Genomic DNA, 252,931 nt, shown 5'->3' with positions numbered 1-252,931 from the left:
CTAAGGTGGCAAGCAGTCAGACTTGAGTTATACATGTGCAATTATGTAAAACATTGCCATGTCAGTCATTTTGTACAAGAAAACTTGAATAAAAGAACAAAATGAAAGAAAGTAAAAAATAGCATGCTTCAGTCTGTGTTCAATCAATATCAGTTCTTTCTCCGCCCCCCCCAGCATCCAATATTTTCCTTTTTGCCACTCTGATGGGTATGAGGTAATACCTCAGAGTTGTTTTAATCTGCATTTCTTTGATCAATGGTGATCAAGAGCATTATTTCATATGATTATAGATATCTTTGATTTCTTTTTCTGAAAACTGCCTGTTCATATCCGTTGACCATTTCTCAAGAGGAGAATGACTTTGTATTTTTTTGGGGGGGGCAATAAGGGTTAAGTGACTTGCCCAAGGTCACATAGCTAGTAAGTGTCAAGTGTCTGAGGTCGGATTTGAACTCAGGTCCTCCTGAATCCAGGGCTGGTGCTCCATCTACTGCGCTACCTAGCTGCCCCATGACTTTGTATTTTGACTCGGTTCTCTATATATTTGAGAAATGAGGCCTTTATCAGAGATACTTGTTTAAAAAATTCTTTCCCAGTTTTCTGCTTCACTTGCAATCTTGGCTATGTTGGTTTTGTTTGTGCAAAAAAATTTTATATAATCAAAATTATTTTACATTTTATTTGTTCTCTATATCTTCTTTGGTCCTAAATTCTTCCTCTGTCCATAAATGTAACAGATAAATGATTCCATGCTCTCTTAATTTGCTTATGGCTTCATCTTTTTTGTGTAAATCATGTACCCATTTTTACGTTATTTTAGTATATGGTGTGAGATGTTGGTTTATACCTGGTTTTTGCCATACTGTTTTCCACTTTTCCCAGCAGTTTTTGTCAAATAATGAGTTTTTGTTCCAAAAGCTTGGATCTTCGGATTGATTACTAGATCACTATAGTCACTTACTATAGTGTAATTTCTACCTATTGTATTCCACTGATCCACCTCTCTACTTCTTAGCCAGTACCAGATTGTTTTGATAATTACCTCTTTGTGATACAGTTTGAGATCTGGTACTGCTAGACCACCTTTTTTTGTATTTTTTCCATTGATTCCCATGATATTCTTGAGCTTTTGTTTTTCCAGATGAATTTTGTTGTTATTTTTTCTAGATCTATAAAATATTTTTGATAGTTTGATTGGTATAGCACTAAATTAATTAATTTAGATAGGATTGTCATTTTTATTATATTGGGCTCAGCCTACCCATGAGCAATTAATATTTTTCCAATTGTTTAGATCTGACTTTGTGTAAAAAGTGCTTTATAGTTCTGGTCATATAGTTCCTGGGTTTGTCTTAGCAGGTAGACTCCCAAATATTTTATATTGTCCACAGTTATTTTATATGGAATTTCTCTTTCTATCTTTTGCTGCTGGACTTTGTAAAACCAATCTTTTGATGAAGCTATATTAATATAAATTTTGTGTTGTTGTTGGTTTTTTTTTTCGGGGCAATGGGGGTTAAGTGACTTGCCCAGGGTCACACAGCTAATAAGTGTCAAATGTCTGAAGCCGGATTTGAACTCAGGTCCTTCTGAATCCAGGCCCGGTGCTTTATTCACTGCGCCACCTAGCTAGCTGCCCCCCACCTAGCTAGCTGCCCCCTACCTTGAATTTTAAGATATCTCTTACATGGCAGTAAACTATTTTTTGTACTCTAAACAACTTTTTAAATGTTTTCGAAATACCACAAAAGAGGTAAAATAAAATGATTCCTTAAGTAAAGATAATAGAAAATCATTCAAACAGCAGCAGCCCCCTCCCCCCCCACATGTGAGAAATGATTCATTTGGACCCTTGCTATTCCAATCAATATTAATCAGTTTGATATTTTACATAAATTAATATAGGATATTAGATGATAGGTTCTTATAGTAGGCCTCAAACTATAATCAATGTTTACCACTTGTTTACCAGTGATGAGCTCACTTGTTAACCACAAGAATTCTGACAAAGATATCTCTATCCCGTTTTGTTCAAATCCCATGTACAAGCATAATACAGTTGGGAGACTTTGTAAGTTCCCCAATTTGTTTTGTACCTCCAGACTACTCTCTCTTGTCCACCATGAGCAAGTGACCATCTTATGACCACTTTGTCAGCAGACATGACCCTTGCCTTGCCCATTTTGTAACCACCATACTGATACATCATTTCTTTCCCTCCTGGAGAGTCAAAATCAAGGCCTATCAACCAATGAGATTCTGTATATTACCATGCCTCTTTTGCAGATTTTTGGTAGCAAGCCCTATAAAAGTAAGGTCATGGGTAAAGGAAGCATCTCAAATAATGAGGAAGAGTCTGAGTTCACTTCACTAGAGGGGACCACAGATCCTTTAATAAAGTGCTATTGGCTTAGAGCTCTACCTCATGGTTTTTCTTGCAGACTGGACAATTTTGGACCCCACACAACCTCCACAGAGCTGTCTGCACAATGGTTACCCATGTTGGCAGGGCTTGCTCAACTTTTTTTGGTACAGGCAAAGTTTAATTTATATTTGAGTTGGAGGGTGTAATTAAACTGGGAAGAACTAATGAGAGATTTTCATACATCTGAAACACTGAGAAGCATTCTAATGAAGATCTTATTGTTCTACTACAAAAAGCAGCTACATTTAAAATGCTTTCTTAAGTGGAAGGACTGTTTCTCAAGTGTACACTTGTAGAACACTCTCATCTAGCATATCTCATGATATTAGCAAACATCTGCTCCTGAGTTTTAAATTATCAAGAAGAATATCGATCCTAATCAAAAGTGAGCCAAAGTACAATCTTAACTCTCTGTGCTCACAAACCATTGAGGAAAAAGAAAACAAAACCACACACACACACACACACACACACACACACGGGGTTGAATTCAGTCGAATATTCCTATAATTTCAAAACTATGATTGAAACAACTAACTGGTCTGGTTATTAAATTATATTTTAAAGATAAAGCAGGGGCAGCTAGGGGGCACAGTAGATAAAGCACTGGCCCTGGATTCAGGAAGACCTGAGTTCAATTTGGCCTCAGACACTTAACACTTACTAGCTGTGTGACCCTGGGCAAGTCACTTAACCCTCAATTGCCTCACCAAAAAAACAAAACAAAACAAAAATATATATAAGCAGTTATTTGACTAAATTAAAATGAGTTTTTCTTATTAATAAATACTAGAAATAATAAGACTAGAAATAAGATCCTTGTCCAGTAGCTTCATTATGGTGTGGTGGTGATCCATAGTCCTTGAAGGCTGTAACAGCAAAGTCTAAGCTTTGGAAGGTTCTATCAAACTGCAAAGGCTTTAAACACATACAGGCCCAGTGTTGTCCAACACCCAGTCTTGCTAAGTGCAGGAAGACTTAGCACCAGGATGATCTTAGGGTGACAAATTTACCGCCACTATTTCAAAGACCATCTACTAAGTTTATAGAGAAGTTTCAATGTGTATCAGTGGAGGAAAACTCCATAGTAGTGGAATGACAGAACCCTGAAGGACTGGAATATCATCAGGAATAACATTATTGTTAGATCTCCTATTCCAAGTTGAGTGCTTCCTCCACAAAACTGAATGCAACTCTTCTATGCCTTCTCTTTCTGTGTGATTCTTAACACTTAATAACTCTGAAGAATCCCATGACTTAACCATGACTCCATATGACCACTAATGAATCATGTTTTCCACCTCTTGACAGAGAGGTGATATACTAGAGGTCTAGAATGAGAAATTTTATTTTCAGACATGACCAATGAATGAATTTGGCTTTGCTTGTCTATGCTTATTAATTACAAGGTTGCAATTTGGGTGTGTGTGTGTGTGTGTGTGTCAGGGGGAGGAATGGAAGAATCTGCAGAGAGAAACTAGTGACACTGATTCTAAAAAAAGAATTGGGTGTAGTCACATATTTTTCAGCACAGATAAGAGAAGAGAAGGAGGTTCAAAGGAATACATGCAAAAAACATCAAGACAGCTTTAGAACTAGAACTAATATGTTAAACATATTGTATACTTTAAAAAAAAGCTATGTAATGGAGATTCATGATTTCATAATCTTTCTTGTTCTTTGTATATAAAAAGTCTCATTTTGGGGTTTTTTCAAGTTCAGAATGACAATAAAGATGAAAACTGAAAAGTTAAACCTTAAGGCACTATACTTGTGAGCTATTTTTATATTAGGAGAAGTTCTAAAATTGTAGTTGTTCTCCCATTTTGTGTTAGGTATAATAAAAATGATGAATACTGTATTTGGGTTAAGAAGATAAGGTTTTAGGCCTTGGTTATGGCCAGTTACTTGTTTGTGTGATCTCAAGAAAAATGATTTAACCTCTCCAAATCTCAGTTTTCAAATCAATAATAACAGTAACAATAACAATAATACTTTTACTACCTACCTCATGTGGATCAAATTAGGTCATTCAGTTTAACAATGTGCAATTCACTGTACTAGGCTCTAGGAGACAAATGAATACTAAGAGGTGGGAAAAGATCTTAGAAATCATCTATAGGACCCTTTTCTTTTAGAAATCCAAGGCCATCAGGGTACAGTGGCTTGCCTTAGTCATGTAGTCTTATGCCATTTCTGGCAGATCATGAACTAAAACTTAGATATCATATTCTCATTCCAGTTATCTTTCCCAAAGCATATAAATGCCTTTGAAAACATATTATTATACTGCATGAGAACACAATATAATAATAATTGTTACTAAGCTATGTAGCTTGAGAAATAGCTCATATTGGGAGCAGCTAGGTGGCGCAGTATATAAAGCACCGGCCCTGGATTCAAGAGGACCCAAGTTCAAACCCGACCTCAGAAACTTGACACTTACTTACTAGCTGTGTGACCCTGGGCAAGTCACTTAACCCTCATTGCCCAGAGAGAGAGAGAGAGAGAGAGAGAGAGAGGGGGGGGGGGTGGAGAGGGAGAAATAATATATTTATATAATGTTTTAAAGTCTTACAAAATGCTTTACACACAGTTTCTCATTCCATCTTCACAATAAGTTTATCGGGTATTGAGAAAAAAGGAGTATAAGCGATATCAAATAAGGTTGTCTTTGGTCATACAGATACTATGTGCCAAAGCCACAATTTGAACTTAGGTGTTCTTACTCCAAGTCTAGTGTGCTTTCCACTGATAAATAGCAAGTCAGAACTGAAAACTGAGTTTTTAGTTCCACTCCAGTGTTCTTTCCATAATTATTGTAAAATACTTTGTAAATTATGAAAATATCATGCAATGATAATAATATGATGCATTTACATAAGATTTTAACTTTTTCAAGATGCTTTTCTCACAGTAATAACCTTATGACATGGGTAGGGTAATTATTTTCTTTTCTCCATTTTACAGATAAAGAAAGAGAAGTTTCTTCAGGTCAAATAACTTGTCCATGATCATATATCTAGTTTAGTGTTGGACCAGAACTAAAATCTAGGTTTTCTGCTTTCCAATACCAATATTATAATGATCTTAAATATCATATGAGAGCCTTCTACCCTAGAACATCCTTTTAATTTATCTCTGTCAGTCTATGGTCTTAAAAAGTTAACAAAGTGGGCAGCTAAGTGGCTCAGCAGATAAAAGCACTGACCCTGGATTCAGGAGGACCTGAGTTCAAATCCAGCCTCAAACATTTGACACTTACTTGCTGTGTGACCTTGGGCAAGTCACTTAACCTTCATTGCCTCCCCCCAAAAAGTTAACAGAACTCAACTCATTCAAGAAAGCTTTCCTTGACTAATCCCTTGGTTCTGTATTCCTTATTCTTAAGGTCATTTAGCTGATAGGTTGGTACAACATTTGAATTTTTTAAAGTAATTTTGTTGTTGTTTTTATTTTCATTTAGCTTATTTACCTGTTAAAGCACTGACTGTCTAAATTTTAAGTTTCCTGAAGGCAAGTCCTAAACTATGTCTTCTATGTCTCCCTAACTCACTCCCCATCTCAGATCCTTTGGTGCTTAGTACTATCTACTTACAGGGTTGTTTTAGGGAAGGAGTTTTGTAAACTATGAGTTACTATAGAAATATGAATTATTGCTATTATTATCATATGAACGGCCTTTGAAAAGTAAGACTCTGCAGGGTTCACATTAAATCATCTGGAAAGCAAAGCTTCTGTTGCTGTCTAATAAACAGTATAAGTCCTGAAATTTGAGGAATGTAGCATTAGTGGCTACACCAGGATAAGCTGGAAAGCTGGAAAGCTGGAACTATGCCCCAAAAGTTATAAAAACTGTGCACACCCTTTGACCCGGCAATTCTGCTACTAGTTCAATATCCCAAAGTTATCAAAGAAAGAGGGAAAGGATGCATATGTAGAAAAATATGTATGGCAGTTCTTTTGTAAGAAAGAATTAGAAACTGAGGGGACCCACATCAATTGGGAATGGCTGAACAAGTTATATCATATAAATGTGATGGAATACTGTTATGCTGTACGAGGTGATGCAGAGGATAGTTTCAGAAAAACCTGGGAAGACTTTTTGAACTGATACAAAGTGAAATGAACAGAATCCTGAAAACAATTTATACAATAACAGCAATATTGTAAAGATAATCAACAGCTAAAGACTTAGTAAATAATCAACATGACCCACCGTAGTGCCAAAGGACTCATGATGAAACATGCTGTCCAAATGGAGGTGATGGACTGAGAATAAAGATTGGAATATACTTTCTTCTTTTCTTTTCTTTTTTTTTTGGGGGGGGGCACGTCTGATACATGTATTGTGAGCCCTATGTGTAATGAGATTCTGTTCCCCATATGTAGCATGGGGGTGTGCCATTGTGTGCTTCAAAGAAAGTAAAATAGACATCTCTAGCCTCCCCCCTCCCCACCCTTTAACCCCCATGTCAGATTGATTCTTGCTAGGAGAGGTAGAAGAAAGTGGGGCCAGAGACCAAGGTTCTGCTCTCCTCAGAGGCCAGGGTATCAGGCTAGAATTATATCTATCTGCTCCCTTAAATATTGTTAGTCTAGGGGATATAATCAGGTTCAAGCTAACTTTTGACTATTGTTTTATTATTGGGGGGGAAAAAAGAACTTTAAGGTCTCTGTTAAAGATTTGACTCCTTTTCTCCCCCAAATACCATTTCCATAATGAACATGCATAGCGCTTAGCCAAGAAAACCCAAAATTGATCTAAATCGGTATCAAAACAGAAATCAGAAGAGGTATATGATGAATTTATATCAGACAATACAGAGTGAAAAAGCTCTCCCATTGGGATTGAGGTAACTCGGTTCAACAAAGAAGGTATTCTTGAATCTCACCCAAGGGGAAATTCCGTGAAGTCCCTAATATAGCAAGTTGAAGATAGGAATATGGCAAAGACTGCTGGCTCCTCTAATTTGTTCCCAGAGTCTTTGCCTTTAGCAACCTGAATTGGGATTGGCCTCTTCCATCTTCCATGTCAAAGCTAGAAGCAGGAAGTGCTCAAAGTGACTCTAAACTTGAAGAGAACTTAAAGACTATCTGAAGAAGAACTTAAGACACTGAAGAGCTCTCCTCTCTCATCAACTCTATCCCTCATGCAGTTATGGGCATTGATCTCTACCAATCAAAAAAAGTCCCATGCCAATGGGTTTTAGGATTGAGGTTATACAGGAATTTGTTTTCCATAACTATACATATTTTCAATGGACTTCATCTTTCCTTCTTTCTCAATGGGTGAAGGAGAGGGGAGGGAAGGGGAGGAAGAGAATTCAGAACTGATGCCTAGTAGGCCTCTGCACTCACTTATGTTATCACCTGGTGCCTTCCTTTCATACTTACTCTATCAACAAAGGATTTTATATCAGTCATTTACCTTTAAGTGTATATATAATCATGAGTATGTCCTCCTCCAAGAGTAATTGCCTGGTAAGCCTTATTACTCTCTATGGAACTGAAAGGCTTTGCCCCCAGTAAAAGAAATTCCTGGCATCTATATGAGCAGATGAAGGAGATATTTGAGGAGATAGGGGGACTTTCTCTAAGCCTTCTATAAATATACCCATTTGGCAACTCCCCTCTATAAAATAAGCCAAGGCAAGCAACAATCATTTATTAGGTACCTACTATGTGCTAGGTAACTATGTTGAGTCCTAGAGACACAAAGAAAGGTAAAAATAGTCCCTGATCTCAAGGACAGCACCAATTAATGGAGGAGATAACATGCAAACAACTTTGTGCAAAAAACAAAGTGTACAGGACAAATGGAGTTAATCTAAGGGGAAAGGTAACTAACATTAAAGGGGAAAAACATTAAAGGGGCTCAGGAAAGGCTTCTTGAAGAAGGTGGGATTTTAGCTGAGATTTGAGAGAAATGAGGGAAGTCTGGAGGTGGAAATGAGAATGGGGATGGGGAGGGTTGAAAATGCCATAAAGGGGCAGCTAGATGGCGCAGTGGATAGAGCACCGGCCCTGGAGTCAGGAGTACCTGAGTTCAAATCCAGCCTCAGACACTTAACACTTACTGGCTGTGTGACCCTGGGCAAGTCACTTAACCCCAATTGCCTCACAAAACCCCCCCAAAAAAACAAAACAAAATGAAAATGCCATAAAACAGGAGATGGAGTGTCAGGTGTCCAAGGAAGAATGAGGAGTCCAATGTGACTGGATCATGGTGTACTTGGAGGGGACGAAGGCATAAAAGACTGCAAAGATAGGGGAAGCATGTAATGAAGGGCTTTAAAAGGATAATCAGGAGCCACAGGACTGTATTGAGAATGGAGGTGTGATACAGTCTGATCTGTGCTTTAGGAAGATCAGTTTGACATCTGAGTGGAGAATGTACTGGACCCACCGTCAGGCTATGGCCACTCTCTAGCCATGAGGTGATGAGAGCCTCTCTACAAGGCTATGTCAAGTGCAGTGGCAGAAGGGAGAGAAGGGGAAATATAAGCAAGTAGAATTGACAGGAATTGGTAACTGATTGGATATGAAGTGTGAAAGAGAGTGAGGAGGAGTCTAGAATGACCCCTAGGTTGGCAGCCTGACTGGGAACATGGTGATACTTTGGAAAATAGTATAACAACAACCATCATTTGTATAGGGCTCTAAGACTGACAAGAGTGCTAAAGCACTTATTAGTACATGTTATCTCATTTGATCTCATTGTTTCATAAAAGCCCTGAAGCACTATGGAAATGTAAGTTGCTATTGTTATAACACAGACCCCTGGGAGTAACATTAGTGTTTGGAAGCTATAGAAACCAGTGGGAGGAAATCTTGTTTCCTTTCTTGCTGAGTTGTAGCAAACAGTCTTTCCCTAATTACACTTCAGAATCCAAATGCCTGTGGTTCTCAAAAGGTGTGCTTCAAATTCCCTCTCTGTATGCCTGCATCGTATATAATTTACACTTGGAATTACATGCAAAATAGGAGTTTCCCACCAGTCCCAAATTGTGCCAAGGTTCCTCACCCCCCCCCACTGTGCCACCAACAAAATAAATAATTAAGTGAAAATCACCATCATATTCAATGACTGTGGGAGATGAAACAGGCAACAAAAGAATTCTACTTTCTCTTTCCTCATCTATTCACCCCCTCTTCCCTATCCAACCAGGGCTAACCCTATTCATAGGACAGGCTCCATGACTTCCGGCATAGTGTGATTTGAGAAACACAGAAATTTATCTGCCCTCAAACATCCTCCTTACTGATTCCTGTCCCCCCCCTTTCCTGAAATCCTCATTGTTAGGATCACCCCATTGGATAATATCCCAAATCCTCTATTTAAATACTTTCATTAACTTAGATTAATTTAACAGATGAGTTAATAATAATGATTCACATTTCTATGGGCTTTAAGATCTACAGAAGACTTGCTTCATGACAGCCCTAAAAAATTGCTGGTAGGTTTTTTTTACTCTCATTTTCACACAGAAATTGAGGCCCAGAGAGTTTATGTGATTTGTCTAAGTTCATACAGCTAGAGATTGTCAGAACAATTAGGGAATCCAATTCAACAAATATTAATTAAACATTTGCTATGTATAAGACAAGGCACTGTATTATTTGGTGGTATAGTAGTTAGAGAACAGGTCTTGAAGCCTAGGATAAAGTATAGTCTTTGATCCATACTGGACATATTGGCTGTGTGACTCTGGACTAGTCACTTAACATTACAGATAAGGGGGAGAGACCAGAAAGATGGAGACAGAGCCACAGAGAGCCAGAGAATCATCCTAGCAGAGGTAGGACAACTTTAAAAGTTACATGGTGAGGGGGCGGCTGGGTGGCGCAGTGGATAAAGCACCAGCCCTGGATTCAGGAGGACCTAAGTTCAAATCCGGCCTCAGACACTTGACACTTACTAGCTATGTGACTCTGGGCAAGTCACTTAACCCCCATTGCCCCACAAAAAAAAAAAGTTACATGGTGGATTTATAAATGAAAAAACTGAGGTCCAGAGACATTATGACTTGCCAAGTTAACACAACTAGTAAGTGACTGACCTGGAATTTAAACCTAATTCTTCTGACTCCCAATTTAGTTCTCTTTCCTCTGTACTTCACTATATGCAGAGATGAATAACAGTATCTCAGATGTGGGGTTAGGATTTGGGATTCCTAAAAAGTCATTACTGTGAGGGAAGCTAGGAATAAGGGGGCTTCTAAAGAGGAAGTAAACACCTCTTTCTACTTGAGGTGAAGATTTCTTCCTACTGCTAAACTGAACTACTGACTGATTGCTGGTGTTTTAAAGTCAAGCTTCAAGTCAACACACTTTTGGATAAATAAAAAGGGAAAGCAGCTTCAATTAAAAAATAATAATAATGTGTCTTGCCCCTATCCCCATCCCATGACTGGCAGAGTTATTTGGCAGAAAGTTTTATTTAGAAAAAAGAGCTTTGTCTAAACTCTCAGGGGCCAAGTTTGAGAAATTCAAGATGGAAACTTCTGGCATTCAGCTTAATTTTACTTATACTGGGGAATTGAGTAAATCCTTCCTTAAGCAGAACCTTACTAGCCTTTGGCAAATATTAATCTGTTCCCTTCTATCTTTCTTCTCTGTCTGTGTCATTTCTCTTCCCCCCTTTCAGCCTCATTCCAAATGACCAGTTTCCTGCCTTGGACCTCCAGCCACCCCTAACACTCCCCTGAAGAACCACATACCACTTTCAAAACTTCATGGTTATATTCTCAAATTTGTTTGACTTATGAATGGATAACAATTCTACATAATATGCTATTAGGACTAAATACAGAGTCATTCAACAAACACGAATTAGCCTCCTACTATATACTAGGCACTGTGTTGGGCACTGTTAGACCACAGGGATATAATTTAAAAAAAAAAAAAACTGAACAGTCCCCGTCCCTAATTACATCCTACTGAGGAAAACAACACGAATATGAAGAAATACAAAATACAGATAGTTCTTGCTTAAAGAAAATTTGCATTATGCAAATTAGATGCTACATTAAAAATTCTGAAAGCAATCTGCATTTAAAAAAAAATACCTATGCTCACTTGACTGGACAGTACTGAGCTCTCTGCACCCTGCCCCTCAGCTTGGACCAAGGGTCTCCACACCCTCACCCCCCACCAAAAAAATAAACTAAGAAAACAACAACAAACAAATATCTAAGAGAAAGCAGAACTATGCTGATTTTGGAGGCTTGGCTTGAGACCTCTGGCTCTGGGAGAAGAGATCTTTTCCCCGTTCTGCCCACCCACCTGAAAGAAATTATTATTTCTCTCTTGTATTAATAACTAATTATTGAATCAGGATCAAAGATTTCCCCCTATTGTACTTCCTCATCCAGAAATCAACCAGTGTGGGAAATCTTTCTTAAAGACTTACCCAGGGGAGCTGAGCCAAGATGGCAGAGGAAAGGCACTAATTTCACGGAGCTCCCTACACAATCCCTCCAAATAGTTCCTGTGGGGAAAATACACTCTTGGTAAAGTTGTAAACTGATTCAAACATTCTGTAGAGCAATTTGGAACTATGGCCAAAGGACTATAAAACCATGCATATTTTTTGACCTGGCAATCCCACTACTAGTTTGGTACCCTAAAATAGATTTTTAAAAAAAGTTGAATTCGAAATTGGGGTGATGTCCATCAATTGGGGAATGGATGAGCAAACTGTGGGATGAAATTAGGATGGAACACTATTGTGCTGTAAGAAATGATGAGCAAGGGGGTAGCTAGGTGGTACAGTGGATAAAGCACTGGCCTTGGATTCAGGAGGACCTGAGTTCAAATCCAGCCTCAGACACTTGACACTTAATTAGTTGTGTGTGACCCTGGGCAAGTCACTTAACCCTCATTGCCCTGCAAAAACAAAAACAAAAACAGACAAACAAAAGAAATTATGAGCAGGAAGCTATCAGAAGGACTTATGAAAATATGCAATACATCTACAGAGAAAGAACTGATGGTATCTAAATATAGATTGAAGTATAATATTTTTGTTAGTTCTAATGTGGAAATGTTTTTCATGACTACATATGTATAACATATTGAATTGCTTGAGTTCTTGAGAAATGGGGAGGGAGGAAGAAAATTTGGAACACAGTTTTTAAAAATTGATGTGAAAATTTGTTTTTCATGTAACTTGGGGAAAATTTCTAAAAAAATAATAAAATTTTTGAAAAAAGACTTACCCAGACTAAAGATCTGAATCAAAAAACAGTAAAAGAAATTCTAAGTTTAGGGTAATGGCTGGGTTCCCTATTCATTGTACTTTAACTCAAACAGGTCTAGAAAAATGTGGATTCTCCCTTTTGTCAGATAGGTGATATAGAAATTGATAACTTTAATGGGTGATCCAAGTCCCTCAAAGACCCTCATTTTAATATAACTCACCTTTCATTATAATATTAATTCTCTCTTATTACTTGTTGACCAATCAGAGTTGATTTTCACTGTCAGGTGCACCCCTTTTTCTAAAGTCTTTATATATAGCAAAGGTTCAACAGATTCAGTCTCCTTGGCTACTGAGGGGACAATGAGATGTTATTTGTAAAGTATTTAGCAAACCTTAAAAAACTATTAAAATGTGGATAGAGCACCGGCCCTGAGTCAGGAGTACCTGAGTTCAAATCCAGCCTCAGATACTTAACACTTACTAGCTGTGTGACCCTGGGCAGCTACACTAACTTCCACCCTGTCTCCCATCTCTCTGTCTTTGTATTGGTAAATGAGCATCATGAGTACAGCCTTCTCCTCTTCTTTCTCCTCTTTTTGCCCTTTCTTCCTCTCCTCCTCAACACATGGAAGCTAGACCCCAATTAGAGAAACTGACTTTTCTATATGAAAACTTTCCATGCAAGCTTGGTTATCTTAACAGATATAACAAACCAGCTGCCACCAGAACTCTAGGCAAAAGTTCAAAGTTAGCAAAATTTGTTTTTGCATCCTCCATATCTACAGCACTCTCTTGTTCATCCCTAAAATATCCACTGTTCTTATTCTGCTTTCTGACCGTTCCAAGTATTTCATCTCATATAAGTTTGGTTTTCTACTCTAAAATTTTTCCTTCCTTCTAGTCCTGGTCAAAATGTACATTCTCTGAAAACTTGACTCTCAGAGTAAAGAAATTCATACTAAAGTATAAATGAGGTTAATATTACAAAGGGTGGGGCATTTGCATTTTAAACAGGAATTGGTTAACTCAAATTAATTTGTAATTGGTTGAGTTCATTTTAATTAAATAAATATTGATGGAAGGTCGGCTAAGGAGAAGGAATTCTGCTAGGTTCTAGAAGAGATAGGAATGTAACATGTCTTAGCCACATTCAAAAGTGAATGAGAGACTTAGGGGAAAAGGACTGATTTACTGGATTTACATTGCCCAAACTTCAAAAACTTGGTCTCCTCTATCTTTAGAAAAAAATGATTTTTTGAAGCTTTAAATCACTATTGATCAGAGAAATGCACATTAAAACAACTCTGAGTTATCACCTCACACCATATCAGAGTGGATAATATAACAAAAAAGGAAAGGTTGGATATTGGAGGAGCTATGGGGAAATTGGGACACATTCACTGTTGGTGAAGTTGCAAACTGATCCAACCATTCTGGAGAGCAATTTGAAACTATGCTCAAAGGGCTATCAAACTGTGTATGCCCTTTGATCCTGCAATACCACTGCTAGGTTTATATCCCAAAGACATACAAAAAAAGAGAAAAAGACCTATCTATACAACAATATTTATAGCAGTTCTTTTTGTGGTAGCCAAGAAATGGGAAATCAAAGTGATGTCCATCAATTGGGGAATGACTAAACAGGCTGTGATTGTAATGGAATATTATTGTGCTATAAGAAATGACAAGCAGGATGATTTCAGAAAGTCCTGGAAAGACTTATATGAACAGATGTATAGTGAAGTGAGCAGAACCAGGAGAATGTTGTGTACAGAGACAGCAATGTTGTTTGATGAAGAACTGTGAATGACTTAAGTATTCTCAGCAATACAATGATCTAAGACAATCCCAGAGGACTAATGATCCACCTCCAAAGAAAGAAGTGATATTGATTGAAGACAGACTAAAGCATGCTATTTTTCATTTTCTTTCATTTTTTTCTTTTATTTGAGTTTTCTTTTACAAAAGAACTACTATAGTAATGGTTTACATAATTGTACATGTATAACCTATATCTGACTGCTTACCGCCTCAGAGTGGGGGAAGAGGGTAGGGAAAGAGGGATATAAAAAAAACATTTTTTGGAGCTCAAAACCTTTAAATAAAATATTTATTATATAAAAAAGAAAAATTATTTTTGGGTAGAAGAACCAGGAAGTGAAGCAAGCAGGAAGGAGGAGGCCATTTGCAAACAAGAGACACAAGTATAAGAGATGGCTTAGGTCTAACTATCTTGAGTGATTGGGATTAGTCTGGTGCTGGTCCAAAATGTCCCTGTGGATTATTTACTCACTTTAACTTCCCTGGTTCTGTCTAGAAACTGGCCTTTGTTCTAAATGCACATTTTGATATCTTAGTTTTTAAGTCATAATAAAAATGTTGGTCAATATAAAACCCAGTGGTTCATGAATCTAGACAGGAGAGAGAGAGATGGAGACAGAGAGTGAGGAGAAGAAGAGAGAGAAAGGAAAGAGAGACGAGAAAGGGAGAGGAGAAAGAAGAGGAGAAAAAGAAGAGAGAAAAGGGAGGGGAGAGTGAGAAGGAAAGAGGAAAGAGCGAAAGAGAGGACAGAGAGAAAGGGAAAGAGAGAAGAATTCCTTATTAATGAGAAATTAAAATTTGGTAGGCCTTGTGGGGAAGAGTTATTAGGGCCGAGGGACAAACCAGTATTGAATTGCTATAAGTTGGCAAAGAAACTAAAATCAATATACTCTTAGTTTTTTTTTAAAAAATGAATTAATTGGGGCAGCTAGATGGTGCAGTGGATAAAGCACTGGCCCTGGATTCAGGAGGACCTGAATTCAAATCTGACCTCAGACACTTGATACTTACTAGCTGTGTGACCCTGGGCAAGTCACTTAACCCTCATTGCCCTGCCAAAAAAAAAAAAAGACCAAAAAAAAATGAATTAATTAAAAAAACTCTAGTTTGGGAGTAAGAGCAGGAAGACATTTTTCTTTCCCTTGGAGACAGCCATTTGGTGGACAGGGCTTAAAAGAAAGTCATATTACCATGAAGGGACAAGGAATACATTGCTGGCAAAAGAAACTACTCTTGAAGAGGGAGTGAGTTGCCAGGGAAGCTACACCTACTTCAAGGGAGGTGTCGGAGTAAATTCTCAGGGTATGCTCAGATAGTCCCGCTGATTTAGGGGATGATTCACCGCTCAGCATGCCTTACTCAAAGATAAAATCCCTACCCCTAAGTCCTTAAAATTTAGAAGAAAGAGAACAGGAATACACAAATAATTGTAACTTAAAATAGAAATAACTGTAATAGAACCATAAGTACTCTGAGAGTAAAATGGAGGGAGAGATCCCTTCTTAAAGGAAGGGGAATCAGGGAAGGTTTCATGGAGGATGTGCTATCTAATTTGAGGGATGGTATAGTTTTGACAAGGAGAGATAGAGTGATGGTGTTGTAGACATAAGGAACGTGTATGAGATAGGGTGCACAGGTCATAAAGCAGAGGACATGCTTGGGGAAATGAACAAGATATTATCTAGTTGGACCGTGATATAAGGTTAGGGATAGGCAGCAACATGATGTAAGGCCAGGGACAGCATTTTTGGTGGAAAAGACCTAAAATCATATGACCCAGGGTCAGATGTCACCTATGATACTTACTACCTCTGTAACCTTAGGCAAATCACTTAATCTCCATGGATCTCAGTTTCCTCAATCTGTAAAATGAAAGGGTTGGACCAGAGGGCCTCTGAGGTCCCTTTGCATTCTGGATCCATGATCTGATGATCCCTGAATGTCAGACTAAGTAAGAAGTTTGGACTTTATTTAACAAACAACAGAGGAAGCCCCTGAGGGTTCCCAAGTGATGGTAGTAACACAATTTGAGCAGTCCATTAGGAAGATTAATCAGACATCTGTGTGCAGCACGGAGAGACCTGTAGACATGAGGAAATCACTTGGAAGCTATTGGAATTGGCCAGAAAAGAGCGAATAAGATAGGATGTAAACCTGAAGAAGAGGGAGAAGTTAGAGATGAACTGGAGGGTCTGGGTTCAAGCTAAACCAGGAGCAGAAAAAGAGGAGTCAGGAAGGAAGGACCAGTCTCGTGTGGTAGTCATAACTCCAAGCCAACTTTCACACATTTCATGTCATACTCTCTCAAATGTCCTCTTTCCATCTCTTACCTCCAAACCTTTGTGACCCCCATGCTTGGAACGTTCTCCCTCTTCATTTGGGAATCTTGGAATCTCCAGCTCCCTTAAAGGATCAGCTTAAGTGCCACCTATACAAAGCTTTTCCTTATTTCCCTAGCTGCTGTCACTTCTCCTCACTCCAAATTACTATATTTACTTCACATGAATTTTTCTATTTTCTTTTTTTTTCTTTAGTATTATTTTATTGAAAGTTCTCAGAGACTTTTTTTTTTTGGTGGGGCAATGGGGGTTAAGTGACTTGTCCAGGGTCACACAGCTAGTAAGTGCCAAGTGACTGAGGTTGGATTTGAACTCAGGTCCTCCTGAATCCAGGGCCAGTGCTTTATCCACTGCTCCACCTAGCTGCCCCCTCTCAGAGACTTTTGCTTTTCTTCTCCATATCCTGCTCTGCAGCCTCCTTTACTCTTTTGCATGGATAACAGAACTGGGCATTGGCTCAGATCATTCAAAGACTAGCAAAGGCTTTGAAATTCTTCTCCTCTTCAGCAAGGACTCGAGCCTTTCTCTTCTTGTAGACGTTTCTGATGGGGCATAACTGGTTCTGTAAGCTGGGTTGCCAATTTTGAGTTCTTCAGCAGAGCTTTCTTCTCCTTCTTGGGTACAGATGCTTTCCTTGGGAAGAGGATCAGTTTGGAACGATATTCTTTTATCCATTGCACATTTGCCTGGAGACACTCTGTAGACTTATTTCGGTGATGGGGGTCCACAGAGATACTTTTTGTTTTTATGGATTCCAGTCACCTGAAGCTCTTCCAAGCTGAATTATACAAGCATGTACTTTGGTGTGGTCTCAAACAGTAGGGCACTTCACAAAGGGCCAGATAGGACCAGATGCAGGGCTAGGAGCAATTCGGCTAGCTTTTGCTGGACGGGCCTTTCGTCTCCTGATCTTCCCTGTCTGGCTGGTTAAAACAGGTGGCAACTTGTCTTTGCCAGTCTTTGTGGAAATGGGGCTTCAGAATCATGCCATTCTGTCTGGGTGCCACAGCTGCTTAGAGCCCTCCTCATGGGCACAGCAGCCAAACAGAAAGGCCTATTTTCTTCTCTATGTGCAAAATGAACTGTTTTCATTTTTGTCTTTGTATTTCCTGAGCCTGAATTTCCTGAGCACCTGGGACTTCGGAGATGTTTTAAAAATGCTGCTTGGATTGAGTATTATTATTAGGTGAAAAGGATTATTAATTAGTTAATTAATTAATCCAGTTAGAACTGGAAAATAGCTTAGTGGTCCAGCTGTTCCAATCTCCTCATTTTAGAGAAAAGGAAACTGAAAATCATGAGTTTAGCTTTTGTAACGATTGGAATGACGCCACCTGCTGGAGAGCTACTGTAGGAAAGCGCCACCATGAGGAGAAGGCCTCTGAGGGCAAGGCTATGCGGCTTTTCTTTGGTCTCAGGAAGTGACGTTTGCGTTTGCTCGTGGGAAGAAGAGGGGGCGAGGCTGACGCTCTGGCTCTCTTTCGCCAGGACTCTCATGGAGAGTGGGGCAGAACTGTAGCTCCCCGAGATAGATAGATGAGTCTAGGTCTTTCTCTCTCTTTACCAAATTTTTATTCTCCTTAATAAATGTTTAAAAAGTCTAAACTCTTGCTAAAGCTTATAATTTATTGGCGACCACTCATTAGATTTTAGATAGTATAGCTAGAATTTTAGCCCTTTACACTTTGATACCAAGGAGGGCAATCTCCTTCAGGCTTCTTGACACTCTTCCCCACCCCCACACATGTATAGAATACACACTTTAACTCGCCAAGAAGTAAAAATAGAGTATCTAGAATCTTCTTTGCAGGTTTCTCCTTTGCAGGAGGAAATCAAAAAGAGCTCAACCTAAATAAAGACTCACTATGGAAAACATAATTTACAGATAGGAAATTACAGGCAGACAGGTAGGTGGGCCAGTGGATAGATCATTGCACCTGGAGTCTGGAAGCCCTGAGTTTAAATTCCGTGTGATCAAGTCACTTAAGCTCTGCCTCAATTTTCATCATCTATGAACTAAGGATATTATTTGGTACCTATCTCATAGAGTTATTGTAAGGAAGGATATTAGTAAAGCTTCAAGTAAATGACAGCTATTACTATTTTTATCATAGATTTAGACATAGGACATACTTCAAAGGTTGTTTGTTCAAATTTTCTCAATTTATAGTTGGGGAAACTAAAACCTAGGGAGGCTATAAGTGACTTGGCCAAGATCAGTCAGATACTAAGTGTCAGAGGCTGGACTTGAACCTTAATCTTCTTATTCCTGTGGCAGTGCTTTTTCCACTGAACTGTCCCATACTCTAATCAGCTTATAGAATATGTCAGAGGGGCAGCTAGGTGGTGCGGTTGATAGAGCACTGGCCCTAGATTCAGGAGGACCTGAGTTCAAATCTGGCCTCAGACACTTAACACTTACTAGCTGTGTGACCCTGGGCAAGTCATTTAACCCCAATTGTCTCACCAAAAAAAAAAAAAAAAAAGAATATGTCAGAGAGGTACAGGAAGGGGCGATCTAATCAAAGTGTATTAGTTCCCACAATTCGAGAGCCTCTGATCAATTGAGATGACCAGAAACAGAAAGTATGTATAGTCTAAGTGGACAATCCCAGAGACACAGACATTATTGCACAGCAAGGCCTATATGCCATTCCAACTCCCTAACTGCTCTAATCAACTAATTCAAACTAAGGTATTATTGATTAATAATAATCCTCTTCACCTAAAAATCTTTCTTTCTTCTTAGCTTCTATGGTACTGTCTAATGTGCTCATTGACACGTATTTGTTTATCTGATAGTTTATGAAAAAACGTATCATCTCAACTAGACTGTAATCTCCTTGAGGCAGGGACCATGTCTTCTATTTCTTTCTGCAATTACAGACTAAAACAAGCAATTAAGTGGAAATAAAGGTGTGGTGTTGACTCTAAATAGAATTAGCATTAGTATTTATTTTTGTATATATCTGCTATAGGCAAAAATAGGTAAACTAAACTGTATCTACCATATACTCAATGATTATTACCTACATTCTGCTTCTGGGGTACTTATAACATTCGACATTCCATTAGAACATGGGAAAAATTCCTGCTCATAGCATTTGTCACTCCTACATTATCCTCACTTTGGCTTACCACCAAGAATTCTGTCAGCTAGCTCACCTGCATTGCCCTAACAAAGATATTGTACAAGGGCGGGTTATATTGTGTCAACAAATGGGTAAACCAAAGTGTTTGAAAGGAACAACTGGGTGAGGCCCTGGTCTCCAGGCTTTCCCTGAAGCTCAATCTATCCAAAGCTACCTGAACATCCAGAGACAGGTGAATGGAATAGTATTATGCAGTTGCAACATTTCAGTACATTTTACTCCCTGCCGACAAAGTGATTCTCCTTAATCACAAATCTAACCATGTCACTGCCCTTCTAGGTCAACTTCAAATCGCTTCCTTGATTTCAAAGTCCTTCATAACTTCCTCCCTTTCTTTCCGGTCTCATTGTAGACACTCTGATCCAGCCAAACAGAGAGATTGCTGTTCCTCACACAACACTCCATCTCTTGTCTGTTACTTTATATCATGCCAGGATTTCCCTCCTTCCTCATCTCCATTTAATAGAATCCCTCTCTTATTTTTATTGTTGTTGTTTTTGTTTCTTGATGGGGCAATGAGGGTTAAGTGACTTGCCCAGGGTCACACAGCTTGTAAGTGTCAAGTGTCTGAGGTCGGATTTGAACTCAGGTCCTCCTGAATCCAGGGCCAGTGTTTTATCCACTGTGCCACCTAGCTGCCCTCGCCCCTCTTATTTTCAGACACAGCTCGAGCAACACCATCAACAGAAGCTTTTCTGAGCTCCTCAAATATAAATGCCCCTCCAACTTGTATTTAATGACTGTATTTATTTGTTCTCTTTATATTTATTCCATATATACTTATATCTGCATATAGATATGTCCTTATTGTCCCCCTGTTAGAATACCATCTACTTGAGAGTAGGAATCACTTCATTTATTATGTTTGTATAACGAGCACCTAGCAGAGCACCTGGCATATAGTAAGTTTTGAATAAATGCTTGTTGATTGAGTGCCTACTATTCCCCTTCAGGGTTGTCATTGATTTTCATTTTATTTTACCAGCAAAAAATAGGTTTAGGGAGGGTCATAAAGTGCAATTTGTCCTAATCTCATACCCCCTCTGGAGAAATCTAGATCACCCTTAAAGTCTGCCTTGTGATACAACAGAGGCACTCTCATAAAGAGACAAAGATGAAATTGTTCTTTTTTTCAGAGTTTGAAATAGTTCTTTTTTAAGTAAGAAATGTTTTTATTTATAATTTTAAATTTCAATTTTTATCCCTCCTTCCCTCCCTCCATTCTCCTTCCCTAAGGCAGTAAGCAATCTGATTTGCATTATACATGTACAATTATGTAAAACATTACCATAATAGTTATTTTATATAAGAAAACTTGAATTAGAAAAATGAAAGAGGGGACAGTTAGTTGGTGCAGTGGATAAAGCACTGGCCCTGAATTCAGGAGGACCTGAGTTCAAATCCGACCTTAGACACTTGACACTAGCTGTGTAACCCTGGGCAAATCACTTAACCCTCATTGCCCTGAGAAAAGAAAGAAAGAAAGAAAGAAAGAAAGAAAGAAAGAAAGAAAGAAAGAAAGAAAGAAAGAAAGAAAGAAAGAAAGAAAGAAAGAAAGAAAGAAAGAAAGAAAGAAAGAAAGAAAGAAAGAAAGTGAAAAATAGCATGCTTCAGTCTCTGTTCAATCAATATCAGTTCTTTCTTTGGAGATAGATAGTATATTTCATCAATAGTCCTTTGGGATTGTCTTGGGTCATTGTATTGCTGAGAATAGTTGTCATTCACAGTTCCTCATCAAACAATATTGCTGTCTCTGTGCACAATGTTCTCTTGGGTTATACTCACTTCACTGTACATCATTTCATACAAGTCTTTCCAGGCCTTTCTGAAATTATCCTGCTTGTCATTTCTTATAGCATAATACTATTTCATCAACATCATATACAGCTTGTTTAGCCATTCCCCAAATGATAGGCATTCCTTTGATTTCCAATTCTTAGTCACCAGAAAAAGAGTTGCTATAAATATTTTTGTACAATAGGTCTTTTTCTCTCTGGGGGGATGTCTTTGGGATATAAATCTAGCAGTGGCGAAATTTTTCTTAAAGAATAACAGTCCCCAGGGGCAGCTAGGTGGCTCATTGGATAAAGCACCAGCTCTGGATTCAGGAGTACCTGAGTTCAAATCCAGCCTCAGACACTTGACACTTACTAGCTGTGTGACCCTGGACAAGTCACTTAACCCCAATTGCCTCACCCCAAAAAAAGAAAAGAAAAGAAAAAGAAAAAAAAAAAGTACAGTCCTTTCAATAGTAATAGTTTGGGGCAGCTAGGTGGTGCAATGGATAAAGCACTGGCCCTGGATTCAGGAGGACCTGAATTCAAATCCAGCCTCAGATATTTGACACTTACTAGCTGCATGACTCTGGGCCAGTCACTTAACCCTCATTGTCCCACAAAAAAAAACCCAAAAAACCAAAAACAAATTAGCAATGGTTAATATTTGATATAAGTATAGTCGTGTTGTTAATTTGTAATAGAATGAGAATTTAAAAAGTTATAGACAGATTTTAGCTTAATTTGGGAAAGAACTGCCTAAACATTAGAGTTAAAATGGAGCACAAGTCCATTAGAATCCAAAAATGGAATGGGCTACATGTGGAGGTAATGAGTTCCTTTTCACTGAAGATGTTCAAACAGAAGAACATTGTTGTTGTTGTTCACCCTTCATTCTCAAGAGGAGCAATGACATCATGAAGGTGATGTCTTGACTTGCTCATGAATTGGTTTTAAAGGAGGCAGAAACTGTGCAAGATCATCAGCCTCACTCTCTCCTTCTGGGTCACTGGAGTCCAGTGGCAAGACAAGAGTTAAGACGATTGTCCAACTGCCCTGAGCAGAGGAAAATAACTATCTGTTGGGTAGATTGTCAAAGAGATTCATGCATCATATAGGGAGTTGTCCTGGGTCTGTGTTTCCCTATGAAACTATATACTTTACATTGGTAAAATATTCACATGTTCTCTTTCCTCTACAATTCAAGTGGAACAAAAGCTCTTTAAGGCTCAGAAAGCTGGAACCAGGAAGGAGTCTGGAGGAAGGAAAAAAGAATCCTGGGGCAAGAAGAGTAGGGGAAAAGATGAAGAGGAAAAAGACTCAGGTTTTAAAGTTTTTTTAGTTTATGGGTTGTAAGAAGTAAGAACTTTGGTAGGAAAAGTTTGTAGATTAGTAAAAACATAGATGGGCTGGAAATTGGCAAACATTGAACAAGATCATCTCCGAGGTCCTTCCAATTCTGATACTCTTTGGTTTTATGATTGTATACGTTTCAAACATGTATTCTTTCAACAATAATTTACTAATCCCCCGTTATGTGCAACAGCACTTTGCTAGGTACTATGGATACAAAGATGAAAGACAATCTTAGTCCTCACAGAACTTACATTCTTAAAAAAAATTTTTTTTTACTGGTATCTTTTGTTATTACACCACTCATTTCTGAATATATCTCCCCTTCTCCAGTTGAACTCTCCCTGAAAACCAAGATAAGCATTTAAACAATAGCAGCCCATACAGTGACCAGTCTATGTATGTTTGCATGTTGTCTTCCCTATTATACTATGAGTTCCTTGAAGGCCGAGTGCCTTATGCCATTCTTTGTATCCCTGCCACTTAGCATGGGACCTGATGTGTAGGTTTGTTGTGAGATCATTTCAGTCACGTCTGACCCTTCATGACCCCATTTGGGGTTTTCTTGGCAAAGACACTAGGGTGGTTTGCCATTTCCTTCTCCAGCTCATTTTACAGTTGAGGGAACAGAGGCAGATAAAGGTTAAGTGACTTGCCCAGGGTCACACAGCTAGTGTCTGAGGCCAGATTTGAATATAGGTCTTCCTGACTCCCAATTCAGTGCTCTATCTATTGTACTACCTAGCTGCCTAACACAGAACATTCGCAGAGAAGTGGGAGAACATTCCTAATGTGTGGAAAGATTTTGGCATTAGGAACAAGTATATTGTCATTTAGATCAGAAACACGAGGGAAATTTGGTATAAAGTATGAGGGAACTGACTTTTGCTCCAAGCCTGTGAAGGTAATAGTAACTATTCCTATAGTGCTTTAAATTTGGCAAAGTACTGCATATGTTTTATCTCACCAGTAAGACTGCCTTTTCTCTTAAAACCCTACACATTTGGTTTGATCTTCTCCTTTGGCTGTATGACAGACTTGATTTTAGGAAAATTATTTCTTGTGAATATTGAAATGATTCAGACAAATGTGAGAGGGAAAACAAGAGACTAAATGGGAAAGTTGTGCTTCCCAACGAAGGCTAGTCTGGATTTTTGGATTATGTAAATCTCCCACCCACCCCCTCCATAAAGAACTCATTAACTTGTCACACTTAATACCTTTATGGAATAGAAAATCACATTTTTCCCATTATTTATGGATCATCAATAATACATCAGTTTCCTGCTCATAAAGCGAAGTCTTTTGCTTGATTTATTTGGCACCTGAAGATAAAATTAATTTAATCCATTTAGCATGTGGCTCAACTCACTCCCAGTTACAAACCCCACCCTCTATACTCCACCCTGATTCAGTTCTGTTTCAGCTCAGTTTTACCCCCTCATTTTGCAAATTTACTAGATTATAGTGGTGCCAGGGATTTCCTCATTTAAATTTCACATCTTCCTCAATACTTGCAGACATTAGGTACTTAACATATCCTTGTTAAATTGAATTAAATGGGGGCAGCTAGGTGGTACAGTGGATAAAGTTACTGAAATTGAATATTACTCTGCCTCTCTTGACTCCTCTCCTCCAGCTACTTCATTGACCACAGGATAGAGATGCCCTTTTTCCCACCCAACATCAGGATTCGAAAGTCCTTAATTTCCAGACCATAATGGTCCTTCCTTCCCAGACTGACCCTAATCCTTTTTTGGAAAAGTTGTCTTTTGTTGGGGGCAGCTACGTGGCACAGTGAATAAAGTACCAGCCCTGGATTCAAGAGTTCAAATATGACCTCAGACACTTGACATTAGCTGTGTGACCCTGGGCAAGTCTCTTAACCCTCATTGCCCAGCCCCCCCCCCAAAGAAGAATTAAATGAAGAAACTAAGGCCCAAAGGCACAACACTATTCAAAGTTGGCAAAATAATCCAGGGCTCTGATTTCTGCTTTGATTATTTATCTGCATAATGCTTGTTGGTTCCCTATATGTCCCAGGCTTCCTAAAAGTGTGAGAATGAAATGAAGCTATTGAAGTAATTTTTTTTTGGGGGGGGGGCGTTGCTTTGAAAAAGAAAGGTACACTGTGGGTTTGCAATACAAATTGGGCTTGGACAATATGAGCATATGTTCTGGGTTTTCATTTCTTTTCTGGGCAATTTGTCCCCCCCAAATCCTTCACAGACATTTTTATTCCTCTGTTTCTGCTCCCTTCCTTCAAACCTTCCTCTTTCTTCTGTCTTCCTCTTTCATCCCTGCCTTCCCTTTTTCTCCTCCCACTTTTCCTTTCCTTTGTCTCTCTCTTCTTTCTAAGGTCTTTATCCCTGTCTTATATTTCTCCTTCCCCTCCACCTATCTCTTAAGGCATTGGACTTAAAATTAGAAGATTTAAGAAACTCATTCAGTCTCTCTGGGCCTCAGTTTCCTTATTTGTAAAATGAATGGGGTTGAATAAACTAATTTACTGCTCTGACATTCCTTGTTTCTATAATTCCTGTCCCTGTCCTTCCTCCCCTCTTTCTTCTTTCTTCCTCTTTTCTCCCTTCTTTCCTTTTCCTTCTCCTCATCCTATGGGGTAGGTATGAAGTAGTTATCCCTGTATGAATGATACATAAGGAAACTGAGGTGCAGACAGTGCCTAAAAATAATGAGTAACAGACAGAGATAGCTGAAAGAGGCGGCTCAGTTCTCTAGATTCCCTTTTCTGATATCAGTTTTCTGGATATCCAGTTGGGGAAAGGGGTGGAGAAAGGAGAAAGGAGAGTCTTCACAAGAAGTCACATATACTGTAATGGGGGAAAAAAGCACTGGTTTCAAATCCCAGCTCTTCTACTTATTACCTCTGTGAAATCCCTTCGCCTCCTCACGTCTCAGTTTCTTTATCCTGTACAGTGAAAGGTTTCTGACTACATTGATCTCCAACATCCCTTCTGTCTCTAAATCTCATTCGTTCTATCTCCTTCAAGACTTGGAGAGATATGGGGCTGGTACAGCCTGTGTCTCCGACAGCTCCATTCCCCTGGGAGATTGATTGTCCTACAGGAAAGGGTTCCATCACTTCGCCCTCCTGGTTCCCCTCCCTCCTAAAGCTCTCGGCAATCATTACTTGTTGATAGGTTGAGCCCGCTTCGGTGACTGGCCACTGACGTCTCTTGGCCGCCTTCCTTATCAATGGGCCAAAAGGCGTAACTGAACAGCGGCAGCTGGAGCCCTCGAAGACGCGGATTCCCAGAGTCCCAACGCTCCAGCTGGGAACCTCCTGGGTCAAGGACAGAAGCAGAGGCAGGCTCAGCTGGTGGCTCAGGCATGCCTCCTATGACAGAGTTGTCCTCTCTCAGCCGGGGGACAAGGTGGGGAAAGTGAATTTATGCGAACAGCTGGGGGTCAGGGAGCAGCTGTCCGTGACCTCCTCCCGGGGATGAGACTGGCTGTGTGTCAAAGTCTGTGGTCACCACCATGCAGACTTGCAGCCTGTGGGTGATTCTCTTCTCATGGGCTACGCTAACCGTAAGTATCTTCATCTCCTTCCTCAAAGATGTCCGGCTCCCCCCTCCCCGTCTCCCCACCTCTACCTTCCCCCCCTCCCCCCACTTTAAGATAGGGTCTGTGGAGACTATGCAGTTAATCCATCCAAACTTCTTTCTGTTTGGTAAATTTCAGCCCTGCAGACTACAGGAAGTACCTGGCTGGTAAAGCTGGGAAATTGATTTGAGAAACTTTTAGCAGCCAGAGTAGTTTCGCATTGGGGTGAAAAGAAAAGCTTTCTAGAGCTTAGTAGGTTGAAACTAGTGCGGTTTGACAGAAGGCTACAACACCGTTCCTTGTCATGCCTTTATTCACTCCCCCCTCTCCCCTTCTCTTTCTTCCTCTCCCTTGTCCTCTCCACTTCTTTTCTTCTCCCCTCTGCTTTACCCCCTCCTTTCTAACCCTCTCTCTTCTCTTTGTTATGACTCCCTTGTCTCTTTCTCTCTCCCCTTCTCTTTGCTTGTCTGCCCCTCCCTACCCTCCCCCATTTCCACTAAATCCTTTTGTCTGACTGCTGACTCATTTGCACCCCGATGAAACTTCAAATCTGGTCGAAGAAGCAGCGAGAAAAGATGAGAAAGTCCAGGGTAAAGTGGATGGATGCTTGTGTCTTCTTTCACATATGAGTTTGCCTACTTCATCATGTGGATTTTGTTAACCAAAGAGATTAATCAGTGCCTACGAAGGCTAACCAATAGTTCTCCATTCAGGTTCCCACAGCTTGGAGACTTAACCCCCTAACTCTGGATAGCACTGCAATCTAAATCATTTCCAGAATAAAGATTGCTTTCTATTCAGAAAAGTCCCTAAAGTAGCTTAAAACCCTGATATCCAGGAAAATCTTTCTTAATGTTTTATTGATAGTCTTCTTGCTGTGAATTATGACCTTGCTTCTTCAATTGATGAGTATGAGAGATCCCCCACAGGGCCAATTCAATCAATAACTTCAATGTCAATTTCTATGCCAGAAAAGGTTTTCTTTCTTTCTTTCTTTCTCTCTCTTTTTTTTTTTTAGTGAGGCAATTGGGGTTAAGTGACTTGCCCAGGGTCACACAGCCAGTAAATGTTAAGTGTCTGAGGCCGGATTTGAACCCAGGTACTCCTGACTCCAGGGCCGGTGCTCTATCCACTGCGCCACCTAGCTGCCCCCTCTCTCTCTCTCTCTCTCTCTTTTAAACTGGCATGTCTGTGACATTTTTGCAGAAGTCAGTCATGCAAAGCTGCTCTGGTTAATGTTTTCAGCTCACCTGCATTGTTGATTAAGGTCACTGCCAAATGTCCATCCTCACTCTTCACTGAAAATGGAGAGAGGTCACCACAACACTTCTGATTCTCAAACCCGGCTACTTTGCTAAACACACAGACACAGACACACACTCAAAGGCACAAATAAAGAAACAACAACAAAACCGCCACCAACAGCAAAATACTACTATGAATGATTTGAGGTGATTCAAAGTCTAATTGGGAAGTTAAAACTGAATAATTTGTCCAGTTTAGTATGACACTTGGTAAGGAAGCATCTTTAACCTTGGTTCCTCTGCATTTCCTTCTTGCCTGTTTGTAGCAGACTTCCTATCATTGGAGACTAGTTCATTATCTCTAAGACATCAGGTATAGAGTGGGAAGATGATCTCAAAAAGGCTTTTAAAAATCAAATGAGAGAGAGAGAGAGAGAGAGAGAGAAATCAAATGAAAGAGGTAGAAAAAAATGGGAAAAGAAATGAGAGAAATGAGAGTTATGCTGAGAAAAGAAGCACAAAAATTGACTGAAGAAAACAATTCCTTAAAAAAAAAATACAATTGGCCAAATGGGAGAAATCAGGTATAGAAATTCAGGGCTAGAGGGATCTATGAACATGAAGAATTTTAAGGAACATGGGAAAACATGTCTGAAGTGATATACACTGAAGAAAGCTGAACCATAAAAGCTATTGATATACTCAAACACGACTTCTAGATAAATGAAGACTACTTTAAACAGAAACAAAGCCTAACTAATTTTTTAAAAAATTACCAATGACATTGGTAATAATTTAGAGAGTGGGAACCCTTCCTTTTAACAAATAAGGTGTAGGATTGTATTATTATCCATTATGATCTCTCTTTTATATTGTTTTGGAAAATTGCACATTATGAGAGATGTTTTTGAAAACACATGGGGAATTGTATCCAAAAAAAAGAAAAAGAAATCAGAGCTTTCCTTTCAATACAGAGGGGGCTGAGGCACAATTTTAGTTTTATTCTAGGGTAGGAAAACAAATCTTCTGTATTTTTTTATATGAAGAAACTGAGGCTCAGGAATCTGCAGTGCCCAGCCACTAATTGTGATCTTAGGCAAGTGAGCAAGTACCGCTTCATTCCTTTGGGTTTCTATTTCCATGCCTGTAAAATGAAAGTTTAGAGTAAATTATACCCAAGGATCCTTCTAGTGAAGATTTGAACCCAGATCTCCTGCTCCCCATCTAGTGCTTATTCCACTATGCCATATATTTTATTATAACAGCTGTTCTAAGTTTATGGGAGAAATTTTTCATTCATTTATATATTGTTTTATTGTTACCTAATGGTTTCACGTATATTAAATCATTTACCCAACTAGATTGTGAGCTCCTCCAACTATAAGGAAGGGACGATGCCTTATACTTATTTATATTACACACATTGCCTAGAATAGAGATCATACTTAAGAAAAAATTGCTGTATTAAATTAAATTGAATGGAAAATTCTTTTGTTGTTGAGTTGTTTCAGACTCTCCGTGAGTCCATTTTGGGTTTTCTTGTCAAAGGTACTGGAGTAGTTTGTCGTTTCTTTCTCCAGCTCATTTTACAGATGAGGAAACTGAGGCAAACAGGTTTAAGTGGCTTGCCCAGGGTTGCTGGATTTGAATCAGATCTTTCCAACTCCAGGGCTGCTCTATTCACTGCACCACCTAGCTATTGTTCACTACTTCCCCACCATCCCTTCCCTATGAAGGAATAGGGCACTTAGGTGGCACAGTGGATAGCGCACTGGGCTTGGAATCAGAAAGACTCATCTTCATGAGTTCAAACCCAGCTTAAGCTGACCCTCAGCAAGTCATTTAATTCTGTTTTCCTCAGTCTCTTCACTTGTAAAATTAGCTGGAGAAAGAAATGGCAAACCATTCCAATATCCCTGCCAAGAAAACCCCCAAACTGGGTCACAAAGAATATGAAACAATTCAACAATAGCAAAAATAGGGAAATGTTTTTCTTTAAACTAAAGTGACTTAAATTAAGTGGAATTTTTAGAATACTTTGAGAATTGGGGAATCCATGTGGAGCTGCTGCTCACTTCCCCCACCCCCAACAACAAACAGAGCTGAGAATCTTTTCCAACAGAGCATCAGAAGCAGTTTCCTCGGTCAAACTAGATGTCTTTTTTTTTTTCCAGAAGAAACAGATATAATGATTCACTTTCCAAGGAATTTGGGAAAGGGCAAAGTGGAGTAAGAATGTAAAATAGTCAGGTTAAAAATAGCTCAAAATGTCCTCTATATTTTGTTTGGTTAGGTATCGGATTAGAGGACTGCCAAGGTCCTATCCAATTCTAGAATTCTAGAATTCTGTGATTTCCAAGCTGCTGCTGTCCATCAGCAAAAAATAATGAGAAGTAGTTTTTTCGGGATGTTGGTTTTTGGGGTTTTTTTGGCAGGGGGGAATAGCCAGTGTCTATCAAGTTATGAAGAAGTACATAGAAATAATTAATACAGGAAAACCACTTATAAACACTGATATAATGACTAACTGCTGCCAATGGGCAGTTAAGTCAAAGAACCTTGGGAATAGCAGCAGCTTCCCCTCCCCCCCTCCCCTAAGATTCCTGGCCTTGCTTCCAGTCTTTTCCCTGCATTTAGGGAAACAACCTCTGTGGCCATTAGAGCTAGCTATGTCTACCAGGTGTGGCAGCCAGAGATTCCCCAGCTGCCACAGCTACTGAGGATCTGGAAAATAGAGTTCTCACCACTCAAAAGGCTTAGTACTGTCATATGGCTCAATGTCAGAAACCCAACATGACTTTATTAATGGAAACGATATTAAATGATGCCTTACTGTTGTACCCTGAGGACCGCAGAGCCTTGCTACATGATTTGCACCTGAAACCTTCTATATGCATTATATCTATTATTAGAATGTGAGTCTCTAGAGAGCAAGGACTAGCTCTGCTTTTCTATTGTTTGTCTAGTATTTTGCACATAAGGATGCATCCTTTCTTCTTCCCTCCCTCCTTCCCTTTTCTTCATTCTTTCCTTCTTTTCCTCCTTCTCTTCCTCCCTCTCTCCCTTTCTTCTTTCCTTCTGCCCTCTCTCCCTCCTTTCCTTCCTTCTTCCCTCCCTCCTTTCCTTCTTTCTTTCCTTTCCTCCTTCCCTTCCTCCCTCTCTCCCTTTCTTCTTTCCATCTTCCCTCTCTCCCTCCTTTCCTTTCTTCCTCCCCTCTTTTCTTTGTAGACCTAGCACTTGCTTTAACTTGGGTTTTGGTGGGCTTATCTTATAGGCATTGATCTGATATGTGGTCTATCTTTGTAATAACAATCCTGTGTTATTATAAGATTCTACTGTAATATTGATAATGTAATTTTGGGAAAGCATAAAATAATTGTGGGACTTTAGTATGTGCTGATTAGGGAACAAATAACAGAATAACTCATGCTAATTCAATTGATGCAAGCTTTCCAAAGCATTTGCCTCACAGCAACCCTGTGAAGTAGATATTCAAGAAGCCAGCCTAGCTACTTTTCTTTTTAAATTGTCTTTTTCCTATTTCTTGCAGAAAGCATGTATTTTAGTACTCTTGTTCTTTCCCCCCCTTTCCCACAAATGATATATTCCTGTGCCCTGGAAGATGTTGTCCAGCTGTTGAAGTCTGCCTACTCTAAAGTGACCCTGATGTAACCTTTAAGTTCATGTCCCTGTCCAAGTAACTCCTTGTGTTTTATAGCCGGATGCCTAGATATCATGGAAAAAGATCTGGATCTACTCGATATCCCAACTCTCTTCAGTGTAATACTCTCTCTTCCTGTTTTCAGGTGTACATAAAATACTTTGATTCATTAAGCTCTTGGAAAATGCCTGGAAGGAGGAAGGAAGGAAGGAAGGAAGGAAGGAAGGAAGGAAGGAAGGAAGGAAGGAAGGAAGGAAGGAAGGAAGGAAGGAAGGAAGGAAGGAAGGAAGGAAGGAAGGAAGGAAGGAAGGAAGGAAGGAAGGAAGGAAGGAATAAGCAATTATTTAGTTTTTACTATGTACAAAAACGTGGTAGGAATGAAAATAAAACATTAAGACAGTCTCTGCTCACAAGGAGCTCACATTCTAATGATGGAGGTGGTGGTGGGAAACAACATATATGTTTAATTTGCAAGTCAAAGGGAAAGTTCCGGGGGCAGCTAGGTGGCTTGGTGGATAAAGCACTAGCCCTAGATTCAGGACAACCTGAGTTCAAATCTGGCCTCAGACACTTGACACTTACTAGCTGTGTGACCCTGGGCAAGTCACTTAACCCTCATTGCCCCATGCAAAAAAAAAAGGGGGGGGAAGATCCCATGGTTTTTAGGATATGACAACAAAACAGATGGTAATGTATCTTTCCTTATGTAATTTCTACTGATAAATCATATCAGATTGTGTGTGTGTTTGTGTGTGTGTATGTGTGTGTGTTTTGAACCATTCCACAGTGCCAAGGACATTGATGGCAAAACATTTTCTTTTCTGAGTCTTAAGAAACTATAGTGGGGCAGCTAGGTAGTGCAGTGGATAGAGCACAGGCCTTGGATTCAAGAGGACCTGAGTTCAAATCCGACCTCAGACACTTGACACTTACTAGCTGTGTGACCCTGGGCAAGTCACTTAGCCCCAATTGCCTCACCAAAAAAAAAAAAAAAGAAAGAAAGAAAGAAAGAATGAAAGAAACTGTGGCTATGGCTACAGAAGCAGTTGCCAGGCTATGTATCCACAAGAGCTGCTTTCTGAGATGATGGCTACAAGGGCTAGGCTGGAAGCAGGACAGGTATTCTTGGGAGTTTTGTCATTCCTGGAGGTCTTGGGCTTAGCTTTAGAGAAAGAGAGAGAGGTAACATGGTGTGAAAAGAGCTGTTATTTCTATTATGTACCAGGCACTGTGCTTAGCGCTTTATAATTATTATCTCATTTGATCCTCTTAACAACCCTGGAAGAATGGCACTATTAATATCCTTATTTTACAGATGAGGAAACTGGTGCAGACAGAGGTTAAATTACATGCCCAAGGTCACATAGTAAGTATCTGAGGTCAAATTTGAACTCATGCCTTCCTGCCTCTAGACCTAGTATTCTAACCATTGTAACACCTTGCTGTCTAACAGATTGTGGCCTCAAAGCCAGGAAAACATGGATTCAAATTCTACCTTCGACACATATTGTCTGTGTGGATGTGGCAGCTGGGTGGTGCAGTGGATGGAATACTAGGTCTGGAGTCAGAAAGATCTGAGTTTGAATCTAGACTCAGATACTTACTAGCTGTGTGACCCCCAGGCAAGTCACTTAACCCTTATATGCCTCAGTTCTTCATCTGCAAAATGGGTACACGTTGGAGAAGGAAATGGCAAACCACTCCAGTATCTTTGACAAGAAAACCCAATGGACAAGTCCATGGAGTCATGAAGTGTCGGACATGACTGAACGACCAAAACAAATGTGACCCTGGGAAAAGTCCATTGGCCTTTCTGTGTTCTAAACTGGTGGTGTCAAATCCAAATAGAAATAGGGGTTACCATATGTAAGGATCCCTGTGGGTGACATATTGATTTAGAAAAATCACATGATTATGATTACATATATACATATGTGTGTGTTTGTTTACTAATCCATCAACACATTAAATTCAGATAGGAACCTGTGATTTCAGGGAATGACCTTGGAGGTACCAATATACATTGACTGAGGTACCAATATACATTTCTTCATCTGGGAGCTCTGTGTTAAAATTGTATCTTGTTCTGGTCCCCCTGTCCACCGCTCCCCTTCTGGCAGTATAGTATTTTTATAAGTAGCCCGTATAAAAGGGCAATTGAAGGAAATCAGATTGCAAAGGGGAACCTGGACGTCATATACAAACCAAAGATACCACAGATCAAAGGAGCATAATTTATAAATTGCATCATGTAGTAACCAAAATTCACATCTGCGTAATATGTGCTGAATCAGGAGAAGCCATCTGGGCACTGCTGCAGGGCCTTCCGGTTCTATCATTTGTAAGTCCCAGACAAATTTCAGACGTTCATAGGAAAGACCAGCAGATCCCAGAACGGTGTTGATAAGTTTGAGATGTCATTAAACATTTTAGCTTTAGTTTCACTGACAATTTTGAAATGATTTGGATATGTAATGACCTAACCCAAGGTGGAACACATAGAAGTTAGTCTGTTCCCAGCCCCCCTCCTCCCCCCTGCCAAAAAAAACACAATAAAAAGGAGACCTCATGGGGCAGCTAGGTGGCACAGTGGATAGAGCACCGGCCCTGGAGTCAGGAGTACCTGAGTTCAAATCCGGCCTCAGACACTTAACACTTACTAGCTGTGTGACCCTGGGCAAGACACTTAACCCCAATTGCCTCACTTAAAAAAAAAAAAAAGAAACAAACAAAAGGAGACCTCAAACTCCTGCCTTCTGAGCATTCTTCTGTCTCCATGGGGTCCATGCTACCTGGTACTTGCCATCTGTAATCATGATTGAATAAGATTCTTTGCCTCTCCTCCTTTTCTCCATGCTGCCTATGCCATGTACCACTTTTGCAACTTGTCTTTGTACTCTTTGTGACTTTTTAAAGTGTGATTGTAGCCCTATTTCCCACAGCCACTGTGGGCTTTCCAACCCAAAGAACTGCATGTCCACCCCCATTTCATAATTTTATAAATCACTTATCAATTCAAACTCCCCATAATTATGGGTTTGGTCCCTCTCTGTTTCTCTATAGATCAATATGTTTACATATCTTTAATTATTCCTGTTTTTGACAACTCTACTTTCATTTTTTGAAGGGGGATTGTGGATTTTCATTTTATCCATCTTTTAAAAGTTTAAAAACAGCATGCCTTTTCAAATAACCAATTATCTGTGATAAATAGTAACAACAATTATAGTTACATTTACATAGCACTTTAAGGTTTGCAATGTACTATCTCAATTGATGCCCACAACAACTCTTCAAAGTAGATGTTATTCTTATCCCCATTTTGCAGATGAAGAAAACTCAGTCTGAAAGGGATTAGATGACTTGCTCAGTCATAGAGATAGTGTCTGAGTCAGCATTTGAATACAGGTCTCTCTGACTCTAAGTCCAGCACTCTGTCCACTATGCCCTCAAGCTACCTAAGAATTTGATTTTAGTCTGTGTGACATCATGGAAGGGCTCTAGTTTTTTCATGGATTGTCAAGAAAATTCTCTCTCTTCCTTCTCCCCTACTCAAATTTATTTAAAATATAACCTCTTTGCTTCCACTAAAGACCTACTCTCATTGGGTGAGGGTGACCCTATATTCTCAGATTTTGCCATTAGAATAAAAACTGTGGCAGGACCCATCAAGATGGTTTCTAGTGTAAGGTTGGAGACAGTTGTATATTTGTCATCTGTGAACCAGCAGGGTTAAGTTTCTAGGTGCTCATTAGCAGAAGACTGGCCACTAGATGATGTATTGATGAATACATTTTTTTGGTCATTGAAGTTCATGTGGAATTAATTTGTTATGTATGATGGGAGGAAAAGAGGTGGGACGGACATCTTCATCCACATTAGTACAGAGTGTGCCAAGACCATTTAAATCAAGATCCTTTTGTAGCAAGGAAATACTAAATAGATTAATTAGACAAAATAAATATGACAAATAATACTACTGGGGAGAGGAGAGAGGGAGAGAGGGACAGAGGAGTAGTTGTTGCAAAATCGAATCAAACAAGGATACCCAAATTGCCCAAATTTAAAACAATCACTGCTCTAGAAAATGCCAAGTTTCTAATATCATTTATTGGCATTTCCACAGGGATAGACCCTCCAAGGACAAAATAACCAACGTTCCATTCTCTACCCCAGTGGAGGGCTATTGGCATCTCACAGATGACCCTGCCAAAAAACCAGATCAAGCATTCTGGATCAGAGCCACTTTCTCTTCCCTTTCCCACTCCCCATCACCTAATTTAAATGCTTGTTACTATACTTTAACAAACTGAGGTTACATTCTACTGACCTTCACTCAAGCTCACCTAGAGAAGCACATAACCCACGGAAAAACCCATAATGATTAGATCCTATCAGTCTGGTGATTACATGACAAACAAAAGGCTGGCTCTGACCAAGACCATAAGTACATCAAATTACTCTTCTAGGTCATACCTCCAACCCATATAGTCCAACTTTCTATCCCACAAGGCATACCAGGAGATATTTTATTGTCTTCATTTCATCATCAATTATTGGCTTACTTAATAATAAAATGTGAGAAGTTAACAAGGGCATAATTCAAACATCTCTACTTTCACTAAATTGTCCCAATGTTTGTGTATTTAGCTAAATTCTTCTAGAATCTTTTCCTCTTTTTAACCACTAAAACTTCATAGAACAAGTTCCATAGATTTATTTTATGTTGTACAAATTAGTATTATCTTTTGATTTGTCATAAAATCACCATGTTTTCAGTGTCGAGGGAAGCTCCACCATTCTGAAAGTATTTTAAGATTTGGCAAATCAAATGTGGTTCACTAATTTTCATGATTTTGCAGACTTCAAACATTTCTTTCCTAAACCTTCAATTTTAAAGAATCCTCCTTTTCAAATAACTAACTAATGAGTTAAGTCTCAATGATAAAAGAAAGAAAACTCCCTCAAACTCCTGTAATACCTACCTCAATGAATTGCTGTGAGGCTCAAATGAGATAATGTATATAAAGTGCTTAAAAGTCAACTGCTATTAGTGTAAATATAGAAAATCGCCCTGGGAAACCATCCTCTTCATCATTTCATATAACACAATAGTATTCCATCACAATCATATGCCACAACCTGTTCAGCCATTCCCCAATTGATAGGCATCCCCTCAATTTCCAATTATTTTGCCACCAAAAGAAAAGAGCTACTATAAATATTTTTGGAAAGTTTCTTTCCCCTTTAATCCCTTTGGGGTACAGACCTAGTAGTGCTATTGCTAGGTCAAAGGATATGCAGCTTTTATAGTTTCTCTAGTTCCATAGTTCCAAATTGCTTTCCAGAATGGTTGTATCAGTAAACAATTTCACCAACAGTGCATTAGTGTCCCAACTTTTCTATATCCCCTTCAGCATCCTTTTCTGTCATGTTAGCTAATCTGATACATGTGACATGGTACCTCAGTTATTTATTTGCATTTATCTAATCAGTAATAATTTAGAGTATTTTTCATGTAACTATTGATGATTTTGATTTCTTCTGAAAAACTACATGTTCATATCCTTTGATCATTTATCAACTGGGGAATGGTTCTTATTTTTGTAAATTTGGCATGGTTCCCTATGTATTTGAGAAATGAAGCCTATATCAGAGAAACTGGCTGTAAAATTTTGTTCCCAGTTTCCTTCCTAACGTTGACTGCATTAGTTTTGTTTGCAAAATATTTTTAGTTTCATGTAATCAAAGTTATCCATTTTACTTTCCCTGTTCCCTGCTATGTCTTGTTTGATCATAAACTTTTCCCTTATCCATAAATCTGATAGGTAAAATTTTCTAGAAGTATATTTTTTCACTTTATTTTTCTTGCTTTTTTCTTCAACATGGCTAATATGTAATTTAAAAAACTTTTTTTTAAAGCAGGTCCTTCAAGAATGTCTATAGGCTGATTTTCCTAGGATTGATATGGAAGCCTTCTTAACCCCTCTTAATTCAGTGATCTCTCCCTTTTAATTATTTCCTATTTATCCTGCATATAGCTTGCTTTATATGTATATGTTTGCATGTTGTCCCCCCACCAGATTGTAAGTTCCATGAGGGCAGGGACTATCCTTTGTCTCTTTTTGTATCCCCGGCACTTAGTACAGTCCCTGACACATGGTAGTCAATTAATAAATGTTTATTTATTGATTATTATTTAATAGATTAGTTTCTGCCCTCCACGAATATTTAAGTATAGAATTCCTTTTGGGGGGTAGAGGGCAATGAGAGTTAAGTGACTTGCTCAGGATCACACAGCCAGTAAGTATCCAGTGTCTGAGGCCGGATTTGAACTCAGGTCCTCCTGAATCCAAGGCAGGTGCTTTATCCACTGAGCCACTTAGCTGCCCCCTATGGAATTCCTAAATGTTGTTTCTTGCAAAGCAGCACCATTTATGAATGGTGGCAAGTAGGCCTGTCTAGTAAAGATGATTCATGGAGTCCATTGTGCCACCAAAGAGTGATCTTAGTTAAGAGAACAAAATATTGACACTTGATGAAGGTAATAGGATCTCTCACCTACCACATAGCCTACTCCCCCACAACCACTCTCATGGCTACCACTCTACCAACCAAAGTCTGGGCAGAAATTCTTTCCCCTGCAACTACATATAAAAAATAATCAGGCTTAAAAAAGAAGTATTAATGTTATGTTAGAACCTACCCCACTGGAGTATATGAGAAGCACATTAATAGAGAAAAAGTCAGCTGGGTGGTCAAGGGAGAAGGGGAATGTGGAGAATCAAGAAGAGAGCAGGACTGAAAGTCAAAAAGCCCTAGGTTCAAATACCACTTCTGACAATTTATAAACTGTTTGATAGAAGGCAGACTGGGTAGACTTAATCTAGGCCCTCTCCCACGAAGGAAAACAATCATACAAACTGGAACTGGAAGGGACATTAGAGACCCTCTAGTTCAGCACCCTCATTTTATGGATGAGTGAAATTAGGCCCAGAGATGGGGCATGATTTTCTCAAAATGACATTGCTGTCAAGCATGAGAAATAGAATTTGAATGTGGGCCTTGTAAAGTCTAGTTTGGTGTTTTCCCACTATACCACACTAACTCTTTTTTGACTCATCTTTCTGGATTGACCAAGTGTTTTAACACAGTCTGGATTGTGCCTGATCTCAAACAATCCACATATATGGTCATATTCTACTTACATTTAAATGTGAATAAATGTGGCTTTTTGGGAGAATTAGAAAGCATCTAGGGAATTCACATCTAGCAAAACAATGAAATCCTACAGTGAAAACCTGAGTCAAGAAGAGCCAGGAAGTTGTCCTTTTGTTTCCCATCCTTTTCCCTTCTCCCACCCCCACCCCCATTCCCAATCTCTTGCTGAACTCCTTCCTAAAGCTTAATCTATGTAAGGTAAATCCAACTTTCTCTCAGATTCTCCTGAGACAGGGGAAGTGGTTAAGTGTTTAACTTCCTGAGAGTTTGTCTGCATACAGAGTAAACAAAGGAAGTTGAGATGTCAACAAAGCTGAAATGGAAAAGACTAAGTGCTAAAAGTTAGTATTGAGTGTCTGTAGAGATGGCAACAAAACAAGTACTTCATTGGAGTAGGTGCCACCAACACACTTAAAAATCATATTTGCTCTGGACAGATCCTCATAGGCCTTACAATCCTCTGGGTACTTCTCCATCCCATGACAATGGCCTCCATGCTATTTATTGCACAAAACATCCCATCTTCTAACACCTGGCATTGTTACTGGCTTCCCTCATGTCCCATCTTCTAAAAGTAATCCTTCCCATTCCCTGTTAATGCCAGTGCCTTCCCTCTGTTCATTGTCTTCAATTTATCCTATATCTAGAATATCTTGTTTGTACATAGTTGTTTTCATGTTGTCTCTCCTATTAGACTGTGAGATCCTCAAGGTCAGGGATTATTTTTTGTCTTTGTTTCTATCCTCAGTGTGCTTAGCACAGTACCTGACACGTGTTTGTTGTTGTTCTGTCACATTCCAAGTTGAAATTGGGAAGATTTGAGTTCAAATCTCACCTCAGACATTTACTAGCTGCATGATCCTGGGCAAGTCACTTAACCCCAATTGCCTTAAGACATCCAGGACCATCTCCAGTCATCCTGATATATATCTTGCTACTGGACCCACATGGCTCTGACTGAGAGAGTGAGGTTAGTGTCTTTGCACAGCCCTTCCTCACTTAAATCCTATTCACTGCAAGTCATGATATCACCCTTATGTCATGGTCCTCTTGGAGAAGGAGGGACAAACAACAACAAAAACAACATATTCTAATTTTTTGTGACACCGTTTGGGGTTTTCTTGACAAAGATACTGGAGTGGTTTGCCATTTCCTTCTCCAGCTCATTTTACAGATGAGGAAACTGAGGTAAACAGGGTTAAATGACTTGTCCAGGGCCACACAACTAATAAGTGTCTGAGGCTAGATTTGAACTCAGGTCTTTCTGACTGCAGGCCTGATACTCTGTTCACTACCCCCTAACTGCCCCCACACTAAGGCACATACTAAGCCCTTAAAAATGCCTGTTGACTTGACTTGATAAGCCCCGATTTGGATAATGGACTCCTTCCCAAGGATACTGAGTACATCATAGGGGACAGTAAACTGGTCATGTGATATGAAGATAGTAATTGGTGTATCTGGCTTTGGAAATTACAGGTTGGTGCTCTCCCTCCGGTCTGTGATTTGCTCCAAGCGCTGTGGAGGGACAGAGACCAGTGCCTTCACGAATTGCGCAAAGAGTGGAAGAACAACTCTGAAAATGAGCCGCCCATATCAGGTACCCAGCAAAGTATTGTCATGTGATCCTCTTGCATTTAGCTAGCTCATTGGCCCCAGGTAGATAATGTACCCAAATGGACATCCTTTGGATCAAGAAATCCACCTTGTCTTCTTGATGGCTACAGTTGGATAATCTTTATAGTACAGATCAGATAAATGCCAAATACCCAGTTCACTCAGCCTATGTACATGCAGCCTCAGTTTTTCTCATAATATAATTTCTGCTGGGGGCAGCCAGGTGGCACAGTGGATAAAGCACCGGCTCTGGATTCAGGAGGACCTGAGTTCAAATCTGGCCTCAGACACTTGACACTTACTAGCTGTGTGACCCTGGGCAAGTCACTTAACCCTCACTGCTCCCTCCCCCCAAAAAAAGACATAGGAGATCAATATAACCTCTGCAAAAGTATTCCCACTAATCTCATGATTTCAGAAAAGAAAAAAAAAGAGAAAAGTGATATACTAAGTCTTCTATTTATCATACCTACTTCCCTGTCACAACACCATTGCCATTGCAGTCAAAGTCTGGACAGAGATGCTTTTTCTCTGAAACTATATATTGTGTAATTTAAGATTCTAAATGCGGGTTCTAATCTGTTCCCCTCGTTTGGGGGGAAACTGACTAAAATCACTGATAAAACAAGTTTAGGTTTTTAAGGGTTTATTGAAAGATAGAAAGAGAAAGATTGAGAACAGAATTCCAACAGCCTGGCATTCCTATCTTTCCTCAAATTTCCTGTGAAGTCCTCTGCCGTCACCACCACCATCAACTCAGGAACCAAAAAGAGACAGAGCTCTCCATGCAGGCCCTCTTTCCTCTTTCCTGTCCCCTCCCAGAAAACAGGAGGCTCCTCAAGTTGATTGGCTGGTAGCCTTGGTGGACAGTATCCATGTGCAAACGTTACTTCCTGATGCCAGGGAAAAGCCATAGGGCCTTGCCCTCTGAGGCATTCTCCTCATGGTGGAGCTTTCCTATAGTAAGTCTCCAGTAGGTGTCGTCATTCCAATCATTACAATATAAAAAGAACAAGATCGGGGCAACTAGGGGGCAGCTAGGTGGCATAGTGGATAAAGCACTGGCCCTGGATTCAGGAGGACCTGAGTTCAAATCCGGCCTCAGGCACTTGACACTTACTAGCTGTGTGACCTTGGGCAAGTCACTTAATCCCCATTGCCCCACACAACCCCCCCCCCCAAAAAAAAAACAAACCTAAAACAAAACAAAACAAAACAAAAGAGATCGGGGCAGCTAGGTGGCGCAGTGGATAGAGCACCGGCCCTGGAGTCAGGAGGATCTGAGTTCAAATCCGGCCTCAGACACTTAACACTTACTAGCTGTGTGACTCTGGGCAAGTCACTTAACCCCAATTGCCTCACTAAAAAAAAATAATAATAATAAAAATGTACTGATAGAGCAAGAGCCAGCTTGGGTAGTGTGTCGTTTGAAATATTTTGGGGGTGCCTATCTCTGTCCTAAGTTATAGGGAACTTAGCTGGAGTTTATAATATATTGCTACTTATAAATTAGAAGCTATAGCACCAGTCTTTGGCATTAAGCATTTATTAAATCATATTAAATGTTAGTTAAAAAAAAAAGAGCACATGGTTCTGAAAGTTCAGAAACCCTATATTATCTAGGATAGAGAGGAGACCCAGGGGAGATGTGTGGTTGCTCCCTTCAGCATCCCAGCCAAGAAAGAGCCAGAGGGCAGCGTGGCAGCCCCCTCCAGCATCCCAGGCCGAGAGAGAGGGAGAGAGCGAGGGAGAGAGAACAACTCCCCTTTCCCCAAAGATTTTATCCTCTCTCAGGTAGAGGTGTGTCACTGCACCTTGACCCAAGCTAATTGGCCAGTAACATTCAAGTCCATTGATTGACTTGACTTGAGGGTGGTCCATATCAAAATGAGGAGTGCCCTGCTGCTCTAGGTCTGTGAAAGACAGACCCTCCAAGGGCAAAGCTTTAAGGTACCTGTGGTTCTAATCTCTATTGTCTCTATTCAGAGTCGGAGCTCCAATTTTACTGACTCTGGACTGGCCTTAAAAGAGACCAGGCAAGGCTCCCTCAAGTTGGATGGGGTGGGGGGTCCTCAAGTGGAGGGTCTGGGAACCCTGTGTTCCCCAGAAACCCATTATTTTCCCACAGTAGTCATGGGAAACAGAGATGGTATGGAGAATTGGCTAGGGTTCAGTGCTTGTAGTCAGGAAGTTCCAGATTCAGATCTCACTTTTGATACTAACTGTGCAACCATGGGCAAGCCATTTAATGTTTCTGATTTTGTACTTTTTCTTTATGTATTTATATGTGAACAGGTTGTTTCCTTTACAAAATGTAGGGTCTTTGACGTCTTATTTGTCTTTCCCTCCCTAGCACCTAGCACAGAGCTTAGTATGTAATAGGTTACTCAATAAATAATATAAATTCCAGCTATTATTATTACAAAGTAATATATTGAAGTCTACCAATAATCCAGGAATAATCTTGCCTTTGACACTTACTAGCTGTGTGACAATGGGTAAATCACTTCATCACTTTGAGTATCATTTTTCTTATTTGTAAAATGAGGCTAAGAATACCTGTACCTACTTTATAAAGATGTCACAGGGGCAGCTAGGTGGCTCAGTGGATAGAGCACGGGCCCTGGAATCAGAAGTACCTGAGTTCAAATCCAGCCTCAGACACTTAACATTTACTAGCTGTGTGACCCTGGGCAAGTCACTTAACCCCAATTGCCTCACCAAAAAAAAAAAAAAAAAAAAAAAAAGATGTCACAAAGCTCAAATGAGTTCACGTTTGTAACATCCTTTGGAAAATTGAAAGAATTTTACAAATGCTGATTAGTATCAGTTTGACAAGCATGGCACGTGAGTTTGGGGATGGGTACCTCTTCTCACCAGGCAGGAAGAAAGGATGCAGTGACTGCCATTCTAGCCCTATTCTGCTCAATCCCAGACTCAGTTGCCATATTCTCAGAGATGTACAAAATTTATGAAACCTGGCTGAGCGCCAGACCTTCCCAGAAAAAAAAAAGTAATCTGAGGGAGTGATGGAGACAAAGATAAAAATCCTGTTGTTTTTCTTGCTCTCCAGATGAGAACACCATCTGGGGTGAGCGTCCACTCTCACCCAAAGCAAGTTGGTAGTTTGAGTTTCCTTCTTTTAGACAGCACAGAATAAATGACTCAACTGCTCAGAACCAGACCATTTGGAGAGGGAAGATGAGGGCAAAGGGGATGCTACTGGAGAGGACGGAGGGAAGCGGATTAATGTTTGAACTCCAGAAGAGTCACAGGAAGCCCCTAGTTGTGGAGCTGTCATTGAGCCCAGGCATACTTATCACAAATAAAAAATTAACTCTTCTCCTATTCTAGGTTGTTTAGCTTTGCCCAAGGCCTTTCCCTTTTTTTTTTCTTGTGAACTTCTCAGGGTCACCCTAATAATTACTTGGCTGGCTATACTGGGCAATTTATAACTGTGCCCCAGGACAAACACAGGAAGTCCTCTGGGTCCATCTACCCCCTTCAGAGAATGGTGTCATAATTCCACCCAATTCAGGTCAACAGACACCTTTTGTGTTCATAGTAATGCATTGTCCTAGGTGCTGGGAACATATAAATGGAAGAGGTCATAATTCCTGCCTTCAAGAATCTTACAGTACAGGGACAGCTAGGTGGCACAGTGGATAAAGCACCGGCCCTGGATTCAGGAGGACCTGAGTTCAAATCCAGTCTCAGATGCTTGACACTTACTAGCTGTGTGACCCTGGGCAAGTCACTTAACCCCAATTGCCCTGCCAAAAAAAAAAAATTAAAAGCCCAGCTCAAAGGCTACCTGACTAAGAATCTTACAGTAGCTAACACTGACACTGTAAAAAGAATCCAGGTGGTCCAGTGGATAAAGTACTGAGCTTAAAGTCAGACAAGTTGGCCTCCGACCCTCACTAGCTGTTTTATGTTGGGCAACTCACTTAAACTAGCTCAGCCTTAGTTTCTTCATCTGTAAAATGGGAATAATAATTGTATCTACCTGACAGGGCTGTGGTGAGGATCAAAAGAGGCCACACATGTAAAGAAAGTGCTTTGGAAAAATTAAAGCTCTATAGAGAAGCCAGCTATTTATAATAATTATTATAATTATAACAACTTCATTATTAGAGATTGCACCCATCCATTCACTTGAGCCTCCCAATAGCCTTCTAAGAAAGGTACAATAGGGACTATTATCCTCATATTACAGATGAAGGAACTAAGGCTGAAGGAAGTTAAAAACATTTGTTTTTGGTCTTGTGCTAAGTGCTACTAAGGGCTGATCCCAAGCCCAACACTTTTACCCCTGCTTCATCTAATGGGAGAGATGGGAAGTATGCAAAAACATACAAATGCAAATTAGAATATAATCAGCACAGTGAAGAGGTCCAAACAGAATGGTATATCACATCAGAACTGGACTTTGAAAGAAGGGAAGGATTTCAATAAGTTAAAGGTTAGTTGTAGGGGGCAACTAGGTGGTGCAGTGGATAAAGCACCGACCCTGGATTCAGGAGGACCTGAGTTCAAATCTGGCCTCAGACACTTGACACTAGCTGTGTGACCCTGGGCAAGTCACTTAACCCTCATTGCCTGCCCCCCCCCAAAAAAAAAAAGTTGGTTGTAAAGATTCGTTGGTTCCGAGCATTATGGGATTAGCAAGAGTAAAAACATAGAATCAGAAGATAGGATGACAATGCGGAATGGAAAAAGAGTACTTTTTTTTTTTTTTTGGTGGGGCAATGAGGGTTAAGTGACTTGCCCAGGGTCACACAGCTAGTGTCAAGTGTCTAAGACGAGATTTAAACTCAGGTCCTCCTAAATCTAGAGCTGGTGCTTTATCCACTGTGCCACCTAGCTGCCCCCAAAAGAGTATTTTTAAATTAGAAAGTAAATTCCAGAAAAGGGTCATAGTATGAGATGAGGGACAGGTAAACTGGAACCAAACTGTGGAGGGCCTTCAATTTTGGGCTAATGTTATATGGTAGGCAATGGGGAGCCACTGAAGGTTTTTTAAAACATGTGCAATGGAAGATGACTCCATTATTTGTTTGATGGATGGAATGGGAAGAGGTAGAATAGAATCATGGAGACCAATCAGGAAGCTAAGATATTACTCTAAATCAGAAAGTTAATTAGCATTTATTAGATACCTACTATGTGCCAGGGATTGTGCTAAAGAAAGGGAAAAAAAGGAAAATTTCCACCCTCAAGGAGCTCACAGTTTAATGGAAAAGATAGATAGATAGATAGATAGATAGATAGATAGATAGATAGATAGATAGATAGATAGATAGATAGATAGATGATAGATAGGGTAGGGGCAGCTAGGTGGTGCAGTGGATAAAGCACCAGCCCAGGATTCAGGAGGACCTCAGTTCTTACAGTAGGGAAAATGATAAGTAATGATTCTAGTTCCAACCAGGTAGAAATAGAAATACATTTATACACACACATATATGCATATGCACACATGTGTAATATACACATATATGTTATATACACATACATATTTCTACATGTGCATGTGTATGTGTGTATCTATATTTCTACCTATATGGAACTAGAATCATATATATATATGCACACACACATATATATTTCATTTTAAATTTTTTGTTTATTTTTAATTTATGCAATAAAACAATATTTCTATAACATACTAGAAGTTTTAAAAATAACTGCCCATGAGTCTACAAATGTATTATGTCCAACTTGCTATTCCTTTTAAATATATCATAGTTGTTATGTAAATTTCTTTTTTTCCTTTTTTTTCTTCCCTCCCTCCCCACCCTGAAGATAGCTATTAAAATTTTCCCCCATATGTATGGAAAATCCAGGTGGAGATATCTAGTAGGTGGGTGGAAATGCAAGACTGTAGTTCAGATTAGCTGATAGAGCTATAGATATAGATTGGGGCGTCATCAATATATCTGGTTGTGGTAATGGGTAAGATTGATAAGGGAGCTCATATAAAGATCAAAGAGAAGAAAAAGAAGCTGAAGAACAAAGCCTTGGGAGCCATCCCCTCTTATGTGTGGGAGGAAGGGCAGGAGTCAGAAAAGGAGACCAGAACAGGACAGTCAGAAGAGTCAGAGGAGAATCAGCAAAATCCAGCATGCCAAGATGAAAGAGGAGAGCTTCAAGAGGAAAAGACTGGTCAGCAGCATTGAATACATCACCTAAGTCAAGGAGGATGAAGACCGAAGAAAGTCACAATAAGAGAGTGTTTGCTAATCTAACCCTATAGAGGGCATGGTCTTGAACATCTCTTGTAGGAGATGAGGAATGAATCCATGGTGAGAAAGTTGATGCAGTGACTCTAGGTTACTTTTTTGGAAAAAGAATTTTGGCAGTGAAGGGGAAGAAAAATATTGCATGGTACCTTGAGGGGGTAAATAAGTCAAAAGAAAACCTTGAAAAAAAAGAGAGATGGGATACCTTTGTAGGTAAAGTGAAAGAAACTAGAAGAGGGAAAAACTGCACAGGCAGGAAGAGAAAGGAATGATGAATGGAACAAGAAGAAGGCAGGAAGGGATAGGATCAAAGGCATATGTGAATAAGTTAGTTTTGGCAAGAAGGGCAGACTTTATCTTCTGAGACCTTGAGAAAGAGGAGAGAATGGGAAGAGACATTTAGAGGCTTCAGAGTGTGAAGAGATGGAGTTAAGAGAGATCATATCAGATGGCCTTCATCTTTTTTTAAAAGTGGGAGGATGAGAGCCTTCTGCTCAGAGTAGAGATGAAATTGGGCACTAAAGGAGAAGAGAGTGCCTGTAATTACAATTTTGATAGGTAATCAATGATGAAATAATAGGTGATCACTAAGAGGAAAATAAATGATTGCAATGCAATAATGAGGGCCCATTTAAAGAGAGGATAACTGCATAGTTGTATCTTCCACATACCACAGGTCTGACCATGTCCTTCCCATATTCAAGGAACACCAGTAGTTCCCTCTTGCCTCTAGGCCAGGGATTCTTATACTTTTTTGTATCCTAGACCCTTTTGTCAGTCTGGTGAACCCTAGGGACCCCTTCTCAGAATAGTATTTTTAAATACCTAAGATAAAATGTACAGCATCACAAAGGAAACCAGTTATATTGAAATACAGTTAAAGTATTTTTTAATGTTCACAGATCCCCAGATTAAGAACCTTTGCCTCAGATAAGAAATAAGCTTTAAAGCCCTTCACTAGGTAGTTCCAGGCTACTTTCCCAGGCTAACTGCACATCATTTTTCCCTTCACAAACTCTACACTCCAGTCAAACTAACCTGTTGGCTGTTTCCTACATGCAACATTCCATCTCCTCTCTCTGAAATTTGACACAGGCTGTCTCCTGTGCCTGGAATCCACTCTGTTTCACCTCTAACTCATAATTCTTGGCATTGTTCAAAGCTCAGCCCCTGTGCTACCTCTTGTGGTAAGCCTAACCTGAGCTTCTCAGTTGTTGCCTTCTTTCCAAAAATTATTCCACATTTTATGATGTCATTTTTGGTGTGTGTATAGCTTCCCCCCCCTCCCACCCCCAGCAGAATATAAACTTCTTCAGGGCAGGAACTCCTTAATTTTTGTCTTTTGTGTCCCCAGTGACTGGCCCAGTGCCCTATGCATAGGAACTTAAAAGATGTTTAATAGATGAATAGATGAACTGAATCGTCCAGTTAGACTGGTCCCATGCTTGGTAGGCCAATAGCATCTTGTAAGTAAAGAAAGTAAGATGGTTGAGGTTATCTAGGTTTGGGGATTAACAGGACAGAAAGTCTAAGGAAGAAAAAGAAAAGAAGTCCTAAAATTCAAAAGTAGCTTTTCATTGGTTCAAGCTTTGTTAGGGAAGAAAACAAAGTCAGAACAGGGGTGGTGGATGGACTAGGAAAATAGGGGATGATCAAAAGTCTCAAGATTATAGTGAGAAGGAAGAGCAGGTTCTAGAGGAATGGGGTATTGGCAGAGGTAGGACAGGCAAAGTGCCTGCCTTTGGCTTACTCTTTGGAGGAGAATGTCTTTCCTTCCCCCGATCAGGAGTTGTTTCTACTGTGGCAGGGCAGGATTCCCAGCTAGACGCTGGGAAAATTGAGAAATTTTTTTCTTTATTGTGCTTTTATTGCAGCTCTTTCAAATCTTTTCAAGCCTTTCCTGGCTCCCTAACCCTTACCTTTTCAGCTGAGATACTCTTTGGAGGAGAATGTCTTTACTTAAGAGAAAAATTAAAACCTAAGCAATTCACAATGGGTTTCCTCTTCTTCCCTCTTCCTCATCTCATAGCGCTCAGATACCTTCTGCCACTATCTCTTCCTTCATCTCTGTCTCACACTAAGAAGGGGTCTTGGGGGGCAGCTAGGTGGCACAGTGGATAAAGCCCTGGATTCAGAAGGACCTGAGTTCAAATCTGGCCTCAGACACTTGACACTTACTAGCTGTGTGACCCTGGGCAAGTCACTTAACCCCCATTGCCCTAAAGAAAAAAAAAAAGAATGGAAGGGTCCCCTAAACCAGAAAGCCCCAAGGTGGTCAGAAAAACTCAGGTGATAGAACTTGGAAACCCTGAGGGAATACTCAGGCTAGCCCAGTTCCATGGGCTCTGAGGTTCCTAACTCTGTTTTCAAAACTTAGAGAAGTCGGGGGCAGCTAGGTGGCACAGTGGATAAAGCCCTGGATTCAGAAGGACCTGAGTTCAAATCCGACCTCAGAAACTTGACACTTGCTAGCTGTGTGATCCTGGGCAAATCACTAAATCACTTAACCCTCATTGCCCCAAAAAAAGAAAAAAGAAAAAAAAAAGAGGTGGTCTTACTCCTTCCCTTTACATGTATAAGCTATCCCATTCTATCCGGTCTCCTCTAACGCATTAGCCGCCTGTAATCTCTACTCTATCACTTCAATTTCTCTCTGTCTAATAACTCATTCCCTACTGCCTACAAACATGCCCATGTCTCCCCTATGCCAAAACCCCCCTCACTTGCTCCTTCCATCCTCAATGCCTCTGTCTCTCTTCTGCCTCTTGTGGCTGAATTCCTTGAGAAGGCAGACTACAACAGGTGCTATCTATCACTTTCTCTCCTCTCACTTTCTTAACCCTCTAAAATCCCGCTTCCATCATCATTCCACAAAAACGGCACTCTCCAGAGTTACTAATAATTTCCTAATTGCCAAATGCAATGGTTTTTTCTCAGTCCTCATTCTTCTCAACCTCCCTGTGGCCTTGGATACTATTAATCACCCTCTTTGCCTTGATAGGTAAGCTTCTCGCTAGGTTTGTTGGGACACTACTCTCTCCTGGTTCTGCTACCTATCTGACCACTCCTTGGTCTTCTTTGCTGAATCCTTATCTAGGTCATGCCCTCTAAGTACAGATTTCCCACAAGGTTTCTCCTGGGCCCTCTTCTCTTCTTCCTTTTTACTACTTCCCCTGGTGATCTCATCAGCTCCCATGGATTTAGTTATGGTCTATGCTGATGATTCTCAAATCTGTTTATTCTGCCCTAACCTCGCTGCTGATCTCCTGTCTTGAACCTCCTTTCAAACATCTTGAACCAAGATGTCTAGTAGACATCTTAAACTCAACAGGTCTAAAACAGAACTCCTCCAAACACTCCCTCTCCAACTTCCCTCTTACTTTTGAGCGGAGGACACTGAAGCTCAGTGAGATTAAGTGACTTAGATTACTGATAAGTAGCTGAGCCTATACTTGAGCCTTAGTCTTCAGGCGACCTTGTTAGCCCTTATGGGTAAAACTGCCCTAGATTATCTTTTCCTAAGAGAAAGAAAATGAGCCAAAATAGCTCCACCCAGAGGACCTATGCCTTGCGGCCAGGGTGGCCGCTGGGTATATGACCTGCCAGGTCAGGTCAAGTTCTTTGACTGATTTGTGGCAAAGGAGCCAAGTGAACAAGTTGCCATGAACCAAAGGAAGGATCACAGCATCACAGACTTGGAGCTGTCAGAGATCTTAGAGACCAACCAGTACAGCCCTTTCATTTTATAGAAGAGAAAACTGAGGTCCAAGAAGTTGAGGATTGCTCAAGGTTAAGACTCAAACCCACATCCTCTGACTCCAGATCCAGAAGCCTGTGTCCCTCTGTGAGTTGTGGGAGAGCCTTGTTAGCTGCGACAACACCCTTGAGATGATGGTGGGGGTGGGGAGCAGCACTCCTTCCTCAGGAGTGAAGGGAGAGGGAATGTTCCCGAAGGGTTTTGTTTTACTGTTTTTGGTGGCCTAGCAGGAAGCTCACTATTGATCCCAAGCTGGGGAGGAAAGAGTTAATGCTTACAAAGAGCAGGATGGCTGATAAGCAAGGAGGGGGTGGAAGGGAGTGGGGGAGCCAAGGCAAACTGGAACCTTTCCCTCTGGGTCTCCATGGGAAGATAAGGCAGGCATAGGGGACCCTGGTGGGGATTGGGGCAGAGAGTGATTTATCATATTGGCATAACCTCCCAGGATTGCTCATGCTTCATCCCTTCCTGCTCCAGATGTCACTTAGGTTTGATATATTTCTCTACAAATATTCCAGGTCCAGCACCCAATGATCCCTGAGTTCATTTTATAAATAACAAGGATTATGAAGTTTGTGTTTTGGGGCAAAATTGGACAATAGGACAGACTATGTCCTTTCTCCTGCCTTTCTTCACTCCTGAAACTTAACTAGGGCTTGGGATGAAAGGACTACCACTAATAATAAATAGATAGCATATATAGAGAGCTTTAAGGCTTGCCAAATGATTCGGTTTTGTTATTCATTTGATCCTCACAATAAAACCTGAACCCCTGCCTGCCCTCAAGGAGTTGGCATTCTATTGGAGACTTGGGGAAGAGAATTTGGGAGAGAGTAGATGAGTAACTGATGAACATAGATGAGTAAATATACAACATACACATTGTTATTGATGGTGGTCCTTCATTCTTGAAGAGGACCAATAATGTCACAGGGTGATGGCTTGATTTCTGTGGGATTTAAGTGAGGCAGAGCTGCACAGTCATCAGCCTCACTCTCTCCTCCAAAGTCTAGTGGAGAGACAAAAGTCGAGGTGACTGGCAATGGCCCGGGATGCAGTGGATGACCTTTCTAAATTAAGGTGCTTCCCAGGCCTCAGTTTGTTTGAGGCAATACCCATTAATCTCAACAAGAAATTGTGGACTCATAGATTTAGAGATCAAAAGGATCTTGGAAGTCAACTACTCCATCCTTTTCATTTTATTGAGGAGATCCCAAAGAGGTTGACTAAAGGCACACATTAGGAAACAGGATGTGAATTCAGGGCTTTGGCCCCCAAACTGGCACTCAGCTGAGAGGGATAAGAAAGGTCTCATGAAGGGCAGCTAGATGGCGCAGTGGTTAAAGCACCGGCCCTGGATTCAGGAGTACCTGAGTTCAAATCTGGCCTCAGACACTTGACACTTACTAGCTGTGTGACCCTGGGCAAGTTAACCCCAATTGCCTCACTAAAAAAAAAAAAAAAGGTATCATGAAGGAAATTATATTTGAGCTGACACTGGAAGAAAGCTAAGGCTTTTTAAGAGCAGAGGTGAGAAAGGAACGCATTCCAGGCATGAGGAACAACCAATGCAAAAGCATGAAGATGGAAGAAGAAATGTCTTACTAGAGGAAACAATGAGTAGATTTTTAGAGGTGGCTAAGTGTTACAATGGGTAGAGTACTGGGCTTGGAGTCAGGAAAACTAAAGTTCAAATGCAGCTTCAGACACTTACTAGCAAATGTGACCCTGGACAAATCGGTCTGCCTCAGTTTCCTCAATTGTAAAATAGGGGTAATAACAGCCCCTACCTTCAAGAGTTATTATGATGATCAAATGAGATATTTGTAAAATACTTAGCACAAAGTAAGCACTTTAATGCTTATGTCCTTCCTTCGTAGATCCTTTTGACTAGAACATAGACTGTGTGAAGGAGAATAATGTGAATGAAATTTGGGAAGGGAGATAGGTGCTGGATTGTGAAGAGTTTTAATTGGCAAGCAGGAATTTATTTTTTATCCTAGAAGAAAAATCAAACTGGTGAACCTTCTTGAGCAGGGGAATGGTATTATCTGAGCTGTGATTTAGGGATGATATATTTTTTTAAATGAGGCAATTGGGGTTAAGTGACTTGCCCAGGGTCACACAGCTAGTAAGTGTTAAGTGTCTGAGGCAGGATTTGAACTCAGGTACTCCTGACTCCAGGGCCGGTGCTCTATCCACTGCACCACCAAGCTGCCCCTAGGGATGATATTTTAAGACAGAGAGATTGAGAGGGAGAGAAAGGGAGAGGGAGAAGGAGAGAGAGAGAGAGAGAGAGAGAGAGAGAGAGAGAGAGAGAGAGAGAGAGATATCGAGATCGAGATCGAGATCAACAAGAGGCTACTTCATTAGTTCAGGCAAGAAGTGATAAGGGTCCAAACTAGAGAGGTCCCTGGACATATGGAGAGATGGGATAGATTTGAGATGTTCTGGAGGTAAAAAAATGACAAGACTCAGCAAATGATTGCATGGGGCCTGTGTGTGTGTGGAGGAGAATTGTGAATCTAAGTAACTGGAAGGATGGTGGTACCACTATCAGAATCAGGAAAGATTGTTGTTATTTTGTCTTTCATTTTCCAAGAGAACCATGCCATCAGTTATGACTTGCACTGAAGTGGATTTAAGTGAGTGAAGGCTGTGCAAATTCACTAGCCTCACTCTTTCCTCCAGAGCCATCTGGGTCCAGTGGCAAGATATATACATCAGGACAACTGGAGATGGCCTAGGATGTTTAAGGCAATTTAGGTTAAGTGACCTGCTTGGGGTCACACAGTTAGAAAGTGTCCGAGGTGAAATTTGAACTCAGGTCCTCTTGACTCCAGGGCCAGTGCTTTATCTACTGCACCACCTAGCTACCCCATTAGGAAAGGTAGGAAGCAAGAAGGGCTAAGGGGGAAATAATGATTCTGTTTGGGACATGTTGAATTTAAGATACCAATGGGACATTGAAGTGGAGATGTTCTGCAGGGCTGGAGTTCAGCATAGAGATAGGGGCTGGTTGTGTAGAGTTGCGAATCATCTGATTAGAGATGACAGTTGAGCTCATGGAAACTCCTAATCAGGCATATATAGAAAGAGGAGAAGGCTCCTGACAGAGCCCATGACTGGGGGGAGGAGATATGGATGATGATTTGTCAAAGGATACTGAGAAAGAGTTATCTGATAAGTAGGAAGATAGTTAGGAGAGAGCAGTGTCACCAGAACCAAGGAAAGAGAGTGCCCAGGAGGAGACTAAAAGTAAGGAAGTAACCAAGAGGTCAAGAAGAATGAAGACTAAGAAGAGACTCATCCATCTCAAGTCTGCTCCCACACCATCCCCTATGATGCTGCTCCACGTTCTCATTGCTCTAGGCTTGACCACTCAAGCCTGGCAGGGTGCAGCTGCTACCCAGAAGCTCTCTCTGTCCTGTTTATTTGCTTCTCCCACTCTCTTGAAACTCCCTTATCTGGCATCTCATCCACTCAAGGCCAAGTTTCCTGTGGTCAACTGTGCTGATGGGATAAGAAGAGAAATGTCACCCAAACCCCAGCCTTTTTCCCTTATAAGTAAACTTTGTTAACATTTTAATGTGAACTTCTGGAAACAGTGCTCCTGCTTCTGTTGTTTTACCTCTATCTGATAGGGAGCTCTCTCTGCTGCAGTGATTATCTTTTCTCCATTAAACAAAGAACTCCATGAGGGTAAGAACTGTCTTTTCCAAACAGTTAAAGATACCCAGAGGTCTAGAAGGGCAGCTAGATGGCACAGTAGATAGAGTGCTGGTCCTGGAGTCAGGAAGACCTGAGTTCAAACTAAGCCACAGACATTTATCTGCTGTGTGACCTTGGGCAAGTCACTTAACCTTGTTTGCCTCAGTTTCCTCATCTGTAAAATGAGCTCAAGAAGGAAATGGCAAACTACTCCAGTATCTTTACCAAGAAAACCCCAAATGGGGTCATAAAGAGTCACACTTGACTCACTGAACAACAACAAAGGTCTAGAGCCCAGCTTCTTAAATTGTGGGTCACAACCCCATATGGGGTCATGTAACTGAATGTGGGGTTAGCAAAAAACTTGGCAACAGTAGAAGATTATGTATACCTATTTTATGTACCTATATACCCAGGGTCAAATAAAAATTTCTCTGGTGAAAAGGGGTCATAAGTGGAAAAATTTTAAGAAGCCCTGATCTAGAAGACAACTCCTTTCTGTCCTCAAACTCACCTGTCTCTGACAAAGTTCTGCCTACAGGGTATGCTGTTGCCTGCTTAACTAAATTCCTTTTCTTTTCTCCCACCTCCCTTCCACCTATCAGAGGCAGGTCACAATCTCGCTGTCACTATGGCAAGAATTTCTACCGGCTGTCTGTGAAGTTTAAAAAAATCATACATATACACATATGTACATATACATGTATGGATGTATAGACACATTTAAGTATATTATAATATTGTTAATATATTCTGATATATAAATATATATTTGCTACCTATTGTAGTTCAGTTTTTTCAGTGGTGTCCTACTCTTTGTGACCCCATTTGGGGTTTACTGGGCAAAGATAATGGAATAGTTTGCCATTGCCTTCTCCAACTCATTTTTCAGAGGAGGAAACTGAGACAAACAGGGTGAAGCGACTTGCCCAGGGTCACAAAGCTAGTAAGGGTCTGAGGCTGGATTTGAACTCAGGAAGATGTTTTCCAGAATCCAGGTCTGGTACTCTATCCACCACCACCTAGCTGCCAAATGAGGCTTTGCTACCTATATGTCAACATAATTGGTTTTCTTTGTTGTCCTATGTATTTTATTTTATGCACTTAAAAATATTATTCTGAGAGGGGATTTATTGCTTCACCAGACTAACAAAGGGTTTAAGAACTTTTGGTCTAAGAAGAGGAAGCAATTATAGGAAGGAAAGTGGCTGGAAATATCTTTAGGGCAGAGTCACAGATTCACCAGTGGGATGGGGGACAGGGTGAAGGGAAGAAGAATGTAAAATCTGATCTCACATTATAGCTTATGGCATATCTAATGCCAGCCTGAGAAGTATGGACACATTTTCTCAAACCAATCAGGTCATTGGGCTAACCTGAGGGTGAAGCTCTGCCAAGTGCCCAGTTTATGTGTCTTCTGAGGGCCATACCATAGGGCTATGATCCTTGGAAATGGGGCCATGGTCAGGTCTTTCCCAATTTTGAAAAAAGGTTGATAGTGAAACCTCCTCCTCTTTTCCAGCTCCCAAGCCGCATGCCAATCTCATCATCTGAATTAGGTGACCAGCTCTGTGATGTAGCTTAAGAAACACAGTGGAAAGGGGACAGGATTTATTCTGAGGTCCTAGGTTCAAATTCTGACTGTCATTTCTACTTGTGTGATCTTCAGTAATCATTTCACCTCTCTGTACTTCTGTTTCCTGACCCGTAAAAATGCAGAGGGGCTAGTGATAGTGATGACCACATCCCACCCTTAGAAAAGCAGAAAAGAGTATCATTTAAACACGCACAGAAGAGAATGAGTTTCAACTGAGACCAACAGAACAACTTTGAAAAGAACATATTGAATTTATTATGTACTTTAAAAAATGCATGCAATGGAAACATGCAGTTTTATATACAACATTTTTCTGTTCTATCCATAAGGAAATGCTCATGTTTGTCTAGGTCAAAATAACAAAAGAATGTATTTTTAAAACATGAAGGTGGTAGATTAGATTAGCAACTCAGTAACATGGAGAGAGGCTGCCACCTGCAGGTAGAATGAGGACCTACAGGGACTAGTAAAACCCACACAGAAGGATCCCATATAGAAATATTGGAGTAAATGGAGAAGAATGAGAAGTGGTATCTTCACTATGGGATTAGTTTAGCCACCTCAAAATCAGAGAGTAACAAAAGGATAGAGAAGGGTCTAATGGGGGGTGGGGTGGGAGGTAAGAGGGAATAAAAGATAACCTATTTGTTGTTCAGTTGACTCTTCATGACCCCATCTGGGATTTTCTTGGCAAAGATACTGGAGTGTTTTGCCATTTCCTTCTCCGGTTCACACAGATGAGGAAATCGAGGCAAACAGGGTTGAGTGACTTGCCCAGGGTCACACAGCTAGTAAGTGTCTGAGGCCAGATTTGAACTCAGAAAGATGAGTCTGCACCACCTAGCTGCCCTAGGAAACCTATTAGATTCAGGGAACATCAAAGCTGGAAGGAAGATGAACTCATAAATCCACTCCCCTCTTTTTCTTTTGGTACCAAATTGGTAATTATATGGAAACAGAGAACTCGTTAAACAACCAAGGTACAGGAACAACTCAACCAGAAATATGAATTTAAAATTCCACCTTATATAGAGTATAGGGGGCAGCTAGGTGCCACAGTGGATAAAGCACCAACCCTGGATTAAGGAGGACCTGAGTTAAAAATCTGACCTCAGACACTTGACACTTACTAGCTGTGTGACCCTGGGCAAGTCACTTAACCCTCATTGCCCTGCCAAAGAAAGAGAGAGAGAGAGAGAGAGGGAGAGAAAGGGGGGGGAGAGAGAGAGAGAGAGAGAGAGAGAGAGAGAGAGAGAGAGAGAGAGAGAGAGAGAGAGAGTAGTTCCCCAGTGTAGTGGTGTATTTTCTCTTTCTGGACATTCAGCTGAAGCATCCCTTTTCCTTTTACAGGGATTAGTGAGTAAGTGTCATAATCCCCAAATCAATAAAAGAAGCCATTGTGGAATTCAGAAACTTCCTCTAGGGAACAGAAGCACTCTCTCTGTCTCTAATCTCTTACCACTGTTTCTATTAAAAAACATAACAAAACAAAGCTAAGCAAAGCGCTATCACTGCTGTCATTTCATATCGTGAAACTGTTTATTTGTGGAGGGCGGGGAAATAAATGGGAAAAAAAAACCCAACACCAAAGAGAAATAATAGGCCTTGGCCCTAGCGTATAAATAAATCAACATTCCCCACCTAATTTCCACTATAAAATTCTGTTTAATAATGGAAATAAAGATGATTCAACATGAAAAAAAATTAAACAATCAAGGAAGGTGGGTATTTTCTGTGCAACTTATTCTTTTAGAGACTTACCTAGGGCACTAAGTTAGTAACTTGCTCAGAATCATAGAGGCAGAAGAAAGGGAAAAAAAAGGAAAGGAAGAAAGTTAAGGGGGAAAAAAGGAAAGAAAGGGAAAGAAGAGAAGCTTTTATTGAGCACTTATTATATGCCAATCACTGTGCTAAACTCTAATGATACAAATAAAAAAGCAAAAATAGTGCCTACCCTCAAGGAATTTACATTCTAATAGATGGAAACGACAGATATAGGGTGGAGTGACACACTTTGGTCTAGAATATAACAAAGACAGTATGTTTGGTTGTGGTTCCAGTTCTGGAACTGCAGAACTAGAGGGGAGGCACTGGTGGCAAGATGCTGGCAAGTAGAGGACCAAGGTCTGGGAATTGGGTCTACCGGAAAATAGTGGTCTAGGAGCGGCAATCACCAATCAAGACAACCTGGCCCCAGGGTACAAGTTCTGGAAAAGAAAGGGTGAAAACACCTAGGTTATGGTTTCTGGTCCTGGTGATAAGGCAACTGTCCATGGCTGTCAAGATGAAGAGCATGGAGAATATCAGAGGTCAGACTTCTCATTCTAAGGCCAGCTATCCATTCTGCCAGGATGCCAGGATGCCTCTTTGACTCTTTTTACAGATTAAAAAAAAATGAGCCTAGAAAAGTCAAAGAACTTGCTCAAATTTATAAGAGTGGAGACTCTCTTTGGTCCATTCACAACCAGAATGAAGATCATCCTAAGCAACCAAACTGTTGACGTTCCAGAAAATGTTGACATCTCTCTTAAGGGTCAGACAGTCATTGTGAAGGGCCCCAGAGGAATCCTCTGAGGGGATTTCAACTATATCAATGTTGAGCTTAGTTTCTTTGGAAAGGAGAAAATAATGGATTCAGGAGTACCCGAGTTCAAATCTGGCCCCAGACACTTGACACTTAACTAGCTGTGTGACCCTGGGCAAGTCACTTAACCCTCATTGCCCTGCAAAAATTTAAAAAAAAAAAAAGGAAAGGAGAAAAAAGGCTCTGGGTAGACAAGTGGTAGGGAAATTGAAAAGAACTTGAGACCATATGCATAATGTGTGGTCATGTATAAAACATGATCAAAGGTGTTATTCTGAGGGTTTTGTTACAAGACTAAGTCTGTGTATGCTCACTTCCCCATCAGTGTTGCTATTCAAGAGAAGGGCTCCCTTGTTGAAATCAGGAATTTCTTGGGGGGAAATAATTTCTAAAGAGTGCACATAAGAACAAGCATTGCTTGTGCTGTTTCTCAAGCCTCCCAAAATGAGTTAATTCTTTAAGGAAATGATATTGAATTTGTATCAAAGTCAGCTGTCCCAATCCAATGGGCTACCACAGTTAAAAAACAAAAACAACAACAATAAAAAACAAAAAACAAGGAAGATATCAGAAAAAAATTCTGGATAGCAGTGCAACAAGTGGATGAATAAGTTGGAAGAGATGCCAAAGGCAATGTCTCAAGGAGTCAACATTTATTCACATGTCAAAATAAAAATACTTTTTATTAAAAAAATAAATAAAATGAAAAAAATGTGTCCTTTTCAGACTGAAAATATCCATGGAACAGCTTTATTGATAATTCTGTTTCCACAAAACCTGTCAGTAGTTGGGAGAACCTGGTCTCCTAACTCCCCAGCTCAGGGTCCTTTCTACTACTACCCATTACTTCATATCATGAAAGTATGCAACATTGATTTTGTTGGTAGCATGTGACTTCATGCTTTCAAGTCTGGATGACTATGTGACTAATCGACAGAGCATATCCATAATTATTTGTCTACAAAGTGTCCTTCTCCTGCTTCTCACCCCACTGCTTCCAGAACAAACTAGGAGTATGTCACTAATCTTCCTTGGAGCTCGGCCCAATGGCAAAGCAGGTTGGAATTCTGCTTGGCTGCTGGAGGAAGTTGTCCCATAGTTGCATAGCCTCAGTCCTGAACTTTAGCACTGTAATAGTTCTATTCGGACTCTATATGAGTTACACAGGGTCTTCTCATTTTCTCATGGGCAGGGGTATTTGTTTCTTAGTTGTGTTTCAAGGCCCAGAAATGTCTGAGAAACCCAGCCCAAGATCTATTCTAGGCTGAAATGTAAGCTGCATTATAAATAAAGCTTCCTACTGACACGCAAAGCCCTATGTTTAGGGGAAGAGGAAATGGGGGCTGGTATTATGGTTCAGTGATCTCAGACATGGGAGCAATCCCATCCCTATACAAGTCTCTCTACAAATGGGGATATCTCAAGGCAAAGAACTACCATTGCAAGCAGTCTCTTGCATAGCTCCCTGAGCCAGCTGATGAAACTGGCTCACACCTTGGTCATTGCCAGGGAGAAAATAGTTTTAAGAGAGAATAGCTCAGACCCAACAAGGGAACTTTCATCCTCTCTCATCCTCTCTATGGGTATATATAAATAATGACCACAGTCACAAGTTGTGTGTGTGTGTGTGTGTGTATGTGTGTGTGAATTGGGGAGGTGGGAAAGCATGCAAAATAAATAGAGGATATTCTTTCTGCCCTTAAGGAATTCACAGAAAAGGAGCATCAATATAGTTTTTTTTTTTTAATGATAGGCTAGTAATGAAGAGACATTATTAGTTTTTGTGCTGGCTCTGCTTTTAACTTGCTGTGTCACCTTGGACAAGTCATAGAATCTTAAGACGTGGTCATCAATTCACTTTGATGGCCCACTGAATGGGACCAATGAGTAGGACTATTATTTCCTTGGCCTGGATATTCTACTTCTGTTACTGCAATCTATGGTCACATTTGCATTTTCTTTTTCTCTAAAAATCACATCACACTTCTATCTCCTACTCCCAAAGTTGTTTTCACGTGAAATGCCATCATGCTAAATTCTTCCCATTCCGTAGGTTAGCAAGTCATTCAACAGCCATTTATTAAATGTCTACTGTTTGCAAAGGAACCGCACCATGCAAGGTATTGTGGATATAAACAGAACAGTATGTGCTGTCAAGTTGCCATCAGCCTAGTTCATGCCCTCAACTCTCCCCTTGCCTATTACAAGAGCTACTGAATTTGTGTCCCTACTTCCATCCTCTTTCTTCTCCAATCTACCCTCCATATAACTTTGTCATTCAGTTGCTTTTCAGTTGTGTCTGACTCCCAGTGAGCCCATTTGGGGTTTTCTTGACAAAGATACTGTAGTGGTTTGCCATTTCCTTTTCCAGGTCATACAGATGAGGAAACTGAGGCAAAGAGGGTTGAGCAACTTCAATCTACCTTCCATATAACTGCCAGGTTGATATTCTATTTAAAGTGCAGATCTGACTGTCACCCCACTGCTCAGGAAGCTTCAGTAATTCCCTCTTATCTGTAGAATAAAAAACAGATTGCTTTGTTTGATATTTAGACCCCTTAGCAACCTGGAGCCAGCCAGTCTTTTCAGTCTTAATTCATATTAGGCTCCCTTCTCTCCCTGCCCCAGCCACACTTGACATTCCATTTAAACTACTAGTCATGAAATTCCATCTCCCTTTTACTCGCCTTTTTACGGCTATAATTTTCTTTTTAAAGTAATTTTTATTGATATCTCTTTGTCCTAATACTTTGCCCATCAATAAACTCCAGTATCTTCCTATCAACTTCAAGATAAAATAAGAGGGGCAGCTAGGTGGCACAGTGGAGCACCGGCCCTGGGGTCAGGAGGACCTGAGTTCAAATCCGTCCTCAGACACTTAACACTTACTAGCTGTGTGACCCTGGGCAAGTCACTTAACCCCAATTGCCTCACTAAAAAAAAAAAAAGATAAAATAAAAACCCCTCTGCTAGGCATTCATATTCTACTCCCTGCACCACCACCTCCTGGCCCTAGGTTTCCAGTCTTCTTATTCCTTACATCGCCTCACATACTCTTCCTTCCAGCAGACATTTCCCTCCTCATTGTTCCCTAAACAAGACACTCCATCCCTCAGCTCCAGGTATTATCACTGGCTATTTCTTCACTACCATCTCCTTCAAGTCCCAGTTAAAATCTTGCCTTCTACAGGAATCCTTTCCCTAATCCCTCTTAATTCTAGCGCCTTACCTCTATTAAGTATTTCTTATAGATCCTGTATATAGCTTTGTAGTGGGACCCCAAGAAATCCAAAAGATTCAAACCCTCTAGGCTAAGGGGAAAACAGCTCTCTCTCATCTCAGGAATGAAGTGTGATAGGGCATGGCCCCAGTATGCTCATGAACAATGCTAAGGTCTGCAAGACGATATGCTAGATCTGGATGGATGCTTCATACTCTACTGATACCCTGTTATCAAAAACCCCCTCTTAGTTATCTGGCGCCCGTTTATTTTGTGTTTCTTCTTGCTTTGTAATTCCCTCCTAGTTCTTTGTAATGCCCTTCCCTCCCTTTTGTCTTGTAAAGATACAAAAGACCAGTGGGACAGTCACCAAGATGATCTGTTCCCTGGCCATATATTCCTCTCCTAATAAATCTCTTTATTTTGCAAGATTCATGATGAACCTCCAATTCTTTGGATGAGCTAATCCCCGATCCAGGTCACAAGTCCCCCCAAACAGCCTGTTTTGATCGCATGTTGTCTCCTCCATTAGATTGTGAGCACCTTGTGAGAAGTGACTGTCTTATACTTTTCTTTGTATCCTCAGAGTTTGGCCCAGTGCCTGGCACATAGTAGGCACTTAATACTTAGTGACTCATTGGCTGAGCTATAATTCCCCTACCAGAAAGCAATCCCTTATAATAGAATTAAAGTTGCGGGTGGGGTGGGGGGGTGGGGGGGTGGAGAATCAGTTCAGCAAAACCAACAAGCATATGAAATAAAAAGACTGATATTATATGTAGTAGTCCATATCCATAGTCCTCACCTTTGCAAAGAAGAAGTGGGGAAGGCCTTCTTATGTCTCCTCTTTAGGATGAATGATCAGTTCATATCCATTGCCTTGTAGCTAGGTCTATCTAAGGCTACGAATGTTGGGTAGAAGAATCTTGTTTATTGTTTTTTTCTTTCTTTTTTTAAAGCTTGTACACTTATTTTTATTATATTTCTTTATTTTTGTGGAGAATAAGGGTTAAGTGACTTACCCAGGGTCACGCAGCTAGTAAGTGTCAAGTGTCTGAGGTAGGATTTGAACTCAGGTCCTCCTGAATCCAGGGCTTTATCCATTGCTCCACCTAGCTGCCCCATCTTTTTTTTTTTTTAAATAGGCTATTCCACATGCCTAGGATGCTCATCCTCCTCACATCTCCCTCTTAGAACCCCCAGCTCCCTTCAAGCCTCAGCTCACAGGCCATCTCCTTTCCCAGTTGGTCCTGTTGTTATTTCTCTTCTACCATGAAACTTTGTATATATTTATCTATGTGTCCCCTAGTAGAATGTAAAGGACTATGTCATTTTTGCATACCTAGTACTTATCACAATGGCTTCCACAGAGTAGGCCCCATATAAGTGCTTTTTAAATTGAATTACTCTAGAGTAAGGGAGATGAAATTTGTACACAAATAAGTATAGAGCAAATGATTAAATTCGTAGGAGAGGACAAGCACACTTAGTAGGCACATGGAGGTTTGGAAAAGTAAAGTTAAAGGGAAGAATCAGGGGAGATTTTGAGAAGCTACATCTTGAAGAAGGAGAAAAATGTCTAGGTAATAATTGTGATAATCCAGGTGAAAGACAGCAGACCAGACTAGGGGCAATACGAGTAGAAAAGAGGGGAGAGATGTTATAGAGGCATCAGTACTTGGCAGCTGATTGAATGCAGAAGGTTAGGGTGGGGGAAGAATCTAAAATTTCATCAGAGATTTTTTGTAGGGGGGGATGATTGTTCAGGTGTGTGTTGGACTACATAGCCTTTGAGGTTCCTTCCAGCTTTGTCATTCTGTAATCCCATGGTTTCGAAGCCTGGATGATTGACAAATGTCAGTGGAGGCAACAAAAATTGGGAAGTTGAGAAGAGAAGATGGATACAATTTTGGAAATGAAGAGATGGAAATGTCATTGAACTATCCAGATTGGAATGTTCAGCAGCTAGTTGGAGATAAAGGACTGGATCTCAATTTATTTTTTAAATCAAAATGCATCGCATTACACCACATTGTGTTACATTACATCCTCAATTTTGTAATTTCCCTTTGAATCTTGGCTCTGCCGCTTTCTTGCTGTACCTTGGGAAAGAAAGTCACTTTATTTCTCTGGTCCTGTAAAATAAAGCAGCTAGACTCGATTTCTCAAGATCCCCTCCTGCTCTGAATCACATTTGGTGATTTTGAATCAGGAATCCTACCCTGTATAACGGGGAATGACGCCACCTGCTGGAGACTTACTGTAGCAAAGCTCCGCCATGAGGAGAAGGCATCTGAGGGCAAGACATCTGGCTCTTTGGCATCAGGAAGTGATGTTTGCTTGTGGGAGGAAGAGGGGGCGAGGCTGGCACTCTCACTCTTTTTCATCAGGACTCTGTTGGAGAAGGGAGCTAGAAATGTGCTCTCCCTTTAATAGATAGATGAATCTAGGCCTTTCTCTTCACCAAATTCTTATTCTCCTTAATAAATGCTTAAAAGTCTAACTCTTGGGGCAGCTAGGTGGCGCAGTGGATAAGTACTGGCCCTGGAGTCAGGAGTACCTGAGTTCAAATCGGGCCTCAGACACTTAACACTTACTAGCTGTGTGACCCTGGGCAAGTCACTTAACCCCAATTGCCTCACTAAAAAAAAAAAAAAAGTCTAACTCTTGCTAAAGCTTATAATTTATTGGCGACCACTCATTAAATATTTTAGACAGACTAGCTAGAATTTTAACCTCTTACACCTGCCACAGGCTAACTTGATAATGTGTGACCATTAACTATTCACTTAACTACTCCGAGCCTCAATGACCTAGTGGGAAATAGGGATAACAGTAATTGTACTATGTATTTCAGTGGTTATAAGGAAAGTACTTCACCAATTTTAAGTGTTATAGAAATGGAAGCTTTTTATTCCCAAGGTGATGGAATGCATGTCAATCCGAAGGTGCCTAACAACAGGTTTTGTTATTTGTTTTTTTGTTTTTGTTTTTGTTAAAGGAAAACCACCAAAAAAGAGCAGATTAATGAAATGAACTGTCTGGTCCTTTTATGAAGCTAACATGGCTCTCCCTAGCCTATCCTACAACCACAGAATGAGAGCTTGGAGATTTCCCAGGATATTCACTCGGCCACCCACAATCTCTTGCTTGACCATGCCTGAGACAGATAATGCGTGTTTTCCAGATGACTAGTTGAGGTCTCAGGGGACAGTTTATGGCTGTACGTCAGAGTTTTTTCTGTGTGGTACTAACTGGCATGTACAAGAATAGAAACCATCTCCTTGGCCTTCCTGCCACCATGCTCTGTTCAAAGAGCAAACTGGCACAGAAACAAATGAACAGGACAAACAGAGTTATCGGTTCTGAAAGGAGATAGACTAGAGGAGTAAATAGACTTGGGTGGGAGTCATGAAGCAGCTCCACCCTGAAGAGTAACCCCCAACTCCTTTGCCTTTCTCACTCACACTAAACCTATTCTTTGCCCTTATCAAAAGGCGGCCTTTTAGGACTTTGCTCCTACGCTCACCCCTTTTTCTTTTTTTTTTTCTTTTCTTTTCTTTTTTTTTTTTTAGTGAGGCAATTGGGGTTAAGTGACTTGCCCAGGGTCACACAGCTAGTAAGTGTTAAGTGTCTGAGGTCGGATTTGAACTCAGTTACTCCTGACTCCAGAGCCGGTGCTCTATCCACTGCACCACCTAGCTGCCCTACCCCCTTTTTCTTTTTTAAAGTAAATTTGTATTCATTTCACCTCCATTTTCCAATATGGACCTCCGTACCCCTTCTCAGAATGACTGTCCCAACTATTGACCTCCCTGGCTTCCTTTAAGGCTTGTGAGAATATTATTATTACCAGAAGCCCCCTGCTGTGAGATCATGGGTTGAGAAGTTTCCTCACATCAACATGAGACCATTCTCAACCAACCAGCTTGAAGCAGTGTGAGAGGCAATTGGTTTTGTCAGCTGGTGGTTGGAACCTTGTGGTGTTGGCAACTGAACTAGGAGTGGTTGAGGTAGTTAGGGTTTTCCTATTCTTTCAGAGACACCTGTTCTCTTTTTGTTAACCTCTAATATATTTTAATAAATGTTTAATAGCTAAACTGTTAAACTGTTATCCTAGTTAGCTTTCCCCACAAGGGGATAGATACTTTTAGTTTTACCCATCACAGGCTCAACTAAAATCCTACCTTTTTTTTTTTTTTTTAGTGGGGCAATGAGGGTTAAGTGACTTGCCCAGGGTCACACAGCTAGTAAGTGTCAAGTGGCTGAGTTTGGAGTTGAACTCAGGTCTTCCTGAATCCAGGGCTGGTGCTTTATCCACTTTGCCACCTAACTGCCCCCTAAAAATCCTACCTCTTATAGGAAGCCTTCCCTCAAACCCTTTTAATTCTAGCACCTTACCTCTGTTAATTATTCCCTATTTATACTGTATATAGCTTGCTTTGCATATATTTGTTTGAATGTGATTTCTCCCATTAGATTGTAAGTTCCTTGAGGGTAGAGACTGTCTTTTGCCTCTTTTTGAATCCCCAGTTCCTGGCATATAGTAGGCACTTAAGAAATGTTTATGGAATTGGATCAAATGATACCCCTAAGAATGAAGAATAAAAGGGGGGAAGTTCAGTTAACCTAACCAATACATCAAAATCATTTAATATTATATGCAGTGTTTGATACTCATAGTCACTCACCTTGACAAAGAAGGAAGGAAGGAGTCTTCTCTTATCTCTTTTCTGAGGTCAAGCTTGGGTATGTAGTTTTGTTGTTCTTTCCATTTAAATTGTTAGTCATAGGGGCAGCTAGGTGGCGCAGTGGATAAAGCACCGGTCCTGGATTCAGGAGGACCTGAGTTCAAATGCGGCCTCAGACACTTGACACTTACTAGCTGTGTGACCCTGGGCAAGTCACTTAACCCCCATTGCCTGCAAAAAATAAATAAATAAATAAATAAAATTAAAAAAAAAATAAATAAATTGTTAGTCATTGGGGGTGGCTAGGTGACGCAGTAGATAAAGCACCAGCCCTGGATTCAGGAGTACCTGAGTTCAAATCCGACCTCAGACACTTGACACTTACTAGCTGTGTGACCTTGGGCAAGTCACTTAACCCCCATTGCCCCACCAAAAAAAAAATTTTAAAAAATAAATTGTTAGTCATTGTGCATATAATTTTCAAGAGTCTACTTACTTTACTTTGCATTACTTCATATGCCTTCCCATTCTTTTCTTTGTTCATCATATTCATAATTTCTTATAGCATAGTAATATTCTATTATATTACTATAACACATTTTTTTTCATTCCCCAGATGATGGACATCTAATTTATTTCCAGTTCTTTGCTATTAAAAAAAAGTGCTGCTATAAGTAGCAAATAACAACAGCTAACATTTTCATAGTGTTTTTGTTTTTGTTTTGCAGGGCAATGAGGGTTAAATGACTTGCCCAGGGTCACAGAGCTAGTAAGTGTCAAGTGTCTGAGGCTGTATTTGAACTCAGGTCCTCCTGAATTCAGGGTTGGTGCTTTATCCACTGCGCCACCTAGCTGTCCCTCATGCATTCTTTAAATATTTTATTTGTATTTTTATTTCTTTATTTTCTGAATATATCCTTCTCATTTCCCCTACCTATTGAGCCATTACTTGTAAGAACAAAAAAAAAAAGGGAGAGAGAAAAACATTTCATCATGCAATATTCTACAACCATTGTTTCCCATGTCTGCAAAGAAGGGAGGCAGGTTCGTTTTCTTAACTTTTCTCCAGGCTGACTCTTAGTAATTATAATTTAACATAGTTGTAATAATTTTATAAATTACTTTCCAGGTTTTGCTTAATTAATTCTGCATCAATTCATGCTTCGTCTTCCCATCTTTTTAAACATCTTTGTCTACAAACATATTTTGTTGTTCAGTTATTTTCAGTCATGTCCAACTCTTCATGAGCCCATTTGGGGTTTTCTTAGCAAAAATCCTGGAATAGTTTGCCATTTCCTTCTCCAGCTCATTTTGGAGATGAAAAAACTGAGGCCCACTTGACACTTACCAGCTGTGTGACCCTGGGCAAGTCACTTAACCCCAATTGCCTTACCGGAAAAAAAAAAAACAAAACACCTGAGGCCAATGAGATTAAATGATTTGCCCAGGTCACACAGCTAGTAAATATCTGAGACCAGATTTGAAGTCAGGAAGATGAGCCTTTTTTACTATAGCCCCGGAGCTCTACTGACAGCCCTACAAACATGCTTAGGTCTCCACAATTCTACAAAAGACTTGTTTATCCTTTCATCCTGTCCAGCATCCGTTCTACCCCCCTCCTCCTATTCACTACTAAGCTTCTTGAAAAAGGTGTCTACATCCAGTTCCTTTATTTCCTTCACTTTCCCCTCAACTAATGGTAATAAGGCACTTCAGTAATCTACCTAATTATGCTAAGGTGAGCAGCGGTCTCCTAATTGCTCAATCCAATGACATTTTCTATTCTTTAACCTCCTCAGCCTCTCAGCAGATTTCGACATTTAACTATGCCTAGTGAATATTCTCTCCTTCCTTGGCTTCAGAGACATATCTAGTTCCTCTCCTACTTCTAAGTCTGTTTTTGGCTTCTTTGTGCTCTTCCTGACCTTGACTTTTTTTGTTGTCGTTTTGACTATATATAATCTATTCTTTGACATTCTCATTCACTCCAACCACTTTAAATTACATATATATATATATATATATATATATATATATATATATATATATATATTTGGGGGGGGCAGGGCAATGAGGGTTAAGTGACTTGCCCAGGGTCACACACAGCTAGTTAAGTGTCAAGTGTCTGAGGCTGGATTTGAACTCAGGTCCTCCTGAATCCAAGGCCGGTGCTTTATCCACTGCGTCATCTAGCTGCCCTTTTAACTGATATTTTGATGCAGATGACTCCCAAATTTCTATCTCAAGTTTTGACCTCTCTTCTGAGCTCCTAACCTATGTCTTCAAATGACTACAAGACATCCCCAGGTGGATATCCCACTGTCATTTGAAACTCAACATGTCTAAAATCCAGCTGGTTGTCTTTCTTCCTCAACCCATTCTTGCTTCTGACTTTACTATTTCTCTCTGTGGTCCTGTTAGTTCCCTGGACTCTCAAACTTATATTCTTCAGATTTCAAAAAATTCTTTTTTCTTCCTCCCCTTGTATATGCAGTCAGTTACCAGAGGATTATAGGATGAATGGACAGGGGACCTCAGAAGCAATCTAGTCCAATCCCTTAATTTTACAGATGAGGAGAGTGAGACCCAGTGAGGTTAAGTGAATTGTCCAATGTAACATAACTAGTGTCAGAGGTGGCATTTGAACCCAGGTCTTTAGACTCCAGAGCTAAGGCTTTTTCCACTGTACCAAGCTAGGTCCTATTCATTTCTCTTCTGTACACCCCTTGCCTATATCTCCTTCTCTATATTTCTGTTGCCATCATTCCAGTAGAAGCCTTTGTTAGCACTGAGAAGAATTAGAGCAACACCTTCTTCTGCTCCCTTCTTTTCCTATTCTGCTCTTCCTTCAGTCCTCTCTCATGTGTAGAATTGGTTATATTGCTCTTCAACTCAAAAAATTTAATGGGTTGTTATTTCCCAAGTAAAGTTCTTCTTCTTTTTTTTTTGGGTGGGTCAATAAGGGTTAAGTGACTTGCCCAGGGTCACACAGCTAGTAAATGTCAAGTGTCTGAGCTCAGATTTGAACTGAGGTCCTCCTGAATCCAGTGCCGGTGCTTTATCCACTGCGCCACCTAGCTGCACCCCCCCCCTCCAGTAAAGTTCTTTTATAAAACTAAAAGCTATCAAAAAAAGTTTATTTTAAAATATTCTTCAATTCATGCTTATTACTAGTTCAGACTGGCTATGATGGAAGGAGGGAAGGAGGGAAGGAAGGAAGGAAGGAAGGAAGGAAGGAAGGAAGGAAGGAAGGAAGGAAGGAAGGAAGGAAGGAAGGAAGGAAGGAAGGAAGGAAGGAAGGAAGGAAGGAAGGAAGGAAGGAAGGAAGGAAGGAAGGAAGCATTTGGGAAGTGCTTACTATGAGCAAAGCTCTGTGCTAACCACTGGAGATACAAACACAAAAATAAGCTCTCGAAGCACTCACATTCTGATGGGGGAGACAACACATAGAGAAGGCTTCCCCTGCAAGTCGGATGGAGTGGTCTCCTAGATGTCGGGTTGTGTGTAGTAGGCAATCATCATTTTAAATGTCATTTTAACTAATAAAATCACATCAGTTTCTGATGTCCAACCTTCTCACAGTGCCGAGGACTTTGGTAGTAGAGCGTTTTTTGTTTTGTTAGTAGGTGTAGGAAAAGTCAGATTGCATCTTCATAGAAGTCGCTTCTGAGGATGATGACTGAGGTGAGGGAAGGGGTCGGGCTGGTAGTAGGACCAGTGATATGGGTTCAAGATGGGGAGTGGGGAGTGATGCTGCCACTTCTAGGACTCTTGTCCTCATTTGCCAGTTGGTAGTATTGGTGGGGATGTAGGTAGGGGACTTATGTATAGTGGTTGTTCCCTTCAGTGATATGCTAATGGTGCTGGGCTGGAAGCAAAGTCAGAGGCTTGTTGGGTGCAGTTATTCCCAAGGTTCTTGGATTCAGGGTCCAGGGTTGGCATCTGAGGGGAGGTAGTATTAGCAGTTTGACTTGCCTTGGTACTTCCTGTCTCTCCCTTGGTGCTCCTTACTGTTTCAGGTAGGTCGATTTGTCTGCCCTATAGGTAGCACTTGGTCAGTAGTTGGTGGAGATGAATGGCCCTTTTTCTGTAGGAATTACTTCCCAGGATACTGGCTTCAGGGGCAACATCAGCTTTTTCAGTTTCCTTCTCATCTCAAGGATGCAGTTTTTATTTTGTTTTCCTCTGTGGGATTAAGAATAGCCAAAACCGATCCCCCTGGGTCCAGGGGTGATGTTTTGTCCACTGTGTCACCTAGTTAGGTGATGACATCTTTAGGGTTAAATTGAGGAGTGAAGGGAATGCACTGGGGGAGGGGGAAAGGCAGAGGTGAAATCCTACATGAAAGAAACAGGAAAAGGCTTATGGAGTAGGGAAAGAGATGGGAGAGGAGCAGGGCAGTAAATGAATTTTACACTCATCAGAAAAGGCTCAAAGACCTTAAACTCATCAGAGCTGCCTCAAGGAGGGACTAACACACACACACACACACACACACACACACACACACACACACACAACTAGGTGGAGTAATCTATTTAATCTGGGCTGTAAATGAGCCTAACACTCATCAGAATTGGCTCAAAAACCTCAAACTCATTAGAATTGGCTCAAGGAGGGAATAATGTATACACTCAATTGGGTGGAGTAATCTCTCTAGCACTGCAGGAAAATAGGAGCTGAAAGGGATAAAGAGAGAGGGGCAAAAGAAGGAAGGGCAGAGTGGGGGAGGGGACAGACAGAAGCAAATCCCTTTTGAAGAGTGATAGGATGAAAGAAGATGGATAATAGAATAAATATCATGGGGAAGGGAATAGGATGGAAGGGAAACAGTTAACAATAGTAATCATGAAAAAGAGAAAAGGGGGAAAATTGTACAAAAAATATTTATAGCAACTCTTGGTGGAGGCTAAGAATTGAGAATCAAGGGAATGTCCATCAATTGAGGAATGATGGAAAAAACTGTGCTATATGATTGTAGTGGAATGGTTTTGTGCTACAGGAAATGACAAACAGGATGATCCCCCCAAAACCTGGAAAGACTAATGAACATTGATGTATAGTGAAGTGAGCAGAGCTGGGAGGACATTGTGCATAGTGACAGCAGTATCGTTCAATGAGCAATTGTGAATGACAACTACTCTCAGCAATGCAATGATCCAAGACAATCCCAAGGGACTAATGAGGAAGCTTACTATGCACCCCCATAGAAAGAACTGATAAAAAGAACGCTTGTGGATTGTACATATATAACCTGCTTGCCATCTTGTGGAGGGGGGAGGAAAGGGAGGGAGGGAGGGAGAAAAATTTGGAACTCTAAATCTTAGGAAAATGAATGTTGAAAACTACCCTTACATGTAACTGGAAAAAATAAAATAAATGTTTGTTGCTAAAAAAGAATAGCCCAAACCACAATGTGCACAGACTGTTATTTATTCAATATGTATTTTTTTGAGCACCCACAATGTAATCAATGCTCTGTACTTGTGGGGATTACAAGTAAATGAGAATAGGAATTGTACTCATTGCCTGGTCAGTTGTTATCCTTCATCCTCAAAGAGGACCAAAATGACATCACTATGTTGGAGTCAAGTTACGGTATGTCTCACTATGGCTGATCAGACCAATACAAGTTTGGAATGCTCTACCACAGGTTGGGCACAAATTGTCCATGTGAACATTGGGTTGCCTAGTACAGTGCCTCAGACTAACTCCCAGATCCTAGTTTAGCCAGAGTAGTCTGGGGCCAGTTCTTCTCATCACCTGCCACCCTCATCAAGTTGACCAGCTCAGACCAGTCCCCTGACTCCTTCCTGTCAACAGTAGCCAGATCCCCAGAAAGCCCCCACAGGAGTGAAGTAGCCATCCTCCCTAGGCCACTGTTCCAAAGAACACTGACTCTGGGGCAGCTAGGTGGAGCAGTCGATAGAGCACCGGCCCTGGAGTCAGGAGGACCTGAGTTCAAATCCGGCCTCAGACACTTAACACTTACTAGCTGTGTGACCCTGGGCAAGTCACTTAACCCCAATTGCCTCACTAAAAACAAAAACAAAAACAAAAACAAAAACAAAGAACACTGACTCAGAGGACTCACAGGCTCATAGATTTAGCTAGAAGGGACCTCAGAAGTCATGTAGGCAAGCCTCTCCTTTGGCAGAGGAAGGTACATACTCAAGCACAAGGGTAGGGTGGGAATGACTAGATACTTCAGAGATGGAGTACCTGGTCTGACCCAAGCTCTCTGGGACTCTGTACATGCACAGAATTCTTATGACATTCCAGGAACTCCACAGCAAGGCTGGAACAGGCTCATTGGCAATCATTCACATCAGAAGGTCACTGGTGCTGGTTTACATAACATCAACCTTACTGAATCTGGGCAAGTTCAGTGACTGATCTGTAGGAATTACTCCAGTTGTGCCAAAAAGGAGGTTGTTTACAAACTTGCCAGGCCCTCAGGTGGCCATCAGCTATTCAGACTCCAAACTAAGAAGACATTTTGAAGGGAGAGTGGAAGAGGTTTGCTGAGAGATTGGATGGAGGGAAGGAAGGAAAGAGAAGAGGCAAAGATGACTTATGCCTGGCTAACTAGGAAAATGGCAGTGTCATGGATGGGAAATAAAAAAGATGCAAATGAACCCTACAGCTAAAAACAGCTCTGGCACTTCCTGAGACCCAGCCTGGCCCACCATCAAGAACTCAGAGGACTGAAAATAGAAGCTGAATTTAGAATTAGTGAACAAGTCTTTTGGTAGAATGAGTGCTGGACATGTTATGTTAAGAGGACCTGGATTCAAATCCTTCTGTGCTACTCACTACCTGTGTGGTTTTAGGCCAGTCATTTATACTCCCTATGCCTCAGTTTCTTCAAATACACACCAAAGGGCTGGAACTAGATAACCTCTAAGGTTCCTTCCATTACTAAATCCACAGCCCTATAATCCTTAATGATTATGGATTCTGGAATAGAATGGTAAGCTTTAAAGCCCAAAGGAATAGTATCATAAATCTATGTTGGCCAAGTCTCCTCCAAGCCCAGGACTCCACTGGGCCTAGCGGTAGACAATATAGTAGGGGAGTATTAAAAATAACATTTTTTATTTAAAAAACGGACATATGTGGTCAAATGCAAGAATTATATTGTGGTAAATGAAGTTGCGTGTGTTCCGGTGAAGACTCAAAACCTCAAGGGAATAGGGACACATAGGAAGGAAAATTTTTGACGTTGATATGGGGCCCAGATGCCACATCTTGGCTTGACTTCTAGATGACAACAGTTGTGTGCCTGGAGACTCATGGGACAACCGAAATATATTCTTCCCCCTCCCCCTGATTCTCCATAATGGTAAACAACAATGACGTAAACCTTTAGATGCTGGTCCCGATTTGTGGTCAGAAGAGCAGGGTTCCACTCCCAACTTTAACATTTATAAACTGTGTAACCATGGCTGTTGTTCAGTCTTGTTTGACTCTTTGTGACCCCTTTTGGAATTTTCTTGGCAAAGATACTGCAGTGGTTTACCATTTCCTTCTCCAGCTCATTTTACAGATGAGGAAACTGAGGCAAATAGGGTTAAATGACTTGCCCAGGGTTACACAGTAAGTAAGTGTCTGAGGCCAAATTCAAACTCAGGAAGATGAGCTTTCCTGATTCCAGGCCCAGTACTCTATCCGCTGTACTACCTAGAGTAACCATGGAGAAATTACTAAAATTCTCATGCTACCTACATCATAGAATTGATGGAAGGAAAGTGATTTGTAGCAACAAACATTTATTTTATTTTCCATTTACATGTAAGGGTAGTTTTCAACATTCATAAGATTTAGAGTTCCAAATTTTTCTCTGTCCCTCCTTCCCTTTCTTCCCCCCTCCACAAGATTGCAATCACAAGTGTTCTTTTTATCAGTTCTTTCTATAGGGGTACATAGTAAGTTTTCTCATCAGTTCCTTGGGATTGTCTTGGATCATTGCACTGCTGAGAGTAGTTAAGTCATTCACAATTGCTCATTGAACAATACTGCTGTCACTATGCACAATGTCCTCTCAGCTCTGCTCATTTCACCATACATCGATGTTCATTAGTCTTTCAAGGTTAGGAAAGTGATTTGTAAGCCTCAATGTACTATATAAAGATGAGGGATCTGGCATTGTTGGTAGCTCATTCCCAGTTGCTTTATGGAGTAGTGGATAGAATGCGGGGCCTAGACTCAGAAAAATCTGAGTTCAAAACCAGCCTTTGACACTGACTAGCTGTGTGACCCTGGACAAGTCACTTTTTTTTGGGGTGAGGCAATTAGGGTTAAGTGACTTGCCCAGGGTCACACAGCTAGTAAGTGTTAAGTGTCTGAGGCCGGATTTGAACTCAGGTCCTCCTGACTCCAGGGCCGGTGCTCTATCCACTGTGCCACCTAGCTGTCCCCCTGGACAAGTCAGTTAACCTCTGTCTGCCTCAGTTTACCTACTGTGAAATGAGGATAATAATAGCACTAATCTTGTTGTAAGGATTAAATGAGATAATATTTGTAAAGCACTTAGCACAGTGCCTGGCACAAAGCTGGCACTTAGGACAGAAGGGAAGTCACTGTGGCTGGAGGTACATATCAGTAGCCCTCGTCTCAGCTGCCACTGTCATCTCTCTTGTCTCTGCTGCCTGAGCTCCTGCCACCCCCACACCATGTCTGGCCCATCAGATCCTCCAAAGGCCACTCCCCCTCCCATGATGCCTTTGGAGAAGACTTTGAAGCAGCCCCCACTTTCAAAGAGTTGAAGATGTGACATACTACCAAGATAACTGTGACAATAGAAATTTACAAGGAAGGGAAACAACTTCCTGTACCACATCATGTCAACATGAGTGCTAATCAACATAATTAGAAGTTTCTTACAGCTGAATGCTAATCAAGCTTTCTTCCTATTGGTGAATGGACACAACATGGTGAGTGTTTCAATACCTGTTTCTGAAGTGTGTGAAAATGAGAAAGATGAAGATGGATTTTTGCATATGGTATACGCCTCTCAAGAGACATTTGGAAAGAAATCTTCATTGAAAGACCTAGTACAAAGCTTCTATACTAGAATTTTCTAAACTCTCATCCAAGAAAAAAGGAATGTTATCAACTGAGATTGATGAGTTCATCTAATCACAATTCAACAAAATAGTAGGTAGTAATACAGAGAGACGGCATGGATTTTATAGGCAAATTGAATGAATTCTTTTAAATGCTTGGTTTCCAAAAAGTTCCTGAGCACAGAGAGATGGCACTTCTTATATTGTAGATTTGCTCTAATTTAGAGACTTTTAAACCAGTGACTATTTCATTAAACAATTGCACCAGAATAAGTTCTTCTCATGAAATGTTAGAAACATCATCCCAGAAACTAGGAATATTAAATTCCATTTTGCTCTCCTTTGTACTTTTTTGGTTAAGTTTGTAGTCTGAGTTGTTATGTTTCAAGTGTAAAAATAACTTCTTCACTAAAATACTTTATTAAAAATTTGACTGTAAACATACTTCAGCTATCACTGTTAATCATAAAAATACCTCCAAATAGTTTACATGTATGTCATTTTGTAAAGAAGAATGTAGCAAAGGGGTAAAGCTGTTTTCGACAACGTTTGTGCACTTTATTTAATATCTTGAGCGAAGGACTTTAAATTCTGCTACTTGCATGGGGCTGACAACTTATTTCCATGTAGTTTCACAGAAAGCTCATTGTCATACCACTTGGACTGAAGTATGGATGTAGCAGATCCCCTAAAATTACCTTTGTATGTTTTGAAGTGTGTGAAATAAATACAACTGTTAGTGGAAGTTATTTACTAAAATGGAAAAAAGCTATGTTATTGCATCTTGGCACTACAGTTAATAAATATTACAACTTGTTTCCCTATGTTCATCTTTCGCATGCATCTGTCCATAAAGCTAAATTTTCATGAGTGTATTTTTACTGTGTTGTAAATTCTAAATCAACCTATCTTGTTGGATTGTATAAGATTTTCATCTTTAACTCAACACCTGCCATTAATCAGTTAATTGTTATGTGATCAGGAAGGTATATGTAAGACATGTTGCTTTTAAAATTTAATAAAGTGTGCATAGGGATGAAACATATTCCAAGTTTAAAACAACTAAGTAGGCACTTGGGCAGCTAGGGAATACCATAGTGCACAGAGTGCAGGGCCAGGAGTCAGGTAGGAAGACCTGAGTTCAAATCTGGCTTCAGACACTTCCTAGCTGCGTGACCCTAGGTGAATCACTTAACTCTGTTTGCCTCAGTTTCCTCATCTGTAAAATGAGCTGGAGAAGGAAATGGCAAACCACTCCAGCATCTTTGCCAAGAAAACCCCAAATGGGGTCACAAAGAGTCAGACATTACTGAAATGATTCAAAACAGGTGCTTACTAAATGTTTGTTTCTTTCCTTCCTTCAGCACCATCCCAGGCCACCCCTCTAATGCCTACTTAGGAGATGCAGCCATCCTGGAAGCCCTGACTCTAGAAATTCTACCTAATCATCTGACATCTCAAGAATTCACTGAAATGGTTTAGACTTGAGATACTCTAATTATCTCCCTTCATTCAAGTGTGGGTGGACAAAAAAAAAATATTCACCCTCCCCTTTTGTCCAGTCATTCTCTCATCTCTTAAATCCCTTCCCCAAATCTAGGGAGTGGGTATCTTCCCTTCTATAGAATCATCTGTGGCTATGACTGAAGAAGTGACTAGAGCAAGAGATCTTTGCTGGGAAGGGAAGAAGAGAAAAATTCTTGTTTCATCCTGTTTATTTTACTTATGCCCTTTGATAGAAAGAAAGACCTTTGGTCTGTGAATCAGGAGATTTAGGTTCTGGGGCCAGCTCTGTTGTTAACATACCATATGACCTTGAGTAAGTCACTTATTTTTTATCTTCAGTTTCCTTATATGGAAAATACAAATCAATTGGACTAACCAGGGGCTGGCAACCCCCCCTCCCAAATGGCCCACCGACCAAATCTACCACCACTACTTTTTGTACTGCCTCTGAGATAAAATGTTTTTTACATTTTAAAATGAAATTTTATTGTTATTTAAAATGCAAAAAAACCCCCCAAAAACCTATTCTTAGCTTACAAGCTAGTTTGCTAACCCCTGGAATAGCTTTTTTCTAAAACCCCTTTGTTGTTGTTTAGTCTTTCAGTTGTGTCTGACTTTTAGTGACCCCTTTTGGGCTTTTCTTGGCAAAGATACTGGAGTGGTTTACCATTTCCTTCTCCAGCTCTTTTGCAGATGAGAAAATTGAGGCAAACAGGATTAAGTGATTTTTTTCCAGGGTCACACAGCTAGGAAGTATCTGAGGTTAGTTTTGAACTCAGGTCCTGTTGACTGCAAACCAGGATAATCTATCCATTGCACCACCTAGCTACCCCTCTAAAGCCCTTTCTGGCTCCTGTATGAATGATCCTAAGCTCTTAGCTGATATTTTCTCTTCTCCTTACTGCTCTCTTCCAGGTTGCCCCAGGCTATGGGACAACACAATCTGTTGGCCCTTCTCTTCAGTTGGACAGACAGTGAAGGTTGAATGCCCGAAATTCTTCCAAATGCTCACTGGCAAAAATGGTAACTACCAAACTCATTCCTAACCAGGTGACTTTTCTGGGAGATTAAGTGTCAGGGATGTTAGGGAGGGAGCACAGACTTTTACCAAACCTATCCTACCCTGCAGATAAACTTCCCCAACTGGGATCCCAGGTCCTCACTTGGTATACTTGATATTCTAGCTAAGGTTCTAAAGGCTTATTTTCTATCTTTTCTTCCTCCCCTCCCCCATCCTCCTTCCCCATTCCCATATTTGCATTCGACCTGGCACCTTCTCAGTTGGGGGGGGAGAGAATGAAGAAAGGTGAAGAAGATCTCTGTAGGCAGAAGGATACAACTTAAACTCTGTATTAAAAGCCTAGACTGAGGTATAAAGAGAATTGTTTACTTTTGATCCCCATGCAAACTCTCTTCTCTACCCAAGGTCACCCCTTTTTCTAATGTTCCCTCCCCTCTCTTCCTCCTCCCATATACTTGACAGGTATGGAGTATGAAATGCTAATAATATAATTTAACAGCCTGATGCTTAAAGTCACTTTGTTGTTCAGTTGTCTTCAGGACTCCGTGGACCTCTGTCCATAAGGTTTTCTTAGCAAAAATACTGGAATGGTTTTCCATTTCCTTCTCCAGTGGCAAACAGAGGTTAAGTGACTTGCCCAAGGTCACACAGCTAGGATGTTTCTGAGACTGGATTTGAACTTAGGTCTTTATGACTTCAAGCCTAAGGTCATTTCTATGTATAATATTTTATGGTTCAATTGGAGTAGGAAGTGTTTTATGAGGAGTACTGAATTTGGAGTCAGGACCTGGCTTCAAATCCCAGTTCTTCTGCTTGATTCCTACGTTGCCTTGCATGTCACTTCATCACTCTGGGTCTTAGTACTTCATTTTTTTTTTTAATCTATAAAATAGGGGGAAGGAAAAATTGACTAGATCAAAATCCTTTCCAGATCAAAATTCTGATTCTCAAAATATAGGTAAGGAAAATCTCAACAGGAATTTTGTTTTCTAAGAATTCTTAGGCAGGTAGCTAGTGCAGTGAATAGAACCCTGGGCTTAGAGTCAGGAAGCTGTGAGTTCAAATCTGTCCTCAGAAACTGTATGATCTATTCTTGCCTATTCTTCTTGTTTTTTTTTCTTTCTTTTTTTTTTTGGTTGTTTGTTTTGTGGGGCAATGAGGGTTAAGTGACTTGCCCAGGGTCACACAGCTAGTAAGTGTAAGTGTCTGAGGCTGGATTTGAACTCAGGTCTTCCTGAATCCAGGGCTGTTGCTTTATCCACTGCGCCACCTAGCTGCCCCCCTTGCCTATTCTTTATTGGTCTCTTTGTTATCATTTCTATTGTCTCTAGGCTGTTGAGGTAGGAGGAAAGAAAGAAGGAGAGTAAAGGTACAGTGGCCCAGTGGAAAGGTGGACAGGTTGCAAGCTGTTGCCTTTTCCATGAACTCTAGCTGTGTGACCAGAGGAAGCATGACTTCCAGTTCAATATCTAGTATTTCTTACTGTGAGGGTCAAAGGATTTAATCAATATGAAAATTCTGTGCAGAGTAAAGTTCTCTACACACATCAAGCATTATAAAGATAACGGGAGGAGTACCTTGTTCTACACATCTGGAATCATTGATCCTGAAGGGACATTAGAGAGAGCAATCACTAAGCATGATAAAGTCCTGGCAAACTGACGACCTTATGGGCAAAGATAATATTTTCATCACTGATGAAGGTAAAGGTTTCCTCAGTAAAGTCACTGAAAGTAAGGGTTTCATCAGCAAAAGATAAATTTGTAAAGCAAACCACAAGTTAAGAAGCTGCTGTTTGACATTTTGATTGAGATTTTTAGACTGGCTTGTGTGGAAATTTATTTTGATTTGGGGACCCTGCCTTTGGGCTGAAATTAAAAAGCCTTAGGCTCTCAGGGGTTTTTTCTGTGTGAGGGGCTGGTGCTCCTCCCCCTCCACTTCCGCTGAGCCAAAAAAGCCCGGTGGGCTTTTCAGGGCCAGGTCAGAGGGCTGGAGGAAAAAAAAAAGCTCCACCTCCCTATGCCCTGAGGGGAGCTGCCTCAGAGATCCCAGGCTTGTCCTGCCAGGCCCTAGCATAGCCTGTGCAGAGGTCCCAGGCGTGTGGTAGTGGGCACGGGCCCCTCGAGTCCCGCTGGGCACAGCCCTAGTGCGGCCAGCGGATTAGCTTGGCGTATGCGGGGGCACAGAGAGCCTGAGGTTTGAGGGGAGAGAAGGAACATATATACAGGGGAGCAAGACAGTGAAGGGGGAATGCTGGAGGACTAAGAGGGACTAGGAGGACGCATAGAGGCCTGAAGATTAAGAGAACAGGAGACAGTAAGGTGGTTGGAGAAAGCGCTAAGATGCAGAGATGCTAGAGACGCCAGGGGGTTGGCAACAGAGGTGAGGACACTAAGGGGCTTTTCAGGGGGGTGGACAAAGTGAAAGGGGCTTGGAGTTAGAAGTGAAAGTGAAGCAGGGAAGCTGGAGTGAAGGAGAAAAAGAGTGAAAGTTAGAGAAAGCTGGAGCATACCCTAAGGCAAGAAGAGGCAGACAGCACTTATTATATTAAAAGCAGATAGGTTGTACAATTTGCATTTCTTAACCCTTATTGTTTATATTGATTTTTATAAATAAATTCTGCTTTGATTATTTAATTAAGAGGTTTCTTAATCTTTTGCTTATCAATTAGGGAGCAGAGCAGTGAGGGAAATTTTATAAATGGCCCATATTAAGTTAACAGCAGTCAGCTAGCCAGCCAGTCAAAAATCCCCAGATTAGTCCATCTTCAGATTAGACCCCCCAGTGAGATTAGGCCTAGCCAGTTAAAATATTTCCACACTTGATATATAGGAAAGAAGGGTTCTTGGTCAAGGATAGAATTTGTCTTATAAGAACAAAATCTTGGGGCAGGTAGGTGGTACAGTGGATAGAACACTAGCCCTGGATTCAGGAGGACCTGAGTTCAAATCTGACCTCAGACACTTGCCACTTACTAGCTGTGTGACCCTGGGCAAGTCACTTAACCCCAATTGCCTCACCAAAAAAAAAAAAAAAAGAATAGTCTTACCACATCAAACAAGTGCAACAAATGGGCATTTTACCAAAGAGGTTAGCCTCAAGAATTAAGTTAAGAAGAGATGGTATTGGGGCAGCTAGATGGCGCAGTGGTTAAAGCACAGGCCCTGGATTCAGGAGTACCTGAGTTCAAGTCTGGCCTCAGACACTTGACACTTACTAGCTGTGTGACCCTGGGCAAGTCACTTAACCCCCATTGCCTGCAAAAAACAAACAAAAAACCCCCACAAAACAAAAAAGAAGAGATGGTATTTATTTATGAACCATGGCTTTTAAGCTATAGGAATGATAACTCAATCAACATTGAAGTATATGTAATTATGACTGGTAAAAAAAAATATATTAGCCCAGGGAGCAGCTAGGTGGTACTGTGGATAAAGCACTGGCCCTGGATTCAGGAGGACCTGAGTTCAAATCTGGCCTCAGACACTTGACACTTACTAGCTGTGTGACCCTGGGCAAGTCACTTAACCTTCATTGCCCTGCAAAAACAAAACCAAAAATATATTAGCCCACAAAGTTGTAAATCTGATCAATAATTGAATATAGAAGAGGGGAAAGAATAATCTCAACATCCATCCACCAAACCAGATACCACAGAGAGTAACAATTATGTCATAAGAAGTGGAGAGGTTGCAACCCATCCACAGAGAAAAGAATTGATGGTGTCTGAAAAGGGATTGAAGCATATTATTTTTGACAGTTACTTAATCTGAAGTTTTGTTTTTGTCTGTTTTCTCTCACAACCTAGCTAATGTGGAGATGTTTTCCATGACTACTCATGTATAGCTTCTATTGAATTGCTTGAGTTCTTGGGGATGGGGGTGGGAAGGGAGGGAGGGGAAGAGCTTGGAACGAAAAGTTTTAAAAAATTGACATCAAAATTTGTTTTTGCATGTAATTTGGAAAATAAAATTCTAAACAGAAAAAAAAGAAGTAGAGAGAACCAGTAGTAATTTATTATTTTTTATTTAGAATTTTATTTTCCCCCAATTACATGTAAAAACAATTTTTAACATTCATTTAAAAAAAATCAGTTCCAAATTCTCTCCCTCTCTCTTCCCCCTTCCTTATTGAGAAGGCAAGGAAATTGAAATGGGTTATACATGTGTAGTCATGCAAAATATATTTCTATATTACTTATGTTGTGAAAGGAAACTTAGACCAAAAAAATCCCAAACCCAAGAAAAAGAAAGAAAACTTTAAAAAGTATGTTTCAATCTATAGTCAGACTCCATCAGTTCTTTCTCTAGGGATGAATAGCATTTTTTATCATAAATCCTTCAGTGGTCTTGTATCATTGTATTGCTGAGAATAGCTAAGTCATTCACAATTGATCATCATACAATGTTGCTGTTACTGTGTACAATATCCTACTGGTTCTGTTCATTTCAGTTTGCATCAGTTCATGTAAGTCTTTCTAGGTTTTTCTGAGAGCATCTGACCAACAGTAATGAAAACATTATCTCTATGGAGAAGAGCAGTTGAATTAATTGTCTAAAGAGATAAATTGTCTAAAGAGATAAATATGAATGCAGAAGACCAAGTAAAAATTTTAAAACACTTTTACAGAAGATGGAAGCAAAGACAGATAACTAAGGTTGAATGAAAAAGTGTGAAATGATCCTCTAAAATAGAATTCAGAGCTTTGGAGCTCAGAATAAGCTGAGGATAGTCATAAATATATATATATATATATAAAAATAAACACTACTGTTCTAATTATGTTGGGGGGAAAAGGAAGATCTAAGAAAGGATAGGACCATAGGTCAGTTAGGATGAGATGATGGTTATGGATGGAGAGGAGGCACAAATATTCAACCTTAATTTTGCAAGAAAAGCAATCTTCAGACAAGAAAGAATCAACAAATGTGCAAGATACTGGAAATTGATACTATATTCCAGAAATGCAAATACAAAAATGAGACTATCCCTGCCATCAAGGAACCAACACTATTTACTAATATAAATAATAAAGATAGGATATATAAAAAATAAATACCGAGTAATTGAGAGGAGAGGTGTCACTACTAGGGGAATTAAGACATTTACTAACAGATATCCCCCCAGTGTGTTTTTAAAATTACTATTGGTATATATACAACAGTTTGGGGTAAGAATATTATGATTTAGTAATATTATATACTAGTAAAGAATTGACTACAAGTCTTCCTAACTTCTCATGGTCTCAGACCAGGTGGTAGAAAAATCAGGGAGAGAGCTTCATCATGGCAATTAGGCACAGCAGGAGAAGAACCCCAGCAGATCCAGGCTGTCTCCCAAAGAGAGAGCATATGGTCTCAAGGAGACCCAAAAGAGTTCAGAAGACCTGCCAGACCTATATTATTCTAAGAGGGGGAGCCAAGAGCAGGCCAAGAGAGAACTCCAAGAGTTTTTATCCTCTTTTAATAGAGGCGGGTCATTGTACATTGATCAAAGCTAATTGGTTAGCATCATTCAATTCCAGTGGTTGATATGACTTGAGGGTGGTCTACATTAAAATGAACTCTACAGGGGCAGCTAGATGGCGCAGTGGATAGAGCACCGGCCCTGGAGTCAGGAGTACCTGAGTTCAAAGACGGCCTCAGACACTTGACACTTACTAGCTGTGTGACCCTGGGCAAGTCACTTAACCCCAATTGCCTCACTAAAAAATAAATAAATAAAAATAAAACAATTAAAAAAAAATGAACTCTACAGATAAAAACAGGTCAAAGAGGGGCAGCTAGATGGCGCAGTGGATAGAGCACCGGCCCTGGATTCAGGAGTACCTGAGTTCAAAGACGGCCTCAGACACTTGACACTTACTAGCTGTGTGACCCTGGGCAAGTCACTTAACCCCAATTGCCCCGCAAAAAAAAAAAATTGAAAAAAGCAAAAAAAAAAAAAACAGGTAAAAGACCCCCACTTTGCTCAAGGCAAAGTCCATTATCTAGGTGTGGTTTAATCTGTCCTTCCCAGAGCAAGACTAAAGAGTCTATCTCCATTTCCTTTATTTCCTTGGGTTTGTCCCAAATAAGACTTCCTGAAGTTTCTCAAGAACTGGATTTTCTGGAGTGGGGGGGGAGAAAGTACTGAGAAACTGATCCCTGGGTCCCTCCAAGAAATCCATTATTAATAATTATTTTTCTCACACCATTAAGTGATTTCTTTGCTCTGGGGTCACATAGGCACCATGTACAGTCCTGGGGAACCCTGGCCTTTAAAGAAAGGACTTGGGCTTTATCCCAGAGTCATGAGGAAGAACACTTCAAGTTTATATTTATTTGGTTCCTGTCTAAGACTTTGCCTAGGGAATTTCAAGGCACTTAATATATAAAGTAATTTAGGGATAAGATGGATATTAATTTCCCCCATACAAAAGAAATGATCAAACCACAAAGACATAAGACTTAAATGAAACATTAAACAGTAACCCACAAATCCCATTATACTCTCCGGGAGGTCATTATTTAAAATACTGAAATATGAAACTATAGGACTGCTGAAGAGTCATTCTGCCTTCATCTCAAATCCTCATTGTCCAAGACTCCCTCAAAGTCCATGACTTATTGCAAGCCATGCCATGATTTGGGGTCATCCTCCTGTCACTGATCACCTTCTCCAAGAAGAGTGTAGTTGCAAAACCCCCCCAGATCTTCCTGTTGCTTGTTAATGCCATCTGAAGTGCCCAGGAGCCTTAGGTGCCTCCTGAAGTCATGGTATTCAATGGCTTGGAAACATCCCTTTCAGCATTGCTATTGATCAGGGAAAGAGACAAAAGACATAAAAAGGCATTCAGGGCTCTGAGATGCAGTCTCAGGCTCACTGTTCTTCCCAGCTCTGGGAAGTCCCAGAGAGACCCCTTAAAGTATTTGAAGAGCTTTGTGTTGAAGAGGTTCTTTTTTTTTTTTTTTTTTTTTGCAGGGCAATGAGGGTTAAGTGACTTGCCCAGGGTCACACAGCTAGTTAAGTGTCAAGTGTCTGAGGCTGGATTTGAACTCAGGTCCTCCTGAATCCAAGGCCAGTGCTTTATCCACTGCACCACCTAGCTGCCCCCCTGAAGAGGTTCTTTTTGACCATAGAAAGCACAGGGCCTGGCATATTATAATAGGCACTTAATCAATGCTTGTTCCTCTTTCCCCGAGTAGGAAAAGCTGAAGGCAGATTTCAGTTTGATATAATTAATAATAATAAATAATATTTCTATAGCACTTTAAGGTTTGCAAAGCCCTTTATGTGTTATCTCATGCGTTCTTCACAACAAACCTGGGAAGTAGTTGTTATTGTTATCCCCATTTTACAGATAAGGAAACAGGCAAACAATTTAAGTGACTTACCCAGGCTCATACAGCTAGTAAGTGTCTGGGGCAGAACTTGAACCTGGTGCTTCTTGATTCCAAGTCCATGTTCTATTCACTACACTGCCTACCTGTATAAGGAGATACTTATACACAAGAGCTATCTCACAGAGAAAGGAGTTTCTTCAACTTATAGTCAGCTTCCCATCACTGGAGGTCTTCAAACGAAATGATGAGTTGTTGGGGATGTAGAGAGGTTAGAAGAGATGATCACTAAGGTCCTTTCCAGCTTCAGTTAGATTAAATCTTCAGTTGCCTCACTTTATAGACAAGGAAACTGGGACTCAGAGAAGTGGATTGATTTGCCCAGTTACATAGAGTTAGGGGCAAAGCTAGAATTAAACCTGGATTTCTACTATACCCTTCTGTCTACCTATCTATCCACTTCACTTCTGACCCTCCTCACCCAGATTTTCTATAATTTTATTTCCCTGGAAATTCTTAAACCCTGCATATTCTCTTCCCTTTTGAAAGGTTTTGAGTGCTGAGCCTGTAGTGTTCTATAAACAACAGATACTTTAAAATATTAAATTAAAATAAATTTGGTGATTTAGAGAGATGCCATTTATCAAGCTGGACAACCACATCATCTCCCTGGGGCTCACTGTATAGATAGGTAGACAGACAGCTATGCAGATGGAGAAGCAGCTGGCAGGGAGCCCCTGGATAAAATTATTCCTTCCCTGTAGATCCCCTACCTGAAATCTCTTTGGAGAAATGGTGCTTTGGTTTATGAAAATTTTGTTCTCCAAGAGTCCTTTAGGAGATGCAAATGCTGTTGGGAAGGAGGGGCAGAGGGGTGGGGTTATACTCTAAATTTATTTGTTAAATCTTAGTGGGATTAAAGGGCAGTGAGGGGGAGGAGCAAGGGAAGAGAAGCGGTCTTCCCAAGGTGGAGAGGGGCCTGAAAGGGGATAAAGGAGAATTCGAAAGACCAGCATCATCTTCTTTGCAATTTTACTGAGGGTCCACCTACCTTAAACCCACATCCTGTTTATTGAAACTTGGTCAAAAAAAAAAAAAGAAACTGGGTCACTCCAGTGTCAGGACTTGCTTAGGAGGAGTTTCTAATTAGAAGAAAGAATTGGGTTTCTGGCCCATATCACAAGCCCAGATGGTCTTCCAGAATCCTGCCAGGTCAGAGCAGGAAATTGTGCTGGACAATTCTCAGGTCTGAAGAATTGATCCCCAGCCTAAAAAAAAAAAAATGCTCTCTTGATCCATTGTCTGATTTCCTTTGGCCTCGGGGCACACAAGCAGATGATTATGTGTATGTGTATATACTTGCCTAACTTTTTTTCTTCACCCTCCTAATTTTGGCTTCTGGGTTTTGGGGTTTTTTTGGTTGTTTTTTTTTTTTTTTAGTCTTTTACCCTCAAAAAGACTAGTTGGAAATGCAGGGATCTCCTGGGCCTTTTCTGACATTGCCTTCTTTGCCCTGAAGTTTATTTTCCCACCCATCTGGGAACTACTAAGGCCATTCAGAAATCCAAATGTTGTCCTGGTGCCTTATCAGGGATAAAATAAACACAAATATAACAAAATACAAATAATGTGAATTTGTGGTTTTCTAAGTTAATACACAGCCTGCAGGGATCTATTTCTTTTTTTTTTCTTTCTTTCTTTTTTTGGTGGGGCAATGAGGGTTAAGTGACTTGCCCAGGGTCACACAGCTAGTAAGTGTCAAGTATCTGAGGTCAGATTTGAACTTAGGTCCTCCTGAATCCAGGACCAGTGATTTATCCACTACACCACCTAGCTGCCCAGGGATCTATTTCTATTTGAGTTTGTTCCCACTGGCCTAGAGTATCTCCCTAAAACAGTTGCAGGCCCAGATCACCTCTCTAAGATACTGGCATGCTCAGACCACTAGAGACAGGAATACCCTGGTACCTGCCTAAGCCAGAAGTCAGAAAGGGATGTGGAAAACACTGCACAGCACCCCCCAAACCCTCAGTGCAGAGTAGGTATTAGACAACTAACTGGAATGTATTTGGCCCTAGGTCCAAGAAGCACTTCTTTCCAGCCTCCTAGAGGGAAACCCAGGGAAGAAGCCTCTGTCCTCTGGCAAAAGAGGCAACAACTGATATGCCAAGAGATAAAAGACCCTTTAGGCAGCAGGTGGGAGTCAAAAGGGAGAGCCAAACTGGGTTCTCATCCAGATTATTTCCTTATCAGATCATGTCTCCCTCTCCCAAACCTTCTTCTCTCTCTTCCTTGCCAAGTCCCACCCTTTTTTTTGGGGGGAGGGGAGACAATCCAATTGAAAGGTTAGTAAAGTAACATTGTAGACTCATCAGAGAGCTAGAACAAGTCTGGTAAACTGATTAGCTTTCTTTTTTCCATCCTAAATTTAAAAAATTTAAGTGACCATTTCCATGCGTACAACAAAACAAAAAAGATTGTATATGAGACCTCGAATCTCCATTTCAAACCACATTTCTCTTTCTCTGATACACACACACACACACACACACACACACACACACACACAGAGATATTTCATGTGTTTCTTTCAAAACTGTCCTGCTTGCTTGTGCTTCTTTTTGATCATTTTCCCTGCTCTTTTCAGTCTATTTAAAAAATGTTTCAAAGGCCCTATTTTTGCGCATTACTATCACTAGTCCCTCCTTCCCCCCTCCCCAATGAAAACAGAGTGGGGCGGGGGGAGAGAATCCTCCTAGCAAATAAGTCTGGTCATACAAAATGAGTCTACACAGTGGCCATGTCTAAAAATATGTGTCTCTGCACCTTAAATCCATCGACTCTGTCAGAAGATGAGCACATGTATAATGTACTTCATCCTGAACCACATGGAGACGTCAGTGGAGTTGGTCACTGCATTGATCAGAGTTCTGAAGTCTTTCAAAGTTGTTTTACTGGTATCATTGTTCTCCCGGTTCTGTTCCCTTCACTTGTATCTGTTCATACTTCCTGAGATTCTCTGAAATCATCTCTTTTATCATTTCTTGTGGCACCTGTAATAGAACAATTGACTGTTTCCATTTCATTCACAAACCATAATTTCACACCATAATTGTTCAGCCATTCCCCGATTAATGGTCACCTTCATAGACTTTAGTTCTCTCGTTCTCTTTTAATTTTTCCTTTTAATCCCCTCCTTTGGGATATATGTTTGTTTTGCTTATGACCGTTGCCTTCTTAATATTATCCTTTTACCCTCCCCCCCTTCCCACCCCATTTCCTATTGTCTCTCTGTTGAATTTTATGTATTTCTACTCTAAATTCTTAAAGCATGTGTCTGTGTGTATTCAACCCTCTTGGGTCTGGTTAAGATAAGAGTGAGGTTCTTTGGAGGCCCACTCCCCTCATCCCTACTTCCACGTTTGCATCCCCTTGTCACATACCCCCAGTTATTGGCTCACAGTGAGTACAAATAGCAATTGCTTCTGTTTCAGCCAGAAACCCTGAAGTCCAACCTTAGCTTAAAAAGGCCATGGTCTTCCACTGCATCCAGAGCCATCTCCAGTGGTCCTGATGAAAATCTTGCCACTGGACAGATGACAGATGGCTCTGGAGGAGAGACTAAAGCTGGTGGCCTTGCACTCCCTCACTTAAATCCAATTCACTGCAAGTCATGCCATCACCACCCGATGTCATGGTCCTCTTCAAGAACAAGGACAAAAAACAACAACAATGTATCTGCAACAGTTTTCGATACCTGCCACTCAGAATCAGGACCTGATGTATCTGAAGCAATGGATCTTCCTCCCTCTCACCCCCACCCCCAGCCCCTCCTGTGTCTCAGGGCAGAAGGGTCTCTTAGGGCTTTCCCAGTCTGAGTGTTGCTGTACTACTCACTGTTGCTCCATGGGATTCACTTTCAGACCATTCTGGGGGTTCCCGATGCTCACTTGGGCTTTCTGACTCCCCTGAGGCTTTCTTGAGGGATCCCTATGCTTTTGTAGCCTCTGGACACAGAGCCTTGCAGGTTCCAAGTCTCTGGCTCAGCTCTGGGTGCTCTGGGAGGCTGACAATTTTCTTGCCTGTGCTGGCAGTGGCTTTCCTGGCAGCCCCACTTTCTATTGCTTTAGGGCTTCTGACTGGCTTTTTTTTTTTTTTTGCCATTCTGAGGGTAGAATAATTCATTCATTATAGCTTCTCATTAAATTTCTTAATTGTTATTCTGTCTGGTACAAATTTTGGATTTTTGCTGGAATAGGTGTGTGGGAGTGAGGCTGTCTGCCTCCATTCAGGCTGCTTAGTCAGAAGTCTGCAATCTCTTGTCTTTTTTTTCTTTTAAAAATTAAAAAAAAATTCAATTTTATTTTATTTTTAGATCTACATTCTCTCCCATATCGCTACCCGTCCCCCACTTCCACTGAGAAAGCAATTAAAACAAAACCCATGTGAATTTTAGCTCCTTACACCCATTACAAACATGTATATTCATGCAAAACAAATCCCCAAATTTGCCATGTCCAAAAAAAAAAGTCTCAATCTGAACTCTTGAGTCCATCATCTTTATCTGGAGGTGGATATCATGTTTCATCAAGAGTCCTCTATGATCTTGGTTGGTCATGGTGTTGATTAGAATTCCTAAGTCTTTTTTTGGGGGGGGGGCAATGAGGGTTAAGTGACTTGCCCAGGGTCACACAGCTAGTAAGTGTCAAGTGTCTGAGGCTGGATCTGAACTCAGGTCCTCCTGAATCCAGGACTGGTGCTTTATCCACTGTGCCACCTAGCTGCCCCCATTCCTAAGTCTTTAAAAGTGTTTGTCTTTACACCATTGTTGTTATTGTGTAATTGCTTTCCTGGTTCTATCCCTTTATACTTTGCTTCAGTTCATATAAATCTTCTCAGGTTTTTCTAAAGCCATCCCCTGAAGTCCATTTTCAAGTTTCTTACCTCCAGCTTCTTTAGAAGATAATGTTTTCTTGTCCCAGTTTCCCCATCCAACTCTACAGGAAGCCAAGAGGAGAAGAAATTTTCCACTGAAAGGTCCTCTATTAGGAAATGAGAAGGAATTTCCTTATAGGAATTTTTCTCTCTCTTAACCATTTGCTGGAAAACCCAGATAAATAATGAGTGAGCCACTAGAAGAATGGATGGATGCTCTTCAGATAAATGAAAGAAGGAGACCAGGATGTGGACTTAAATATTAGGAAGAACTTCCTTAAAGGAAATGATAGTATAAAGGATATTATGGAGTTTCCTTTGGGTTTTGTTTCTAGGTAGATAGTAATATAAAGGTAAATATCCTTGCAAGAGAGATAAACCTAAACAGTTTTAAGGAATTAATTTCTTGGAATCCCCACATCAAATTTCAGGAACAGAAAGACCCTTAGAGATAATGAAGTCCAACCCTTGCCAGCTAGTTAATGTTAGAGGTAAGACTAGACCTATGTCTCTTGCTTCCTGGTCCAATGCTCTTTCCACTATATGATACAATGTACTTCATGAACTTCTTTGGCTAGGAGTCTTGGGACCTGGGCTTTGTCTTGTCTCTGCTACTCACTTGTTATAGGACTTTAGACAAGTGACTTGCCATCATAAATTAAAGCTGGAAAAGTCTTAGAAATCATTTAATCTAATCCTCATTTTACAGATGAGTAGATTGAGATATTAAATTGCTTTGCCACAGTGACTGTTGAGAGCAAGGCCCTTTGGAAAGATGACATGAGAGCCAGAGATGGGGTAATTGTGGAGGAAGTCCAGAAAAGAAGATAGGTCCTAGAAGGATTAAAAGTGACTGGGGCAGCTAGGTGGCACAGTTGATAAAGCACTGGCCCTGGATTCAGGAGGACCTGAGTTCAAATCCGGCCTCAGACACTTGACACTTACTGGCTGTGTGACCCTGGGCAAGTCACTTAACCCTCATCGCCCCACCAAAAAAAAAGGAACTAAGTATATAAAATAAAAGTTATATTTTTTAAAAAGTTACTAATAATGCAGCAGAGGTGAATGCTAACCTTGGTGACTTTATGGTTTAGGGGAGGACCTGGTCTTTGGCCAGTCTCTTTCTCTGTATAGTCCCCACAGATAAGTAGGAGCTGGTTGTATTGTTAAAAATAAGAAATAGAGGAAATAATTATTGAAGCAAAGTGTACTGGTCAAGGAGAAACCCAGGAGTTGTGACTCTTAACTTCCTACCCCTGTGGGATATTTTGTACCTGCAGGTTCTGTATTTCGAAACTGTACTCAAGATGGCTGGTCTGAACCCTTTGTCAGAATTGATACTGCCTGTGGGTATGATGTGAATGACAGCACTGATGACAAGAAGGTAAGCGAGTTATTCATGGACTGAGGAGCTGCTATACAGTATAAGAGAGTCAGTAATGGGAATATATGGGCTGGAGACAGATGGAACAGGAGGATGGAACTAACACTGGGAGAGAAATCAGAATCCCAGGAGTCTAGCTCCACCTCTTCCACTAATTAGTTGTGGCTAAGTTCTTTGAGGGTAGAAATTGTTTGTTTGGTTCTTTTTGTCTTTGTATCTCACAGTACTTAGAACTTTGAGATATAACATATTTCTACATAATAAATACTTGGTGATTGACTTATTCAGTTACTTAACTTCTCTGATTTCAATTTCCCCACATGTAAAGATGAGAATAACAATATTAACCTTACCTATCTCTCACCCAAGGGTTATTCTCAAGACTAGATGACATAATAGATTAAAAAGTAACTTTTAAAAACAAAAAATAGTTCATAAATTAGGAAAGAGATATGTCCATGTAGGGATCTTTTCAAAGGTCTACCACAATCACAAAAGGCTATATGAATATAATGTTTTGGGGAGTTCCTCTCTCTCTCTCTCCCTCTCTCTCTCTCTCTCTCTCTCTCTCTCTCTCTCTCTCTCTCTCTCTCTCACTCTGCCTCTGTCTTTCTCATTACCATCACTTGTTGGGAAGGGATTAGGCTGATGAGTATAAGTTAAGGTCTACTTTCCCTGTTGAGATCAATCAGGGAAGCATCTTTATACTAGAAATATTTGAAGGTTAGTAAGTAGATAGAATTCTAGTCCAATACAACTCTTGGAGACTGGAAAGGAAATCACTACCTTCTTCAGTGGTCTTGGATCCTTCCTGCCCCTACCTCTAGCTAGGCTGCTAGTAGTATTGGGTTTGAGAAGAAGCTTCAAAGAGTACTTTGAAGAAATAGGGAGAGAAAAATGACATGGTTCACTGTGTCCCTTTGAGGATTTTATGGACTTTGAGATTTCCCCTGAAGGAGCAGCACTGATGCATTTTAGGGATGTTTCACAGATCCTGCTAATGCTCAACTTGAGACTCAGTGAGATTGTGCTCTTAAAGTCCTGGATGACTGCACCCATCTGCATGGGAGTATGGCAGCAGAGTCAGTTCTAATATTTATCTCACAGTTTTGGTGGAAACCAACATCAGCAATGCAGACATTGACAAACAACTATTTGGGGGTTTATTTGTGGCAAGTCCTTCTATATCCACCCCTGTTCTCATAGATTCTCAGTGGCTTTAGTAGAGACACTAGACCAGAGACCCTTAGCCTTGATCACCTGAAAGGCTAGTAGTTGAATCATGGGAGTCATGGGACTCATGGGAGATGATTGCCTTTGAGGGACTTGGTGCCAATTTTCACTTGCTACTTCTTGATACCCCAGTGCTTTCTGTTTCAAGAAAGTTGTTGTTGTTCTCACTTCAATTTGAGATCATGTGATCAATATTTACTGCTTTATAAAGGAAACACACTGGTAGAGGCTTAAACTGTTGGGTCTGAGTGACTGCATACCCTAGCATGAATCTAGAGTAGTTTTCAGGAAGGCCTCACAGTTGAAGGGCTCCAAGGGCTACCTAATTGGGGGCTTTTCTATTATGGGGAGATGCCCTTTCATTGCTAGGACCCTATTTTTATTTAAATTTTCTTTCTTATTTAACTTGTTTCCTAGGCTGTGATTAGACAGCAGGGTTTTACAATTTAACTTCAACAGATCAACTAGTTGATTTAATTATTGATATCACTGGCATCAAAGTTCCAAACTTTCACTAAACAAAAGTGTCAAAGTTTCACTAAAATTCTCTTGTCTATTGGTGGTGTGGCATTGTAAAATTTTCCATTTGTTCATATTTAAGTTTTTGTCTCTGTAAGTGTTCAGTGGTTAGAGGACTGGTACTTTGTGGCAAAGATTAACTTTCAACTAAGACTGATGAAAGGATTCTTATCAAATGTATGGTTGATATACCTTGGAGAAAATTTTTTTTTCAGATGGACTAAAACCAACAATGAGCAGCTAGAACACTGGGTTTGGAATCAGGAAGACTCATGTTCATGAGTTCAAATCTGGCCTTGGACACTTACTAGCTGTTGACTCTGGGCAAGCCACTTAAGCCTGTTTGTCTCAGTTTCCTCATCTATAAAATGACTGTAGAAGGAAATGGAAAACCACTCTAGTAACTTTGCCAAGAAAATCCCAATGGGAGTCAAAAAGTCAGACACGACTAAAATGACTGAACAAAAACCAATAGACTGGACTTCCTTGTGGAGTAATGAATTCCCTATCACTGTAAATATTCAAGCTGAGTCTAGATCCCATCTGTCAGGGACATAGTAGTGGACAGTCCTAATTATGTGGGAGATTAGACTAGTTCACCTCTAAAGGTCCTTTGAAATATTGTGTGATTCTGTGACTCAGAGTCTGAAGAGGGAAAGAAGTGGTCAGGGAGGACTGCTTTTGAACAGGAAGACTTTATGGAAAAGGTGAGTTTTGAAGGAGGGGAAGGAATGTTGGTTGGAAAAACAGGCAGGAAGAGGTTGTTCCAGGTAATAGGAATGGGGCTTACTTCTATTTGTTTCTCCTTTCAGCACTTCTACCTCTTGAAGCTAAAAGTCGTCTATACCGTGGGCTACAGCATCTCCTTGGTAATGCTCCTCATTGCTCTGGGCATTCTTGTCGCTTTCCGGTAAGGAGACACCTCTAGTCTTTCATTTCTGGCAGCCTTCTGTAAGGGGCTAAAATTCTAGCTAGTCTGTCTAAAATATCTAATGAATATTCGCCAATAAATTAGAAGCTTTAGCAAGAGTTTAGACTTTTAAGCATTTATTAAGAATAAGAATTTGCTGAAGAGAGAGAGAAAGAGGCCTAGATTCAGCTGTCTATCTCAGGAAGCCGGCATTTCTGCTCCACTCTCCACAAGAGTCCTGATGAAAGAGAGAACCACCCCCTTCTTCATCCCACAAGCCTCCTGTGAAACTGGGAACATCCCATCCACATGCACACACATCTCCAAGCTAATTGCCTGGTAGCCTTGATTGACAGTACCCACGAGCAAACGTCACTTCCTGATGCCAAGGAAAGGCCTCATGTCTTGCCCTCAGACGCCTTCTCCTCATGGCGGAGCTTTCCTACAGTAACTCTCCAGCAGGTGGAGTCATTCCAATCATTACACTTCAGTGGGCACTGACCTTGGGCTGATTAAAAAAAACAAAACAAAATAAAACCTCTTTCTTAGTGTTTTTTTTTCTCTTATACCACAGATATATCCCAATATCCTGAGTTTAGGGCCAGAGGACATAGGCTCAAGTCCTGTCTCTGCCACTTACTACTTTTGTGACCTTGTGAAAGACATTTAACCTTCCCTGGTCTCGGTTTCTCCATTTGTAAAATGAGGGGATTGGGCGATATTTAAGGTTCTTTGTTGTTCTAAAACTATGAAACTATGAAAACTAACCAAAACATTGATTTCACTTGACAATAATGTGCAATATTTGGCAGAAGTAATTCCCCCATCCCTCTATCAAGAGGGAAGTATATCTCATGGCCCATCCTATGCAATCACTATCATTACCCTTGATCTAAGTTCAGCTATCTTGCTGTTGTTTTCATTTATATTATTATAATTTCTGTTTACATTGTTTTCCTTCCTCTGCTCACCTCACACTCTCTCCTCATGTTTTTTTGAATTCCTCATATTCGTTGTTTCTTATGGCACAGTAGTACTCCATTATATTCACTTAACATTATCCAGACATTCCCCAACAGATGGGCACTCACCTTATTTCCAAGTGTTTTGCCACTACAAAAAGTACTACAAATATTTTGGTAGGAATCGGACCTTTCTATATTGGATAACATTAGTGATACATGCTCAGCTCAACAGGATTATTGAGTCTAAGGATGCATAACAGTTTAGTAACTTTGTGCATGTAACATGTTTTCTGGAATGGGTGGGCTCATTCTCCACCAGCAATGCATTAGGAACACCACCTTTCTCTTTGAGGTGCTCTTTCTTTCTTATTCTTTCCCTGTCTCCAGATTCAGATGGGAGGGGGTGGGGGTCGGTGTCAGGACCTTGGTCTTCTACCTCTCTCAATTGATTTTTTAAAATCCTTTTTGAGCTCTTCCAAGAAAGCTTTTTGGTCTTGAGACCAATTCATCTTCCCTCTTGAGGCTTCACATGTAGGCAATTTGAGAGTATTGTCCTCATTTGAGTTTGTGTTTAGCTCTTCCTGGTCAACACAGAAGCTCTCAATGGTAAGAGCCCTTTTCTCTTTCTTACTCATAATGTAGCTTATTTTTTTTAAAGTTGAGGTCTGCTCCTGGGTCACAAGGATCACTGACAAGGGTCACTGTTTCAAGCTTCTTGTGCTGGGGGATAGGGGCTGTGTCACTGGCTTTCTACTCTGAGGTCTCTATGGCTTGAGGATTCCTCACTGCCCTGGACTTGCTCCCTGTGCTTCCTCCAAGCACCAGAATGGCCCAGCCCAGTGTCCTGTGGGTGGCCCTCCAGCCGGCAGCCTGACCTCTCAGCTGATGCTGATGGATCTCACAACTGGATGGAACTCACAAGCAGGATCGAGGAGCCTCAGTTGCTCTGCTGTGGCCAAGAGCTTCCTGCTGACTTGCCCAGACCCCTTCTGAGCTGAGCTGTGCTCCCCTTTTGCCTGAGTGAGACCAACCTTTCCTAAAGTCTTCTAAATTATCTCAAGGTGGAAGATTGTGTCTCTCTGTCTTTTTGTAGATTCTGTAGTTTCAGAATCCTTTTAGAGGCTTGATTTAATGTTCTTTTTGAGGGAACTGCAGGAGAGCTCAGTCAACTTGCTGGTTTCTCTCAGCCATCTTGGCTCTGCCCCTAGGACCTTGGTCTTGGGAAACAGGATACTTCAGTTCTAGCCCCAGCTCCAATACTGACTCATTGCTTGACCTCGAAAGGTCATCTACTCTCCTTGGGCCACAGTTTTACCACCTTTCGAATTGGGAAAATAATCTCTGTCCTCTCCCAACTAGGCATAAAATAAGGGATGCAAGAGCACTTTAGACTTTTAAGGAAGAGAAATTATATAAATCAGGAGTTATGGTACTATTGGAATAAACCAGGGTTTGCTACTTGAATCTCACTAGCATGTTTTTTATGGGAACAGCATGGAAATAGAGGACAGAACACAGTACTGGGAGTCGAATGTACTTTGTTCTTCCACTAACTATCTCCTTGAAGTTAGACAAATCATTTCTCCTTCTTGGGCCTCATTTTCCTCCTCTGTAATATGAGAACGTTGGACTTGGTAGAGTCTAAGTTTCCTTCTAGTTCTAAGATATGATTTCCTCTATCATAGGAAACTCCACTGTACCCGGAACTACATCCACATGCACCTGTTTGTGTCCTTCATCCTGAGGGCCTTGTCCAACTTCATCAAAGATGCAGAGCTGTTCTCCAATGATGTTGCTCGCTGTTACCATACGGTAAACCAATGGAGTTCTGATTTGTGTCTGAAGGAAGGACTGAGCTGTTCTCTCAGTGGCTGTCCCCTGAAAGGCACAGAGGCCTACATCAATGGTGTCAAACTCAAATAGAAATGGGGGCTACTAAACTATAAATAATGATGCCTGTTGACTCTGCATTGACTTAGAAAACTACATATTAATGTTATCTATGTTCTATTGTATTTTTATTTAGTTAAATTTTTTCCAGTGATACATTTTTTTAAAGTGAGGCAATTGGGGTTAAGTGACTTGACCAGGGTCACACAGCTAGTAAGTGTCAAGTGTCTGAGGCCGGATTTGAACTCAGGTACTCCTGACTCCAGGGCTGGTGCTCTATCCACTGCACCACCTAGCTGCCCCTTCCAGTGATTTTTTTTTTTTTTTGGTGAGGCAATTAGGGTTAAGTGACTTGCCCAGGGTCACACATCTAGTGAGTGTCAAGTGTCTGAGGCTGGCCCTTCCAGTGATATTTTAATCTGGTTTGGGCTGTACTCAGGAGTGTTGGATGTGGTCTGAGAATGGTATATTTGACACCTGTAGCCTACAAGACCAAAATATGGAATAGAAGCAAAAATAGTTCCATCACTTGCTGATCTGTCTTCCTCAGCTCAACTCTTATCTTCCTGTAGGCTATTTTTAAAAAAAATCTTACTGTATCAAAATGGCTATGGTGCCAAAGTGCCCAATTCTATATTTTTCTACTTACCAGGGAATACTTGTCTCCCTCCCATGTGCCTAGGGGCACATGAAATACTATTAGTCCTAGCTTTCAAATCCACTGCCCAAGTTCAAGTTCATGAGACCCAGGTCTTCTTTCTTTCCATTTTGTTGCAGACTTTCTTAGTCCTTTGCTTATTTTCCTTTATCAAATGAGATACGTATATATAGCACTTTGAAAATTTTTAAGTGGCACTTAAATGTAAATAATGACTACAGTTATTTTTATTTTCAGACTGACAAAAACAAATCTAGAGGTTCTAACCCCAATACTGACATTCCAAAGTTTATTATTGACATAATTTTCTGAGAAAAAAAAAGAAAAGAAAATACTGATTTACCTCAAGGTTTGTTTTTTATTTTTGAGAAATTGTTCAAAATGTACTCCTGATACCACCCCTCAGTCTTTTCCCCTCCAACATTGGTCATATGCCCATAAAGTTTATTGTATAAAGCAACTAACAGATATTTGAATCTGCACTGATTTCTTTGCTTTTCTTACGTATTATTGTTAGTCCTTTTCATGTGTGCTTGTCCTCTTGCCTCTATGAGACTAGATATTCCTTGAGGGCCTAGAAAGACTTATATGAACTGATGTATAGTGAAGTAAGCAGAACCAATTGTGCACAAAGACAGCAATATTGTTTGATGAAGAACTGTGAATGGCTTAACTATTCTTAACAATACAATGATTCAGCACAATCCCAAAGCACTATTGATGAAGCCTATTATCCAAGAAAGATTGCTATTAATGGAACACTCACTGAAACATGCTATTTTTCACTTTTGTTTTTTAAATTCAAGTTTTCACATACGAAGTGACTAATATGGTAATGTTTTACATAATTGTACAAGTATAACACATATCTGATTGCTTGATCCCTTGGAGGGGGGGAGTGAAGAAGGAATAAAAATTGGAACCCAAAACTACAAATAAAAATGTTTATTATTTTTTTTTAATTAAAAAAAATAAGGAAACAAAAGAAGATAAATTCCTTGAGAACAAGGCTTGGCCTCTCTTATCAAATGGGGACTACCTTAGGGTCAGGACTGTGTTGTCCCTGAGCAAAAGCCACTCAGAATGGTAGAGAAAAAAGCACTGAACTGGTCTGTGTTCTAGTCTTTGCTCTGTTCCTACCTGTGTGACTTCAGCCCATTCACTTTTCTTCCCCAGGGGACACTGCATCTTCCTTTATCTGCAAAAGGAGCAAGCTGGAGTCGATCAGTTGTAACCAAATCAGTATTTCCTTTCATCTTCCTCAGATTTCTCTTCTAGCTCTCTCATTCTATCGTTCTGTGCTTCTTCTCTTCTCCCTTTGGAGCTAACAGGCTTCCACATACAGCTCTTGGTCTGACAATGGGGTTATTGGATTTATTGGAGTCTGAGTTTTGTTTCCAAGGGAAGTCTGTGCTCCAAAGTTCTTTTCTACCCTGGTCTTTCCACCAATGTGAATTTGACAGAAGAGTAGATGAGGTCCAGCAGAGACCCAGGCTCCACCTAGAGCTGTGCCCTAGTGCCCTGCTTCATCTCTGTACCAGTCTCTCCTCCATGGCTTCCTTCCCTTGGTAGTGGCTCACTTGTCTTTCTGTCTCCTCAGGTTGGCTGTAAAACCATCATGGTGTTCTTTCAGTACTGCATCTTGTCCAATTACAGCTGGCTGCTGGTAGAAGGCCTCTATCTGCATACCCTTCTGGTCATCTCCTTTTTCTCAGAAAAGAAGGTTCTCCAATACTTTATCATCTTTGGATGGGGTACGTTTCCCTATTTTTGTTTGTTTGTTTGTTTTTGTTTTTAGTGAGGCAATTGGGGTTAAGTGACTTGCCCAGGGTCACACAGCTAGTAAGTGTTAAGTGTCTGAGGCCGGATTTGAACTCAGGTACTCCTGACTCCAGGGCTGGTGCTTTATCCACTGCGCCACCTAGCCGCCCCTCCCTATTTTAAAAAAATGTCAGCTAGGTGGTTTAATAAAAACAGCATTGGACTAGAAATCAGGAGATCCGGTTCTAGTCTCAGCTGTGCTACTAACTACCTATGTGACCTTAGGAAGCCAATGAATGTCTGTGGCCCTCAGTTTCCCCATCTGTAAAAGGAGGAGATTGGACTTGGTGATCTCTAAGGTCTAAGGCTCAGAAATTCTTTGACTCTTCCTCTTGACATTAAAGCCAGTTCCAACTGAACACCTCAAATGTGTATCACTCTGTTCTTCCATGTAAAATTTTCATCTAAATTCTAATGAAGTTCTAAATTCAATGAATGTTTATTAACATCTCATGTGTGAAAAACACTTTACTAGATACTGGAAGAGATACAAAGTTTAGCTAGGACATTGTCCCTTCCTTCAAGCTGTTATACTCTAGTAGGGAAATAGACACATTCACAAATAACAACAATGCAAAATAATGCATGATAAATGAGGGGCAGCTAGGTGGCGCACTGGCCTTGGATTCAGGAGGACCTGAGTTCAAATGTGGCCTTAGACACTTGACACTTTCTAGCTGTGTGACCCTGGGCAAGTCACTTAACCCCCATTGCCCCGTCGAAAAAAATTAAAATAAATAATGCATGATAAATAAATAAGGGAGAGACAAAGTGCTCTGTAAGGTTTGAAGTAGGGATGGTTATTACTGACTTGGAAGAGTCAGAGAAGGCTTCATGGAAAAGGTGGCATTTGAATTGAACTTTAAAGGACCAGGAGAAATTCAATATCCAAAGAGTAGAGAAATCCAAAGAAGAGTAAAGCAATCCAGGAAATATGAAATCATGCAAGCAAAGTTTTGCAGGCAGAAAAATGTGAGTCGTGTATAGGGAGGGCAAGGAATCTAGGTTGTTTGAAATGTAGCATACATGGAGGAAAGAAGTAATGATATAATCAGCCAGTCAACAAGTATTTATTAAGTGCCTACTATGTGCCAGACACTATGCTTAGCACTGAAGACAGGAGTGATAGTCCCTGCCTTCAAGGAGCTTAGATTCTCATTGGGAGAGACAACATGCAAAAAAAAAAACAAAGGCCTACTTGCCTCACCTTGTTGTTAGAGTAACATACAGAATTACGGACAGCTGGGTGGTCCATAAAAGAGTGCTGGGCTTGGAGTCAGGAAGTCTCATCTTTCTGAGTTCAAATCAATTAGCTGTGTGACCATGTGCAAGTCACTTAACTGTTTTTACCTCAGTTTCCTCATCTGTAAAATGATCTGGAGAAGGAAATGACAAAGCACTCCAGTATCTTTGCCAAGAAAAACCCAAATGGGGTGAAGACATGACTGAACAGCAATGAAATTATGCACATGAAATGCAAATATGCTTCAAAAATATAAAGCACTAAACTAATCCAAGGGATTAATATTGTTGTGATAAATTCTACCCAATTCAGCAAACAGTTATTAAGCACCCACTATGTTCCAGGCATTGTGCTAGACCCAAGGGATACAAATAGGAAAAAAGAAAGACAGTGTCTACTCTCAAGAAGCTTATAATCTAGTGAGGTAAGAGAAAAAGCAATAGGAAGCTGAAAAGGGGTGGAGTGAAGTTCATCTGCATGGGCACTGGTAGAGAAGTAAGTCAGAGAAGTCCCAAAGTAGTACAACCAATTACCCCATCACTCATAGTCATTAGTGCTGATATTCAGTTGTTTTTTATGCATGGGGAAGAAGTTGTGCCAATATGTACAATTATCTTTCCCCAAACCCATGGATTCCTATCCAGACGAGCTATCCAGAACTGGTAGTGGGAGTTTATGGGGGCAGGAACAGGAGGGATGTGGAGAGCATAATCCATCTGTGACCACAGAAAAGCATCCTGTTGTGGTGGAAAGAGCTGGCTCTGAAGTCAGAGGCCTTTGGTTTAAATGCCACCTTTGAGGCTTATTACCACAATGAACTTAGGCAAGTTGTAACCTTCCGGGGCCTCAGTTTCCTCAATTATAAAATGAAGAAAGAGCTTGACCTATATGGAATTCAATCCCTTCCAACTCAGGATCTATGATCCATACAAAGTTTTGTGGTCCCTATGGGGGTCAAACCCAAGGGAGTTAGTTTTGTATAGTGGGAAGAATGCTGGATTTGGATTCCAAAGATTTGGGTTTGAATCCTGGCTTTGCTATTTACTCCCTGTGTGACCTTGGGAAAAATCACTTAAAAGGGCTAGCCTCAGTTTTACCTAGTTATAAAGTGAGGACATTGGACTAAATGGGCTCTAAGACTCTTTACAGTTTCGTGTCCTATTGTAATATTTATAAATATATATTATAAAAATCATAATAAATATATATATGTAGTCAATAACTTTGGCCTTGATAGCATCAAGCTCTGACTCAAAAGCCTTAGCTCCCTAGACTGTTGTTTTGTTTTGTTTTAGTGAGGCAATTGGGGTTAAGTGACTTGCCCAGGGTCACACAGCTAGTAAGTGTTAAGTGTCTGAGGCCGGATTTGAACTCAGGTACTCCTGACTCCAGGGCCAGTGCTCTATCCACTGCGCCACCTAGCTGCCCCAGCTCCCTAGACTGTTAAACACTCACCTTTATCCACCCTGGTAGAGAAATCCTCACTGTCCAAGGGGCTCCTAACTTCTTCCCTTCATCAAGCATCTATCAACCACTTAATAAACATTTATTAAGTGCTTAGTATGTACAGGCACTAGGGATCCTCCCAAGAGTGGCTCAGATTCTGAAAGAACTCCCGGCCCTAGTAAAGCTATCATGGAAGGGTAGATCCCTCAAACCCTCTCCAGTTAAACTGTTGGGACAGCCCAATAATCTATGAAATAATTTGCTTTGAGTTCATAAGAAGATGCAAAGGGGTTTACTATGGAGACAAATACAAAATCGCACATGCACATGGGGGTACTGATCAATTTGTTCACAGTGGACACATTGAGAAATGAGTTTTGTTTTTTTGTTTTTTTAACTCCCAGGTTTCCCAGCAGTTTTTGTTATACCATGGGCAATCACTCGGCACTTTATGGAAAACAATGGGTAAGCTATCAGCCATGTTTCAAAAAAGAGGCAGAGGGATCCTGCTGGCTACAACTCAAAGCTTTGGCATTCAGAAAAGAGGCTTTGTGGGTGCTTCAAAGGAGAGTCGTATTTCTCAAACTGGAGTGGAGGGATAAGGGAAGAGGATGGTAGAAGATAGATAGGAGGACTCCAATATGTCCTTGGAAACCTGAGTTGTGATACTCCAAATGCTTGTTTGGAGGTAGTGACTGTGAACAGGCAATCACGATGTATGGGAAAACCAAGTTCATTTGGAAAAGATGGCAACTCAAAAAGACAAGTTCAGGGGACCCCTTAACATCACAGAGTTCTATGAATGGGCAGGACCACCTTCCTTCAATTTCTGGGCTCTTTTCAATTATCTCCCTTCTTACCTGATCTTTCAAATAGGCTGTGATACCAGAGGGAAATCAGGGTTGCAGAACTTCAAATAGTCATTCAATGATTTTCTCTTCTTAATTCCATTTTATTTTTCAATTAACAAATATTTATTTTCTCTCCCTCCCACCCAATGGAAGAAGGAAAAAGAAAAGCCCCTTCTAACAAATAGTTTGCTTGACTATGGTTTTAGTAAACTAAAGGCTTGTTTTCTCCCATCTTCTACTGAGTCCTCCCTCTGCATCCCCCCCTCCCCATCTAGGCTTTTAAGATTCTTGTGATGCCACGAGGGAGATCGCAGTTGGCACAGTTATTTGTTAGTGGCAGTGACTGAATGACCAACCTTGGACTCTTTGGGGGATGTTGATGGGGTGAGGGGGGTGGGGCGGGAATGTGAGGCAGTCTGGGAATGTGGCAAGGCGAGGGGAGATGGGAGTACAGGGGGCTGTATGATTAGAAAGTTTAAGTGCACCTGCTAAGGAGAAATCTTGAGTCTGTCCCCATCACTGAAATGCAGTCAGCTGTGAATGGTTTTCCTGGGCCCCATTAAGCGCTGTGACTGAGCCTGGTTCTTGGGGCCTGACAGAATCTTCCCTGGTTCAGGGAGCAGGGGAAAGTTACTGCCAAGAAGTTCCTGCACCAGCTGAGGTCAGACAGGCCAAGGTCAAGGCCCCTGACACATCTTTTTCATTTTGTCTTTCACTCATTTATTTTTTTTTAGGTTTATGGAATAAAACAAGCATTTCCATGATATGGTATAATAAAAAAGGATGATTGTGTATCTTATTGGATCCTCATGACACCCCTGTGAGGCAGGGTGTAATTATTATCCCCATTTTACAGATAAGGAAAGAGAAGCTGAGAAAAATTAAACAATTGCTTGTGTCAGAGATGGAACTTGAATCCAGATCTTCCTATCTCCAAATCATCTTCTCTTCCCCTTGGCTATGCTGCCTACCTTTCAACCCTAACTTCTAGTTTCTTCAGCTGGAAAGCTCCCAGTACCCACAAGAACAAGCTGAGTAGATTAACATTTGGGGTACTGCCAGGCTGATTCCATAGCTTCCAAGCTCAGACGGCTTTGAGAAGCCTCAGGGCTACAGAAATGTTCTATATTTGAGGAGCCATTTGGGAGAAATAGCATGGTGTAAAGGAAAGATTGATGAACTTGTCATTAGATAGTCCAGTGACTAGAATACCAGGGCTGGAATCAGGAAGACCTGAGTTCAGATCCAGCCTCAGAAAGAAAAAGAAAAAAAATATTTTGGGACAGCTAGGTGGTTCAGTGGACAAAGCACCAGCCCTGGATTCAGGAGGACCTGAGTTCAAATCCTGCCTCAAACACTTAACATTTACTAGCTGTGTGACCCTGGACAACTCACTTAACCCTCATTGCCATGCCAAAAAAAAATCCAGCCTCAGATATTAACCAGCTGGGTAACCCTGGACAAGTCACTTGACTTCTATCTGCCTCAGTTTCCTCAACTGTAAAGTGGACATATAATAGTGCCTCCCTCAGGGTTGTTGTGAAGATCAAATGAGATATTTGTAAAGTGCTTAGCAGAGTTACTGGAATATAGTAGGTTCTTAATAAATGCCTCTTTCCTTCCTCCTTCCCTTTCTTGCTTCTGTGCTAGGATCTGAGCTTGAGTCCTGGCTCTAGCCACCATGGCTTCCCTGGTTTTCAGTTCCCTCTGCTGTACAATGAGGGGGTTGGATTAGATGCTCTCTAATCCACGTCCAGACACCTTCCAATTCTAGATCTATGATTCTATGAAACCTATTCTTTCCTCCCCTGTTTTAGGCTGACAATGAATACAGTAACAACAACCTACACTGGCCTGAACTGTGTGTTTCCTTTAGGTGCTGGGACATTAATGCCAACCCATCCATCTGGTGGATCATTCGGGGGCCCGTGATTGTCTCCATCCTGGTGAGTTGCCCTCCTCCCTGGAGTCTGGCTCTTGGATGAAGTGGCCCAGGCAGGATACTGGGGTAAATCCACCAAGTTGCCCAGGCTGACTGAAATGGGGTTCAGTGCTTAGAGGACCATTGTGTGGAAGAGGGATTATTCTTACTCGGGATGGTTATGGTCTAGTCAAGACACATATTGAGTGTTGCGAAGTAAGGTTCAGGGGGCCTAAGGGAACAAAGGGAGGGTTTGTATTGGGGGCCAGATGAAGTATAACAGGATTAGGCTTCATAATAGTATTCCCTTTTTTATTTTTTTTGGTGGGGCAATTGGGGTTAAGTGACTTGCCCAGGGTCACACAGCTAGTAAGTGTCAAGTGTCTGAGGCCAGATTTGAACTCAGGTCCTCCTGACTCCAGGGCCGGTGCTCTATCCACTGTGCCACCTAGCTGCCCCCATAATAGTATTCCAAGCAACGCTTGATACCACCTCTTTATAGGCTCATTGGTGACCTGCAGTCTATCCAGAGAAAAGACACTAGGAATAATGAGGAATCCGAAAACCATGTCATAAGGAACCAGGGTATGTTTAGCCTGGAACAGAGAAGACTTAGAGTCATGATATCCATCATTAAAGATTTGAAAGATTTTCATATGGAAGAAGGAATAGATATAATCTTTGTAGTTCCTGAAGACAGAAGTATCAATTAATCATCAAACATTAATGAAATGGCTATTATGTGCTAGTCACTGGGGCACACAGATACAAATGACCCAGTCCCTGCCCTCAAAAAATTTATATTCGATGGCAGCACATACACCTAAACATATATATAGATAAAATAAGTATATTCAAAATAAAAACATGGTACTTGAATATGGAGGGAGAGGGGTATCTAAACAGAATTTTCAAGGAAACCGGAGAGGCTAAGAGGTAGAGGGGAAGGAGAGTGTTTTTTTGCTTGCCTGGGCACAAACAAAAGAGGGGACTTGATTCAGGAGGAAACAATTTCCTCTATACAAGGAGGAGTGAACCCCATGAAGGGGGCCCCTCCATCATCAAAAACCTTGGCCAGGCTGACTCATGGAAGAACTAAGATTAAAGAGGACAATGTGAATGTCTTTGGGAAGCTAAGACTAGTTCTGTCTGGTTTTCTGGTGGAAGATCGGGTTATCTTTTAAAAGATATCTTGCAATGTTGTAACTTTCCCTTCTCTTTTCCTCTACAATTACCAGCAGAAATACAAACAAAAAAAAACCTTCTTAGAAAACTTACAAGAGGATTGTGTGTTTATTCCTGAGATGGATAAATATTTGTTAAGCTCTTTGTAACCTTGAAGTGCTTTATAAATCTAGCTATTATTTACCTTAAAATGGTAGGGCGGGGGGGGGGGGGGGGGGGGGGCAGCTAGATGGCGCAGTGGTTAAAGCGCTGGCCCTGAATTCAGGAGGACCTGAGTTCAAATCCAGCCTCAGATACTTAACACTTACTAGCTGTGTGACCCTGGGCAAGTCACTTAACCCCCATTGCCCCGCAAAAAAAATAAAATAAAATAAAAAATGGTAGGGCAGGGTAGGTATGGGTGGGACAGGAGAAAGACTTCTGGGCTTAGAGTCAGAGGCCTGCCCTGATGAATTCTGCTTCTTTACCTGAAGTCTCTTTAGCCCTTAAATGCTGATGAGGTAGAAAGAGCACTGGACCTAATGTCAGGAGACCCTATTCTGAGCCCTAATCCTAAACAGATTTAATACTAGCTTAGGATGTTCTATTAGTTGTATGAATCCATATAAGCTTCAGTTTTCTCATCTATAAAATGGGAATAATATTAATTATAAGAATGATGATGATAGTTCCTATTTGTATATCACTTTAAGCCTCACGAAGTATTTTACATACATTATCTGTTGTGGTCTCACAACAATGCTGTAAGGTGAAAATACTATTAGTGTTTCCATTTTACTGATGAAGAAACTGAGGCATTGAAAGTTAGAGGATTTGCCTATGGGCACACAAGTAACAATTGTCTGAGGAAGAAGTTGAATTTGTATCTTTCTGACTCTAGATCCTGGTGCACTATCTCCTGAGTCATACTGATTCTCTTGTACCTACTTCACAATCTTCTCATAATGGAGTGGTTTGTGGACCTTAATGGACTATGTTGTTGTTTTAGTTATGTCTGACTCCCTGTGATCCCATTTGGGGTTTTCTTGGCAAAGACCCTGGAGTGGTTTGCCACTTCCTTCTCCAGCTCATTTTACAGATGAGGAAACTGAGGCAAATAGGGTTAAATGACTTGCCTAGGGTCATACAACTAGGAAGTGTCTGAGACCAGATTTGAACTCACAACGTCCTGACTCCAGGCTTGCTGCTCTATCCACTGTGACATGTAGCTGTCCTGTACTATATCATCTCTGTATTTAGAGACCACTAAATAGATAACAGTGGATAGAGTGCTGGAGTTGGAGTCAGGAAGACCTGAGGTCAAATTCAACCTCAGACACTTCCTAGCTGTGTGACCCTGGGCAAGATACTTAGCCACTGTTTGCTTCAGCTTCTTCATCTGTAAAATAGGATGATAATAGCACCTACCCCACTGGGTTGTTGTGAGGATCGGCTGAGATAATAATCGTAAAAGTGCTTCACATAGTGCCTGGCACATAGTAGATGCCTAATAAATGATTGTTTCTTTCCTTCCTGTATAAATATTAGTAAGTAATGATTGCCATACAGGGTGTCCCAAAAGTCTTAGTGCAGTTCTAAGCTTTAGTAACTTACCGTGTTTAAATAGCTTAAGATTTAAGTGTTTAAGCTATTTTTAAATAGCTTCAGCTTTGCGAGTTGAAAGCTGTGCTAAGATTTTTGGGATGTCCTGCATTTTATTGGCACTTGCTGATAATTTGTGGTAAATTATAGACTCATTAAGCCTACAGTGAAAAGGGTAGGAAGAACCTTGAGACAGACATGTTTAAGCCCTTGACTAGTTCCCAGGCCTGTTGTCTTTCATACTCCAGGGCAGGATACTCAAACACCCCCTTCCCATCACTATGACCACCTTTTCTTTACCCTGAATTCCCCTCACTCAGTTGTCTCAGGACAAGGAGGGTACGGGCTTCCAACATTTCATATCATAGTTTTAGCTCTGGTGTTAGAGTTTAGAGATGAGCCTTAGTATTTGTCTAGTCCAACCCACTTATTTTAAAGGTGGGGAAATTAAGGCCCAGCAAAATCAAACACATTGTCCAAAGTCACACAAATAATAAGTGATGGGGCCAGGATTTGAACTCAGGCTTCCTTGATTCCAAATCCAATATCTTTTTTTACTCTTCCTCTACCCACCCCTACTCTGCTCTCCTATCTCTAGAATAAACACACAATTTTCTTTTAGATTTTCTTGCTGGTAATTGTAGAGGAAAGGTCAAAGGAACATCTTACAAATGGGAAAAACTTAGGCAGTGTGATGTAGTGGGATCCAGTGCTAGACTTATAGATAAGAGGACCTGAATGTAAATCCTGCTTCGGACACTCTAGCTATATGACCTTGAGCAAGGCCCTTAAAAAACCCCAACGACTTTGTGCCTCAGTTTCCAGATCTGTAAAATGAAGGAGTTGGACTTGATGGCTTCTAAGTTTTCTTCCAGTTCTAAATCTATGACCTTTTGATTTGCCTATGGTCATTCAACTAGTACATAAATATCAGAGGCAGGATTTCAACTCAGGTCTTTCTGAAACTCAATCTATTATCCCATACTACCTTTGTAGGGGTAAGAAGGATAGACTAGGGGGCAGCTAGGTGGCACAGTGGATAAAGCATTGGCCCTAGATTCAGGAGGACCTGAGTTCAAATCTGGCCTCAGACACTTGACATTTATTAGCTGTATGACCCTGGGCAAGTCACTTAACCCCCATAGCCCTGCCAAAGAAGAAGAAGAAGAAGAAGAAGAAGAAGAAGAAGAAGAAGAAGAAGAAGAAGAAGAAGAAGAAGAAGAAGAAGGATAGACTAGCTGTAAGAGAGACAGTAGAGGACTGACATCTGAGTGTCCTCACTGACCTTTGCCACTTATCTTCCTTTGCCTTTACAGGTTAACTTCATCCTTTTTGTGAATATTCTAAGGATTCTAATGAAAAAGCTCAAAACCCCAGAAATGAGAGGAAATGACATGAGCCATTACAAGTAAGTGGAGCCCTTGTTGTCAAAGACTTAATGCTAATTGATGGGCATCCACTCTGATCCCAGTTCTGTGCTAGGTGCTATGAGGGGATAAGAGGGAAATCAAGGTCATGATCCCATCCTCAAAAAAGCTTATAGTCTTTAAAAGAAAAGTTTACAGACTATTTCATCATCAAAACTACTTATCACACACACACACACACACACACACACACATTCATACACACACTCAAGGAAGGCCTCTTGGACTAGGTGGGATTTGATCAGGACCTTGAAGAGGTCAGCCTGGAGCTCACATCTTATTCTCATGTCCTTCAACGTCCATTTACAGGCGGCTGGCCAAATCCACCCTTCTGCTGATCCCCCTCTTCGGTATACACTATATCGTCTTTGCATTTACTTTTTGCCTTGAGGATACCAGCAGCCCTACCATGGAGATACAGGTGTTTTTTGAGTTAGCACTTGGCTCATTTCAGGTAATTTTCAAAAAATGTGAATCTTAAACTGAAAGAGAAAGACCTATTTCCTCTTAGAAAAGGGGTTCTCAATGTGTATGTGTGTGTATGTGTGTTTGAGAGAGAGAGAGAGAGAGAGATGGATCTCTTCCGCAGTTTGGGGACCCTTTCTTAAATGCACAAAGAAAAATCCATAGAATTACAAAGGAAACCAATTATGTTGAAAATGTTACCAAAAAGACATTCTGTTTTAAAAACCAAATTCATAGACCCTCAGCTTAAAAACATCAACTTTACAGCTCTTTAATAAGGTCTATATACCCCAACAACTCATATGAATCACATAGTTACTTAAGACATTGAAAAATTAAGTGATTTGCCCTTGGTTACACAGTTTTGTCAGGTCTTGAACTGAGGTCTTTCTTGCTCCAAGACTTTCGCTTTATCCACCATCCAACACTGCCTCTTGCATTAAATATTGCTTGATTTACTGGACTTGTAATGATATACGTATTAGTTAATACTGTATGCCAACAATGCCAGGTTTTGTATTAAAATATTTTTGAAATGCAAGTATATCTACTTGAAAAAAGAAAAGCACTCAAGCTTTAGAGAAAAACAACAGCACAGTGACAGGCAAGAGTTTCCATGAGAATTCCCAGGATGTGGCTTGATTTGGTGGCTAGCTCACTGCATTGGGCACTGAGCTGTAAGCAATAAGAACTGGGACTGAATCTTGGATTCGCTGTATGACATTGGGCAAATTATCCATCTAGTTTTCCACTTATAAATGAAGGACAAAGAATCCCCTCCTACTTCAGGGAGATGTTATAAGGATCAGAAAGATGATGTATGTAAAATTCTTTGTATGGATGGAGCACAATTGTTTTTCATGTACTTCATAATATTCTGTAACTGAGTTGACAGAGCAGGGAGGTACCGGGTAGTACTCTTCATGTCTGCAGTAACAGAACCAGTGAGTGGGAGTAGAAGTAGAATGATAGGAGTTGGTGCTAACATATTTGGCAGATAACTTGGAATTCTGGAGAGTCTTATTAATGTCAGAATCATAATGTTGAAATCTAGCTTTTGACATTTCCTGGTGGGAAGTAATCATGGTATAGTGGAAAGACTGCAAGATTTGTAGTCAAAGGACATGAGTTCAAATTGTGACTTTTCCATTCACTACCTATATGCCTTTGAGCCTCAGTTTCTTCATCTGTAAAATGAGGTATGGACTAAAAAATCTTTATGGTCTCTTCTAGCTCTAGATTTAGGACTCTATAATCCTAAGTATCCCCCAGAATATATTTAGGTTGGAAAGACAGATTTTTCCCTGATCAGTATTCTCTATATCACTCAAACAGAAGTGGGCCCAAAGCATCTACCCAGAATCCTGACTAGAATGTTTGGCATCCAGGGCAAGTAGCATGAAATATGCTCTTAAATTAACTTTTTGCATTTTTATTTTAAATTTATTTATTTAGAATTTTTCTCCAAGTTACATGTATAAAGAAATTTTCACATCAATTTTTAAAACTTTGTGTTCCAGATTCTCTTCTTCCCTCCCTCCCCACCCCCTTAAGAACTCAAGCAATTTAATATGTTATACATGTACAGTCATGCAAAACATTTCCACATTAGTCAAGTTGTGAAAGAAAACAGACAAAAAATTTAGAAAGAACAAAAAAAATATATACTTCAGTCAGTATTCAGCTACCATCAGTTCTTTCTCTGTAAATGGATTGTATTTTTCATAAGTCCTTCTGATAGCATCATTTCTTATAGCACAATAGTGTTCCATCCTAATCTCATCCCACACTTAAATTAACTTTTAATAACAAATTCAGTATTTGGGGTGAGGGGAAAACCATAGGACACATGCTCCACCACGGATGGGGTGTGGGGGAAACAGAGACCCTAGGACAGGATGAGATCAATGTTGGGAAGCTGCTTACCAAGGGTACAGGGCTTAAGGAGCAGATTAGGGGTAGAGAGAAAGGACCGCTATCTTTTCTTCTTTTTAAAAAGTTATTGGGGGAAAATGGCGGCTTCGGGGGAAAGTGGGGCCTTGGGCTGCGGCGGCAGCACCGAAGAAGCGTTTATGACCTTCTACAGCGAGGTGAAACAAATAGAAAAAAGAGATTCTGTTTTAACGTCAAAAAATCAGATTGAAAGACTGACCCGGCCTGGATCATCTTATTTTAACTTGAACCCATTTGAGGTTCTCCAGATAGACCCTGAAGTGACAGATGAAGAAATCAAGAAGCGGTTCAGGCAGTTATCCATATTGGTGCATCCTGACAAGAACCAAGATGACGCAGAAAGAGCACAGAAGGCTTTCGAAGCTGTTGACAAAGCCTACAAGCTGCTCCTGGATCAGGAGCAGAAGAAGAGGGCCCTGGACATCGTTCAAGCAGGAAAAGAGTACGTGGAGCACACCGTGAGAGAGCGAAAGAAACAGCTAAAGAAAGAGGGGAAACCTACAAATGTGGAAGAGGATGACCCCTAATTGTTCAAACAAGCAATTTACAGACAGTGAAGCTTTTTGCTGAATTGGAGATCAAGAAGAAAGAGAGAGAAGCTAAAGAAATGCACGAAAGGAAAGTAGAGATGGTCGTGTGGACAGTTGGCGAAATTTCCAGGCAAACACAAAGGGGAAAAAGGAGAAGAAAAACCGGACCTTCCTGAGGCCACCCAAAGTCAAAATGGAGCAGCGAGAATGATATGTGGGCTGCAGCAACAGAGCCTTTCCCTCCCTCTGCTCTCTTCCCCTTCCTGCTTTGAAGGACTCATCCTCTACATAGAATAGTATTGGCTTTTTAGTCCATTGGTTTTCAGTACAATTTAATATCAATCAGAGTAATTCTTTTGTACATGGAAAGAGGGGCCTGGTTACTAGCGCCTGGCCCAGCCCCGCCATCGAGGGTGTGAGAGGGGAGGGCACTGCCCACCTCTGTTGCTGTTTGTAATTTAATGTTTTGTACTTCACTGAATTGTGACCTTTATGAACTTCATGTAGTATGTGGAAATCATCTCATTAAACCAGTTGCTTAAAAAAAAAAGTTATTTTATTTTTCCAATTAGATGTAAAAACAATTTTTTCATCATTTATTTATATATTATGATGAGGCCTAGCTTTTATTTTAATAATATTTTATTTCTTCCCAATTACATGTCAAAAATATTTTTAACATTCATTTTTTAAAATTCTGAGTTCCAAATTCTCTTCCTTCCCTCTCCCCTCCCTGAGACAATAAGCAATTTGTTATAAGCTATACACATACAGGGTGGGCCAAAAGTCACAAAGGGATCTGATGTTTTAATAACTTTTTAGAAATTATTTTTTATTTTTCACCATTTATGAGATTTGATTTTTCACATGTAATGTAAATTCATTCCCTATATATACTATATATGAGGCTATGGTATTGTAAATTAAAAACAAAAAATAACAGTTATTAAATATTTGTGACTTTTGGCCCACCCTGTATAATCACGCAAAACATTTCCATATTAGTTATGTTTTGAAAGAAGACACAAACCCTAAACAAACAGAAACCATGGGAAAAAATAAAGAAAGTGAAAAATAATGGGCTTCAATCTGCATTCAGATGCCATCAGTTCTTTCCGTGGAGGTGAACAGCATTTCATCATGAAGAACCACTATTTTAACTTTTCAGTCTTTTAACTAGGTGCTAAACTCAGTAGTTTCTGGATGCTGGAGTAGAAGCACTGTCAGTGGCCTCCCTCCCCCAATTTTAGTGGCCCGAGGGCCTATGCTACCTTTATTAAGATTCCATATCTGCCTTCTCCTCATACCCCTGTTTGCAAAGACAACTAAGAGGGCTTAGGTGACTCTGCTTCCACAGTGCCCCATTATAGGAGTCATGGAATTCCTTGAGAATTTTGTATTATGAAAAGAAACAATTTACATTGACTGGAATTTTTTTTTTTTTTTGGCGGGGCAATGGGGGTTAAATGACTTCCCCAGGGTCACACAGCTGGTAAGTGTCAAGTGTCTGAGGCTGGATTTGAACCCGGTTACTCCTGAATCCAGGGCCAGTGCTTTATCCACTGCGCCACCTAGCTGCTCCCCTGGCTAGTACTTTTTAATGTTTCAAAGTACTTCTATCCAAATGCTACATTTGTTGCTTCATTGGATCCTTGCACTATGCCTGGGAGAAGTAGGTAGGGCATGGGGTGTTAACTTCCCTGGCAGCTGAGAAATTAGAGGACAGGAGAGATGTGGAATGATGTGTCTGAGGTCACATAGCTAGGGCTAGTCATCTGCAGAGGCAGGACAGGACCCCAGTTTTCTAAACTTCCAGTTCTAGGGTCTTTCTACCACATTTCCTCATGGACTAAGACTTCCTGTTTTCTTGAAGTAGTGGTTTGTGGTCAGTCCTTCTGAGTGCCCAAGTTGAATCCACTCAACTGCTTTTCATGCATGCGATTTGTCAAAAGCAAAACAAAAAGTACTTTCTGAATTTTTCATAAGACTTTTTTTTACTGACAACTCACATGAAAAGAAATGGACTTTCAAATTTGCTTATATAAGGTCAGTTCTTTCTGAGGATATTGACAGTACAACTAGGAAAAAACTAATTAAGCTGGACACTTTTTCACCAGCCCTAGCTTCCCACCCTTTCCTGGCCATGATGAGCCTCTGTTGAAGGCATAGGGGATTGAAGCAGTAGACAGGTCTAACCTTATTTGAATTTGAACTAGGAAGTAACCTTTATTAAGGGTGATTTAAGGGTCATCAGAAAGACCTTTTTTTTTTATTCCATAAATTAACCCATTTATTGTTGGACTATGGGCTACAGATATTTGATGGGGAAAAGATCTTACTGGTCTTTCAATTCCTTCAGTCTTCTGATGGCGGATTTGACTGTGACTGCAGAGGTGGTATTGTAGGTCCATGCACCACCAGCTACTGTTTTCATACAGAATCCACAATGTCAGATATCCACAGCCCGTCTCTTCATTTTGGTCTTGCCACAGAAGAAGCAAGTGTACTTGGTATGCTGGCTAATTTCAATTTTCTTCACCATTTTTCTGAGGGATGCACCATAATGTGTTCCATATTTACCAACAATTCTGACATTCTTGGTATGTTTAGCCATGTTGCCAGTTGTAGGCCCAGAGCTTAGAGAGGAAAGAAGGGAGTGTGCATGCCAATCAGCAAGATTTTTGCCCCAAATATCTTCTTCCCTATTGACTTGTTTTTGATGCTTGAATTTCTACTGAACAGTCACTTCTTTGGTCTTGGCTTCATCTCTTGTTAAATACAAATTCTAATGGAATTAGGTAATTTATTAAAAGGATATATATGCCTTAATGTGAATTAATTTACAAAATATTTTCTTTCTCTTTGACAGATGAGAATTGATTTTATGGAGAAAAGGGAATGGGGGAAGGAGGGCAGAACGAAGAGAGAGACAAAACCTAGTACTCTGCCCAACAATAATAAACATTGATTAAGTGCCTCCTGTTTCAGAGAACTGTACTAGATTCTGGGGAAGATAAAAAGTTTCAAAATGTATGATCCCTACCCTCATGGATCTTACAATTGAATCAGGGGGGCAGCTAGGTAGCGCAGTGGATAAAGTATTGGCCCTGGATTCAGGAGGACCTGAGTTCAAATCCAGCCTCAGACACTTGACACTTACTAGCTGTGTGACCCTGGGCAAGTCACTTAACCCTCATTGCCCCACAAAAAAACAACATGGAGTGCCATACTTGGAAGATCTGGGTTCAAATCCTGCTTCTAATACCTACTAGCTCTAGGACCCCTGGGTAAGTCACTTACCATTTTAGAGCCTCAGTTTCCTCCTTTTTAAAATGGCGATAATAATGTTGCCTCTCACAGAAATTTGATGTACCAGTTGTTTTGGTAGATGGAAATGGAAGGTTAGAGGGCATAGCAGATCATGGGCTCTACTTAGATCTAGAGCTGCCATGGATGAAAGAGGCCATTTATTCTAACCCTTTCATTTTACAGATGAGGAAACTGAGGCCTGCAGAGTCTAAGCAATTTGCCTAAACCACACAGGTAGTGGGCATCAGAGCTAGAACTTAGACCTGGGTCCTTTGCAGCACCAGTGTTCTTTCTACTATACTGTGATCCTTCGAGTTCTGGATTGGGTCAGTTAGGTTGCCTTTCTAACACTGTGATTCTTTCCCTTGGCAGGGCTTGGTGGTGGCCGTCCTCTACTGCTTCCTCAATGGGGAGGTAGGTATTCATGGGATACTTCAGAAGAATCAAAGATTTCTAGTTCGGGGAGAAAAGGTTCCTGCAATACTTTAAAGGGATGTCGGAATGGGTTAGTACCAGGGGGCAGGAGACCCTGGGACAAACACAGAGGAAAATGATCCCAGAACCTGCATAGTTTCAGGACAACTGCCAACCTGGTTCCAGTCTTTGACTAACTCATACTTTATAGCTGCCTTTATCTCTTTTAGATGTCTCTGGTTATGCCCTTTGGCTCCTACTGAAGATGATAGTTGAGAACCTAGGGAGAAAGGACCCATGAGAAGAAATATCATATTCCCTCAAATCCACAGAGGCATTACTGAGGGTAACCCCTTGCCTCTATACTCACTGCCCTATCCCAAGATATACCAACACTCATTTTAGAGATTCTTTAAGGTCTTCAGAGTAGATTCTGAAACTTATCTCCCCATGTACTGATCGTAAAATTAGTAATCAAGGCAGTTTCTCCCATCCCCTCACTGATCCCCTGGAATGAAGAGCTGGATAGGAGGGTATACCAATAAGTCACTAATTACTTGTTAAGTTTTTACTGTGTCCTCCACTTTGTGTTGGGTGTTGCAGGGGAGACAAAACAGTAAAGATAGGAAACTGTTATAAATGATATTACAGAGGTGTTTTTCTACTGTCTCTGGGATTCATTTATATGTTATTGCCATGAAATTATATTAGGGCAACTTTTATTTGCTTTTGCCTGTGTGAGACATGGTCCTTGTTTTCAATGAGCTGGTAGTTTAGTTGGGCAGAGGAGAGAGACTGAATAAATGTAAGAATTCACTAAGTAGTTTCCTATTTTCCTCTTCAAAGTAGTCAGTTTTTAGAGGTGCAGGCAGGAGCTGGTGAGGATTGTGAAATTTTTAGTGTAAGCATTTACACCTAGAAATCAGCAAATACTGCAAATTAGTGCTCAGTTTTGGTGATCATCTAAACTAAGGAAAGTGACATAGAAAATATTAACAATGCACATGAAACTTTAAAGTATATCATGTACACATTTTTTTTCTCCTGAAAAGTTGGTTGTTCAACATTTACTAGCACACCCTTGGGCTTGAAGAGGATAAATTCTTATTCCAACAGTAAGTTGGTTTAAAATGGTTTGGGAACTTCTTTGGAAATGATCTTCAGAGTTCATTTATGAGCCACAAAAGATAAGATCTCATTACTTTGTTTTTGAACAAAACCCTAATTCCTTAGCTTACTTTATTCATTAGGACTTTGTTCTGAGCTTTTCCCAAACGATTTTTGGAAATTTCAAAAAAGTCAAGTTTTCTTTAAAGGGGAAAGATGTGTCACCACCATGGAGGGTAGTCAAAATGATGTCTATAAGGCAATTCCAAATGAACAACATCACTGGAGTAAGCATATTCCAAAGGTGACTGGTTTGATGAGAACAACACTTATTTGGAAGTATGAGTTATGGTGTTTGTTTAGAGAAAAAAAACACATTCATATCTCCTAAGAAAACATAGCATTTGGGGCAGCTAGGTGGTGCAGTGGATAGAGCACTGGCCCTGGATTCAGGAGGACCTGAGTTCAAATCCAGCCTCAGACCCTTGACACTTACTAGTTGTGTGACCCTGGGCAAGTCACTTAATCCCAACTGCCTCACCAAAAAAAAAAAAGCGATTAAGAAAACATAGCATTTAGTTCTAAGAGAACATGGGATTCAGTCTTTTTTGTTTTTTGTTTTTGCAGGGCAATGAGGGTTAAGTGACTTGCCCAGGGTCACACAGCTAGTAAGTGTCAAGTGTCTGAGGTCAGATTTGAACTCAGGTTCTCCTGAATCCAGGGCCGGTGCTTTATCCACCGTGCCACCTAGCTGCCCCCATTTCGTTTTTGGTTTTTTGAGTTATGGGATTCAGTCTTAAATGACTGACAAAGACTAGAAACTCCAAAGGACTATAGAATAGAGAAGACTGTCGGCTAAAATAGTCTTGGAAGGTTTCCTGGGGGAAGTGGAATTTAAGCTCCACAATAAAAGAAGAATAGTAATCAATCAACAAGCATGCATTAAGCACTACTATTTTCTAGGCACTATTCTGGTGCTGGGAATACAAAGACAAAAGAGAAATAAAGGAGCTCTCAAGGAGCTAACATCTATTGAGGGGTTGCGAGGAATAAGTGTGGAATAGGGTTTCAGGTTGATGGCACAGAAAGAGCAACGATGGAGAGCTGGGAATGAGCAGGATATGTGTGTGTAAATTATCTTGGTTAGAAGATTCACTTCTTGTCTCTGGGGGCAGGTGCAGCTGGAGATCCAGAGAAAGTGGCGGCAGCGGCACTTGAATAACTGGTTCTGGATGCGTCCATCAATGAGTTCCTCCTTCAGCAATGGAACCAGTGGCCTCACCCAGATGACTAAAACCAGCCCATCGGAGCAGGGCAGAGGAACTGCCTGGAAAGCCAGTGTCATCTGAGGGACCAGGGGCTAGGCAGATGGAAGAGATCTTGGTCGGGGGTTGGAAGCACCGACGAGCACTGAACTGCTCTGGAAAGGTGTAAGGGATGGCAGGTATCAGTAAAGAGAGGTTTCTCTGAGAACCACACTCTAGAGAGCCAGCTCGACTGTGGAATGCCTACCATGGCGACAGTGACAATTTCCGTGTTCCCAGCCTGGGTATACGTCCTTTTGCTTTTTCCTTTCTTTAGAGTACCAGTTCCTGATCTCACTTGGTTACCTCCCTCCCCCAATTCTTGGTCAGGTCTCTCTGAGACAGGAGGAGAGGAATCCCCAAAGCAAAGAAATTAGAATGGTGTTGAGCATGTGCAGAGGAAGGTAACTGGGACGGAGAAGTGACTTGAAGCCATGTCATAGGAAGAATGATGGAAAGATCTGGGTATTTTCAGGAAAATGATAACTATTTTAAAATATTTGAAGGGCTATCCCATGGAAGAAAAGAGTATATCTGACCTATGTGTTTATGGTTCCAGTGGGCAGGACTAAAACCAACTGGTAAAAGTTACAAAGATATTTTGAGGTACTTGGAAGGAAAGGATTGGGAATTCCAAGTTTCTTCTTATTCTCTTAGGAATTGGAATATGATGAAGAGGCCAGTTCACCTTTACACACTTCTCTTTCTCTTCTCCTATATACATAGCAGAAGGGTCAGAGAAGCCTTTTGAATCATGATTCTTTTCTCTATCCATCCTCACCCCTTGCAAAATAGTGTAAAGAGGTAAATTTGGTCCGTTGCCCTCATCTGTCTCCTCTGTCTCCTCATCTCTCATACACCTTTCTGTGTCCCATGCTACCCTCTCGAGCCACCTACTATTATCATAGTCATCTCACCCACACCACTGTAATTTAGCTGTACCTCACTCTCCCTGGACTGTCCAAAGTGACAACTAATGTAGTCATCTAATAAAAGACATAGACTGAAGTGGAAAGAAAACTGGATTTTGATTCAAAGGACATAGATTCAAATCCTTGCTCTACCACTTACTATCTGTATGACCTTGTAGAGGTCACTTAACTTCTCTGGTGCCCAGTTTCCTCTTATATAAAATGAAGAAATTGGACCAGAATAGTTTCTTGGATTCTTTCTGACCCTAAATCCTCTGATCCAAATCTTATCCCACCTCCCTTTCTTTGTCCTGTGCTTAAGGAAGGTGAGAGGAGATTCCTCTGTCCTTCCTTTACCCCCAGGTTTATGTGGGTAGTTTTTGTGAAGCCAGGGGAGGGGAGAATATACAGTAGGGTAATGTGGGCAATGGGCTAAATATCATGGAGGACAAGGGCTGAAAAGAGGCCATCAGATTTAATGATTCAGAGATTAAAAGTTATTATAAGGGTAGCTAGCTGGCGCAGTGGATAAAGCACTAGCCCTGGATTCAGGAGGACCTGAGTTTAAATCTGGCCTCAGACACTTGACACTTACTAGCTGTGTGACCCTGGGCAAGTCACTTAGCCCTCATTGCCCTGCAAAAAAAAGAAAAAAGAAAAGTTATTATAGAGAGGTGTTTCACCGAATGTAAACATAAATGTAAAAATATATTCATTTTCATAGGAGGAAGACAACATGCTTACCTTTCCTAAGGTTAGAGGAGTGGCTTGAATGGAGAGGGGACTTTTAGTCTGGGTATAAGAGGAGAGTGGCTCCAAGACAAGTAAGAGAGATTTGGGAGCAAAGGGGGCTTATGATTTCTTTTTTGTTTTGTTTTTTGTTTTTTGGGGTTTTTTTGCGGGGCAAAAAAGTGACTTGCCCAGGGTCACACAGCCAGTAAGTGTCAAGTGTCTGAGGCCGGATTTGAACTCAGGAACTCCTGAATCCAGGGCCGGTGCTTTATCCACTGTGCCACCTAGCCGCCCCCTTATTATTTCTTTTTTCTTTTCTTTTCTTTTCTTTTCTTTTTTTTTTTTTTTAGGGCAATGGGGGTTAAGCGACTTGCCCATGGTCACACAGCTAGTAAGTATCAAGTGTCTGAGGTCAGATTTGAACTCAGGTACTCCTGAAACCAAGGCCAGTGCTCTATCCACTGCGCCACCTAGCTGCCCCACCCCCGCCCCGCTTATTATTTCTTAAAACACACAATGTGGATGTAAATAGATATACCCCATGGCCCAGAAGCTAAGTTCTGGGTTTGCAGGGATGGCTCTTTGCAGTTTGCAGGATTCAGTCTTGGGGGTGGATGGGAGGATGCTTCCCAAAAATCATTCTTTGGCTCATGCTCCCATCCCCCGAGAATGTTAGAATTTGGCTCATCGTTGTCACCCTATCTAGGGTCTCCCCAGAACATCAGCATAGAGCCCATGTCCATGTATTTACTGGAGAAAGTAGAAGTGCCCTCAGTTCTCATGTAAGCATTCAGGTTAATGAAGCATCAATTACAGGGCAAACTTGATTTCACCCAGCACAGAAATTAGGGTTTGCTCCTCTATGTCATAGTTCTTTTCTATCACTTGCTGCTCCTTGACTTTGGGTCCTGTTTGGTTCAGGAACTATTTATCCTCTCTCCAGGAATACTGATTTAGGAACTCATGACTCTACTGATGCCTCTATCTGCTGCTGTCTCTGAGGACTATCTCAAGTTCTCAGAATCAATATTTGTTCCCAAGGGTCCACAGCTCTCATAATTGGAGGGTCTTAGAGATTATATACACTCCTAAAATATAATTGTAGAATGTTCTCATAGGCATGATTAGAGTTGGCAAGATAATAGCAATTTAAAAAACACAACAAAACTAAAAATTTCAAAACAAGGTAAAAAGGCCAACATTATACATACACACACACACACACACACACACACACACACACACACGCATGCATGCACAGAGACAGAGGCCAACATTACACACATATGGGGAAAGGGGAGGAGCAGGGAAAATGCTTGTTGCTTAAGTCAAGTAACCTTCTTTCTCCAGACTTGCAGTCCACAAGCATCCTTGATGTGACCCCCACCCCCACCCCAGAGATATAACCTCATCCAAAATTGAAGCTCTAGGTTTACATGGATCAGCTTCAATCTTGGCAGGGATGGGAGTTCCTACACCCGTACCCTAGGGACCCAAGTACATTGCGTTGTTCCTCTTTTCTCTGTGTCTCTCAGCTATGGTCTTTGTCCATTTCTTCAGATTTGTTTCTAATGCCTTTTAGAGCCTACATCCAAGAGCATAGGTCTGATTTACATGAGTCATGACTCAGTTTTCCTCAATGTGTTATAAATGGTCCAACAAGTTCTGAGGGGCACGGGTACTCTTTATATTCCATCAAGGAAATAGCATTAAAGTCCCAAATCTTGTGTCAATGTTTATGTGTTTAAAAGAGAGACATCTTCAATTAAGTACTCATTCTTCATCCTGGCAACCTCGACCAAAGCATTCCTGCTCACATTGTCTCTGTAGGTTTCCCTCCTTCCCACTTAGAACTTTTATTCTGATTGCACTGTAACCCATAAAAGAGAAACAAGAACGCTCAATTAACCTCCCCGTCACCCTTCCCTAAGCCCTACTCGCCAAGTTTTGTTTTGTTTTTTAGAAACAGGGAAAAGTTCATCTCCCTAGAAGGCCCAAGTATATAAGTAGAACCAGGATTTTAAGACAGGTACTTTGAATCAGTCCAGTACTCTGCTTCAGTACGTGTGAATTGTTAGACATTGTGTTTTTATAGTGTTTCCCAACCTAAACAATACTGTTGACTAATAACATTTTCTAAATTATCTGAGATTAGCTCAGCTCTCCTGGTCTCTTCATGGGATGGCTCTCAAATTTAAGATTAGGGACTAAAAAGGGATGAGGAGCTTTATGGAAGTGCATACTTTAGAAAAATAGGACTGTTGAGGAAGGGCACTAATTGTGGATAAAGCACCAGCCCGGCCTCAGACACTTGACACTTACTAGCTATGTGACCCTGGGCAAGTCACTTAACCCTCATTGCCCCGCAAAAAGAAAAGAAAAGATTATTATATTATTAAAATATTATTATATATATAAATAAGGGGGGGGGCAGCTAGATGGCGCAGTGGTAAAGTGCCAGCCCTGGATTCAGGAGTACCTGAGTTCAAATCCAGCCTCACTTAACTCTTACTAGCTATGTCACTTAACCCTCATTGCCCCATCAGATAGATAGATAGATAGATAGATAGATAGATAGATAGATAGATAGATAGATAGATAGATAAGGCAAGTTTCATTCTACTTTGGTTTGAGACAAGTAGAATTCCCTGCTGAGACTTAAGACCTTTTTGCTGAGCCTGGCTACCAATATGTGGGAAATGAAAGAAGGGAATAAGTTGATACCAATAGCCTTGGGTCCCTTCCACAACTCAAGGTGGCCCTATTGATAGACACACACTTAGAACCTGTATGAGCTGAATTACTTTATTGGACATCATTAGTTCTTGAAAGTTGACTCTTCATTTAAAGAACAAACACAACACAAAGAAACCCATTGAGGTTTAACACTGGAAAAGGTACACACGTTTGCCTTTTGCACTTAAGATACACATAGAAAATGTCCGAGTACAAATAAGTATGATCTGCAATTAGAACATCGATAGCAAATGTCTGAGTCCAATGTCTAGTCTCTCTTGCTGGAGAGAGGCTAAATAGCGAGGGGTAAAAGTCCCTTTGCTGATGCAGCTGGGCTTCCCACGATGACCAGAGAAGAGTGAGCTTCAAAGTCTCCTGAAGGTCCTAAAGTTTCCCTCCAGAAAAGCAATGAGCTCCCTGGCCACTCAGCCTCAGTGGCAGGGGTAAGACCAAGGTTAGCCTAAACAATTGGGGTTTTTTTTTTAGGTTTCCCTGGGGTCAGTCACAGATTTCACCATGGGGAAAGGGCCTTTTGATTTAATGTCAATAGAGCTGCTGGAAACTCAGGGACAGTTTGATGATTCCTTTCCTATTCCATCTCATCCTGCCCCCACAGTCCTCACAGTTATCATCCCTCTGTCAGGATTTTGGTGTTTACTTTTACACCTATCTGCACTGTCCATAGAATTTAGATCCCCATCCCGGTTTCCTACTGTATCTTTACCCTAATGCTGTCTTTGTCATTCACAATGTCACCAATCCCCAATCATTAGTTGACATTCAGAAAAAACTGCCCCTAGATCCTTAATCCTTGTAAACCTCTACTCACTTTCTCAAAGATCCCAAACTAGAAAGAGTCTGGGATTAGGAGAATAGTATTTAACTGTCTGGTTGCAGCAATTTCAGCTTGTCTCTCCCATAATGCTATAAGGTTATTGACAAACGTTTGCTATCCCTTGGTCCCTGGAGCCTTCACCCAGAAAGACTTCCATTTTTTTTTATGCTCAGGGGCATATTATGCTTTAAAATGCAGCAATATATTTGTTTACAAGTGACTAAATAGACCAGAGCATGGACACCTTTCTCAGACTGCTCATTTCCCCTTGGCTCTACCAAATAAGTGTTAAAACCAAGTAATTAGTGTCTTGGTAGGTAAAGCATAAAGCTGGCCACCCCCTCCAAAAGATAAATGCACAGAGTGGCCCTAAAAAGGGTGGTGACTAGAATGGAACATGCAGAGAACACAGCAGGTAGGACACTGGTCAGTTGTGTCAAGGCAAGTCAGTGGGTAGGGGCTTTCAAGGGGAGAAAAAGACATGTTTGACGAAAGTCTGAGCAGAGGGGAAGAGGCTGAGATTAACCAGTACAGATCAGATGGACAGAAGGAGAGGGAAGACCTGATGGGCAGAGCTACAGAAATGAGAAGAATATCAACAGTTAGGAATGGAAATAATGGACTGAGGAAAACCCTCCACCCCAGAGTGCCCCTGGGAGGACCTGGAAGGGAGACAATATAAAGCTAAGGAATGCAGATAAAGTCCAGCTGGCAAAGATGGTCATCTCTATTTCCCTATCTAAGAAGGAACCCTCCTCCTCAGAAACACACACACACAAACTTAATGATGGACATTAATCATTACCCAAGGTCTGACACCCAGCAATTGGCAGAGTCTAGCAGGTCAAGGTATGTGTACTAATTACAGCTTCTTGCTTTTAAAGCTGTGGTGTTCTGGGAATGGAAAACATTGAATTAATTCACTCTCCTATTTAAGCTGTTACTGGTGCCTGCTTGAGCAAGCAAGCAAGCATAAACACAGCAACTCACTGACACACACATGAATGTGTCCTTGATCTTAGAAGTCAGTAAAAGCCAACTCAGTGAACTTGGACCAGAAAAGGAAAATCACCTGGCCAGCAGGTAGAAAACAATAACCCTTCACCTGAACTCCTCTCTCCCAGAGAGAGGCATCTGCATTGCCAGAGGCCTCACAGGCCCAACTATGCAGTGATGGAAGGACAACCCCCCTCCCAATTCAGGGATCCAATTAAACCAGATCACACCAACAAGTTTTTTAATTGAGCTCCAAATGTGTTCATGGGATTGTAAAGACATTTGGAGCTCCAAATCAGCCGCATGCCTCAGAAGACTGTCAGGCAGGTAACACTCCATAAAAGCACCCCGGGGTCATTCCACTACTGGGGAAGATGAAGGACAAAGATTTAAAAATTCTTCAATTGAAAAATTTAATAAATTTGATATGAAGTCTGAAATGCATAAAGAATGAAATTCCCTCAAGCTCTTTCTCCTTTCAACAATGAAATGGTTGTTTAACCTTTGGAAATTTGCATCAGTTTGAATGGAACTGGTGATTTTCCTGGAAATATTTACCTTTTTAAAGAGTGGATTCTTATCTTTAAAATGGGGGTGGGTGGGGAGAGAGGGCAATAATATTGAAAACTTAAGCCAAGTAAATACTTCTACTTTCATTTTTCTGGGCATTTCAGGGCAAAACTGGGTTTTAGGTCCGAATCATGGGGAAAAAACAGGAAGGGGGATAGGAAAGGAGATAAGGGAGGTAAGGGATAGGAAAGGTTAAGGGAGGAGATAGAGCAGGGGGAAGGAGAAAGTAAGGGATAGTTGCAACCAAACCAGACTAAGCAGTAATTCTTAGAAACTCCTCTGATGTATGTGTTCTCTTTTAATGGGACATAGCCACCTGGAAGAGATACTCCTGGAGAAAGCTTTTTGAGGTCACAGATGAATCCTAGAAGGGCTGGGCCAGGAGGGAGGAGTTCCTCAAGAATAATCTAGGCTTAAAGTTATTTGTAGTAGCTCTGTGGACCCTATGCTAATATAGGAAAAGTTAAGTGTGAATTTCTGGCATGGATGCCACACTTCAAATGCTGTTGAAGATAGGCAGAGAAAACGACCTTAAAATTCTTTAATTAAAAAAAAATGATAAAGGAATCTGTTGTCTTGGGTTTCCTACCTCTTGAATCTAGGTGGACTCCCCCTCCTTTGTACTCTGCAACTGAGCTGTCACCTGGGGTTTCCTTGACTGCATACCCCACAGGTCATAGCCAACCTTTCGAAGGGCATCTTTCTACCCTAGAAACAAAACTTTGGAATACTTTCAGCTTCTTATTTGACCATTGGAAGATCCCTTCCTTAAACCGTTCCCACAGCCCCAGCCAATTTGACTTCTCAGCACAATTACTGGCATCTGAGCCTTGACTCCAATCCTTTTTTCTTAAGACCTCTGGATGAATGAGAACAAGGGGTTTTGTTTTTTTAAAATAATCCAAAAACTCCACAAACAAAAGGTACATGACTTTAAAGAAATCAGTGGCTTTACAGACTCCATTTCTGTCAGGCATTGAGTAGTTCATTCTCTGGAAGTACTGAGATCTCTCATTTTCTAAAAATGATTTGGTCCATTTCACTGGTATGTGATGCTATTGATGTGAAGGCCACTGATTCCATTTAGGAAGAAGAGGAAGTTAGATGTGAATTGACACCAGAACATCAAGGTGAGACCTGTGAAGGTGACCTGGTCCTTGAAGATGATCACAAAACTGAGGAACCCCACAGAAGACAAGGCAAAAGAAATTAGGATGAAGGTGGAACCCATAGCCCATTTCCTCCGAGAGTGGGCATCTTCGCACACCTGGGAGAACATCAGGAGCTCCAGGCCAAAGATAGCCACCACCACGGCCAGCGCCCCCATGCTTCGGGCCAGGACCATGCCCATGCCCACTGGTCGTCCATCCACCTGGGCAAGGTGCAAGTCCGTGAAGCAATTCAGCTCACCATTAATGGTGAAGGTGCAGACGTGCCACAGGCCGAAGAGCTGATCCTTCACCAGGAGCCAGCGACCATCAAATATGGAGATGGAAGACAGGACCACAGCAATGGCAGCACACAAAATGATCAGGGTTCGGATGCATGATTCGAAGAAGGACTTGGTTGGCCTCTTCTGAGCCGGCAGCTTCTGAACCTGGAAGACAGTATACCACATGAAATGAGAGGTTCTACAGTCTAGCAGCAGTGTCCTCTTGAGCTTTATCAAATTAATTAACATAGGTGAAGTGCCCTGCAAATCTCAAAATGCCTCCTTGTTACTCTGTCTCTTGAACCTGCCCTATGCTTTTGTAGCTCTAAATTTTTTTTTTCTTTTCAGGGCAATGAGGGTTAATAAGGGTTAAGTGACTTGCCCAGGGTCACACAGTAAGTGTCAAGTGTGTGAGGCTGGATTTGAACTCAGGTCCTCCTGAATCCAGGGCCAGTGCTTTATCCACTGTACCACCTAGCTGCCCCAGTAGCTCTAAATCTTTGTTCCAGCCATTCCTTCTCCCTAGAATGTCCTTTTGGCCCCTCCAGGACATATTCATATCTAATGAAGTCTAATGGAAAGAGCTGGTTGGGAAATCAAACCCAGGGTCTACTCCCAGCACTGCCACTAACATGTTAGGTCACCTTGGGCAAGTCATTCATATAGGATGGTATGATGTATAGCACAGAATTGGAATAGATTATAAAGATAACTTAGCCCAATCCCCTCATTTTATAGCTAAAAAAACCTGAGGGCTAGAGGGAATAAGTGATGTGCCCAACATCACACAGGTGGTCAGAAGTAGAGGTAGGAAGCATTTGGACTTGGATCTTCTGATTTCATATATGTACAAGGAAGACTACCTCTTCTGGGCCTGAGTTTCAACTGCAAAATGGTTTCTCAAGAATGAGCTGAGAGGCAGCTAGGTAGTGCAGTGGATAATACACTGGCCCTGGATTCAGGAGTACCTGAGTTCAAATACTGCCTCAGACACTTGATACGTACTAGCTGTGTGAACCTGAGCAAGTCCCCCCGCCCCCCCCCCCACAAAAAAAAAGAATGAGATGAGCAGAAGGTTTTGAAAAAACAACATCGGGGCAACTAGATGGTACAGTGGATAGAGCACCAACCCTGGAGTCAGGAGTACCTGAGTTCAGATCTGTCCTCAGACACTCGACACATACTAGCTGTGTGACCCTGGGCAAGTCACTCAACCCCAATTGCCTCACCCAACCCCCCCCCCCAACCCAGCATTGTTGGCTTCTTGATAAAATATTAGAGGGAACTGGCAGCAAGGATGACTGCCTGGAGAAAATGGTGTTGACTGTAACCCTGGTGGGATGGGTGGGAAGAAGAGGCTGCCCAGTGTATGAGAATCACTCTTACTTTCCCTTTCCACTTACTCACTCTGAGTTCCACTATATTAAATAAAGTTTTTTGCTTTCAAATCACAAGTGTACCTATGATTGCACTTTAAACTCATTCAAGTTTTGTGAAGTAGGCAGGGTAGGTATTATAGCCATCGTCATTTGGAGAAACTGAATCACTGAGAGACTGTCACTTGCCTGAAACCCAAATGCTATGGGAAGTAGCTATGAGTTGACATGCCCCTCTGTCTTTGGTCAGTAACAACACATGATGGTAGTCACTGCTCAGCGGCTAACTACATCAGCTTTGTAACCATGGGCAATTCACTTAAGCTCTGTTGAGTTTCTTTTTCTTTTCTTTCTTTTTTTTTTTTTGCAGGGCAATGAAGGTTAAATGACTTGCCCAGGATCACACAGCTAGTAAGTGTAAGTGTCTGAGGCTGGATTTGAACTCAGGTCCTCCTGAATCCAGGGCCAGTACTCTATCCACGGCACAACCTAGCTGCCCCCTGTTGAGTTTCTTGATAGGTAAAATGGGGGTGATGGCATATGTACTATCTATTTCATGTGGATAAACAGGTTTGGAAAAACTAAAAGATTTGGGGGTTGTTTTGGGGTGTGTTTTTTTGAAAACTATGAAAAGGTCCCCAACATGAAGTTATTATCATCATGAGATGAGTGATCTCTAATATCCCTTTCAGCTCTAAATCTTATGATTCCTCCATTAGATTGTAAGCTCCTTGAGAGGAGGGACTGTCTTTTGCCTATTTTTGTAAGCCCAGCACTTAGCACACAGTGCCCGTCACATGTAGGCACTTAACAAATATTTACTGATTGATTGATCCCCCAATTGTAGCCATGGACAGAGAAACCTTTCACCCTTAAAGACAGCTCTATCAGCAAAACTGGTACACACTGCTCCACCTGTCCTAGGTAGAAAAAGGACTTTAGTCTACAGGGCTACCCAATATCAGAAAGATATTCAGTGGTGGAAGTGTTTTGTTTGTTTTTAAAGAATCACTGAATTCTCAAGTTAGCAGGGAGATTAGAAGATTAATGATATCTCTTATTACCCTTTCCTCTGGACTAGGTTACATTCAAACCACTTCACACACCAAAAAAAAAAAAAACCCAAGTATTCTTAAATTTCTTCTCTTTCTCTCTGTCTGTCTCTCTCTCTCTTTAAAATTTTACCAAGGTCCCTTATAATTCTAATATTCTGTGGTTCTACTTCAATAGTTTCAATGAGTGAGAATTACTTCTACCCATCCATGGCTTTACTTTCTCTGAGTCTCCACCCCAGTAATGGTAAGTTGGTGGACCTGCTAGAAATTGCCAACATCTGATTTTCTTTTAAAGAGTCAACCTGGCAGCAAGCAAGCAAGGAAGGAAGTTAGCTAGAAAAGCAAACCTGTGTTCTCTTACTAAACATAATGGCAAAGCAAACTCCATGATCCTTGAGAAACACATTTTTTGGAACTGCAATTTAGGCTGCAAGAGAGAAGGAAAACTGCTCACAGAGCAGATCATTTCCCCATTGCTCTAACCCTGAACTACTCAGTCATCCCAATCCCCATTGCAGGAACTAGATCTTTTTGTTTTCTGTTGTAATCCTACAGTAGTTATTCCATAATCTCTTACAACTCCAAAAAAAAGGAAAAAGGTCCTTGAAGAGTTTGATTTGGGGGCAGCTAGGTGGCGCAGTGGATAGAGCACCGGCCCCGGAGTCAGGAGTACCTAAATTCAAATCCGGCCTCAGAGACTTAACACTTACTAGCTGTGTGACCCTGGGCAAGTCACTTAACCCCAATTGCCTCGCTTAAAAAAAAAAGAGTTCGATTCGAAGACCTATTAGGTTAGAAAAGCTTTTTACAAATTAGACAGATTATTCATAACTCCCAAAAATTCGAATACTTTACAATTTTCAAAACACTTGCATTATTTTGTTTGTTCCACAGAACAACCTGGTGAAATAGGCAGGGTAGGTAATAATTGTTCCCACTTTACAGATGAAGAAACCAAGGTCCTAGGAGTTTGAAAAACTGAAGGTCGGGGCAGCTAGGTGGAGCAGTGGATAGAGTACCTGCCTTGGATTCAGGAGAACCTGAGTTCAAAACCAGCCTCAGACACTTGACACTAGCTGTGTGACCTTGGGCAAGTCACTTAACCCCAATTGCCTCACCAAAAACAAATAAAAACAAAAAACAACAAAGAGTAATTATCATTAAAAAAAGAAAAAAATAAAAACTGAAGGTCACTCAGCTAGTTAAGTGGTTAACTAGAACCCAGGTTTTTTTGTCTCTCAATCTGAGAGGGCAGCATACGGCTTTGCCACTTTGGAGGAGTAGAGAAGGGTGGGAATTGGGAAGGTGGAAATACCTGGATATAACAGAAGGGAAGAGAAGCTTTCTGTCTCCAGCCTTAGGTCTCTTACCAGCAATTCCTGATACTTTCTTACTTTACAAATGGATCCCCGAGCATCCGAGCCTCGGGTACTTTTACAAATTCGTTTACTGAACCAATAGAGCAAAGTGGGAAAGGCAAATACGTTTGGCTGTCGGAGAAGGTGGGAGGGGTTAAGAAAGGCATGATTTAAAAATTAAAACACCCAACTTTGTATAAGGAGCCCCTAGCAATTAGATAATATTCTGAAATAAAAAGACAGAAGCTCTGAAAAGATCTGGGAAGAGTGCAAACAAACAGCAGTAGAGTTTTGTTTTTGTTTTTAAAGTCAACTGGCAAAAACTTTTCGGGGAATCCTACTACAGCTGTCGCACTGTAGGAAAACGTCAAGTCATCCTCGGGCTTGAAATTGGACGCATGTTTTCCAACTTGCTCTCCCTTTGGCTTTATTCTAACATCCTATTTTACACTTCCTTTTTCTGGGGGAAAACCTCTCAATGGCTAGTGCTACCCCTAGAGCCGGGCGCCAGAGGTCCGATGGAATGTCTGCAGGAAGAGCGGGCAGAGAACAGAAGAGACAAGTGTCTATCTCCCGAACTGTCTTTCGCACCTCTCCACACCGCATTCAGCCCCAGAGCAGAAATGAACTCAGAAGGGGAAACAAAGGCTGACACCCAGGAGTAAATACCGCAAGCCGGAGATGTCCCGAACTGTCTCAGGCAGCAGCCAGCGGAGAAAGTCACCTCCAGGCCAACTTGAGGACCAGAACAAGCCAAATTCGTCTGCAAAGGGGTGGCGGTGGGGAAGGAGCGGACGCCTCACTGCCCAGCCTCCGGGATCCCGGAGAGTACAGGGAACGCAGCCCGGAGCTGGGATGGGTACGGAGAACCCTCTGTTCCTCAGTAGGAGACACCCCCGCCCCAGGGCAAAGCTCCTCGCGGCATCTCCCTCCTCGAGGTCCCCTCCCGTATACCTGAATCGCGATGGCCGTCATGCTGCTGGGAGGACTGCGAACCCAGCTGATGGTCGAAGCAGCCTCCACTCCTCCGCCCAGGCCAAAGTGCCTGCAGCAGCTGGCTGACTAGTAGCCACCGCACGTCGGGTGAGAAGGGGCGGAGCCAAGACTTGGGAGGCAAGGGGCAAGGGGGAGGGGAGGATGGTTAAAAACAGAGCAATTAACCCCAGGCTGGTTGCCCCGCCCCGCCCCAGGCTACCCTAGGCTGCTCTCCTTACGCTGAGTCAGCTAGTGCGGTCCAGAGGAGTCCCGAGAGATGTTGGGGGGAGGCGCAATTAGGGCGATGGGTTTTGGGGAAGTGTATGCACGGGCTAAGCGTGGGGGGAGCTGGACTGCGAAGGGGACCGCTAGGGAGCCGGGGGAGAAGGCGCTGGGGAAAGTTGGGGCTGGGCTCCCGCGGCTAATATGCTTGTTTTCAGTAGAAAGGTGTCACGTACTTGCTAATGTGTCACCTTCAAATAGATCTCGGGTTTCATTTGTGGGGCCGGTCTCCCCCACTGGAGTATAAATTCCTCGAGGGCAGGCAGGCGGGTAACGGGAAGGGCTAAGGAGACAGAAACTACCAGTGACCTTGGGCAAGTAATTTAACTTACGAGATTGGTGGGAAGAGAAAAATAACCTTTTGTTTCCTTCAAGGGTTTGTAGTGGGGGTAAAATAGAGTAGATATGAGAGTGCTTTTTTCTTTCTTTCTTTTTTTTTTTTGGTTTTTGTTTTGCAGGCAATGGGAGTTAAGTGACTTGCCCAGGGTCACACAGCTCAAGTGTCTGAGGCCGGATTTTAACTCAGGTACTCCTGAATCCAGGGCTGGTGCTTTAATCACTGCGTCATCTAGCTGCCCCTGAGAGTGCTTTTTAAAAAAAGTCAGTCCCTTGGGAGCAGCTAGGTGGCGCAGTGGATAAAGCACCGGCCCTGGATTCAGAAGGACCCGAGTTCAAATTCGACCTCAGACACTTGACAATTACTAGCTGTTCGACTCTGCTCAAGTCACTTAACCCTCATTGCCCCGCAAAAAAAAATGACAATAATGAAAAAGTACCTTCTTAGGTTTAAAAAAAAACCTCAGTCCCATTCTACCTATTTAAGCAGTTTCTGGGTGATAGGTGCTGGATTTACAAAGATAGAATACTATCTCAGCGATCCAGGGTCTAATTCCAAAATACAAGCACACAAATAACTAGGTTAGGAGGGAAGTGCAAATGAGGTGTCCCGGCAAAGTACTATGAGAAATTTGAGATGAGAGGGCCTTTTCACCTTTGGCTGAGGGGCAGAGGTCAGAGGTAGCTTGTGAGTTGGGCCTTGAATAAATGGAGACACATCAACAGATAAATATAGGGAGATGGGGGGTGGGGAGAGACCATTCCAGATATTGGAGATTTTGTGAACAAAAATAAAAAAGAGGGAGCAGAGCAGAGGATGAAAGGAGGGACAGAGGGTACTCTTGTCCTGCTCCAAAGGAAAACCGTAGAGAATAGCTGTAATATAAGGTTAGACGTTGTAGGGGCCCTGGGTTTCTGCTATGGGCACTTGATAGGAATGGGGATTCACATGGGGTTTTTCATGTAAAAGTGACAAGATCAAGTTTAGTATAGAATAGAGACAGCCACACTGATGAGTTTATTAGTCCAGAAATGACTGAGATCTGAATAGGGTGGTTGCAGTATAAATTCAGGTTGCCAAAGATATGGAGGAGGCAGAAAGGACTTTGTTGTGTTTGGGTGAGGAAGGGGGGAGAACCATTGAAGATTCCAGAGTTTTGAGACTCAGTGGGAAAATGGGTGAGTTCTTGCTTCATTTTACCCTAATCACCCCTGGACATCACCTCTTAGCTTTCTCTTCCAGCCTTCTTTCTATTCTCCTCAAAGGGTTATTATTGAGTTGTTTGTCCCCTTGTCACCCGATTTGGGGTTTTCTTGGCAAAGATACTAGAGTGCTTTACTATTTTCTTCTCCAATTCATTTTACAGATGAGAAAACTGAGGCAAACAGGATTAAATGATTTCCGCAGGGTTACCTAGCTGGTAAAGTGCCTGAGGCCAGATTCAAACTCATGAAGATGAATCCTCCTGATTCCAAGCCCAGTGTTCTATCCACTACACCACCTCGATGCCTCCTTAACAGATTATCTCTCCCCCTCATTAGAATGTAAACTCCTTGAGGGTGTCGACTGGACCAGAACCGGTCCATGACAAGGGCAAGGACTCTCTTTTGCTAGCATTTGTATCCCCAACGATCAGCACAGTGCAATGAATAAATTCTGATTCTCTGTTTTTGTGAATTTCTCCGTGTCTTTGTGTGTGTGTGTGTGTGTGTGTGTGTGTGTGTGTCTTCTGTCTCTCCCTACATTCTCTCTCTCTCTCTCTCACACACACACACACACACCACTGTTGGATGGGATATTAATGCTACCACTCTGTGTAGGCGGCTGTGCCACACTAGCTCTTAGATGATATTTCAGCCTAGGGGCAATAGATGAGCCCTTCAGATGCACCTGCTAGGCTTCTCTGCTGCTTTAGGGAGTTTATGTTAAATTGAAAAATTAGGCATGCAATCACAGTCACATACACACGTGAGAGTCTCCAGTTAGGAAAATTCCTAACATTTGGGCAGAGGCCTGGCTCTCTGCCTTAATTTAATTTTTGTTTATCTCCAGCTAACCCCTGGCCTCTTTGATTCAGGCAAAATTCAGGTTTCCAGTCTGGGTAGAGAAGTGAACCAAGGGTTACTTGTTGACTTGTCTGTTGATAAACAGGTACGGGAGGGGAAATTGGGGGAAACACAGACCTTTTCTTAGAACCTCCCTCTGTCCTTGAATAATGGGTACAGGAGCAGCTTCAGCCTGAATCTTCTGCTCAGTGATGCCTGCAAGGCCAATGACTCTCTGGGATCCCTCCCTTCTTTGTCCAAGCTCAGTCTTCTTTTTTTCCCCCTTTCTCTTTCTTCTGCTGCCCCTTGGCTGCTGATTATTTCCAACTCAGTTCCTGAAGTCTCCCACTCATTCCTCTGTGTGTATCTTTATTGTTTCTGTCTCCCATTAGAAAAAAACAACAACAAAAAATTCCATCCTATAGTCCCAATTTCCCTAGCTTTCTTTGGAAGCTAGCAAGAAATACAGCTCCTGGGACCTTTGGGGCATTAGGTACCCCCCCCCCAACAAGTCCAAGTCTTACCAGAATGATTTTTACATATCTATCATTTCTGAGCCATTGTGCTTCTCTGTGGCTCCAGGTTACCCTGGGGAAGGGTGGCAACACCCACTCTGGATTACTCTGGGGCCAGCTTCTTGACATGGGGCTTAGGATAAATCAGAAGTTTCTCTTATAAGAAGCAAAACCAAAGATGACCAGATAACAGGACAGACATATGGGGGAATCAAGGGACTATTAAAGTTTAGATTGACCAACTAGATATCAGGACAGACTCACCTAAAAAATAAGAGGAGATAAAATTCTATAGCCAGAAAGTCACTTAGGTGTGGCTATTACCTGACTGGAGCTAGAAAACAGAGAACCCCAAAGGCCAGGACTATCATTTAAAAAAAAAAAATCTCCCTGACTCTCAGGAATTTGACAAGCATCCAGGCTTTCCCTACCCCACCCCAAAAAGGAACTTACTTTTTCAGGTGGTTATCCCATTTATCCTCTTTTCCTTCTCTTTCTTCCTTCCTTTCTTTTTTTTTTTTTTTGTGGGGCAATGAAGGTTAAGTGACTTGCCCAGGCTCAAACAGCTAGTAAGTGTTAAGTGTCTGAGGTCGGATTTGAACTCAGGTACTCCTGACTCCAGGGCCGGTGCTCTATCCACTGGGCCACCTAGCTGCCCCCCACCCCCACCCCCATATCCTCTATAAAAGCTTTTGCCCTCCTTCTGTTCTGGGGGGAGAATGTTTCTAAAACACCTTCTCTCCAGGGTTGAAGTCTTTGATTTAACCCTCGGTCACTTTCTCTAGTGCCAAATAAAAGACCATTTTAAATCCTAACTGGACTATATGTGAGTGTAATTCTTTACTGAGGAATGCCTAAGGACCCCCACCTTTTTCCTGTGACACTTCTTGCCTCCCCACACTCAATTCTTAGTGAAGTAAAAACATTTCCATTCTCAGCCTATATCATGCGTAATTTAAATTTCTAAATGTAGGTTCTAATCTGTCCCCCCAGTTTTGGGGGAAACTAACTAAAATCACTGATAAACGAGTTTAGGTTTTTTAAGAGTTTATTGAAAGATAGTAAAAGAAAGAGAAAGATTGAGAACAGAATTCCTATAATCTGGCAATCCTAACTTTCCTAACTTCCCTGTGAAGTCCTCTGAAGTCTTCTCTCCACCACGTCATGGCCAGGAACCAAAAGAGAGCAAGCTCCCTGCGCAGCCTCCACGTCTCCTTCCTGTCCCCTCCCAGAAATGGGAGGTTCTTCAAGCTGATTGGTTGACTGTGTTGGAAGGTGGTCAAAGTTCAAAAGTTGTTAGGTTCTGAGAACCACGCTTTCTTAAGTACTCTTAAGTACCAGCCAGTTGTGCTTACAATCTAGTAAGTGGTCAACAGTAAATTGCCTTATCTAATTCAGTCAATTTAAATCTCCAGGTGGGTCCCTGAGTATCTGCTAAATCCATTATCTTAACACAATCACTATCAGAGAGGATGCAACCATTAGTGGAAAAGAAGACTGGGGGTTTTTCCTGTGGGTTTTATTTGCTTTGGTGGCATGGTAGAAAGAGGCACTGAATCTGGATTGAATTCTGATTCGGATACCAGCTCCGTGTCTCTAGGCCACCCACACCCCCTCCAAAAGGGGACAATAACTCTCCAGGCTCCCTAGCTCCCAGGCTTCTTGGGAGGGAAGTACCTGGTAAACCTTAAAGCTGCATATATTTATATTAGCTATTGCCCTGAGGAACATTTGCTTTATATAGGCTCTGGTTTGAGAATCTTAGGTAAAGTGTTAACCGGTGTGAATAGTAGGTTCATTTATTCAACAAGCATTTCTTGAACACCTAGTATGTGGTAGGCATAGGCTAGACATAGGCACTGGGATTTCGAAGGTGAAAAAACAGTCCATGTCCTCAAGGGGTCTATATCTTCTAGGGTTGAGCATTCTTTATTCTCTAAACCTCAGTGTTGGGGACAGAATACAGGTAGTAATGGAGGAGAAATCAGGATCTCTTCAAAGAGCTCCCATTCTCATGGAAATGGACATGGTCACTTCCTTGGGGAACTCCAGCTTTGATAGAAGAGACATTTTAAAATCAGTTCATCATTTATTACACACTTGATGAGATACCTTTTGGGCAGGTGGGGCTCATTAGCCTTGGCAGCAACCCGCCTAGGGGAAGGAAACCCTGATTTTAAACCTCTGCTGCCTTGTGGCTATACCCATATATGGGAAAGGCTTTGGTAGTTAACCCGATGAAAAATCAGGAGTCGGAGTCTCTTAGGCAGTTGGATGTTGGACATCACATCCCTCTGGCAACTCCTGCGGCAGCAGTGGTGCCAAACTGTATTGGCTCTGCCTCTCCTTTGGATCCACCAATGTCTCAGAGAGGGAAAACCTGCTGCATGGGCAACAGCTTGTTTTCCATATTGATCTGCCCAGGCCAGTGCCCTGAAGAGGACACTCCAGCTACTCCTCATAGGGCAGATACAACACGGGATGTGGCAGTTACTGGTTACTCAGGAGCTGCGGCTCCCGTATCAGACTGCACAGCCACGCTATGGCCTGTGGCTCTTCAAGGCACTGATCCATGGTCGAGACTGGTGGAGGCCTACTGATGAGATACCAACAAGTATTTATGGGTGAAAACTACAAAATTTACTGAGAACTGATTCCCCACCCAGTCCTCTCTTTCCCAGACAAATGAATTGCCTGGGGCTGACTGTCTTTGTCATTTCCAGACCTTTTTTTTTTTTTTTTTTGCGGGGCAAGGAGGGTTAAGTGACTTGCCCAGGGTCACACAGCTACTATGTGTCAAGTGTCTGAAGTCGGATTTGAACTCAGATCCTCGTGAATCCAGGGCCAGTGCTCTATATACTGCACCACCTAGCTGCCCCTATTTCCAGATTCTTGATGGACTTATGGACCTTCCCCTAAGTAACTTATCCCCTCCCAATGTTCCCACCTTACTCCCTGGACTTTATGTTATTATGTAAAAAGAGTCCACCTACATTAAGTAGTTTCTATTCAGAGTCAGTAATGCCTTTACTTAAATTAAGGGCAGTTGAACCTGTGACAAAAGAAATATGTCACTCTGGAGCAATCTTTCGGTTCTCTTTTTGTTCTGTTACCCCATAAAACCCTGTCTTCTGTTCCCATCTTTGGGTATTCCTAGCTTCTGAGCTTTGCGATACCACGAGCTATATAGTTCCTCTGCCCTTATTTCTCCTGTATTGTTTCCTTAATTTCCAGGTTAACATGGGGCACCTACCATGACATCTGTATTAGGTGCCATGAAGAAAAAGCATGACAGTCCTAGCTCCTAGGGATTTATGAGAGGGCCTTGCCCTAAGGTGGTTTGTATTCTGTGAGAAAATAATGGATTTTTTTGAATGTCCAAAGGCCCCAGCTTGAGGGGATTGATTATATTAAGATTGATTGGATTGACTTTGTTTATTGACTCATTTGAAGTTGACTTGATTGAAACCATACCAACCTGAGAGGCTGGTTCTTAGTGAGTGGGTTCTCTGGCCTCAGTACATTCTTCTCATGGACTGCCCTCAAGTCCAGTGAACCAATGGATTTGAGTAATGCTAGCCAATTAGCTTGAAGCTGAGTATAAGGACCACCTCTCCTCCAGAATCAGAGAAAGCTTCCACTCTCAGTTGGGCTCTTGGACAGGCTCATGGTGGAGGACTTGGAGGAAGAAGCAGGCCAGGCTGCAACTCTAGGCTAGATAGGCCTTTTCTTAACTTTCTGACCCAGGTGTTCTCTTTTTACTAATACTTGGTATGCTTGAATAAATGCTTAATGCCCCCACACTGCTAAAGCTTCTAATGTATAAGTAACGACTATATTAGGAACCCCAGCTAATTTTCCTTACACTCGGGACTGAAATAAGGTGACCACATGAAGTTTTACACATCACAGTTTTGAAAATTTAAAGGGGAAAAAAGGGGGTACTTAGGAGGTAGAAGAAACCCATTATTTTCTCACAATTCTTGAGGGACTCGGGATAAATGGAAGGCGAAACATTCATGAGAACACATAGACACCAGAAGCCAGGAGACTGTGGCACACCAATGCAGTTGTAAGCCACATACTCGAGGTACGGGAGAGATATGGAGACAATGATGGTAAGAGCTGTTCTCAGTTACCTTGACGCCAGGGCCAATAACCGTTTCAGCTACCCAATACCTTGCACTGATGACCTCCTCATTATCTTGCCTAACATGTCTTCTGGGTAGAAGCAGCCCTACCAGCCACATACTGTCTCTTTCAGGGCCAAACCCATAATGCCTATGGAGCCAATCATAGACTTTTTCTTTTCTCCAACTGCCTCCACCTTCCCCCACCTCTACCTCTTTCCTGATATCTTACCAATTTCATTTCCCCTTCAGCTTTCTTTTTCCTTGCCATTGGCAACTCAGCTCCCTCTCGGCCTGTGTCTTTTCACCAGGAGTCTGACCTCCCTTGCTTGGGGGATTGCTATAGGGACCTTGTTTACCATACCTCTTCTGGACACAGTTTTCTCTTTCCTAACCCCAGGCTTTTCTTTCTCATTATTTCCCTTGGCCACTGAGGTCACAAGGTGACATTTCTGCTGTGAATTGCAAAAATGACCTGAGTGAATGATCCAGATTCTGCCAGTTTGGGTTAGCTTCTGATGAGGGTGTGGCCGTGGGTTAAGTTTTGAGGAAGCATTAATGGAGACTGATGGAAAAGAGAGTCAGTGTTGTTGTGGGCCCAGAGCACCCCAGAAGTTCTCTGGGGCACGTCAAGGAATCTTCTTGAGAAACTAAACCAGAGGACAGATACACCTAGAGAGATAAGCAGAACCAATTGGGACTGAGCTAGTTTCGGGACCTCCACCCTTCATTCTGGTCTCCCTTACCCCTGGGGAGATAAATCTGGGTGTGGCTGGGGCCTTTGTGTCCTGAAGGGAGAGATGGCTTGAGAGATTTGTAGCCACCCCTCACCAATTCCTCCAGCTACCACCAGTGGGGGATGGTCCTCCCTCACTAAAGGAACTTTCCACAGTCAGATGATCACCCTTCCCCCCTCCTGCAATCAGCCCTCTATAAAAGTACCTGAGAGTCTCCTGCTCCAGGAGCAGAGCCATGTGCTTTGTGCCACGCCTCTCTCCTCGGGAGAAGTCCAAGGATTTCTCTTGGTTTCCCTTCCCTTCCCTTCCTCAGCCCCAAAATAAACTACTATCTTATTCTAACTGCTTTTGTGTGCAAGAGGGTGTAATTCTTTTTTTTTTTTTTTTTGGTGGGGCAAAAGTGACTTGCCCAGGGTCACACAGCTAGTAAGTGTCAAGTGTCAAGTGTCTGAGGCCGGATTTGAACTCAGGTCCTCCTGAATCTAGGGCTGGTGCTTTATCCACTGCACCATCTAGCTGCCCCCGAGGGTGTAATTCTTTAAAGAGGAATTCCTAAGAACCCCTACCCCTAACCCAAACCCCATACCCCATTCTCCCCATAAAAGTGTGCTTTCTAAAACTTTACTCAAAAAGCCATATTCTATAAACTAAATTCTGTTTTTCTCTTTGTCTTTTTTTAAAAATAAAAACAGTCATTTTTCATTCTTTGTTGGCTTTGAAAGTGAATTTAACACAGTTTCTTGCACATAATTTATCAATCAACAAACATTTATTAAGTACCTCCTATATGTCAGACACCCAGACACCAAGCTAGGCACAGGCAAATAGAGATAGAATGTAACGCCCTATTCCCTAGTGTTATAACCTCCACGGAGAAACCCAAACGGCACTCAGGAATGAGGAAGAGTGCTTTATTAGCACCAAGGCCCAGAAGAGAGTAGTTCTCTGACACTCTGAGCCCGGAATGCATGTTCAAGCCGCAGTTATATGCCTTTTAGTGTAGATACAGGTGGGTTTCACTGGTACACGGTGGGGGCTATGTTGTAGTAAGCTGCTTGCTTGTAGGAGAGCACTGTTCGGCAAGCAGAGGGATACAGCATTGGTGGGAACAGTGAATAACAGGAAAAGTGGCATGCCAACTAGGGGCAGGTACCAAACCACAGGCTGAGAGGAGAGAACAACTTGCTCTAGTTTCACATTCAGGGGGCCCCAGTTTTATCCCCCCCCCCCCCCGTATATTTCCATATTACTAGGAGTTCACATCCTAATGGAGACAGCCAGTATATGCAGGGTAAGTACCAGGTGGTTAGGGAGCTGAAGACAATAGAAGTTGGGAGCAATCAGGAAAAGCCTTATCTAGAAGGTGGTGCTTGAGCTGCTTCATGAAGGAAAAGGATTCAATGAGGAAGAGGTGAGAGAAGACAATCTGGGCAGGATCAAAGAGTGCTCCAGAAAGACATGTACGAAATGATGTATAGTGAAATGAGCAGAACCATGGAGTGGTGGCGCAGTGGATAAAGCACCAGCCCTGGATTCCAGCTTCAGACACTTGACAATTACTAGCTGTGTGACCCTGAGCAAGTCATTTAACCCTCATTGCCCCGCAAAAAAAAAAAAGAAAAGAAAAGAAAGGAAAAAGAAATGAGCAGAACCAAGAGAACATTGTGCACAGAGACAGCAATATTGTTTGATGAAGAAATGTGAATAGCTTGACTATTCTCAAAAATACAATGATCCAAGACAATCCCAAAGAACTATTGATGAAACATACTATCCATCTCCAAATAAAGAACTGATATTGATGAAACGGACTGAAGCATGCTATTTTTCACTTTCTTTTAATTTTTCTTTTAATCAAGTTTTCTTGCACAAAATGACAAATATGGTAATATTTTATGTAATCATACATGTATAACCCATATTTGGTTGCTTGCTGTCTCAGGGAAGGAGTAGGGGAGAGAGGGAAGGAGGGATAAAAATTGGAGCCCCAAACTATAAATAAAAATGTTTATTATATTTAAAATTAAAATAAAATAAAATTAGGTCTTAGTGGGGGTTTGGGGTATGGGGAAAGAGTGCTCCGGAGAGAGTGATGTACTAGGAAGCTTGAAAGACTTGTCTTGGCCAGTTGTAAAGAGATTTAGAACTAAAACACAGCTATATTTATTATACATGTTATATTCAACCCTAGAGGCAACAGACAGCCCCTGCAATTTAGTGAGTAGGGGCCTGACATGGCCAGATTAAAGAAAATCTTTTTGGTTACTGTGTAGAGGATGGGCTGGATTGGAAAGGGATTTGAAACAGGGAGACCAATTAGAAATCACTAGGCCAGGCAGGAAGTGGTGAGAACTAGAACTATGGTGGTATTGGTGTGAATAGAGAAAAAGGGATCAGTATTTGAGATGTGGAGGTAGAAGTAGCAAAGATAAACTGACTGTTTATCTTTGGGATGGGGATGGGGGGAGAGTAAAGAATCAAGGACTACACAGGCTTTACAAGCCTGCCTGACTTGTGGTGCCTTTGACAGACACAGGAAAGTTTGGAAGACAATTCGGTTTTGTAGGAAAGCTGATGAGTTCTGTTTTGGATAGGCTGAGTTTGAGGTGTCTCTTTCAGTTGTTTCCTAGGTCCTCCCTACTGTATTGGTGATGCTGTTCATCTCATCCCTTCTGTGGGGGCCAATTTTTAATTGGGGAGTGTTAGCTAAGCAGCTTGCTGCAATATTGGGGCAAGGAAGGAGACCGGCAGCCTCTCTCAAAACAGAACAGGATTTATTTTAACAAGAACGAACTCAAAAAAAAAAACCCAACACAAATAGGATCAGTAGGATCAAGGGAAAGGAAATAAAATGGGGAAAGGGAAATTATACAACCTGAAGAAATACCACCTCCCAGGAATCAGCTGAGAAAATACAGCAGAGCTCCTGTTTGTTACCTTCCAGCTTCCAGCTAGAATGGTGACTTCTCCCTGTTCCCAGAAACCCCACACAGCCCCCAACCAATCATCTGTCGGCTCTGACAGTCACATGGCTGCCCTCACTAGGCTTCCAATCATTATAATTTTGCCAGGCCCAAGTAGGCATCGTCGAGTGGTGATAATGTGAAGTGCCAGCATGGCAACAGCTACAACCATTGGGTGGAGCACCATTCGGTTTTCAGAGCCCCAGGCCAGTACACACAGAGGCATAAAAACCTCAAATAACAATGAATTCTTTACACTTCAGACAGCTTCCCCCCACTATTTCCTCCTTTACTCCAGTTTTAGCAGAAGGCATGGCCCTTCACCTTGCCCAGGTCAACCCCTCTACATAGCCTTGATCTCATCCCCTCCCTTTCTTTCCAGCAGATTGCCCCCACAGTCATCCCTATCCTCTTTCATTTCTTCAGTCCTTACCTCCTGGCTCCTCTGCTCCAGATCTCTACCAGTTCATCCTATCACCCTTTCTAACCATCATCCCATACCTCACTTCCCCTTCTCTCTTTTTGAGAATTTATTTTTATTTGTTTTTCCAATTACATTTAAAGATTTTTTAAGTTCCAAATTTTTCTCCCCCTACCCTTCCCTCTCCCCTCCTGAGGATAGCAAGCAATTTGATATACGTTATACACTATGATCATATTAAACATATTTCCACATTAGTCATGTTGTAAGAGAAGAATTAGAACAAAAGGAAAAAAATGTAAGAATAAACAAGAACAATAACAAACAAGCAACAATGAAAGTGAAAATAGTATGCTTCAGTCTGCATAGTCCTTTTTCTGAATGTGGAGAGCTTCTTCTACCATAAACCTTTTGGCATTGTCTTGGATCATTGTATTGCTGAGAAGAGTTAAGTCCATCACAGGTGATCGTCATACAATGTTGTTGACACTGTGTATAATGTTCTCTTGGTTCTGCTCATTTCATTCAGCATCAATTCATTTAAGTCTTTCCAGGTTTTTCTGAAATCCACCTGTTCATTGGGTTTTGTTTTTGTTTTTTGGCAGGGCAATGAAGGTTAAGTAAGTGTCAAGTGTCTGAGGCTGGATTTGAACTCAGGTCCTCCTGAATCCAGGGCCAGTGCTTTATCCACTCTGCCACCTAGCTGTTCCCTGTTCATCGTTTCTTACAGCACAATAGTATTCCATTACATTCATATACCACAACTTGTTTAGCCATTCCCCAATTGATGGGCATCCCCTCAATTTCCAATTCTTTGCTACCATAAAAAGAGAAGCTATAAATATTTTTGTACGTATGAATCCTTTTCCCTTTTTTATGATCTCTTTGGGATATAGTCCTAGTAGTGGTATTGCTGGGTCAAAGGGTCACTTCCTCTTTTCAACCAAACTCCTTTAAAAAGCTGTCTACAGGGGGCAGCTAGATGGCGCAGTGGTTAAAGCATTGGCCCTGGATTCAGGAGTACCTGAGTTCAAATCCGGCCTCAGACACTTGACACTTACTAGCTGTGTGACCATGGGCAAGTCACTTAACCCCCATTGCCTGCAAAAAAACAAACAAACAAACAAAAAAAAGCTGTCTACACACTCAGGTCTTCCACTTCCTTTTTTTCTCACTCATTTTCTAAACTCTCTGAAATCTGGCTTCCAAACTCATTAAACTGAAAACTGTTCTCTCCAAAATGACCAGTAATCTCATTTGCCAAGTCTAATGACCTTTTCTTAGTCCTAATCCTTCGTGATCTCAGGAGCATTTGATACTCAATCTCCCTCTCCTCCTGGATACTTTCTCCTCTCTCCACTTTTTTGACCTTGCTCTCCCTTGGTTCTTCCTGTTAGAATGCTCCTCAAGACTTCTTTGCTGGGTCTTCATCTTTGTCAAACCCTCTCACTGTAGGTATCCCCCAAGGTTCTGTCCTGGGCCCTCTTCTCTTTTTGACATATATTATCTCACTTGGTGTTTTCATCGACTCCCATGGATTCTACTTATTTATTTACCTTCATCCATTTATTTATAGGCAGTCAATAAGCATTTATTTTTAAATTTTTAAATTTAAATTTTTTTCCCAATTGCATGTAAAAACAATTTAACAGGGGCAGCTAGGTGGTACAGTGGATAAAGCAGGATAAAGTGGATTCAGGAGGACCTGAGTTCAAATCCAGCCTCAAACACTTGACACTTACTATCTGTGTGACACTGGGCAAGTCACTTAACCCTCATTGCCCCGAAAAAGAAAAAAAAAAGACATGTTTAACTATTTTTTTTACAATTTTGAATTCCAATTCTCTTCCACCCTCCTTCCCAAAGCCCCTCATTGAAAAGGTAAGCAATTTGATATGTTATACATCTGCAGTCATGCAAAACATATTTCCATATTCATCATGTTGTGAAAGAAAAAAAAAGAAAAAGAAAGGTTAAAAAAAGTATACTTCAATCTGTATTCAGATTTCATTAGGTTTTGTTGTTGTTGTTGTTTTGGTGGGACAATGAGGGATAAGTGACTTGCCCAGGGTCACACAGCTAGTAAATGTCAAGTGTATGAGGCTGGATTTGAACTCAGGTCCTTCTGAATCCAGGACCAGTGCTTTATTCATTGCAACACCTAGTTGCTCCCCCATTAGTTCTTTCTCTGGAGGTGGATAGCATTTTTCATGCTAAGTTCTTAAGAATTGTTTGGATCACTGTATTACTGAGAATAGCTAAGACATTCACAGTTGATCATCATATGATATGCTGTACTGTCTATACCATTCTCCTGATTCAGCTCATTTCACTTTGTATCCATTCATTTAAGTCTTTCCAGGTTTTTCTGAAATCTGCCTGCTCATCATTTCTTATAGCACACAATAGTATTTCATTACATTCATATACCACAACTTGTTCAGCCACTTCCCAATTAATGAACATTCCGTTCATTAATTTAAATTAATTTAAAGAATTTCTAATTCTTTGCCACCACAAAAAGAGTTGCTATAAACATTTTTTACATGTAGATCCTTCTTCTTCTTTTTAAAATCTCTTTGGGATACAGATATAATGGTATTGCTGTCAAAGGGCATGCACAGTTTTATAGCCCTTTGGGTATAGTTCCAAATTGCCATCCAGAATGGTTAGATCGGTTCACAACTCCAATAGTACATTAGTGTCCCAATTTTCCCACATCCCCTCCAACATTTGTCATTTTCCTTTCCTGTCATATTACCCAATCTGAGAGGTGTGAGGTGGTACCTCAGAGTTGTTTTAATTTGCATTTCTTTAATCAGTAGTAATTTAGAGCATTACTTCATATGACTATGGATAGCTTTGATTTCTTCATCTGAAAACTGCCTGTTCATATCCTTTGACCATTTCTCAGTTGGGGAAGGAGTTGTATTATTATAAATTTGACTCAGTTCTCTCTATATTTGAGAGATGAGGCCTTTATCAGATAAACTTGCTATAAAAAATTTCCTCCAGTTTTCTGCTTTCTTTCTAATCATGGCTTTGTTGGTTTTGTATGTGCAAACCCTTCTTAATGTAATAAAAATTATCCATTTTACAATGGATTCTATTTATTATCTCCATGAAGAGAATTCCCAAGATCAATAATTTTGACTCTCATTTCCCAAGTTCCAGTCCCGTGTCACCAACTGCTTTTTTTTTTTTAGAGGCAATTGGGGTTTAAATGACTTGCCCAAGTTCACACAGCTGATAAGTATCTGAGACTGGATTTGAACTCAGGTCCTTGTGACTACAGGGCCAGTGCTCTATCCACTTAGGCACCTGGCTGTTCCTACCACCAGCCTTTTATGCATCTTGAACTAGATATCTCATAGGCATCTCAAATTCAACATGTCAAAAACAGAACTGATTCTCTTTCTCTCTCTCTTTTTTTTTGGTGAGGCAATTGGGGTTAAGTGACTTGCCCAGGGTCACACAGCTAGTAAGTGTCAAGTGTCTCAGGCCAAATTTGAAATCAGGTCCTCCTGAATCCAGGGCCAGTGCTTTATCCACTGTGCCACCTAGATGCCCCCTAGAACTGATTTTCTTTACCTCAAAACCTCCCTTCTCCCAATCATCCAAATGAACGTGACTTAAAAAATTTCTTTCAAAAACTATTTCGGATTCTAGGGTTTGTTCTAGTGAACAACATGCCTTTAGGATGAAATATCGAGTCCTTTGTTTAGCATTTAAAACTCATCTTAGGGGGCAGCTAGGTGGCAGCCAGGTGGTGAAGTGGATAGTCACAAGGACCTGAGTTCAAATCCATCTCAGATACTTACTAGCTGTTTGACCCTGGGCAAGTTACTTAACCTGAAAACAAACAAAAAGAAAAGAATACTCTTCATAACCTGGCTCTCCCTACCTTTCTTCCACTTTACTATCTTCAGTGATCCAGCCTTGTTTGACTACTTGCTGTTCCTCAAAGGTGGTCCCCCATCTTTTCCTGGAAAGTTCTGCTCACTCACCTTCACTTAAATTTACGTGGCTTCCTTCAAATTTCAGCTCAGATCCCACCTTCCGAAAGAAGCCTTTTTTGGTCCCTAGCTGCTAATACATTTCTCTCTGAGATTCTCTCCCATCTACTGTGCATATGCTTCACTACTTATGTGTTGTCTGTCCATTAGAATGTGAGCTCCCCAAGGGCAGGGACCATTTTTAACCTTCCTTTGTATTTCTAACACTGAGCACAGGGCCTACTCCTTAGGCATCACTTAATAAATGCTTTTGGATTGTCTCAGGCATCCAGTTTACTGTTCATTAGGTGGTTAGGGAGGAAACAAGCATTTATTAAGCACCAATTATCCAATTTGATCTTCACAATGATTCTGTAAAGTAAGTGCTTTATTATCTCCATTTTAAAATTTGGGGAAACTGAGGCAGGCATTGTAATTCCAGTAGATAGATGGACTGAAGTTGAAGGGAAAGCCTGGGATTAGATGTAGTCTGTGAATCATCTGAGTAAAGATAATAATTGGAACCCATGGGAGCTGATGAGGTGACTGAGAGAGGGTAGAAAGAGAAGGGAAAATGGCCTAGGAGAGACCCTTGGGGAATACCCAGTAAAGGGTATGCACTTAATAAATGTGTTGAATTGAATTGAATTTGTTGGAACTCAATAGGAACAGGTCAGCCTAATACACAAAGGGGTAGGGTCAGGAAGAGGGCATTACTCCACTCTTCTCCTACTACTCTACACTCTAGGCATGCATTAGTTCAACCTTCTGTTCATTTATACCCCACCACCCTTAACCCCTTACACACATGTACTCATACAAAATAACAATGTATAAATTACAATTAATAGTGTGTGAGTGCCATTGCTGTTACACTACAAATTACATAAGCATTCCTTAGCTAGCATGGGATTCTAGCCATCTCAAATTATGTTAGATAAAGGGTGCATTATATGCGTAAGTATGTTGGAATCTGCTCAAAGGGGCCCATGGGGTGATTGTTAAATTTTTAATGTGAGCATTTATACTTTGGAAATTGGCAAACACTACAAGGTAGGACTTGATTTACCGTTTTGTGGATTGTCTAGACAAGTGATAGAGAAAATGTTAATAATGCAAATTAAACTTAAAACTGTGTCCTTTGTACATTTTCTTTTTGAAGAGCTGGTTGTGGAACATTTGTTGTTGTTCACTCATTTCAGTTGTGTCTGACTCTTCATCACCCCATTTGGGGTTTTCTTGGCAAAGACCCTGGAGTGGTTTACCATCTACTTCTCCAGTTCGTTTTATAGATGAGGAACTGAGGGCAAACATGGTTAAGTGACTCACCCAGGTCACATAGCTAGGAAGTGTCTGAGCCCGAATTCAAACTCAGAAAGATCTTCAGGCCTGGTGTGCTATCTATTATGCTACTTAGTGCTGCCTCTGTTAAACATTTGTCAGAAAAACATGTGCAAGCATATACACACATGTATGTACATGTGCGTATACATACATGTGCGCACACACATGATTATATGTATGCATCAGAATAAATGTGGCCTGCCACAATGGTCTCCAAATATAGGTGCTGGGGTACCTCCCACTGCTGTGGCCTGACTCTAAGGGGTATATGTGTCATCAACCATTTTAAAATGTGGGAAGACAGGTTCCATCCCACTCTCACTGTGAGAGTCCATGGTGGGGCTTGTAGTCAAACACGACTCCACCCACGCTTATCTCCCAATATTTCTTGCAAGTGCAAGTTCCCAAACTCTCCTCAGCTGAGCCAGGTGTTGGTCCCTGAGGCTGTCATAACCTAAACTATTGGCTACCCACAGCAGCTGTGTAGATGCAATGGCAACATTCTGCCTTTAATTCCTGCTTCCAGATCAGATCAGGAAGTAGGCACTAGGCTTAGGCTAAGTTACAGGTGAATAAGAGTCCTGCCTGCCCTGTTTAATTTTGTGTGGAACAGAGTGAGTCACAGGTGTGTTGTGATCTGGAACAGAGATGTCATCACAGCATCTTTCTCCCCAAATCTATTCCTCTTCCAGCCTTCTCCATTAGAAAAGAGGCCACCACCGTTCTTCTGCTCACTCAGGTTTTTGTGCCACCTTTGCTCCCTCACTTTCTCATTCTAATCAGTTACCTATCTCTTACACCAACAGGAAGGAAAAGAGACTGTAATTTATATACAAATAAATATGCACATTCTAGGGGTGAATGCTCAAAAATTATTTAATGATAAGGGTTCATGGTTTTAAAAATTTGGAGATCATTAGCTTAGTAGATAGAAATTAGGAACACCTGTATCCAAGTACAAGTTCTGCCTCCTATTGGCTGTGTGACCCTGGGCAAATTACTGTACCTCTCAGTGCCCTGAACAACTCTCTAAGATCATAAATTGCAGATAAAATGCCAATCTGCCTTGGTAGGGTGATTCTTAAGTGAGAGTTCCCTACAGAATTGAAATCATAAGTGTATACTCCTTTATTCCCTATGCAATGTGTGGATATAAAAATATTAAAATGTATGCACCCATATGTGTGTATCTGTGTATCTACACAAATATATGTGTATTTGTGTGGTAGAGGGAAGGAATGAGGGGGTATGAACTTACGATTTCACTGCTATAGGGAACTCCCAGTTAAAAGGCTCTTTCTACCATTACAGATTGGCAGGTTCTCTGCTATATGTATATAGAGATACACACACATATACATATATACATATACAAATGTGTGCACCCATATACATATGTATACATATACTATATGTATATATAAAATATATAAGCAAATATATTATATGCACATATTTTTATATTTCACAATACTCTCAATTGGAGTAATACATATTTGTAGGTATCCCTGTGTGTATGCCACATAACATGTGTGTGCATTTATATATGTCCACATATATGCACATAAACACACATACACATATTAATTTTTTTAAAACCTAGACCTGTAATTTCATCGGTAGTGTGAACTTCAGATGAAAAATTTTCTTTACCAATGCAGGTTAAAATCTTTACTTGCCCAAGGTCATACAACTAGTATGTGCCACAAGTAAAGACTTGAACACAGGTCTTCCTTGCTTAGAGGCTGGCTCTATCCACTATTCCACGCTATTATGTTTATTATCTTCTACTAAAGCCTTATTCAGATATCTTATTGTCAGACTAGGAGATAAGCTCTGGATTTCTCAAAGGCTATAGTAGTGGTGCACAAGATGGCAGGGAAGAGGAAAGAAATAAGCATGTTTTAAGTATCTACATGCCAGACACTGTGCTAAGTACTTTACAAACGTTATCTCATTTGATCCTCACAACAACCCTGGGAGGTTTGAGGCAAACAAGTGACTTGCCTGGGGTCACACAACTTGTAAGTATCTGATGTCAAATTTGAACTCAGGTCTTCCTGACTCCAGGCCCAGCACCATATCCACCGTGCCACCAGCTGCCTCTAAGTCTGTCAGGTTCTATCAAACTGGGCAGGCTTCAGGTATAGCCAGCCCAGTGACAGACTGAATGTCAATCTGGTAAAAATCCAGTGTAGTCATATTCAGACAAGCTCAGAATCAGATTGGTTTTAGGATGGCTGGATTTATCCACCACATTACCCTTAAAGACCTTTTTACTGTCAAAAAGATTTGCAGAGAGGCAGCATGGGCAAATAAATAAAAAGCTGACTTTGGGGACAGGAGGACCTGGCATTGAGTCCTGCCTCTGACACATACTGGCTATGTGACCTAGGACAAGTCACTTAACCTTTGTAATGCTCCAGGAAGCTCTCTAAGACTAAAGTTTGCTGATCCACATTGATGGGAGGGGTTGATTTCCTAATAAATATATTCCCTATTACAATTACGTTATAAGGCCAACAAACCAAATAAGTGGAGTTGGGATTTATGGAGAAAGTACCCAACAAAAATGAAATCATTGAAGAAGTATATGTGTAAATCACACAAGTTAATACATATGCATATATTTGTTGGATCTGTCCATCTGTTTCTATCCATGTCTATTTGTCATCTATCCTTCCCTCCATCCATCCATCTATCCAGCCACACACCCACCCATCTACCCATCAGTCCATCCATTCATCCATCATCTATCTATTTATCTATTTTAGGCATCTAGGTGGTGAAGTAGATAGAGAGCCCTGAGTTCTAATTCAGTCTTGGATACTTACTAGTTGTGTGACTCTGAGCAAATCACTTAACCTCTTTCTGCCTCAGTTTCCTCAACTGTAAAATGGGAGAAATAATAGCATCTACCTCCTAGGGTTGTTGTGAGGCTCAAATGAGATAATATTTATAAACTGCTTAGATCTGTGATTTTATTAATGTAGGGATTTCCTGAAGAGGAACTTGCTCTACCAACTTAGAGCAGAACCTTCTCTACAGCTAAGAGTATTAGACATTTGCCTTGGGGTGGCAAGGTTAAGTAACTTGGCCCAGGTCATATAATCAATATTTGGATGGGGCAGGACTGGAACCCAGGTCTTCCTGACTCCAAGGTAAGCTCTTTTTTTTTTTTTTAAATTAAATTAATTTATTTATTTTGGTGAGGCAATTGGGGTTAAGTGACTTGCCCAGGGTCACACAGCTAGTAAGTGTTAAGTGTCTGAGGCCGGATTTGAACTCAGGTACTCCTGAATCCAGGGCTGGTGCTCTATCCACTACGCCACCTAGCTGCCCTCCAAGGTAAGCTCTTAAGCCAATATATGGTGTTTGCCTATTTACATACATATACATACATGCATGCATACACATACATACAATATATATGTGTATGTTTCACAAAGAACCCCATGGTATATATAATAGGTATTTGCACATGTATATATCTATCTCTATATATATATGCACACACTGTGCCATACATGCATACATGTATGTAGATATATGATGTTTGGCTCACAAGAGGCATTTAATGAACAGAACCAGGAGAATATTGCACATAGTAACAGCAAGATTGTAAGGTTTATCAACTGTGAAAGACTTAGGTACTCTGATCATTACAATGGTTCAAGACAATTCTGAAGGACTCATAATGAAAAATGCTATCCATCTCCAGAGAGAGAATTGATGACCTCCAAGTACAGAATGAAGTATAATTTTTTCACCTTTTTTTTTTTGGCAATTTAGCTAATATGGGAATATGCTTTACATAATTTCACATGTAATTGATATCACATTGCTTGCCTTCTCAATGGATGGGGGAAGGACTAGAGAGAGGGAGAGATTTTGGAACTCAAAAAAAATTTTTTTAGTGGATGTTAAAAATAAATGATGGGGCGGCTAGGTGGCACAGTGGATAAAGCACCGGCCCTGGATTCAGGAGTACCTGAGTTCAAATCCAGCCTCAGACACTTGACACTTGCTAGCTGTGTGACCCTGGGCAAGTCACTTAACCCCAATTGCCTCACCAAAAAACCCAACTCAAACCCCACCCCCATGACAAATTTATATTTTAAAAATGAGGCATTTAATAAATGTTGGTTGATTAATTGATCTTTCCATTCTCTCATCTCTATTCACAAGAACTCTATCCCTCCAATTCCCATTCTAGCCCCGTCTACCCTTTATCCTGTGCTCTCTTGAACTCTTACTTCATAGTTAAACAAATTTCTTTTAATTTTAGAATTCTTTCTCTTGGGCTCTTTCCTTCTATTCACATTCTGACTCCCCTGGGATACATTCCTCTATAGAGCCACCCTCTGTAGCAGTGATTCAATTTTTTTTCATACCCTGAGTATACTTGTCAACCTGAATTCAAAACAGCTAGTATAGTAAAATTGAGGTCTTCAATAAAGGCAAGTGAGTTGCAGCTTGGGGTGCCACACAGCAAGTGCTGGGTTACCTGAGGAGGGGGCTGGGAACAGGTTTTATATAGGGTACTAAGGCAGACTGAATAGCCAAGCTGCAACTGGGAGAGGTTAGGAGTGTCTCACTGTTTCACTAAGGTAAGTTGTTTTGCATAAGAAGTGAAAGTCCATAGAGAAAGCTAGAAACTCTGGAGAGGGGAGAGTGGGAGATTTGCAAAATAATCAGAGCCTAGGAGTGGCATTGTCTGGTCAGCCATAGGCAATTCATTGGGTTGGGAAAGGAGACTAGGTTGGCTTCAGTCAGTTAAGTCTGACACACAGGTCCTAGAGGAGGAGGCCAAATGGTCCTTGGTCCCTACAGTCACAGAGATTCCTCTAGGAATCACCCAGCAACCTCTTCTACCTTGAGATTCACTCTATTCATATTTGAAATAGAGTTTAAGGACTAATCCTTCCTTTTGTAACAGGTTAAGAGATGAGGAACCTTCATGTTTTGCCAAGGCTCTTTTTGGGGGGGGAGGGGAGGTGGGGCAAAGAGGGTTAAGTGACTTGCCCAGGGTCACACAGCTAGTAAGTGTCAAGTGTCTGAGACCACATTTGAACTCAGGTCTTCCTGAATCCAGGGTTGGTGCTTCATCCACTGCGCCACCTAGCTGCCCCCCATGAATATATATTATTGATAGAAAGTAAGTGGGGAAAATTGATTTTGAACAGTCAGGGTTATTGTGATAAAAGAGTGTTTGTCAAAGTACCTTGAAAACTAAATAAATACTCTATGCAAGGGGCAGCTAGATGGCGCAGTGGATAGAGCACTGGCCCTGGATTCAGGAGTACCTGAGTTCAAATCCGGCCTCAGACACTTAACACTTACTAGCTGTGTGACCCTGGGCAAGTCACTTAACCCCAATTGCCTCACTAAAAAAAAAAAATACTCTATGCAAGTAATGTCTTGTTATTATTAGCCTTTCTGGACTGTTGGCATACTCTAAGCCAAAATATCCTACTTTCTGGCCCTCTTCTAGTTTCTTTCTATAGTCTCGTGTGTGTGTGTGTGTGTGTGTGTGTGTGTGTGTGCGCACGCTTGTGCGCGCGCACGCGCACGCGCATTACTCTTCTTTCTCTGCTCTATAGTCCAGCCAAAGTGACCACCTTACTGTTCTTCATATGACATTCCATCTCTGCCTACTGTACCTTTGTGTCTGTCTCCCATGCCAGGAATGTATTCTCTCCTCACTGCTGATTTTTAGATTCCTTAGAATGAAATGTTCAAGGCTTGAGCAGTACACCTACATGAAGCCTTCCTGATCTTCCTAGCTGCCAGTGCCTATCCTTCCTCTCTCAGCTCTAAGCCCACTCCTCTTTTTTCTTTGTATCCCCAGAGCCTAGCACAGTGCCTGGCACATAGTAGATAGTGAATAAACGCTTGTTGATTAATTGAACTTGTTGATTAATTGGAACTCAAAACATCTTTGAAATAAAGTTATAATGCGTGTTTGTATTCCCAAGCTAGCTCACAAATGTTTATTTAACCTATAATATTACAACATTCTAGTGGACCCCATAGTAGAGCAAAAAAGGGAAGAGAATTCTCTTCCCCCTTTCCTGGGAGTTGGGCTGATTCTTGACAAAAGTGTGAAATAAAAATTATATCTGGCACTCTTCAACTTCCCTTCATTCTTCCTTTACCCTTTACCCTTCACCCTTCACCCACATTTAAATGCCTTTCCTATGGGCCCCCATGTGCCCATTGATCTGGTTCTGCCCTCTCTCTACCCTGCCCTGTTATTCAAAAATTTTCCTATTTCATAATTTCCTACATCCAACTTTAGAGTATCCTACCTTCTTTTCCTCCCCCATTGGACTTAATGTCTTTATTTTCACAGAGCAGATGACATCAGTTAGATATTAGGAGGCGAACAAACTGATTGAACACATTCTCACTAAGGTAAGAGACCTCCTTACATCTGAATTTTCAGGTAAATGTAGAAGTTTGTTCTATGATTTAGCAACAGTGAAAATACACATGGTTGGCTAATCTATTTCAGGCATGCTAATAGCATGGAGCTATTTGCATTTTTAATAAAGGGGCAGCTAGGTGGCACAGTGGATAAAGCACCCGCCCTGGATTCAGGAGTACCTGAGTTCAAATCCGGCTTCAGACACTTGACACTTACTAGCTGTGTGACCTTGGGCAAGTCACTTAACCCCCATTGCCCCGAAAAAAGAAAAAAAGAAAAAACGCAACAACAACAAAAAAGGAAGCATGTTAATCAAAATAATCCTTTAATCAGTGATTTTTCAGGCAAAGTAATGAAATGAAAGGGCGGAATGGGGTGGATAGAGGCTGTTTTGTGCAGGGTTGCTTTTGCAAAGACAGGTTGGGTCTAAGAATCTGCCTCTTTGGTTACCATAGAGCCGTTTCTGCTTTTCTCAGTCCATTCCCTTCATTCATTTCAGAACCAACAAATTTTGTAGACAATCTGGGTTATTCCCCATGTCTCCATTATTCATCCATATCCATATTTATTCCATATTCATCCATGCCTCCATCTCCCATTGTACCAACAATGTGGTTTGGTCATCAATGATTATTAGTTGGGAGGAGATTGGATCTCTGCATGTAAGAATACTTTGTGAATTGTAGACTTAATATATATGCATGTAAACTAACTCCTCATTAATTTGGAATTCATTAATCTGACTACCTCACTTCTTTAGGACAACTCAGTTCTTCATTTGGAAGGATTCTCAGGATCGTTTCTTTACTACACAGCCCACCATACTTGATGTTCATAGTGATTATGTTCAACATAAATAAAAGGTTAAAATATACTCAGTAGGGGCAGCTAGGTGATGCAGTAGATAGAGCACTGGCCCTAGAGTCAGGAGGACCTGAATTCAAATCTGAACTCAGACACTTAACACTTACTAGCTGTGTGACTCTGGGCAAGTCACTTAACCCTAATTGCCTCACCCCAAAAATATAAAATAAAATAAAATATGCTTAGTAGTCTTTGTGTGAAATGGGGAAAAGTGGTTTTTCTGAAAAAGACTTAAAAATAAAGGAAAATTAATTGCTAACAGATCATAAAATCTAGAGTTGGAGGGGACTTTAAAGATTATTTAGTCTAATTTCCCCATTTTATCAATTAGGAAATAGAAGTATAGTGAGGTAGAGCAGCGTGCCCAGAGTCACACAAATGTTTGCATATACCTTCCTACAAGGTGTCTCTCTTCCCACTTCCAACTAATTGAAAATACTCTCCTTCCTTCTATTTCTCATATTAGTTTGCTTTCACAGTATCATAAATTTAGACCTGGGAAGTACCTTAAGGAACCACCTTGCCCATCTCCTTCATTATATAGATGAAGAACTAAGACCAAGAAAACTTGTGTCTTGTCCAGAGTTAGATAGCTAGTAAATGTCTGAGGCAGGATTTTAGCCCAGTTTCTCTGTCTCCAAATATACCATTCTTTGTACTGTTGGTTGAGCTGGTGGCAAGGAAGGAACCATCTTTCTTTCTTTTTTTTTTTTTCCCCTTTGATGTGAATTCTCTTCTAATCCTCTTAAAAGGGGACTTAGTCAAAGTTACTGTGGCAACCATATATTCATCAATTACTGAATATATCTCTCCTCATTTACGACTCCTAGTTAATGTCTCCAGGAGCTAGAACCAAACACTGGTATCACATATGTGTCAGCTTCCAGTCAAAAAAGCCAGACTGCTAGTTTGGCACTGCTTAAGGTGAAGAAGATAAGTGAGTAGAATAGTTAGTAAATTGATTCCTCCCCCCCCCCCCCATTAGTAGGATAAGGAAGTTGGATGGGATGGGTATTATTTTCTTTTTGTTTGTTTGCTTGTTTGTGTTTTTTTTTTTTTTGGTGAGGCAATTGGGGTTAAGTGACTTGCCTCACAGTTGGTAAAGTGTTAAGTGTCTGAGGCTGGATTTGAACTCAGGTCCTCCTGAATCCAGGGCTGGTGATCTATCCACTGTGCCACCTAGCTGCCTGGGTATTATTTTCATTAAAGAAATGTGAATAATTTCAAAAAAATTCAGACTATCAACAACCATATGAAAAAATGCTCCAAATCACTAATAAGATAAATGTATTTTTTTTACTTCATACCCAACAAATTGGCAAAGATGGTAAATTGTGAAAATAGTGTTGGAGGGGCTATGGAAGGGAAGGCACAATAGAGAACTCTTTTAAACTATTCTATTCCTTTTGTTTTTATATTACCTTCTATCATCTTTATATCACCTTTGTTTTTATTTGACCTCCAAATATCTCTCCCTTCCTCTTCCCAGAAAGCTATCTTATATAACAAAGAATAAATAAGGAGGGGAAAAAGCAGTTTAGCAAAATTAACCAACATATCAGTGGAGTCAGATATTATATGTAATATGCCACATACATGGTCTCCCATCTCTCCATTGAAAGGAGAAGGATAATTTTTCTCATTTTTTTTCAGGCCTAAGCCTGGTGATTACAATTAGATTTTAATTTTCACATATTTTGTTCTTTTCACTGACATTACTAGTTATGATGTAGATATCATTTTCCTTGTTCTCTTTACTCTGCATAAGTACATATATGTTTTCCCATGCTTACCTCTATTTTTTTATATTTATTATTCTGGTACAGAAATAGTTGCATCAATCTGTAACTCCATCAGCTGTGTATTTAGTGTTCCTGTCTTTCCATAGCTGCTCCAGCATTATTTCCTTCTTTTGTCTCTTTTCCAATTTGTTGGGTGTCAGGTGGAGACTTGGCATGGTTTTGATTTGTATTTCTTTCATTATTATTAGTAATTTGGAGCATTCTTCCACATGGACTGCAATACATTTTTGTTGAAATTGTGAATTGGTACATTTTTTTGAACAATTTAGAATTATGTGAGAAAAGTAACTAACCTGTTTTAATATTAATAATATATCATAGTTTAAAAGAAATTTTCTGGATGCAAACCTAGGGAGATCAGATGAAATTGATTATGTCCTGCCTTAAGGAGAAGAGAATGTTACAAAGAAAATTATATTGTGTGTTTAGGTTGTACATAATGATATAAGTAATGGGTGTTTGACATTTAAGCTGTTTTTGTGTCATAGGTTCTCTGATCCTAATTATCTTCTAACAATGACTGATGACATTTGACAAAATCACTCAGTTTCTGACAGGCCCAAGAAAATCACTTGTATTAAGCCTCTGACCAAGTGGGCCCTGTGTTGTTTAAAATCTAAATTGTGGGTTCTAATTTGCCCTGGCCCCCAATCTTGTGGAGAAGCTGGCTAAAATCACTGATAAATTCAGCAAGAGTTTAGGTTTTTAAAGATTTATTAAAAAATATATTATAAGTTAGTAAAGAGAGAGATTGAGAACAGATTGGTTATAGCATGGAAATCCTAGCTCAGATCTAATTCAGTACAGCCAGAGAGAAAGAAAGCAATTTCCTTTCCTAGAAGCCCACTTGAAATCTCTCACCACCAAACTCATGTTTGAATGACTAAAAGGGCCCCTCCCCCACCACAGTTTGTCCATCTGCTGCCATTCTTGTTCCTCCTCACCAAAAAAAAAGAGAGTCCTTCTATGAGTGATTGTCCACTTCCTAGTCCCTCTCTCCCTCCCCCAGAGGGGAGGTCCTTCAAGCTGGTTGGTTGAGAGTGGTCTCTTGTTGCCATCAGAACACCAACAGTCACTCAGGGCCAGCCAGCTGTGGCTTCCATCCAGTCATCCTTAAGTAGGTACTTAGTCAGTTTCTCATTCTCACCTAATTCAAACAATACTAAATCAATCAGGTGGGGCCCCTGGGCATCTGCCAAATTCCATTATTTTATCACAGCCCAATATACTATGGAAATGTACCTCATAGAAGAAAAAGAAAAACAAAAACAGAAAGAAAGGTCTAATAGAGTAGCCATTTTTGTGGTAGCAAAAAAACTGGAAGCAAATGGGTACCTGCCCATTGAGCAAATTAAATAGTGGTATCTGCTTGTTATAAAACATTATTACCTAGTAAGAAATTATGGAAATGAAGAATTCAGAGAAACATGCAGAGATCATAGGATCATAGATTTATGACTGGAAAAGAGGGCATTGATTCTAATCTTATTTTATAGCTTGGAGAAATGAGGTACTTAGAGGTAAAGTGACTTACCTAGGGTCACACAGCTACTAAGTGTTTGAGGCGGGATTTGAACTCAGTTCTTTCTTATTCCAAGACCAATGCCTTATCCACTACACCAGAGGTGTCAAACATGCAACCCGAAGGGCCACATGTGGCCCCCAACACTCACACATATGGCCCAAGACACTCCTTGTTGGCCAGAATTTGATTAAAATGTAATTGGGAAATATTTAATAATATAAATAAAAATGCAATAAAACATAATACCACATTTTAAAACTAAGTCACTATGCAGCCCTCAGGGATCCTTGTGTATGGATTAGTGCCCCCCCACCTTAATGTATGAGCTACCACACTTTGTGATGCTACCTCTTCCCCATTCATAGGAAATGATACAAAGTGATGTAAGAATTATGATAATATATTCCATGACTATAATAATGCACATAAAATAACACTAAAACACTGCTGACCTCAGATTAAAGGCAATTACTGATACTGATTTCAAATAGCAAATGAAGAATCACATTTCCCTTCTCTTGCTAGAGAAGTAGGAGACTACAGAAATGAAAAGTGGCAGGTGCAGACAAAAACTGTTTCGGTATTGGCTAGTTTTCTTTGGTTTTTAATATTACAAGGGCATATTGTGGAGGTTGGCAGGTGGGAAGAAGATATTGACAAATGGTTGTGATATAAAGAACATGAAGACATCAGTAAAACTGTTTAAAAAGAAATAGAATATTTCAATTAGCGTTTGCTCTGGATGAATAAGGAAATGAGAAGGGCTGTTATCTTTTCCCTAAAGGAATTAGGAAATGGGACCGACACAGCAGGTGGAAAGAATACTGGTCTTCTAATGAGAAGGGCTGAGTATGAATTTGACTCTTCTTAGTAACAGTATGACTTTAAGCAAGTCATTTTAATTTCTTTGAGTCTCAGATTCCTTATCTGTAAATTTGTGATAATTATGTTTTGCCACCTGTCTGTCTCACATGGTTACAGTGAAGAAAATACTTTGTCAACTTTAAAGTGTTACATAAATGTGAGAAGTTGTCATAGTCCTTAAAGGAATCTGGAAACAATCCAGCTTAGGGTATTGTATCATTTGGAAAAATAAGAAGATGAGATGGTGGTGGAGGCGTGACTTTAACATCAGCACATCTCAGTTCAAGTTCATTAAGACAAACCAGGCACTCTAAAGTCACTGAACTTTTAACAGGATGTTTACTTTGCCCTGACACAGCAAGGATTTGCAACAAGGATACAGTGATACTTAGCTCCTTAAGGACGTCACCCCCGCCCCCCTTCAACCATACCTCTTTACTCAATGGGCTTTAGAAATCCACCAGTTCTGAGGGACTGGAACTTTTTTTTTTTTTTTTTTTGGGTAATGGGGGTTAAGTGACTTGCCCAAGATCACACAGCTAGTACGTGTTAAGTGTCTGAGGCTGGATTTGAACTCAGGTACTCCTGATGAATCCAAGGCCAGTGCTTTATCCACTTTATCCAGCCACCTAACTGCCCCCACTGGAACTTTTTAATGTAGCAGGCCAATCAAGTCCCAGGGGCAGCTTAGTCATCTTTTATGTAAATCCTTATGTTGTTTGTGGGAAGAATGAAGCTGCAACAAGGAAATGTTGGTCCTATCATAGATGGTTCAGGAAAAGGTAAGAGTTTTGTTTTTTGTTTTTGTATCTTGGATATACTTTCATTTTCTTTTATTTTTTCTCAATTACATATGAACAAAGCATTTTAACTATCATTTAAAATTTTTTTGAGTTCCAAATTCTCTCCCTCCTTCTTCCCACCTTGAGAAGACAAGCAATTTGATATAGATTACACATGTGCAATCATGCAAAACATTTCCATATTAGTCATGTTGCGAAAGAAAACACAGAACAAAAACCCCAACAATAATAATTTTTTTAAAAGTATGCTTTGTCAACTGGACTTTTTCCAGAACCAGTCTCTAGCCTATGTATAGCTGGTGCTGGACAGAATAGGCCAGAGACAGGTGAGTCAGGAATTAGAGAGAAAGTTCATTTTCTAAGCGAGGAAAAAGGCTTGCAAGCAAGCTGGAGCTATAGACACATGTGCTGGGGCCCCATGCCAGCGGGGTGGGTGGGGAACCTGAGATAATGTGGGGAAATCTCAATACTTTTATACTAGTGACTGCTGAGTGAGTTGTAGCCCTAACAATGAGAGAGCAGCAAGCTGTGACAAGTTTGATTCACTGCAGGACATTCTGACTTTGTCCAGCATTTGTCTTTGACCAGAGAACACCTGGTGAATTGTGTAACTAGTCCAGAGGGTGAGATCATCCAGAGGGTGATTCCAAAGGATTGTTGTCCTGCCAAGCTCAGGGCACAGCTTGCTTGCTGGGCCTTAGCTCTGGAAACAGGGAGTCTAAATTTTACTTTGTGAGCTTCAATCTGCCTTCAAACTCCATCAGTTCCTTCTCTAGAGGTGGATAGCATTTTTCATGATAAATGCTGTGGAATTGTCTTGGATCTTTGTATTGCTGAATAGTAAGTCTTTCACAGTAGATCATTGTGTAATATTACTGTTACTGTATATAATGTCCTCCTGATTCTATTCATTTCACTTTGCATCAATTCTTTTAAGTCTTCCCATCCTGCTCTTCATTTCTTTTCTTTTTCTTTTCTTTTTTTGGTTGGCCAATGAGGGTTAAGTGACTTGCCCAAGATCACACAGCTAGTAAGTGTTAAGTGTCTGAGGCCAGATTTGAACTCAGGTCCTCCTGAATCCAGGGCCAGTGCTTTATCCACTGCGCCACCTCGCTGCCCCCTCTTCATTTCTTTTTAAAAAATATTTTCTTTTTTCCAATTACATGTAAATATTTTTGATTTGGGTCTGGCCTTACTCAGAGGTTTTCTCCTTGAGAAGCTAAACTGAAGGATGGACACATCTAAGTAGTAGGGAGACATAAGCAGAACTGGGGACAAAGATAGTTCCAGAAGTCAGGACTACCACCCCTCATTCAAGCCTCTCACACCCCACCAGGAGATAAGCCCATTGGGTGCAGCTGCTACCTGAGCTGTGCTGGGGACAAAGATACCACCACCCTTCATTCAAGCTTTCCCCACCCCCAAAAGGGACCTTTCTGTAGTCAGGTGGTCACCCCATCAGTCCCCCACCATCCATGCTCTATAAAGGCTTTGGTCTTCCTTCACGTAGGAGAAAGGTTTCTCAGAGAATCACATCTCTAAGCCACCTCCTCCCCTTGAGACAAAGTCTTTGACTTTTCCCCTTGGTCACTTTCTCTAATCACCCAAATAAAAAAAAAAATTTATTCCAATTGGATGGTGTGCAAGAGTTGTAAATCTTTAAAGGGGAATACCTAATGACCCCCACACCACCTATTTCCCCATGACAATTTTTAACATTCATTTTAGAAAAATTAAAAAAATTTTTTTTCATTCACTTTAAAAAAAAATTTGAGTTCTAAATTCTCTCCCTCCCTCTCTCCTCATCCCCTTTATTGAGAAAGTAAGCAATTTGACATAGGTTATATACATATTTCCATGTTAGTCATGTTGTAAAAAAACAACAACAACAAACCCACAGGCCCCCTCCCATAACCCCAATAAGAAAAATAAAGTGAAAAATAGTATGCTTCAATCTGCATTCAGACTCCATCAGTTCTTTCTATGGAAGTGGATAGCATTTTTCAACATAAGTCCTTTGGAATTATCTTAGATTGTTATATTGCTGAGAGTAGTTAAATCATTCAAGATTTTTTTTTTAAAAGAGTAATAAGGAAGTAGGATGATTTGATGATTTCAAAGGAAGAGCTAAGAAGAAAAAGTGACGTGTTTTACTACTCTTGTTTGGGTTGGCTGTGAATCTGTTCAACCTTGTGTGTAGAAACACAGGAACTCCCTGAAAGTATTGTAAAAGAGCCTAATTTAGCTTGAAAGAAGTAATCAACTGCAAACCTTTGCCCCCTGAGACAGGAATCTCTGCTCATACCCTCTGGGCTTGTTTATGGTCTGAAGAATCCTGGCAAAGCCTAGCTTATCTTATTTTGTGGATTTACTTCTCAGAACTTTCAAAGTCCCAATTTACACCGAGGGCATGGCTTTCTTGGAATAGTAGCAAAAGGTAGTATAGCAGAATAAGCACTAGACTTTGGGAAGGGGTTGGGGGATTCAGGTAATCTGGTTGTAGAGACCTTAAAAATGATGGGTGGTTCAATTCCCTTATTTTACAGATGAGTATGGGAAATGAATATTTAATAGCTAATAATAATATTTATATATAATACTAATTTATTATATAATAATATTTAATAGCGAATTATTGTATTGCATTGTGTTAGGACCCTTATCCAGAAACCAACTAGTGTGGGAAATTTCTCTTAGAGAATTCCCCAGGTGAAGATCTAATCAGACAGTAAAGGAAATTCTAAGCTTAAGCTAATGAAATGTATTCCTGCTCATTGTGTTTCATCTGACAGGTTTGAGGAAGTATTGATTCTCTCTATTATCAAGACTGGTGATATGGAAATTGATACCTCTTTGAGCAAGATTTGAGGGACACAGGTCACATACTCCAAGACCTTCATTTCAATATAACCCACCTCCCATCACATTAACCAATTAGGTTTGATTGCTGTTTTATGCCTTTTATAGGCATAAAAATCTAAAGAAATGGCCATGCAGGCCCTTTGGCTTCTGAAGGGACTATTTTGTTGACTGCTTTCTAGATGTAGTCAATAAAACAGATTTTAATTTACTTAGAAACTTGGTCTTTTGGAATGTTTTAATCATGTGCAAGTAAAACAGATAATTGGCAAAAGTTCCTAGATACTGTTCAGAAAGAGGAAAAAAAACTAACTGATTTTATGATAGATTGTGTAAGAGTGCTAAGCAGTATTCTGGTTTAGATCTGCTGTACCTGAAGTTTCCAAGACTGGGAATACAGGGAGACCCTACCAAAGTTTCAAGAGCAATACATTTGTTTCTATTGCTATGGAAGAGGCCATATTACCAGAGGCTGTAAGATAAGAAAACTAGACTTTAGAGATAGGAGATTTAATGACTTTAGAGGCAACTTGGGAAACCTAAATGACTTTAGAATCTCCCAGGGGAATAATCAGGCCTGAAGGTGGGGGGTGGGAGTGGGGGAGGGGGAAAGAACTGTGGAACCTGAAGACTTTACTTTCCAAGACCCTGATGTCCTAACAGACCCCATTATCCCAGTCCATTCATCTCCCCAAAATAATGAACCCCATGTAACCCTTAAGGTTGGGGAGGCTTATTATGATTGATTATTAGATACAAGAGCTTCAAAATTGGTCCTAGTGAGCAAACCAGATTATAAGTGTAATTCTATTGGATCCCTAAATGTAGTTGGAGTTTCACAGAGCCCCCAGCTTGTTCCTAAATTATCTCTTTGTATGGTTTCATTGGGCCCATTTACAGTGGAGCACTCATTTCTCCTCATGCCTAACTCTCTTGAAAATTTAATGGGCATGAGCTCCTATGTAAACCATATCTTGTTATTCTGATAGTACTATGTCCCTACAGTTGCCAGAGGACTCTCTCCACCTGTTCCCAGTCTTAATTCCAGATACTCAGGAAACAGTGGGGAATACATTTGAAATTCCCTCTGATGTTCCTGACTCCCTTTGGGCTTCTTTATCTTCTGATGTGGGACTCCTTATATCTTCTGTCCCTGTTACCATTAAGACCAAAGGAGCGCCCCCCCCCCCATCCATTTCACAAAATCCCTTATCTCAGGAAGCTATTGAATCAATCTCTCTTATAACTGATGCTCTAATAGATCAAAGCATTACTATCTCCTTGACATGGGACTTAGGATAAATCAGAAGTTTCTCTTGTGAGAAGCAAAACCAAAGATGACCAGATAACAGAACAGATATCTAGAAATCAAGGGACAATTAAAGTTTAGATTGACCAGACACACCTAAGAAGGGGAGATAAAATTCTATAGCAGGCATAGCTACTATCTGACTGGAGCTAGGAGACAGAGATAACCCCAAAGACCAGGACCATCATTTCCAAAAACTCCCCCTCAACTCTCAGGAATATGACAAGCATCCAAACTTCCTGCCCCACCCCCAAAGGAACTTTCCTCTTTCAGATGGACACCCCATCTATCCTCTATAAAAGCTTTTGCCTTTCTTCTGTTCTGGGAGGAGAATGTTTCTGAGCCACCTCCTCCCCAGGGGTAAAGTCTTTGACTTTCCACTTGGTTACTTCCTCTAGGGCCAAATAAAAAACATTTTTTTAAATCCTAATTAGACTGTTTGCAAAAGTATAATTCTTTACTAAGTAATACTTAAGAACCCCCACCTTTTCCCCCATGACACCCTGTCATCATCCCCCTTGTAAAAACACCTATCCTCCCTGTTAAAAAACCTAAGCCAGGGTCAGATGGCAAACCTATTTATCATTTTGTTCAAGATCTGCATACAATTAATTATTATTATTTTTTACTTCAAACTATTAAGTTTCTTAATTGTCACATGCAATAGCCTGAATGTAGGCTGAATACATATGTGTAGATAGCCTGCAGGAGACCACAAAATTTCCCTAAATTGCTCCAATTTTCATACACTTGATCAAACAACTGTTTCTTCCCTTCATCAAACATTGTTCCCCAGTTGACATAATACTGACACAAGTCCTTTTACTTATTCTGAAGACATTCTTTTTTTTTTAGAACATCCGGATGTCTCCTTTCACACAAACCTGCAGGGTATGAACAACTCTATTGACTCCACTTATTGTTTTGCACCCTGATGGGTTGACATAAATTATTTCCTCTTATTTGACCATTCTGTTATATTCAGAGACAAAATATAACCCCTCACCAGTGACCTCCATTTTCCAGAAAAAGGCATGGCCCCTTGAATAGATTCATAAGGATTCTTTCCAGTATAAATCCTCTGATGTAAAGTAAGAGATGATCACTGGTTGAAGACCTTCCCACATTGAGTCTATATACAGCTTATACAATTCTGTTTTTTTTTTTGTTTTTTTTTAGGGAGGCAATTGGAGTTAAGTGACTTGCCCAGGGTCACATAGCTAGCAAGTGTTAAGTGTCTGAGGTCAGATTTGAACTCAGGTACTCCTGACTCCAGGGCTGATGCTCTATCCACTGCACCACCTAGCTGCCTCTACAATTAATTCTTATGTCACATCTAGTGATCTAATAGTGCCCAATCCTGCCACTATCATTTCCTTAATCCCTTGTGAAACAACATGCTTCATTGTGGTACATCTCTGTTCTGCATTTTTTTCAACACCAATATACCCAGATTCCCAATATTTGTTTGCCTTTACCTGGAAAAGCATGCAGTGGATGTGGACTCACTTACCTCAAGGGTATGTAGAAAATTCAACCCTATTTTCTCTGACTTTGTAGCAGGATTTAGCCTATATCACTTTTTTTTTAAGCTTTGAAATTAATATGTTGGGGCAGCTAGGTGGCGCAGTGGATAGAGCACTGGCCCTGGAGTCAGGAGTACCTGAGTTCAAATCCGGCCTCAGACACTTAACACTTACTAGCTGTGTGACCCTGGGCAAGTCACTTAACCCCAATTGCCTCACTAAAAAAAAAAAAGAAATTAATATGTTGAGTTTTCTTTTATTATTATTTTAAAATTTTATGGAGCATTCCTTTTTATTTTAAAATTTTAAACTATTAAACTTAAATACAAAATGAGAAAAGAAAAAATAAGTTGCCATGTATGAAGAATAACATAGGAGAGGATTTAATATAAAACAAGAAATTTCCATTTCAAGAAAGCCTATAAAATAACTACTGTACACTTTTCAAATCTGCCCAGCTTTTTCTTTGCTTCCTTGTTGGTTTTCTTTTGTTCTCTGCTGCATACTTTTTACTTGATTTTTCCTTCTCCTTCCCCCTTGCCCTGCAAAAAAAAAAATAATGACTATATTAATGATTTTCATAGACTTGGCTTATAGATAAGGGGTCCATGGATAAATTAAATTGATTTCTAGGGTCATATAAACTAACTCATTAATATTCTGATGAAAATTATGCACTAATGAATAATGTTGCTAATCATTCACAATTAACATTTAATTTATGTATGATTTGTAATTATATACTTATGGAATTGTATCTGGAATGATTGTATATTGCAGTTATATCCTGAGTCAAGAAGCTAATTCGCATTCTTTGTTATCATTGTTATCCTCAATAATTAAATCTACCTGAAGCTTTGATTATTGGAATTTGCCATTTAAGACCTTATCAGACTATTAACTGATATTATTCTGAGTCTGACTCCATGTATGATCATCAAGGAATGCTATTGAGCCAATGATCCATGATGCCAGAAACCTTATGGTTTGTTTTTTGTTTTGTTTGTTTGTTTTTGCAGGGCAATGAGGGTTAAGTGACTTGCCCAAGGTCACACAGTTAGTAAGTGTCAAGTGTCCAGTGTCCGAGGCCAGATTTGAACTCAGGTCCTCCTGAATCCAGGGCCAGTGCCTTAACCACTGCACCACCTAGCTGCCCCCACCTTATGGGGTTTTACATACATAAACTGCAGGTGGAGTTCTCATAGGAAAGGCTAAGAGAACACCTATTGGCATGGGCTAAGGTAAGATTCTCCTGACTCAATTTTCCCAGTAGGACATTTCTTAAATGGAAAATATCCCACTTGGCTGACTTTAAGCCTGGCTTAATGTAAGTGGCCATCTGTATAATCCTGGCCTGGAAGCGACATCAAAATAAAAGAACATTTTCCCCTATTATATAGCCATGTCCGATCTGTGGTCTATCTTATACATGACATCTTTAAATGACATCTAGTTTTACTAGGGGTTATTCATTTGAACATGGCTAGAAGCCAAAACTTTTTATTTTAAATAACTTACTTGATATACACTGTATTTGAAATCGATTATTCAATACATTTATATATACCATCCCTGAAACTTTTGTTACAATTGAAGTTAATTTGGCTACTTTTAAATAAATTATATGTTTGTATTAGGGTCCATCTTATAAAAAGTGTTCTGTTATTTATTAATTCCTTCATGGAATCTCATCCTCCTAATGAGGTAATGAATAATGCCAAGTATAAAAATTGGGTTTTAATTTTCTGTTTGTATTTGAGTTTCCTATCTATATTAACATAACACTTGTAAATTCACTGGTCAAGAAGGTCCCAAATTTGATTTTTTTATAATAGAGACATAAGTTTTGAGCTAACTTTCATTATTTGACTTGGTTATTGGCAAAGTAATTTAAAAGTATGTTAAGACCAGTTTTGTAGGGGTTTTATTTATTTATTTATTTTTTTTGCGGGGCAATGGGGGTTAAGTGACTTGCCCATGGTCACACAGCTAGTAAGTGTCAAGTGTCTGAGGCCGGATTTGAACTCAGGTACTCCTGAATCCAGGGCCGGTGCTTTAACCACTGCGCCATCTAGCTGCCCCCTTTGTAGGGGTTTTAAAAAAATGAAATAAACATTTTTGTTTATAGTTTTGAGTTCCAAATTTTATCTCTCCTCTCTCTCCCATCCCTGCCCCCTTCCCTGAGGCAGTAGGCAATCAGATATGGTTTATACATGTGCAATTATGTAAAACATTACCATATTAGTCATTTTGTACAAGAAAACTGGAATAAAAAAATGAAAGCTTGTTTAGTCATTCCTTAATTGATGGGCATTCCTTTGATTTCCAATTCTTAGCCACCACAAAAAGAACTGTTATAACTATTTTTGTACAAATAGGTCTTTTCCTCTTTTACGGCATGTCTTTGGGATATAAACCTAGCAATAGTATTGCTGCATCAAAGGGTATGCACAGTTCTATAGCCCTTTGGGCATAGTTCCAAATTGTTCTCCAGAATGGTTGGATCTTTTCACAACTCCACCAACAGTAGATTAACATCCCAGTTTTCCCACATCCCCTCCAACTTCCAATATTTTTGTAGGAGATTTTTTTAACAGAGGAAGAGAATCTCTACAAGTGACCTGAGTCTAAGAAGCCAGTCAGCTGGAAACTGCTCTGAAGACCATATCTGGATGAAAGGGTTGTATCAGTTGGTGTTCAAGAACCAGATATGAGATTAGACTACTGTGCCTTAAATGGACAATTTTTTAAATTGTTTACCTTTTCTATCTGTGTCTTTTATCTGTAAGGTCTGCTTACTAAAGGGGACTGCCCCCTCTGGTTTGGTCAATTCATTGGTCAATTTCTCCCCTTTTCTACCTCACATTGTTACTCATCATAAGCCCCATTGTTAAGAATCCTTGATGAAGAGTTTGTAATATCATTGAGTGATTCACTGGGGAGACATGGTCTCTCAATTACAATCAAATGGGGCAATGTGGGAAATGAATATTTATGCCATATTTAATAACTAATTATTGTTTAGGACCATTGGCCAGAAACCAGTGTGGGAAATTTCTCTCAAAGATTTTCCCAGGTGAAGATCTAATAAGACAGTAAAAGAAATTCGAAGTTTAAGCTAATGGGTATATTGCTGCTCATTGCATTTGGTCAGACAGGTCTGGGGAAGTGTTGATTTTCCCTATTATCAAGACAGGTGATATGACTATTGATGCTTCTTTGAGCTAGATTTGAGTGACACAAGTCACATACCCCAAGACTTTCATTTTAATGTAACCTACCTCCCATCATGTTAACCGGCTAGATTTGATTGCTGTTTGATGGACCACCTCTTGGCCATTGTCTGAGGACTAAATATAAGTACTCATACCTTGTCCTGCTGAAGAAATGTTTCCATGTGGATTTGAGGAGGGGGAACTATCTAACTGATCTAAGTGCTATTGTATGCTCATTGAGTTTTCTTACTATGTCAGGGATAAGTTAACCTCCTTTTGTTAACCGTTTAATGGTGTTTGAGTGCTTCATTTTGTTCCAACATAGAACATGAACTATGAGTCTATTCTGCCCTTAACGGGCAATAGAGCCACTTCCAAACCCATGCATACATCATGTTTATAGCAGCATAAGGAGAGCAATGATAAGAGGCATTTCAGATTTCCTTAGATATATCTTATCTGAATGGCCTGCTTTCTGAGCTCCTAATTCTGATTTGGGACGACAATGCTTGGTGGGGTGGCAGACAGGATGACCTAAGGCATGGGGCATGTGTGGATGTGACTGATAATTTCATGAGGCTGGGTATCCTATGTGATCCACAAACCTAGAGTTATCACAGAGGATTGGATAGTTCCTTTAATGGAAGAGGATATCACATTGCTGGGGCACTAATGAACTTTTGAGTCAACAAAGTGTTGAAATGGATAGAGTGTCAAGTCTGGAGTTGGGAAGACCTGAATTCAAATCTAGCCTCTGGCACTTGTGAATTGTGTGACTGTGGACAAATCACTTAGCCTCTGACTCAGTTTCCTCATCTGTTAAGTGGAGACAATTGTAGTATTTCCCAGGGTTGTTGTGAGGATCAAATGAGATAATAATTATAAAGTACTTAGCATAGAACCTGGCATATAGTAAGTACTACATGTTATCAGCATCAGCAGCCGTAGTCGTAATAGAAGAGGAATTTGGGGAAATATTTGTATATACTCCTAGGACTAGGGATGCTATATCTTTCGTTACTAATCCCTAGGCAATGCACTTGGGGCTGGAAAGAGACAATCTTGATTGTAAATTGAGAATTGAGTGATGGATTCAAAGACCACCTGAAGAATAGCCTTTCTCTCCTTTCCACTCAACATCTCCCCCTTTCCACCACTCACCTGAAAGGTCTGATAGGCAAATTCTTCCAGCTGAATAATAGATGAAAATATCAGAGAAGAGGATGAGCATGTGACCCAAAGGACAAGGGGTCAGAGCCCATGCTACATGCAGGATGCTACTGGTTGGCATCCCAGTGCCAGCAGTACAGAGCAAGCCATGGCCTGTGCTTTTAATGTTGAGAATAGAGAACATGTTAAAAGTCTATTCAGGAAAGGAATAATGGCTGCCTACTTAAGGCTTGGGGGAAGTGGGAGGGAGGTGGAGCTCCAGATTACTTAGCCAAAAAATGTTGGGTGGGGGCAGGGCTCAGCATGAGAAGGGGAGCCTGTGGAGAGGCAACAGAAGAAAACAGTCATGAGGGGTCAGGTGGAGGACTCAAATCCTCAGGGCATGACTGAACTAGCCTGGCACAGTTCCAGAGAGCACTGAGCTTATTGGTTCAAACAATCTGAGCCCTCTCCTAAATCCTTATCTTGGAACCAATAAATCGAAGATGAATTACACGATCAGTAATAAACTATATAAAATTATGAAACTAATTACCTTTAATAGTAGGTGGAGCAATATACACAATGACTAAAACATTGCAAATGGAAAGAATCATCACAACAAAACAAAATTGAAATCAGTGCAAGTATAATGACCACACTTGGCTCCACAGAAGAGGTATAAAAAGGTACTTCCCCTCTTCCACCCTTGGTTATGGAAGCAAGGGACTAGAGGTGCTAAGCTGGTTTTCCCTCCCTTTTTAAAATTCTTTGTTATAAGGGATGCTTCTCTTCTAGAGAAAGCAGAAAGGAAGACGTAGAGAAATGGAGCTGAAAAGCAAAAAAAAAAAAGTCAGTAAAAATTTACTTTACAAAGAGTGGATACTGGTTGAATACTTCAATAATGACATCGATAGTAAAGACTTACTATTACAGAAATAATAGCTAACATTTATATAGCACCTTTAAGGTCTGCAAAGTGCTTTGCAAATATTTTATCCTCACAACAATCCTGGGAGATAAGTGGTATTATTATCCTCATTTTACAGATGGGGAAACTAAGGCAGTGTTAAGGGCTAAAATTCTAGCTAAACTGTCTAAAATATCTAATGAGTGGTCGCCAATAAATTATAAGCTTTAGCAAGAGTTAGACTTTTAAGCATTTATTAAGGAAAAGAAGAATTTGGTAAAGAGAGAGAGAAAGGCCTAGATTCCTATCTATTAAAGGGAGAGCACATTTCTAGCTCCGCTCTCCACCAGAGTCCAAAGGCAAGAGCGCGAGACTGAGCGCCAGTCTCTTCCTTCCTCCTCCCACTAGCCCGCGTCACTTCCTGACTCCTGGTCTTGCCCTCAAAGACCTTCCCTTCATGGGCAGAACTCTTCTACAGTAAGTATCCAGCAGGTGGCGTCATTCCAATCGTTACAGTCCCCCCTGTTGTTCCTCAAGAAACAAAATGTTTCCTTGACGGAACAGTAAAAACAATATAATAACTATTGCTAACTAATAATATGTGAACAACAATATAGAAAAGGAAGAGAGGAAAGTTTTGTCCAGAGGGGCGATTTTTTGTCCTCATGAACCGACGCTTTGACATTAGTCTTGCAAAGGGAGGGCCTCTGCAGAGAATACATGTTACAGATGGTGTATATTATAACAGAAAGAGAAAAAAAACCCAACAAAAACAAATCAAAACTGTTCATTTAAAGTCTCTGAAAGTCTTTTCTCAGATGTCCTCTAGGTGTAGTCGTGGAATGGAAGTCTTTTCAGGGGTTGATGTGTGGATACTGGTAATCAGCCAGGAAATTTCCTACAAAATTGAGCTTAACACAACTTTAAAATAGCTTTGTCAATAATCAAATCAAACAATGAAAGTTCTCAAAAACATGTCTAAGGGAATTCAGAATCTTAGTTGTTACACATGAAACATATAATAAAACAAAAATTGAACCATTCTTTAAAATTATAAAATACTATAGTCCCCCCTTATGGAGGGTATTTGAGAAGACAATTGCTGCGATATTAATTTTTAAAAATAATTTTTATCTTTGTTTCATCACTTTTTGCATCATCTGCCTAATTATCCTCATGCCATTATGAGAAATTAGAAAATCTAATATAATTGGTAACAGGTGTCAAGACCAAATTCAACACTGTTATTTATCATGACACCTGAGATAATTATGGGGGTTACCATAAAAGAACAGAGAAATGATGGGATATGAGCATTCCCACACTTGAGCAATATGTACTGCCCATACAGTATGCCAGGCTTAAAATAGGTGGATGGAATATATGTCCATGCCACCGAACATATTGGAAGAAACCGAGTCAGACTTAATCAGATGCATGGGATTGAGATGTCCATGGCATCAGGCATATAGGAGGGAGCATAGAAGCCAGGTGTAGAAGTGAGATGGGTGGGATGAATACTTCCAGCCATCTGTACAATATTGTGGGGAAAAAGAGAATAAAATATTAAACCAAGAGAATCCAACCTCAACATTTGTCAAAAGCCGTTCCCTCGGCCATACCTTGACTTCATGCATGTCTCCCCTCATGTGACAGTTCAGTGTCTGCTCTTGCATGTATTCCTCTTGTGATTGGATGGCATCTTGGCCAACTGGCATCTGATAACTCAGAATAAAGGCAATTAATGTCTTAAATGATAAGTTCCCATAATCCAAGTCTCATATGGATTTAAAATTGAGGATAATAAATGATTGCAAAAAATGTGAATACATCTTGACTCAAAATATAATATATAATTATGCAACAATTTCAAATAATACCCTTTTTTTTACTTAGTATACAATTACTTTTGTGAAAAATCAGAATATACTTAAATACAAGTTAAAGCACAACAGAATCTCAAAGAACTTTTTTTTTTTGAAAATAGAAAACTTTTACAAATGTTCCCCTCTTTTTTTTTTTTTTTGGGAATATGCTTATCAAAAATAATACTTCTAGAATCAATTTACACTTGCCATGGCAACCAATTTGCCACGGAAATGCTTTAAAGAGTTTGATCAAATAATCAGTTGAGAAAAAATAACAAAAACAAACAACTCAGAATATGGGAGCACAATACTCCTAGAATTAACATTGTATAATAAAATCAAAACCATCTTGCAATGTTTCAAAATTAGATAGACAAATGAATAGAAGAAAATACACATGGAACAATAAAAGACAATGAAATTCAAACTAAGGAAGTCTAAATGAATGTGAACTTAATATTAATAAGAGTATTATAAAATATAAACTTGATCACATGACTATAAAAAGCTTTTACAAATATTCTCCTTGTTTTAAAAACTAAATATAAAACACAATCTCAAAAGCATGAAAATCTCTATGAAAATAAACCCATACCATTAATTTCAAAATGTATATGTAATAGCATAGAAATCCTATGTAACCTCTGAACTGATATTAATACTCTGAGTGAATTCAGAACACCTTTGATTCCGATATCTAAAATCCCCAATACTCATATCAATACCTTGCTGCTTACTTCTACATTTCTGTAAAATATATACCCTTCCATGGCAAAAGAGGCAGAGTCTTGAACTATGTTGATTGTCATTCTTATTCAGCTTAAGTTTTTCTTCTTTAACCCCTCTATATTGTCTGTCAGTCTTTTCACCATACAAATGCTTTATAAGATTACTAATGAAAGACAAAAGCAGGTTAGCAAAATTATGAACAAAACGAGCATATCTGGAATTTAAAGAGTTTTCTAAGATTGTCTCAAAAGCACAGCCAGGCCGGGGAAGGGCTGAGCCTGAGGCTGCAAATGTAGTTAGAGAAAGTTGAGCATGCGCACCAGATCTCTGGACTTCCCAGGCAGGGGAAGCTATGGGCTTGGCCATAGGAGGAGTAGAGGGTGGGGTCTGGAGAGGAGGGGAGGGACCAGAGCAATTTGAATCAGACTTGATTTTGAACTCAGGCCTGGATTCCTCTTCCCCCACTTTGCCTCCAGGTGCTAGGGGATTAAAAGCTTCTAGAGGGTGGGTCATTGCCTCCAGGCATGCAAAATTAGAGCAACAATTACTGTTAGAATTGGGAAAAGCTGCAGGAATCTCTTCAGGTTTCTCTGAAAAAGCATGGTTGGGAGAGGGAGAGATATTTCCTTGTGTGAGTAAGTTGCTGGCTCTTTTAACAAAAATAAAAAGAAAAATAGAAAATCCACAAAAACAAAGCATTAACATGATCTTATCTCCCATTTGTCTGGTTAAACAGACTAAAATCAAAAATAGGGTAATTAGGGAGTTTAAAAGGTCCATTCGAAAAAATTCAAAGGAAAACACAGCCAGTACGCCAGTACTTAGCAGTTAAAGGGAGAGGGAGGGGAAATTTCTTACCCAACCAGAAGATCAGAAGAAGACTGAGGGTTAGCTTTCCTCTTCGTGGTCAGCCATCTGTTAAGGGCTAAAATTCTAGCTAAACTGTCTAAAATATCTAATGAGTGGTCGCCAATAAATTATAAGCTTTAGCAAGAGTTAGACTTTTAAGCATTTATTAAGGAAAAGAAGAATTTGGTAAAGAGAGAGAGAAAGGCCTAGATTCCTATCTATTAAAGGGAGAGCACATTTCTAGCTCCGCTCTCCACCAGAGTCCAAAGGCAAGAGCGCGAGACTGAGCGCCAGTCTCTTCCTTCCTCCTCCCACTAGCCCGCGTCACTTCCTGACTCCTGGTCTTGCCCTCAAAGACCTTCCCTTCATGGGCAGAACTCTTCTACAGTAAGTATCCAGCAGGTGGCGTCATTCCAATCGTTACAGTAGATAATGGCTAAGTTGCCCATGATGCACAGCTGGTAAATGTCTACAGCTGGATCTAAACTGAGGACTAATTGACTTCAGGTCCAGTCATCTATCCATGATACCATCTAGCTATAGAAATATAACACACTGGTAACAAAAGTTAGCAATGAGATATAGAATACCAGGATAATAATAACTAACTTTTACATAGTCCCTTCAAGTTTGCAGAGCATTCCACTTACATTGTCTTATTTGAGCCTTCCAACAAGCCTATTATGTAGGAGGTTACAGGCATTTTTTGGTCCATTTTATAGATAAGGCAACTAAGACTGAGAAAGGTTAACCAACCTGCCTCTGGACAGAGCCCTTGACTAGTAAGCATCTGAGGCATGATTCAAAGCCAGATCCTCCTGACTCTAGGTCTAATACTCCTAGGCCATACTGGATATACATATCTGTCCAAAAACCTTAAAGAAGCAAAGTAAGGCCTATGGAGCCTGGGTGACATTGATTCTAATTCTAAAAGATGAGCTAACTCACAGACTGAGTCTTTTAGAGCTGGAAGAGACCTTGTAAATCACAGGATCATTCACAGAGACTAGAAGGCACCCCAGAGGTTATCTAGTCCAAGGACCTCATTTCACAGATGAGGAAACTAAGGCCCAGAAAGGTTTAGTTTCCCTGCCCCCCTTCCCCCATCCCATGCCTATAAGAGGCCAAGACAAGACTTGAATGTACATCTTCTGAATCCAAGTCCAGTACTTTTTCCATTATATTGTACTACCTCTATCATTTCTCACCAAATATGAAGCTCTAAACAGAGAGATGACAAGCAGGGACTGGCAACCAGGTTGGTTGGTTGCTTCCTCCCTTTAAGAAGGTGATCATTTTGGGAGGCAGCTAGGTGGCGAAGTGGATAAAGCACCAGTCCTGGATTCAGGAGGACCTGATTTTAAATTTGACCTCAGACACTTGACACTAGCTATGTGACCCTGGGCAAGTCACTTAACCCTCATTGCCCCACCAAAAAAAAAAAAAAAAAAGGTGATCATTTCCCATCAGTTGCTCTGCTTGGTTTCAACTCCAGGAATATCATGATCTTGTGCCAGGAACAATCTGGTCCCTACCCCACACCGCCCTTTTTTAGCTTCCTTTTCCGTATTGTCTTCTCCCATTACATTGTAAACTCCTTGAGGGCAGGGACTGACTTTTTTTTTCCTTATTCATATCCCTAGCTCATAACACAGTGTCTGGCACATAGTAGGTGTTTAACAAATGTTTGCTGACTATTATTGACTATTGATCAGGCAGTTATCAGCTCCTGATGTCTGAAAAAGAGTTTTTAAACCAAACAGCTATATGGAGGAAGGACTAAAGAAAGAGGGATTGTTACAGCATATAAATATGTAACCACCTTGATACACACTTGGTTGGACCAAAACTCTTCTTTACCCATGAAGAAGATGATTTTGACCCACTATCAACAAAAGTATGAGATTTTATTTGTTTTTCTGAGAATGGGGATAGATTATATTGGGCCAACCCTATTTCCCAGTCCAACCCACTCTGAGAAATAATTTAGTTATATCAAATCTAGAGAGATAGGCTGTAAGTCTCCAAGTGGGGAGAGGTCTTGTACCCTCTGCCACCTGGAGCTGGCATGTGGTCTGAAAATCTCTTTGCATTTGTTCTTTTTGGTTTTTAGGTGAAAGGAGTATTGGAAATGGTTCTGACCTTGTCAACTTCAAAAAGTTGAACTAGGGAGCCACCAAGGGACAGTCAGGTGGTGCATTGGAAAGAATGTTGGGCATGGAGTCAGGAAGACCTGAGTTAAAATATGACCTCAAGGGGTAGCTAGGTGGCACAGTGGATAGAGCACTGGCCCTGGATTCAGGAGGACCTGAGTTCAAATCCAGCTTCAAATCCTTGACACTTACTAGCTGTGTGACCCTGGGCAAGTCACTTAACCCCAATTGCCTCACCAAAAAAAAAAAATGACCTCAGACACTTACTGGCTGTGTAACCTGGAGTAGTCACTTAATATCTGTTTGCCTTATCTGTAAAATGGGGATAATAATAGCACCTACCCCTCAGGGGTGTTGTGAGAATCAAATGAGATAATAATTGTAAAGCACTTAGCATAGTGCCTGGCATATGCTAAGTGCTTTATAAATATTAGCTATTATTATTATTACCAGAAGTCTTGGGTTTGCTAGAGGCTAAGTACTAGTGAGGCTGAAGCCAAGGCCCTGAAGAAGGGCCTGCTTGACCCAAACAAGAAGTAGGAAGCAGCAGTGATGGTGATTTATCCTTTGGCCATACCACATCTGGAAGCGAATTTGTTGGGCAAACGCTTTATGGAAGCACCTTCAGGTTTGTGCTCACTCTCGACCCAGGGATCAAGGTGGTATAGGGGAGTATGCCACCTTGGTACTGAGGAGAAATGTACATGTGCTTCTCTCCTTGCTATACTTTCTTAGTCACTATCCCTTTGTAAAAGTTAAAAGCAGGGGCAGCTAGGTGGCGCAGTGGATAGAGCATCGGCGCTGGAGTCAGGAGGACCTGAGTTCAAATTTGGCCTCAGACACTTAACACTTACTAGCTGTATGACTCTGGGCAAGTCACTTAACCCCAATTGCCTCACTAAAAAAAAAAAAGCAAAAGTTAAAAGCAAATACCAAAAATATGCCCTCCCACCAAAAAAAAATTTGGAGACCACTGGTCATGGTTAGGAGAGGGAACAGTGTTTCTTTGTGCAAAGCATCAAAGAAATGATTCCGCCAAAAAGCTGTATCTGCTCCAACTCTGCTTGGGTCCCTCCTCATCCTACCTTGCATTCATTCTCTGTCCAGTAAGCTCTCCCCACTGTGAGAGGAGTACAAAGAAACATGGTCAAAGAGAGCAACATGCTTTAGAATCAAGGTTTTCCCTTTGTCACTCGCTCCAGGTTAATTTTTCCTAACCAATCCCTCTTTTCGGTTCCCATAAGGCTCCTGGCTGCTAGCTCTTGGCTTGTCCATGTAATCAGCAGCTTTGCTCTCCTTCACTAGCAGCATAGTTCGATCTCTTAGCTGCTGACTGTGTGGACTTTGGAAAGTTCATTTGGCTCTGCCTGCTGGCATTTTATGAACTCTTTGATATCTGTTGCTTGCTTGGCCTCTGACTCATCAGAGCCTAGACATCACGTGTTTGTCTGTGTTTAGGTTTCCTTTGTCCAAAAGTGAGATCTGCTTTCCTTGCTCTATAGATATTTGTGGTCTGTTTTGATGCACATAGCTAATTTGCCCTTCTAAGGATTCAACCCTAGGGGCTTGCGTCTCTTTAGCATCACAATTCAGCTAACAATGGCCCATGAATTCTCTCACACTTATGCAAGGATGAAAAAGGAAAGAGTAACACATGACCCCATCCCATAATAGAGGAAGGGCAGTTAAGTGGCACAGTGGATAGAGCAGTGACCTTGGAGTCAGGAGGACCTGAGTTCAAATCCAGCCTCAAATATGGTGACCATGGACACATCACTTAATTCAGATTGTCTCCCAAATAAAAATGATGGAAGGCAGGATAAAAAGAAAGAAGTAAACACAGAATGGGAAGATAGGAAAGATATGTAATGCTTTTTCAGGATTCATGGGACCAAATAACTCCTTTAGGAACAATGCAAATTCTGTATTATCACAGGCAATCTAAGCAGTAAGTTCATATAATTTGACAAATTACATCTTCCACAATTTTCCTCAATATTTCGTAACCAATAAATTATTTTGAGAAGCAGCTTGACACAATGGCCTAAGTCAAGAAAACCTGGGTTCAGGTCTTGTCTCTGACATATACACTGTCTGTGTGACCCTGGGAAAATAACTTCATTTCTCAGTGATTTTTGTTGGTAAAGGAAGCTTCTTCATTGGAAATTTCCTACACTAATGAAATCATAGTCATCCTCCCCTAAATAAGCTCTCCCCCTTCTTCTTCCCAGTCCCCCCAACCCTCTACTTTTAGATTCTTGATAAAGTGATCAAATCTATTTACCAGCCTCGACTATACTGAATTTCTCTGTGGTACCTCCAGGAACTTAGCAGTCATTGAAGGTAAAAGCAGTTTGAAGATCAAAGATTCAACGTCCTTATCTGTCCAAAGAAAGGGTTTGGCCTAGTTGTGATGTAGGAGGCAAAAAAGGGGTTAATAGAAAAACCTAAGACCCAAGCTCTTATTTAGATATGAGCTCTAAAAGGGATTCAGACCCCAGTTAATGGATAACTTAAGATTTGGGAAATGAGTTAGGGCCTGGGTTCTCTTACCCACAGTAATCAGTACCCATAACAAGAACATAACAAGAATATAAAGGGGCAGGTCATCTAACAATGATATACTGACAGGCTATAGAAATTCAAACTAGAAATAAATGAAAAATGAAGATGTTTTGAAACTAAGCATGGGAATCAGAAAGAGACATGTAGAAAAGGCCAAATTTGTCCCCAGATTCACCTTATGACATGTAAACCCCCAAAACACACTTCCACTGAAAAAAGTACCCACCTTGGGGGTTGGCTTAGGACCCCAGGAACTCCAAATTAGGATAAGCCTTCCCTCGTACCTCCCTAGGATGAGACTGATAATCAGTTTATCCAAACTATAAGTATAACTGTATTTTCTTCCCTAACTTGAGATACCTTTCCACTTTTTTTTTTTTGGTGAGGCAATTGGGGTTAAGTGACTTGCCCAGGGTCACACAGCTAGTGTCAAGTGTCTGAGGCCGAATTTGAACTCAGGTCCTCCTGACTCCAGGGCCAGTACTCTATCCACTGTGCCACCTAGCTGCCCCTCTTTCCACTTTTCTGGTTCTTTCCCTGTGGTCACTCACAAGATTGCGATAAAACTTGGGAAACTGAGTCTTGTAATTCTTTTGGGACCACTCACGATCAATTTGACCCTAATTCCATCCCACATCATTTGGACTCTGAGGTCCCTTCCAGCTCTAATCTAAGATCTCATGAATTCATAATTAAGAGCTCGCACTTATATAGTGCTTTGAGAGTTACAAAGTGCTTTACAAACATATCATTTTATCCTGGAAGCCAGGTTCAAGAAAGTACACCAATCTGAGCTTTGATTGAGTTGGGAACTGTGTGCCCTGAGCAAGTGCCAGGCTTCTCTCTAAGATTATGAATTGCATAGGAGGTGTCAATCTGCACTGGTAGTAGGAGCATCCTCATTAAGAGGTCCCTTTACTAGTTGAATCATAGGTCCAGTAAAAAACAAAACAAAACTGCAATCTAGTTAGAAAAGAAAGCAAGAGAAACTGGCAGGAATAGTCTAGGATAGAAGGAAAAGCTGAATAACTTCCTTTTCCTTTTTTTTTTTTTCAGGGCAATGAAGGTTAAGTGACTTGTCCAGGATCACACAGCTAGTAAGTGTCAAATGTCTGAGGCCAGATTTGAACTCGGGTCCTCCTGAATCCAGGGCCAGTGCTTTACCCACTGCACCACCTACCTGCCTCCTAACTTACTTTTCTAATGTGTTTAAGTCATAATTGGGCAAATCTTTAAAGTTGTATGTTGGCTATCCTGTCTCCTTGCCCAAAGAGGAGATGCTGGACAGAAGGAACTGCTTTTCCTTCACTGGGAAGGTTAGCAGCTTAGTCCTTTCTTTTTTTCTTTGAAACCTTCTGTGACTTACAAAGGAAGAAAAAATTCAGAAAGGGGAGCCTTCAGCTTGGCTGGGTGAGAAAAGGGCGGGGGGAGGAGAGGTATTTGTATGGTATCATGAGATCATAGGTTTAGAGGCAGAATGGATCTTAGGGGCTTCTTAGTCCAACACTCTACATTTTACAATTGAGGAAACTGAGGCCCAGGGAACTTAGAGTGACTTGCCCAAGGACTAAACATCAGAGGTGGAATTTGAAGCTAAATTCTCAGACTCCCAAGGCAGAGCACAGCCTCCCTGAAGGCATTCATAATTTTGCTTTTGCCTAAGGTCAGACCTGAACGTCCTACGGGGAAACAACTGATAGGCAACCAACCTAATCACAAAGACCTGCTTTCCCCTAAATTCATTTGCCTGCCACGCCTTAGATTGGAGTGCCATCTAATGCTAATTCAATACTAGACTTTAGAGAGCCCCCTGCAGGCCCAAGTGAGGAATTACATGCATGCTGAACTGGGGAGACAAGGGCTTCTGCCCCAAAGGTGTTTTTGTTTTTATTTTTTTTTTCCTCCAGTAGTGAACCAACTGATCAGGTTCACCCTCGTGATGTCATTGATCCTTTTTGAGAATGAAGGATCAACAACAACAACAACAACAACATGATGGTGTATGAATTTCTTTCAATTAATTACTCACTGACCAGAGCCTGTTACACAACAGTATTAAAGATGATTACACCCTAGTTCCCTATTAATTCATATATGCCAGCTAATTAGGAAAAAAAAATTTCCATAAAATTTCATGGAGTTCATAATTCTTGGAGTTAGATGGACACTTTTTTTTTTTTTTGGTGGGGCAATGAGAGTTAAGTGACTTGCCCAGGGTCACACAGCTAGTAAGTGTCAAGTGTCTGAAGCAGGATTTGAACTCAGGTCCTCCTGAATCCAAGGTCAGCACTCACCACCTAGCTGCCCCTAGATGGGCACATTTGGTCTTTTGGGCTCCATGTTGGACACTCTTACCGTAGGATTCTTTCATCAGTGTTCATCAGCTTTTATTGAGTTCTACTAAGCAAATTGTGTGACTTTGAACATTATCTTCCTCTCTCCCCCCTCCAGCCCCACTCTTTCTCTAGGCTATAGTTCTAAGTGTCCCAGGCCCTTTCATCCTCAATCTGTTCCTATTACACTGTTTCTACTAATTGAAACCTGCCTTTCCCCAAGAGGATATCTCATCCCACACAGAAATGTATAACCCAATAGCTGCTCTCAAGGGCATTATGGATTGTTTATGGAGATGAGATGTAAACATAAAAGGACACAGATAATACTTTAAGGATCTGGCCATTTCCTCTGTGAGTAACTCACTCCAAAAACCTGCTCCTCCTTAAATCATACCACCTGGAACATTCTGAAGCTTGGGATACTGCTGCCTGGAAACAGTGCCCCACTTTAAGGAGCTAAAAGTCAAGTAAAAGAAAAGCAAGATGAGCAGACAGAGAAAGGTGAGGACCATAAAAAGTTTCTTTAGTGACAAGGAAGATTGAAGTGCACCCTCAGAGGAAGATGTCGACATTAGGGCCCCTATATCTAAAGCTTCCAAGAAAAATATGAATTGGTCTCAGGCCATAGAGATGCTCAAAAAAGACTTTGAAGATAAAGTTAGAGAGGTAGAGGAAAAACTGGAAAGAGAAATGAGGGAGATGCAGGAAAGACATGAGAAAAAAGTCAACAGCTTGAAAAGTCAAATTGGCCAGCAGTCATTTACTGTCAGAACAACCATTTTAAGGAAGGGTCTCCAGGCCAGCCTCGTTCTTCATTCCCTTCTGGTTCTGTTCCTGCCTCCTTACTTCATGCCCCTGCATTGGTGCCTCTTTCCCTCCATCTACACTCCCCTTTCAGTTCCCTTTTTATGTATTATCCTCCTCCATTCTGTCTTAGTTTTTGCTTTCATTTGTACTACTGATCAGCACAGTTTCTGGAACATAGTAAGCCCTTACTAAATGCCTCTTGACTTGAACTGATGACATGATAAATGCACAAAAATTAAGGAACAGATGGTACTGGAGAGGGTGGTGAAGGATAGGCTGACTTGTAGGATCAAGCCAAATGCTTCCTGAAGTAAGAGGGAAGGAGATGGCATGTGTATTGGACTTTAAAGAATTTCTATTGAAATCCTGTACAAGAAGAAGGGCAATGGGAAGACATTTTAGGGTATGGATTCCTTGGGACAATAGCTAATTAGGCATCTCTCTACAAAGTTCCTCTACATGCATATTCAGGCCTCAGGAAATCGGACCCCCAAGTCAGGGCCTAAAGAGTAAGGAGAGAAGAAAAAGTACTGGTTGTCTGTGATGGTTGACTCTAATGTAGTTCCCAGGCCTGGCCTGTAGGGGCTCTCTATCACTCTGTTTTTTGTTTGTTTTGTTTTTGCAGGGCAATGAGGGTTAAGTGACTTACCCAGGGTCACACAGCTAGTAAGTGTCAAGTGTCTGAGGCTGGATTTGAACTCAGGTATTCTTGAATTCAGGGCCAGTGCTTTATCCACTGTGCCACCTAGCTGCCCCTCCATCACCCTTTATTGAACAACACTAATTTTACTGAAAGGGCGGCTAGGTGGTTCAGTGTATAACTTTTTCCATTCGTGACCCCTTTTCTCCCAAGAAATTTTTATGTGGTATATAAAAAAGGTAGACATAATCTTTTACTGTTGCCAAATTTTTCACGACTCCCACATTTAGTTACGAGACCCCACAGTTTAAGAAGCTTTGATATAGAGTACTGGGCCTAGAGTCAGGAAGACCTGAGTTCAAATATGACTTCAGACACATGATAGTTGTGTGATTCTGGGCATGTCACTTAACCCTGTTTGCCTCAGTTTCCTCCCCTGTAAAATGAGCTGAAGAAAGAAATGGCAAACCACTGCATATCTTTACCAAGGAAATATCAAATGGTGTCACAGAGAGTTGGACATGACTAAAGAACAATATTCACTGAGTCAAGAACAATTTACCGAGTCAAGGCCATATGGTTTGTTATTCCATTCCTTCTCTTCATTACATTTATTGATTGGTCATTCTTCTCTCTCAGTCTTTTTTTTTCTAGGCTGGAGTTTTAATAGTTAAAGTCTCCTTCCGGGGCAGCTAGGTGGCGCAGGGGCAGCTGGTTGCTCAGTGGATAGAGCACTGGCCCTGGAGTCAGGAGTACCTGAGTTCAAATCCGGCCTCAGACACTTAACACTTACTAGCTGTGTGACCCTGGGCAAGTCACTTAACCCCAATTGCCTCACTAAAAAAAAAAAAAAGTCTCCTTCCATACTCATGGTGTTTGTTCTTACACAGTTTATGCTAGTCTCCTCTGCATGCCCCCACATAGAAACACCCTTTCCATTGTTACCTGTTCCTTTACCAGCCACAGAAGGAGGTCATGTTTTCTTTGACAAATCACTTAACCAACACTAGACCTTGGTTTCTTTATCTATAAAATGAGGAAATTGCACAAGGTCCCTGAGGACTCTTCCAGTCATTGTTCTGTGATCCCATGATCTACTTACCATTGTCTTCCAGGTTACTTTAGTACCCGACCTACAGTATCTAAGACTACTTCAAATTTTGCAATCACCCATGGTATCTTAGACATCACTTATAATTATAACCTTTCTAATACACTGGCCAGATCAGATCTCTGAAGGAAAACAATCCTCTTCTCAGTAATTCTCGGGAACTCAACAGTGATGTGACAAAGGCTCTTTTATTTCCTTCTTGTGAGAAGGAGGCAGGCACCCTAGTGTGCAGCTAGTGGGTGCAAAGAAAGGGGGCTTGCAGGCCCTGTTTTAAACCCTAGTCCCTAACATGAATGGACCCTCCCCTTTTTCGTCACTGGTCCGATTACTCAAGGGTTATAATCTGCACACAAAAACTAGCTAATCAGAATGTAGTATTCCCAACCGTCTTCCTCATATGGGCATAACTCAGGAGTGGACCTTATTCTTCCTTATATGGACACAACTCAGGAGTGGACCTTATTGAGACCAGGGTTCCTTGAACCATGTGATTTTGTTAGCCTGAAGGGGAGGAGGGGATCTGAGACCTTTGTTCTAAAAACAGCTCAGGAAGAGTATGATTGACTGTTATATCCCCATTGAGAGGAGACAACTACCCATTTTCTCACAAGATCTCAACCTAATTAGTTCTCATAATCTTTACAAACCTCACCTGGGCTTCCCTTCCACCTCCAATCATCTTTGACTCCCTATAATATTCCTCACTTCATAGTAGTTAGTCTAATCCTTCTCTCTCTCTCTCTCTCTCTCTCTCTCTCTCTCTCTCTCCCTCTTTTGCGGGGCAATGAGGGTTAAATGACTTGCCCAGAGTCACACACCTAGTAAGTATCAAGTGTCTGAGGCCACATTTAAACTCAAGTCCTCCTGAATCCAAGGCCAGTGCTTTATCCACTGTGCCACCTACTGCCCCCATAATACTTACCTCTTATGGTCCCTTCTCCTACCTCCCCACCTCCCCCATTCCCTCCCTAGAAGGGCTTGCCCAAGGTCTAGCACTTCTATGGTGGATAGACATGAGAGGGGACAGAAAGGAACTATATTCTGAAAGTTATATTTAAAGAAATTATTTAAGAGATTTGGATTAAAGGAAAAAATGAACCAGAGAAGGTAATTTTCCTCATCTGGATTGTGTGTGGAGGGGGGGAATGGACTTGACCTTGAAGGTCCTTTCCAAATCTTCTCTATTATCCTGTGATCTTTAAATCTATAACTCTAAGAAGTGACTCGTTCAATGTCACATACCTGGCACAGCCTGGAATTCTAGTTTTTCAATAAAAAGTAATTTTCTGGGGGCAGCCAGGTGGCACAGTAGATAAAGCACTGGCTCTGGATTCAGGAAGACCTGAGTTCAAATCCAGCCTCAGACACTTGACACTTAACTAGCTGTGTGACCTTGGGCAAGTCACTTAACCTCAATTGCCTCACCAAAAAAAAAGACAAAAAAGTCAAAACAAAAAAAAAGTAATTTTCTACCCTTTTTGATGATTTCTCCATCTTCTACATATGGCCTTTCCTGATTGTCTAAACTGCAGGGTGCCCTCCCTTCTATACTCCCTGGTATTTAAATACTTTGTGTGAATTTTATTTATTCCCTTTCTTTTTATGTGTGTATGTATGCATATATATATACACACGTACATATGTACAGGGTGTGAGGTGTGTGCATATATGTCTCCCTTCTTAGAATGTAAGTTACTTGGGAGTAGGGATTGCTCCATTCATTGTACCTGTGTTCCAGGTGCCTGGCACACAACTGCTAATTAATGAAGGCTTGTTGATTGCTTGTACTGTGCTACCTTCCATTTGCATAGGCTTGTAACTTTTCAGAACATTGTCTGTGGTATAGAAGAAAAGGTAACTAACTTGGACTGGGTCCTAGTTGTGACACACATCAGTTGTTTAACTTCAGGCAAGCTATAACACCTCTAAACTTGCTTTCTCACTTACAAAATGTTGATAAAATCTGTGTTTATCTACTTCGCAGGATTGTTGTAAAGATCGAATAAAATAATATCCATAAAGTGCCACAAAAGTGAAAACTCCTATTTTTATTGTTCCTCAACAATTAACCTATAAAGTAAGTTGGGGGCAGGGAGGAGAAGGGTGCTACCTGCCTAATTACAGTGACTAGGCCCAGGGCTCTGGTCACTGTGCCACCTAGTTGGACAGATATTACTCTAATTAGATGTGTGCATTGATTACAACTGCAATAATCTATGACTTATAAAATCACACCAAGGAGTTGCTTGAGGAAAAGAAGAGATTAAATGAATTGGTATCATACTTATGGCCCCTGGGTTAGCATTTAAGCCCTGTTTTTTTTGACTCCTACTTCTGAACCTCTCTCCACTCCTCCATTGGATGACTCCTTCAGGCCTTTCAGATGGTCTCTTCTTCCATCTATGCCACTATATTGTACAGTTTATTTGTATATACTCAAGTGTATACACACACACACACACACACACACACACACACACACTCACACACACACGGAGTTATAGGATCACAGACTTGGAGTTGGGAGGACCTTAAGTATCATCTAGTCAAACCTCTTCATTTTACAGTTGAGGAAACGAGGTCCAAAGAAATTAAGTGACTTGCCCAGTCACACACAAAGTTAGTGGCTAATCCAGGATTTGAATCCATACCCTTTGACTCCAAATCCAGCTCTCTTCTGTAAAACAAGGGAGATACATTAATGCTTCTTAACTTAAAGAGGGTCAGTGGAAAAATCAATACAGCTAGGGCTCATTCATTTATATCATCTCCTATGATATGGAGATTGTACTAAGACTGTCATCCAGCTGTTCTTTATGTGGTACCCTGGTGGAAGCACTGGATTTCTAGCCAGGAGACCTGGAGCTGAATCCTTCCCTGGGCATTTATAAGCTATTTAAACTCTCAGAGGCTGCTTCTTCCTCTATAAAGTGGGCGATGATTATACTTGTATTATCTCATGGGGGTTTTGTGTTTGAATCAATTTGTAAAGCTGAAAGTGGGAGCAGCTAGGTGGCACAGTAGATAAAGCATCAGCCCTGGATTCAGGAGGATCCAAGTTCAAATCCAGCTTCAGACACTTGACACTTACTAGCTGTGTGACCCTGGGCAAGTCACTTAACCCTCATTGCCTCACAAAAACAAAAAACTGAAAGTGGTCCTATCTGATAACTGTGAGTGATTTTCTTTGTGCATGGGTCTGGCCTGAACTTCCTTTGCCCCAAATCCCTTAATGACTCAGTATTCATTGCCTGCTCAATGTGCAAATATCCATTTTGTATTTTAAGCTGGGCCTTTCCAGCTTGATCTCATACTCCCTTTCAAACGACCCACGGTCTCCTATAGGCCCTTTACAGTACAGGCCTTGTCTTTCCTACTTTTTCTGGCACCCTCCTTCTTTGCCTGCTATCCCTTAAAGACCAACTCAAATGCTGCCTATAGCAGGAAGTCTCCTGCAGTATCACCATTACCCCCAGCATCCAAGATGGTGAGGCCACTTTCCTTGTGGGGAAAATACCACTTATATAACATATGCCACTTATTATTGGCTATTTACCTACCAGGGATATCTTCCTGCTAGACTCTGCTACAGGTATTTCCATACTAACAACCAAACTCAGCAGTAATCAACATAATAGACAATGACTACGGATTTAATTGATTGAAACGGATTTGTAGGAATTTGGGAATGGGGGTCATCAAGGAAGATTCTCAAAATTTCAAGTTGGGAGAATGGAAGTCATTAAGTACCTACACAACACTGTGCTAAGTGTGGGAGAGAACGAAGATGGGATAGAACCTTGGCCTGTGATTTTTTTTTTTTTTTGCAGGGCAATGAGGGTTAAGTGACTTGCCCAGGGTCACACAGCTAGTAAGTGTCAAGTGTCTAAGGCTGGATTTGAACTCAGGTCCTCCTGAATCCAAGACCGGTGCTTTATACACTGCGCCACCTAGCTGCCCCCCTTGGCCTGTGATTTTACTGGTAGAAAGAATGCTTGGGTGAAGAAACTCCCTTTATCTATGCAGGTGGGTATTCTCTCTACTTAGAGAGCATTGAGAGATTAAGTGACTTGTCAAACAGCCAGTATGTCAGTGGTGTGATTTGAACTTGGGTCTTCCTGGTTTTTGGAGCCAACTCTACACTGTAATACACTACATATATGGCAAGTATAAAATAAAGTCTCTGGTCTTGAGGACCTTATAATCTCGCAGTGAGAACCCTAAATATGCATCTAAATTCTGGAATTTCAGAGCCAGAAGAGATGAGCGAGCTCAAAACTGTTCATTTAATGAGAGTTCAAAGGACTGCCCATGTTCATACAGCCAGTTAATGGAAAAATCAAGACCAAGACAGTTTCCTGACCCTTAGTTGAATGCTATTCCTGTTATATTATGTTGCCTTCTCACTGCCTCCCACAAACACCATCTTCTAGAAGAGATTCCTCCTTTGAGGCTTAATCTATTGGGATTCGTCACCCAATCTGGATCCTGGTTGGCCGTTATCTACTAAGCTCCACATCACTCCCTCTCCTTTTTCAATGCATTCAGTGCTCCCACTCACTCCCAACCCCTGCCCTCCTACGAAGGAATTTAAACATTCATATCGATGTTGCCCCAAATGCTTCAACTTTCAAGTTCCTCAATCCACTCCATCTCAGCTGCCCATGGGGATGGTCACAATTCTCATCTTCTCATCATCCTGCACGTACTCTACTTCTATAATAGATTGCTATCATCACTATCTCTTTCTTTGCCTTACTCCTCCCCAATTTTAAAGCTCAGCCATGACCTACAAACTCTACCCCTCTTTATTCTGCCAGGGCATCAGTGTTGCTCTGTCTACACTCTTCTCTTCTTGATTTGGACTCCTTGGTAAATCAGTCCAATGTCACTTTACCCTCTGCTGTCCATTTCCCTGCTTCCTGGTCCTACCAAACCTTAACTCTGGATGGCTCCCACCATCTACCTCTTCTGCTCCTACTTCTGCACTGGTGACCAGAGAGAAAGTCTGGAAACCATGTTGGATGGGGCACATGGCACATTTGTCACCTATACTAGGATGGATCATCTGTAAGAGAGCCCTTTGATTCTTTATCCAATTTCCCAGAGCCTGTTTGCCAAATGGCACTCCCTTACCCAAATGGAGGGTGTGGTCTCATGTTATGAAAAAAACAACCAAGTCCATTTGCCAAGAACTCTCTCCTCTCCAACAGATGTCTTCCTTTTTACCTCACAAGCTTTTTACTATGTAGCGCCCTACCTCCCCCCATCCCCTCCTCCTTCTTCCTTTACTCATTTCTAATGAAAAGGGACCCGTCCTCACCAAGGCCAACCCGTCTATATCCCCTCTTACCTAGTCCAACAGGTTCCCCCTACCTCCAGTAGTCTCCCCTTTCTATACACTTCATCATTAACTACCTATATACTCCTTGCTACCTACAGACAATTCCAAGTTTTAAAATAGCCTTTCCTAGATCCCGAGTTGTTTACTATCCCTCCCTTTCTCAACTCAAATCCTAGAAGTCATCTACTCAATGCTTTCCCTTCTCTCTTCTAAGCATCCTAAAATCTGGTCTGTGACCTTTTAATTCAGTCGCTCTTACCAAAAATCTAATTGCCAAATCCAATAGCTTCTTTTTAATCCTCATACTGACTTTTCTGCAGCATTTGACACTGTAGACCACAGCCTCTTCCTTGATACTCTTTGTTTTCTGGGTTTTCCTGACATTGCTCTTCCCTGCTTCTCAAATTCTCTTCCCTTCCATCTAAGTGCTCCTCCTTAGTCCCCTATGGTCATTCATCAGATACATCCCTTTCTGTGGGTTGTCCTGGGTCCTCTTCTCTTTACACTCACCAGGGTGATATCATTAACTCTCAGGGGATCATATTACCAGCTCTATTCTGAGGACTCCCAGAATATATCTCTTCTGAGCTCCAGTCCTACATCACAAATTGCCTACTGGATATATCCATCTGGATATTCTAGAGGCATCTCAAACTCAAAACATCAAAAATAGAACTCATTTTTTTCCCCAGAAGCATTTCCTTCTAGTTATCCAGTCTTGCAGCCTTAGTATGATCATCACCTTTTCTCCACATATGCAATCAGCTGTCAAATCTCCCCCTGCCCCAATCTTTCACAGTGACTTCTGTGAGAAATAATTGTTAATAATAAATTATCTTGGGGGATGCAGAGATCTCCCCTTCTTATAATAGCATCTCAAGTGTCTTCTCATCCATCCTCCATTAGTTATTTTCCCTAAGCACAGATTTTAATGTCATCCCTTTGCTCAATCAACTCCAGTGGCTTCTTATGGCCTCTAAGACCCAACATAAGCCATTTGGCCACCAAGGCCTCTTTCTCCTTTTCCAGTCTTCTCTCATACGTTATTCTATACAGAGCACTCTTTTTTTTTTTTTTTTTTTAGTGAGGCAATTGGGGTTAAGTGACTTGCCCAGGGTCACACAGCTAGTAAGTGTCAAGTGTCTGAGGCTGGATTTGAACTCAGATCCTCCTGAATCCAGGGCTGGTGCTTTATCCACTGCACCACCTAGCTGCCGCCTGTAAAGTCTTCTGCTATGTGAGTCCTAGTTATTAGGAGATTTCTCACATATTGGCTTTTATTATTATACTTTTATCTTTCCTATTAAAAGGCAGGCACTGGCAGAGACTCTTACATGTATTAAGTGCTTAAATGTTTGCTGAACACATGAACTTGATTTCTCCCTTAGTCCCTAATAAAGGCACAAGCTCAAGTGTGTAGGATAGAGATGGCAAAATTCCCTTAACTTATGGGCCACCTACAAAGCTTAAAGTAACAAATGCACTTTATTGATTTACAGATAAAAGAAAGGTACTGAGCCAAGATCAGCAACTGCTTCGTTCTCTTATTCAACAGCTAGACAGCTGTATAACCTGATGGGCCTTGAGTAGCCATGACAATTCTTACTGCTTCACATTATTTACACTGGTTTGACTTTGACCACAGGATTAGGAAAGCAAAGCATTATTTTAGTTTAGCTTCCAAGTGCATGGCTGATGTCTGAATTGAGCTTCTTTTATATTCCGTATTTTCTTTTTAGTTCTTCAACTTTTGCAACATAAGCTTTCATGGAATCTTCTTTGGATTTCCCTGTAAATTAGCAACAGAGATTTTGTCAGGTATTGCAAAAACCTGAGAAAACATATCTACATTTTGCTCCCGCATTATTATTATGGCTGTCTGTACTGCAAGCAATGGTATACTGGCATGACTGTGTCTTCAAACTTCTCAGAAGATAAAGTGGGACCTTCACTCACAGTCAATAAAGTGAGTCACAGTGACCTACCCCCACCCCCACCCCCACCTCTCCCACAGCTGAGTCTGGCCTGCTGAGCAAGCATGCTTTTTGGGGTTTGCTCCTCCCAAGAGTAACTTAGTTAGGAGCAGAGAGCAAAACTAGTAGCTTATTCTTTCATCCATGCTGAATTTGTCCAAGCCCTCAGGCAAGAGCAGCCAGTTCTTAAAGAGGGACAGGGCAGATCTTTGTCTTTCTGCTCCAACAGTAAGAATACCATGTGGTCCAAGATTATACTTGTGAAGGAGGAGAGATACTCAGATTCTCTGTTGTTGGGGGGTGGGGTGGGGGGTGAGAAGGGCCAAAGGGGAAGCACACTGGTGGTGAAGGGAGGAGGAAATAGAAGGGGGATCCCTGAGTAACAAGTAGTTAAACAACAATGAAGAAGACTGTTCTTTATTTTTCAGTTACATGAAAATTCTAGGGGTTTGGCACAGTCCTTTCTTGAGGCCAAGGACTTCTCATTTGTATGAAGACAGAGGCAGCATTTGGAATGAGCCAACAGGAACACAAAGGCCATTGGGGACCTCGGTGCCAAATTAGCAGTCCCTTTGGCAGGTTTCTAGCTGTCACCTGATTAAGCAGGGGCCTGGCCACTTCCTTGTCGATGCTGCTTTCTAAGTCTCTAGTCCCCACCACCGTTCTTGTAAGTGGTGGTAGTGGGGGTGGTTACAAGAGAATAATGAGAGTGTATCCATGCTGGCTCTAGTTGGAAGCTCACCTTCTTACCCTGAATGACACTTCCTCGTAAGAAATAGGGGCAAGTGGATGGCACTGGTCCTGACACTATCAACATACTTCTAGTGGCCCTGACATCTCCCTTCTACTTCTACTATGTTGGGGAAAGTTATCACAGGAAGTGAGTGACTGTTTATTCCTTGAACAGCTCAGGGTCAAATCACATCCCACACAGTTTATTTTCTTCACTCAGGTTCGTATTAAGTGTCGATCTATATCGCCTAACGAAAGCTCCCTTTCAGGACTGACCAACATGAGATTTAAAGAAGCTGATTAGAACATAGATGATTACCTTTCAAAGCGTTCCAGGCATCCCACTTAGCCTTGCCTTTGAAGTCCATCATACCCGGACGATCTTAAAAATAAAAGGGGGGAGGAGAACCCAAGTTAAATACCTGAGGAAGGCTTATGATCCCAAAGGCACACCCCACATAATTAATAAGTGCTTACTGAATGGGGCTATGGCTTTCAGCAACTTTCCTGATAAAAAGGAAACTGTTGTGTCAAGTCCACCTGCACCTTACAAACCCCTCCCTTACAAACCAGACAAAATGAAAATGGGGGACGACTACTCACAAAATACTAATCCCAAGGTTTTTTGGAGGAGTAAATCCTAACTTTATACTAGCAGACTGTACATATGGGAAATTCAAGCATTTTCTTGCTTGCTCAATGCACAGTGTAAATGCCAGGAGAGAAGGGCAACCAAGTGCTGTACTTTAAGGCACAGCCTAAATTTTGGAAGGAGCCAAGGCTGGGCAATTACAAGCTGACACTGAGCCATAACCCTCAACCACAGTTAATGAGAGCAGACTTGTGCACAGGGGAATTGCTCTTCAAATACTAAAGACAAGTAGTTTCTACCCCAGGGTTTCTAGAAAATTCTTGAACAGGAATTAGTACTTGGTTATGTTGCTGAGTCAGAGCAACATCCCAGTATTCCCTAACCACTTTTAAAGCATTTGGGTCTCCATGGAGGTGCTTTTACAACAGAAAGGCATTTTTCCCCCTCCAGGGGCAATTCTGGAGAGCCAAGTCCACCTACCACTTCCTGCGCAAAACATTCCCAGGCTAGCCTGGCTCAAAATGAAATGTTTATTGTCTGGACCATGCAACATCACACTTGATTAGATACTGCTTTGCATAATTCACACATTTTTAGCAAGGGAGGTCTTCAAAAGCCATCCAGTTCAATCTCCTCCTTTTACAGATTAATGAGCAGAGAAGAGAACCAGAAAAGCAGAGCAAAGCCCAAGGGATTTGAACCCCTGTCCCCCTGACTCCAGAGTCCATGCATCTTCCACTTTACCATGCTGTCTAAAGCTAGAAAGGCTCTTCTGGTTTACTCATTTGTACCTTATTTTATCCTTAGGTGTACAAATATCCCATTTTATTTTTATATTTTTTTTAGTGAGGCAATTGGGGTTAAGTGACTTGCCCAGGGTCACACAGCTAGTAAGTGTTAAGTGTCTGAGGCCGGATTTGAACTCGGGCTTTCCTGACTCCAAGGCCAGTGCTCCACCTAGCTGCCCCTGTTCTTTTTTTATTTTTATTTTTTTATTTCAAATATCCCATTTTAAAGAATGAAGAAACTGAGACGCAGAATAATTAAGTGACTTAGCTGAGGTTACACATCTAGGAAACAGTAGTAGCATGTTGGAGCATGACCATGTCTTCTGACTTCAGGTCTAGTGTTGTTGGCAGGGCATCCTATTTTGTGTCTGTCTCCAACTGGATTGTAAGGTTTTTAAAAGCTGTGACTACACCTTTATCTTCTTCTTTTCTCTCCCTAGTGCCTCGTATGGTGCTGGGCACTCAATAGACACCCAAATAAGATCTACTAGAAGTGGTTTCTCTACCAGGAAGAGGAAATTACTCCAGTTCAGGTGCTGCTGTTCTAGAAAGGTCCTTCCACAAGTTGTTTCGACTGCCCAAACTACATTATTAAACTGCCTTGCTTCAGAATGCAACTTTTTGAAACAGCACTGACTGGTCAAGAAAGAGCTTGGAGGGACTTAGGAACAAATCAAGATTGCTCAAGGCAAATGTCTTATCACAAAACTGATTAGTCCATGCTACAAAGCCAAACTCTAAGGCTTCACCTGCCAAAATATAACAGTTCAAAGAACATTGATATTTTGCAAACATTCCTAGGAATAGGATCTTTGATGCCTAGTTCTGCCTTCCAATCCCTTCTTGTCACACATGTTCGGTAAAATCACAAAAGGACAGATCAGGGCACTGCTGAGGGTTAAGGGAAGATCATGATCAAGGTAGCAAGGTAGCAGAAATATTTGTTCTGTAGTGCTTCCTTTTTACTTTCCTACTCTGGAAACTGGATCACTAAACTCTCTAAAGAGTCTAAAAAGAGAGAGGAGCTCCTATTAGCTCCCAAGAGTAGATTTTCTTTCTATTTATTTATCTATCTATTTATTTTTTTAGTGAGGCAATTGGGGTTAAGTGACTTGCCCAGGGTCACACAGGTTAAGTGTCAAATGTCTGAGGCTGGATTTGAACTCAGGTCCTCCCAAATCCAGGGCCAGTGCCCTATCCATTGTGCCACCTAGCTGCGCCAGATTTTCTTATTAGCTGTCAAATGCTCCCATTACTGACCTTGCTTTGTTTCTAAAATCTCACCTTCCACCTGAAGCCTAAGAGGGTGGCTCTTAATTCCAGTGCCTCTCCTCAGTTAATCATCTCTTATTCATTCTGTAGATAGCTTGCTTCGTGTATATATATTTATTGTCATGTTATCTCCTCTGTTAACTTGTAAGCTTCCTGAAGGCAGGGACAACCTTTTGCCTTTTTTTATATCCCCAACATAGTCTGGCACACTGTAGGCACTTAATAAATATTTGCAGTTTGATTGCTCTAAATGGAATCCTGTTCCATTCTGGGACTGCAGGACAAGCCAGTTTGGCTGGGTTTTAAAAGGAACTAGCTGTGTGAGCTTGGGCAAGAAGATACTTTACCTCCCCAGGCCACCAGTTTCTTAGGATGACACAGGTTAGACCCCAGGTTCTTTTCTAGCTCTGTCAATTTTATACTACTTTTGCCACGGAGGCACTGATTTAGCTTTTAGGAGACCAGTACAGTCTCTAAGTACAATGCCACAGAAATGTGATGATTATTCTATGAAGTCTCTTCCCCTTTTAATTTAAAACCAATCCACAATCTGAGTTCTTAATATCTACTACACTGAATATAAGGGCCAGCAATTACTTTGAAAGGAACAAGAATATCGCCAGTTTAAGTTGTTTCATTATTCATTCAAGGTTACCCTATTTGTCAATAACCAACTTTACATTAATGCAAAACTGCCCAAAATTACATCCACCAGTACCTGTATTTACATCTCCGACTGTGGCTTGTTTGTAGTGGCTATAGATGAACAGCATCTCCTGATCATCTGGTTTGGACTTCAGGTTTTTTACTTCTTCAGCAGCTCGGTCAAATTCAGCCTAATTGGCAGGAAGAAAGGAAGGAGAGGATTAACTCTTACTTTCCGCCACTCAGAAAGGTTCAAAGCAATTGCCCCAGTCACCAGATAAACTGAAATTCAGCCAGAGTTCTAATACAATGTGACCCGGGGCAATTTACTTACTCTAGCTTAGTCTGATTGTTTCCCAATCAGGAAAAATAGAAATAATAGCCTCAACTTCACAGAGTGGTTGTGAGGATAAAATGAGATATTTGTAAAATGTTTTACAAAAACCTTAGAGCCCTATATAAATGCAACAGTTTTTTTTGTGGGGTGGGGGGAAGGTGTGTACCGGAAAGACCACTGGATTTAAAGTCAGAAGAACCTGAATGTTAACCCCAGTTTTGCTGCTGACCTCCACGTATGGTCTTGGACAATTCCTTTGGACAACATTTCCCCATTTGTAAAGGGGGGAGGGCGTGCTGTATAAGGTGATCTTTTAAGGTCCCTTCTAGCTCTTGATCCTAATTTGGGGAGCCCTTTATACTCCGGGAACAATCACTCAGAAGTTGTTGATCCAGCTTTTTTTTAGCCCTGGCCCGGAGGGGGTTCCGTATGGTCAATACACCAGCGTGAGAGCTGGATCTGTAAGAACGGGAGGGGTGCCCTGAGATTTCAAGAGGAAGAATCTAGGCAAGAGACGCAGCTGAGAGAGGGAGGCGGGGTTTGCAGAGAAGGAACTGATGACCACCAGTCCATCTACAGCACGCAAAGAGGGGAGGTGGAGAGCTCCTTCCTTTGCCAAGGCTGGACCGGGCAAAGCACGCGCGCGCACGCACATGCACACACACGCACGCACACACAGATGAACTTTGTCCCACTGCCCCAGGAGGCTCTGCAAGGCAGGGAGGAGAAGGGGAGCTCCGAGGCTCAAATCTTAGGCGTCCTCCTCCGGCCTCCCCCCCACCCCCCCCTTCCCGGGACTGTCTTTCGGGGCTGCCGGCCACTGCTTTTCGCCATCGTTCGTCCCAAAGGCAGCATCACTCCCTCTCCGTTAGGCAAAAGCAAACCCTATTTTTTTTTTTTTACCGTACTCAAGCCAGCATAGCTAGTTTCTTAGCTTACTGCCCTGGATCTGGGGGACAACCAGTCTTTCCCATCTCTGCTCCCCTAAATGCTTCCTCGTTTTCACCAGCGTATGGATCCTTTCTGCAACCCTCCCTCGTTCCAGCTCTCTTCCTTAAGCCTTCCAAGATCCCCGGGACGATGGAAAGAAACTGGCTTTAGGAGCCACAAGTCCCAGTTCTGACGCTTGACGTGCTTTGTGACTGTTAAAGTCACTTCCCTTCTCTGGTCTTCAGTATCCTCATCTGCAAAACGAAGAAACTGGAGTTCCACGGTTCTCCTTCCTTCCCCAGGGCCCTTCACTGCCCAGGGGGAACGAACAACTCGGGCTGACCACAGGGGAGGAAAAAGGCGACAGCTCACAGATAACTAACTTAATAGAAACCAGGAAGAGACGGGGAGAGCAGCTAGGGGGAAAGGAGAAAGAAAGGCGGTGGCGGTTCTAAGACCAATTTCAGCCCGGGAGTGGGGGGTTGACAGCCAACACTTGACCCACTTAGCAGCCAGCCCCTTTTACCCGGGTCCCTTCTTCCCTCCCACCGTCCCTTCGTCGATCTCCGGTTTTCCAGCCTGGCTGGATGCCTCGTACCTGTGACATGCTGCGGGCTTAGTGGGGCGGGGAGGATCAAGCAAGAGCTTCCACCGAGCACCTGCAAGCTAAACCAAAGCAGGCTGGGGTAAGCCAGCTCCCCGCCTCGGGCCCGACTACAACCTTGGCTCAGCTCAGGCGACTTCCGTGCAGCCAATCAGAGCCCTGCCCAGCTTTCCAAGGGGGGCGTGGCCTAGCTTGGCCCAGGAGGGACACTCCTCCTCCGCCGCTCTCGGCGTCCCTCCCTTCTCCTTAGTCGCATGCTCCGGGGCTTTTGGCTGGCCTGGGGAAGCGGGAGCGTGCCTGCAGTTTGGGTAGTGCTCGGCGCTGAAGGGAGGGGAGGAGGAGCAGGCGGAGAGGAGGCGGGGAGCCGAGTTGGATGCTGGGAGGTGGTGGCGGAAGTGAAAGTGGCGCGCGCACCGCACAGTAAGGAAGGGGAGAGAATGGGAGGGGGCACTCCAGAAAAAGGCGGTTGGTGCGGTTAGCGGGTATCACTTGGCGGAGCCGCGTGCGGGCACAGCCCCTTCCTAGAATAGGAGACCTAAAAATCAGGCCTCCTGCCATCCCGTCCCTCCGCTCTTAGCCGTGTTGTGGCGGCGAGGAGGCGGAAGCCCATCCTCATCCTCCCCTTGACCCTCCTCCGGCCGAGGGAGGGGGTTGGTTGGAGGCGGGGGTGCCTTCCTCCCTGGTGCCCGAGGAGGGGCGGGTTGGAGGCCATGCCGAAATCTGGGGCTGGGGTTTTCAGTATACCCCCCCTTTAGGAAAGGTTGCAGGTGCCGGGGGTCCTGGGCCTAGAAAGAGACTTTCTCCTGGAGGAGACGTACTTGAGGTCCTTATGCCCCCTTCCCTGCCTCGTCTCTCCTCCCCCTCTCCTGCCTCTCCTCGTACTAACGGGTTAGAAAATAGCGTGTCAGAGATAGGCAATAGTGAAAGCAAATCTCTACCGTCAAAAGCAGTTTCTTTGTCTCTGAGGCCTAGAAGAAGCCAGTGCGTGTCGGGCTCACATTTTTTTTTTTGGTGCGGCAATGGGGGTTAAGTGACTTGACCTGGGTCACACAGCTAGTACGTGTCAAGTGTCTGAGGCCGGATTTGAACTCAGGTACTCCTGAATCCAGGGCCGGTGCTTTATCCACTGCGCCACCTAGCAGCCCCCCACATTCTTGATAGAAACTGGATTCCCCAGCTTTGTTGTTTGCTTCCTTGGCCGGCACAACTGTGTCAGACTCAATGGTTGGTTCTGCTGCTTGGCGTTTGTCGTTCTTGAAGAGGGCCATGACATCGGGGTGATGCCATGATTTGCAGTGAATTGGGTTTAAGTGAGGGAGGGATGTGCAAAGGCACTAGCCTCACTCCTTCCTCCAGAGTTATTTGGGTCTGGTGGCAAGATAATACAGCAGGACGACTGGAGATGGCCCCCGGATGTTTTAATACAATTGGGGTTAAGTGACTTGCCCAGGGTCACACAGCTAGTAAGTGTCTGAGGTGAGATTTGAACAAAGGTCCTCCCAACTTTAGGGCCAGTGCTCAACCCTCTTCACCACCTAGTTGTCCTAATTGGTTAGATTGTCTACCTCTCTCTCCCATAAATTAGTTCCTCAGACTTGTGCATAGAAGTAAATTGTTGTAAGGACGAACTTTTGTATCTAAGGGTAACCCCCAATTCATAAAATTGTTTTGGGAGTTTGCTGTTTTGTTTTTTTACTCGGGACACTGAGTGACTTGCCTAGTAAGTGTCAAGTGTCTGAGGTCAAATTTGAACTCAGGCCGGTGCCTTATCCACTTCGACACGTAGAGTCCCCAAAGGAGTTTGCTGTTTGAAACTCAAAAGCAATGTTTGAAATTCATGGTCAGGTTTTTAGGCCTGTCGTGGATGGAAGCAAGAAGGAAGAACAACTTTATTTCTTAGTTTAGGAGCTTAGCCTTGGCAAAATTTTAAACAGATGAAGAGTTTATTTAGCATTCTGGCACTGACTTTCTACATCCCTAGCCTACTTCTTGGTAACCTTCTCTTGGACTCCAGTTCTCTAATGCATATTTCCAGAGGACCTATGATGAATCATATTATATGGATCCAAGGTGCAGGAAGAGACTTTTTTGGATATGGCCATGTGAATTTGTTTTTCTTTTTTCTCCTTTTAATTGACTGTTTTTGATTTGAGATGTCAAGGAACAGGGACATAGTTATTCTTAACCCACCACAGCATTTATTGGTAATATACAAATTTAGCAGACAGGGCCATTTGTACAGGAAGGGTACTAGATGTGTGCTGCCCCCCAGGTCACTGGTTATACATACCTTGCTTAGCTGAATTCTAGGTAACCAGTGGCAGCTCAGGCCACCCACCACTGAAATATTCTGAATGTCTGCAGATAGAGTGTTGAGGGCTTTTATCCTGGGGTCGGTTGAGGGAACTGGATGCTCCAATTTCAAGTAAGCAAACTCCACTCATCTTTGAATACTATCACAAGTGGATCAAATTAGGTTAAATATTGGTGTGTTGTAGAATTCCTTTCCTTTGAGGCAAGCCTTGACTTGTCAGTATTATCAGCTTTCTTCTTCCCTGTTCCACCTTCCCCTCTGGATGAAGATACATATCAGAGACACTGGATGAACCATTCTCTTTGAGTCTTAGTTTCCTTATCTGTAAGAATGAGGGAGTTAGACTGCCTGATAGGTAAAGTTCCTTTAACCTCTAAATTTATCTTAAGTTGGAAATAAATAACTTTGATCTAGACTGGAATATCTTTGCTCATTACAACTAGGTGAGGTAGGTAAGCAAGTTTTATTATTAACTTTTCCGATGAGGAAATTAAAGTTCAGAAAAGTTGTGATTTACCCAGCTTTTAGTGGGCTGTAGGTACAAGTTTATTGGATTAAAGTGAGAGGACCTAGATTCAAATACTGGCTGTAATACTCTGATTACCTATGTACTCTTAGGCCTCAGTTTCTTCACCTGTAAAATTTGGAATAGGTTGGGTTAGATCGTCTCTTAAGGTACTTTCTAGCACAATATCTGTGATGCTGATTGGGCAGTGTATTTTTCTTCTGTAAGACCATACCACCTTTTCTAATGCTAACCATTTGCCTACCAATTTAGATTTAGAGCTAGAAGGGACCTCAGAAGTCATTCAGCCCTATTCCTGGATAAGGAACTGAGGTCTTGAGAGGCTAAGTGATTTGCCCAAGGCCCAGGTCATAATAATAATGGGGAAGTCACCTGGCAGCTCCCCAGACCTATACTTTTAATGCTGCCAGCCTGATTTGTTAGAGGGAGTTTTCTCACCAGCAGCTTCCTACATCAATGAAATAAATAATAGGCTAGGTCAAAACAAAGCCAAAACCCCGGAAAAACAGTGCTTTCAATAGATGCCTCTCCTGAGCTATACATAGTGGCTGATTCTTTTTTCTTTTTTTCTTTTCTTTTTTTTTGGTGAGGCAATTGGGGTTAAGTGACTTGCCCAGGGTCACACAGCTAGTAAGTGTCAAGTGTCTGAGGCCAAATTTGAACTTAGGTCCTCCTGAATCCAGGGCCAGTGCTCTATTCACTGTGCCACCTAGCTGCCTTGCCCCGCTCCCCCCCCCCAGTGGCTGATTTTTAACCTTTTTTCTATGTGTTATGGACCCCTTTGCTAGTCTGATGAAGCCAATTTACTTCATTTTAGAATATTGTTTTTAAATGAATAAAATATGTAGGAAACATTTTTTTGAAAAAATTCAAAGGAAACAAATTATATTGAAATATGACTGGTAATATGGTTGGCTGTTTGTAGCCATAGAGATGGGTGTTTTGGATAATGCTGCATCCTCCTCATTTAGCTTTTTATGCCCCAGTAGGTCATTTGTAGATATAATCCTTGGGATCGATGAATCTTTGAATTTTCAGGTACCTTGGAGGTTATTTAGTGAACCCATATCTTAAGTATGGATATCTTCTAAAGTAGTGATGATCTCATATTTATGTAATGGTTAAAATTTGTGAAGTATTTTCTTCACAGCAACCATGTGAGGCTTGTAGTGGAAATCTCAGCCTTCTCATTTTACAAATGAGAAAACAGACACAGAAAGGGTTAGCCCCATGGTCATATAGCTAAGTAAATATACAATCTCTGAAGATAGCTAGTGATAGCCCATTTTGGTACTGGATTGCACTAGTTGTGATTCCATCCCTTAATCTGTTGTGCTAGATCTGGAGGCTGCTTTTGTCAATAGTATTGATTTGCCTAAAAATCACAATATTAAAAATACTTGATAATTTCTACCTCTGTTTATATAGAAATACAACTCAGTTACCTAGAATATAGTCAAGAACAAGGAAGTAATTTTTAAAAGGCCTCTGACTCACCCAAATCAGTCCTCCCAGCCTTTTACTAGAGTTTTACCTTTTCTTAATTCTAATAATAGCTAACATTTATAGAGTACTTTAATGTTTGCTAAGTGTTTTACCTGTTTCTCTTTACAACAACCCTGTGAGTTAAGTGCTATTGTCCTCATTTTACAGAGACAGATAAATAGATGGACAGATTGAGCACTTATTAAGTACAGTTAATCCTCAGCTTTCAAAGGCATAACATTCCTAGAAAACTTCATGAAAGTAAAAAACGCAAATGTTAATACATTGAACCTATGAGAAATAGGGGGTCAGGCTCTCAAGAGCTGTAATCTTTTGCTACAGATTGCTGAAAATACCTTTCTGCATATAATTCTTTTTTTTGTTTGTTTTTTAGTGAGGCAGTGAGGGTTAAGTGACTTGCCCAGGGTCACACAGCTAGTGTCAAGTGTCTTAGGCTGGATTTGAACTCAGGTCCTTCTGAATCCAGGGCTGGTGCCTTATCCACTGCACCCCGTAGCTGCCCCCTGCATATAATTTTTTATAACAAAATATTCTCATAATATGTACTTTTCCTAACACAGTAGCCGTGAAATGACCCACAAGATGCAGGGAAGAGGAGAGGCAAGGCAGGGGCAGTGACGTCCTGTGAGAACAGGAATGACCATTATCTCATTTACCCACAAACTTAGCCACTTTTTCATTTTTTTCGTTTTTTCATAGTGCACTTGAGAGGTTACTTTAGCATTTTCTGGAGCAGATTCATGAACGCTTTTATGAATACTTTCCTCCTTTTTTGCAGATATAAACTTGCATGAATTGTGCCTCTTATTTTTTTCTCTTGTTCATAGTTGTGGATGTGCATGGTTGCCAGCATGACAGTAAACATGAGGTTACTAATAAAATCATGAGAATGCTTAAAGTTGAAAAAGTTAAACTCTCAAATGTTGAGGATTGACTTCTACTTATGGATCAAACACTAAGCTAAGTACTGGGGATGCAAATACAAACAAGGGCAGTGTGCTGGGAACATGACCCATGAAGGATGTTTAGAAAGAGAGGAGAGGTGATAACCTGCCCTGTGTGGAGAGAAGTTCATCTATTAGAGCCTAGTGTCCCAGGGACAGAGTCCACAGTTCTGGTGGAAGGGAGATAAGGATGATGACCAGAGTATCTGCCTCGTGGTGTGGAGATGGCAGGAAATAATGAGGAAACTGAAGTTTAGAGGTTAAGTGACTTACCCAGGCTTGTGCAATGCAGTTAATATCTGAGGCAGGATTTGAGCTCAAGTTTTACTCCTTCGATCCTCCTCAAAATCCAAAGCTCTAAAACCCATGAAATTGATTTTTAGCCCACAGAAAATTAGGTATCAGGATCAAAGAGCTGGAAGGGACCTTAGAGATAATCAAGTCCAGTTTCCTCACTTTAGAAGAGGAGGGCCCAGAGGAATGAAATGATTTGGTAAATTTCACATATATTAATAAAACTATGACTTGAATCCGGCTCCTGAAATTACATCTGGCTATCTGGTACACCACAGGTAAGCCGTCCACTTGAATTTTCAGGGAATTTGTTGCTTGGGCAAAGTTCTCTTGTGTCAAGCTGTTAATTCCATAGCTCTCATTTCTTTTCTGATTTTTTTACCTCCTCTGGCATTTTTATTCCATTTATAATTAAAAACAACAACAAATAACCCCCTTTTGACTCTTGCTTCATCTTTTCCAAGCATTCTACTTAAGTTTGAGCCCAAGCCATATTTTCCTCTGAGGCTTTGCTTTTAGCTGTTTTAGAGTCGTTCTCCTCTGTGTTGGTGTCTTAAGGATCTCTGCCACTATAATAGTTCATTATGATGTAGTTGGGTTTTTTCTCCATTCTTCCAGCCTACTTCCTGTGATGGGTAAAACAAAATGTGTGTAGTCACCTTACATGTCCCCTGTGTGTGGAAAGCTAGCTATGATAACAGTTTAGGCATTAAACATTTATTAAAATATATTAGAGAACAAGTGTCTCTGAAAGAATAGGAAAACCTATCTACCCTCAAGGAGAAATCAGAGTTCAACCTTACTCGTTCTTCTACCACTACCACTACCACTACCACTACCACCACCACGAGGTTCCAACTACCAACTGACAAAATGAACTGCCTTACACACTGCTTCAGGCTGATTGGTTGAGGGTGGTCTCATGCTCAGCAGGGGCCCCTGGTAATAATAGTCTCATATTCCTGACTTTGGACTTGATGTTAGGGCTGGGCTCTTTGCTGCACTCCTGGAGGGAATGTTTGGACTGGTCTTGTTGCTGCTTTCTTCTGGTAGTGAGTGTTGTTATTTTGGGAACTCAAGGACAGACTGGGAACCTGCAAGCTTTCAATGTTACGAAAATAGTCTGATCCAGGACAAAGTCTGATTGATGCCTGCATAGTCTGAGCTCTGCCAATCGCTGACCTGTGTTTGTGTCAGTTCAAGAGTAAACTGAGCTGGGGGCAGCTAGGTGGCACAGTGAATAAAGCCCTGGATTCAGGAGGACCTAAGTTCAAATCTGGCCTCAGACACTTGACACTTACTAGCTGTGTGACCCTGGGCAAGTCACTTAACCCTCATTGCCCTGCAAAAGGAAAAAAAGAGTAAACTGAGCTGGACTCAGCATGAATCAGCCAGCTAGGGAGTTCTTTTGGTTCAGTTGCCTTGGTTATTCCTCTGCAAGCTGGGTTCAATACTGGAAGTGAGAGCCTTCTCTGTACCTGGGGTCCAAGCCACACCATTGCTATTGCTGCTTTCTTCTGAATTTCCTTTTTTGAGTGCAATGCCCACGGCTTCCCTACCTGGGAACGATACTCTGCCCTGGATCTGTGACCAGGAACTGAGTATTGTGTGACAAAGCTACAAGTTGGCACCTGTCCCCACTGCAGTGCCCAGGGATGGGTCTGGGAGTGCCCAGGTTCTGCACAGCCCTTGGCATGCTCTTGGCCCTACCCTATCTTCATTCCCAGTATCTATCTACAAGACCTCCCTGTCTCACTATGCTGAGCTGGGCTAGACATTTCCCCAAGGGGATTTGGTTTGGTGCATTATATCTATTTGGAGAAGTTTGTGAAACAGAGATAACTCTGGCCCCGCCCCCCAATCATTCAAGTGAAACGTGAAACTTCTCCCTCCAAAGTTACTCATACTATCTTTTTTGGGGGGGTGGCAATGAGGGTTAAGTGACTTGCCTAGGGTCACACAGCTAATAAGTGTCTTGTGTCAGATGCTGGATTTGAACTCAGGTCCTCCGGAATCCAGGGCTGGTGCTTTATCTACTGCACCACCTAGCTGCCCCTATACCACTCTCTCTTAACCCAAACCATATGCCTTTCTGTTGCTCTTTGGGTTATTTTAATCTTGATTCTCCTAAATGATTATATTGCATTATTTGCAGTTGTCTTATAGCATCACTAGGAGAATATAGATGTTAAAAATGATGAGCATTTGCTGCAGTGAATAGTTTGGGATAGTTGAAAGTACTTATGATCGAATATAAACTAGCCAAATTTCCTATTCAATTCTGGGCCTAGCTCATTGGCTATAATTTTTGTCTGTTTAAGATATATATACATATACACAACTTGATATACTATGGATTATCTTCACATATATGTCATAATCTAGATAATTTCATCCATTTTTCTTTTCAAGCGTGGATTGTTAGGCAGACCTTTCCTGAACTACAGTGGTTTTCTTTGTAGTGTTTTGGTGCTTATTATAATGAAGTCACTTCTTTATGGAGAGTAGAACATTCGGAGAACCTAGTTATCAATATTTTTTGTTTCTGATAGACTATAGGACATTCTTCTTAATATAAACAAAGACTTTAGATATGGCACAGCTAGATGTTTTATGGTTTCCTTGATATTAATGTGCTGCTGGACATTGAAGAGTTATTTCTTCAGTTACATCTCTTATATGAATTAAAAAATAACAAATTTTATTGATATCTTTTGTCTTTTTATTTCACCAAAGCTTCCTGTAGTATTCCTCTGATTCTTCCTCCCAGAGAGCCATCTCATATATCAAATAATATTTTTAAAGGGAATAAAAAGAGAAAAAAAATCAGCAAAACTTATCAGTACCTAAAAAAAGTCTTAAAATATATGCAATGTACCATACTAGTGGACCTTTCTTCTCTACAAAGGGGTGTGGTGGGGACCTGATCCATTCTTGTTTCATTTACATTGTTGTAGACATTGTGTATATGTTTTTCTTGCCTCTCCTTACTTCACTATACAGGAGTTCTTGTAAATCTTCCCATGCTTCTCTGTATTCAGCATATTCATTGTTTCTTCTAGCACAGTGATATTCCATTACATTCATGAACCACAATTTGTTTAGCCATTCTTCAGTTGATGAGTATCCATTTTGTTTCCAATTCTTTGCTATCGTAAAAAAAAGTGTTGCCATAAATATTTTGGTATATATGGGGAATTTCTTATCAGGGGACTCCTTGGTATATGTACTTACTAAAGGAATCTCTGAGTTATAGGGTACAAACATTTTAAAGCAAATATTGGAGATACTTTGCCTTTATAGGCTACATTTTGTTTCACAAACTCCAGTGCCTTATTGTAATTCATCCTTTTGTCTTTAACTATATACTCCTCTGTTCTGAACCTCCTAGTTCAATTCACAATACACTGTGCACAGGATTGACAAACAAAATACTCCAAACTGTTCCTGCCCTCCCAGTTCTTGGTAATGCCCTTCCCTCCTTTTTGTTTTGTAAAGATACAAAAGACCAATTTTCTCTTACTTCAGGAGGACAGTCACCAAGATGATCTCTTTCCTGACCATATATTCCACTCCTAATAAATCTCTTGTTATTTGACAAGATTCATGATGAGTCTTCAATTCTTTGGGTGAGCTAGTCCCCCGAACCAGGTAGGAAGTTCTGCAGGTCACAGAAGGAGAGACAGAAAGTAAAAAGAGAGGAGGAAAGAGAATGTATCATGTCCACAGGTAGTAAGAAAGTAGCCAGTGGATAATCAAAGATGGTAGGTGACAGAAAGAGAAGAATTGATAAGAGGGGGCAAGCCAGCAGAGGAGATACAAGGAAATAGGATCAAGAGTAGTCAAGGTAAAATGCCACCTTTTTATCAGAGATTGGAGCAAAGAACAGAAGAGAGAATAATGAAGGTCTTTGAGGTGTAGGTGAGTATGAGTAAGGAAATAGTTAACACTGAGATGGCTTCTATTTTCTAGGTAAAGTAGTAGGTGAGGACTTCTGTTGAGAGGGAGGAACTTATTTTCCTTTTACAGATTTTCCTCCTATTCAATACTGTATTTAACAATGTAGTTCTGAATTTTTGTTCTCTTCATTCAGTAACCCCCACTGAATACAATATTTTAAAATAAAACAATCTAGGTTTTAAAGTAAGCCAGATCTGCACAAATATTGTCTAATTTGACAATCCATTATGTCAGTATTCCTATCTTTCCTAATGTGTCTTTTTTTTTACACAAAGCACAGCTTGCTTCCATACCCTCCCTATGGCATAATAGATCTTCCTGTAAGCAACCGCTATTGTGAAATAGTTGCAAAGGTTAGGTTTGGTGGGTTGGGTTTTTTTTTTTTTTTTACCTCTATGTAAAAAAACTTGGTGCAAGGAAACGTAAGCACTTGTTTTGGTCAAGATTAGGTAGACATGAAAATATATTTGGAGTTTCAAATTGAAAATGAAATAAATAGAAATTTTGGGCTACTCGTAGTAGGCAAAAACAGGTTTTTAAACAGCTTCCAACATCTTTAAGTTAATTACATTCAAATAGCGTTTATCAAAAGCATTATGTGCTAGGTACTATGCTAGACTTTAAGGATTTTAAGACTGAAAAGAAAAATGCTGAAATAGCCCCAGCCCTCAGGGTGCTTTCATTCTACCGAAGACGAACAGCATAAGGGATAGAACAGACAAGTAAATATAAGATTATTTGAAGTATGAGAGTATGAATAGCACTGGAGATCAGACAAGACTTCACAAGGGACAGAGGTTTGAGTGGATAGTGAGGATGCAGAAGAGGCAGTAAAGTGTGCCTGATTTTTTTTGTTTTCTAGGAGTTTGGTAGTGAAGAGGAATCCAAACCAAGAGTGAGATCTTGATGGGTTTGGTAGGATCAAGTGAAAATTTTTAAGGATGAGGGCGACCTGACCACGGTGGTAGGCAGTGTCAAAAGAGCTAATAGACAGGAAAACAGTGAAGAGAATAATCCACGGGACAATATCCTGGAGGAAGAGGGGGACAGGGATTGGACCAATAAGCATAGGTAGTGGGCTTAATTGAGGTCATACCAGGTAATAATTAGCAAAGCTGGCATTTGTACCCATGTCCTCTTACTTAAAAGCTTATACTCTTTCTGTTGTACCACACTGCCTTTTCATCTTGTTCCTTTATTTAAAAAAATAGAGTATATCATGAAAGTTGTATTTGAGATTGTTCCTACTGTCAATAAATGGATTCAGTTGCTTTATTTAAAATATTTATCCCTTTATCAATTTCTTTTTGGGAAGTAGTTATGAATTTTGTCCCATATGAGCAGTTAAGATAACATGTCACAGTTCAGGTTTTTTTGTTTTTGTTTTTTGTCGAGGCAATTGGGGTTAAGTGACTTGCCCAGGGTCATACAACTAGTAAGTGTTAAGTGTCTGAGGCCGGATTTGAACTCAGGTCCTCCTGACTCCAGGGCCAGTGTCTATCTACTGTGCCACCTAGCTGCCCCCAACAGTTAAAGTTTTACAAATGGTACAACTTAAAACCTAGTATCTTTTGTAAATATTAAGTCACATTTAATGAATTCCCTTGATATATGAAAATCCAAATTATAGTTAACTATTTTGGGCAAGTGGAAGGAAGTATTAGCATAAATAATTTATAATAAACTATTTGAAAATTCATGTCCATGGTTACATGTCACTCTTGGTTCTTATTCTCCCTTCCACTCTCATTTCTTCTCTTTTGCATTTAGATTGTTTCTGGCTAGAATTTCCTGAAGTTGCAGAAGCAGGAGGATCCCGGGGTTGAGTCAGAGAGCCTCTGACATTGTTGGGAATTTGACTCAAGTTTAGGAGAGCTAGTCTGGTATCACCCCCAACAGAAGGAGATGGCCTTGAAACTCAGTGGGATGATTGGCAAGATGTAAGCTAATCTTATCTGGATAAATCATGATTTAATTATTTATATGTGTATTTTTCTGCATTTAGCTGGCCCTGGACATTTTTTCACATGTCTTCTGAGAAAGCAACGATTACAGTTCGTCTCATACGTTCCTTTGAGCATCGCAATTTCAAGCCTCTTGTTTACCATGGAGTTAATTTGGACCAAACTGTAAAAGAATTTATTGTATTCCTAAAAAAAGGTATGATTTTTAAAGTCTTTTTATTAACATCCTTAAAATTAGTTCAATTATTGCTTTAGTAACATAATTTTTCTTAATGTAGATTCCAATCCAATTTATGGGCTTTTACAATATCACTATTATCAATTTGTTCACAGAAGATCAAGCTTCATGTCCTTTAGATTTGATGTGTGCTATAGCTATGGTACATGTAAAAAACAATCTAGTCATTGGCATTAATAGGAGTTATTTACTAAGGATGCACATATTAGGAGTAATTGCATTTGCACAGCATGGTGACATTTTGTGTAGTTTCTGCCTCTTTCTCCCCCAAGTTGTTGACTTATATGCATTGTTCCACTGAGGGCCCAAAGATTCCATTTTGCTTTTCATCCTCGACCTTCCCACCTCAGTACTGTTTTCCTCAATTTGTAATTTTTGAGTTAAAGATAACCGAGGGAAGAAAGTATCATTCTTTTTGTTGTGATTAGGACTTGGAAGGGTAGGAATTTCTAATACATATAATTAATATGATAGTTCAGCAGCTTAAATTTATTTAGGTACCTTAGTTCTCCAAGGTGTACCCTTCATCTCTTTAGTTTCATCTTCAGTTCCCTCATCTGTACATTTGGGTAGATGGATGAGATGATGGCAAAGGTCCCTTCTAACTTTAATTTCTGACTCTTAAACCAGGGAAGAGAATAGTTTTGACAAAAAACTAAAAGCTAGGGGTCAGGTAGGTGGTGCAGTGGATAAAGCACCAGCCCTGGATTCAGGAGGACCTGAGTTCAAATCTGGCCTCAGATACTTGACACTTATAAGCTGTGTGACCCTGGGCAAGTCACTTAACCCTCTGTGAGGGAAAACCAATCCTCTTTTCAATAATTCTCAGGAGCTAAACAGTGATGTGACAAAGGCTGTTTATTCCCTTTCTTGAGAAGGAGGCACCCTAGTGTGCAGCTAGTGGGTAAAGAGAAAGCTAGACCCTAATGCAAATGGACCCTCCCCTTTTTCATCATTGGTCCAATTACTCAAGGGTTATAATCTACATGCAAAAACTAGCTAATCAGAATGCAGTATTCCCACCCCTCTTCCTTGTATGGGTATAACTCAGGAGTGGACCTTATACTCCCTCATATGGATACAACTCTGGAGCGGACCTTATTGAGACCAGGGCTCCTTGAACCATGTAACCTTGCTAGCCTGAAGGGGAGGAGGGGATCTGAGACCTTTGTCCTACAAACAGGTCAGGAGGAGTATGACACATTGAGAGGAGACAACTACCCATTTTCTCACACTCTCATTGCCCTGCAAAAAAAACAAAACCAAAAAAACTAAAAGCTATTGTGGCCACTTGTTTTCAAACCTTTTAACATAATTGTTAAAGAGGTACAACTGCCCTGTTCAGCTAAATTAAAAAATTTTGTAGATTTATCCTTCCTGAAAATAATCTCTTTTGCTTTTTCTACTTGAGGCTTAGTGGTGATGAAGTGTAGTGTCTACTAAAAAGTACTGTTTTTTTTTAAATTATCAGACTCAAATGTCAAAGTTTCAGAATGAAAGAACCATCATGTTACCTTCTCAATGTATGTCAGGTCCCCAGTGTCCACTAGCTTTGGAGTTGGGGGAAGATATGTTGGAGGTGTTTTTGTGCTCCTTCTTGTCCAATACTATAGAACACATTTCCCATAAGAAACAGTGTTGCTTACCAATGGTGATAATGTTCTCAGGTCAGTCTGAAAAGGCATATTTAACTCATAATGTAGCAGAGCTCTGATACTCCAACTGCTATTCATATTTTTTACTATGATAAACTATATCTGAATTTCCAAATACTTGCCAAACAGTGGACTTTTGGAATATTACCTTTTGGTAAGTTGAGAACTATTTTTGAAGGTCAAAGGATTTAGAGCTGGAAGGGATTTAGGCATTATCACTTTGTAGTCATTTTCCACTCTTCTTTTTCCCTCACAACCCCTCCCTTCTTTTCCCATTGGTATTCCTAAAGCATAGCTTGGAACTCGTCATAGCTCAAGAAGTTTCATTGGCTCCCTGTTTCTTCTTGAATCAAACATCTGCTATGCATCTGTTTAATATTAAAATTTTTCTCAGTCTACCACCAAACTTAAAACTCCTTTGAACTTCTTTTATTTAGTTCAGGGCACCATCATTCTTCCCATGACTCAGCAATTTCATCACTGACTTCTTCCTCTCACTCTTCACACATCAAATCCTGTTGTTCTGTCCGCTCATCTCTCATATATATATTTCATAGTCTTTCCCCTCATGCAGTCACCACCCTAGTTCAAGCCCTCTCATCACTTAGTGATTCTGTCACTGTCTCCTGGCTCAGAGCTCTTTTCCATTTCATTCCATCCTCCACTTGGCTATTAAAGCGATTTTCTTAAAGCACAAGGTAAGGGAACTGGTGGTAAAGTAGAGAAAGTGCTGGGTCTGGAGACTGGAAGACCTGAGATCAAATGCAGCCTCAGAACCTCTGTGCCTCAGTTTCCCCAACTGTAAAATGGGGAGAATAATGGCACCTACTTCCTAGAGTTGTTGTGAGGATCAAATGAGATAATATTTGTAAAGCATTTAGAACATTGTCTGGCAAATAGCAAACACTGTATAAATGCTAATTATTATTATCATCACCACCATGTCTAGTCCCTCTTCAATAAACTCCAGTTTCTCCCTATCATCTCTACCATAAATTCTTGGCTTGATATTTAAAGCTTTTCACAATCTGACCCTTCTTAGCATTCTTGTCTACTTAGGCATGACTCTCCTGCATGTTCTTTATAGTCCAACCCCACTGGCCCACTTGCTATGCCTCACCTACAACATTCATCTCTCATCTCTGTGCCTTTGCACTGGGCAGCTAGATGGTACAGTGGGTAGAGCACTGGCCCTGAAGTTGGGAAGACCTGAGCTCAAAGCTCACCTCAGACACTTACTAGCTGTGTGACCCTGGGCAAGTAACTTAACCCCAAATGCCTTAAAAACATCCAGGGCCATCTCCAATCATACTTGTATATCTTGCCACTGAACCCAGATGGCTCTGGAGGAGAGGGTGATGTTGGTGACCTTGTGCAGCCCTCCCTCACTTAAATCCAATTCAGTGCAAGTCATGACATTGCCCTGATGTCATGAAGGACCACCACCACCACCCCACCACCAGCAGCCTTTGCATTGAACATCTTCAAATCTTGTTTCTGACAATTGACACTTACTAGCTGTGTGACCATGGTCAAGTCATTTAACCCTGAATGCCTCCCCCCCAAAAAAAATTAGTTTTTATTTTGAACTTAAATACCCTGAAAGTACATTTTCACATGCAAAACCACAAAAAGTAGATTCTTTATGAAACTCTGAATCTCCATTTTGTATGGTTAGTTTTTAAAAAAAGAAATATAATAAATTATAAAAATTAAAACTATCCTTGTCTATGCTTTCTTCTGAATTTTCCTCTATTCTCTGCTGTGCATTTGAAAAAATGTTAGAATTTTCCTCTTTTTTTTGGATCATTATTGCTAATTGCCTTTCCCATTTAAAAACCAAGACAGAAGAAAAATATAAGAAAGAAAAAAAAAACCCGAGGTTAGATTTTTTTTTCAGAGATGTATAAAAGATGGAAGCAGGGGCATATAACTAAGGAATAATATGAGAATAATATTTAGAAGGCTAAAGGATAAACAAATTTTTTTGAACTAAATTTGATAGGGCAGTCTCAACGCAGAAAAGATAGTATATGTTCCATGTGCAGTTCCTACTAGGACATTGGAGAATTTGTAGACATTTTGTAACTGGCTCTAGTTTGTTGACTATATGGCAAAGAGGAGCCTCTTTGATTGTATGCATGGCTGGAATTGGCAGCACTAGTTGACCAGAACCTCGTACTTCTATCTGATCTTTTTCTTCCCTGGTGGGATTCATATAAGAGAAGATAGACAAGCTGTGAGGAGGGAGATCTCATGCCCTTCCCAGCTGAGGCCAACATGTGGCCCAGGCATTTAGGTCTCTTCTCTTCTCTTTGTCTCTACACTTATTTTTCCCATTTCTGAGTGAAGGAGATTAGATTCTACAATTTTGTCAGTTTCAAAAGATCAGGAGAGTGAACCTCCAGCAAGTCTGGGAGTAGAGTTTGTGCTGAAATGTGCAGCCAGAAATTCCAATATTGATGTGACACTGAAGAGGAATGAGTGACCTTTGGGACCCAGCCCATCAATAGCTGAGACAGGTAGGGACTCATCCAGCTGTGATGCCATCTTTGGACATGAACTTAGTGTGATCAGTGCTAGGCAGTAAATCTGAGCCTTCTACCCATAGGGACCAACGTGATACATGGGGAGTGCTCCCAAAGTGTGTATTGAGAATCTGCACTTCTGATGTTGTTATACCTTTGAAGTAGAACTCCTTTAGTAAAAGTGAATTGTTCAAGTGGAACTGAGTGCTAGTCATTAATTGCTAAGAGTAAGGATGGGGGAAACACACCTGGAATGGAGGCTAGAGCTGATGGCATGAGAGGAGATACCCCATCTCCACTGGGATGCCCATAATTTCGTGTGGGGGAGATGTAGCTTGCCTCAATCTGGTGGAGAGAGGTCATAGAGCATGCTCACTATACTTGTTTTATTTGTCTTCTGGAGAAGGGAATTAACTTCTAACTGACTATTCAATCGATACACATTAAATGGAAGTTAAAGCCCAAGGATTTCTCTAAATGAGTCAAAGTCTCTTGACCTAGACAATTTATGTCCCAGGCTACTGAAATCATTTATAGATGTGATTGACGAAATACTTTTAAGTAATTGTTGAGGAATTTTGGAAAAAGGGAGAGATGTTGAAATACTGTTTGGCTCTTTTGTCCTGTTTTTCAGAAAGGCAAAGAGGTTAATTCTACCAGTTTACAGGGTAGTGAACTTTATGCTGTTCACAAGCACAAGTCTAGAGTGAATCATGATATGAGAAGCATTGATTGCCTTTAGCCAGTGTGGATTTACTCAAAATGTTGTACCAGAGTAACCTCATCCCCCTCTTCCCTCTTGTTGTAGCTCTAGTATATTTTGGCTTCAGCAAAGCATTTTACAGTCTTTCATGGTAACCTCAAGAAGATGGAAAAATGTGAAAAGAAAAGTGTTAAAATTTGGTAGATTCATAGTTGGCTGAATGACTATTCTTAGAAGGTTGACAACAATTGGGAGAAAAATCTCTTAAATGGAATGTGGAAAGATTATTAGCTCAAGTTCTGTTCTGTTAATTTTTTTTAAAGTAATGAATTGAATAAATGTGAAAAGGGAAAATGAATCAGATATTCAAATGAGGAAAAGCTGGGAGGGATGCCCAGTTCATCAGATGTCAAAATCAGAATTCAGATATACTTTGGCAGGCAGAAGTAATGTATCAGAAACAACAGCCTAATTTATCTATTACATGGATGACTATCTAAGTAATAAATACAAATGTAAAGTTCTGTACTTTAGTTTAAAAAAACCAACACTGCAAATTATAGGATATTGAAAGATGTGGGTAGACAAATTTCTTTTAAAAAAATTAAATTAATTTTTTGTTATATTTTAAATTTTGAACTGTTCCCTCTCTATCCTTCATCTTGCACTGGAGAAGGCCACCCATGAACACTTAATACTTCTCCAGTAATTTAAATATTTATTTGCCTAAAACTTGTTTTTAATAATTATGTTCATTTAATTCCTGGGTTTGTTGTGACAGGTATAGTCCTAGGTATTTTATGCTGTCTACTGTCCTTTTAAATGGGGTATCTCTTATTGTCTCTTCTTGTAGGGTTTTGTTGTTGATACATAGAAATGCTGATGATTTATATGGGTTTATTTTATATCCTGCCTCTTTGCTAAAATTATTAATTATTTCAACTAGCTTTTTAGTTGAATCTCTAGGATTTTCCAAGTATATCATCATATCATGTGTATAGAGAAACATTTTTATTATGTCATTGCCCATTCTCATTCCTTCAATTTTTTTCTTCTCTTATTGCTATTGCTAGCATTTCTAATATAATATTGAATAATATTTGTGATAATAGGCATCTTTGTTTCACTCCTAATTCTATTGGAAAGGCTTTTGGCTTATCTCCATTACAAATAATGCTTGCTGATGATTTTAGGTAGATGCTTCTTATCATTTTAAGGAAAAATCCATTTATACCTATGCTTTCAAGTGTTTTTTTTTATTTTTTTTTTTTTGCGGGGCAATGGGGGTTAAGTGACTTGCCCAGGGTCACAAAGCTAGTAAGTCTTAAGTGTCTGAGGCCGGATTTGAACTCAGGTACTCCTGAATCCAGGGCCGGTGCTTTATCCACTGCGCCACCTAGCTGCCCCTCAAGTGTTTTTTAATAGGAATGAGTGTTATATTTTGTCAAAAGCCTTTTCTGCATCTATTGATATAATCATATGATTTTTGTTACTTTTGTTATTGATATAATCACTTACGTTAATAGTTTTCCTTATTTTGTTTTTGTTTTTGTTTTGTGGTTTTTTGCAGGGCAGTGAGGGTTAAGTGACTTGCCCAGGGTCACACAGCTAGTAAGTGTCAAGTGTCTGAGACCGGATTTGAACTCAGATGCTCCTGAATCCAGGGCCGTTGCTTTATCCACTGTGCCACCTAGCTGCCCCCAGTTTTCCTTATTTTAAACCATCCCTTCATTCCTAGTATAGATTCCACTTGGTCCCAATGTATAATCTTTGTGATATATTGTTGTAGTCTCCTAGCTGGTATTTTATTTAGGATTTTTGCATCCATAGTCATCCTTGAAATTATCTATATTTTCTTTTTCTGTATTTGCTCTTCCTGTTGTGGGTATCAGGACCATATTTGTTTCATAAAAGGAGTTTGGTAGGATTCCTTCTTTGCCTGTTATTCCAAATAATTTATTTAATATTGGAATTAGTTGATCTTTAAATATTTGATAGAATTCACTCTATCTGGTCCTGACACTTATTTCTCAGGAAGCTCATATATGGCCTATCAGTTTCTTTTTCTAAAATAGATTTATTTAGATATTCTATTTCCTCTTCTGTTAATATAGGCAGTTTATATTTTTGTTAAGTATTCTTCCATTTCACTTAAATTCTTATATTTATTGGCATATAATTGGGCAAAATGATTCCTAATAATTGCTTAGATTGTGTCTTCATTAGTGGTATATTCATCCTTTTCATTTTTGATACTATTGATTCAGTTTTCTTTTCTTTTTTAAAATCATACTTATCTGGACAGAAATTTCTATGATTTTGCAGTCAGCATAAGTGACCACATGGTTTTATGTGATATTAACAAAAGTATGGTATCTAGAACAAGAGAAATGATAGCTTTGTTATTATACACACTGGTTAAAACATTACCTCCGTTTGATTTGAGTAGAACTTTTTTTTTTTGGTGGGGCAATGAGGGTTAAGTGACTTGCCCAGGGTCACACAGCTAGTAAGTGTCAAGTGTCTGAGGCTGGATTTGAACTCAGGTACTCCTAAATCCAGGGCTGGTGCTTTATCCACTGCGCCACCTAGCTGCCTGAAGTAGAACTTAAAAAAAATTTTTTTTTTTGAGTAGGACTTCTTAAAGGCACAGTGACAAATTAGTAGGAAGTCAGGTGGTACAGTGTAAGGAGCTCTCTCTGGAGTTAGAAGACTTCAATATTTACTAACTGTGTGAATTTGAGCAAGTTAGTCTCCATAGACCTCTGTTTTCTCATCTCTGAAATGGAAAGGTTGACTTAGATGAACTCTGAGGTCCTTCCCACCTCTTGAAAGTCTATGATCCTGTGATTTTAACATTCAAAGGAGAATTGTTAGCATGGTGATGGGACTTGAAGCCATATCATATATGAAAAAATGGTTGAAGGACCTTTTGATATTGAACTAGGCGAAGAAAAGATTTCTGAAGGGGACATGATAGCAGTCTTCAGGCATTTGGAGGTTTACAATGTGAAAAGAGTAGTTTTTGTTTGTTTTTTTTACGTAGTTTTAGAGGGCATAGCTAGAATTAATGGCTAGTAGTTATTGCAGGCCAGATTGCTGACTGTGTATTCTGACAGTGATTCAAAAATAGAAGGGGATGTACTTGTGAAGTTGTAAACTCCCCGTCCTTAGACTATTCAGACAGAAAATGGATAATCTCCAATCAGGGAATGTCATGGAAATGGCCATACTAGGAGATTAACATTCCCCTAGCTGTTGGTTTCCTTCCTCGAAGCAGAGTCTCTCTGTGGAATGGTCAACAGCTAAGTTAAATGAGCATGCTAGGAGGTCCAGTGAGAGATATCACTATTCACTTGGGGCACAAAGGATTATTGAGAGCCAGGAACCCCAGTGATTTGCTAGAAACTGTCATTTGCTTTTTAAAAAAATCATCTCTCTATACTAGAAATAATAAGAAACTACAGGCATAAGAGCATTAATTCTATTCTTAGTGAATTTATATTCTCATTGTGTTAGGTATGCAATGAAGACATTGGTGGGACAAGAGCTCTAGAATTTTCCAGGTCAACATGGAGTTGATGTTCTGTTGGTATGAATGGTTAACCAGTGAAGAATCCAACTTTTCTGTCATGTTTCCAGATTTCTCCATCTTAGACTAAAAAAGTTAAAACTGGAAGGCATGAGGTATTGTTTACTCTCAAATGCCATATTTTACAAGTGGGGTAACTGATAATTACAGAGGTAGAAAGATTTTTCCTGAAGTCTCAGATTCACCAATATAAGATGAGAAACTTATTTTGGTGTAACATTTGACAAATACCAGCTGTCATATTAAAGACATATGGACATGTCTATTAATTTATCTGATTCCTATGACCTGGAAAATTCTATTTTTTTCTGTATTACTAAGCTGTACATGCCTTTAATCATCATGTAAATTTGTTTCCTTTTCTGTTCATTTTATACATCTTCCTAGGTTTTTTCCTTAATTTTTTTCTATTCATCATTTTTTGCAGCACAGTATTCATGTTAACACAATCTGTTCAGCCTTTTCCAAATCCACCAATACCTGTTTTATTTTCAGGGTTTCTTTCTTTCTTTCTTTTTTTTTTTTGCCATCTAGAAAACACATATGACTTTTCCTTTTGTTCCTAACCTACTTATATGCCTAATAATGTTATTGCTTTGTCCAAGGGTATGTACAAGTATGCGTTTAGTAATTCTTTTGGTAAAATTCCAAATTATTTTCCAGATTGGTTGGACTAGTTTGTGGCGCCTCTAATAGTATTGGGAAAAAAGGATAGAAATTTCCAAGAGACAAGTTTAGGTTTGATTTAAGGAAAATCGTCCAGCACTATCCAAGAGTGGAATAGGTTGCTTTGGGAGATGTGAGGTTCTTTTTCATTGAAGGAAGGATTATCTGCCCCTTCCCTCTACCCCAATTTGGCAAGCGAAATAATTTTGTAATAGTAAGAGAGGATTCTTACTCAAGTGCAAGTTGGACTGGCTGGTCTCTCAGGACCCTTCCAACTTTTTAAGTTTCTGTGAGGCTATGATTACATTCTGAAGTCATGCTAGGGCATAATTTTATACAAATGAGATCAAAAAGCTTATTTAAGATGAACTTTTGCTTTTAATATATACTTACTTATTTTAAAAAGCAAATTAGGCATTTAGTGAAAGAGAATTTTAAAGAAAAATGTCTATTATGAATTCAATAGCATTTTTATGTCCTGAAAAACAATATCACATTCCTTTCCAAATAGATCCCTATTGCCTCCTTCATGCAGCAAGTGTATCATAATAAAAAAAAAAATTAGTAAAACTGTTCAACACGTCAGAGAGCTAGGTGGTGTAGTATATTAGAGCAAAATGCCTGAAGTCAGACACTCTCATCTTCCTGGAGTTCATATGTGACCCCAAGATACTGATTAATTGTGTGACCCTGGGCAAGTCACTTAACCCTGTTTGCCTTAGTTTCCCATTTATAAAATGAGCTGGAGAAGGAAATGTCAAATCACTCCTGTATCTTTGCCAAGAAAACCCCAGTTGGGGTCATGAAGAGTTGGACATAACTGAAACAACTGAGATGCAATACGTCAATTTTGTTTGATAGTATTTATGCTGCTTTATACTCATTTTTGCTATGAGGGAGGAAGGTGCACTTTTTCAATTCTTCTGTGAGGCCAGACATGGTCATTTTGTTTAGACAGTGTTTAGTTTTGTTTTATGTTGTGGTTGTTTTTTTAAAATTCCATTAACTGTTACATTGTTTGGCTTATTTCATTCTGCATCTGTACAGTGAGTCATAACAGGCTTCTCTGAATTCTTCATATTTTTTCATTTCTCATTGGCATAATAATGCTACATTATAGTTATATACCATAATTATTTCTTCTTCTTCTTCTTCTTCTTCTTCTTCTTCTTCTTCTTCTTCTTCTTCTTCTTCTTCTTCTTCTGCGGGGCAGTGAGGGTTAAGTGACTTGCTCAGGCTCACACAGCTAGTAAGTGTCAAGTGTGTGAGGCTGGATTTGAACTCAGGTCCTCCTGCATCCAGGGCCAGTGCTTTATCTACTGTGCCGCGTATCTGCCCCTTATACCATAATTTCTTTATCCATTCCCCAATGATGGGTTTCTATTTTGTTTCCAGCTCTTTGTTACCCCTCTCCCAAATGGCTGCTTTACATATTTTGAAATATATAGGATCTTTCTGTCTTTGATTTTTCTTGTGGGGTACATGTGTAGCAGTGGGAGCTCTGGGTCCAAGGACAGGGGCATTTTAATAATTTTCTTGGCATAATTCCAAATTGCTTTAAAAGGTAGTTGATGTTTTAAACTGGGCACCTTACTCATCAGTCACCTGGTAGATTATGTTTGATATGTGAATGAAATGAAATGTTCTTTTTTTTTTTTTTTTGGTGGGACAGTGAGGGTTAAATGACTTGCCCAGGGTCACACAGCTAGTTAGTGTCAGGTGTCTGAGTCCAGATTTGAACTCAGGTCCTCCTGATTCCAGGGCTGGTGCTTTATCCACTGTGCTACCTAGCTGCCACTAAAATGAAATGTTCATTTAATGAAGGGACTTTAGCCAAAGCAGAAGAATAAATGACAAGGATATACATTGAGGACCCCCCAAGTTCGTTCAACTGAATGAATCTTCCCTGCTCCTGAATAGCCCATTGTGGTCCTTCAGCCAAGCATTAGAGAGCCCCAGGAGCTCTTGTGTCTATTTTATTATCAGGCAACTAGAAAGTGATGTCAGTATCTGATCCTTTAGTCCTTGGACCATTTAGGTCTTGAGAGTGGTTTCATTGCCTCTTTTTTTTGTTTTTGTTTTGTTTTTTGGCAGGGCGATGAGGGTTAAGTGACTTGCCCAGGGTCATACAGCTAGTGTCAAGTGTCTGAGGTGGGATTTGAACTCAGGTACTCCTGAGTCCAAGGCCAGTGCTTTATCCACTGCACCACCTAGCTGCCCCTCATTGCCTTTTAAGGAAAAATTAGTATAAGTACATAGGGCATGCGGGGAGGGGGGCGGAGGGACGATTAGGATATGGGTCCCACCACAGCTGTATTAGTTAATAATTTTTTCATAGTTCCTCTAATACTGACAATTTCTATCTTCTGTCATGTTTTCCAAGTTGCTACATGTAAGGTGGAACTTAAGAGTTAGTTTTGATTTGCATTTTTCTTATTAGTGATTTGGAACAATTTTTAATATGAATATTAATAGTTTTCAATTCTTTCATTGAGAATTGTTTATTTATATCCTTTAATCACCCATCCATTTAGAAATGGCTTTTAGTCTTATATGTTTCTGTTAATTATATATCTTGGATATAAGAACCTTATTGGTGATATTTTATGTAAAAAATGTTTTCCTCATCAAGTTTGCTTTTTTAATTCTAGCTGCATTGGTTTTGTTTGTTCAAAAGCTTTTCAGTAATTAATAATGCATTATTTTTTTTCTCTTTTAACTTTTTCTCTTATAGATGTCCCTTTAAGGACGGGCCTTCCACTCCCATTCAAGCATTATAAATATGGTATGTGAATTTTCTTAAATCTTGAAAATACAAATTTAATATAATTTGATATTTTATGTTGAATTCAAATGTGTAGTGTACAAATATCAAGTTAATGTTTGTAAAAAGAACCAAGTAGCAAGTATATAGCAATATATGTATACCTTAGTTGAAGTATTAATGGATTATAACTTGGGATACTAAGTTTTCAGGTATTTTTAAATAGAATTCTTTATAAATATGGTGTATAGGGGGAAATGCTAAAATAAAATTTTTCATAAAGTGATTGGAAAAAGAAAATTGTTTAAGAAGTTTGCCTAATAGTTTTTAAAAATTTAAATATAATTAAGGATATTTATCTATTGGACTTGATATAATAAACTGGTGATTAAAAGCAGAGGAAGGGATTAGATTTCAGGTCCAGGTATAGACTAATATCAATAGGAAAGATTTCTCAAGTTGTGGGGTACTACAGTTCATAAAGTTTGAGTATTCACTTGAAGGTTATGATGCATATAACAAATATTTCTCTTATTTGGTTGAGCCATTTGAGAATGTGAATTTTTTATTACTTTAAATCATTTTTGAGTGGCTTTTAACTTTGTTCCCATTTGGTGTAGAGCAACTTATGACCCCAAATACTTTGAAATCACAGTTCTCTCCGTGCTTATGCATTTTAATATCTAGAGACTAATTGTGAGGTCACAAGGGGTAGTCAAGCAAGAGGTGAAGGCAGTGAGTGGAAAATCCTTAGATTTATGTTCTTAAAGAATTTACATAATAAATATTAAATCAGAGAATGAAGTGAAAAGCATGGTTAAGGTAAATATGAGACTTCTTAAATGTAGCTTTCAAAATAAAATCGTCTGAGATACAATATTAAACCTGAATCAATTGCACGGACATTTTCAAATTATACTTGTCACATACAGTTTCCCTTTTTCATATTTTTTAAAGTTTAGAAATACCATATACATAATTCTGATAAATTTTGGATAAAGTGGTACATTTAAATGCCCACTGTGCTAAATATCATTATGGGGGCTAAAATATACTTAATATTATTTTACTTTACTCACATTCTTGCCTCTAGTGTTTTACACTATTAAAAAAATTTGAATATTGGCACCTCTACATTTATTTGCCAGTGATGAAATGTAGCATTGTGATAGACTGTTAAAAACGCCCAAACCAGATGAATGCACATCTAAAATCTGTCGATTTTTGCTCAGGAAAGAATTTCCCAACACTCAATTTTCTGACATGCTATCATCAAGTACTTACCATCTATTGTGATGCAAAGTATTATGTTAGACATTGAGAAATTTAGGAAATTTAGGAAGTATATTTAAGTTTTTATTAAGTTAGTTTTCCAGGAAGGAGAGGAGAGGAAAAAATATACTTGGATCTTGTATATGTTGTTACTTATACTTAATATTAAGAATGCCTTTAAGAGTAAGAACAAGAGAAGGGAAAGAAAGAAAAGCAAATTACAGAGATGGGAACAGTGTTGCAATCATGTTGTAGCTATTTCTTTCTGTTGTTAACTATTTCTTCTTACCCTCTTTCCCTTCTTAGAGAAATCCTATTGGTTAAAAATAGTTGGTGAGATTTTTGTGGTCAGTTTTTTTTTTTAAAGTCAACAAATGAAGTCCTTCAGTGTGGTGTTACGAAATATAGTAGGACTTGCCAGAAAAATAATTATTACTATTGAAAGAAACACTAGCAAAATCTATAGAATATATAAGTATTTTCAAGTCAAACTTTTGGGATTAGTAAACTGTGGGTTGGATTCCAAACAGCTTTTGAACTCCCCTTATCAGAGAATATTTTCCAGTTTCTCCAAGATGCCATAAATAGAGGAAACAATTAACTCATGTGTGCTTATAGTTCAATCGGTTCTCTTTGATGGGGATGGATTATTAAAAATAACAGATACTGACTCTGCAAGCTTGGGCAAATCAATGAACATCTGAGTGCTCCAGGCAGTTTTACAACTATAAGTTGGTGGAACAGTTACTGGTCTCCATTGGTTGGGAGAGTTTCCTGTACTAAGAAAGTAAGTCATAGGCAAAAAGAAGCCCCAGTTATTTTTGTTTGACTTTAAAATGCTTTGTATGATGTTTTTTATCCACAACTCTCTCCAGGTCACTAATGACCATTCTGTTGATAAATTCAACGTCCTCCCTCCCCCCATCTTTATCCTATGTGACCTTGTGGTAGTATTGGGCATTCTTGACTTCCTGTTCCCTCTTGATATCTTGTCTTGCATCTGTCACATTGTCCTTTCTAGACCTTTCTCCTGCTTCTCTATGCTCTTTTCTCTTTTTGGCTTTACATCTTTTGTTAGAATTTTTTCTTTTTTATTACTAAATTAATCATTAGTAAACAAGCATTTCAACATAGAAAAAATAAAAAGAAATAGGCTATATAAGAAACTGAATTACTGTTCTGTAGTTTTTTTTTTTTAAAGAAGCATATATATTAGATTAGGGGGCAGCTAGGTGGCACAGTGGATAGAGCACTGGCCCTGGAATCAGGAGGACCTGAGTTCAAATCCAGACTCAGACACTTGACACTTACTAGCTGTGTGACCCTGGGCAAGTCGCTTAACCCTCATTGCCCTACAAAAAGTAAAACAAACAAAAACAAAAAGAAGCATATATATTAGATTTAATATATAAATAAATAAAACCGCCCTATTGTGTCTACTCCCTTCTGCATTTTTTTTTGTTGTTTTCTGTGTATCAAAATATATATTATTGAGGATCATTTTTTTTGTGTGTGTTTCTGTCACTGTTTACTAATATGCTATCCCACCCCTTCTTCTCCCTGGGTTGAAACCCTTTCTTCTCACAAATATATATTGTTCAGAAAAACAAATCAACATTTTGGCCATTTCTAAGAATGTCTCTTTATACACACACGCGCGCGCGCGCACACACACACACACACACACACACACACACACACACACACACACACACACACACACATATATACTTTTTTACTGTATTTCTGTCCTTTATGTACTCTCCCATTCTAGCCAAATTTGATTATCCTCATCCTCTCACATATTTACCAGCCAGTTGCTCCCAGTGTTCCTTTCTCTCTTTTAATCTTTATCTACTAGATCTTTCTCTTTTGCTTACAGATATGCCCCAGTTTCCCCCATCCTTAAAACTTTTACTTGACCCACAATCCCCTCCCCCCCTGCTGTCATACTATATCTTCTGCCTTTCACAGTCAAACTCCTAGGAAAAGCTGTTTATATTTAAGATCATGGGACCATAGATGTAGAACTGGAAGGGACATCAGCGATCATTTAGTTTCAGTGACTCATTGGTACACAGATGACAGATGGCAGAAATACAAACATTACAGAGTTAATGCAAGTCACTATACATTTCTCCCTACTCTCTATAATGGTTGAAATATTCAGCCTTGTTTCTTTTTTTTTAAATAAAGTATTTTATTATTTTTCCCCGTTACATGCAAAGATAGTTCTCAACTTTTGTTTATACAAGCTTTCCAATTTCAGATTTTTCTCCCCCCCTCCCTTCCTTCCTCCCTCCCCTAGACAGCAGGTAATCTGATATAGGTTTCATATATATGTGTATATATATATATATATGTGTGTGTGTATATATATAGAACAACATTAAACATATTTCTGCATTAGTCATGTTATAAGAGAAAAACCAGAGCAATGAGGAAAAACCTCAAAATAGAAAAACAACAGCACCAAAAACAAATAGTATGGTTCAATCAGCATCTATACTCCACAGTTCTTTTTTTTTTTTTTTTTCCTGGATTTGGAGATCCTCTTCTATCATGAGTTCCCTGGAACTCTTCTGTACCATTGCATTGGTGAGAAGAATATAGACCATCACAGTAGACCAACACACAATGTTGATGATACTGTGTACAGTGTTCTTCTGGTTCTGCTCATCTCACTCAGCCCACGCAAGACCCTCCAGGTTTCTCTGAACTCCTCCTGCTCATCGTTTCTTACAGCACAATAGTATTCCATTACATTCATATACCACAACTTGTCCAGCCATTCCCCAATTGATGGGCATTCCCTCAACTTCCACTTCCTTGCCACCACATAAAGAGCAGCTATAAATATTTTTGTACATGTGGGTCCTTTTCCCTTTTCCATGATCTCTTTGGGAAAAAGACCCAAAAGTGGTATTGCTGGGTCAAAGGGTATGCACAGCTTTATAGCCCTTTGGGCATAATTCCAAATTGCTCTCCAGAATGGTTGGATCAGTTCACAGCTCCACCAACAATGCATTAGTGTTCCAATTTTTCCACAGCTTCTCCAACATTTATTATTTTCCTTTTTTGTCATTTTAGCCAATCTGATAAGTGTCAGGTGGTACCTCAGAGTTGTTTAATTTGCATCTCTCTAATCATTAGAGATTTAGAGCATTTTTTCATATGGGAATAGATAGCTTTGATTTCTTCATCAGAAAACTGCCTGTTTATATCCTTTGACCATTTCTCAATTGGGGAATGACTTGGATTCTTATAAATTTTATTTAGTTCTTGATATATTTTAGAAATGAGGCCTTTATCAGAAGTACTGGCCATAAAAATTGTTTCCCAGCTTTCTGCCTTCCCTTCTAATTTTGGATGCATTGCTTCTGTTTGTAAAAAAACTTTTTAATTTAATGTAATCAAAATCATCCATTTTGCATTTTATAATATTCTCTATCTCTTGTTTGGTCATAAACTGTTTTCCTTTCCAAAGATCTGAAAGGTAGACTGTTCCTTTCTCTCCTAATTTACCTATGGTATCACCTCTTATGTCTAAATCATGTATCCATTTTGACCTTATTTTAGTATAAGGTGTAAGATGTTGGTCTATGCCTAATTTCTGCCATACTATCTTCCAGTTTTCCCAGTAGTTTTTGTCAAATACTGAGTTCCTATCCCAGAAGCTGGAGTCTTTGGGTTTATCAAACACTACATTTCTAGTGTGGTTTACTACTGTGTTTCCTGTGCCTAGCCATTGATCCTCCACTCTATTTTTTAGCCAGTACCAGATAGTTTTGATGACTGCTGCTTTATAGTAAAGCTCCAGGTTTGGTACCGCTAACCCACCTTCCTGTGCATTTTTTTTCATTATTTCCCTTGATATTCCTGATTTTTTGTTTTTCCAGATGAATTTTATTATTATTTTTTCTAGCTCTATAAAATAATTTTTAGGTAGTCTGATTGGTATGGCACTGAATAAGTAAATTAATTTAGTAGAATTGTCATTTTTACTATATTAGCTCTGCCTATCCATGAGCAATTGATATCTTTCCAGTTATTTAGATCTGATTTGATTTGTGTGAAGAGTGTTTGGTAATTGTGTTCAAAGAGTTCCTGACTTTGTCTTGGCAAATAGACTCCCAAGTATTTTATATTATTTACTGTTACTTTAAATGGAATTTCTCCTTCTATCTCTTGCTGCTGGACTTTGTTGGTCATGTATAGAAATGCTGATGATTTATGTGGATTTATTTTATATCCTGCTACTTTGCTAAAGTTGTTTCAAGTAATTTTTGAGTTGATTCTCTAGGATTCTTTAAGTATACCATCATATCATCTGCAAAGAGTGATAGTTTTGTTTCCTCCTTGCCTATTCTAATTCCTTTAATTCCTTTCTCTTCTCTGATTGCTAAAGCTAACATTTCTAGGACAATATTAAATAATAGGGGTGATAATGGACATCCCTGTTTCACCCCTGATCTTATTGGGAAGGCCTCTAATTTATCTCCATTGCATATAATACTTGCTGATGGTTTTAGGTAGATACTGTTTATTATTTTTTTTTAATTTTTTTTTTTTTTTTTAGTGAGGCAATTGGGGTTAGGTGACTTGCCCAGGGTCACACAGCTAGTAAGTGTTAAGTGTCTGAGGCCGGATTTGAACTCAGGTACTCCTGACTCCAAGGCCGGTGCTCTATCCACTGTGCCACCTAGCTGCCCCGATACTGTTTATTATTTTAAGGAAAGGTCCACCTATTCCTAAGCTCTCTAGTGTTTTTATTAGGAATGGGTGTTGTATTTTGTCAAAAGCTTTCTCTGCATCTATTGAGATAATCATGATTTTGGTTAGTTTTCTTATTGATGTGGCTGATTATGTTAATAGTTTTCTTAATGTTGAACCAGCCCTGCATTCCTGGTATAAATCCCACCTGGTCATAGTGTATTATCCTGGTGATCACTTGCTGTAATCTCCTTGCTAATATCTTATTTAAGATTTTTAGCATCAATATTCATTAGGGAAATTGGTCTATAATTTTCTTTCTCTGTTTTTGCTTTGCCTGGTTTTGGTATCACCACCATATTTGTGTCATAAAACGAATTTGGTAGAACTCCTTCTTCAGCTATTTTTCCAAATAATTTGTATAATATTGGAATTAATTGTTCTTTAAATGTTTGGTAAAATTCACCCGTAAACCCATCTGGCCCTGGGGATTTTTTCTTAGGGAGTTCATTAATGGCTTGTTCAATTTCTTTTTCTAATATGGGCTTATTTAAGGATTTTATTTCTTCTTCAGTTAACCTGGGCAGTTTGTATTTTTGTAAATATTCATCCATTTCATTTAGATTGTCAAATTTATTGGCATACAGTTGGGCAAAATAATTCCTAATTATTGATTTAATTTCCACTTCATTGGTGGTAAGATCACCCTTTTCATTTTTGATACTGGTAATTTGGTTTTCTTCTTCATTTTTTTTAATCAAACTAACCAATATTTGATCTATTTTATTGTTTTTTTCATAAAACCAGCTCTTAGTTTTATTGATTAATTCTATAGTTTTCTTGCTTTCAGTCTTATTAATTTCTCCTTTAATTTTCAGGATCTCTAGTTTAGTATCTAATTGGGGATTTCTAATTTGTTCTTTTTCTAGCTTTTTAAGTTGCATGCCCAATTCATTAATCTCTTTCTCTTTTTTATTCATGTAAGCATTTAGAGCTATAAATTTTCCCCTAAGCACTGCTTTGGCTGCATCCCATAGATTTTGGTATGTTGTCTCATTATTGTCATTCTCTTGTATATAGTTATTGATTGTTTCTATGATTTGTTGTTTGACCCATTCATTCTTTAGAATGAAATTATTTAGTTTCCAATTGATTTTCATTCTGCTTTTCCCTGGCTCTTTCTACATATAATTTTTATTGCATCATGATCTGAGAAGGATGCATTTACTATTTCTGCCTTTCTACATTTGACTATGATGTTTTTGTGCCCTAATACATGGTCAGTTTTTGAAAATGTGCCATGTACTGCTGAGAAAAAGGTATATTCCTTTCTATCCCCATTCAGTTTTCTCCAGACATCTATCATGTCTAACTTTCCTATTAATCTATTCACCTCTTTCACTTCTTTCTTATTTATTTTGTGGCTAGATTTATCTAATTCTGAGAAGGGGAGATTCGGATCCCCCACTAGTATAATGTTACTGTCTAATTCCTCTTGTAACTCATTTAACTTCTCTGAGAATTTGGATGCTATACCACTTGGAGCATACATATTTAATATTGGTATTACTTCATTATCTATAGTACCTTTTAGCAAGATGTAGTTTCCTTCCTTATCTCTTTTAATGAGATCTATTTTTGCCTGTGCTTTGTCTGAGATAAGGATTGCTACCCCTGCTTTTTTTTACTTTAGCTGAAGCATAATATATTCTGCTCCAGCCTTTTACCTTTACTCTGCTTCACATGTGTTTCTTGTAAACAGCATATTGTAGGATTCTGGTTTTTAATCCACTCTGCAATTCGCTTCCATTTTATAGCAGAGTTCATCCCATTCACATTCACAGTTATTATTACTGTCTATTCTCCTCCATTCTATTTGCCTCCTTTGTACTTTTCCCTGCTTCTTTCAGCCTATTCCTCCTCACCTACGTTTTGCTTCTTACCCCTGCTTCCCCCAATCTGCCCTCCCTTTTTATCACCCCCCTCCCTTTTCTTTACCCTTTTCTCCCTTGCTTTTGTCTTCCCTTCTATCAGTCCCCCCCTTTCCCTTCCCCTTTTACTTCCCTAAAGAATGAGCTAAGTTTCTTTATCCCAGTGAACGTATATGTTATTCACTCTTTGAATCAAATCTGATGAGGGTAGGGTTGAAACAATGTTCACCCCTCCTTTCTTTCCCTCTATTATAATAGTTTTTTTTTCACCTCTTCATATGGTGTAATTCGTCCCATTCCACCCCCCCCTTCCTCTCCTCCCCATAGACTCCCTTTTTAACCCCTTAATTTTTTTTGTATCATCACATCAAAGACAATTTATATTTATACCCTCTGTGTAAAGTCCTTCTCTCTGCCCAAATACATTTACAGTTCTTAAGAGTTATGAGTATTATCTTCCCGTGTAGGGATGTAAACAGTTTAACCTAATTGAGTAACTTTTTTTTCCCTCTGTTTACCTTTTTAAACTTCTCTTGAGTCTTATATGTTAAGATCGAATTTTCTATTCATTTCTGGTCTTTTCATCAGGAAAGATTGAAAGTCCCCAATGTCATTGAATGTCCATCTTTTCTCCTGAAAGAGAATGCACATTTTTGCTGGGTAATAGATTCTTGGCTGCAATCCAAGCTCCTTTGCCTTCTGGAATATCATATTCCAATCCTTGCAGTCCTTTAATGTTGAAGCTGCCAGGTCCTGAGCAATCCTGATTGTGGCTCCATGATATTTAAATTGCTTCTTTCTGGCTGCTTGGAGTATTTTCTCCTTCACCTGATAATTCTGCAATTTGGCTACAGAATGGAGTTTTCCTTTTGGGGTCTCTTTCAGGAGGTGATCAGTGGATTCTTTCAATGATGATTTTATCCTCTGATTCTATAATATCAGGGCAGTTCTCCTTAAAAATTTCCTGGAATATGGTATCTAGATTCTTTTTCTGATCATGGCTTTCAGGCAGTCCAATGATTCTCAAATTGTCTCTCTTGGATCTGTTTTCCAGATCAGTTGTCTTTCCAATGAGGTATTTCACATTTTCTTCTATTTTTTCATTCTTTTGATTCTGCTTGACTGATTCCTGGTGTCTCATAGATTCCTTATCTTCCAGCTGTCCAATTTTAATTTTTAAGGCATTGTTTTCTTCAATGAGATTATGCACTTTTTTTTTCATTTGGCCAAATGAATTTTTTAGGGCATTGTTTTCTTCAGTGAAATTATGCATCTTTTTTTCCATTTGGCCAGATGAATTTTTAAAAAGGAATTGTTTTCTGCAGTCAATCTTTGTGCCTCCTTTTCCAAGCTGCTGATTCTTTTTTCATAGTTTTCTTGTTTTGCTTTCATCTCTCCCCATTCTTTCTTCTACCTCTCTCAGTTGATTTTTTTTTTTGCAGGACAATAGGGGTTAAGTGACTTGCCCAGGGTCACACAGCTAGTAAGTGTCAAATGTCTGAGGCTGAATTTGAACTCAGGTCCTCCTGAATCCAGGGCTGGTGCTCCATCCACTGTGCCACCTAGCTGCCCCCTCAGTTGATTTTTAAAATCCTTTTTGAGCTCTTCCAGGAAGGCTTTTTGTTCTTTAGACCAATTCACCTTCCCTCGTGAGGCTTCACATGTGGGCAATTTGAGGGTATTATCCTCATCTGAGTTTGTGTTTGTTTGCCTCTTCCCTGTTGATACAGAAGCTCTCATTGGAGAGGGCTCTTTTTTGCTTCTTACTCATTATTGCAGCTTATTTATTTATTTTTTAAGTTGAGGTCTGCTCTGGGGGCACCAGGGTCCCTGTTTTGAGCTTCTTGTGCTGGGGTATAGGTGCTGTGTCACCGGCTTTTTACACTAAGGCCTTTATGGTGTGTGCAGTTCCCCCGCCCTGCACTTCCCATCTGAGCACGCTGGCATCAGTGGGCCTAGTTATGCCTATCCTGTTCGTGGCCCTCCAGCTGGCAACTTGCCTTCTCGGCTGGTGCAGGTAGGTTTTTCCACTGTCCTGCTGGGCCACCAGATTTTTGAGCAAAAATTTGTGTTGTTCATTTATCTCTTATTCTAAAGGAAAATGTACAGAATTGGGTTAAAGTCATGGTATATTTCACATAATAAAATACATGATCCAACAAAGCCTAATAAAAATACTTTTCTAGAACTGGAATTCTAACTATTGTCTCACATGGAGTGTCAAATTTTAAAATAAACCTGTAATTTTTCTGATTGCAAGCATATAGATTTTTCAGTTTTCTAACCTTGCCAAAAATAAAAATCCATTGCCATAATTTATAATAGGACTTTGTTCTTCTTTCAGATAAAATGAAGATTATTCATCAGGCACATAAATCAAAGGTATGTTTGATACATATGTACTATATGCTTGAGATTTATTATTTGACACTGATTATTAGGTAACATTTGTATAAGAATGGTTTTCTATTTTCTTAACTTCTTTGGAGCTAATCTTTGGAACTATGCCCAAAAGGCAACCAAACCGTGCATACCCTTTGATCCAGCAATACCACTACTATGTATGTATCCCAAAGAAATTATAAAAATCTGGAAAGTCTTATATGAATTGATGCAAAGTGAAATGAACAGAACCAGGATAACATTGTACATAGTAACAGAAATATTGTGTGATGATAAACTATGGATGACTTAGCTCTTCTCAGCAATACAGTGATCTATGACAGTTACAAAGGACTTATATGGAAAATTCTATCCACGTCCAGAGAAAGAACCGATAGACTGAATGCAGATTGAAGCATATTATTTTCACTTTTAAAATTTTTTCATTGTTTTTTTTTCCTTTGGTCTGTTTCTTCTTTTATAACATGACTAATATGGAAATATGTTTTACATGATTACACATATACAACCTATGTAAAATTGCTTACTGTTTTAGGAACAGGGGAAGGCAGGCAGGGAGAAAATTTGGAACTCAAAATTTTGTAAAAATGAATGTTGATGATACACAGTATCATCAACATTATGTGTTGATCAACTGTGATAGACTAGATTCTTCTCACCAATACAATGGTACAAGAAAGTTCCAAAGGACTCATGATGGAAAAGGCTCTCCAAATCCAGGGGAAAAAAAAAAAGAACTGTGGAATATGGATGCTGATTGAACCATACTATTTCTTTTGTTTTTGGTGCTGTTGTTTTTCTTTTTTGCTCTGATTCTTCTCTTATAACATGACTAATGCAGAAATATGTTTAATGTTATTATATATATGTATATATAAATATATAACCTATATCAGATTACCTGCTGTCTAGGGGAGGGAGGAGAAAAATTTGAAATTGGAAATCTTATATAAACAAATGTTGAAAACTATCTCTACATGTCACTGGAAAATAATAAAATACTTTTATCAGGAAAAAAATAATAATACATATACTTGTTTTACCTATGGAAAAAAAAAAAAGAATGTTAAGGGGCAGCTAGTGGTGCAATGGATAAAGCACCGGCCCTGGATTCAGGAGGACCTGAGTTCAAATCTGGACTCGGACACTTGACACTTATTGGCTATGTGACCCTGGGCAAGTCACTTAATCCTCATTACCCCAACCCTGCCCTCAAAAAAAATGTAAAAAATTGTCTTTATATATAATTGAAAAAAGCAAACAAAAAATTATTAAAAAATAAAACTCAGAAAATTTTTTAAATGGTTCTGATATATACACATTTATTTATGTCTGTAATATGTATATTTGTGTATACATACATATGGAACAACAGAGTCCCAAAATTTATGTCATTCAGGTTATTTGTGAAGAAAACCTTTTACTATCTCACTGACCACTCAGCCCATATGCACTTGTGATTCCTTACCAGAGAGACTGGAGCAGAGGCAAGTAAAAGTAATATTCTCTAGTGACCTAAATATTCTCCAGATTGTGTGGAGGGTGAGCACTGCGGCTTTGATTGTTGGGGAGAAACTTTCTTGTCCCACACAGGGAGGTCTAGATAACAGCAATCTTCTCACTTGACTCTAAGGGCTTACACATGCTCACACTCACTCACACTCACATTTAAAATCACACTCACACACAGTCTATTTACGAGCCTGGTATGTTATACTTTTTGGCTTACTTGGTATTTAAATGGATGAGTGTGTTAACAAAGCAAAGGTTAAGAGTTGGATCCTTACATAAGCTAAGCACTCTTTCTTTATTCTCTGGTCACAGACCATATTCCTAAACCTAATAAGCCCTCTAGCTAATGTTTGCCAGTTATTATAAGGATGATGCAGTGAGAGTTTGCATAAATCAGCATCTATCCTTTAGCACTGCTAGAAAAACAGCACCATGGCCTAGTGTTATCCTTGTCTATAAGGGACATCACACACATAGACAGTGTAAACCTTGCCTTTCTGGCACTTAGAATTCTCAAGGATCTGGCAAGATAGTGGTTTAGAAAGAAATGATCAGCAGATGATAATTTGACCCATTTATGCCTATAATTAGAAAAATATAGTCTGGTTTTTAACAGTCTAGCAGTAATATCCTTAAAGTCCACAGGATGGAGCAATTTCATCTGTGAAACAAAAGAGTGGGTTGCAATGGTTATAACTGAAACTGAAATAAAAGAATGTTTTTAATGCTACTAAAAGATATTATGATAAATAAAATTGCTGTCATTGATGTCTTTAAGGCAAAATAATCTGTCAAGAAGATGTTGCTTCAGTCTTTGATTAAAAGGTTTAACTTAGGAAACACAGGCACGTTACATAGAGAGATATGTATATGCCATACCACTTTTTTTTTTTTTAAGTGAGGCAATTGGGGTTAAGTGACTTGCCCAGGGTCACACAGCTAGTAAGTATTAAGTGTCTGAGGCCGGATTTGAATTCAGGTCCTCCTGACTCCAGGGCCGGTGCTCTATCCACTACGCCACCTAGCTGCCCCCACCATACCACTTTTAATGGAAGAGTTAAAAGATAAGAAGTCAAACATATCGGGAGATTTAAAAACTAAGTCCCAGGTCAGATCCTGGATCAGATAACACACCTAAGACATCGACATCAATGCAATGATGGAATAATTATCATGATGATACTTTATTGTAGCCTGGAGGCAGGACCTTGGGTTTTCAAAGTTTATGCCTGGGAAATGTTAACACTGGCAGATACTCCTAAAATGGAAAGGCTTCAAATGGACTCATTCCTTTTGCCTGAGGACCAACCTAGCTGAGTTTGGCGAGACTTATCACCATATTGACTGAAGGTTGATAAGTGTTATCTTTCACAATAATTCTTGAAGACTGTCTGTTAAATCAAAGCTGCTTAGACTGAGGGTTGTTGCCCCATATAGAGTCATGTTGCTGAATGTGGGGGTTGTGGAAAATTTGGCAGTAAATTTCTGATTTGGATCCCTATTTTATATACCTGTATACCTGGGGTTGTGTAAAAATTTCTTGGGTGAAAAGTGATTGCAAGTGGAAAAAGTTTAAGAAGCCCTGTATGAAATCAAAGAGGAGATATGATATATATAAGTGGAAGGAAGAATACAGAAAATGATAAAATCACAGGTTGTTGAATTATTAAATTATGTTGACATATATAATCATCAAGAAATTCGTTATAGGTCTGTATGCTGTTTCCATAGTTAGAAAATAGTGTACTGTTTTTGAATCCTAATTTTTGTGGTAGAAACTATTCTATTATATATGAATTATATCTGTAAAAAGGTCTTAGTGTTTTTAAAGTTTTGTTACAGGGCTTCGTTTTTATTGGTATTGGGAATACCCAGCAAGCAACATCTTCCAATGTAGTAGTCATAGAGAGTTTCCTGGGAGAACTGAGGAGTTATATGACCTGCACAGGGTTCTGCAGCCAGCAGCTGTCAGAGATAGTGACAGACTATTTGGCTAATAAACTGTATTCATATATGTAATATAAATAGTAAATATTCAGCAGGTAATGTGGAAAGAAAATGTAGGCAGACCTGAATTCAATCTCTGCCTGAGTTCCTTTCTACCAGCTTTGGCAATTCACTTAACTTCTTTATTCTTTAGTTACCTTACCTATGAATTGAAGGTTTTGGACTAGTTGATATTACATTCTATAATTCTGATCTGTAAATTCTTGGTTTATTAATCATTCCGGGTACCTGTCCTTTATTGATAACCGACCAAAAACATGTTATGTTAACTATTTTGTTGGAAATCTTTAAAAAATGTATTACGTGTCCCTGTGTTCTTGAGGTATGCAATTATGAACATCAGTGATCATTTTTGCACATTAATAGAATGAATTCTCCTGTGATTTCTTGATGAGGATTATTTGCTTACTATACTATTGTTTTAAAATTTGTCTCTTTCATAATTTTTCTATCCCTTCTCTTGTTCTTCCTTGTTACTTCTTGCTATTTTCAGAGTGCCTAATTTTATATGTAGTCATCAAGAAATTGATTATACAGGGTGGTCCAAAAGTCACAATGTTTTAATAACTTTTTGAAAATTATTTTTTCTTTGTTTTGGCCTTTTATAAGATTTTATTTTTCACACATATTGTAAATTCATTTCCTACATGTACTGTATATATGATGCTATGGTATTGTAACTTAAAAACAAAAAGTAAAGCAGTTAATTAAATATTGAAACCCCTTTGTGACTTTTGGCCCATCCTATAGTTTTATAAGCTTATTCCATAGTTAGAAAATAGTGTAATATGTTTTTGAATCCTCACATTCTATGAGGGAAATGATTCCATTATATATGATTTAAGTATAGATGAAAAGGTCTTGGCGTTTTGGTCCAGAACTTTGTTTTTATTGGTATTAGGAATTTCCAGCAAGGCGCATCTTCCAATGTAATAATCTTAGAGAACAGCCTGGAGGAACTGAAGAGTTACATGACAGTACGGGGGTCACAGGTTCTCCGGTACTGTCAATTGACTTTTGCTTTCAAGTCCACACCTTATCAGGGAGGGAGGTATGTTTTAATCAATAGTAGAATGATAAACTTTAAAAAAATCCTCTCATAAGATAATTTGATAAAGTATTAGTAAATTAATAGAGAGACATTGTATTGTGTTGGATAGAGGGGTCAAGGACACCTGATTCATCATGTCTTGCTTCTCACCTAGCAGCTGTATGTCTATGAGCAAGAACCGTAATCACTCACTGCCCCCAGACAGCTCTCCTGAGATTTCAGTGAGTTGCTGATGAGCATTAGTAGAAAAAGTTTTCATGCCATGAGTTCCCTATTCCCTATATCAATGAAATCAAGGGGTGGGGGTGGGGAGTATGGATGAAGTGCTTCTTATGTATTCAGCACTATGTTAGGCCTGATGGCACATATGAAAATAGTAAAAGACATGGTCTCTGTTCCCCACAGAACTGAAATCCAATGGGGACAAAAGACACATGAAACACTGAGGTAACAATTAAATGCTAAACTGTGGAGCCGGCTATAAGTTCAGAAGGAACTTGAAGAGAGAGAGAGAGATCACTATTGGGAAGAGTTATATGAGGAAGAAGGACTTGAGCTGGGCTTTGAAGGCTGAAAAATGTTTAGATAAGTGAGTAGGGCATTCTGAGCAAGGGGAAACAACATAGGTAAAGGTATGAAATAGGAATAAAGGTTCCGTTGGTATGTAATCAGTCTTAGTTAAAAGTTTGGATTATAAAATAACTGAAATGAATTAAATTTTATTATTTTCAAGTAAATATAACTGGAATTAAGTTATAAGGCATAAAAAGTGTTGCCTAGTGAGGAGGCAGTGGAAAATGTGCTGGATTTGGTATTAGAGGACTTGGGTTCCAATCTCACCTTTAATACTACCTATGTGTCCTTGGGCAAATCACTTTATCTCCTTGGCCCTCACTTTCCTCCCCCATACAATGAAAGGGTTGGACTGACAAGAGACATAGAGCTAGAAGATGCTTTAGAGTCCATCTAGTCTTAGGATCTTCTAAATAACCTTGCTTTAATGAAGAGAATGGATTTGTCTTGAGTGTATCCACTGATGGGAAATTCATTGCTTAATAAGTAACTTTAATGAAAGATTGAGTTAATTCTTCTACAGAACTCAAGGACCCTATTTATTCTGTCAAATAATTGGAAAAATTCCTCATATTTATGTTAAACCCTTCCTTCATAGATAATCGAAGTTCTTTCTGAATTATCCTAAGGTACTAATTAATGGAGTCTGTGTTAATGGAATTTTACCATGTTAGCAAATATCATTTCACAAAAGTACATGAAAAGTTAAAACTAAAATTCTCATTGATATATGCCCAAATACTTATTAGCTTAGTCAAGTTTTTAGGTATATGAATAGTTGTGTCTTTTATCATCCATTTCCTTTATCTCGTTATCTTATTATAGAATAATGAACCATGGATCTGACTCAGTATGAGAGTTAGTTCTAGAACCCATTATGGAATACAGAGACAAAATGAATTTACTTTTCCCATTTATTCCCTTTTAGACTAATGAGCTTGTGTTGAGTTTAGAAGATGATGACAGACTCTTGTTAAAAGAAGACTGGACTATGAAAGCATCTGGAGTAGGTAAGAGTGCATTTATATTGCCTGAAGGTGGTACTCATTTTGCTTGCCTTTATGCTGATGACTGGCTGATTATGTTTGGATAGCTTGCTGAAAAGTAAATGCTATCCCTGATGCTCTTTACACTCTCTGATAATTATTCAGGAAGCAAGAGAGAGAAGATGATATACATTCAGATCATTGGACTGAGGGCAAGCAGGTATCTGCTCTTCAAATGTTCAGAATGCAAATTGTGTTTTTCAGAAGGTATGCTCAGAATTTTGTGGAGGGTAATTTTTAAGTGATTGACAGGTTATTAGTACCATGTCTGCTTAGTCTTATCAGTAACATTTAAACTGATGTTTTGGATAGAAATTTAAGTAGTCAAGCTAGTGTGGAGTAATGAAATGAGATTGTTTGTTTAATGTGAATTGTGGTTTCTCATAGTCATTCGAGTCATTCAGAGCTGCTTACATAATAGAATTTAAAATTGAGTATAGTGTGTGTCGCTTAAAAATGACCTGATTTTTTCATTTCTCATTGGGAATGTTCATGACCATAGTTAATAGAAATACTATTGGGAAATTTGTACATGTGACATGCTTTGTGACCATTAGGTGTCACTGCAATTCTATTTATACATGCATCTGAAAAATCATCTGATAACAGATATGACCCAAGACTTGAAGAGACAGCTGAATACAATTAGATATTTTGCCATGTGCTATCTTTTTTGGCAATGAAAGTGACAGGCATTGCTATAGAATGTTTACTTTATAATCACTAAGATATGTTTTTGTTTGTTTTGTTTTTTGGTGAGGCAATTGGGGTTAAGTGACTTGCCCAGGGTCACACAGCTAGTAAGTGTTGAGTGTCTGAGGCTGGATTTGAATTCAGGTACTCCTGACTCCAGGGCTGGTGCTCTAGCCACTGCACCACCTAGCTTCCCCATCTCTTAGATGTTTTGATTTCAGAATACTTTGGCTTTGCCTATAGCAGGGAGTCTGAAGTACATGAAAAGGCCCATTGGTGCTAGAGTCCAATGACCTGGGTTAAAAACCTGTTTCTGGGGGCAGCTAGGTGGTGCAGTGGATAGAGCACTGGCCCTGGAGTCAGGAGTACCTAAGTTCAAATTCGGTCTCTGACACTTGACACTTAACTAACTGTGTGACCCTGGGTAAGTCACTTAACCCCAATTGCCTCACTAAAACCAAACCAAAACAAAAAAACCAAAACAAAACAAAAAAAACCTGTTTCTGATGCTTGAGGCTTAAGTGACTTGACCTTGGACAAGTCACTAAATTCCTGAATCCTCAGTTTCCTCATGAGGGGATTACACTAGATGGCTTCTGAGGTCCCTTCCAGCTCTAGATATAGGACTCTATGATTCTTTTAGGGAGCTGTATTAACAGTTTGATTTTTGAAACATTTTATTGATATCTTTTGTCTTTATACCACAATTATCTCTAGAGGAAAAACCCCTTCACTCCCCTTCAGGTTGAATTCCCCTTGTGAGAAAGAACAATTGAAGTAGAAACATCCAGTATCTTCACTGAATTCTGCTGAGAGGAGGGGAAAATGTATCATTCAGTCAATCAGCAAGCATGTATTAAGTGCTTCTGTGCCAGGCACTGGGGTAAAGGAAAAACAGCCCTGCTGTTAAGGAGTTTGCATTCTAGTGAGGGAGACAATCCATATAAGATCCATCCAATGTCCATGGAAGGCTTCAGGATTAACTTCCTGGACCTTTACTGATATTTTATATACAAGGAGCTCAGCTTCCTCTTCAAAGTGTTCTTCATTTGCATTATTGTCATCACTGGGTATCTTTTCCTAGTTTTGTTTATTTGATTCTGGAGAAATTCCCACAGATCTTTTAGTACTTCTCTGAATTCCACCTATTCACCACTTTTATACTGCTTGGTAATATTCAACTAAAGTCATATAACATGTTTTAAATTTTTTTCCTTATTGGGGGTAATTTAAGAAATATCAGTACATTGAATATTTCAATAAGCAAAGAAGGACAGAAAAGAAGATTTTATGTGAAACCAAAATTGTTACATAGTTTTAAAGCTTCATAGTAATAACAAAACTGCTCTGCTTCTCTGTGTCCCCTTATGAACTTCCTGCTTCCTTTTGTTGGATTTTTAAAATGTTTCTTTGTTACTTTTTTCTTTCATTTCTTTTTTGTTTGTTTTTTGCATCACTCTCATTACTCACCAACCTTCTCCTATCCCCAAAAAGAAGCACTTTAGTGGTGTTCAGGCAAATGTTTAATGACTGGTTTTCTGGGGGTGGGAAAGTAACACAGGACACACTTTTAAGTTAATCTGCATTATTAACATTTTCAACTTTCTGAAGTCTGGATAATTAGCAAAACAATAAACCAAGCCTCAATTTATAGTGTTTGCCTATTTCCAAGAGGTAAATGTTCACACTGAAAACTTAACACCTGGCTTCCTTATGAGCTGGCTCCAGCACACCTCTGCCTCTACCCAATAAAGGGAGTCAGACAAAGCCAGGTCCATTCACTGGCTGTCTATAAATGGTGGCCTCTTTCTGTACTTGTGTACTTCACCTCTGTGCCAAATGGCCATGATTAGTCCATCACATTGTTCAGAGTTCTGAAGAGTTTTTCCAAATTGTTTTCCTTTTATGATATTGAGATCATTCTACAAATTATTCTTATGGTTCTGTTCACATAACCTTGCTAAACTGGTTCTTAAATGCCTTCCTAGGCTTTTCTGAATCCGTCATGTTTGTCATTTCTTGTGCTATGGCAATATTCCTTTACATTCATATACCATGATTTGTTGGGCAGCTAGGTGGTGCAGTGGATAGACCACTGGCCCTGAAGTTGGGAGGACCTGAGTTCAAATCTCACCTCAGATACTTACTAGCTGTGTGACCCTGGGCAAGTCACTTAACCCCAATTGCCTTAAACATCCAGGGCCATTTCCAGTCTTCCTGATACATATCTTTCCACTGGACCCAGATGGCTGTGGAGGAGAGAGTGAGGTTGGTGACCTTGCACAGCCCTCCCTCACTTAAATCCAATTCAGTGCAAGTTATGACATCACCCTGATGTCACGGGCCTCTTGGAGAATGAAGGAGAAACAACAAACAACAGAACCATGATTTTGTTCATTCCCCAGTTGATGCTCCCTAATTTGTCTTCTGTCCTTAGCTACAGTAATAAGTGCTGCCAGTATTTTTTGTACATGAAGGCAACTATTACAGGGTGTAATACTGTTGGATTTGCAAAGGAAGACTTGAGTTTGAATTCTGCCTCAGATACTTGCTAGTTTTGTGATTCTGGGCAAGGCTTTTAACCCTACTCAGCCTTATCTTCCTGGAAGATACTCCTAATTAGAGGAAGTGGGAGGGGGAGAAGGGAAAGGAAACAAGTATTTATTAAACTCCTACTATGTGCCAGGCACTGTACTAAGTGCTTTACGAATGTTATCTCATTTAATCCTCACAACAACCTTGAGAGGTAGGTGCCATTATTATCCCCATTTTACAGTTGAGGAAACTGAGGCAGGCAGAGATTAAGTGACTTGCCCAGGGTAACACAGTGAGTAAGTGTCTGAGTCTGGATTTGAATTCAAGTCTTCCTGACACCAGGTCCAGTGAGTGCTACCAGCTGCCTCTATATAGTTTCCTCATCTGTGAAATGGAGATAATAATAGAATATGCCTCACAGAGTTGTTGTAAGGATAAAATCAGGTAACATATGTAAAGCCGTTTGCAAATCTTCAAGTGCTATACACTTGCTACCTTTTATTGCAAATGGGCTCTTTCTCTGCCTTTGACAAACTTTTTGGGGGTACAAACTTTGTAGTGATATCACTGGGTCAAGGACTCTGGTCAGTTGAATGACTTTTTGAGTATAGAGCATATTGCTGTACAGAGTGCTTGTCTCATTTAATATCTCTACTGCCAGTTGGGCATTACTGTATCTATATTATCCATTTTTCATTCTCCAGCAGATGATCACCCACTTCCAGTTCTTTGCGACCACAAAGAGTGCTGTATTAATGCTTTGGTGTATCTTGGATCTTTGTATTTTTCTTGGATTTTTTTGGTTATATGTGCCCAAGAATAGAATTACTGGGTCTAAGGAGTGTGGAAGGTTTAGTTACTTTTCTTACATAATTCCAAAGTGATAGCCAGAAAGGCTGGACCAGTGCAGCTCTGCCATCAGTTTACTCGTATGCCTTCCCACAGCCTCTCCAACACTGAATGTTTTTTGTCATCTTTTCCAGTTTGTAGGTTTATGGAGAGGTAAAAGCTTAAGATGGTTTTAATTTGTGTTTCTCTTATTATTAGTTCTTTTTCTAATGATAATTTATAGAATGTAATATTTCTTTAAAAAACTATTTATACCCTTTGACCATTTGTTGGGGAATGGCATTTGGTGTTTGTTATGTTTGTGACATTTGTGTTCCCAATGTATATTAGATATAAGAACTTTACTGATAATACTTGATACGATTTCCTTCTACTCTCCCCTTCTCTCTCCCCCCTCCCCTCCTGCACACACTCTGTACTTTGGGATTATAGGAACATAGAATCATAGATTTAGAACTGGAAGGGAACTTACAGGTCCAGGTTCTTCACTCGTTTTACTGCACCAAACCTCCTTTCCCCTTTGTATTCTATCTTAATTGATTTCATTTGTGCAAAAGTTTTTTTTTTTAATTTATGTGATCAGAATTGTCTGTTTTGTCTTTTATGATCTCTTTTAACCTTTTTCTGGTTAAGAATTTTTACCCTTGCCTTAATTGTGAGGGATGCCTCATTTTATTCTTTACTTGATCAATTCTTGATGGTCCATCCCTCCCCACTAGCTGTTGTCCTGTATCTCTCTTCCCTTTGGTGGCTAAATTCCTTGAGAACACTGTCTGTAGTGTTGCCTCCATTACTTTCCTCTCGCTCTCTTCTTAACTCCCTGCGGTCTGGCTTCTGACCTTCTCATTCAACTGAAACTGCTCCCTCCAGTGATCTCATAATTGCTAAATCTAATGGCTTTTTCTCAGCCTTCATCCTGCCAGATCTCTGTAGCCTTTGATACTGTCATTCGCCCTCTTCTTGATATTCTCTTCTCTGTAGGTTTCTGTGACATTGTTCTGTCTCGATTCTCCTTCTCTCGAACCACTCCTCAGTCCTTTGAAGGATCTCCAGGGCTCTGTCCTGGGCCCTCTTCTTTTTCCCTTCTACTCTTTTGTTTGGTAATCTCATTATCTCCCATGGTGATTTTATCATTCCCATGCAGATTAATTTTCAGATCTACTTATCTAGCCTTAACCTCTCTCCTGACCTTCAGTCCCTCAGCTCCATGTCCAGTAGAGAGACATTTTCATATAAGAACTCATTATCACTTCCCTACCCCTAAATGCTTCCCTTTTCTGAACTTCTCTATTACTGTCGAGGGTTCCACTGTCCTCCCAGTCACCTTTTAGGTGTCCCAATCTCGGGGTCAACTTTGCATGATTCACCCTTAAATCCAATATGTTGCTAACTCCTGTCAGTTCTACCTTTTCAGCCCCCTTCTCACTTCTGATATTGCCACTACCCTGATGTGGGCCTTACTTACCTTAAGCCTGGCCTATTACAGTAGCCTTCTGATTGGCCTTCCTCAGGTATCTCCTCATTCTAGTCCATTCTTTTACTTAGTTATCCAAGTGATCTTATTAAAGTATTGGTCTGACCTATGTTGTCTCCCTAGTCAGTAAACTGCAGTAGCTTCCTATTACTTCCAGGATCAAATATGAAATCCTGTGCTGGGCTTTTAAAACCTTTCATAACCCGTCCCTTTTTTACCTTTCTGGCCTTATACCTTACTCCCTTAAATGGACTATAGTTCATGAATGCTCTCTAGCCTCCTTGTTCTTCCTTGGACATGACATTCCATCTCCTAACTCTGCATTTTCATTGGCTGTTTTCTGTTCCTGGAATGTTCTCTCCCCTCATCTCAGCCACCTGGGTTCAGCTATAATCCCACTTCGTATAAAAAGCCTGTCTTAGTACTCTTTAATGCTATTCTAAATTTACCACCAGTTTACCTGAGTGTATCTTGTTTTAGCACAGTGGCAGGCATTACTATAGCAAGTACTTAACCAGTGCTTTTTTATTTATTATCTGATCTTTAATATTTATGTTGTATTTTCATTTTGAATTTATAGTGACATAAGGATCAAGATGTTAGCCCAGATCTAATATCTGCCTACATGCTTCCTAATTCCTAGCACTTCTTGTCAAAATACACAGTCCTTAATAATTTCTGGTTTTGAGTTTTGAGTAGGCTACTGTTTTCAGTGCTTTGGGTCCTTTTTCATCTAATTGGTTCCACTCACAAGTGTTATTATAAGGAGCAAAAGTAATAATGTATGTAAAAAACTTCACAAATATAATAGCACTATGTGAATTTCAACTCATATTATTATCTATACTTTTTACAAAAGTCAGTACCATATTGTTTTGATTACTGTTTTATAATATATTTTGCTTTTAATGCTATGCCCTCTTCACATGAACTTTTCCCTAATTTTTTCCTTGACATTCTAGGCGTTTTATTGTTCCAAATGAAACATTGTTTTATTGAGTATATATACACACATGCATATATATGTGTGTGTATATATGTGTTTATATATAAGAGGAGAGAGAAAGAGAGAGAGAGAACTATCTGTCAATTAATTTAGACAATATCAAGTAAGTATGTACTATAGTGTCATGACCCAACCATGTGCAAGGAATACCTCATTAGTCTTTTTTTCTCTTTATTTTTAAAAAGTGCTTTGTAATTGTGTTGATATAACTTTTGTGTGTGTATTGGTAAGTTAACACTTAGATATCTTATAATTATTTTGAAAGTTATTTTGTTTTTGTTTTTTGAATAGTATTTTATTTTTCCTAATTACATGTAAAGACAATTTTTATCATTCTTTTTTAAAGTAATAAACATTTTTATTCATAGTTTTGGGTTCTATTTTAACCCTCCTTCCCTTCTTCCTTCCCCCCTCCCTGAGGCTGTAAGTTATTAGATATAGGTTATACATGTACGATTATGTAAAACTTTACCATATCAATCATTTTGTATAAGAAACTTGAAAAAAAGAAAAAAAATGAAAGAAAGTGAAAAATAGCATGCTTAAGTCTGTGTTCCATCAATATCAGTTCTTTCTTTGGAGGTGGATAGTATGTTTCATTGATAGTCCTTTGGGGTTGTTTTGGATCATTGTATTGTTGAGAATAGTTAAGTCTTTCAGAGTTCATCATCAAATAATATTGCTATCTCTGTGCACAATATTCTCTTGGTTTTGCTCTCTTCATTATATATTAGTTCATACAAATTGAAAGTTGTTTTGAATGACAGTTCTCATTGCTCCTTTTGGGTTTTTATCAGTCCTTTATAGAATTGCTGATAATTTTCCTGTATTTGTTTTGTATTCTGCTGCCTTATTGTGAAGATCTTGATTATCTCAGTTTCTTTGCTGATTCTCTAGCATTTTCTGAGTAGAACATTATTATCATTATTATCCTTTTCACCTGAGAAATGTTTACACGTCCCCAGGCATATAGGTATACAAAATATGTATACATAAACCTTTTACTGTTGCCAAATTTTTTGTGACCCCCACATTCAGTTATGTGACCCCATATGGAGTTACAACCCACAGTTTAAGAAGCTTTGCATTATATCATTTACAGATAGGATTAATTTTGTCTCCTTTGCTTATGCTTATATCTTCAATTTTGTTCTCTTGTTATTACTTGTATAGCTACCATTTCTAGAACTATATTAAATTATAGTGGAGGGCATCTTTACTCCTGTTTGCATTGGGAAAGCTTCTAATGTTTATTCATTGCAAACAATGTTAACTCTTGGTTTTAAATATATATAAATATATTTTTGATCATGTTAAAGAAAAGACTTTCCATGCCTTTGTTTTTTAGGTTGTTTTTGGGGGGTGGGGTGGGGTGGGGTGGGGCAGTGAGGGTTAAGTGACTTGCCCAGGGTCACACAGCTAGTGTCAAGTGTCTGAGGCTGGATTTGAACTCAGGTCCTCCTGAATCCAGGGCCAGTGCTTTATCCACTGCACCACCTGGCTGCCCCTGTTTTTTAGGTTTTGAATACTGTGAAATGTATTCTGTCAAAGCCATTTTTTTTCATCTCTTGGAATAATCATATGGATTTTGTTGTTTTTGTTCTTTATGTTTGAGCATTCTAATTATTTCCTAATGTCAAATCATCCTTGCATCCTGTAGTGCCTTATTTTAGTCATATATATGAGTTATTAATTCTGGGGAATGACAGTTTGGCAAGTTTGAAAAAATGTCTCAAAAATACTATGCTACTAATTAACTCAAATCACGCATACAGTGTATGTGTATGATAAAATTATATATGTTGGATTTTTATTTTAAATTGGCAGTGAATAAATGTAGTTTTTCATTCTTATATAACTAGAAAAAAGTCCTAAGTAGAAAGAAATGAAGTGTAAGTGATGATGAGGAGCAGAGAATTCAGAAAATTATTTGAAGTTTGAGTCTTTACATCTTTGTAATTCATGGAAGTCCCCTTGGATTACGCTTAGAGTTGAACAGGAAGGAGATTTTGCGGGTTTGTTTTATTGATGCCTTTTATTTCTTGCACTATAGACATTTCTCAGTTTCTGGTATCTCTTTCACAAAAAACAAGCAACACAACAACTGTGTCTGATACTGGAGGCAACGTTTTATACCTGTCAACCCCTTCCCCTCTCCAAGGAAGATGGTGTGTTTCATAATTTGTCCTCATGGACTAAGAGTAGACATTGCTGAGTTAAGCTGCCTTTTAGTATTGTTTTCATTTACATTACTGTGGTCCATGTGTGTGTCTGTATAATATGTTTATATACACACACATGCATAGTTCCACTTCTAATTCCTCTGCTATGGATCAATTCATGTAAATTGCCTCATGTTTCTCAGAATTCCTCACATTCATTTCTCACGATGCAATAATATTCTGTCATATTTGTATAACACATTTAAGGACACTCTCTTCCCAGTGTTTTCCTACCACACAAACAAAATGCTTCTTATGAATATTTTTTTATATATGGGACTTTTTAGTCTGTTTTTTACCTTTTTGGGTTATATGCCTTGTTGTGGGATCATTGCATATTTCTAAATTGTCTTCCAGGATGGTTGGATCAATTCAGTTTCATCAACAGTACATTATTATGCTTTCTTACTGTAGTCCCTTTAACACTGACCATTTCCAGCTTTTGTCATCTTTGTCAATTTGCTGGACATAAAGTGGAGTCTCAGAGTTGTTTTAATTTGTACTTCTATTATTGATGATTTGGAACATTTTTACATGGTTGTTGTAATTTATTGAAAATTATTCTTTTCCTTTGTCCACTTAGGTATTGGGAGATGCTCTTGATCAAATAGGAATTGGCACAAATATCTTGAGTATCCGACTAAAGTCCTCTATTGTTGAGTGTTTGGAATGCATATGCATTAGCTTTTATGTAATAGTACTTTTCAGGAGCTCAGTAGTCACAGAAAAGAATGAAGGCTTTGGGCTCCAAACCATATTTCATCCGGTTAGGATTTGGAAGTCTTAGGATAGTGGTAGCTTCATTCTCTTACTTGTGGCCATTTCTTTCCTTCTCTGTTGCCTAGAGCATTGTTGTACTCTGGAGGTAAGGATGCTATTATACATGAGAAATAGAGATGGTCCCTTGAGAATAGTAGAGAATACTGAGTGGGAACAGAGCTGTTAAAAAAAAAAATCCTTGAAGCTCATTATTTTAAAAAGTACTTTTGGTGGGGGGGGTTCAGCCCCCTTTTTTTCTTAAGTTAGGTATGAAAAAAGGTTGAAAGAAAATTCTAAGTCATCAGTGCCCATCCCTGTTCCTGCTTGATCTTGGAGTAGAGCTGTCACTCTGTGTTTGACATCACAGCCAGTTGCCATGGAAATGATAGCAATGTTACAAATTTATCATTATGACTTTTCTGCAGGGTCTATGAAAGGCAAAGAAAAGCCATGAGAGAGGAAAAAAAAACTTATTGAAGATTGACTCTCAGGGTAAAATTTTCTAATTTATACTCTGGCCTTTTATCTGCACTGCAGAACCCAATTGCATATTCTGTACTTGAAGTCATTGGTGTTTGTATGTGGGTTGAGTATTTAAAATAAATACACACACACACACACACACACACACACACACACACACACACGCTCTCACTTTATGGATGCAAGAGAATAGTTTTCCCAGGAATTATTATTTATGGTTTAAAGAATGTTTGTGTGATGTCTCAGTTTTTTATCACTGAAATGTAAAACCACTTAAAGAGTAAGTTTATTTAGTACCATTTTACTTTATTCTGTGTTCTCTCAAGTGGTTAGCTCTATTGATTTTTCTCTAGTTTGATAAAGAAATTATAGCACTTTCACTTCTAGAAATATTTTAAAACAAGATATAGTAGGCTAAAAAGTGGTTATTAGGGTTGTTTTTTTGGGGGGGAGGGGGGGGAGAAGAATTCAGTGAGCTATATTGCTATAATGATTCCAGAACTCCCTTGTGGTTTGCTTTCATTTTGAGTGTCATTTTAGTCTTCAACTCATTATCAGAACCCTTTTTGTGCTAAAAATTTTGTCACTTATGTATATCTAATAACAACATAGTTATATACTATTCCCATATTCTTGGTGAAAATCATATTTAATTTGTGTTTCATTAAGGATTATTTTTTTCTTCTCCCTCTAACATGTATAGGCAGTTATTTGTCACCTTGATACTGGAATTTGCAAATATTCATAAATTCACAAGAGCAGGGGACTCTTTTTTTTCTTTTCTTTTCTTTTTTTTTTTTTGCAGAGCAATGGGGGTTAAGTGACTTGCTCAGGGTCACACAGCTAGTAAGTGTCAAATGTCTGAGGCCAGATTTGAACTCAGGTACTCCTGAATCCAGGGCTAGTGCTTTATCCACTGCGCCACCTAGCTGCCCCGAGCAGGGGACTCTTAAAGAACTGGTTGTTCTTCTGTCCATTCACTATATGTCGTGTAGTCAGTGTTAAAACGGAGCTTTAAAAATTTCAATTATTTATTTATTTATTTATTTTGGTGGGGGCAGTGCTGGCTTTGAACTCAGGTCCTCCTAAATCCAGGACTGGTGCTTTATCCACTGTGCCACCTAGTTGCCCAAAACTGAGCTTTTGATTATACTCTTTCTACACACTTCATATTTCAGATCAAGGAGTAAACTCTGTATGTGGAACCTATTTAATTTTGACAATTGATCTACCTGGGACAGTGCTTTTTTGTTAACAAAACTTTGAATGACTTATGGATTTGAATCTTGTGCGATCAGATGTATAGGTTATTTACTTTGGGTTGAAACTCCCTCCCTTCTGTCTGAAGCTACTGTATAAAAACCCTAGGCCACATTGTTGCCTTTACTCAGTAACTCCTTTCTCATTTATTTCTTATGTCCCACAATGAGCACATTTTTACTGTTCTTTTGTTCTTTGATTATCTGAACCAAACAGTTTAGCCCTTTATCATATCTTCTTGTTTGTAAGTAATTTACCTGTCTATATTTTATTTATATCTTATATACTTATATCTTATTTTCCTCAACTACATTGTAAGTTCCTGGTTAGACAGAAATGGTGTTTGAATCTGCTTTAGTATTCCATAAATCTTTCACATAGAGATAGACACAGAGTACAACTTCAATGAATTCTTATTGTTTAATTGGTTAATTGACAGAGAAGTTGACTTAAGTAGCCTGTCTGCATTTGATTTTTTTTAAAACAACAATTTAAAAATTGTTTCCAGAAGTATTTTTTAAGTGTTAAGAACAATGTGTACCATTTGGAAATAGAATAGTGAATAATTTACTTTAGATCATTGGTTTATATCTGATTTCTGTTCAGCTAATTAAACTTGAAAGTCATTGTTATAATGTTCTGTAAATGGATTTGGGGGTTCTTACTTTCTTGGTTTTATTTGATAGTAAGACAAGGGGAAGAGCTGGCAATGTATTTATTGGATTTTAGATTGCACATTCATTTCAGATTCACGTGCCGTGGGCTTGTGCACCTGAGTGCACTGCAGCCTACAGCACATTTAATTTAAAATCGGGTGCCCTCGGGGACCATCACACTGCTAGGCTTCCTACAGTTCTTTTAGGAGCCACTTTTAAAGGTAGTAAGAAGCAAGAATTCAAGGAATTATGGTAGGAAGGATAAGGATAGTTTGGAAGTGAGTTTTGAAAGGGAAGCCATCTAATACACACACACACACACACACACATACATTTTTTTCTTATACATTTAATTTGGTACGATTTCTAGAACATATATAGGCATTCACAAGTTAGTTTATTATTGGGGCTGTATAGATTTTATTAGTTTAATTTATTGTCACTTGAGGACCAAATGGTTCTAAATTTTAAATAAATGCAGTTTTGACTTTTGAAATATTTTTTGTTGGTTTAGTAAGAGGGGAAAAAAGAAATCTATATCTATCACACTAAATACTAATAATTCATGTCCAAAATTTTTCAAATTAAAAAAATTTCCATAAAGAGAAGAATATCTTCAAGCTTAGAATCTTGTGAAAAGTTTGTTAGGATAAGTTGTTAAATTTAAGCACCTAAGAACAGGAACATCATTTTACCACCCTCTTTCCCAAGATAATTCTGATCTGATGTCTTGAAAAGGACTTAAATGCCTCTATCAACAGTGGGTTGATTTATAAATTATTTAGATCTGATAGAGAAGCCATGTGTCATAACATCATTCTAGTTGTCAGTATTTCCACCTATTAACCTAATCTGCACTTGTCATTGAAGGTGAGAATATTACGTATTTGCTCCTGGAAGGGTCTGCACAGTAACATTGTCCATCATACATTTATTGAATGCATTGCTTTTAGCACATCTGTATTTGTAATGTGTTACAGGTAATAGATGATTGCATTGGTAAAAACTTGCTTTATGATAATTAAGAATGCAAAATCTCAAGCCTTTCTTCCATTATAAGTTTAATTAGAATCACTTGCAAATTATATATAAGACACTCCTTTAGGCATGTCTGGGGAGGGGGGAAGTCCTAAGTGCTTTTTATGCTTTTGGGATCAGTTTTGAAAGATTTTATTTTCTTCCACTATTAGATTTCTTTAACTAGGCAAAGGCCTTCTTTTTCATCATTTTCCTCATGCTAAGTTTGAAGTGCTTTTTGGAATTATTTCACTATGAACCATAACACAAATTAGTAATGTTTTCTAGGAGTTCAGTCTGTCTCCAATACCCTTTCATTGATTTCTGAGTGCTATCTGCAGTCCACCCACAGACCCAGTGTGACTTGATCTTTGCAATCTGATTTTTAGCTACTCTGATTAAATTTCATCCCTGGGATGTTATAAAAAAAATCAAATGAAATTACACGCTAAAACTTATCAATATTTTTGGTGATAAATTCTAAGGCACTAAAATGATATATTTTGAGACCAAAGTGCTAACTCTTCTTAAGGATTCTCTTTAATAATTATTGTTGCTATTTTAGTGTAGGTTTGGTAGAGTTTTGTATATTTGTTTTAGAGCAGGAGATATGTTAATAGAGTGCTCAATATTCATTACAAATAATCTTGTCTATTTTCTAGTCAAGATTCTGAAAACCTTCTTGCCCTTTCTGTATAGCCAAGCAGACTGTATTAACTTCTGCCTTAATTTAAAAAACGATGGTGAAACTTGTTGGCTCCACACCTTAAAGAATTGAATTGCATGTTTAATAATTGTGAAGGCTTTCCATCAGATTTGTCTCAGTTCTGAATTAATAATGTTGCTGACTTATTGTTTTAGAAGAAGAAGTCCTTGACCTGTTAGGTTGAAAGAATTGTGACTGCTCTGAACCTTTGTGGGTCCTGTAGCTGTGCCATGTCCCCTGTGAATAATTAGAGGTATTTGAAGGTATTGCTGTAGAAGCCAATTTGTGTCTTTCACTTTGCATATTGTTGAAGCCTCATGAATTAATCATAAGCAGGGCAAAAAATTAACTTCTTCAGACACATATTTTGATGGGTCATGAGGGAGAATGTAAAGTGATCTGTAAAATATTCTACTGATCCTCTAAGTATTAAATTATTATACCTACAGGCTAATTTCAGGGGGGGGAGGAAGGATTTTTCCCCCCTTCTTACTAACTCAGTAGTGAACTTGAAAAATCAAGGTCCATTATTTCCTAGAACCATAAGGAGAATGATGAAGGGACACTGGTAATTTTCTGAAAACCATCCATATTGTTCCATACCTGTTGTTTGAACTGGATTGTGTGATTTTTTTCTTCTTTTTATTTATAATTGTTTGGCATGTTTTTAATGTTTATAAACTAAAACTTATTTTAATCACATAACTTATGTCTCTGTTGTTCTTTAAGATTTGCAAAGTTCATTTATCACAGCCTTGTAAAGCAATTTTTATTATCCCCATTTTATAGAAAAGGAACCTGAGTTTCTGAGAGATGAGGTGGTTTTGACCATGATCGTATAGCTAATAAATGACTGAAGCAGGATTTGAATCTAGCTCTATCACATCATGTACCTCTTCAATAAAAACATTTTCTTGTGCTAAATTCAGCCACATACATACTTGTCTTTCTCACTTAAGGGCCCTGGAAGCTAAAATTCTGTTTCCAGTTTTAGGTTTAAACTTAACTTGTCATTACAAATTTTCAAAAATTTATTTTTCTTTTTTTTCAGCCAATGAAACTGAAATTGCATTCTTCTGTGAAGAAGATTACAAGAACTACAAAGCTAATCCTGTTTCATCCTGGTGAAGACATATGGGGGCTTGGTTTTTTGCATATCTATAGTAAGCTCTTTATTTTGCTTAGTGAGGTTTTTTTTTTGTTTTGTTTTGTTTTTTACTGATAAATAAATCCTAAAAGATTAATCCATGCTGAGTTACAATTTCTTTTCACAGTCTACCATTTGTATCAAACTCTATAGTGATACCTGCCTTTACATTTCTCAGACACACTCACATCCCCTCTCCCTCCCCCTTGTATTTTATCATCTAGGCACTGTAAAATAATATAGCATTTCTTTTTATGATAAAAACCATATTGAGATTTTAAAAAATAATAGAAACTACAAGGCAATTGTAATATACTAATGGAACACTGTTCCATTTCCCTATAGTTTTTGCTTTTAACATTTTCTCAAAACCTTAGACTTTCTTGTGACTAGCTAATATTAGATTGTTTTTGAAAGAAATTATAAGAGAAGGTCTTTTGCTCATTTTGTGTCTCATCCATAGCTTCTAATTGGAGTTATCTATTACTTTATTTTTCCACCAAAAGATATGAAGGCCTAGTATGATCATTT

At 40.1% G+C, this 252,931-nt stretch overlaps 4 protein-coding genes, 1 long non-coding RNA gene and 1 pseudogene across 7 annotated transcripts; 4 read left to right on the top strand and 2 right to left on the bottom strand.

Moving 5' to 3' along the window:
• Window positions 1-26,399: 26,399 nt before the first annotated feature.
• SCTR (secretin receptor) lies at window positions 26,400-119,174 on the top strand. Its single transcript, XM_043995166.1, has 13 exons — window positions 26,400-26,624; window positions 40,245-40,365; window positions 77,677-77,784; window positions 91,320-91,423; window positions 93,988-94,085; window positions 96,736-96,862; window positions 99,199-99,352; window positions 102,513-102,573; window positions 104,836-104,905; window positions 108,963-109,054; window positions 109,383-109,527; window positions 115,703-115,744; window positions 118,027-119,174. The coding sequence occupies exons 1-13, from the start codon at window positions 26,574-26,576 to the stop codon at window positions 118,198-118,200; spliced, it is 1,347 nt and encodes a 448-aa protein (XP_043851101.1). The 5' UTR covers window positions 26,400-26,573; the 3' UTR covers window positions 118,201-119,174.
• Window positions 111,550-112,241, top strand: LOC122749016 (annotated as a pseudogene).
• A 3,422-nt stretch (window positions 119,175-122,596) lies between the features above and the next one.
• On the bottom strand, window positions 122,597-131,245 carry TMEM37 (transmembrane protein 37). Its single transcript, XM_043997112.1, has 2 exons — window positions 131,111-131,245; window positions 122,597-126,532 (listed from the first exon to the last, which is right to left on the bottom strand). The coding sequence occupies exons 1-2, from the start codon at window positions 131,129-131,131 to the stop codon at window positions 125,975-125,977; spliced, it is 579 nt and encodes a 192-aa protein (XP_043853047.1). The 5' UTR covers window positions 131,132-131,245; the 3' UTR covers window positions 122,597-125,974.
• Window positions 130,942-133,419, top strand: LOC122750392. Its single transcript, XR_006355742.1, has 2 exons — window positions 130,942-131,239; window positions 133,117-133,419. It is a non-coding gene; the product is annotated as an uncharacterized LOC122750392 (long non-coding RNA).
• A 57,605-nt stretch (window positions 133,420-191,024) lies between these two features.
• Window positions 191,025-197,583, bottom strand: DBI (diazepam binding inhibitor, acyl-CoA binding protein). Its single transcript, XM_043994837.1, has 4 exons — window positions 197,426-197,583; window positions 195,634-195,751; window positions 192,583-192,645; window positions 191,025-191,347 (listed from the first exon to the last, which is right to left on the bottom strand). The coding sequence occupies exons 1-4, from the start codon at window positions 197,432-197,434 to the stop codon at window positions 191,274-191,276; spliced, it is 264 nt and encodes an 87-aa protein (XP_043850772.1). The 5' UTR covers window positions 197,435-197,583; the 3' UTR covers window positions 191,025-191,273.
• Window positions 197,584-197,666: 83 nt separating this feature from the next.
• Window positions 197,667-252,497, top strand: C3H2orf76 (chromosome 3 C2orf76 homolog). 3 transcript variants are annotated; one of them, XM_043994834.1, is made up of 7 exons: window positions 197,667-197,851; window positions 208,981-209,135; window positions 221,056-221,106; window positions 231,346-231,383; window positions 237,476-237,557; window positions 237,699-237,800; window positions 252,305-252,497. In XM_043994834.1, the coding sequence occupies exons 1-7, from the start codon at window positions 197,805-197,807 to the stop codon at window positions 252,379-252,381; spliced, it is 552 nt and encodes a 183-aa protein (XP_043850769.1). In that variant the 5' UTR covers window positions 197,667-197,804; the 3' UTR covers window positions 252,382-252,497. The 3 variants fall into 3 exon arrangements, with proteins under 3 accessions (XP_043850769.1, XP_043850771.1, XP_043850770.1); XM_043994835.1 differs by lacking the exon at window positions 197,667-197,851 and adding an exon at window positions 202,833-203,293; XM_043994836.1 differs by lacking the exon at window positions 237,699-237,800 and having other exon boundaries at window positions 197,682-197,851.
• Window positions 252,498-252,931: the final 434 nt, after the last annotated feature.

This window comes from Dromiciops gliroides, chromosome 3 (assembly GCF_019393635.1).
Source record: "Dromiciops gliroides isolate mDroGli1 chromosome 3, mDroGli1.pri, whole genome shotgun sequence".
Taxonomy (NCBI): Eukaryota; Metazoa; Chordata; class Mammalia; order Microbiotheria; family Microbiotheriidae; genus Dromiciops; species Dromiciops gliroides.
This window is presented reverse-complemented; position numbering and strand designations above follow the sequence as displayed.

What these genes read in the sequence shown, in the direction of transcription:
- SCTR (XM_043995166.1), top strand. Translation starts at nt 26,574, where the DNA reads ATGCAGACTTGCAGCCTGTGGGTGATTCTCTTCTCATGGGCTACGCTA. An exon ending in AAATGAGCCGCCCATATCAG is followed by an intron (nt 40,366 to 77,676) that starts GTACCCAGCAAA and finishes GCTCTCTTCCAG; the next exon opens with GTTGCCCCAGGCTATGGGAC. An exon ending in CCGTGATTGTCTCCATCCTG is followed by an intron (nt 104,906 to 108,962) that starts GTGAGTTGCCCT and finishes TTGCCTTTACAG; the next exon opens with GTTAACTTCATCCTTTTTGT.
- TMEM37 (XM_043997112.1), bottom strand. Translation starts at nt 131,131, where the DNA reads ATGACGGCCATCGCGATTCAG. An exon ending in TGACGGCCATCGCGATTCAG is followed by an intron (nt 126,533 to 131,110) that starts GTATACGGGAGG and finishes ACTGTCTTCCAG; the next exon opens with GTTCAGAAGCTGCCGGCTCA.
- DBI (XM_043994837.1), bottom strand. An exon ending in AGTCGGAGATGTAAATACAG is followed by an intron (nt 192,646 to 195,633) that starts GTACTGGTGGAT and finishes TTTATTTTTAAG; the next exon opens with ATCGTCCGGGTATGATGGAC. An exon ending in TGCCTGGAACGCTTTGAAAG is followed by an intron (nt 191,348 to 192,582) that starts GTAATCATCTAT and finishes GCTAATTTACAG; the next exon opens with GGAAATCCAAAGAAGATTCC.
- C3H2orf76 (XM_043994834.1), top strand. Translation starts at nt 197,805, where the DNA reads ATGCTGGGAGGTGGTGGCGGAAGTGAAAGTGGCGCGCGCACCGCACA. An exon ending in ATTCAAGCATTATAAATATG is followed by an intron (nt 221,107 to 231,345) that starts GTATGTGAATTT and finishes TTCTTCTTTCAG; the next exon opens with ATAAAATGAAGATTATTCAT. An exon ending in TATGAAAGCATCTGGAGTAG is followed by an intron (nt 237,558 to 237,698) that starts GTAAGAGTGCAT and finishes ATAATTATTCAG; the next exon opens with GAAGCAAGAGAGAGAAGATG.